The sequence below is a fragment of the Triplophysa rosa genome, linkage group LG12 (assembly GCF_024868665.1).
Source record: "Triplophysa rosa linkage group LG12, Trosa_1v2, whole genome shotgun sequence".
Taxonomy (NCBI): Eukaryota; Metazoa; Chordata; class Actinopteri; order Cypriniformes; family Nemacheilidae; genus Triplophysa; species Triplophysa rosa.
Window position 1 is genome coordinate 17551327 of NC_079901.1, and position 288358 is coordinate 17839684.

The 288358-nt window shown below is 39.2% G+C and overlaps 12 protein-coding genes and 1 non-coding gene across 27 annotated transcripts; 8 read left to right on the plus strand and 5 right to left on the minus strand.

Moving 5' to 3' along the window:
• Positions 1-300: 300 nt before the first annotated feature.
• On the plus strand, positions 301-8792 carry lg12h15orf39 (linkage group 12 C15orf39 homolog). Of its 2 annotated transcripts, XM_057347891.1 has the most exons (5): positions 301-462; positions 1862-1932; positions 2086-4976; positions 6785-6821; positions 8629-8792. In XM_057347891.1, the coding sequence occupies exons 3-5, from the start codon at positions 2126-2128 to the stop codon at positions 8678-8680; spliced, it is 2940 nt and encodes a 979-aa protein (XP_057203874.1). In that variant the 5' UTR covers positions 301-462; positions 1862-1932; positions 2086-2125; the 3' UTR covers positions 8681-8792. The 2 variants fall into 2 exon arrangements, with proteins under 2 accessions (XP_057203874.1, XP_057203873.1); XM_057347890.1 differs by lacking the exon at positions 1862-1932.
• A 2613-nt stretch (positions 8793-11405) lies between these two features.
• arih1 (ariadne ubiquitin-conjugating enzyme E2 binding protein homolog 1 (Drosophila)) lies at positions 11406-22556 on the minus strand. 3 transcript variants are annotated; one of them, XM_057347892.1, is made up of 16 exons: positions 22447-22556; positions 21387-21717; positions 19512-19579; positions 19293-19437; positions 17401-17493; positions 17034-17089; positions 16185-16319; positions 15891-15957; positions 15673-15779; positions 15223-15265; positions 14741-14812; positions 14533-14663; positions 14001-14058; positions 13608-13868; positions 13420-13532; positions 11406-13220 (listed from the first exon to the last, which is right to left on the minus strand). In XM_057347892.1, exons 2-16 carry the CDS (start codon positions 21660-21662, stop codon positions 13136-13138), a joined length of 1710 nt encoding a protein of 569 aa, XP_057203875.1. In that variant the 5' UTR covers positions 21663-21717; positions 22447-22556; the 3' UTR covers positions 11406-13135. The 3 variants fall into 3 exon arrangements, with proteins under 3 accessions (XP_057203875.1, XP_057203876.1, XP_057203877.1); XM_057347893.1 differs by having other exon boundaries at positions 21387-21713; positions 22447-22531; XM_057347894.1 differs by lacking the exons at positions 16185-16319; positions 22447-22556 and having other exon boundaries at positions 21387-22410.
• Positions 22555-25137, plus strand: arl2bp (ADP-ribosylation factor-like 2 binding protein). The gene is made up of 7 exons (XM_057347895.1): positions 22555-22675; positions 22957-23026; positions 23109-23170; positions 23444-23550; positions 23642-23727; positions 24167-24263; positions 24485-25137. Exons 1-7 carry the CDS (start codon positions 22654-22656, stop codon positions 24590-24592), a joined length of 552 nt encoding a protein of 183 aa, XP_057203878.1. The 5' UTR covers positions 22555-22653; the 3' UTR covers positions 24593-25137.
• A 116-nt stretch (positions 25138-25253) lies between these two features.
• pllp (plasmolipin) lies at positions 25254-29348 on the minus strand. The gene is made up of 4 exons (XM_057347897.1): positions 29097-29348; positions 27757-27930; positions 27546-27659; positions 25254-26163 (listed from the first exon to the last, which is right to left on the minus strand). The coding sequence occupies exons 1-4, from the start codon at positions 29226-29228 to the stop codon at positions 26056-26058; spliced, it is 528 nt and encodes a 175-aa protein (XP_057203880.1). The 5' UTR covers positions 29229-29348; the 3' UTR covers positions 25254-26055.
• Positions 29349-31518: 2170 nt separating this feature from the next.
• On the plus strand, positions 31519-37807 carry tgm2l (transglutaminase 2, like). The gene is made up of 13 exons (XM_057348372.1): positions 31519-31994; positions 32910-33086; positions 33304-33534; positions 34290-34408; positions 34824-34952; positions 35065-35242; positions 35353-35491; positions 36068-36171; positions 36315-36557; positions 36634-36900; positions 37080-37240; positions 37319-37455; positions 37550-37807. The coding sequence occupies exons 1-13, from the start codon at positions 31979-31981 to the stop codon at positions 37725-37727; spliced, it is 2079 nt and encodes a 692-aa protein (XP_057204355.1). The 5' UTR covers positions 31519-31978; the 3' UTR covers positions 37728-37807.
• A 1019-nt stretch (positions 37808-38826) lies between these two features.
• LOC130563173 (alanine--tRNA ligase, cytoplasmic-like) lies at positions 38827-48441 on the plus strand. 2 transcript variants are annotated; one of them, XM_057348605.1, is made up of 22 exons: positions 38869-38913; positions 39525-39596; positions 40521-40691; positions 40779-40967; positions 42114-42259; positions 42366-42557; positions 43774-43918; positions 44007-44152; positions 44247-44355; positions 44509-44659; positions 44751-44875; positions 45001-45145; positions 45233-45411; positions 45504-45617; positions 45797-46003; positions 46236-46420; positions 46591-46699; positions 46862-46975; positions 47080-47199; positions 47297-47383; positions 47469-47582; positions 47695-48441. In XM_057348605.1, exons 2-22 carry the CDS (start codon positions 39546-39548, stop codon positions 47872-47874), a joined length of 2979 nt encoding a protein of 992 aa, XP_057204588.1. In that variant the 5' UTR covers positions 38869-38913; positions 39525-39545; the 3' UTR covers positions 47875-48441. The 2 variants fall into 2 exon arrangements, with proteins under 2 accessions (XP_057204589.1, XP_057204588.1); XM_057348606.1 differs by lacking the exon at positions 39525-39596 and having other exon boundaries at positions 38827-38913.
• A 702-nt stretch (positions 48442-49143) lies between these two features.
• On the minus strand, positions 49144-76272 carry st3gal2 (ST3 beta-galactoside alpha-2,3-sialyltransferase 2). Of its 9 annotated transcripts, none has more exons than XM_057348383.1 (8): positions 76001-76272; positions 60230-60425; positions 58631-59789; positions 56153-56346; positions 53865-54044; positions 52645-52690; positions 52398-52517; positions 49144-52237 (listed from the first exon to the last, which is right to left on the minus strand). In XM_057348383.1, the coding sequence occupies exons 3-8, from the start codon at positions 59108-59110 to the stop codon at positions 52064-52066; spliced, it is 1194 nt and encodes a 397-aa protein (XP_057204366.1). In that variant the 5' UTR covers positions 59111-59789; positions 60230-60425; positions 76001-76272; the 3' UTR covers positions 49144-52063. The 9 variants fall into 9 exon arrangements, with proteins under 9 accessions (XP_057204366.1, XP_057204364.1, XP_057204367.1 ...); XM_057348381.1 differs by having other exon boundaries at positions 60017-60425; XM_057348384.1 differs by having other exon boundaries at positions 58631-59610; positions 59695-60425.
• A 1179-nt stretch (positions 76273-77451) lies between these two features.
• sf3b3 (splicing factor 3b, subunit 3) lies at positions 77452-101872 on the plus strand. Of its 2 annotated transcripts, none has more exons than XM_057348374.1 (27): positions 77452-77546; positions 83156-83275; positions 83413-83568; positions 83682-83852; positions 84039-84211; positions 85104-85245; positions 85568-85680; positions 85937-86074; positions 86445-86548; positions 86813-86978; positions 87275-87370; positions 87543-87615; positions 88551-88702; positions 88920-89075; positions 89161-89316; positions 89404-89547; positions 89759-89881; positions 89972-90126; positions 90529-90703; positions 95349-95554; positions 98221-98377; positions 98658-98783; positions 99155-99367; positions 99510-99608; positions 100237-100380; positions 100651-100755; positions 101148-101872. In XM_057348374.1, the coding sequence occupies exons 2-27, from the start codon at positions 83206-83208 to the stop codon at positions 101286-101288; spliced, it is 3654 nt and encodes a 1217-aa protein (XP_057204357.1). In that variant the 5' UTR covers positions 77452-77546; positions 83156-83205; the 3' UTR covers positions 101289-101872. The 2 variants fall into 2 exon arrangements, with proteins under 2 accessions (XP_057204357.1, XP_057204356.1); XM_057348373.1 differs by lacking the exon at positions 77452-77546 and adding an exon at positions 82571-82679.
• On the plus strand, positions 85417-85494 carry LOC130563336 (small nucleolar RNA SNORD111). Its single transcript, XR_008964104.1, has one exon. It is a non-coding gene; the product is annotated as a small nucleolar RNA SNORD111 (small nucleolar RNA).
• A 1307-nt stretch (positions 101873-103179) lies between the features above and the next one.
• On the plus strand, positions 103180-110217 carry il34 (interleukin 34). Its single transcript, XM_057348386.1, has 7 exons — positions 103180-103807; positions 105373-105501; positions 107053-107159; positions 107273-107350; positions 107754-107945; positions 108230-108380; positions 109381-110217. The coding sequence occupies exons 2-7, from the start codon at positions 105462-105464 to the stop codon at positions 109419-109421; spliced, it is 609 nt and encodes a 202-aa protein (XP_057204369.1). The 5' UTR covers positions 103180-103807; positions 105373-105461; the 3' UTR covers positions 109422-110217.
• A 379-nt stretch (positions 110218-110596) lies between these two features.
• Positions 110597-126516, plus strand: lonp2 (lon peptidase 2, peroxisomal). Its single transcript, XM_057348375.1, has 15 exons — positions 110597-111064; positions 112162-112396; positions 112842-112973; positions 113075-113197; positions 113281-113444; positions 114251-114345; positions 116205-116463; positions 117554-117695; positions 120244-120394; positions 120577-120703; positions 121073-121194; positions 123424-123536; positions 124768-124975; positions 125359-125543; positions 125992-126516. Exons 1-15 carry the CDS (start codon positions 110832-110834, stop codon positions 126211-126213), a joined length of 2511 nt encoding a protein of 836 aa, XP_057204358.1. The 5' UTR covers positions 110597-110831; the 3' UTR covers positions 126214-126516.
• A 1556-nt stretch (positions 126517-128072) lies between these two features.
• Positions 128073-149274, minus strand: siah1 (siah E3 ubiquitin protein ligase 1). 2 transcript variants are annotated; one of them, XM_057348267.1, is made up of 3 exons: positions 149111-149274; positions 138032-138088; positions 128073-130135 (listed from the first exon to the last, which is right to left on the minus strand). In XM_057348267.1, exons 2-3 carry the CDS (start codon positions 138039-138041, stop codon positions 129285-129287), a joined length of 861 nt encoding a protein of 286 aa, XP_057204250.1. In that variant the 5' UTR covers positions 138042-138088; positions 149111-149274; the 3' UTR covers positions 128073-129284. The 2 variants fall into 2 exon arrangements, with proteins under 2 accessions (XP_057204250.1, XP_057204249.1); XM_057348266.1 differs by lacking the exon at positions 149111-149274 and adding an exon at positions 142311-143916.
• Positions 149275-152917: 3643 nt separating this feature from the next.
• On the minus strand, positions 152918-165253 carry n4bp1 (nedd4 binding protein 1). The gene is made up of 7 exons (XM_057348481.1): positions 164737-165253; positions 159705-161251; positions 156028-156158; positions 155841-155937; positions 155494-155601; positions 154535-154636; positions 152918-154387 (listed from the first exon to the last, which is right to left on the minus strand). The coding sequence occupies exons 1-7, from the start codon at positions 165043-165045 to the stop codon at positions 154081-154083; spliced, it is 2601 nt and encodes an 866-aa protein (XP_057204464.1). The 5' UTR covers positions 165046-165253; the 3' UTR covers positions 152918-154080.
• Between the last annotated feature and the right edge of the window lie 123105 nt (positions 165254-288358).

Genomic DNA, 288358 nt, shown 5'->3' on the forward strand with positions numbered 1-288358 from the left:
TTATTCAGAGTGCAAACATTGCCAATGCAGATTTTTATTAGATGCCTGTATCTTTCAGTTGTTAAATTGCCATCCTTTCCAAACCACACCTTATTTATTCGTGTACTATGAACTAAATAAAAAACAACATCCTTCCATTAGTTACGGAATAACGCATACATTAAAATCTACCACACTCGGCTACGGTTTAACTGCTGCCGCCTGGGTGATGAAGCCGCGCCCTCTTTGTTTTGTCGCCTTCTGATTGGCTAAATGTTTACCACTGACATTCTTCGACTGGCAGTATCAAATAACCTTTCAGAAAATATGCAGAAAGCTGCTGCTCTCCGTTACTTCGTGTGTGGGACATGCACGTTCTTTGCTCCTCAGTAAACGATTTCTTCCGCTCCTAAAGGATTTGGATCGTACTTTTGTCATGGATACATGGGGGCGGGAATGCAGATAGGAATTTCAGGGCATGAGGTGAGTGTTTCCGCAAGTTGCCTTGGTAATGTTTAAAAAAGTGAAATGACTGTTTCGCCTTACGTCGATGTTGCCTTGATTGAAAGTTTAACGCGTTGATAAGAGCTGACAATTGTATTTGGCTCGGGTGTGTGAAGTTAGTTTGTCACTGGGCTAAAAGACCACGTGAGAACAGTTGCCGCTTGTCATTAAGTTAACTGCAGATCATGTCTTATGGGAAAAGTTTCAAATGTGCGTTTTAAAAGGCATGTTGGGTTGCATTGTTTCTACGGTTTCTGGTTCGGTGAGGTTGGCCGCTTTCGTTTTACCGCATTTCTCATTAAAGTAACGTTTGTTGAGCTAAATGTTGACGGAAGTTTACCAAAACAGCCGAAAAGCGTGTCCAAAATGGTCTCTCCTTTTAACTCTCATTTGCATAAATATATTTGCATGCCCCAGGAACACAGAGTCTTTTCATGAGTTTGTCAGTGCGCAAGGATGTGCGCGTTCAACCGTTTTTAGACATATTTATACATTTTCTAAACTGTCGTTTCGTAACACATTTGAACGGTTCGTAATATCCCTTCTGCTATGTGCGTTTATCTGAAATAATACAAAAACAGCCTAAGTTAGGTGCTGTCTATGAAGGTAGCTCACTAGGTTTTGAAACGAAGCCACAGTATGCTGAAAGATGGTAAGGGTTGTTTCATCACTGTGAGACCTCTGGGTGGCCTCGCCAGGGGACTGTCTCCACCACTGATAAGCCACCGAAACCCCAGCTTCAGTGTCACTCTTAACCCACGTGTGTTACCCTCCTGTGAGCATCATTATGCTGTTTGTGCTCTTGAGGGAACATCACATGAGGGAATGAGTGTAAGTTACCTCCACTGCTGTGTGGTACATGGTACAGATACTGTTTGCTTTATAAGCGCGTCATATAGAAACATAAATATGAAAATCATCAAATGACATGGAAGGTCACACATGTTTGAAGGTTTTTTTATTGATACAGCGTGATTGATTTGATATATAGAAAATCTGATGTAGAACATTAGATTATCATAATATTAAAAGTAAAATACAAAAATAGCAGCAAAAGACCACAATTAAAATGTATTTATTTTATTCTACTTAATTATTTATATTATTCTATTTGATTATTTATTTTATTCTATTTGATTATATCTATCCTCAAAGAGCCACATTTGACGGACACCAAATTAACTTTTTTATTTGTGCAAACTGCATTTATTGTGTGCACCCTTGCACGCTAAGGAAGTAAGGTGCACCCCCTGTTGTAGAGCTGAAAGGTGTGCCGTTTTTTCTTGTTGTGGTTACTGGTCACACATTTCTTTCTAATGTTTGAAGAAACCTGTCAACCTGACATTTGTGGAAAGGAGTGTAAAATGTATTTTGCTAGGCAGCACATGTTTTGCGAAAACCACAGAAAGGAAGGTACTGCTGTGCTGATTAGATTTATAAACCACAGAGGTGAGGCAAGGTGTCTGTTTGTATAAATATTTATCTCTGCAGCGTGCATATTTGAAATAACTGTGCTTTGCGAATTGTTTTTTTAGAATTATGAAACAAAACCTTTGCAAATCTTGACTCAAAGATGTTTGTTTGTTTTGTTTTCTTTCGTAGCTATGATTTAGCTGGGTCAAGCCAGAGCCGGGAGTCCGTGATGAGCAGCAACCAGGGGCGGAGCTTAATCAACCCTCTTGTTCAAAGTAAGATGGAAGGAGCCGTTGGCACTGCGGTCCCTCCGGCGCTCCGGAAAACAGATAGCCTCCCACACTATTCCCACGACAAAGCTTTACCGATCGGTAGGGGCTACTTTTCTTACTCCCTCAGTGGACAAGATCCTCTAGACTTTAATGCTCTGTGGGACTCATCTAAGACCTGTGTAAGAAATGGATCAAGCCCAGGGATTCACCCATCGGCCACCGAGGGGTCAATTACAATACCCGGCATTTACAGGCCCGAAAATGTGTCTTTCCCTGTGGATGGTGGTGGCCGCTCTGCTGAACCGCAAAGGTTGGCCTATTATGCCTGCAGTCCTCAACATCACAGTCCCAGACATCACAGTCCCAGACATCACAGTCCCAGACATCACAGTCCCGCTGCTGGGGTCATCTCGCCAGTGGCTGTTCCAAATAGCCGCATTGTATCTTCAACAGATGCAGAGGGCTGTGTCGGATTGGCTGTTCCAAAACCAGTGTACGGTCATAGCCCCTGCTGCACAGAGCGTGGATGCGCTCATAACTACGGCGTGGAACACGGCGCGCATAGGATGTCCCCTCGCATATATGATGACGAATGGGCTGCACATTTTAGTCGCCTGGCGTACTTGCATAAAAAGGGCCAGGAGGCATTGGCACAGCAGAGGGCTTTGCAGTTAGAGCGTGGTGCGGAGGGAATACCTTTAGAGGATGGAAAGACTGATGGTTACCATGGTATCAGAACAAATGGTCCTGGGAGATCGCTTCCTTTAATGGAACCAAGCCACAGCGGCTATACATACAACACCGCACATCCATATATCGCCACATCGGAGTACTGTCAGCGTGCCCCAATCCCCTTACAAATACACAGAGGTCTCCCCGCTGCTTATGACCCGAGGACATTGACGCATCGTGGCGTCCCTCCTAAGGTATATCCGGATCGTCCTTACGTTCCTAAATACACACAGATACCTCCCTGTTCCAGTGTGTACTATGAGGCGTATCGAGCCGATCCCAATGCTGTTACAGCCGAACTTGCTCAGCATAATCACATGCCTCAGTTTCATTCACCCCAGCCTGATCTGTCCAATTTGTCAACATCATGCTCTGTTGTTCCCCCACACCATCCACTGATCACAAAATTCCCAACCTACCATCCATACAGAGTGAGATTAAATACTAACCAGGCACCCCTGCATGAGAGGCCTTTATCCATACATCAATCTGAGCGACCACTTGATTTCTCCCTACGAAGGGTGCAGACACCTGACTCCCCTCAGGAGCTTTGTAGACAGTCTGGAACTCCTGGGGCTTTCCACCCCACGCTGGCCAACTACAGACGTCCTAACAGCGCAGCTGCTGAGAGACCTTTTGACTATTCTGAGGTGGCTGGAACCGGCTTCCTTGCAAACGGCTGTAAAGAACTCGCCACTATTCCAAAATCTTATGAAAATGAACACAGGCATTGTGGTTCACCCAATAAAGATTCGCTACCTAAAAGACACAGAGACGAAAGTGATAATGGTACTGAAATTGACGTACCGGTTAAAAAGCTAAAGATTGTAGCAACAGAGCAAGCAGATGAGTCACCCTCCTGCCCACCAATGCCAGTCATTAATAAAGTTTTCAGTTTGGCTCCTTATAAAATGTATTTTGAAGCGACAGGAATGTTGTCTCCGCAGGAGAATTCAGAAAGCCCACAGCCTGAGCCAGCACGGCTTAAAAAAGAACCAGATATTCAAAGTAGAGATCAAAAAGCAAATTCATGTGAAAATGATCTCGGCCCAAAACAAGAAGCGATGCCAGCTACCAGTAACGGTCAGGCTGAAACGGAAGAGACCATAAAGATCAAAAAAGAAAAACTGGATCCAGATGAAACGGCTTATCAGTCGGAAATGAAAGTGTGCGTCATTGAGGAGATGAATAACACTGTTTCGGTCAAAGAAGAGCAGGGGGAGTTGGAAGAAAGTATTTCTGGCTCTGTGCCTGATAACATTGTGATAAAGAATGATCTGAACAGCGATCCGCCCTTAGAAGAAAAGTCTGAATCTTGTAAGACAGAGAATGCCGTGAAAGAATCTGAAGTTCCTACATTGCCCCCTCCATTAACTAAATACTCCCTCTATAAAATCCCACCTCATTGCCTTAAATTGTCCAATTTTAAGATAGTCATCCCCGAAATCCTAAGAACTCCCACAACCCAACCTGTCGACGTTCCTCAATCTCCCGTGGAGGTCAAGCCCATCATAAGCAGCAGCAAACAAGCCCGTCACCAGTTTATGGAGCTTCACCAGTCCCTCTGTAGACTTATACACAGTTTTGTTACTCACACCCGCTGTCAAGAGCTCAAGGACTGGTTATGCAAACTGGACCTTAAAGAGTCGTCCTCTCATCCAAGCAAACCCCAGAAAGTGTCTTGCCTCCTAGGATTGAAAATAAGGGAAGAGTGGCTGAAAAGTGAGGAGACGGTGATGGCTCTTCAAAAGGTGGTCTGCCAGCTTCAGAAGTACATCGAAAGTCGTGAATGTCCCTTTCCTCATGTCATGAGGGCAGGCGCTGTGTTCATTCCAATGCTGGTGGTGAAAGAGGTTCTGTTTCCTCAGGTTCAGGGGACTTTCATAGATCAGGTCCTCCAAGAGCATCGGGTGGAGCTCAGGCCTACCACCTTGTCAGAGGAGAGACAGCTGACTCAGCTTCACAAAAAAGCCTTTTCTTCTAAACTCAGGAGGCTCTTGTCTCTTAAACACCTGCCAGATATCTATCCTGATGTTCTCAACCTTCTTTACCACGTCAACGTCTGCAAGTTCCTTGGTGAGTGCTGGGTGGTTGATCTTTGTTTGAGAATGTCTGTAGTTTTTCCTTATGTAACTTAAAGGGGTCATATGGCAGAAGTACGTGTTTTTCTGTGTCTTTGGTGTGTTATAAGTTGCCCATGCATGTATTAGACACGTAAAATTGCACAAATGGAAGTGTGTGAACAAAATATGCATTCTATCTAAAAGCGAATGCTCAAGCAGACTTGCCTGAAACGCCTCGTGTAACCACACCCCGGTGAATCTACGTAACTCTGTAACATGATTTGACTAAGACCGCCCAAATCTAATGGGCGTAATTGTAAATCTCATTGTATCACCTGTCAGTACAATTGCTTTGGAACCTGATGTTCCGAATATGATAAGAGGCGTTACATTTCCGTGAAATGCTTGCAGTATTTGACCAATCACTACACACTGGTGAACTGGCCAATCATAGCACACCTCGCTTTTCAGAGCGATGAGCTTTGTAAAAAATCAGCGTGTTTCAGAGAGGCGGGGCAAAGAGGAGATACAAACATGCACGGTAGGTGGAAAATACAGCGTTTTTTAAACTTTAAATGGAGTATACACATTGCATTACATCTAATACAAACAATAATATTCGTTTTAGCCGTGCAATATGACTCCTTTAAACAAAACATATTTAGCCTTCATATGTATAAGTTTGATACAAAAGCAATAGAACTCTGTATTATGGTGATGATGGGCTATTTTTTCAGTGTGGTATATTCAGTTTAAAGGAACAGTTTACACAAAAATAAAAATTCTGTCATTGTTTACTCCCTAAATTTCTTTCTTCTGATGAACACAGATAAAGATATTTGGAAGAATGCTTAGCACCAAACAGTTCTTGGACCCCATTGACTACCATAGTAGGAAAATTTACTTTAGATTTTTTTTGTTCTGTTGAGCACAAAATAAGATATCTTGAAGAATGTAAGACAGCAAACAGTTCTGGGGCTTTTTTGATTACCATTGTCATTTTTCCTGCTATGGTAGTCAATGGGGTCCAAGAACTGTTTGGTAACAAGCATTCGTCTAAATATCTTTCTCTGTGTTCAACTAAACAAAGACATTTATACAGATTTGGAACAACTAGAGAGCAAGTAATTCATGACAGAATTTTCATTTTTAGCTGAACTATCCCTTTAAGGAAGCATTTCTAATTCATCAGATCAGAGATATATGTTGTCATGTAACAGGTTTCTATGCAGTCACGTGAGAAATAATGATGTTTCCCAAACCTGGTTTACATTTACGCATTAAGCAGACGCTTTAAAAGCGACTTACATTGTATTATACTATACATTTGTATCTGAGTATGTGCAATCCCTGGGATCGAACCCATGACCTTGGCGTTGTTAGCGCCATGCTCTAACCACTGAGCTGGTTATGGGTTTGATTAATTTGTCATTTTGTACATTTAGTTTTGATACGTTCTACATAAGCACAAGAAAGGATAAGTAACCGAAACTTGTATGTTGCTATTTTTAGTATCCTCAAATTTCAGTTCCACTTTTCTAAAGTGTGCAGAAGCACAAGGCTGCTGTCTCTTGGATAATAGCCTGTTGTATGACACATTCTGGCTGAATGCTTACTCTTTAGATAGGAAGGTTTAGTTCTAGCTTTTATTAAATAAAATTCAAACCTTATATAAAGCAACAGCAGTATAACAAAACTTTGTTCAAACCTTGTTTGATTTTGGTAACATGTCCTTTTAATGCTTTTACTTTGGATTTTCATTTGAAATCATATTTTTGTCATACTTATTTTGATTTGATTTTGATTTTTGATTTTTTGCAGATTCCACTGCTACAGATGGTGTCCAAAAATTGCCAAGGTACCTTCCTTTACTTTGACCCCCAAAACCTCTTTTCTCTAAGATCACAGTTGAAACGAGAGTTCACCCAAAAATGAAAATTCTGTCATCATTTAGAAGAATGTTTATAACTGAACAGCACTGGCACACATTCACTTCTATTGTATGGGCACAAAACTCATGCAAGTGAGTGGGTGATGGTTAACAACATTCTTGAAAATATCTTCTTTTATGTTCGGCAGAAGAAAGAAAATCATGCAGGTTTGAAATGACAAGAGGGTGAGTAAATGATGACAGAATTTTCATTTTTGGGGGAACTATCACTTTAATGCTTAATGCACTTAAAAGTAGATATGTTAATAAAGGGCTTCTTATAATAAAGTGCTCTTGCAGTCCTCACTGGTGCAGTTTTGTTGCAGGTGTTTGCTTATCAGATAAAGCGTGGAACGGAACAGTGCACTCTGGTTTGGGATATCTTCCGTTTCTGACGCATAAATCTAGAGGAAGGAAGTTAATATTTACTTGGAGGAATGTTAGGGTGGGTGCGAGTGGGAGGTGTTATATGCACTGCAGTAACATTTTTCACACTAGTTTTAATCTTTCAGATAGTCTATTAGACCCATAGATCATTTCTTAGGTGTTGGGAGAACGTTTTCTTTTTCAATGTTTTCAAGTTTAGTTTTCAGAAAGATGATTTAGGTCATGCTGTAGCACTTCATTTTGAATGACATTCACTGGTTCACTGTTCTGTTTCACCAAATGGCTTGTTGTTCTAATCTCAGCATTATTTCACAAAATAATAATAACATTTACTTCCTAGTTCCCGTAAAGCAATTTGTTATATGATGTGGTAGGGCTGCGCAATATATCGAAATATCGCAAATGTGTATTGCAACATGCATATCGCAATAGATTTTTTCAAATGATTCAGTCATTGCAAAACTAAGTTATGTATAGACCACTTTGGATGACGTAAACAACGCTGAGCCAGCGCTGGTCCAGAAAAACTTCCTGTTCCAGTTTTTTAACACTACACAATGTTTTGAACAAAATAAAACTAACAGAACATTTTTAACCGAATCAAAATGTTAAACGAATATCTTTAAGTTTTAATTATATATGAGAGATTTAAAGAAATAAGTAAAACTGAAACCGAAAGTGCATCTGGACCAGTGTTTACATCTTGCGAAGTGGTCTATAGTCAAAGTTTTAGGTTAAATAGCAGAGAGACTGTGTCTGATGTGTGGAATATGATCAATAATCAGAAATAATGTGAAATATGTATGTTGGTTATATATATTTTTTGTTTTTAAAAATATATTTTACAAACTTGAATCATTATTGTATTGTATTTCTTAAATATCGTTCAGTCCTATTGGTTATACAGGTATCATTTTTTAAATATATGTAATATGATTTAAATTGATTTTATATTTTAGAAAAATATGCGTGTCGCATATAGAATATTATTTAGCATGCAATCGCATATAGCATTTTTCTTTAATATCGCACAGCCCTATGACGTGGTTACTTTTGTTGTTTTTGCATTAAGCTTACCAGATATGAGTATTTTATTGATGCACCTGACACGTTGCCTTAGCCATGATAACAGTAGCGATAAAAAATGCTGTAACTGAAACCTCTTTAGTAATAGTTTGTAAAGAGCTTTACACTGGAGAGAAGCATTTTTAGCTGTATGTGTTGTTTTACAGACGCAAACTCTGATGGCAAAAGTCACTAGGAATATGTGTATGTCCATAAAGCAGACAAAATACAATGTGTCCTGTGAAATAATGATACTAAATTCCAATTCTCTCTCTCTCTGCAGGAGCAAAAACCAGCTTGACATTCACGAGAGAGAGTACGGACAGCTCAGATGACTCTACTAGTCGTGTGAACGGCCCAGATGAATTCTACCTCAAGTCCTTTACAGCACCCACATCTGAAACCACATTTTTAGAGAATCCAGAATCCACAATTTGCCTGACAAAGAAAGGCAGAGTAAAGATTTCTTCTAAAAGGACATTTTTAGACGAGACCAGTTCTTCACAAGAGGAGGACTTCACTGAGGAACCAGTGAGATGGACCATCGTCAATACCTTCGAAGTATCTCCTGTAGCTAACAACGAAGCGCATGTTGAGGTAAAGATTGAAGATGACACTCAGGAAAAGACTGATATCGCCACCTGGCGCCGACCTTTGACCTCGGATGACATCTCGGATAGCAGCAACGAAGAAATCGAGAGCACTTCATCCCTGTCCTATCAGAGCCACAGGTCCAGCTCGAAAGAATCTCAGAGTTTGCCCAAAGGGGCATCCAGCATGGTCCTCAAGCTGAGGAAAGTCTTCTTCAGTGAAGGCCATAGGGGAAGAGTCACTCACTACCAGAAGGTCACAGATACTTTGGAGGGAGGTTTGCGTGGCTACAACCGATTCAGGAGCATTGACAGGGCCCGTTACAAGAAAAAGAAACACAAATCATCCAAGCTCAAAAGACGCCACACAGACAGGGAGTTTTCTGTACGGCTACACAGGTCATACTCTGAAAACTGTTCATACCTTTCCAAACAACATCTCTCCAAACGCAGTCGTAGATGGGTTCTTCGCTCTGCCGTGCAGTCTGCCCGCTTGGCTATTCAGAACAGATATCCTGACCTGGTGGGTAAGAGGATCCGGCACTTGTATGAGGAAAAGGACAAAACAGAAGTTTGGTATAGAGGTGTGGTGCTGCGTATCCATGAGCCACATAGGAATCCACTGAAAACTGTGTTTGAGGTCAAATATGATAGTGAGCCCGAGTGGCAGTACTATCTGGAGCTGCTGTTAGACTATAAGAAAGGATGGTTGAAAGTAGAGGACTAAATCTTAAAGGGTATTATTGTATTTATTGTTTTTATTTGCACCTCGGATTGTTTTAAAATATTCCATAAACTGAATTGATGACTAATACTTTATAAACTCAACAGGTCTTTGGAACCAAACCACTTTCATTCATTGTAGAATCAACAGTGTCTTCTGTTTCTGTATGTTTGTTACATTCTCTGTCAGAAATGTTTCAGTTGATGCTGTGAACCCCTAAGTTTTGTTGGCAGACATTCTCAGCAGGTTTTATGTTTATCACCTAGTGTAAACATTACAAACAACATTCCAGCTGAGGGATTGGGATCAAAGGGAATGCAGTAAGGCAAGAGGTGTAACTGTTTACAGATTTAGTTTTATAATGGCTGCTGTCGTGCTTTAAGATGCGTTTCTTAATATTTAAAATATAATATTCTTTTTATTATCTCTTTTAATAATAAAAAGTAATACGTGATTTGGCTCATTGTTTACATTTTATCTGAACTTTTACTTTGTAATATATGAAATATATTCGTTTCAGGAGGCTCTTCCCCCATTCCCCCCCCCTTATGTAAATCATTCATGGCTGATGTATATGGCCATATATGTGGGTATGAGCTTGTTGCAAGGGGAAATGTTTTTGTCACCTTTGTCAGGGAAAATAATTTATTGTTGTGTCCAGTTTGGCCTGTATCATTATTTTAATGTTCGTTCATTTTAATGTTTAAATAGCATATGTAGGTCATGAAAAAAGCTAAAGTTGATGTCTACTGCAATAGTACATTTTTTTGTATCCACCAAATTTGAAATATTACATTTAAATGTAGAATATGCATTATGCTGAAATATTATAATAAAATTGCTACATAAATGACAAGGAATATAACCCAAGTATTACTACAGTATTTTTTCATGAATGAAGTTGAAGATGTACAGAGAAACAGAACAGCATAGCATCCATTAAGATTTGCCTCCCTCTTGTGGGCATTTAATTCTACAATTTCTAAACGGAATCGGACTTTCCAAATGCATCTCATATGTCTGATGAGATCTATTTGGTTTCTGACATTCTTACAAACATCTTTTGTGTTAATCAGAACAAGGACATTTATACAGGTAAATGATGACATCATTTTTGGGTGAACTGTTCCTTTAAATAAGCAATAAACCACAGGGGAAAATTCAAACTAATGAAACGTTTGCAACATTTTGCACTTTAATCATTGTTTTCTTCAAAACCAACAACTAATTTCTTACACATTTGTACACTATGTATATAAGAAATCAAAAATTTAATAGCATAAAGAAAGGATACATGTAGAAAAGTATTAAAAGTTTTTGGATGTCTCAACAAAATGAGAATAGCTGCTTTTTGTTACTGTGAATGTTAAATTAGTTATCAAACATGGTCAAAGGAGCATAGCTGAGATGCAAACTCGGCTGAAGTAGACAGTTCCACACACAAAAGCTGCATTCAATGGTTTTACGTCCCTTAAAACAAAAATGTGCATTCAAATGGAAGATAAAGGACCACCCCATCCCCCCAATTATGCTTTTATGAAACCTCTACTTTTACTAGTCAAATTTATGCATGGAAGCCTGGAAGACTATCTCAGCACTCAGCCAATGCACCACAAAAACTACATTAAAACACTGCGATCATTCCCAGTACACAATGTAAAAGAAAAATTAATCAGCAAACACAAGAAAACATTTACTTTAGTGACAGTATTCTCAAAAAGAGAATGTCGCAAACACAAGAAAACATTTACTTTAGTGACAGTATTCTCAAAAAGAGAATGCATTTCTGACATTTATTTTCATGAAGCACATTAGAACAAAAACAAAAATTGTACTTCCAGCCACTTGGCCTTGAAAGTGAAAAAACGTCATCAGTTTGACACTGACACTTTGGTGTTGTCCTACTACTCCAACTTGCTCTGCAATGACACTGTATGCATGTCCCACCTGTGTCTATCCCGAAACCCCACCCCTCTATCCCTTAAGACAGGGACTCCGTGCTTCAATGATGGTCACGGTGTATCCACACACAATTTGTACAATTTTGCATGAATGAACACAAATCTGACATCACAGTACAAAGGTTACACCATTTTCCCCTGCAAACCATATCGTGACTCAAACGGCCCTTTGGAAACTACTGCAGGTGCAAATGCATGGTTACTTTACACAAAACGAATGAAAGCAATGTACAGTCTCACTTGAAATAGCAGAGAAAACAGTGGCTTCCGACTACTAGTTATGCGGTGTGCAAAATTTGGTATGGTGGAAAAAGCCTAACCCTGTTTGTCAATGGCTCAATCAGAACACTTGACAACAGCTGTCAAGAAAAGCAGTTGGACAAGCCTGAGTACAATTTTATCTGTGCATGTTAGGCTTCCGGAGAAAAAGCTGGGTCAAATTAGAATGAACTTCAGAGAGACAAAGAAAAAATATAAAAGATAATATGAGTGAATGTCACTCAGTTTGGCTCTCAGAAATTATTCATATACCTCTTAAAATCATCTTACGATACTAAATCTACCTAAGAGGACAATAACAGCAAACGATGCAGAGCAGAGAAAAACCACTGTCCTGTTTAAACCTTGGAAAAAGCAGCGAAAATTACACCATCCCCATTTCCTCCGACCATAAAGCCAGAAGCTCCAACAACGTTCAGAGAATTCAGCTTGTAGTCAGCAGAACGCACCAACTTGGCACTTCTGCTCGATTTGGCAGAATCTAACCCTGCTCGGCCCCTGTGGAGCAAGAGGGAGGAGTGGAGGGAGAGACACGGACTCATGATTTATGTCAAGTCCAAACCCTCTTTAGAGGCATGATCCCAGATAGGGAGACACTCAATCTACACAGCAAATATACATTTTTTTTTGAATATCTGTAAAGATAAATATCTTTTAAAAATGATGCACATGCCACACTCTTATTCTTTAACTTTCATGCATATGCATTATATACAAATTGAAAAATACCGAATTTGACTTTTTTGCGCGTTCTATTCCACTAACGTTCTTGATAAAAAAAAGTCGCCTCTTTCTGACCAACCCATCAACATTCAGCATTCAGCATGGTCAGAAAGATTAAAGCCGTTTTGAAAATAATGTCCATTTTCAACACCCACAAATAAAGATTGTATAAAATAAAGTCAAACAGAACATCCACAAACTGATAAGGAAGGGAAAGATTTCTAAGGAGATTTTACAATGCAAGCAAATGGAAGATATTTCGCCTTTTGTTGGGTTTCTCAGCATCGCGCTTGGCGCTGCTAACAATACTGTTGAACATTTAATATTTTTTATATTCTAACTTTTTTATTTAAATATAATTTACTCTTATGCTTCGCATGAAACAAAACTCTGGAAAAATTATGCAATGCAGGGCGGTTTGCCAGGGAGGAGGCAGCGGAGATCTGTGCTGCTCTGTTTTCATTCTAGAGGGTGGAGTTTCTCTCAGAGAGTCTGTGATGTGGAGATGTAGCCTCAATCTTCGATGTACTCCCACAGGTCTTTGTCATAGCCTTCATGTACGTGTTGCAGCAGCACTCTCCGTCTGCTCTCACAGTATCTGCATACAGCAATATTACAAGGGGGCTTATTATCAGACAATCTCACACAAAGTCTGAAAAATACACAGAATAATCCATCGATTGGTAGAGCATAGCGGGTGCTAGCGATGCCAAGGCCATGGGTTTGATCCAAATGGTGATAAAAAGTCATATGCACAAATGTAAATGACATTAAAATCAAACTCCTTGTACACTTGCCTGTATTTATCTTGTACTTTCTGCTTAATGTCCTGCAGAGAATCCTGGGAGATGTCACGCTCCAGGTATCCAGACAGCACCTCTGTGGCATTCTCCAAATCCGCCTGGTTATTCTGGGCACAAACATGCAAAGCTGTAGGTTTTCCCAATGCAATCGTGTTAATCAGCATTTACTCACAATATCTTACCTCGAAAATAATGGACTGGTTGTTCTTCTTGAGGTAGAACGCGAAGACGTAGGTGAACATGAGCGTCGATCGACACTGGCAAAGCACATCCACGGCCTTTTTCAGGAACTGCACCTCGATCCACGACATGTTGTGCTGCTGCATCTCCTCCATCTTCTGCTTGACTTGGGCGTACAGCTTGTGCTCAAAGCGCAAGCTCTGCATGTGGTTCATGTAGCGGTTGCAATAAAACAGGTACCTCTGCAAGGCCGCCCTGGAACGCTGCCCGACATGCATGTATGCAAAGACATGAAGACACTGTTGATGTAAACCCTACTATAGGCTAATTTACTGTAAATACCATGTGCGGCAACTGTGCCTATTATTTGCATGCGTTTAAGTTGCAACATTTACCTCTTGAGCATCCCTGGCTGCCTTGGCATCGTCCTCATTGTAACGATTACAATTGTACCTTTGAGTAAAAACAGATCTGCATTAGTTTAATTTGCAGATAATATCTTAGTCATCAAAAACAAATGTTCTGTAATTCAGCAAAAGTGGTTTTCAAACAGGCTGTGAAACAGTGGCGCTCAGATGGCACACTGGGAAAAAACCCATTACTGCCATATTATGTCTGAATGTCAGTAATCCCCAGCTGAATGAGTCACTCTCTGTGGTTTTTGTATGTGATGGTTAAATATAAGATCATGGAGGACTGCATGGAACAAAGAGGAGGGAACAACTAGTCTAAGAGCTCTCGGGTTTAGGTAGAAACAGCGGATCAAGGATGTGTACTTAAGAAATGAAGCAATGTGGTCTGCAGGAGAAGAGTTCCGAAATCATATGGCATCTATAATACGGTTTATCATTTAGAAATGTAGTTACATATTCGAGTATGTTTTGTCCAAAACACAAATACATAAACACAGAAATACACTAAACCTACCAAGCAGACCCATGCGGCTCCCATGGCCCCAGGCAAACCCAGCAGAACTCTGCTTTGCAGTTTTGGTTCCGGCAGACCATGTGGTTGCAGCCGCCATCTTTCTCTATGGTGACGTGGCATTTCGGACATTCCTGTCATATAACAGAAAGGTCTCAGTTATGGGTCAGATGAGACAGGGAAAGATCTACATCAAAGCCTAACCACTGACCTTCGTATTTGCCGCAATCCAGTTTGACGTCTCGCTGTCATCGTCACATTTCTTAATCCATTTCCTTAGCCACTGGATAAGAAGAGATGAAAGAAGGCCAATGGACATACATGAGTTTATTTACTGTTAAGCTAACAAAGTGATGGATTAATGCCCCATAACATTATTTAAAAGCAAAATATAAAATAGGAAGATTATGTGTCAATGTTTTTAAAGGCTTAAATGTTCTCTCAATAAAAGATGATTGTAATCCCCATATGACAAGCACAAGGGAATTGAAGCTTCCTTTGTTTTTGCCAAGACTGCCCCCACAATAACAAGGCAAGTCTCTGAAGAGTCTCTTAATGCTCAGAGAAGGAGAGGTGGCAGTCTGCTCGCATTCTTTTCTTCACACACAACCTTATGTTTAAACACTTATAACCCCCTTTTTGCAATTCTAGCTAAACATCAGAAAGATTCAGTGTGTGCACTGCAGAACACACCTTACACTTGACTGGATCATGCCAATTTTCTCCACAGTTGAAGCTGTAAATGAATGAGAGAACATTAGAATTCTCTTCCCACTCACATAACACAAGAATTACTTGTCTTAACACTTCTAAAGAACATTTCCCACCATTCCAATTTTATGACCTATATTTGATTTAAGAAACTGGCAAGTACTTCTGACCTAAGACATCCTTGGATACCATAAAAAAAAAAAGTGTAATAGTTAAGACTTCTGTCATCATTTATTCACCCTCTCGTCATTTCAAACCCGTTGTGACTTTCTTTCTTCTGCAGAACACAAAAGAAGATATTTTAAAGAATGTTGGTAACCGAACAACGACAGGACCCATTCACTTCTGTTGTATAGACAAGCCATTGTTTCGTTACCAACATTCTTCAAAATATCTTCTTTTGCGTCCACAATGTCTTGTTCAGTCTCTTACCAGAACTGCCGACCACACTTGCATCGTACAGGTTTGGCATCTGGGTACTGAACTTTGACAACGTGATGACAGTCAGGTGCCGGACACCATTTTAACAGTCGGTTGCACTGAAGAGGAAAGATCAGAACGAAGAAGCATAAATAACTGTAACAACTTATCCCACATCTTATTCTCAGGTAGAAAAAGGAAAATATATCCCAGATGGAATGAAATCCTACCTCTACAAAACTATTGGTTATTAAATGCTGGTACTTCAACTTCACTTTTGATTCTGTAATCAGTCGCCTGCGAAAAAAATCAGAAACATTTACATTACTGACAAAGCAGACATGCTTCCAAACACTATGGCCGTTTCTCAATATGCGTTCTTTAGCGGTCTTGTGTTCTTGCTCTACGTCATCAATAGCCGTCAAAGTCCGTTCCAGTACTCAAGAACACAAGAACAGAGAACGCATGAAAGTACCCGGATGTGTTCTCGATATCAAGGATGCATCGAATGCAGCCTTGCGCACCTACGGAACCCGCTTGAAGTCCCAGAAGTCACTGTGGCGCGTCCATCCAAGTTCGTTCTTCCGAGGCTGCCTCGCAAGACCGGTCTCCACGAGAACACAAGTCCGTTCTTTGCGTTCTTGGAATTGAGAAACGGCCTATATTTATAACACATTTAACAACAAGTGCGAACAAAAAGATCAGACACGGCATCATGAAAGTAGCACGAAAGTAATATGTAGGTTAACACAGCTGTGCGGATCCAGAATAATCAGATCCAATGAACAGGAAGTGTTGTGACTCACACCTGCGAGGCAGGGTGACAAAATTTCTGGCTAAGTCTGACTCAAAGTGAACTCTATCAGCTCAACTCAGCCATAGCCATAGTGCTTTAACATAAGCTTAGAAAAAACAATCCAATGACACTTTCAGATATCTCAGCAAGCAGTTGTGATTTGGCCAGGATGAGACAACCTACTCTGAAAAATTGAAGGAATACTTTACAGAAATATAAAAACTCTTCTAACTGATTCGCCCTGATGCCACCGCAGATGCATGACTTTCTTTCTTTAGCTGAACACAATCCAAGTTATATTGATTGAATAATATCCTTGGCCTTGCCCACCCTCGCTTTGTAATGCCATCTCATGGGGGCCATGTTGCAAAATACACCTTAGTATGATTTAAGCAAAACAAACCAAACTTGATGTAATTGTTGCCAGATTTTCCTGCCGATTTGAAATGTGTTATCACATCTGATGACGTTGACGTGACGTTTATTTTAATCCCAGAGGAAATAAAATGTAAAGTTCATTAATATAATGCATAGTCACATGCCATTAAGAGCAATGATTTGTTTCTCAAACACTCACATGACTGTGTTGTCATCCACCAGAATATCACAGCTATGAGCAGGACAGGAAATGGTCTAGAATAGAAACAAACAAGCTTGTGTTACCACAGGACAGAGAAACACCAAGCGAGAACAGATAAATCTAAATAACTGCTGGATTTACAGCAGCCAATGTGCTTCGCAGAGACTGTCAGGCTCCACTGACAGACTATTAACGCTGTCATACGAGCTGCATGCAAATAAAATCTGCAAACTCAGCAGGTTAAATAAATAATCAAACACACAGGACGTTTCTAGAAAGCTTTGTGTTGCACAACATGAAACTCTAGACAAAGAGACAGACGTGGTCTGAAGGCATTTGGTGGACTAGTAGTTTTAAAACGTACCTGTCCCATTCCTTCCTCTATGATTTTGGTGGTCAAGTAATCGCCCCAGCACTGCATGCAGAACTTGTGCCCACATTCCAGACCGGTAAAGTACTGCAAAAAATAATCATCAAATCCAAATGTACATGAGGAAAGTTACACATAACAAAAGGAGAAAATTCAAACATTAGTGTACATGCTTGTTACAAAAAACGGCATGTTGCGAAATACCCTAGAATTTGTAGAATGCCGTTTTAAAAAAAATTATGTCATCATTTACTCACCTTCGAGTTGTTCTGTTTAGTGTTTACATTTTTTGTTCTGATAAACACAAAGATATTTGGAAGAATGCTTATAACCAAACAGTTCTTGGACCCCTTTGACTACCATAGTAGGAAAATTTGCTTAATAATTTTTTGTTCTGTTGAAAACAAAAGAAGATATTTTGAAGAATGTAGGACAGCAAACAATTCTGTGGCACTTTTGACTACCATTGTCATTTTTCCTACTATGGTAGTCAATATCAATATCGTCCAAATATCTTTCTCCGTGTTCAACCAAACAAAGAAATGTATACAGGTTTGGAACAACTAAAGTAAACTATCACTTTAAGGCGGGGTGCTCGTGGTAACCTTATAACAGTGCTCAAAATCAAATCCTAAATAAATAGCTAACAGGCGCTTTTTGTGCCCCTGAAACACAATAGGCCTTGTTCTCTAAAACAGATCGATATAGCCAACAAGACTGTTGTTTTGGCTGAGATAAAAATCTTACAAAGCAGTTCTAAACAGGTGACAGATTAGTCAGCCATTTATCTGTTCCACCTACAAAGTATCCCATTGTCCTGCTTTTGGCCCCTGAGGGTAATATAGGTCTGATTCACTGTCTCGGGGCGACAGACAACAGGTAAAGGACAAACCAGTTTAATATTTGTGGTAGGCCTGATGTAAGCAATACACTGTTACACATGCAATTTAACAGCATGTTGCAAAAGGGAATCTCTCATGGGAACTCAGTACTGGTCAGATTTATAAATGAACACCTGTAAATGAGAACCTGACATAAAATGCAATTAAATAAAAAAAACAATCGGATTTCATACGGCCACAATTTGATTAAGGCTTTCAAGTCAACGTTAAATAAATGCGAGTCGAACGTTGCCAGATATCTGCATTGTGCGACCTCAAGTGAACCTCAAAAAACATGCTGTGCTTTTCTCAAGCACACATGGAGGTGACACATGAACTACCACTGGATGCCGCTACAGTTAAAAAGGCACGTTTCAAAGCCATAAACAGAACAGTTTCCAAATCCCGGCCGCTGCTTAATCCAGAGCTTTCTTTTCAGACGACCGCCGTCCCTCATGACAAAGCAGATCACAACCATGCAAGAATCATGCATGCTACGTTTCTCAAGGTTCCCCGCAAATCCACAAAGACACTTTGGTTCCTCTGCTCTGCTGCTTTGTATATGTAGTTTGAGTAATCCAGTGAAGAGATTAGTTTGGAAAGCGGCTCATTAGAAATCCTTCCTGCCGGCTGAGGCACAGTTTTGCACGGCGATGAGCGTCTAACAAAACGTAGATGTCAAAATAATACTGAAAACCACCACACATCTCCAACAATGCAACAACATTCTTGTTGCAAAAAACTGTTTGCATTGCTAAAAGATTCACAACACCCACTGAAATCTTTCCACAAAATGAGATTCTTTTAAGCAGGCCCAGATGGAATTTGCCGCAACGTTTGCTGCACTGATTAGGGGTGTTGCACAGAGTCGAGTGAACGACGGACGTTTCAATTCTGGGAACTTGCGGCAGGCATCTTTGGGGGCCGTCTGTAAGTTATTGGCACGGCTGCAGTGGAAAGGATTAATCAGAGGCTATGAAAGCGATTCTGCTGGGAGGTACTGACCGAGTTAGGATAGTTGAGATAGCAGATCTGACACGGCATGTCCTGTGCGGACGATCTTGTGTTCATGAGGCGTGTCCGAGACTTCTTGCTGGGATTTATAACGTGACACTCTGAAAACAGCTTGTCCAGGTTACCATCAAAATACCTGCGAAGAGATGCATGTTAGTTTCCTCAAAAGTTGTGTATGCTGAGCGGAAAAACACAGCAGTGAACAATTACCTTTCCATCAGCTTTTCTTTATCCCAATTGAAATGACTAAGTAATATTCTAGTGATTGTAGCAGGATTCTGCAACGAGAGACATGTGCATGCAGTTTAATACACAGAAAAAGCAAGACCACAAATACAAAATCCAACAAGCTCAACATTGTCATCTAATCATTTTTAAAGTATTATTACGTAACCCATTTGTTTCTTTCATATGACATATCAGACAGTAATGTGCATACTATAGTACTATGACGTTGACATCAACCAAATACATTTTATATTGACTTAGTAATACTTCTGTCTACCATTCATCAAAACCAAAACACACACTCCAAGTATTAATTTATACCACCTCTGTTTAGATCATGAATACATCATGTCTAACTAACACATTAAAAAATACCTTTAGGGTTTAAAAAAAAACATTTCGAGTTTCTGGAAAGAAAAGCCATGATTTACAACTGTATTTACACAACAGAGTTTCCCCTCGCCCTGTCAATGAGACTAAGCTTGATCTGCAATACTCTTATCAAGAAGGTTATCTGGACCAACATGTCAAGGTGCGTGTCGACAGGTAGTCCAAACGAATAGTTATTTGACAATGTCAATTACCTTAACTACTGTATGTAGAAACCGATTTCTAGGTGCAACACTGACCCGGGGCAAAAACCCAGGGGGCACTGTCTTGTAAGAATATAATATAATACAATGTTAGCTGTATGAATTGAACACAGTGCTGATTTCATTTTAAAATGTATATGTTATTTTGCACATTATTACAGTACCTACATGTAAACACAATAAAGGGCAACTGTTGACTACACTGAACAAGCAGATTACTGAGTAGTTAAAGGGATAATGCACCCAAAAAAGTTTTTTTTCATCATTTACTCATGTCTCATATCATCATGTTTACTCATGTCATTTCAAACTTGTATGACTGACGTTCAACATTGGCTCCCCATTGACTTCCATTGTATGAATACAAAACCATTGAGACATATCTGTTTCACAGAACAAACAGTCATATACAGGTTTGGAATACCATGAGGGTGAATAAATGATGACATATTTATGTTATGTTATGTAATTTAATTAATGTTAATTTCTTTGAGGACAACAGTGATATTAGCTGAAAATAGCCTTGTCAATACCTAGTTCATTACAAACCAGCATATAAATGCTGGTGAGAACAAACAAACTACTGGAAGAGGAGTAATATCTCCTGATACCACTGCAGCAGAACACAAGTATCTTCACAGCTAAATTTACTTTGATGACCATTTTTGTGGTATTTCATCAAACATGAATGACACTTTGCGACTTAACCCATAAAACTTTCACCATCCATCCCTAAAGACATGAAACGTGATGACATCCCAATGTTGTCGTTGATGTGTTCCAAGGTCTGCTAGTGGTCAGCTAGTATGACCACCAACAAAAGTGTTTAAGATTTTCAACAATCATATTTTACTTCATCAGTGCTGTTGTAAGATGCAAACGTGCAGCCATTTGTCGTGTTAATGAAGTTGGGGATATTTTTCACCAATATGCAGGTGAACTGAAAGCTGTTTAAGCATCTTATTCTATTACCGGATGTGTTAACCAAGTCTTTGGTTCACTCTGAAGGACAGGGATAGACCTGGCTGACGCAAACATGCACCATCACGTTGAACATAAAGATATATTTACCCTAATGACGTTACAATTCTCATTTTTAATTTCCGTTACCTTCAAACGAACAGCTAAGGTTTCTGACCCAATTTTACCTTCTCTAGTGTTGCCAGCGAAAGCGAAGTTACACAGAACGATTTAAAAACGCCCTCTTATAATATCGGTTAATCCAGGACGATCTGAGTCTAACGCATGACCCGAAAACACTTACCTGGATCACCTCGTTGACCTCCCTGATACACTCCACCATATGCTGCAGGATCTGCTCGGCGGTGAGAACTTCAAAGCGGTAGTCTTCCTCATCCTGTCCGGGCCCGCTGCCTCCCGTCTCCCCGCAATCGTCTCGCTCTCCACCGGCCACCACGGGATCGACAAGCTCCACATCCCCGAGCTCCAGGGTGTCGTCAGCGGGCTCCTCATCGCCACTGTCTTCGCTGCATTCCTCGTCATCGTCGTATTCGTAATTGTAACCCTCGTCCGAGTCCATGGCTGGGTTGCGTTTAATGTTGTGACACGCCAAGCGAGATTAGTTTGAGGGCTGTCTTTTAAGAGATAAAGCCAAACGAATTGAAAATACTTCTTTAGCTTGCTAGCATTTCAGTTTTCACAGTGGCAGAGAAAACAACAACAGAGGAGCGACGCTGCCGCTGGGCCAACAAAGAGACGCAGCGTCACGGGCCGACGCTCAATGACGTAATGTACGTGGTAGAAAATAAGACGTATTTTAAATAAAGTTTCTTCAAAATTGAGGGTTAGCCAAGAGCCATACGTATGTGAGTTCACAGTGTACAGACATTTATAGTTAAGTTTTAATAATAAATTGTTGCTCAGATGTCCATTGCTCAAGTATCGAAATAGGGTCATATATACGACATAGTATCTATAGGTAATACATTAGGTAACATTATACCACATAGATTAAAATCTCAAATTAAATTCACAGTTTTAGATTTTATTAATTTCCTATTTTTCTTATTTATCTCTACCGTGTCACTTATTTTCCTCTCCATTCAATATATTTCTTTTTTTACGTCACCTATGATCTGTTTTAATACATTAACAACTACGATATAAACTTTGGTATTCTTGTGAATGCTACAAACCATGGCAATAAAGCTTTGTTGTCTATGATAAAAAGCACGTTTTTCTGCATATCTATGATAAAAGCAGGTCAGTATCAAAATTAAAATCAAGATGGACCTAAACTGTTTTTCGTAAGGTAAGCCTATGATTTTTCAAAGTATTTCATTCTGTTAACTTCAAACACTTACCGTCTGACTTACTAAAAGCTCATTTAATAGACGAGACAAGCTGAACAGCAAAATCCACAGCCCCGGAAATTCCTTCTAACCGGTGTTGCGCTGTCCTGTTGTTAAAAAAGGCGGAACTAAAGGCACGTAATATTGTTTCTACCGGACACATTTTAAGTAAGTACGCGTTCTCCCGTTGCCGTGGCAGCAAGAACGTTTGGGCGATTTATGATGGATGCTCGAGAGCAAGGTACAGAATTATTTTGTAATAAATACAGAAATGTTAACACATCACGAAGGAATTGTATTTTACGGTCAACAAAGAAGCCGTTTGTTCCCTACCGTCATGGCGTTCAAGATAAAGCTGAAACGCGCCAGCCATGCACCTGAACAACCAGCTTATTGAAATCATTTCATGATGATCGTTAACCTATTTGTAGTGTACGTTCGCAGGTTAACTGTATTGCTCTGTCAATTGCATCAAAAGGTATTTAACATATCTTTGCTTATCCAAACTCTGAAATCCCATAGATCTGCTGGTTGGCAACGAGAACATAGTTGAGATGCAGAATGTGGAGGAAGAGGACTTTGGTATTTCAAAGTTAGTGGAAACCTTTTTTAAGGACGAGTCAACATGTGTGTAATTTTAGCATATGTATGCATACTACATTTTGTTTCCCTAGATCATCAGATGCTGATGCAGAATTTGACATGATAATTGGGAACATCGAGGATATTATAATGGGTATTCATTTTGTATTTTGCTAAAATTATGTAATTACTATCCCCTGCTAGTATTCTATCAAACGTTGAAACTAATGTATTTTGTATAATAACATGAGGGTGTGTAATTGTCACAACACTCTTCTCCTTTTCTTTATGAAAACTATTAGTTCATATTCTTTTCCTCTTTTTTGTTTGTTTGTTGGTAAAATATGATCTGGACATGCTTTCACAAGTGTATGTAACCAAATAATTATGCCTGTTGTCAAACTGACACATGCGCTTTTCTTTACAGAGGATGAATTCCAACACCTTCAGCAGTCTTTCATGGAGAAATATTACCCTGAGTTTGATGACTCTGAGGAAAACAAGCTCAGCTATACACCTATTTTTAACGAATATGTGCGTAGTACTTTGAGTTTTTTGCCATATGTTTATGTCACCTGTTGAAATGAAAATGCTTAACTCTCATTTATGAAACTCTGCTTTTCAGATCGAGACCTTAGAAAAGCACTTAGAACAGCAGCTGATAGAGCGAATTCCTGGTTTCACCATGGATGCTTTCACAGTTTCACTTAAGTATGTTGCATAAATAATGTGACTGTTGTCATGTTAATGTTTCATGAGACTAGACAGCAGTTCCAAACTGTTTATAAATAGATCCCCAATCTAGTCAGTATAAGGTGAGCTAAATCGTTCTGGGGAGCCATCCTCCAGCAGAGTTTTGCTCCACCCCTCATTAAACACATCTGAACAAGGCTCAAGGGCTTCAGCACTACCTTAAGATTACAAGCAGGTGTCTTGAAACGGGGCTGGAGTTTAACACTGTTGCACGGGTTTAAGAAATAGTTTTTTTATGTTATACACATAATGTACCACTAGATGGAGATCTAGTTTAGGAGCAACACAGGTAGGCTACTATGGGAAGGATTTGAATAGAGCTATAATCCAATAAAAACAGCAATAATTTCCCACTCATTTCTATTAATTTATAATTTCTCTTTCTTTTTTTACTTAGACAGCACAAAGATGAAGTCTCAGGTGATATACTTGACATCCTGCTGACTTTTACTGACTTTATTGCCTTTAAAGAGATGTTCATTGATTACAGAGCAGTAAGTACAAATCTGTTTATTTCTTTATACTACAAAATATAGGATTATTAATATAGTTGATGTATTGTTGTTTTTTGGCTGCAACACAACCTTAAACCTAAATGTAACTTCTATTACGAGAAACCTAAGGAATTTCTTTCTTACAACAGTGAACAGTATCTATAAACTATAAAAGCGATAAAAAAGTTTAGTAACTTATTTGTCCCATCGTCTTTTTATAGGAAAAGGAGGGTCGAGGATTGGACCTTAGTGCTGGACTGGTGGTAAAGTCATTCAATTCTGTTTCTTCTGCATCTTTGACCTCCAACATGGCCTCACAATCCAGCTGAACCAATGAAACAGGCATCTCATGTAAATAAACTGGATTAGTCAACACCGATGATTACCCCTCTTTTAAAAAGATAAATGGTTATTGTAAATTCCTTTTTGACAAATCTCAGATGAATATGTTCACTTTGTCCGAAGAGAATCCATGTGTATTTTAGGTTAATGTTTAAACAATCAGGTAAACTAATTTCTTGGCTGATATAATTTCTCTGACAGTATTCTCGTGATCTCCTTGGTCTCTAAGTTCATCATATCTTGTTGGCCTACTGTGCAGCAAAACATGATAGTTGTTTGGCCAGTGTAGAAGGCTGCAAATAGTAAAAATCTATTTAAAAAAAAGTCTGTGAGCTGCTCTTAGATGAAGTATGCTCATAGCTTTCACTTTTTTGTTAAGAACCCTTTAATATTCTTACATCCTTTTAATGCCTAAGTTTTACCAAATATAATCCATTTCACTTTATCAGTAAAAAGGGCTTTTATACGTATAATTTCATTAAAAAAGTATTATATAACATGTCTGATCATTATAATTTCAGAAGCCTCCTTTTAGTCATTCACAGATGTTAAACAAATTATTTGTAACAATTGGTATACGTTGTCAGACATTACCTGGAAGATCATGGATAGTGGGCATTTTACAATATTTAGAAACAATACAAATGATTTCATTCAGTTTTCTCATACTTTTTTAATGTAATGTTTCTTCTGGCTGTTATGTTTAAGATGACTCCCAAATCTACATCTTGAAAATAAGAAAAAATGACTCGCTTCAAACTCTTCCAAATAGAACTTAGTTTGCTGATGTTTACAGTACAAGTTTCAGTCCTTTAACTCTTCTCTCTTTACTTAGAACTCTTACTTAGATGTTGTGGAACTGTATATTTGTTTATTTTGTGTATATATAGACATGTATAGAGATGAGTGTGTATATGAAAAAAATAAATGCGATTGTTCTTTAATTACATTTGATAAAAAATGGTCATAATGGCTTCAAACGATTAAAAATGAAGCAAGCCATTTCTGAGAAATGTTGTTGTTGGGAGAAGAGAGAGAGCGAGCAAGCATTTGTTATTTTGAGGGCATCACAATAAAGACAGAGATGTGTTTGTTTGGGTGTCGATTTCGAATATCAACAGCGTTTCTCAGAAATAGCTTACTGTACCTTTAGGAAAGATATTTATCACTTAAATACATATTTGCTCATGACTTTTTGCATATATAGTATGTGCTATGGGTGAGGGTTGTGTTTTTGTACACACAATGTCCATGTCACAAACCATCTACTGTAGCGATTGCGCTGGACATAGTTCACACAAGTAATGTCACTAGTTTCAGTATAGCAGTGTGTCCTCACACTGACATTACTGAAGAGGTTTTTCAGTGACACCAAATAATGTCCTTCTTGAGATGTCCTCACGCAGGGAATGTGTAGATCCACAATGACAGTGCGTTCACTAGAGGACGTCTACACAGGAACTGTGGTCCCAGCTGCGTTTTGTCCATCCCCCCTCCAGCCCAAATAGGCAAAGAAGCTGCTAGCTGCATATAATAGGGTCACCAAGATGGCAAAAAACTGCAAGACAAAAAATATATACACCAGTTGTTATAATGATGATGATTATTCATTCAATGGGTTAGTATAATGTGGAGTTTAACAATGGACAGGTTGTGTTTTTAATGCCAGTTGATTTCTCAGTGAATGTTATATACCATTTTGGTTAAAAACGCTTGTTTCAGCTATTGGTTTTAAGAGCACATAATGGTTTGGATAACAAGTTGGATAACGAGTAATTATTTAGCGGGTATGAAGGTTAAAGACTTTTTATATGGAACTTAAGCTGTAAACCTTTACATGCAGAGGAGGTAAGAACTGCGATTACTATATTCCATTAAAGGTCTGTCATGTGCTTCAGAACAATTTACTTTGGACTCTGACCCATGTTGTTTAAAGCCTTACTTCTCCACAACCTTCCTCTTAAAGTGATAGTTAACCCAAAAATGTTTTGTCGTCCATTACTCACCTTCTTGTCATTTCAATCCTGTATGACTTTTTTCTTCCGCAGAACACAAAAGAAGAAAGTTGGTATCTGAACAGCGGCAACACCCATTCACTTCTATTGTATGGACACAAAACCAATGCAAGTGAATAAGTGTCGGTGTCCTAAAATTTCATCCTACCCATCAGATTGTCCTGCCAGGCATGCGCACATAAATGTTGTGTCATTTTTTTGTGCTGTAAAATCATACTACCTGTTTATTTTATACTGTTACAACAATCTGATTTTCATTGTTAAATCATTCTACATATTTATTTAATACTGGTAGGACAATTTGATGGGTATTTTGCGCTGTAAATTAAACCTACGTGTTTATTTATACTGATAGGATAATCTGAAAGGGTTTTTATGATGTAAACTCATTCTGTGTTTATTTTGTCGATGTTGTTTGGATTATATAAATGTTTGTGCTGCGGTAGGGAAATCTGACATAGGACAATTCGACAGAACACTGGTTAACAACATTTATCAAAATATCTTCTTTTTTGTTCAGCCAAAGAAAGAAAGTCATACAGGTTTGAAGTGACAAGAGGGTGAGTAAATGATGAGAGAATTTTCTTCTTTGGGTTAACTTTCACTTTAATCCTTACTGCTTTTATATACTCTTTGACAGTAACCACCTCCTTAAAACTGGGTAGCTTCATATATGTATTGTGTTTGAAATGCTTTGACATGGCATTGGTTACAACAAGTATGTTTAATCAACATTTCTTTAACATTTGCTGCTCTGCTTTAGGCCTTGGGCGTTGCTAACTTTTGAATCACCTGACTTGTGTAAGCAGAGTGACACCATGCTGTTATCAGATAAGTCTTTGAAATGCACAGTAGGTCACACCTCGAAAGTACTCTGTAAAATCATGTGCATGTGTGTAGTGTGTTCAAGATTTTTCTGACTTACTGCAGAAGCTGCTAGATGACCGTGTTGAAAATAATTAGGGTTCGGCACTGATATCGCATCAGTTAAAAAGGCACTTAAGTACAGAACAGTTGCAGCCGCGTAGAACACCAAGAGCTACAAAGTTGGAAGAAAAGGAATGAAAATATTAAAACGTTACCAGGATTTTAAAACATTATTTTGGATAGTGAAATGTAGGGAGAAAGTGTCTCACCACCAAAGGCCAGGGCATTGGGGGCAGCTTCTTATCCAAACCCAGTAATAGAATAACAAACAAGACGATGCTTAGAAGCCACAGCGTCACGCTGACAAACATCACCCAGCCATAGGCAGGAAACCAGGTGTACTGAGTACTGGCAATCAGTGCCCATGTCAGTAATCCAAAAAACTAAGAAAAGTTGGAGATGGCCGCATGGTCAACATTAATAAACAATACAATGTCAATACAGAGTTATAGCACATCTAATCAAAAATAACATATGAGGTCTATATTCATCTGGAAGATATCGATGCTTGCATAGAAACCTAATTGTCTATATGGTCAGTTGTAGCAATGGCAGCATCCTGGGTTTGGTTCCTAGGGCATGCATGGACCAATGCAACATAATATGCAACCTTTAATATCACTTTAGATAAAAGTATCTGCAAAATGCATAATGCTTCTGGCACACAAGGAAGTGAAAGCATACATATAAACATGTATTTTGTATCACTGTCAACAATGACTGCTATTTTTAGCATAAGTATTGTTTGTCCTCACGAATGTTTAGATAGAGTTAATGAGGAGATCCATTAAAGAAGATATCATTTTCTAGAATCAAAAGGTACCAATGGCATTCATTTGTACAATAATTATAAAAGGTTCATAATCAATTATTTATCTTATAAAGGTCTCTTATTTCACTCTGCGTGACTGACACAATATACCTGACAAACACACCTATTTCAAATCAAGCATACTGTAAGATATACTTAATTATATAAATAATTATAGGAACCTTTTAGGTTAAAGTTTCAATAAACCTTACAGCTAATTATTTCCTCATTGTCATATTCTAGTTCTGTTTTTTTTTTTCTTCATGTTTGTGATGTTTATATAGAACATGTTAATAAGTACAGCTGAACTTTGTAGACTTGTGCATTATCTGCACTTGTGTTTACTCAATGAAGAAATACCAAGCAGCACAATACAAACTCTAAATCCACCCCTAGACAAACCCTGTGCAAGCATGCAGTGCCGTGTTTTGTTACAAAGCTCACATTGGCATAATATCTTGAGTTGTACGCGGCCTGGTTTGTTTTATCAAACAACAGCTCTTCGTATCAGTCAGCCAGAGCTTAACTACTTTTTACATGAATACTGACATTATACCACAGGCACACATGGACTTCAGTTCTATCTACATATTCTGTTGTCAAAAGAGAAGTTGATAAAACAATGAAAGGTGAACATAAAGGTTTAACAGGATAAAAGACTACAAAACATCCACATAGGTAATAAAATAAAATTGTATGGAAAGTAGAAATGAGAATATTATGTTTTCATCAACTTACAATCTGAAGCAGAAGCAAGATGCCAGGAATGCTCTTGATGAAGTTCACATCAACGTTAGATGGGATTTCGAGTCTTCTTTGAGTTTCAGCTGGGCTTGTCTGAGTGTTTACCTTACCAGGAAAATCTGCCATTTCTTTGAAGTGTAAAAGTCAGTCACCTCAACAAAAAAAAGGTTGAGCACGTAAACACGCTAAACCAGGTAATCCAGGTGACCAGCAACTCAGCCTCAGGTAAACCTCTCTCTCTCTCTCTCTCTCTCTCTCTCTCTCTCTGCGCTCTGTCTCTCTCTCCCTCCCTCCCACACACACTTTGTCACCCTCCCTCTGTTAACATCCATAAACCTATGTGGCAAATACATCTACTTGGTGTAATAAAAACATTTGTAAGTGGGCTGTAATAATGGGAACCACTACCCTTCCTCTTGTTAAAATCACCTAAACTTTTTGCCGATACTCATGTTATGAATATTTCATGTTAGCCTAGGCCTATATGTATTTTTATAACAAGCATTTAATGGCAGAATGTGTTCAGTGCCACAGTCGGATGTGACATATTGTGTAAAAGTATTTTTTTTTGCTTGAATGTTATCTGTAAGGCATACATGCTTTCGCTTTAACTGAGAATGTGCCAGTCTAGCTTCCAACTTGAAAAGTGTTGTCAGAAGTGGGATTCGAACGCACGCCTCCAAAGGAGACTGCGAGCTTGAGCGCCACCGCTCGGCCATCCTGACACATTGCGTCCATTCGATTTCACCGAATCATCATATACTCTGGATAAATACGGAACCTTCATAATAATTAACTTACATGAGACGTTGTATTATGCTTTAAATCATAATAATGAAACGTGTTTAGCGTAACATAATTAATAATTACTTTAGAAAATACTAAATAATAATAACAATAACACTAGTTTTTCTGTAAATATTTTTTGCATTTACTTTATGTAGCCGGATTTGTTTATTTGTTGTTGCTAGAATGCATACTGCTGCAGATCTGTTTAACAAAATTTCATTGATAGAATCAATGTAATGTGGGACAAATAAAATAATTAGCCTAATAATCGACATACATGACAAACATAAAAACTATTCAAAATTAAATCATTAATAAGGCCGCAAATACTAAGCATTAATAAATGCTTAAAAATGAGTAAGCCGTATTTTTTAAGGGTGTAGCAAACATTTAAGACATGTCTACATTAATACAGTTTGGAAAGAGCCGAACCCAATGTTGTCCTTCTAATAAAAGACAGCTAAACAGTCAATGAGAGAGCAGGATTCCTTTCCAACATTTTTGTGCTTGCTTTGCAGAAGAGAATCTATTGCATATTTTCTCAGAACCAGTCTGTTCCAGTATTACTCAGCTTAGTGTCACAAACATCTGTAGGTGTGGTAGGGTGTTCCTTCAGACCATATCAGAAAAACAGAGACCATTCTGTATGTCTGTCTGGTCAAGCACCACTGTATAATGTAACAGAATGGTGAGAATCCACAGATGAGTTGGTAGCTAGAGAGGTCATTGTTCTTTTCTTTTCCCACTCCAGACAATAGCAGACACATGACTTTATTTTGGGAAAGGGAATTGTAATGATCTATGTGATTCTCAGTTGTTAAAAATTATTGCTGTCATAACATCAGTGAGGGAGCTTGATGGAATTTAATTATCTTTGCAAACAGTGCAGAAATTTCTCACAAAATTATGTCAGAGGTTTTAGCTGTTTCTTTCAGTTCCCTCCCATTGATCATTTGACCTCTGACTTATACATCAGATATCTGATATTTACTTCAACTAAAGATAAAAACGTAATAGTGACATTAATCTTGTGTTTTTAAACTAAAAATCCTGAAAGAAAGTTTTTTTTAGATTTATTTGTAAAATAGGCTAAACAGTAAATTGATTCAATCCTTTTAAGTTGTCATTTAAAGAAACGGTTCACTCAAAATGAAAACGATGTCTTCATTTACTCATTCTCAAATAGTTTCAAATCTGTATAAATTTCTGTGTTCTGATGAAGAGATATTTGGAAGAATGCTTGTAACCAAACAGTTCTTGGCCACAATTGACTACCACAGTAGGAACATTTGCTTTATAAAATTCTTTGGTCTGTTGAACACAAAAGAAGACATTTTGAAGAATGGAGAATGAATTTTTCTATGTAATGCTGATTTTGGGAAAATAAATTAAATCAAACTTATTGTCTGGCTTTCATTTGTTTAAGCCATAGAAAAAAGTCAGAAATACAGCTCTAAACATGCTAAACCCTTTCACTTAGCTTTTCTCCCATTATTAAAATCAAAGACTAAAAATAGAGAGAAATTAAAAATAGAAAATAATGTTAATGTAAGGAAAGAGAGGTGGGGTGGATTTATGGAATACTACAGAGTTATACCCCATATAACAAAGGCCCCTGTATGTGGCCCTGGCTCTTACGGAAAAGAAGCACTGGTTCCAGCAATAAGGTAGTTCCAGAAATGATGCGGGTTGTAGTAAATTCCCAAGCCATGATTCTTTTTCCATGATGGAAATATCGACCAAGCCAGAGGTTGAGCAGTGTTTGTCTGTGCACACAGCGATCAGTCTCTGTACACACTTGTACCTCTTGCTGCTTGAGGACGTTGTATGTATGTGTGATGTCAGAGGTCAAGAAGGCCACAGAGAGGATGTGTGAGTCAGGGTGTGTCTTACAGCAAGCAGGAAAGTGACAGAAAAAGGGCAAAGTAAATGACAGAGATGGTGTGGGGCATCAAGGGCGTGGACTATCTCTCACTATAAAAAGGACTGGAAAGTAGTTCTCTCAGACAAGCACAGAAATTTACAGAAAACATCAAAAACTGGATTTTACAAAGACATCACTGAATACTTGCAAGAATTATACGCCAATGGCCAACCATAAGGGTAAGTCTTGACAGTTTCTAAGTTTGTAACTGTATACTTGTAAATTACATTGTGAAAAGTCATTAAATGTAAATGATCTTACTGTATAAAAAGTTACAGTAAATATTTAAGAAAAAGGTTTAGCTATGTTTAGCTTTTTTATGACGTGCTATTCAGTATCAAATGTATGTGTGCATGCATGTTTGAAATCACATATATTACATAAAGATATTATATAAAGCAGTTCTGTAGTCAAGACGTTCACAACAAGGGCTGGCACTATGCTTTACCATTAGCACAGCTGACTGCAGCTTTCTCCTAAAAACATCTGCACACCAAACCACCTTCACTGGACCAAATGTGTTTTTTACCATAAAAAGCTATAACCGCTTCAAAACATCTTAGTAATATGTGATGCTAAAGTTTAGTTTTAGCGTTGCTTATAGTGGGTGTGCCGGTTACAAATGCTTTGCGTTGTTTGAACAAATATTGAAGCAGGTCCTCCACTCATTGGTTATTGGCTATCTGACCTTCTGAGGTCTGGGTTTTCTTGCAGAAATAAAAGCGTAACAGCAGCACTGAGTGGGTTCAAACAAATCAGATGTATTGTTAGTGGCATTGATAAATTGATGCTCATGCAATTATTATGAGCACAGAATAGTTTTAAAAATGTGTTTAAAAACGGTCATTTACAGTTTATTTTGCTTAATATTATCAACAGTTGTATTCTACCTTCTTTAAAGCTTGCCTTGTCAAACTGTTCAGGCCCATTTTAAATAAATTGTTTGCTAAACACAGGAAAAAGGACCAAAGGTTTTCAGAGCATTTAGATAGGCCTACAGTATATGATTTAAAGGCTAGTTGTTAAAGAAATCATTAAACACTTACATGTAACGTTTTTTTCTAAAAGTGTTAGTTCATGTCTTTCATTGCCAGCTATACTGAGTGGTATAGACCTCCAGTATTATGAAAATAACCATGCTCACCGAACAGAGGAGATGGACAGGGAGCGTCTGCTGGTGCGCAGAGGTCAGCCATTCTCTGTGGTGCTGCAGTGTCCTGAGAAAACTCCACAACCCCCAGACCAACTGCTCAATATCATACTACACCTGGGTGAGTAAGACTTGCATACTAAAGTCCAGACACTGGACTGGACCGCTTGTGGTGAAAAATCTATCCGATTTAACAAACTAACCAGAATAAGATATTATACTGTTTTGTATTGAATTGAACATAATATACAGCAGAATATAATAGTAACACATCAACATAACAAAACATCTGCACTTGAACAAATATCCCTTTCTTTCTGCGGATATATGTCTTACAGGTAAAAATAAAGAAGTGATCCTGAAGATGTCCGACTCCGAGCAGGATAATGAGAAATGGTGGTTCAGCCGGCGTAATGCTCAGGGTGAGGTGATGCTGACCCTCCACAGTCCTGCTAATGCTCCTATAGGATTGTACAGCATGACTGTGCTTCTGCTGTCAGCTGATGGTCAGATTCTGGAGCAAACTGAGTCTCAGACATTCTACCTGCTTTTCAATCCGTGGTGCAAAGGTGAGCGGCTTTTGAAATGAAACCCAACAGTTTACTTCTGTGGAACACGAAATGCAATTTAAAGGGGTCATATGGCGCGAATACGTGTTTTTCTGTGTCCTTGGTGTGTTATAAGTTGCCCATGCATGTATTAGACACATAAAATTGCACAAATTAAAGTGTCGGAAAGAAAAGATGCATTCTATCTAAAAACGAATGCTCACCCAGACCTGCCTGAAACGCCTCGTGTAACCACACCCCCACAAATCTACGTCAGTTAGTGGTATGATTTGACTAAGACCGCCCAAATGTAAACGCAAGTAAGGTGGGCGTACCTGTCAGTGCAATTGCTTTGGAACCTGATGTTCCAATTATGGTAAGAGGCGTTACATTTCCGACACACGCTTGCAGTATTCGACCAATCACTATGCACTGGTTAACTGGCCAATCATAGCACACTTCGCTTTTCAGAGCGATGAGCTTTGTAAAAAATCTGAGCGTTTCAGAGAGGCAGGGCAAAGAGGAGATGCAAACATGCACGGTATGTGAAAAATACAGCATTTTTTTAACCTTAAATCGTGTCTACACATTGCATTACATCTAAAACAAACCATAATATTTGTTTCAGCCGTGTCATATCACCCCTTTAAATATTATTTTGTCTACTTTTGTTCATAAAATTAAAATAAATTTCATTTTGCATGCAATAGATATGTAATACAGCATACGTCATTTACTTTAATATGTTAAACCACAATTATTTATCCTTTTTATAGAGGACTCTGTGTACCTCCCCAGTGAGGAACTGCTGCAGGAGTACATTTTAAATGAAAATGGGATCTTGTATCAGGGCTCCTGGGATGATATCACCACCATGCCCTGGAACTTCGGACAGGTAACATACACATGCATTCACATATAGCATCTGCTTAAAAAATATTGTGGTCAGTGACCTCGCTGAGAAAGTGTTGTGACCTGAGATGGCTGACAAGATTTACAGGCAGTGTTGCATGCTGGTGGAATTCCGATGAGATAGCGTGTGAATTGTGACAGATTGGTGGCAAGAAAGCCACAGAAGGCTTGTCTGCTGGGTAATCTCTGTAAGTGTCAGACTTATGTGACACAAATGGCACTCAGTCTGTTGACAGAGTGAGGGCAAACCAAACCGTAAAAAAATCCATAAAAGATAGGGCACAATATATTGTATTAATATGAAGGGAACTTATTGATTAAACATAATAGTTACCAGCAATGTTGGCCTTTTGTTTAAAAGACATGAAAATAGCGACTGGTGTTCTCTTCGTAAACAGTTTGAAAAAGACGTGGTGGATATTTGCTTTGAAGTGCTGGACAATTCACCAGCAGCGCTGAGGAATTCAGAGATGGACCACATCAACAGAGCAAGCCCTGTTTATGTAAGCAGAACCGTTACTGCCATGGTAAGCCATTCACTGTCTCCAGTCCTGTCATGTTTTGACGACAAGCGTAAAAACGTTTCACAATACAAATGATTATATTTATGCAAATTAGTATGTGTAATGTGTATGGCAGGTAAATGCTAATGATGACCGGGGAGTTGTGTCTGGCCGTTGGGATGGAGAATATAGTGATGGTGTGGCACCCACACGTTGGACTGGCAGTGTGCCCATTCTAAGGCGCTGGAGTGAGGCTGGAGGACAAATGGTGCGTTATGGTCAGTGCTGGGTGTTCACAGGTGTGGCCTGCACAGGTGAGAGAATACATTGCTTCATGGCAATCTCTAAACAAATGATTGTGCAGTTTCCACAGAAGATTTAAAGACACTAATGTGTCCTGTGTCTGACACGCTGCTTTCCACAGTCCTCCGCTGTCTTGGCATTCCGACCAGATGTATAACCAACTACTCGTCTGCTCACGACACAGATGCCAACATCTCCGTGGATTACTTGTTCAATGATAAGCTTGAAAGTGTGTCTGAAGGCAGGAAAGACACAATCTGGTTAGATTTCATATAACAGCTTAGTACTTGAACTTGAGAACATCATCAAAAATGAAATCTCTTCGATATCTCGAATTAAAATGAAATGGAGAGGAAATTGGAATTTTTGCTCGAGTTTCCGGTTTCTCAGATTTTTAAGTAACTACATGACTTGTATTGCTATAAAAGGAATCAAACTATATGTAGGCTAGTTTGTATTTGAGAAACAATACAAAGAGACTGGTAATACTTAAATAAAATAAAAAATACAAATTTGCTTGACAAGGAAAGGGATCCAAGATATCAAATTTTGTTTTCCGAAAGAAAAATAAATAAGTTAGTTTATGCTTAAAACAGGCAAAATATCATCTAATGGGGGAAAAGACTATAATAAAGTACTTAATGAAGAGGTAGAAATTAATTCAAGTTTATTTTTCTTACCCCATTGGCAGAATTTTAGAGAACAAGACTTAATATCTTAGGTCCTTTTGAAAAATCTATCTAGAAAAAAATAAATCTTTGTATCTTTTTTTTAGAATTTTTAAATATTTATACTGGCTAGTGCTTCATATGTGAGCTTTATCCACTTTTTCTCAGGAATTATCACTGTTGGGTTGAGTGCTGGATGAAGCGTGGTGATCTTCCAGAAGATTACAATGGATGGCAGGTGTTAGATCCCACCCCTCAAGAAAGGAGTGATGGTAGGTTTTAGACTACAATACAATTAGAGCTTTATTCATACAATCATGCTTTATTAAAAAATAAAGCATGATTGACACGAAAGCATCCCCTGGCACATTCATCAATGATTGAAATATTAACTAGCACATATATGTTCTCACAGGAGTCTTCTGCTGTGGGCCTTGTCCTGTCCATGCAGTCAAAGAGGGAGAGCTGGGGTTAAAGTATGACGCTCCATTTGTGTTCTCTGAGGTGAACGCAGATCTGGTCGTCTGGATTGTTCATCCCGATGGGGAACGCTCCAGAGTGTCCCAAAACAGCAAGATTGTAGGGCAGAACATCAGCACCAAGAGTGTGTATGGAGACTTCAGAGAGGACATTACTGCCAACTACAAATATCCTGAAGGTAATGTGCAAAAATTAACTTTTATATCACATACAGTATAATCATATTGTTAAAATCACATTCAATCCCACAACAGGCTCAGTGAAGGAGCGAGAGGTTTTTAAAAAGGTAGAAAGGCAAGTGAATCAGAATAATGAAGGCCCTGGACAGCTCGAGCTCTTCATCAAGCACGCTCCAGCTATCCACGGGACGGACTTTGACGTGATCATAGAGGTGTATAATGCTGCCGCAGAAGACACAGATGCCCAGCTCACAGTGACATCAAATGGAATAACCTACAATAGTATCAACCGGGGAGAGTGCCAGAAAAAGACAACTTCTCTCAGAGTTCCAGCTCGAAAAGGTAGGAACAAGAACATGAAAAGTACATACTTAAAATATGTTTCATGCCATTAGATATCAAAATGGCATCTGCAAACTAATAATATTTAGCTTGAGAATTGTGAGCCTATTTGAAATGTGACTAAAGTGTCCAAATACATTTTGGGGTCTCTTGATTAAATTATTTAAATCTCTTTTTAGCACATAAAGAAGTATTACGACTTCAGTATGATAATTATGGACCATGTGTGTCTGAACATCACATGATAAGAGTCACAGCGCTCCTTCAACCCACTGATCACAACATTATCATCCTGCAAGAAGTCAACATTCCCTTGAAAATGCCAGTGCTCAGTATCAACGTATGTATACAGCACAACTTCCTAACAACACCCTCACCATTTTCTTTATTAACCGACATTTTTAATGTTTCATTCCAGATTATTGGAAAAGCGATTGTGTCACGTAAACTGACAGCACACATCTCCTTCTCCAATCCCTTGCCTGTTAGTCTGCAAGGAGGCGTGTTTACCGTGGAGGGGGCGGGGCTAACGGAAGCAAGGGAGATAAAAACACAGTATGTAATTGCCTTTTTTATAAAGAACAAAGAAATCAAAGGCATTCAAACTGTGTTTGACTCTTACATGAGTTTGTTTTTGATTCTCTTGCAGTAGCAAAATTGACCCCGGTCAGGAAGTGATGGTTAAATTGTCTTTTAAGCCCACTCGTGATGGCCTGAGGAAACTGCTGGTCGACTTTGACTCTGATAGACTGAAAGGCGTTAAAGGAGAAGCCACTATCATTGTTCGGAAAAGAAAGAAAAATATTAATGCTGTCCCAGAAATCTAAATAAGCATACACCTTTTATATCTATACATTGTTTGGTGTGTTGAAAATTATACTATGAATGCAAAATACTTGACTGGCTAACACTTGTGTTAAAAATATGTTTTGTTTCGTCTCTTTATTTTTACAGAGTTGCATATTCTTAATGTTTACCATGATGGCTTTGATTATAATAAGCAAATATATGACTTAGCTATGTATTTTGGAATATTTTCAATTATGTGTAAACAAAACAGCTATATACAAATAAAATGTTTTTAAACCTGCCTTGCAGTCTTGAGAGTTTATTTTAGAAGGCTGAGTTAACTTAAGTTACCTGCTTTATTACTAGGGAACAGGTGAAATATTATTTATTACATGTAGCAGTTGCACCATTTGTTTTATATGGATTATCACCTCTTTCATATGATTATATGGTTAATAAACTACATATAGCTATTTACTGCTAATCCATATGTTTAATGAAACAACTAGCCTAGAGTTGTGAGTGAAATTGTATTTGATCGCCACCTGCTGTGAGAAAATGCTTACTGTAAACTGTGATAAATTGAAAGTAACTTTTTTAACTCAAATGTTATTTTTTATTATTTATTTTTGTAACGTTTTGCATTTGTATTGTGGAATATGCATTGTCTAACAGAGCTTGCCTGTCTATTATGTTAATGTTTATATGTAAAAACATATTATATTAAATTATTATTTTGCAATGTTATGGCTAACGTTATGTTAACAAATTATTTACCAAATTACCTAAATTTAACAAATGATATAAACATTTATAAGCGATTACAACAAATTACTCGCACCAGTAGAATAACAATATTCATTCTAATATTGAACGCTATAATACTTTGCAAGATTCTTTGCAAGAAAGGAGATTAAAATGAACAGAAGTCTCGGTTGATTGACAATTAATAGTTAACATAAAAATATCAATAATATAAAAATATCAATCCACTGTTTCTTTGTCGTTGCATCATCCAGTTCCGTTCAATGCGCATTGACATATCCAGCCGCGTCTTTGTCGTGACTGGCAGCGTCGTTTACCAATAGAACCTACGTACACTGGCTGGTCCCTATTCCTGGACCAATCATGTATTTTGTGGGAGGGGCTTGCGTTCTCTTTTGGTTTCAACCGGCGTGGGGAGTAGTGTGGCTGTTTACTGAAGCGGTTAAAAGATAAATATTCGTAAGTTTCACAACCTTTCTGTTTATTCCCTATTTTGTATTTAATTTTGCAGCGTTGTATGTCCTCGTTGCGTGTACCACGAGGTTATGCGAATGAAGTTACACGAGGTTTCAGTAAATTACTGGATTGTCAGGTTAGCCTTGTCTCGAGCTGTCTCGAGTTTAGGGAAGCAAGCTATTGTAAAATACAACTTAAGACGGTATTAATTCTCGTACTTGTTAAATTATCTACATACAATAAAAGGATTACACATGGATTATATTGTTGTGTTAATAATATAAGTCAGAATAGGGGTTAATTTTTTTCCAATGATGTAAGAAAGCACTTGCCTGCATCACACTCGATGTGATCTATGGGTCTGGCCTGTGTCGTACGTACCAGTGCAACATAAAGCATGAAATCTCGCCAGACTACAGTATGTGCATTAAATAAACTAATATAATTTCATTTTTGCTGTACATTTTCATCTTTTTACATGTCGTTTGAAACACTCTTATGTCAGCTTTGGTCTTACAAAGTGTCATAAATCAGATATGACAATAAATTCTTACAGGTATTTTATTTATATTCATTTTAGTATGATGAACTCTAAATCCCCTTTACCTTTTCAGGAGTATAGAGCATCATTATCTATGGCTCTTCATTTCACTGTTTTCTGTGCCAAAGCTTTCTTCTGTTGTCAGGTGAACCTTACAGTGTGCAGGTCATGGCTTGCTCAATTCACTAATGTTGTTGTGAAAGTAGCATGCTGTGTGATGATGCTTTTTTTTTACCAGAGAATCAGTCATGAATAGAACAAATAGTGGTTCTTGCTATGAGGATGAAGTGTATGCCTGTTTGTGCATTTACATGTAACTGTGGTACACTGGAAAATTTTGTTTTTTCTGAATGGTGAGCAGATGTTGGGGTAGTTTAGACCGCTGTTCCACAACAGATGTAGTCTCTAGCATGCATGGGTTGAGTGGTTATGATGTGTGTTGTTATATGGAAACCTTCTCTGTGTTTTGGGACAGTTGTTATGGGAAGTTACTGTAGGGAGATGGCGGTTTGCTATGGATAGCTCCTCCTGCTGCAGGTTATGTTCCATAACATGAGCCAAGTAGATTCTTATTTTTGCATCATTACATTTATGCATTTGGCAGATTTTTAATAAAAAGTGACTTACAGTGCATTCAAGCTGTTCATTTTTGATCAGTTTGTATTTCCCTGGGATACTAACCTACAAGCGTTGTGCTGTAATAAGGAGATATGAAGTTGAACTATGCTTTCATTCAGATTTTAATATTGTTCTTGTTCATAATTTGAATATGTTTTAATTGTTTGGTAGATTATTTTACATATTCACATTTAAATGATCAAGGTCATGCATCACCATAAAGAAAGAGATGGCAGCCCTGCTGTTTGTAACAAGATGTTTTGCATGCCATGGACTAGTGCAGACAAGGTGAACGTAGGGTGTTCCTGGTGTCCTTTTATCCAGCAGATGTCTAAAACTAAATCTTTATTGTTTACTTTTGACAATACCATAAAGCAACTGCATGTTTACTCCACCTGCTTTTTTGTTGAAACCGGTTTCCTGACTCCTTTATATATGTGTACCTCTCTAGCCCCCTGAGAAAAACACAACAACCATCATGGACTCTTCACTGACTGCTGCTCAGATCCGCGAGAAGTTCATCGATTTCTTCCGCCGTCATGAGCATCAGTACGTCCACTCGTCGGCCACCATCCCGCTGGATGATCCCACTCTGCTCTTCGCTAATGCCGGCATGAACCAGGTAAAAAAAAAAGTTGAGCTTAGTTCTATAAAATGATCTCAATGTATTTAGAAATAATTGATTATTTTAACTCCATCATCTCTGTAGTTCAAGCCCATCTTTCTGAACACCATTGACCCATCGCATCCAATGGCCAAACTTCGCCGTGCTGCTAATACTCAGAAGTGTATTCGTGCCGGTGGCAAACACAATGACCTGGATGATGTTGGCAAGGACGTCTACCATCACACCTTCTTTGAGATGTTGGGCTCTTGGTCTTTTGGAGACTATTTTAAAGTAAGCGATGGAGAGAGAGAGGGAGAATATTTGTTTATATTAGGGATGTACTGATATGTAAATTTTGGCTGATAACCGATAGTTCTTTAACATTGGAAGTCGATAACCGATATATTGGCCGATATACAGCATCTACATATTAATATAAAATTCCCTAAGACTGAAACAAATGGCAAAAAGTGAACAACTGCTTTTATTTGAAAACATTCACCGCGGAAAACAAGGTAACCATTAGTTCTCTTTTAGTCCTGAAAATCATGTCCAAAGCCTACTTTGCACTAGTTAACGATTCTTTAACCTTCAAACTTTTCTGGTATATTTAATAAACAAATTATAGATGTTCTTCCAGAAAAATGTTTCTATAGAGGGTATGCACGTGTCGTCACTTTCCCACGTGAACACGCCGGAACGCGCCTGCTTGAGTGGTAAAACACTGGGCAAAGTGAATGGTTACAATATCAGGAAACGCAATTCCGCGCAACATTTGAGTGTCTAAGAACACCTGATTCACCTGAAGTCATAAGGTAGTCGTAAGGATCACCGTCGAGTCCAGCTGCTTGTAGTTTCGGCAAATAATTGCGTGTTTTAGTCCCGGTTTTTGTTCCTCCTATTTAACGCAGCCATTTTGCCTTAGTTTTGCCACTCAAGGGAGCGTGTCCCGGCGTGTTCTCGTGGGAAAGTGACGTTAATGCATACCCTCTATAGCCACATGTCAAACAGGTCTCAAGACAGAAAGCATTCAGACAGCAGTCTGATTCAGACAATATGCTTTTGTTCCTATAATTTACACATTCATAAATACTGTATCTATATACTGTACCTACATCAGCAATGTTTTGATAATAGCATTAAGTGAATGATCACGACAGAAAGACGCGAGCAGTGTGCAGATGAAGTAGTTTAACCAGTGGTAAGGATTTAAGATTTATCGGCGTTAATATATCGGCATAATTTTTTTATTGGCCGATACCGATAACATTAAAAATGACCATTTATCGGCCAATACCGATATGGCCGATAATTTATTGTTCATCCCAAGTTTATATATTTGTGTTATATGTATGGTGTTTTTATAGGTCCTGCTAATTTTGGACTTTTTGTTCCCTTATTTTTGTCCTTTCTTTTTCTTTTACACTATGTCTATAGCACCTGGCCTGCGAGATGGCACTGGATCTTCTGACCAAGGAGTTTGGTATTCCTATTGAACGACTCTATGTGACTTACTTTGGTGGTGATGAAGATGCAGGCCTGGAGCCTGACCTGGAGTGCAAGCAGATCTGGCTGGACTTGGGGCAAGTAAAAAATCAGCTCCAAACATAATATCATAAATTATTATTGTGAAATTTATAGTGTTTTTAAGTTTTCTTATGTCTTTTGCTTGACTCTTCCCTGTCTCAGAATGGAGGAGAGTCGTATTCTTCCGGGCAGTATGAAGGACAATTTCTGGGAGATGGGGGACACCGGTCCATGTGGACCATGCAGTGAGATGCACTATGATCGTATTGGAGGCAGAGATGCTTCCCATCTGGTCAACATGGATGACCCCAATGTGCTTGAAATCTGGAATCTGGTGTTTATCCAGTTTAACAGGTACCACATCTCATACTTTCGCTAAACTGGTAAACATATATTTGTTAAACATGCACACTAGAAGATGCTTTTAAACACACTAAACATTCTGTACACCACATTAGGGATGCAGCGATTACCGAGGTTTACTATTAAACGCGCTTAAAAACGTCACGGTTAATTAATCGTAAAGGCTCCGTTACACCGCATGTTTCTGTTGCACGGAATGGAAACGTTGCAACTTGCACAAACTTAAAACAAAGTTACACCAGCGGTGCACCAGCTTAAAGAGCCGTGTTTCTCAGAGACACGGAGGCCACGACACACACTAGATTAACTATGGCAGAGAGATCAAACAGCCAATCTTACATGTACATTCACAATCAAGGCTGTAGCGGTGACAGTTGAGCTTTCAGTGCAACGTAAACAAACCATGCGCCATATAAATTAACGGAGTAGCACACCGGACGAGAAGTGTCGTGTCGAGGACAGCTCACAGGATGAGTACATTCTGTATGCGCAAGCTCAAATTCAAAGTCTACTCCTGACGCAAGTTGAACCAATTTAACTTATTTGATGTTATTATTTAGCGAATGGGCTCTATATCACGTTGATAAATCCATTATAGTTTGCTGTAAATGAAAACAGTGGGGGGAAAAAGCATGTGATCCGTGCGCGCTAGCTCTTAAAGGGACAGCAGCATAATACATATATCTGTTTTAAAGCTCATCAAACAACAAAAAACGAAGACAAAACACACTCACTGCTCCTGACTGATCAACTTTAATATGGTTTGATCTATATTTCAGTATACTGTGAAGACTATGAAGTGTTATTTTACATTTGACTCCTTTATTCAGTTTCTGAACCTAATAACCACAGTTAGACCAACCTGAAACACCTAAAAAGCACTGTTCATTTTATATGTGTGTTTGCTTTATTACATTTATTTGTGATATTGCTCATAATTTGATCATTTGTTCTAATTTTATTACTAACTAATTGACTATTATTATTGGGCTAATAGTTTATTGGTATTATGAGCTTATTTATTAAGATTGCATAGGTAAAAAAACTAACTAATAACTAGACATTATTATTTATTTATTACTTTTTGTGGCGGGCAAGTATATTTTTTGTCAGGGCCAGTAAAAATGTAGAAATTAATATAGGCATAATAATCGTCTTATTTACACCACATTGACATGCATACATTTATATGGCTTGGCTTCTCTAGGGAGTCAGAGACGGTTCTAAAGCCTCTGCCTAAGAAGAGCATTGACACAGGCATGGGACTGGAGCGTCTGGTGTCTGTACTCCAAAACAAGATGTCTAACTATGACACTGACCTTTTCATTCCTTATTTCGAGGCCATTCAGAAGGTATGGGTGCAATATTAGAAAAACATTGTTGAAATTTAGATTAGTGTTTCACATTGCCAGCTATAGCTTGAATGGTCTTGATTCTTAGGGCACAGGTGCCAGGCCATACACAGGAAAAGTTGGTGCAGAAGATACAGATGGTGTTGACATGGCATACCGCGTCCTGGCCGATCATGCTCGCACTATAACGATAGCTTTGTCTGACGGTGGCAGACCTGACAACACAGGCAGGGGGTGAGCTGTATAATGGTTAACTGTATACTCAACATTGCATGCGTTTCTATGACATGTATGTGTAATACATGTATCTGTGGCTTTGTTTTGGCAGCTATGTTTTAAGAAGGATTCTGCGTCGTGCTGTGCGATACTCTCATGAGAAGCTGGGTGCACAGAGAGGCTTCTTTGCCTCCCTCGTGGATGTGGTGGTTGAGTCCCTGGTATGGGCTGTAGCTCATAGACATACTATCTTTTCTTTGAGAGCGAATCAAAGTCGCAGCATGTAGATATACTACGCATTAGTTCTTATCTTCGAGCACCATGCTGCCTAAAGATGGTCTGTTCATTTCTTGTCTCACTATTGGATTTAACAGGGTGATGCTTTCCCTGAGTTGAGAAAAGATCCTGATATGGTGAAGGACATCATTAACGAAGAAGAGGCACAGTTTCTCAAAACTCTTAGCAGGGGACGTCGCATATTGGACCGCAAGATCCAGAGTCTGGGAGACAGCAAGACTATCCCAGGTAACTGAGAGGCATGGCCACTTCTTCACACATAAGAGTCTTATCACAGATGAGAGTACCTAATGCATGAAATGTTGAAACTGTTTTGTAGGTGACACAGCCTGGCTGCTGTATGACACCTATGGTTTTCCTCTGGACCTCACCGCCCTGATCGCTGAAGAGAGAGGGATGGGGGTGGACAGACAAGCCTTTGAGGAAGAAAAAAAATCAGCTCAGGTAGAATGTCTTTTTTAAGGTTTTAATGTGAAATGGCAATATTGGAAAAGAGGAGCTCATCAAACTATAACAGTATTATTAATGTGAATGAGTCTAATAAAAAATGTATTTGCCTTTGTACACAGTTGAAGTCTCAGGGCAAAGGCTCTGGTAATGAGGACCACATTATGTTGGACATCTACTCCATCGAGGAGCTTAGGAACAAGGGTGTTCCTGCCACTGATGACAGCCCCAAGTATCGCTACACTTCAGATGATAATGGCAACTATGGTAAAATTGACATCCATACGTTTGTTGTTGTTATTTACTGTTCACACCTGTATGTGTTTTTCTGACTGAGGTGTTGTTCTCACTCAGACTTTGAACAGGTAGTGGGTACGGTGTTGGCTTTGAGAAGGGACCGTGCATTTGTCGATGAGGTGACCACGGGTCAAGAGTGCGGATTGCTGCTCGATCAAACCTCTTTTTATGCTGAGCAGGGTGGACAGAGCTTCGACGAAGGCTACATACTTCGAGAGAACGACTCTACTGAGGATGTAATAATACAGGGCGGATTTGTAATGATGCTGAACTGCCCTGATCAGTTGTGCTTAATTCTGCATTGTCATGTTTTGTTTCGCTGCTATAGAGAATGGAGTTCACAGTGAAGAATACTCAAGTGAGAGGAGGATATGTCCTGCATATTGGGACAGTGTATGGTGCACTAAAAGTTGGAGATCGCCTGACTCTCCATGTGGATGAGGTACGAGTCACTTTTTGACAATGATCATTTACAATATTTATTTATATTCTTATTTTTCTGAGCTGTGCTGATACAGTATTCAATAATTATTTTACTAACCTGCATGACACGACATGTGTTCAGTATTGTCAAAGACAAAGTACACAGTACACAACATGATTCCTTTTGCTATTCCTCAGGCACGTCGTAGGCCCATCATGAGTAATCATACCTCCACACACATCCTTAACTTTGCCTTGCGTTCAGTGTTGGGTGAGGCAGACCAGCGGGGCTCTCTGGTTGCTCCAGACCGTCTGCGCTTTGACTTCACCGCCAAAGGAGCCATGAGCACAGATGAAGTGCGGCGCACAGAGGAGATCGCTTGTGTTTTGATTCGTGATGCCAAGGTAAACAGACTTATGATCTGAAAACTTTATATTACTTTCCAGGCAGTCAAAACTTTTCCCATGTCTCCACGGTGCAGATATTCTGAAAACATCAATATAAACTTTTGTTCTCGTTTTATAAAGGTTATTGAAAACGTAACAAAGTTTACTTGTTCCTAAAAGCAAGAATGCTCCATTTTCTTTTGTATCTTCTCTCACATACTGAATAACATCTGTTTGAATCTTCCTACAGGCAGTCTATGCTCTAGATGCTCCTCTTGCACAAGCTAAAGCCATCCAGGGTCTGCGGGCTGTGTTTGATGAGACGTACCCTGATCCAGTCAGAGTGGTGTCTATTGGTATCCCTGTGGAGGAGCTGCTGGCCGATCCGAACAGCCCTGTGGGCTCCCTCACCTCTATCGAGTTCTGCGGTGGAACGTATGAACATCAGATTTTGAACTTTCAATAGAGCACATATGGGCTTACCTCACCAGTGCCCCTTGCTGTTTTTATAGGCAGATCTCTCATTTGATTTAAGTTGTTAAGAGTTCTACATGGAGAAGCTGTGCAATCTGACGCTTAGGAAGGTTGATCTTTTTTGCCCATAGGCACCTGCAAAACTCTGGTCATGCTGGACCATTTGTGATCGTCTCGGAGGAGGCCATCGCTAAAGGAATCAGGAGGATTGTGGCTGTTACTGGAGCAGAGGCTCAGAAGGTTTGGTGGGGACAGGGCTGACATAAATGTCTATTTATTTGTTTAAAAGTTAATTATATTCATTAATTCAATAACGACACAATCATGCAACGATAAAACTGTATTTCAACGGTGTGAAGTGAAAGTGAAATTTGTTGACAGAAGGACTGTTTGTGTTATCAGGCCCAGAGAAAAGCTGATGCCCTGAAGCTGAGCCTAGATGCCATGGCAGAGAAAGTTAAAGCTCAGACCGTCCCCAATAAAGATGTTCAGAAGGAGATTGCAGATATGACGGAGGTGAGGTCATCAGTCAACTCATGAGCATTCTGCCTGTGCCTGCCAAGAATAGACGCATCTAAAATGCTAATTTACACCATTGTACTCTCCGTGTATGTATTCAGTCGTTGGGCACTGCAGTGATCTCTCAGTGGCGGAAGGATGAGATGAGGGAATCTCTAAAGGGTCTTAAGAAGATCATGGATGATCTGGACCGTGCCAGCAAGGCTGATGTACAGAAGAGGGTAAGAAGCCTAGACATGATATAATCTGTCATTTAGTCACAGACATTTTTGGAAAGTAATTGACCGACTATGAATGCGTCATAATCTTAAATTGTAGGTCCTGGAGAAGACAAAAGAGATCGTTGACAGCAACCCAAACCAACCTCTGATTGTCATGGAGATGGAGAGTGGAGCATCTGCAAAGGTAAATCTCACATCTTTTTTCAAAACAGGAGTTCTTAGAACTGAATGATGTGAAAACTGCACTGATTCCACCATGTTTTTCACAGGCGTTGAATGAGTCATTGAAGTTGCTAAAGACAAATTCTCCTCAGACTGCTGCTATGCTTTTTGCTGTAGACAACGATGCAGGAAAAATTATCTGCCTTTGCCAAGTGCCCCAGGTAAACTGAGTCAGAGTTTAGTGCTAGTTAAATAGTATTAAACTTTTATGGTGCCATACAGAAATTTTACATAAACAGTAATAAGCAGAAATGTTGTTATATTCATTTGCAGGATGTTGCAAACCGTGGTTTGAAGGCCAATGAGTGGGTTCAGGAAGTATGCCCTCTGCTGGACGGAAAAGGAGGTGGTAAAGACATGTCTGCCCAGGCCACAGGAAGAAACATACAATGCATCCAAGAGGCCCTGCAGCTGGCCAACGAGTTTGCCCGACTTAAACTGGGTGAAAATTAGAATTTGAGAAAGAGGTGTTAGATCTTGTTCCAGCTTGCTGAATTTTCAAACTGGACATTAAAGGTTGGAAAATGTAAAACTGTACAGAAATGTGTCATTTGTACATTATGGATAGGAAGATAAATAATTAGTGCCCTCTCTCTATTCGTCGAGGAACTGCAACATATCATTTGATCCATCCAACTGTCCAGTCACACAGAGGCTATTGCATGCTTGCTTGGGGTTATTACATTTAGATTAACAATGTTAAATATTGTGCCACTAGCTAAAAGCTCTTTCATTGCCATTGTCTTAAAAATATAATGAGGGGGAAAATAATTGTCATTATCCTATTAGGGTGTCTATGTTACATTTTTCATGTCATTTTTAGCATTGTAGAGATATGTCTTTATCTGGGGAGGATGTTGTAATGGTTCAAGCAAACTAATGCTTGTGAGACTCCAACCATAAGCAATATTAATGTCTTTCACTAGCTCTTCTAGTCTCTGTTTTGAAAAAATGAGCCATCAGTCACTGTCACATCATGTATTGTTAATTAATGATAATAAAATCAATGATTTCAAATGACTTCATTGCCGTGGGAAATGGTATTTAAAATGAATTAACCTCTTTGATGAAACAATGAACCCATATATGTAGATGTAAATTGACAGATTTAAAGGTGCAATATATGAAATTTAGCTGCATCTAGTGGTGAGGTTGCAAATTGCAACCAACAGCTCACTCCACCCCTCCCTTTGAAGCACTACGGTTGCTGACACGGCACTAAGATGTCGTCACGTTTTCACTTTGCCAAAGGAGATAATGTATTTTTGAAATGCATTCTGTAGAGCAGTTTGTCCGTTTAGGGCTACTGTAGAAACAACATGGTGAATTCTATGCAAGGGGACCCCTGGTGTATATAGATAGAAATAACTCATTCTAAAGTAATAAAAATAGAATGCTTCATTATGTAAGGTCTTTATACAGCTCTGAAGACATAGTTATGTCTATTATATTGCATTTCTGTCAATAAATCCTCGGTAAACATTACACACTGTACCTTCAAGGCAACAATTTAAACACAAATTGTTCACATCAGTTTTCCCATGGGCTTTGCTCTGTTCCGTTTCGAAGACCAACCGGTTGAGTGGCAATCTGGGAGTAAATTAAGTAATGGCAAGTATTTTTGTATTTTGTGCATTTCATAAAATAAAATGGCATTATTAATCATTACCAAAAGTAATTCACTCGTACAGTAGTCGAGAAATCACACGACGGGACAAACCTTTTAACACTTTATTTTTTGACAGTAGCATAAAGATTAAAAACGGTCCAGTTACACAGAGACTGAGGTGAAAAGAAAGAGCACTGACTCAAGTCACAATCAACACTAATGAGAAGTTAATGAGCGCAAACACAGTGGCACAGTGAGGATATGTACAGTCTGTGTGCGACTAAAGTTTCTGTCACATAAACAACACGATTCAAGATCAATAAAGTTGATAAATGTTCTTACTTTGTACCCTTCACTGCCATGTTATGGAGGTTCTGTCATTTCTTTCTCAATTTTTAGCCTTGTTAAATTTCAAAATCCTTAATTGTTTCTCTCAATCAAAACAATTTCTATGTTCTATGACAGAAAATAAAGAGCGACAGAAAACAGTGAAGCATTTAGGTGTTTCTGGCTTGGTAGTGTTCTTCTCATTTAATTCTACACCCTCAACCCTACCTTCCTCTAACCCTGCAAAGCATTAAGCCATGTCAGTCTGACAAAAATCTTTTCTCTCTGATCCACGAAGACAGATAACTTGATGCTGAGAACACTGGAGAGAAAAGAACAGTCTGTCGAAATATCGGTTTCAGAACAGCAAGTGGCACAGAATCAAGAAACCTCCAAGCCAACTAGCACTATCTATGACTAACACTGCTAAGAGACAATCATTGAGCCTTTTAATACAAAACTGTCTAAAGAACATCAGTATCCAACTTATTTCCTTTATGCACATTTTCTGAGAAATACATAAATGCCTACAACAAAAACAGTATTAATGGGATAAAACTCTTTGGTGACAAACTGCACGTCTCAATTTTCCCAAGGAATAGTCTAGCGGTAAGAGTGCAGCTATTCTATAAATTTGTGAAACCACCAATAGTAACCCCTCAGAAAAGGCTTTGATATAATAAAGCCACTGCAGGTGCATTATCTAGTTTGTATCCACAAAAGACAATTACATGTTATTGGCAATGTACAAAAAAACAGAATACTATCCGCCCCATCATGTGACACAGGTTTTACTAACGTACTAAGACGATTTTACTAATCCTCCAGGAGACTTTAGTAGCAACACCAAATTCAGGTAAGTAGCTTTAAAATAGAAGGGAGATGTTTCTTTTCAGGTGAGAGAGCTTTTCCCTCCCTGAATGTGAAGGCACAGCACTCGGCACAAAGTAAAACAGACGACGGGGTAAGATGGTGTCGTGCAGGGGATGATGTTCCCAGAGCATGTGTGGGTGGAGAACAGCTGGTGGGTGGACCATCGGTGCCCTATTTTAGAGCCCAGATTTGCGTTTATGCGTGTCAATAAATGCTCTGTAAAATGAAAAACGAAACACCAGCTTTAATGTAAGTCATGAGGTTAGCTATGCTCTGGAGAGAGACTGCGTCCAAAAGCAAGGACAAGGCACGCAAGCGTGTGTGTGTGTGTGTGTGTGTGTTTACATTAACACACTGAAATAGCTGATATGTCTACATTTGGGAAAAAAACCTGCACCTGAATGTGAAAACTAAGACTAGGCCGAAGCATAAAAGTCATGGCGGTGTTTCTGCTTACTCTTCGTACCATCTGCAACATTTATAAAAGGTAATAAATTATACAAGAGAATCCAAAACCTCGGTGTAGAAATGCCAAAAGATTTCCTTGATGCCTAAAAAGCAGTGTAAGACTAGAGTTAAAATACAACAGAAAAAGTTTATCCATGAATTTGATCAAACATAGTTAACGTGATCGTAACATCTGGCAGCTTATGTTTCACTTCCACATTCAAGGCATATTATGAACCCATATTAATTCATTCCCATCACTAAACCCATGGTGGCATCACATTACATGGTTACGTTTGTGTAAAGCGTGCACGGTGCATCTCTAGAACACTTACGGTACCACAGCGTTATTAATGTTGTTTTGAATGTTTTTAAGCATATGCCACATATATTCACGTTGGACAGCATCAGTGGTTTCAATCCACTTAAATTTCTCCTGTAGAAAACTTTGTTCCTCTTTAATAAGCCAATCGGTATGCAACTAATTCGCAAAAAGTAAATAAACAAATACAGATTGCTGTGAGCACAGTGATGCGGGGTCATGGCAAGCTGTTGAATGCTTTATAAACGCTAGCAAACCTTAAAAAAATACTAAAGCAGAAAGCTTGGTTTAACAGTAGGAATGCGTAAACTTCAACTCAACACATGCGCCTTAACAGAATTTTACTGCTGTAGCCTATACTTTTACATCATATTGAAACAACCCAATATGTCCAAGCTTAATGAATCACGTAGGACTTCGTGGCCTGGTTTCACAGACAAGGCTTAGCCTAAGCCAGGACTATGCCTTAGTTAAATTAGAAAATTGAAGTCGCTTTTATCAAAATGACTTAGAAAAAAAATATAACTTGTGTCTCAAAACAATGGCACTGACATATTTTAAGATATGTCAGGGTATGTTATTTTCAGTTTAGTCCGAGACCAGTCTTGAGCCTTGCCTATGAAACCGGGCGCTAGAGTCTTATGGACACACTGCGGCGTTGTTGGTTTAACCCATCGACCTGGCCATGACATGAGGACAAGCCGGAGACAGGCGGAGCAAAAGCTGACTCGCATTCAGACGCATTTTAATTAATTTAACAAAATGTCATAAATATGAGTTATTTCCATTCCATTCTAGTGGTAAGGAGATTTCAGTACTAGCAAGTTCCTTTTCCTGGTCGAGGTAGGCCTGAAAGGAAGAGCGCATAACGTCTCCTCTCAAAACCACCACATTGCGGGGGAGTGCAGCCCAGAAACCCGTCCAATCAGGACAGCCCAGAATGGTAATAAGATCATGAAACATTACTTCTTGATCACTTTTAACAGGCACAAAAAGTGTGTCAAGTAGATAATGGGTGGTTTTGATCATCTGGAGGTCAACTTGGTTGCACCTGGTGCCCAGATTCACTTTCCAGGAAATACTGAGATCTTGCCAGCCTTGGCCAGCTTGTCGATGATCTGGGCTTCATAGTCTGCATCGTGGACACCTGTTTTACGAAACTCTCCAGAATAGCGGTTCTGCTCCCAATAGTGGTGCCAGTTTCCTCGGCTGTCTGCTCCGAAACCAAATACATTCACCTGTGAAGATAAACCCAGAAACAAATCACTGCTATTGACAAAACATGCCAGTGTGAGTAGGAATTCTGTTTGGGGTCAATGTGACTATGTCATAATTTTAAGACCCCATTAGGGTTAAATGACTTTGCACACAGGAACGGCACAGTATATTAGGTCTCACCTCATCACACACATGTAGAGCGAAGAATAAAACGAGCATGCCGGTGGAGGGGTAGCGGCCATGGTGTCGTGTCCAGTGGTCATGGATGTATTTAAAGAAAGCTGGGTTGAAGATCTGAACCTAGTGGACATAACAAAAGGATTTAGTAACCAGATCTGATGCACATAGAGTGTGCACAAAAGAAGATATTGTTTGATGATTAAATACAAGAATAATAGCATTTAGTGCTGTTTGATGAATTTAGTACCTTATCTTTGTCAACACGCAGAAACTGCTTTACTGGAGCATACGTACTGAAGAAAGAGAGAGCGAGAGAGCGAGAGAGAGAGCGAGAGAGCGAGCAAGAGAGCGAGAGAGCGCAAGAGAGAGAGAGAGAGAGAGAGAGAGAGAGAGAGAGAGAGAGAGAGAGAGCGCGAGAGAGAGAGAGAGAGAGAGAGAGAGAGAGAGAGAGAGAGAGAGAGAGAGCGCAAGAGAGAGCGAGAGAGCGAGAGAGAGCGAGAGAGAGCGAGCGAGAGAGAGCGAGAGAGAGCGAGAGAGAGCGAGAGAGAGCAAGAGAGAGCGAGAGCGAGCGAGAGCGAAAGAGAGAGAGGGAGAGATCAAACATTGACAGACTTCTAGCTTCTCTTTCATTAAAATCTCCAAGTTCGCCTCCTTTTAACTGCTTTTCAGTGATGCTGAGAATATTGTTAATGTATTCTGATATGTTGACTGTTTGTGTGTTTTGAATAATGGATTTCACCCAAAAAAGGAAGGAATAAATGGGCAATTTCCCTCCAACCGGTTAGTATTCTACGATTAATCCCAGAGGTAATTTGTATCATTTTACAAAATTGACTTTTAAATTAAAGTGATAGTCCACCCAGAAATGATAGCCCAAACCTGTATGGCTTTCTTTTTTCTGCATCACACAAAAGAAAATATTTTGAAGAATGGTTTTAACAACGTTGTTCCCTATTGACTTCTATTGTATGGACACAAAACAACTCAGAATGTTTTCAAAATATCTTCTTTTGTGTTCCACAGAAAGTCATACAGATTTTGAATGACAGGGGTGAAGAGAACCCTGAAATTACTATAACATTTAATTTTGTAAAAGAAAATTCCCCTGATAATATGGGTGACGTTACTGCATTGGATTTCAATATTTTAATATCGGGTTGAGTACTTAGTTTGACTTGAGCTCAACACAAACAGTTTTCCTGTTAACATGGCAACTGAAACATTGGCTTGAAAGCTTATTTTTTCCCACTGAAAATAATTTATTCTACATAATGAGATTTCAAACAACCTTTAAAAGATTGTGGCGTCTCTTATTTTCCAGGAGCTGTGCTCATACATAATGATGGAGGTACGTGTCCTGACTGAAATTAGTCTGTTTCGCCACTATAATGTAGCTGTTTCAGACAGCCCTGTTGTCTACAGAGTGTGTCGCTAACAAATTTGTCGTTGCGCCTGCGTTACACTCACAAGCGGATCTGTCCGGTGGAGAGGGCGCTGGTGATCCACAATAAGTCAAGAGTTTTGAAGGGCACCATCACAAAGCTGACGTTGGCCGCCAGGTTTTTGGCACTCTCTGGGTACATGAAGTGGTGTGTCGTTCGACTGCCTGCATCCTCTTCATAGCCGACCGTGGGAGCCAGGTTAATCCTGGAACAGGCAGACCCAAGTGAATTAGACTGTGAAAAACTCCCTCACTTCCAGCACACACTTTTTGTTTTGCTGAAACAAAAGCCTATTACTTTCCCCATTTCATTATTCTCACCACAACAGAATACAGTAAACAGACAGAGAAAGTACATTCAGATCGACAGCAAATGCAGACGGCAAGTGTTTGACACAGATGTGATTTTTGACGATATCAGGCTTAAAAAAAGAACATTCTTTTCTCTTCAGCCCCAAAAATTGTCACTATTTACCCTCAAGTCATTCCAAATCTGTGAAGGCCATCCTTGGAATACAATATATTTATAAAGCCGTACATGAGGATGACTAATGACAAAAATTTAAGACAGACTGAAAGAGACTATCATGAAGACAAGGAGAGGCTGGAGATCAAAATCAGACAGTATAGCTGACAGGGTCGATCGTCTACACTGCAGTAAGAGGAGAAATGCGTTTTGATTAGATGGATGTCAGAACTTCCTTTTCAGAGCTAAATTTCACCCACTCACATTCTCTCAACAAAACGCTCTCATTAGAACCCAGGTTGCATTTTTCACTTTTTCTCATAGTCAGAAAACCACCTCAAACCAGAGAGATGATGTTTATAGAAGAGTGTTTGTGTGCATTCGTAGGCGTGTGATTCACACAACCTCAAACACAGATTCAGGCTGCAGGATTTAACAAAGCTTTATATATAATAGTCCTTGAGATTTTAAGGCACATGTCTCTCTCACTCTCTTTTATCTTCTTAAGACTCAAATCTTCTCTCAAAGTCAGCAGTCTATGTATTAGGAAACTTTTTTTGACACAGGACTGAACACGTATATTCCAAAATGTAATTCTTGAAATGCAGTGTTGAATACGCTACAAGAATGCAATGTACCATTTTATAACAATCCCAAATGTTTCCAGCCTATGGACATGTATCCCAATAAAAAAACAGGTTTGACCAAGACCGAAAGCTCAGGCTGCCTCCTAAATTATGGCAAAATGAGAGTCAACAGCAGTTAAACATAAATAAATAGACAAAGATTGAGCGCTGCAGGGCAGAAGACAGAGATGGATACGGGGGATTCATTTAAGATTTCACTGCAGAATCAATAAGGACTTCACTGAAATAGCACCTCAATTTATGCCTCCATCTCTGTCTGCCTATCCATCTCTCTGATTTCTACTAAACGCACACTATTCTTCCCCATCTCCCCTGGCACATTTTAATGTTTTCTTTAGGCGCCGATATGCACATTCTGTCCTTTTCCATGTTCATTCAACTGAAACATGCAATTGCAAATGTCAATCCACCATATCTGAGTGTGACCACAAGAAAAAAAGGTCACCAATTGACTGTTGTTTGGGGTAGTTTGAAAACAATAATGGTTCAGAATTGTTTTCCGAAATATGTTTGGCGGACTTCTATGACCATGTTTCCCCACATAATAAACTTCTTAATAAGCATTTCGATCTTAATAAATGAAAAATTATGTAAAATTGATAAGATATTAAAGTGGAAGTTCACCCAAAAATCAACTTTGTGTGATTTTTTACTCACCCACATAACGTTAAACATGTTTAGAGAACTTCCGGCATCTTCGGAGCACAAATAGAGATATTTAGGTGACATCCGAGAGATTTCCAGGCCTCCTTGTAGACATTATGGTGTCAGTTTTTGCCAAGGTCCAGAAAAGTACTAAAGACATCGTTAAATTGGTCCATCCGCGCATAGTGGCTCAGTTGAATTTTTTGAAGCGACGAGAATACTTTATGTGCGAAAAACAAACCAAAATACCAACTTTAATCGATATATTCTATATGTTTAACGTCATGTGGGTGAGTGAAAAAAAATCACACAAAGTTGATTTTTGGGTGAAATTCCGCTTTAAAACTTAAACGAATTTTGTTAACAGAGTTTTTTTTACTAATCCCACTCGCAAAAGCATAACGAAAACCAAACTTGCCAAGTGGAATAAATGAAAAACAAATAAATTAATTCAAGATACATTTTCTAGAAACATGCCTTAATATCTATATTAGCTTCTCAAATGTGATCCCTTATATACAAAAACAGAGTTGTTGCTTTAAAGACCATCTCTTACCTCATGATGAAATTATGGTCATCAATTAATGAACCATAACTTGCCCCACGTAGGTTGCCCGAGTTTCCCACCACAGCACAGCGAAGACAGCGCGCAGGGTCCCACGAACCATACGGGGAACGTCCTGGAATAACCTGGAACAGCCTCTGCAGAACTTGCTTAATATTATGGGGTTTGAACTGAGGCTGCAGCATCTGCACAGGGCCCATAGGGGAAACGGGAAAAAGAGAAACGGAGATAAAAAACAAATGAACAGAAGGTTGGGCAGATATCTTTCAACTTCAAACCATCCGAACACCTGGCCGTGAACACATGCATATTTAAACAAACATCCAGACAGCCATTTAGCCACCAGAGCCTTCTGCTAATGTGATGAAAGTATAAACCTCACAAACACGTATGCACACAAGATTTTAATACTAAAGACCAAGACTTGTTTTTATATGGGTATCTTTCCACTGCATTTTAATGACATCCCTGCATAACATGGCTTTCCTCCATCCCTCATCTCTGTTTCTTTTCCCCAGTAGTTGGCAGCGTTCACCTGCTCTCCCCACTGGACCTAATAACTCTTGGCATATGTTCTTCGGGTACAGATGCCAGTCACTGATTTTACCCTGTGGAAATCCAAATCTAGCACAATGAGAATGACAAGGCGGCGGGCGCCATTGTGTTTATTTCGAATGTTGTGGTATCTACAGCTAGATATGCATGTAAATAGAAGTGTGCCTTTCCATCGATTGACGTCTGCTTTCACAACCACTATATTCAAAATCATTATTTTGTTCTTGTGTTTGCTCTTCCTCATTTAGCAGACATTTACTTCAGCCTGGCAGAGATCCTGAAATATAATATAATATAGTCTGAGCTGTTTTTTCCCCACACCATCCTTTCACAAGACAGAAAAGTACAGGCCGATGCAATCAATGTCCATTTTCAATGGGGCGATGTATCAAGTATCGCTCTTAGCTTGGACACACAAAAGACAAAACAGAAGACCTCTAACCAAATTCATTTTTAGCACTGAAGCAAACATCACTTTGGTTATTGCTCATTCTTATTTTTGGAGGTGGTTTTACAATACTTTTTGTGGTATTAAACTTTATTAAATTCATTCTGCCACAGATATAAACGGGAGTGTCAGTTTCACAATTTTTATTTTTACCTTACCTTACAATTTTTACCTGAGGGACAGTAGACGTCGAATGGAGGGACCCATATTCAGTTAAAAAACGAATAATATGCTTAGGCCATTTTCAGGCGTGTAGACCCTGTGCTTTGTTTCGAAACAGGGATTAAATTGCTACAATTAAATTGCTGGCATTTTCTTCTTCAAAGTTAGTTTATTTATATAGCATCCTTAAAACAGCAGAAGCTGACCAATGTGCTTAACAAACACAAGACTAAAAATGAAGTTCAATCTAAATAAATGAAAAAGGAGAAATTCACAACTAAAACAGAACCAATAATAACCAAATTTAAGGTTAATCAAAAATTAGAAACAAAAGTCAAACGCAGAAACAAACATCAAGGAACATCATTTTGGTTCGATTTGCTTACACATGGCAACATTTGCAAACAAATGAAAATTGTCACATGACAGTAAACTGCTGTCTGATTGGTCAGAGTTCAACCGCTTATATTGCATGATTCTGCATGCAGCTTTAAAAAAAGTGGTTTTACCCTTATGAAACAAACATTTATGGGAATATACTGAAATATATAATGCAATATATCAAATAATAAATTTCCATATATAGAAACGCTTATATTTTTCAATATATGAAAAGCAACAATTCCTTATGTTCTATTCCATATACTGCAATATTGTAATATATTAACAATGTACATTGACAGTTAATGTATGTTAAAATATATATTCTTTGCATAAGAGTAACTGCAGCTGTTCTTATTTTATCAATTTGACCATCCCAAATGTGCCAGGGGTAAACACCAATATTTCTAGGCTCCCTAGCAATACCTTCGCAACAACCCTACAAACAACAGCAATGTGTTAATAAGAACAGTTTAGCAACTCCATAGCAATGGCCTGGCAAACACCCAAGCATCGTGGCAACTAGTTTTGCAAAGACAAGCTCAACTCACATTTTCTTCAAAACTCTAGTTGCTTCTTTAAATTTAATAATTTCCCCAACCCTGCTCTGTAGATCTCACTCTGTCTCAGTAAGGCAGCTCCACAGAGGCAGAATTACAGACTACACTTTTCAGCTGACACACTCATTTTAGTTTTTCTCAGACATTACTCCTGTTCTCTTTCATAAAAATGCCCTCTTGGCTTGCTTTAACTTGGTGCATAAGCACTATCGCGGAGTGCTAACCTTTCTCATTTAAAGGAATAATGCACCTCCAAAAACAAAGTCTCCATTATATAGCGGGAACTTTTTCACATTTAAATGAAGTACATTTCAACACAGTTTGTGTAAAAAATGTGATTTGGACTGAAAACAGATCACTTACCACCCACCAGTAGTACACATCTGAAGGCAGCTGAATATTGCCCCGTGTCCACATGGGTGAGATGTCCGGGTCATAGTTCTCATCGAACCAGTCGGAGACGCCCGGGTCGCCCACGCACCGAGCACAGGCACATGTCTTCTGTTGGGTGCTCTCCGCAGGGGCCGCCCGGTGGGAACCGGCATAGCTGGGCACTAGCTTAACCCTGCGTGACTCTTCCCATCCCGGAGGTTCCAGGTAAGGCGCTCCGGCTCCTCTCAGTGAGAAGGAGAAGAAAAGCGAGGTGAGGAAGAGAAGGGCCAGGGAGCCCAACACCACACAGACACGCAGGGAGCATCGCATGCCCCCCGAGCCCGTGGCTGTAGCCCCAGCCCCGACGGGTACCCAGGGTCTCAACTCCCCCGCCTTCTGAGTCCGTGCCCATGCTGCCCAACCCCAGCCGAAGCCCAAGCGTCCCTCTCGCTGTGGAGGCACAGACGGCATGCGCCTGCCCCACTGCCATGAACCTGCCCCTGCCACCGTGTCCAGCCTGCACTGGAAACTATTCAGTGTACTGAGCAACACAGGGTTTTCAAGACAAAAAAATAACAAACGACTCTCAAAATTGCACGTCTGAAAGCCCAGTGTTGATCACTCCGTCTGTCACTTGCTGTGGCTCTCCTCTTACTATGCTACAGAATCTCCTCCAGTTCTCTCCTTCCCGCCCTTGAAACTGTCTGCACAGTCACAGTTTAAACACACACCAGTCTGTTGTCTCTAAAAATCTGCGTGCTCGTAGGGCGTCCCTGTGATGTGCTCTATTCACCCTGTGATGACAGCTGGAGAAATAGCCCCCTCTGTGGTTTTGACATCTCAGTGCCAGACCAGCACTGCTGTCATCCGTGTCTGTTCCATAACGGCCCAGTAGGAGTCGAGGTTTGTCTGAGTGCGACTCTGCAATGCTGTTTGGCTGCGTCTGTGCTTCGTCTAGTCGAGATGTAACTCTGCAGTCAGTGGAGGAAAAGGGTGGTGTTTGCTCAAAAACCTTAAGTGCACTGCACTTATAGGCATTTTGGACTTTCATTTACATTCTCCAACATATTTTCTTTAATGTTGTGTTATGTAGTTGCATATCCTGTTGGAATCCGGACCACTGCTCATGCCCCTTTGTCCCCTACAGCATCTGCAATGGAAGGTCATCACAAGAGAAAGATTGAGGAGCACATTCGTATGTCTGTTCTTGGACAGGTGTCACAAAACTGCTGTAAAATGGCAGCGTATTATGAACATATAATTCATTAACTATAGAACAGCTAAAAAAACAACTAAATAAAAAACTTGGAGGAAAATTCACCAAAATAGATCGTTTAAAAAAAGGATTTAAGCACAAAAGGATCAGGGCAATCTGACCTGCATTAAAATAAAACCAAAGACAAAAATGTCACTCCATTCGATTTGCTTCCAACGGCGCATCTGCATAACCGTGTTGAGAGGGAGCGTGTCAGCAGCCAAGTGCGTGCAAATGCGTGCTGAACGCAGTACTTGCCAATTTCCCCAAACACAGCTCTTAACCGAATTGGTGAGGTGTGGAACTCGGATTTCAACAAGGCAACGTGTCCTGACCTGCTGTTGTCTCGTAATCTCCAAATCTAAAATCTCTGGGAGGCTGCTGTTGGTCCACCTGTGTGAGCTTTATCTCTGCCAGCTTGCTGCCAAAGAAATCCCTTCAGTTCGAGTAGGTGTGGCACATCAGGATGAGAGTCATGATGAAATTCAGCTCCTGGTTTTTCTACAGCTGCTCCTATTGATTCAGGGTGACCTTCCAAAAAAACAGGGAGACAGTTACGAAATACATACTGCGAAGAGAGAGCGATGCAATTCGTTTATAATGTTATTCATTTTAATGCGTTCAAATTTGAAGATGGATGAAAGTTTCATATTTATAGAAAAGAAATCCAACATTTTTCTATTGTGAAACTGTGAAAAAGGAAAATGTTGTAACAAATTTGTTTTATATTAGATCATTTCAAATGATTCCGTGCAGGCAAAAAATGGAAAATTATTACAAATCTAGAATATTTCATAGCACTAGTCTTCCCATTTTCTCTTTCCATTTAACACAAACTGTAACAAGAATATTAAAGTCACTATGCAATCAAACAGGAAAATTTGTCAAAGTGTTTTACACAGTGTTGCAGTGATTATTATAATTGTGCACACCATTATTTTTTTTAATTCATTTGCACTTGTAATCTTTAATCAAAAACGTTAAGCTCCTCTACCCCTCCCAAAAACAACTCTTCACCACACGACGTCTGCAAAAGAAAAGATGTAGGACTACACTGACTGTCCAATGGCCAGGCATTTTTAGCCCTCCCCTGCAGGCCCAACTTACAACAAACCAATCAAAAGGGAAGGGAAAATAAAACCCCGCCCTACATTTTTTTTTATTTCAGAAGCCGTTTCACTCAGATACACGTCACGATACGGAAAAGTCGTCAATCGCAACTTCCGTTTCATGGTGACCAAGTTTTATATACTATACACACTGTCCATCACATTGCACACTTGCACATAGCATCTGGAAACTGTACATTGTAAGAAACAATAGGTTAAACCTGTAAATAACACATCTGTACAAAATTATATGTTGTTTTTTTGTCTATATTTTTCACTTTTTGTGCATTATTGTTTTTATTTAATTTCTAATTTTTTCTATCTTCGCACCATGTGTACACTTTCTTCTGCACTAGCTCCTGTCGACAAGTCAAATTCCTTGTGTGTGTAAACATACTTGATAATAAAGCTCCTTCTGATTCTTCTTCTACATTAGCAAATGTACAATCTACAATGCAAACATACCACATTTAAACCCAGATTTAACCATTATAAATAAACGTTTTTTTAATACATTTGAAAACAAATACATTTATATAAACCGAGAAACTCTGTGATTTTGCAATATTTCTCAGTCACCATTAAATTTAAAGCCATCGTGTGACATTGACCACATAAACCCCTTTAGAAGAAAAGGTCTGACTTCATTTCTCCCATTATAAAAAACCCTGTCAAATCGCCAGCTTCCATATGCCTGCTGTGACACAAACGATTCATTTTGTTATGAAAAGCAATATCTCGCTTGGACATACTCATCAGATCTCTTCTTCCTAAAACAAGACTTCTTTTACTTTTATATTTACCCAATCTTTATCACCAACCTTCTCCACTGGCTTCACATTTTCACAGCTTTTTCGCCATTTTTCTTTCAAGTGCTACTATCTTTGGGACTCTCTTATGACCAGATTTTCATTTTAAAGAGACACATACTCTGGAGTATGTATGCCATGTGCTGAGCTAAATTTGCAGCAATTGATATGTGAAGCACAGAAACCAAAGCAGACATGATAGGACAATCATCTTAATGCTTAATTAACACAAGACAAGAATCCAGACATGTCTGAGGAACTAACTAAAAAGTCAAGTCAAAACTGCATTCATTTAAATATACATATTTGAAATACACGTTCCAATGCATTGGTTTGAATGCAATAATGTATCATCACGTTGCCAAAGGGCAGCTTGAGAAGAGTATATTATAAGGTGAGAACCAGAGCAAACAGGTGTCTCGCGCTGGCTTTGCTTCTGTTGCAGATTAAATCAAGAGATTGTGATCGCATACGTGGGTGAGATCAAATAATGTTCTCCTCTCTTTCCAGTTAGGAAAATCAACTCCAGATTACATTTTCTCCGGCGGCAGCAACAGCTGAGACCATTTCATCCGTAAAGCCACTACTTCAAGGTGCTGTCGGGCAAAGCGAAACGAGAAAGACGCCGCAAGCGCCATCGTTTCATGTTTCTACATCAATTCCTGTTTAATAACGTTTATGAAGCTGATTGATTCTCTTACCAGTATTTGGGTGAACGGACGGCAGTACTTATCTTGAGGATCTGATAGGCGTGAATGCGCTCAAGTAACCACTTTTATGTGCGGTCATGCGCAAACAGATATTTTTGTGGCATATGTGGTTGAATGACCGAGCAGAGCGTGAGGTGGGGTATTAAACCGCACGTGGCTTTGTCCAAAACATATACGCTATTTATTTATAATTTACTCAGTTTTTTAATAAAACGTATATTTTTTTTACACCGATTCTGTTCTGTGCCATTTCTAAAAAAAACATTGCTAAAGAATTCAATTTCATTTTCTACACAATCATCAAATCCACTCCAAGCCATTTCATTTATTAGAAAAAAAATCAGCACAGCAGACCGACAACATCCGGCAGGCAGATGGGACATAACAATCATTATTTTCTTCCGGTCAACAAATCTAATGTACAGACACACACGCAGAGTTCGCATCCTCACACTCGTATTCTTCACACATTTACTGACACATGCATATGTATTTCATCATTTCCTAGGACAAAATCAGAACAAAAACACACCCATTTTTTCTCCAGCCTCTTACGTATCACACATAAAAACATCCACTGACCTTAGCTTACTCTTTTTTTCTCACTCTTTTGTTGTTCATACGCTTTATGTGAGTCTTGACCAAGGTGCCTGCTCAGCAGGGGTGAGCCAAACACTGTAGAGTAGGTGTCTGTGTTGCCTTGACAACGAAACCTCACAGCTGGCTGCAATGGAAATGTAATTGAAAGAGAAGAGCAGACATTCACATACTGGGTGGGCCTGCGTTCTCTTTGACTCACTGCTGGTCAGATTGCTTCTACATATTCAACAGTTGATGGCTGGGATTTGATGCTGTCTGTCTGTCGTCCTATACGTACGACTGGAATCAGAGAGGGGAAATGATGTTTGCAGTGACTCTAGGGTTAACTCTGTAGATGGACTGAGGCATCTACACTCTCTCTCGGCCGAGGATTAATCTAATCATAAAATAGTCATTTTCAACGGCTTGGCTCAAAGGTGTAATCTAATTTCATGTTTAATGGATTAAACCCCTTTAAAGCTGGATACATTATTGCTTGTTAGGCCTCTCTGTGGGAAAATGTATGATTATCGTGCTAGGTTTTTTATGGAACTCGATTTATGATTGAGCTATTTAAAAAACATTTCATTCGGAGGTGGTTTCATCGGAACGTGCTTTTGACATTTTTACTGCAAAACAAATTCCAAAACGTTTTTGGTTCAAAGGCTCTTTATTCAATCAAAATTCTAAAGCTCTATCATTCCAATGCGTCGTGCACATTCACATTCGCCCCCTCATTTTCAGCTCAAGTGAATTTATGAATACAACCTCCTATAAAAAAACTTGCTTAGACTGACACGTCTTTCACTCAAAGAACTAACTTTTTCCTCTTCGGTTTTCGCCTCAGGCATCAACCTCTTGAAGAGAAGGAACATGACATGCTTTTAGGTTGAATTCTTATTTGCATATAATTCAGTTTTAACCAATAAATGGGCCATCTTTTTGGGCCACATTTCACAAAGACGTTCTTCAGATTAGAGATGTCATGATGTGAAAAGCATTTTGCAATAATACAAAACTGAAGTTGAGAAAAAACATTGGCGATGTTTGCATTACTAATCGTTTTACATAGGATTCTTTGTAAAATTAAACGCACTTTCGCTCCTAAGTACCAATAAAATGTCTTGTATTGTAACTTGAGGAGCCATGCTAACAGCAACAACAATGGCAAAAGAAACATTGCCCTCTAACTTTGGTATCAAAATCACTAAAATGGTCCAGATCTCTGCCTACAAGACTGAAAAAAATCGAAAGATTCTTAAATCTCGAATTACATTCATGTCTCAAATTACTTTTGTTTAGCCTTTTATCTTTATTTTCCTCTCTGGCTTTTTTGTTGTATAACCCTCTCAAGGACTAATGTAGCTCTCTGCACCTAAAATGAAAGTAGATGTAACCTCAGGTCAGGTGCTATTTTGACTCATCCAAACAAGTTTCTGCCTGACTAACTTAATGTCACAATTATCTTGGGCAAATACAGTAGGTAAGTTCTTGGGTTTCTTCCCCTATTCCAAATTCATTTACATTTATTCATTTGGCAGACGCTTTTATCCAAAGCGACTTACAAGTAGGAGAGCATATAAACATTTTGTCAACACGCTAAACAGTACAGTTAGGTTCATCACATTCACAGTTAGTTAAATTCATCATAAACAAACAAACACACTTTGTGCCATCATTTTTGACTGCAGACACCAAGCGTCCTTTTTTGCTCCGAGAATGGATGGCATATCCTTACTAATTGGGACATTGCCTGGAGGAAGCAGTGTACATCTCAGCTATCTGTGCCAATAAATTAAGTTTGTGCCCACAGGCAGCAAGTTATAACGTTGAGTCATATTTTCTTCGAGCAACTGTTGACTCTTCATCATGACTTGCTTGACAGAGCAGACTATCCACAGGGGAAGCCACCAGTCAGGTCCTCCGTTTCCAGCCCACAAAAGCTGATTAGCTACTAACCACAGTACTAATAACTGTGCTCGACGGAAAACAGTATCTGAAGAAGCTGATATCTCATAAATTTAAAACATGTTGTGGTATACTATTGTACTCTGAGCTGAAGCACACCACCAGTGGACTGTACAGAAAAAAAAATCTTAGTCCTGCATAAGAAGCCTCACAAGAAATTTGTGTTTGCACCCTGGGAATTCTTAACAGCTGCAGCTGCGCAAGTATCTGACTCAGCAACACATCACTTCTTAAAGCTGTAAAACTCTGCATTTCGACATTTCGATTAAGACAGATCAAGTGAGTGACTCACCACAAACCAACACTAAAAAAATGTCCAAAGAGACTGTATATGCATTTTTCAGGACCAGAACTACACTGTGGCGCTTTACTGTTTTACATCACTTATGAAACATTACCCAACATGGCAAGCGATTACACAACAATCTGCTAATAGAATAAGATTAAATCAGAACAAAATACATTAAAGGTGTATTAAAGGTCCAATGTATAATTTTTGGAGGATCTATTGACAGAAATGCAATATAATATACATAGCTATGTCTTTAAAGGTGTAAAGACCTTACATAATGAAGCGCTGAGTTTTTGCTAGCTTAGAATGAGCTATTTCTATCTACATACACCGCGGGTCCCCTTACATGGAATTTGCCGTGTTGTTTCTACAAATTCCCTAAATGGACAAACTGCTCTAATACGTTAGCCTATCTCCTTCGGCAAAGAAGCGAAAATGTGACAACATCTTAGTTCTGTGTCAGCCACCGTAGTTCTTTGAAGGGGAGGGGTGGAGTGAGCCGTTGGGTACAATTCGCAACCTCACCGCTAGATACCGCTAAGTTTCATCCAATGGACCTTTAACGCAAGTTTTATTATATATGAAGTTTATCTTGTTATTGAAAAACAAAACATCTTGAATTTTAAAAGTTTTCCTGTAGCTCAGTGGTTAGAGCATGGTGTTAACAACGCCAAGGTCATGGGCTCGATCCCAGGGGATTGCACATATAGTCAGAAACAAAATGTATAATACAATTCATTGTAAGTAGCTTTAGATAAAAGCGTCTGCCAAATATGTAAATGTAAAAGCCTGCATAGATACAGCTTGTGGTCAGTCTGCCCTCATTTTCCTTCTCCCAATCTGTGCTCTTGTTCTATCTATCTTGTTATTGAAAAACAAAACATCTTGCATTTTAAAAGCCCACATATATACAGGTTGCAGTCAGTCTGCCCTCATTCTGTGCTTTTCTCTGACCTTGTCTTTGTTGCACAGGGTTGATGCCTAACTATGGGATAAATTTCCAGCCAAAAGTATTGCGTGCATATTTAAAAGAACAATAAACATAAATAAAAAAATAAAAACCGCAAGTCAGAACTTTAAACACATTTTACATTATATTTCACAAAATTAATAATTAAAGACAAAGTTGTCCAAATCGCACACAAAATAATGTTTTCCTTAGTTGTTTTACTCATTTTTTTTGTGTTCTCTGATATTTTCTGCTTATATTTTCATATAAATATATGCTTGTTCCACGTTCTGCACTTGCTTTTCCAAATGCTGCAGTTCGAGTTTCACGGTAATTAGGCCGGGTTTTAGCGTCACCATTGGTCCACTAGTTCTAGATTAACACAGAGCCATTGAGAGAGAGAGAGAGAGAGTTCTGCTAACGGAAGTCCAAAACGCTGGAGCGTCACGTGATTCATGGAGCCTTCAAGATAGTTCCAGAAAGTTATGTTTTCTCTTTAAATGCTTTATTTATTTCATTTTTTATTAATTAAATGGCTTTCGTCTTTAAATGGGTTAAAAGTTTACCTCAGTTGGTCTGTTTAGTCGCAGCTCCATGCGTAACTAGTAACTTCCAGGAACTATTGAGAGCCTCCATTGCTGTGAGAAAAATGTTTCATTGGAGTCAACGGAGTTGACGTGACTCTCTCAATGGCTGCGTCCGAAATCGCATACTGTGACAGTACGTACTGAATTTGAATAAGTACCTACCTATCGCCCGTCAAAACAGTACGTTCTATAGTGGGAGTAGTATGAATACATTTCGGACATACTGCGTCCGCCATGTTTTATGGCCATGTGACCCATATGCTCTTTGACCCATCACTATTAACAACAACCTACACGTGAGAGTTGATAAAAACATAATTTAGTCACGAGAAATTAATTCATTGGCACTTACATTAAAAACGGACGTCCGCCTTAAAGTTTTCCGCTATATTTATTTGATTTACTTTAGAAATTTGACCGTTGCTCTGCTCCCGTGGCATCATGTGATAGAGAAGTGTCCATCCGATCCACGGAAGTAGTAGACCATCCGGGTATTTCTCGCCTACTGTTTTTTGCATACTGAGGTTTCGGACATACTGTTCATGACTCATACTCATTTTTGCCTACTATATAGTATGGAAGTAGGCGATTTCGCACGCAGCATATGGCTCTGGATTGACAGCTCCTCCTCTAGCCAATCAGTCGAAGAGGGTGTTGACGTCACTCCAAACGTGACTCGCAGCATTCACTTGGAGATGGATAACCATTAGCTGAAAATCCTGGACAATCACAGGTGATTGAACATAATTAAATCGTTACCGAGTGTCAGATATATTTCTTATGTCTGTTATGAGTATTCTCTGCCAGGTATATTAAGTAATTTGTTGTCCGATTCGACCATATAGTCCGTTAAGTTAACATACATGTGTCCTTTTAGCTGGGTTTAGTCAGCAGTGCTATAATTTAGTGATGGTGAAATGAAGCTTTGCGAAGCATTGAGGCTTTCCCCTCAAGTGTATCTCAAAATGGTTCGTTACTCGAAGCTTTTCAAAACTGTGCACACTAGCGCCATCTTATGGCCAAAGGGTGGAAAAGCTGTCTTTGTGTCCATTTATATTTTTAATGTTTCATATAATACGAAATACATCACTTTACATCAATAAAATAAATGTTTATGTGTTAATGTTAATGTAGCACTTAGGCCTAGGCTATACATACTTTATGAATAACTGAGTCTATGACTAAATTTAAAAAGAATCAATAAATGGAACAAAACAACAATTTTATGAATGTGCTTCGATCAGCATATGCAGTTGTTCACAGAAACATTTGTCTTAGTCCTGTAAATTCATAAGCGAGGATCACGTAGACATACATGACAGTGCCATCCGGATCTTGTACACACACACGCAGGCCTACCGTACCTTTAAGTGGCTTAACCAAAGTGACTTTGAGTTTGACATATTAAAAGTTCTAATAAAATTAGATAAAAATGACAATTCTTAAGTTATATAAAACATTACTTTTATTCAACCAAAAATAAATATTTTTTTTTTTTATCAAATAAAGCTTTTCAATCATTTTCAATTAACTTTTCAGCCCACAATAGCCAACTGAATTAACCAGTATTTCAAAATTCACATTCTCTGTGGTTCACTCAACAGCCTTTAGCGCCTCAGTGTGCTGATAACGAAACAGCGCCTCCACTGTGGCGTAATGTCGCAACTGCAGTTACAAATGACAGTCTGTTAAATGCACGCAGCATTTCTTGTGAAGACTCATAACATAATTTTGGCAAGAGCCTGAGGCGGCACGACATTTGATGGAGGCGGCCGCCTTCAATTTCTCTATGCAGGAAAACCCCTGACTACTATAGTTAACAGTTCAGAAATACACATTTTTGAACAAAGCTCATTTTTTCTCGTGTTGTGTCACGTGTGTATTGTGAAACGCTGTTACTTGTAAACAAACAGTAAACAGTGAACCACATGCCCATCAATAAGTTTTCTTCCTTCTGTTCTTCAAATGTATATTTCTGCAAGCCCACGTCTCTGTGTCTGACAGGTAACGCGCATGTTGCGGTGTCTGACGAACAGGTCGCGCGGATGCGAGCATATGGCAGGCATTTATCATGGCTGGCAAACAATATGACACATTTGCAGTTTTGATTGTATAGATATAGATTAATATCCACTTCATCCAACGCTCTATGTGTTCTGCGTGTTCTTAAGTTTCGCGCTACGAGGAGTGAGTAATCCTGCTTCAGATGATTCAGATCGTGCTGCGAACTGAACAAATCATTTGAACTGATTCATTAGCCTATTCAAATGGTTTTGCCCATTGTTCAATTAATGCTTTCAAAAGAATCGACTCAAAAGAATCGATCACTCGTAAAAAGAGACGACAACCTTGAAATAAACAACGCGTTTTAAAAAGCATATTTTAAAATGAGGGAACGAAGGAACGTCACGCAATGTAAGTTATGTAACGAAGTAAAAGTACAGATTTTCTATTAGAAATTTACTCAAGTAAGAGTAAAAGTACACACTTTCAATTTTACTTAAAAAGTACATATTTTCCAAAATGTTACTCAAGTAAATGTAACGAAGTAAATGTAGCGCGTTACTACCCACCTCTGCTAAGGGGGCAGGGCTGCTCTGCCCTTCTGCTGACCTCCAAAACAGACAAAGAGCTGCTCAGAGCTTCTGAAGCTCTGCGTGCGGTCCAAGTAGAGGCGCAATACGCGTACTGGACACAACACGGATGGGGTTGGGTCTTCCTCCCCAGTGGGGAGCGCCTGCAAGTTCACCACCTGGTCCCGAAAGGGAGTGGTGGGAACTTTGGGCACGTAGCCAGGATCACGTGAGAGTCTCCAGGCCCGAATTCTAGGCACTCTGTGGACACAGAGAATGCTTGTAGGTCCCCTACCCTCTTGATAGAGGCGAGCACCACCAGGAGAGCCATCTTCATCGTCAGATGAGAAAGAGCGGCGTCTCCCAGGGGCTCGAAGGGGGGCCTCTGGAGGCCCGCCAAGGCCACTTCAAGGTCCCAAGAGGGTACGGAGCACGGACGAGGCGGATTCAGCCTTCTCGCACCCCTAAGGAACCTAATGACCAAGTCGTGCTGTCCTAGAGACTTGCCAGAAACTGGTTCGTGATGTGCGGCGATAGCGGCAACATACACTTCCAGTGTGGAAGGGGAGAGATTACTCTCAAGTCTCTCTTGTAGGAAGGACAGCACGCTCCCGATCGAGCATCTCTGTGGGACTTCTCCTCGAGAAGAACACCTGGACAAGAAGAGGTGCCACTTCAAGGCGTACAGCCGCCTAGTGGCAGGGGTCCTAGCCTGAGTGATTGTCTCAACCACAGCAGGGGGTAGGCCACTCAGGATCTCCTCGTCCTGTCCAGGAGCCAGACATGGAGGTTCTAGAGGTCTGGTCTCGGGTGCCACAACATGCCCTTCCCCTGTGAAAGAAGGTCCTTCGTCAGGGGAATCAGCCAGGGGGGAGTTGTCATCAGAAGCATCAGCTCTGAGAACCAAGTGCGATTGGGCCAGTAGGGCGCAACCATTGCCACTTGATGCTCCTCTTCCCTGACCTTGCACAGGGTCTGTGCAATGAGGCTCACTGGGGGGAAGGCGTACTTCCACTTGTCCCGCGGCCAGCTGTGCGCTAGGGCATCCGTGCCGAGGGGACCCTCAGTCAGGGAGTACCAAAGCGGGCAATGGGTGGAGTCCGGGGAGGCAACAAGACCACCTGTGCCTGGCCGAACTGCTCCCATATAAGCCGGACTGCGCGGAGATGGAGCCGCCACTCTCCGCGAGGCGTCGACTGACGAGAGAGCGCGTCGGCTGTCTGGTTCAGGTCGCCCAGGATGTGTGTGGCTCGCAGGGAGCTGATCACCTGCTGACTCCAGAGGAGGCGCCGGGCGAGTTGTGTTAGCCGCCGTGAGCGTATGCCACCCTGGCGATTAATGTACGCTGCGGCAGTTGTGCTGTCCGACCAGACCAACATGTGCTTGACCTGCACGAGGGGCTGCCGCCTCTTCAGTGCAAGTAGCACAACCAACAACTCTAGGCAGTTGATGTGCCAGCGCAGGCGGGGACCCGTCCACCGCCCCGACACTGCGTGCCCATTGCACACGGCACCCCAACCCTGCAGAGAGGCAACCATCGTCACCACGACTTGCCATGATCTCTGCCTAAGGGACTCCCATCCGCAAAAAGGTCATTGAGGACCAGGGGGTCAGGGTGCGCCGGCAGAAAGGCGTGAAGACATACGCCGATGAGCGCGTTGCACCCACGAGAACAGCGCATGCTGCGCTGGAGAAATTTGCTCTTTTAGATAAAAAGGAAATAACTCAAACACTTCCGGAGCTGCCGAGATGCCCAGGGGAAGTCGCTGCGAAAAGGGACAGTCCGCTGCACCACTTCGTAAGGATCCAGCAGTGTAAACGATCACAGATCAGAGAGAAGATCATCAGATGCGAAGGCTCCGAAGAACAAAAAGGTGAATGTTCATTCGCCAATTTCATTGGCCTTTTCCAAATAGTCAGAAGACGATTGGTTCTCAAGAGCGAACCCCATCTGTCGGTTCGACACAACGTTGAGAGACCGACAGAAAGGGAACACATTTTAGCATTTGAGTGAAGTGGATTAGTGAATTTCATTTAAACAATCTATAAATTTCAGTAAAAACAAGCTGCTAATTAAAACTTGAACTCATATCAATGTTGTTGAGTCATGACCATCACAGTGGCATGTCCATTCAAACAGTTTCAGAAAGCTTACAGATAAAGGTTGAAACTTTTTTACAAACATTGATTGATTAAACTTAAGCATAACTTTAATGGCCAAATGTGCATTTTTGAACCACCAAAAAAAGACAATTCTCTTGCAGATGTAATACTTTTACTCTTTATTTATTTTTATTTTTTTAGTATATTTTAGCAAAGTACTCTATTAAACCAGTCTCTGGGTTTTGACATTGTTATTTAAATAAAGTTTTCTGAAAGTGACTGCTTTTATTTTATTTTCAGGCAAAAGGTGTTAAATCATACATCACTTACTAAATCAATTATTTATGGAAAAATGGAGTATGCAAAAATTTTAGAACACAGCTTTTATTTGCTAAACATAATCACCTTTATAATGGTGTTAAAGGAGTCAGATGGCATGGATACGTGTTTTTCTGTGTCTTTGGTGTGTTATAAGTTGCCCATGCATGTATTAGACACGTAAAATTGCAACAATTAAAGTGTCGGAACAAAAGATGCATTCTATTTCAAAGCGAATGCTCACCCAGACCTGCCTGAAACGCCTCGTGTAACCACACCCCCACAAATCTGCGGCATTTCAGAGAGGCGGGGCAAAGAAGAGATAGAAACATGCACGGTATGTGGAAAATACAGCGTTTTTTAACCTAAAATCGTGTATACACATTGAATTACATCTAAAACAAATGATAATATTCGTTTTAGCCCTGTCATCTGACCCCTTTAAATTACACAAAAAATAACACAAATTACAGTATGATGCTTTAAGCTTCAAGTATGTTTTTCAACAGGCTACAGCACAAAATTGAACACTAAGTAAATATCTCTGAATTGTGAGATTTGCTTAATGGTTGTACCGAGCTGAGCCATTTCATGCTACTCCATCCACATGTTTTGTTCCTCCAATGGGTCCTCCAAGTGCTGTCCTACTCCAAAAGGTCCTGAGATAAAAGAAATATGCAAGTATGCATTGTTCTGTGCATTTTTTATCATTACATGGACACCTGGTTTTAAAGCTGATTGGGGTAAGATTCTGCTTAATACAATGTCCATCTTTTTTAAACCTTTTGTCTATTAAGACAAACCGTTTTATATGTTTAAACTGTTTTCTATGTATACACGAGTGTAATCTCATGCTGTTTGATGTAATTCCTTGCACCCAAGCAAAGTTCACAAAACTGAAAACACGTCTGTTCTCCAGTAACAATAAGTTCAATTAGCACTTAATACTGATTTAATGCACTACTGTGAGAAAAGATGCTACATGATGTGCTCTTCTAAATGAGTTCAGATACGCATGCCATAATCATGAGTAAATGTTAACTTTAGCAAAGCTGACTAAACCCAGCTAACAGGATACATGGGTATGTTAACTTAACGGACTATATTGTCGAATCGGACACCAATTACTTAATAGACCTGGCAGAGAATACTCATAACATACATAAGTGTATCTGACACTCAGTAACGATTTAATTATGTTCAATTACCTGTGATTGTCTGGGATTTGCAGCTGACGGTTATCCATCTCTGAGTGAATGGATGCCGTGAGTCACGTTTGGAGTGACGTCAACACCCTCTTCGACTGATTTGGCTATAGGAGGAGCTGTCAATCTAGAACTAGTGGACCAATGGTGATGCTAAAGCCCGCCCTAATTACCATGAAACTCGAACTGCAGCATTTGGAAAAGCAAGTGCAGAACTTGGAAAAACAAGCGAGAGGGAAAAACAAGGTATGCGTAGAATAAATTAAAATATAAGCGGAAAATATCAGAGAACACAAAAAAAATTGTAAAACAACCAAGGAAAACATTATTTTGTGTGCGATTTGGACAACTTTGTCTTTATTAATTTTGTTCAATATAATTTAAAATGTGTTTAAAGTTCTGACTTACGGTTTTTATTTTTTGATTGACGCTTATTATAATTTTTTTATATGCCCGCAATACTTTTGGCGGGAAATTTATCCCATACCTAACATCGCAATGTTTCTCTGTAGCACTCATTAATTTTCAATGCATTTGAGGCTGTACTATCTCATCTATCTGTCTACCGCTGTCCCTCTCTCTCATTCTGTCTCTACAGAATCTCTTTATAATGCTAGTTGGCAGAAAGATGCTCTTTCAGCCATACTGTACTTCTTTCTTTGCCTTTTATTTTTCCATTCAGTTCTTTTTTAATGGTGATTTTTAACACATTCTCTGTGTGACATGGTATTTCTTATTTTCTGCCCAAAACTGTCTCTCTCTCCTCCTCATCCAGCAGAAATCCTCTCAGACCACCTAGACTGGGGCCAGATGCCAAGGCCTGTCGCAGAGCCCATCGATCGACAGGAAAACCAGGGGCAACGCTGGCTCCAAACCATCACAGCCCTCGGCACTGGCACAGTTAACCCTTACCTCAGCACCACACAGAGTGCAGACAAATCCATTACATTACAGAGGATGTTATGAAAGCGTCCCTTTATTCCTTTCCTAAACCTGTCATTTTCAAAATTAAAATAGGCCTTAGAGCTATTTCATTAACGTCTAATTTGGATTAACATACAATTAATAAATGAGGTAGGCTACGGTTTTCAAGCACTCGTTCAATGTCAAATATAATTTAATAGCATTGGTTTGCGAGGGAGGTGTGACGTCCCTTTCCTCTCTTGGCTTAAATCACAAAAGATATTTCTGGTGATGACAGGACTGTTTAAACAGACAATTACATTTCCAAAGATCTGATGTGAATCTATTCCTATTTTTCTGTATAATTCATGTAGTCTCTTTTGAAAAGTGTAAGTGATAGGAATGGATTGCAGGTAACAGTGCTGCTGTAGCACTGTGAAATAACCAATGAGACCATGACAGAAAAAGGTATCCCATACTGTAACCTATTTAAGTGCTCACATATGTGACTCGTTGACAGCATGCTCTGTCTGTATGGTGTGTTAACCTAGTTAATACTACGCCGTCAGGACTTTTGCTGGCTTCTGTTATTCCCAAGGTGCTACCTTACCCTAGTTACAGAATATGATGTACAAATGTCAAATAAATAAAACGGTGAAACAAGACAAGTTTTTCAATAAACAAGGTGCTCTTCTGAACGCTCTTATATGCCTTGACATAGACTGTAATTTCCACATAGGGACATGCATATTTATGCAACACATCCAGTGATGAAAATATTCAATTCGATAATTTTTTCATTACATGGTTTCACCAATGACTCACTGTGAATAATGTTGCAGCCGGTACAAGAAATAGATGGTCCACTACTATGCCTTAGGAAACGTTAAACTGGATGCGCACAGGTTTTAATACAGAACTAAACCTGAGCCTGGCCGTTTGTTTTGTGGGCTGACATCCACAGCAAGCTGCAAAAACATTCATTTTGACTGCATGTGTCCATGCTGCATGTTGTTTATTCAAATAAACACTGAGCTGAATGACAGCCATACCCCAACTGCAATTCACCCCCCACATTATATTACTGAAAGGGTGTAAACAATTAGTAAAAGGCTAATTGAACGTCAGATACAATCAGAAATTAAAATGAGTGAGGTATTTATCTCTATGTCTTTGTGGTGGCTCAACGCTATAGTTACTGTGGTTTAGAGTGTAATATTGATTGATAATAGCAAGTAATGCATCACAAAATAGTGTTGTCCAAAAAAGTCACATGTATACATTCATAACCTCATGAAATTACAGTTTTACTCAGTTTGATCAAACCAACATACCAAATATCAGTAATGCTATACAAAATGTTCTTCGTGTGATAACTGAATGAAACACATTAAAGATTTTTGCAAATGAGGAATGCTTGTCGACTAAAAATCTATAAACTCTTGATCAGTCATGGCATTTACGTACATAAGTGGTCTTTGATACTTTTTCATCTTCCTAGTCATTTAATTTCATGAGTTTAAGGTCACATTTTTAATTTCAGTCTGCTTTGACTGAATAAAGAAAATTCAAAGACTTAATTTGGTTACCTTACTCCAACCCAGAGAAAATCCTTTACAACCCTGTAACTAAGCAACGCTGGCAGATCGGTAAGGGTGGGTTCAGAGTGGAATGAGACCCTCACATAAATGAGATGAGCTTGGACACAAAGGGGCAAGCCATGGGTCCCTCTTGAGTGCCTCTATGCATGATGTGGGTCAGGGACCACTCTAGCTACAGATCTGGAACTAACTTATCTGCTTAAACAAGGGTGGAGTAAGACATTGCATGGCTTAAATATCACGTAAGCATTGACCACAACAGGTTGTAACATAATGCATAAAAATGACATTGCAATTTGATGATCTTAACTATGCGATACCCCTGAGAAGCATAAACCTTTGTCTTCTTCCGATTTTAAAACTAGGACAGTGCAACTTTTATAGATGACACGCACCTCACCTTCTTGCTGTAATGTAAATCTCTGCAGAAAGATGTAGAGCTTGTACTAAACGAAGAGTATTCAGCTAATATATGGTTATTCACATGAATTCTCGGTGGTCGTTTGCAGCGCCCCGATGGTGCGCTGATGCAGATGTGCAGTCTGATTTGGATTACTGTCCGTTATATTGTCGTATCTAAGCCCTTGAATAACGTGCAACAATGTAATTTTCACAATGCTGCATGTACTCCGTGTGTGTACAGAATATCGTGCTGAAGCTCGAGAGGAACCCCCTCCGACAAGACACCTCTCACCCCACATTCTCTAATCGCTTTTTATATCGGGATATGTAGTCCTTTTAGATGTATTGCTAAACCCATGCCTCTTAAATACCAATTCCTTTATTTTTTAATTATTCGATTAAAATAACCCAATAAAGGTTTCTTCTTATGTAGCTATATACACAATAGCTGAAAATATTTGGGTCGTGGTGTCAGGGGATGAGCTTTTGTCATGTTCCACTACATTTCCCATAATGCATTTGGAACTGATGGCATTCACAGCAGCCCGTTACGGATTTCACAGAGAATAACTATACATTTAAACCACACTATTCAATCTAACAACACTATCTAACAAATAAATAATTTAATATATTTGTCAATTTATTTAATATTGCATACATTTATTTAATATTATATAAAAAAATCCACACAGGCGCAACCAGTTACACAAAAGACTAAATCAACATGACGTAAATGAATTGTGTTAAGCTTTTGGGTTTTTATTTTCCATCATATTGTAACTGTGTTACAATGGATTTTCAATATGGGGAAGTTACTGATGCAATACCGCCACCTATTGAACATATTTCTAAATAACCACCACAGTTGCGAAATCCTCTCGCTTTCTAGGGAATATTTAGGGTTCGAGCGCGAAGCGCTAGAAACCTATTGTATTTGTTATAATTGTATTTCTTCATAAATAACAAACAACTTCACAGACAGATAAAACGTGTTGATGTTCTAATCTCCGTGGGATGAGATCGTGTAGCCTACTCTGCATTACCAACCTCATGCCAGGGACGGAGTATGACTTCAAAGGGTCCCGGGGCCAGTTACATCCAAGGGCCCCTTTCCCACTATTTTTCCTGTTCTTTCCCTTAGCTGCGCATTCACCGTTATAGAAAGTGAAAGTTAAGATGATCATAAATATTCAAACCATTCTCGCTCTGCATCTACACGCTAAAAATAATCTGTATATGGTTTACAGAATTAAATTATAGGAATATAATTTAATATTTTTTTATTATATATTGTTTTCTCTTTACAAGTCTAGTTACACAACGAAAAATCAACAATAAAGTAAATTAAGGCATAGGAGAAGCACATCCGTAATTAACTGTCAAATATTCACTTATTTAATGCATCACATGAATAAAAAAAAGGGTGATGACGGTAACTTCCCCGGAGGACAGCTGCTTGAGACCGGCGATGATCGGGTGAGACGCCAACGGAAGCTGCCGGAGACAAGAGGAGGTAGACAGAGCCGAGGTGAAGGGAAAAGGTAAACGTCACTCGTGAGGCTTGACAAGACAAGATCTATGGCTGAGAGCAGGCTAATGTGAGTAATCAAATAATACTACAGCCGAGCCGCTCGCAGCTACGTCTTGGGCAGTCTGAGCTAGCTAAACACAAGCAACGTTCAGACAAAGGACAAGAGACAACGAGGGTATTTAATGGGAACATAACGAGAGAAGGGTTATCAGGTGTGAGGCAATTAGGGGAATGGTTTCGCTAGATGGGCAAAGTGAATACATGTGTGTGACATGGAGTGGAAAAACACCAGTGCAGGAGACTTACAGACACAGGAGGTTGGGGATAATGACGCAGACACCGAGCACGCGGTCAGCCGTCAGCTGGCGACTACCACACTCGACAGAAAACAAAACAAACCATAGGCGTAATTTGCGGGTGGATGGGTGGGTCATGTCCCCACCACTTTTTGCCAAAGTCAATTTTGTCCCCACCACTTATTGTAAGAAATAAAAAATACGGAGCGTCTATTTACCATGCAAGTAGCCCGCTTTGTAAGCAGAGGCTATTTATACTAACTCCGACCATCAGTTTCAGATTAGAATAGACAAAATGTAAGCCCGTGGTGTAAAGCAAGTGGTACCTGCTTCATGTCGTTGTGGGTTCGCAACTGCTGTTTGCTGAACTTTTTCCCTATCACATATCAGATTGTAAAGGTATTTATTTTTAATAAAATGATGAAAATATTTGAAAATGGCTGTTCAAGTCATACATGTACCAAACATTTTGCGCTTAATAGCACTTTGGTGTTATATATTCGTCCTTATTGTTCTCGACATGCGGTTTCTATCGCCTATTGCAAGATTAATTACATTTTGATACTTGATAGAAAACTCCAATAAATGGAAAAAGTCACAACTTTGTAGTTTCATGAGTTCAAAACAAAATTTAGAAAGTTTGTTGTATATTTGTAGCCTATCAGGCAATGCCCGTAGTAATTAGTGAAAATAATTTTTTTTAAAGATATTATTTTCCATCTGTTTCCCCTGTATACTTGAATGTTTGTTCTTATTAGGGGGTTGTCAAACACCAAATTTTTAACATGGGGAAAACACACATTCGCTTCAGTAGTTTTTGTTTCATCACGAATTAATACGTTTAATTATGTACGGCAACAACAGCCATCCTTACATATAATAAAGCACAACATGCTTTAAATTATATATTGATGAAAACATGATATAGTTTAAAAACAAATGGAAGCAGATCTGATGTGATGTGAAAATTTAGAATAATGAGATCAGATTCGAACCTGCTTCAAGGCAGTGTCAATCTTACTTGTCATCCGTCTTTCGCACTAACGTTACACCACTGAAGCCGTCGACAAAGCAGCTTAGTTTTTATACTGTTTTCTAGAGGAGTCACCTACATGTTTTGCGCTTGTGACGTCCATGAATATTCCCAACGGTTCTTACAGAAACTATTTATTAAAGTATTGTTTGTGTCGTCTTCCCCACCACTTTTCAAAACAAAGTTACGCCACTGAAACAAACCCCGTGCCAGATAATGCTCCGACCTGATCTGGACCATGACAGACAGTTAATAATTTTATGTACACATGTGCAAATTTGTATATACAAATTAGTCTATATCTGTGCACTGAAATCTTATTCTGTCACCTCAACAAATTCCCTGTGTGTGCAAGTATACTTGTAAAAATTAGTTGCTGCCTTACATGTTTTAATTGACTCAAATTAACAAGTAATTTCAATTTACATTACATTGGGTAACACTTTAGAATAATGGTCCGTTGTTAACAAGTAACTATGCAGAAAGTAATAGGCAGTACCTTTGTCCTAAATTAGCTATTACTTACTGCTTAGTTAATCTTGCTTCTATATTAGTTAATAGTATTAAGGTAAGTGTTAATGTAGTACTGCCTATTACTTTCTGCATAGTTGTTAACAACGGACCATTATTCTAAAGTGTTACCTTACATTGAAGTGGCTTAAAACATCAAGTTGATTCTTGTATTTGATAAAAAAAATTGAAACATGCATTACCTTAATTTAATAAGTTAAAGTAACATATGTTGCCATGACTTGTTGATTATATCATTTTTATAGTGTATTCACAAGGGCCCAGTAGTAACAGGAGTGCCCGGGAGCCCTCACAGATGAAGAGCCTCGTCTAAGAGGCCTTGTATAGGCTATGGGACCCATATATTAAACATAATTAATAATTTGTTTTCATTGTTTTTAGATTTTCTGTACCAAACTGGATGGCGCAAGTTACCTTGGAGCCCAGGGCCCCCTCGGGCTCAAGGTAGTCAAGGGCCCCTGGGCACTAGGCCCATTGGCCCGGTCAGTAATCCATCCCTGCCTCATGCACATTGTGAATGAATGATCTGTTATGGGAATAGTATAGCTTCTCTGAATTTAGCACGAATGTGGTAGATGTAGGGCTGATGCTACTCATTTCACTTGGGTCGTTTCGCCAAAATCCATACTAAGAAATTACCTCACAGAGTGTGGGGGAGCGGTTTCAAGCAATGTGAATATTTCTTAACACAACATGAGTCTAAAATGACCCGACAAAGTTTGTATTTTCTATATCTTTGCAAGAAATTTATTTTATAGTTTAGTATTCCAGGTATTCCTCAATTAACTTGTTTTTGATCATCACAAATCGTTATTTTCATTTTTCCTTTCTTACTGTTTGAATACATTTTTTTTGTAACACTACCCTTATAATGCACAACATGGGTCTAAAATGTCCCGCATTCATTTCTTATGTTATTTCAATCATGGCTGAGTGTTTCTTTGCTGAATCTTTGAAAGAAATGTATTTCATCATTTAATATTCCAGGTATTCATTAAATATCTTGATTTTGATTTCCAGAAATAATTTTAGCCACCTTAGAACGATAAGGTTCTATCTGCATTCTGAGCAGTTTTGAGATATTGAGATTAAAAGATTTTGCATTTCATTTGATTTCGTAGATAGAACTTATTTGTTTTCTTATAATAAAAAGGCCAAAAATGTACCAAACAAAGAAAAAACATCAAAGTGTAAATAAGTCAAAGAATAAGAATATGTGAATGACTCAGTTTTGACAAAAATGTAACATAGAACCTTCCAAAGTGAAAATTCCACGGTGAAATTGCTTATTTTTCCTTTCTTACTTTCCTTTTCTTACCTACAGTTTTTGTATTTTTGCATACATTTTACACGAATGGGTCAAAAATGACCGAAATAGGAACCTTTGATATTTCCATATTTTTTTTATATTTCCAAAACTTTTGTATAATGAATGCATGTTTTTTACCACAGAAAATATTTGATATATTCTGAAAGATAACTAGAAATCATATTTGAATGTTAGGCTAAGATTTCCTTGACTTTGAAATCTATTACTAAATGAGAAAGAGATCCAAATACATAGCTTGCTGTTGACATATTCTATTGTAGCTATAGCGAATGTTAGCTAGATCAACAAAATAGAATAGAATATCACAAGTTCATATTGTCTCTCCATATTTCTTTATTTTTATTTTTGTCATAAATCAATGCTATTGGTCACCTTTTATGTCCGTCAGTGTTCCTGAAAAGTAACAGTTTTCGAAATACAAGGTTTCTGTCTAACAGTCAGTGGCAATATATAAGTACTGTACATGACCAACTGTTTGAATTTGAAAATATTCTTGTGATTTTTATTTATCCAGAGTGTTATTCTGGTCCCAGTCATTAAATGCTGAAATGGTCTAAGAGTGTTGCTTGATGAACAGGATGAGGAAGATAAGGTCATTCTTAGTCCTGATGCAGGAGCACAAATGTGTAGTTGTCATTTTTGTGAGGCATGTAAGCACTGAGTTGGCAACGTGAGATGGGACTGGAAATGTGTGATGTTAATTGTCTATTTTTCTCTTATTTGGTCACCACAATTCTCTAAAGTGCTACAGGATAGACTACAGTTCAAATTAGCGTTAGCAGTTATGATATGTTAAGTGTGAAAAATATAAATATATTTCAAGTGTTAAATGTGTTGGTCTAAATAACTAAAATTAATATTTTTACGAAATGTTGTCTGTTTGTTTCATCATTATTGTATTGATTTGTCGTTTTTGTCATTTTTGTCATTTGTGTGTAAACTTGATGTAGAATCACAAAATGTTCATAATATTCATGAATCATGGATTTCATAGATCCTGGAATAATAAATGCTGAAATAATTTAAATTCAAAAGATGAAACAAAAAACACCAAGCCATGCATGAAAAAAACATATAGAAAAGGAATACGGGTCATTTTAGACCCTCCTTGTGCATTAGAAGGGGTTTCAATGGCCTGTGGATCAAAGTGTTAATGTGTGTTACAATGAGATGTGTGGCATCTGTGCAAATCAATTCCAAATGAATAATCAAAATGAACGAAAACGGAACTGTGTGCACACACTGCTTTGAATTTGTAATTGCAATTTCGGATATAAATAGTGGTGGGCATTTTCTATGCTGTAATGGAAATTTAACCTTAGAAGTATGTGGTTCTTTTCTGGGATTTCCACAACCACCATGCAAATGTCTCTCTCTCTCTCTCTCTCTCTCTCTCTCTCTCTCTCTCTCTCTCTCTCTCTCTCTGAAATGTTTATCCAGGCGAAAAAAATCGCGATTTTGTTTAATATGCATTAAAACCAGCATGGTTAATATAGCGTTATCACAGTTTTACTGTAGTTATTTGTGTTAAGTTACAGAAGTTATTGTGCTAAATGTACATGTTGCAAATTTACATTATCCTTATGTTTTCCAATAAAACTTTACTAACGTTAGTCAAAAAAGATTTTGTAGTCTTTATGTGGTAGATATTTTTACTTACATGTAATTTCTACTGCTTATTTGTTAGTTTGTTTGATTTTGTCCCCATTGTTATTTTTATTATTATCATTATTATTGTTGTTGTTTTACTCGTCATTCGTGTATGTTCATTTCATGCAATAAAAAAAATGATATTTTTACTCAGGCGCGTAATATGCCAGCCCTACTGTGCGACACAGAACGTAAAGGCCCTCTGTCGTTTAAGCGCCGTTTGGAAGTAACGAGCGACCAGGCCAATGAATTATATATGTTTCTCATCTGATTGAAATCTACAACATCCTGGTTGCTTTTTCGGTAAATTGTTTTTCTGCATTACCTCAGTAACCCATAATATTGTTCCATACATAAATCTGTTTGAAAAGATTAAGTTATACTCTTTACGCGAACTGCGAAGTTTATTAGCCAACCGGCTAATGGTGAATGGACGACTAACTAACCCTTGCAAGTTCAAGTGCTCTTAGCAGTATTTAATACTTGTTTTCTGTGTATACGGTCTATTAATACATTAAAGTGCAGCCACATGTACAATTGCGTCGTGAATGGTTTTATTAATGTAGTTGTGTAACGAAGAACAAAAGAAACGGAGCAACTTGCATTAGTTCTGTAGCGCTGGGCTCAGTAAACATGACCAAACTTAGTTTTGCTGTAGAAATTACATAAATATCGAATGTTCTCAGTTATTTTCAGGAGTTCTTTTGTGGGACTTCCTTGTGCGTCATGTTAAGATGTTGTGTTATATAGTGAAGCATCTCCTTGTTGTGTGGTTATAGGTGCTGTTTAGCTCTTTTGTCCTGAGCCTGAAGGTCCAGCGACAGCAACCATGTTTCTGTACAATCTGACCCTGCAGCGGGCGACTGGAATCACCCATGCCATCCATGGCAACTTCTCAGGTATAGCAGAGTGAATCTTTACAATTAGTAGTAGGGAATTTTATTTACATGTGTGAGGGCAATTCCAAATACAAGTTTTGTTAGACAAATGTTAAGCCTGTAACTTTGATTACTGTCTGTTTTTGCTCTCTTTATAGGAACCAAGCAGCAGGAGATTGTTGTTTCTCGTGGGAAGATTCTGGAGCTGCTGCGTCCTGATGCCAACACAGGCAAAGTCCACACACTACTTACTATGGAGGTATTTGGTGTTATCCGATCCCTCATGGCCTTCAGGCTGACAGGTGGAACTAAAGGTAAATAGTTTCACCTCGTAACATTTCTTTAGCAAAACTGAAGGATATTCCTTCTCCTGTTGTTTTATTGTTCATGTAGAGACATTTGCATTCATTTTCTTTTTTCATCCTAGACTATGTTGTGGTTGGCAGTGATTCTGGTCGTATTGTAATCTTGGAGTACCATTCCTCCAAGAACATGTTTGAGAAGATACACCAGGAGACATTTGGCAAGAGTGGCTGCAGACGCATCGTGCCAGGGCAGTTCCTTGCTGTGGACCCTAAGGGCAGAGCTTTTATGATAGGTAACGCTACTATTGTTATGGATTGCATTATCTACATTTAGGCACTTAGCAGACCTTATTATTTAATTTATAGTTCCTTTCTTTTTTTTATTGGGTGACACTAACTGAAAGACTCCAGAAAGGAACATTTTTATGTTTTAAATGTTTTCTATTATATTTTAACTTTGGGCTTTCATATTGTTTCAGGTGCCATAGAGAAGCAAAAGTTAGTATATATCCTGAACAGAGATGCAGCTGCCCGTCTTACCATCTCCTCCCCCCTGGAGGCACACAAAGCCAATACGCTCGTCTACCACGTGGTTGGGGTGGATGTTGGCTTTGAGAACCCCATGTTTGCCTGCTTAGAAATGGATTATGAGGTCAGTCTTTTCAAAGAAATTCTCTGAGGACGATATTTTTCACTATTAAGGCTGAGTTGCTTAAGATGCAGATATAAGCAGCTAGTTGATTATTCAAAATCCTGTGATTACAAACAAAATCCCAAATTACAATGTTACATAACTTTTTGTTTCTTAGGCCCGGTTTCACAGACAAGGCTTAAGGCTAGTCCAAGACTTAACCGAATGTAACTTGCCCTGAAATATCTTAAAGGGATAGTTCACTCAAAAATGAAAATTCTGTCATCACTCACCCTCAGGTTGTTTCAAACCTGTATAAATTTATTTTTTCTGTTAAACACAAAGACATTTGTAAGAATGTTAGCAATTTTGAGTTCTGTGACATCCACTACCATAGTAGGAAAAAAATATTTTATTTTGTTCTGTTGAACACAAAGTGAGATATTTTAAAGAATTTAGGAATACAAACAGTTCTGGGGCACATTTGACTATCATTAAATTTTTTCTACTATGGCAGTCAATGATGATTGAAAATTGCTAACATTCTTCCAAATATCTTTCTCTGTGTTCGTCAGAACAAAGTAATTTATACAGGTATGAAATGACACGAGGGTGAGTAAATGGGTGAACTATCACTTTAAAATATATCGGTGCCATTGTTTTGTCTCAAGATGCAGACCAGTAATGTAATCTAAGGCATTTTTATAAAAGCGACAGCAATATCTTAATTCAACTAAGGCATAGTCCTGGCTTAAGCTAAGCTGTGTCTGTGAAACCGGGTCTTAGAGTTTTATATAAGTATAAGGCAGCATTGTGATTGTAGTGTTGTCTGTCATAAACATTTTTCATCACACCCACAGAGCCTCAGACCTTCAAAACTGATGTTCAATTTTTTGTGTCTCATGGTCTGTAGGAGGCCGATAATGATCCCACTGGAGAGGCTGCAGCAAACACGCAACAGACGCTGACCTTCTATGAGCTGGATTTGGGACTTAACCATGTGGTGCGCAAGTACAGCGAGGCACTGGAGGAACACGGCAACTTCCTCATCACAGGTGCTCACCTATCAGAGTGATGAAAGTAGATGCAATCATAAGATTTACAAGATTGCAACAGTTTTAGCAGAACCTATTTGCTTTTTAAAATGTCACAATTGCGTGAAGATTGAGATTAAGGTCTTGTCTTTAAATCAAAACTTAAATAAAAAATAAAAAGCAAGTTCTCTGCTGCAGAAATGATGAATATCATGTCTCTTCTCTGACTTTTTGGTGAAGAGAGTCTTGTTATTTCTGATCTTTATGCTAAGAACACAGTATTGATTTTTTATCTAAGTGTCTGAGTTTTTGTGGTGATCTGATCTTTAAACCTGTGTTGTAGTGCCTGGTGGTTCTGATGGACCCAGTGGTGTGCTGATTTGCTCTGAGAACTACATCACCTACAAAAACTTTGGAGACCAGCCTGACATCCGTTGTCCAATCCCTCGCAGGAGGGTGAGTTGTGTAATTGGTCTTCCAGTTTGAGCTCAATATGCTAAACGGGACATGTTAGTTTTGAAATGATGAGCTTTTCATGTCTCTTCTCTGACTTTAACTGGAGATACATAAAAGTCTGATCTGAATTATTTGTTGTCGACCTAGTGTGCTTTTGTCTAGTCCATCTGGCTCATTTCTGTTGTTTTTAGGAGAAATGAAATGCAGATGTGACCTCAATGCCTTTGCTTTTTTCCCCTTTCTCCGGATACATCAGAATGACCTGGATGATCCTGAGCGAGGCATGATCTTTGTCTGCTCGGCCACCCACAAGACCAAGTCTATGTTTTTCTTTCTGGCTCAGACAGAGCAGGGAGACATCTTTAAGGTTACCCTGGAAACGGATGAAGAAATGGTAAGAGCACAAAGCTAAAGACTGGGTCATCAGCTTTTTTAATTAGTTAATGGATGGCTGGAGTTTTTTAAGTACATTTGTTTACATTCCGATACTTAGCTGCGGTCCACATGTCTTAGTTGGAATTAGTACAACAATGCACTGGAATGTCTTACTTCCACCTTAGAAACGTATGCAGAAATTCTTATCTCTGCCTGAGAGGCAGGAATTTGCACAGTTAATGAAAATAAGATTTACTTATTTGCAGAGAAAGCCCTATATAATACATAAATTAATCTCCATTGACAATTAAACTCACACAAGATAACATAGGCATTGTGTCATCCACGTATGGTGCAAGATTAAATACTTTTTACACTTCTTTTTTTAGGTGACAGAGATCAGGATGAAGTATTTTGATACCATCCCTGTGGCTACAGCCATGTGTGTTTTGAAGACTGGCTTCTTATTTGTTTCTTCAGAGTTTGGAAACCAGTAAGTATGACTGTCATGATTCTAAGATTTTTGAAGGGTATTTGACATTTGGTGGCATGACCCCATGTTTATCCCATGAATCTGACACTGAAGAATATGGGTACAAGTTTAACGTATGTGGTCTGAATGTAACCATCATTCCCTCATGTTCTGTTTAACCTGAGACTTTTCACTGAAAGCATTGCCTGTGTGCATGCCCTGTTGAGCACATTGTGTTACATGATGCTTTTGCTGTGTGAACCTAAAACCTGCTTTGTTTTTTAGCTACCTGTATCAGATTGCCCATTTGGGAGATGACGATGAGGAACCAGAGTTTTCCTCCGCCATGCCTCTGGAGGAGGGCGACACATTCTTTTTCCAGCCTCGCCCTCTCAAGAACCTGGTGCTGGTGGATGAGCAAGAAAATCTTTCTCCCATCATGTCTTGCCAGGTATGTGAATGTGTATCTTGCCATCAATCAACGGAAGCTCATAAATGCTTCAACAGGCTGCAGTCCCAACTAGGAAATTACTAACAAAGATGTACTGTAAGTTGGCATGGTAACAGATGTTTAGGAATGAATCGCTGTTTTGGTGACTGCAAGACTGATATGCATGTTGATATGGGTAATGGGGATAAACTGCTATAGACGTAATGTGTTGCTGTTTTTGTGTCAGTTCTAAAAGCCAGAAGACTTATCACTGGTGATAAACTTATAGAGCATTACATTTTCACCACCATCTGCAGATTGCCGATTTGGCTAGTGAAGACACTCCGCAACTATATGTGTCATGTGGCAGGGGACCCCGATCTACACTGAGAGTTCTAAGACATGGACTGGAGGTTTGTGACGCTAACAGTCATGTCATCTTTTCTCAACTCTGTTGCAACATGGAACTTTGACACCCACTGTATCTAAGCAAAATTCAGTGCTAGTTGTGTGGTTTCACACTTTTGCTTCTAGGAATTTCCAGAGGTTATTTATACTTAATGTGTTAATACATTTTTTTTCTAGGTGTCAGAAATGGCCGTTTCTGAACTGCCCGGTAACCCTAATGCTGTGTGGACTGTCAGGAAACATGTGGAAGGTGAGAGATCCACTCAAAATATGGGTGGGCGATATGACCAAAGTCCGGTTCCAATACTCAAGCACGCATAAAAGTACCCGGATGTGTTCTCGATATCAAGGATGCATCGTATGCAGCCTTGTGCACCTACGGAATCCGCTTGAAGTCCCAGAAGTCATTGCAGCACGTCCATCCAAGTTCGTTCTTCCGAGGCTGCCTCGCAAGACCGGTCTCCACAAGAACGCAAGTCCATTCTTTGGCCATCGTGTGTCTATTATTGCAAAGACATGCTATTTCTGTCACTTCCTCCTCAAGAGGAAACAAAATTGAATTGATAATATTTATAGGGCTTTATCTAACTCCATCTAGAAATGTAGGTGTAACATGCTGGTGTTACAGTGACTTCACAGAGCACATGTGCAAGTATATACAAGTGCACACTGGAAACAGCCCTTAAAGTCAGAAAACTGTGGCATGCTTCCACTTGAAAACGGTTTACCAGATTCTACTGAAGATCAACAATGCTTTGTGTAACGTGGTTGGCATGTACCCTAGAACAAGCTGTGCTTGGAGAAACTGTCAGTTTCTGGCAGATATTTCTTTGAAATCATGTGATCTGCTTGTTGATTTTAAGTGCAAGTGTGTGTTGTTTGAGCTCTGTAGAATTCATAAATGCGGTTTGCAGGCTTGGTTCTTAAGAGAAGCAGTTTCATTTTGACTGCGGACTTGTGTGAGAAGCCAGTACAATCTTGTTTCACTTTTTAAAGGACTTGTTTAAATAATTTCAGCTCCTAAAAGAATAAACATAAGCTTCTCGATATAACATGCCAGTGTGCACCATCGGACTAATAATACAACTTAAGTCATGTTTGTGTGCCTCAGTGGTTATAAGTTAGCTCTTATGTGGCAGATATTTCTATAAAGTTGTATGATAAACCTGGGTTTCCTTTTCACAGATGAGTTTGACGCTTACATCATCGTGTCCTTCGTTAATGCCACCTTGGTTCTTTCCATCGGAGAGACTGTGGAAGAAGTGACAGACTCTGGTTTCCTTGGCACAACACCCACACTGTCTTGCTCGTTGCTGGGAGAAGACGCACTTGTGCAAGTAAGCGACATCTCTGTGACCTACATCTTTTCCCGACATTAACACAAACAGTATCCCATTCTTTGAGATTTACTGTTAGATTTGCTTGTAAACATAACCTTTGTTGGTCCATCACCATGTTCTATGATAATCATATTCAACAAACATCTTGCCAGATTTTCTTAAGATGCTCCATGATCACATCAGGATGTTTTGTTGATTTGCTGCGTGTTTGCAGGTGTACCCTGATGGGATCCGTCACATCCGTGCGGATAAGAGAGTGAATGAATGGAAGACTCCAGGAAAGAAGACCATCGTCCGATGTGCTGTGAATCAGAGGCAGGTGGTCATCGCTTTGACTGGAGGAGAGCTTGTGTATTTTGAGATGGATCCGGTAAGTTTGCATCATGTTTTTTTCTTCAGTTAATCTTCCGTCTGTGCTTAAAGTGTCCTGTATTAAAATTCTTTCTTGCGTTCAGTCTGGACAGCTGAATGAATACACAGAAAGGAAGGAGATGTCTGCAGATGTGGTGTGCATGAGCCTGGCAAACGTGCCCCCTGGTGAACAGCGCTCCCGTTTCCTGGCTGTCGGGTTGGTAGACAATACCGTCCGCATTATCTCCCTGGATCCATCGGTAAGTCTTCCAAATTGATTAAATATTATTGTAACAGTCCTTTGATGAGAGATTGTGTATAACGTATGTAATATCTTTGTTGCACAGGACTGTCTTCAGCCTTTGAGCATGCAGGCTCTTCCGGCCCAGCCGGAGTCTCTTTGTATCGTGGAAATGGGCGGAGTGGAAAAACAGGATGAACTGGGTGAAAAAGGCACTATCGGCTTCCTCTATCTCAACATTGGTCTGCAGGTAGATGATTTGCTGATTTGACATTAAATGATGAATATATTGACTGAATTTAAATTTCTGTTCTGTTCCTTTAATGTGGCATTCTTGATTTGGTCTGGCTGTTAGAACTGTCATAATAATCAATAACATTAGACAGTCGTCATGGTTGTTAGAAGGCATGTGACTTGATGGAAATGGGTTCTGTCTTGCACTACTAACCTCTTTGTTTTAGAACGGAGTGTTGCTGCGTACAGTTTTGGACCCAGTGACCGGAGATCTGTCTGATACTCGTACCCGTTATCTCGGCTCTCGTCCTGTCAAGCTTTTTAGAGTCCGGATGCAGGCCCAAGAAGCTGTGAGTCACCCCTGCTATTGATATCAGCACAGTATTCTCTCACAGCATGATGGTTTGCTGACTTTATTATGTGCCATTTAACTCCTGCAGGTTCTGGCCATGTCCAGTCGCTCATGGCTGAGTTATTCATATCAGTCTCGTTTCCACCTGACCCCACTGTCATATGAAACCTTGGAATACGCCTCAGGCTTTGCGTCTGAGCAGTGTCCAGAGGGCATCGTTGCCATCTCCACCAACACACTGAGGTAAATGCACAAATGCTCTGCATACACTTGAGTATCGTACTTTTGCCTTTGCTATGCTTTTTATCTGGTGAGAGGAAAAGTTTACAGTGAGAATATTAGCGTAACATCAACCATATTGCGGTTGGGTATTTGGTTTCAGTTCCTATTTTCTGCTTCATTTCCAAAATGTTTAGTATTTGTAATATCCCACTTGAGCAGATATCTGTGAGTCTGTCATGTTTTACATCAGTTAAATAAAAATCCTGGATATTTCCAGTTTGTGTTTACATCATTGTCTGGCCAACGATATTCCAAGTCTGGTTCTTTGCCGTGGAAGCTGGAAGGTTTGGGCTTTTTCAGCTCGCAATTTCTTACAATGCCTTTAATGTATTCCCTTTCCCCTCTCCCATCTTCCTCCCACAGGATTTTGGCTCTAGAGAAACTGGGCGCTGTCTTTAACCAGGTGGCGTTCCCAATGCAGTATACACCTCGCAAGTTTGTCATCCACCCGGAGACCAACAACCTGATCTTGATCGAAACAGACCATAATGCGTACACTGAGGCCACCAAAGCCCAACGCAAGCAGCAGATGGCCGAGGTCAGTGAAACTGCCCTTTTAAAGGGCAACATCAGAAAACCAGATACTTTAGTCCCGGCTTTTTATCTCCTTTGGAATTTTCTCCTTATCACAGTTGAAACTCTCCCCCCTCTCCTCTGACTCACTCGCTTATTTCCTCAATTAAATCACTGAGTTAGAAATTCAGCAAATACCAGAATATAGAAGGCAAGTGTGCATTGCTATTTTAAAATATCATAATTTCTCGTGTTTGACGGGGTAATTCCATTTTGACGAGCTGTAAAAGTGACCGATTGAAATTGGATGATGTGGTTAATGTGGTGGTCCCACACACATAAATCATATGGATGAAATATGGCTGGTGTCTCTAAAAAGAATAAACAATCAGTCCATAAACTGTGCTGGACAATGAATGTTTACATTTTTGAATTGACTGATTAAGGATTGTTGTCTTTTGTTTATGTGCAAAATGTCTTGAAAAGCTCCCAATATACAGAACATTGCCAAAAGTATGTGAACGTTGTCTTTTAAATTATGGGTTTGGCCAGTCCTCTCACTTCCAATGAAGACAAATTTGTTGTAAAGTTACAGGGTACAGTGACATTCCAGAGAGTTTTGTGCTTCTGGCTCGCACTATATTATTATCATGCTGAAACCATCCTCAAAGTCTTGCAGCAAAGCAAATGATCGAGTTTGGAACATAAGTGGCCTGCACAAGCCCCAACTTTAACCACATTGAACACTTTTGTAATGAATTGAAACGAAGGGTTTGAGCCAGACCTCATCACCCAACAACAGCATCTGACTAATCTACTGTCTAAATCGGATCAAGCGGTATTTCGACACCTTGTGGAAAAGCTTCTCTGCATAGTAGGCGCTGTTAGGTATAATCCACTTGTATTAAAGTTATAGGTTACCCTAAGATGAGTTAAGTTCCATCATTTACATCATGTTTCAACTTTGTGTGTTTTGGTGTGTACCAAAAAGAGACAATACAATATAATGCAATACAATACTAGACAGGGCTCTAGACTAACTTTTTGCACTGGTTGCACTGGTGCGCCTAACTTTTTTTTCTTAGGTGCAGCACAAAAGTTAGGTGCACCCAAATTTTCGACCGCATCACATTTAACACCGCGGTTTTACCAGTTCACTTTTTTTTTAATCGCTGTCCATAAAGGCAAAATTGACTTGACATTTTAAATGATTAACTAACAATCTGGTCAACATAAAGTTCTTTATTTGAAGCACAATTCTACAAGAAAGGTAACTTACTGAAAAAGTGTTGGTGCTTAAAGTGCTTCACTGAACTGAAACTTACTTAAAACATCTCAAGATAAATGGACTAGGGCTGCAACGATGCGTCAAAATGCATCGACGCGTCGTATTATTTACGTTTATCTGCTGTAATAGCAGTTTCTGTTCCCGGGCGTGTGTAAGTGAATCATCAGAACAAGAGAAAGTATAATACACTCGACAATCAGCGATCGAGAGCCTCGGACGCAGTAAGTTAGTGGACGGAGGAATTCCCCCTAACGTTAAGTTACCTCCGGAATGGGATCATCACAGCATGGACACGCAATCACAAACGGACGGAGAGGGGCACGTAGATGTAGCCTTTCATAATAAATTACTTTATTTTAACACTACGCTTTACATGAATGATTTACATTAACGCTATTGTACTAGTGTAAGTTAGTGTATGTGAACCTTTGCAGATTGTGACCCTGCTTAAATTACTCTTACACTTCAAAAAGGACTAACTATCATGAAACCACCAATGCACTTTTTGTGTCATTCGATAGCTTTATGCGAGGAATAAACCAATATAGCATAATGAAGAAACTCTGACCTCCGCTGGTGCTGTCTGTCAATCTCCACTGTCAAGCATGCGTGTGTACGGTGACGGTCAGGGCGCTACTCTTTCCAACATGTTCCAATGTTTTCATTATTCTTCACAATGACAAGATGATAGTCTATGGTTTAATTTAAAATGTATTTTGCTAGAGACCGTGAGTTAACGTTACTCGCTGAGTGTAGCTTAGCTTATTAGAAGCACTGGAAGCGGTCTGAATACGAAATAACTCTTTTTAAACCTCTGATTTAATTGTATACTGTCAGATTGATGTGTTAAACATGTAACATATCATCTCTTCTTGTTGTGTTATAACTATTATTTACTTTGGGGAGCAAAATGATCCCGGGACTTCAGAAGGAGTAGGTACTTTAAGCGCATCATTGTGCGTCCGTGATGCGCATAACTGTAAATAACGAAGCGAATGCATTATAAGCGCATCATTCTGAGTTCAGGGTGCGCGGGCTCGATTTAACGCCACTCTGCATTAGAGTCTTTTATACGTTGATAGTTTTGTACAATAAACAGAGACAGATAGTAGTATTTTTACTTTTACTCAATTACATTATGAGATTAAAAATAGAGTCGGATATTACTTGGAGGAAAAAAATACAGAGCATATATCATGCTCTAGTATTTCATATACACATTTTTTAATGTGTTTACATTTAGTCATTTAGCAGACGCGTTTATCCAAAGCGTCCTACAGATGAGGGAAACAATGGAAGCAATTGGAACAACATAAGGACAACAAAAAGCATAAGTGCAATAAAAAAAAAACTGCTCTCATATAGCCTACCACAGTATACAGAGCTAAGTTTATTTTATTTTTTCACCTTTAATACAGTACTTAAGTACATAAAAAACTGTCTTTTTTACTTTTAAAATTAAAACTACTTAATTAAAAGAAGATAGTGATTTTAATGTAAACACGGATTAAAATGTTACAACAACAATATTTATTTATAAGATGTAGTGGAGTAAAAAGTATGATTTGCTTTATAATGTAAGAAAATACTAGAACTTATTGTTTATTTGCAAAATTTGCCAAAGGATTAATAAAGTAATCCAAAAAATCTTTATTAGATTAATAAAATAATAATCGTTAGATTAGTCGACTAATCGAAAAAATAATTGCTAGATTAGTCGACAATTAAAATAATCGTTAGTTGCAGCCCTAAAATGGACATAACCTGGGAGGTTGATGGCTCCGTGTCAGAGCATTGCTTATGATTTTCGGATGAATCAGGCCTTAACTTAACATTATTCACAAAAAAATTGTCAATCGTTCTTTTCATCTTCTCTCATCATCCGCGGCTACATCCACTCTGTTTAACTGACGGGCCTAGGCTCCTCACCTCTCTGTCTGACTGCAGCACACACATTTTCACACGTACACACCAGAGGTTGCGCTCTTTTTTTATTGTCCGTCATTTTGACTGACAGGCTCGTAAAAAATCCGTCATAATCTATTATTACCCGTCACTATGGTGCAAGGTGGCGTGAGGTGGTAATTAGTATGTTTGTGACGTCATCACGCTGTACTTGCGACTCGGAACTTGTTGTATTTTAATACAACTGAATGCCCAATAAAGCCGTTGTTGTTTATATTCATTTATATATTTAATGTTTATGTTCATATGTGATTCGATCTGGGAAAACCCAACACATGGTGCAAATTTATATATTACAGTTTTTGATACCATATTCAAGCCCTTTCCAAATCAGTTTTTATTTTGCTCATACCTTGTGTATGTAACAAAAGTTATGGCTGAGGTCGGCTGAAGCGCTATGATTTTCAGGACGGAATTTGGAGGAAAACGGGTTTAAAGTTAAGTGATGAAAATAAAAGCACAACAGTCCAGTATCACAAGTAAAAGTCACTTTAAAGTAGTAAAAGACTTACTCTAATAACAATTTAATAAAAAAACATTTCCCAGTGTTGAAGTCTATAAAAATACTGTACAAAACCGTTTGAATAAAACGAAAGTAAGGAAAATGGTGCAGGGCACACTTAAAGAATGAGAACTCTGCCATTATAACTACACAAGGAAACTAGCAAACATTACGGATAACAACTAATAAGCAGTGAAGCAAGTTTTACGTTGTTTATCATGTGCATAGTGTCTGGACTTTGATCATCCCTTGTATGTTTTGCGATCGGATAACTCTCGGTGCTGCAGACGGGGAGCTCTGTCATCTCACGAAAACATTGTATAAAAAACTTTGCATGCCGTAGTTTACACAGGACTGGCGGGAAATGTGCATTGATACTCCTTCATTCTTCATGTTATGTGGTTTACTTTGATAGGCGTCCCAGCGCGACATCCGCAGGGTTTTCCCAGATCGCATCACATATGTCTAGTCAGTAACAATGACAGGTGAAAACACGCACGTCCCTTCGCGAGCATATCACGCTCTAATGAAGGGAAACAGGGAGTGATGGACGGACGGCCTTCAGATTTTTCCGTCACTTTCAGAGAATTTTCGTTTAACGTGACCTCTGGTACACACGTACAGGAAAATCTGGACCACGGCCAATCAGAGGGGGGTCCGCCCTTCACTATCTCTGATTGGTTTAGACCACGATATGGGCCTAATGTGTGTCTGTTGTTGAATCACAGGGAGACTTTCAGAGTTGCGGAGACTTCTTTTTTTTTCTCCCTCGAACGGCTGGTCGCACCGGTGCGACCTCAGATTTTTCTTAGTCGCACCATTGAGAAATAAGGTCGAAATTGGTCGCACTCTAGAGCCCTGCTAGACGTTTTTGGGTTTAAGTTTGTTGTAACAGTGCTTTTTTCTGTTCTGTAGGAAATGGTGGAGGCTGCAGGAGAGGATGAAAGGGAGCTAGCTGCTGAAATGGCAGCCGCATTCTTGAACGAAAACCTTCCAGAAGCTATCTTTGGGGCACCTAAAGCGGGTTCTGGGCAGTGGGCCTCACTGGTCCGTCTTATCAACCCTATTCAGGGCAACACACTGGACCTGGTGCAACTGGAGCAGAATGAAGCGGCCTTCAGGTGGGAGGATGAGAGAGTTTTGGATTAAAGACGTCATGGATAGGGTTGGTGATCGAAATTCTATTCCAATTCGGAATCGAAAGGTTGGGATCGGTTAGGACCCAACCCTAGTCATGGATTTCTTGCCAAAACATAAGTGCTATATAGATACAGTGAGGGAAATTATTTGATCCCCTGCTGATTTTGTAAGTTTGCCTGCTTGCAAAGAAATGAAGGGTCTATAATTTTTATGGTGGGTTTAATTTAACTCATAGAGACGGAATATAAAAAAATCAGGGGAAAAATGTTATATAAAGGTTATAAATTGATTTGCATTTCAGTCAGTGAAATAAGTATTTGATCCCCGAGAAAAAATAACTTTGTACTTTGTGGAGAAACCCTTGTTGGCAAGCACAGAGGTAAGACATTTCTGATAGTTGGTCACCAGGTTTGCACATGTGTCGGGATACATTTTAGTCCACTCATCTGTCAATCTTTAAGGTTTCTTGGCTGTCGCTCAGCAAATTGGAGTTTTAGCCTCCTTCACAGATGTTCTATAGGACTAGGGTCTAGAGCAGGGCTAGTCAACTGGCGGCCCGTCAATCATCTTTACCTGGCCCGCCTTAACATTTCAAATAAGTGGAGAGACTTTAAGAACGGTGTGCTTTAAATGCACGTCCTCCTGAGACGCCACATCTTTAAAAGTCCAAAACGCTGCTACATTCAAAACGAAAGTAATTCTCGCGGCTCATAATGTTTTACGTCTTATAAAGCGATTTGATCGGTCAGTCCAAGAAACTTAATGTTATTTACAACGTTATAATCAGCAATGCATTGCACAGCCACAGGCAATCGGTTTGCGCATGCGATAGGTCGCGTTCTAAAACACGTTTTGTGCCCTTGAAAGTAGGCTAACTGTAGGAAGGTTACACAACGTGAACGGTTGTCTCGGATAAGGGGAAAACGGTGTTGTTTTTATTACTGCATTCATTATGAATAATGGCTATATTTACGAAAAACAGCTGTTCATCTCCCCCAGAACTCGCACTATACAAAGGCTCTGCCCTATAAGTGCGTGGGGCACATGAATGCGATGGGAATTCACCCGAAGATGTGATAATAGCGTTCAGTTTCTTGCACAGATCAATTGACTCGCTTTATAAGATGCTAATTTAACGTCACAAGGGGCAGGGATTACTTTTGTGTTTTTTTAGCTTTTATTGATTTAACTTGAATTAATTCAACCAAATATCTTCTTGAAAAAACAATGCCACCCACATCTCGATGTACTGGAGGACTGTGGGTGAGTAAATTAGTAGCAATTTTTGGGTAAAGTAATGCATTAAGGAATATAAATTACAGTTAAAAAGACAATATCCCTTTTAATTTAATATAATGAAAAGGCACAAATACTGGATGCAATATTTGTGTGCATGTTTTAATATATGGCCTATAAGTAACAGCAACAAAAACAGTATAATAGGAACAAAACGAAATAAATAACAGAAATAAAAAATAACTGAAGAAATGAGGATATGGTAAAAAAACTGGCCCGCATTCTATTTATTCTTTTGGAGTCTGGCCCTCAAAGAAAAGTAGTTGAAGACCCATGGTCTAGAGACTGGCTAGGACATTTAATGTGCTTCTCCTTAAGCCACTCTTTGGTTGTCTTGGCAATATGTTTTGGGTCTTTGTAATGTTAAAGGAACATCCACGACCCATCTTCAGTGATCTAGATAAGGGGAGGAGGTTCTCGTCCAAGATTTTAAAGTACATGTTGATGTTCATTGTCAAACTTCAGACGAGCCAGGCGGGCCTTCTTGGGCAGGAGGACCTTGCGGGTGCTTCAGGATTTCAGTCTATTGTGGCATAGCGTGTTACCAATGGTTTGCTTGGTAACTGTGGTCCCAACTGTCTTGAAATCAATAACAAGCTTCTTCCGTGTAGTTCTGGGCTGATCTTTAACATTTCTCATGATCATCTTTACCCCATTGGGGAAATATTGCAGGGAGCTCCAGACCAAGGGCAATTGATAGTTATTTTGTATATATTCTATTTCCAAATAATCGCACCAACAGTTGTCTCCTTCTCACCAAGCTTCTGTCTGTAGCCTATTCAAGGGTTGTGCAGGTCTACAATCTTGTCACTGACATCCTTTAAAACCTATTTGGTCTGGACCATGGTGATGGAGAGGTTGAAATGGAAGATACAGATTCTGTTGGCAGGCATCTTTTATATACATAACAAGCTGATTTAGGAGTACTTTCTTAAAGTGACAGGACTAATCTGTGGTCCATATAGGCACATAACCAATCTGTGGAGCCAGAATTCTTGCTAGTTGGTAGGGGATCAAATACTTATTTCACTGACTGAAATGCAAATCAATTTATAACCTTTATATAACATTTTTTCCCCTGATTTTTTTTATATTCCGTCTCTATCAGTTAATATAAACCTACCATAAACATCATAGGCCCTTCATTTCTTTGCAAGCAGGCAAACTTACAAAATCAGCAGGGGATCAAATAATTATTTCCCTCACTGTATGTACTCAAATTTAGTCCACCTAAACCATAAATGGGTGGGGTAATGTCATGGAAAACTAAATGATAACTGATGATGCCATTCAACATGGTCTGTCTTGTCTAGTTTTCCCCTCACCTTGTTCTTCCTCTTTCGTTTTGCAGTGTCACTGTCTGTCGCTTTTCCAATGGAGGAGACGAGTGGTATGTGTTGGTGGGTGTAGCCAGAGATATGATATTAAATCCGCGTTCTGTTGGCGGAGGATATATTTACACTTACCGACTGGGAGGGGGTGGGGACAAGCTGGAGTTTTTGCACAAGGTGAGTAGAACAGGAAATGACTTGCCATGATATTACTAATTGGCCCCATGTGTTTGCTGCAAGTTAAAAAATGTGGAATTCCCCATAAATCATTAAATGCGCCCTAGAAATGCAGTTAAGCGTAGCAATTAAGTATTTTTTTCCTTGCATGGGTATTTGGGAAATGCTACAAGAAATAAGATTGAATTGTTTTTACTTTGAACCAAAGCCACATGTGACGATAAGATAAGATAAGACAAGATGAAGTTGAATGGGTTTTTACCAGAGTTCTGATTGGCAGACGCCTGTTGAGGACGTTCCCCTGGCTATAGCTCCCTTTCAGGGGCGAGTGTTGGTGGGAGTGGGCAAGCTCCTGCGCATCTACGACCTGGGAAAGAAGAAACTTCTCCGGAAGTGTGAAAACAAGGTGAGGAGCCAAAAAGCTCTTTCCCAGAGGAAGCTGGTTTACAGCATTGAATGAGTAACGTCAATGACACACTGCTCTTGTACTCGCATTTGTTGATGCATAACCACATGAAAAGCACTGAAACAGAAGCTTACACCACAATGCTTGACAGTTATTATATGGTAGCAGTTTACATGGAGGGGAACTATAGGGTTTTCTTAAAGTGATAGTTCACCCAAAAATGAAGGAAATTGTCATCAATTGCTCATGTTTTTCCAGACCCGTGTCTGTTACTTTTAAGTTAACAACATAGTCTTGGTATTTTTTGTTAAGGTTTTTATGCAGTCCTATATACATTTTAAGCACCTAAATCGTGTTTCTTGTTTTTGCAGCATGTTCCTAACATAGTGACTGGTATCCACACCGTTGGGCAGCGTGTGATTGTGTCTGATGTTCAGGAGAGTCTATTCTGGGTTCGATACAGACGCAACGAGAACCAGCTGATTATCTTCGCCGACGAAACATATCCTCGCTGGGTCACGACCGCCTGCCTGCTCGATTATGACACCATGGCTGCTGCCGATAAGTTCGGAAATATCTGCGTTGTGAGTATAGTCACTTATTTGGTTTTGAGATTGGTTTATTTGCTTGGCAAAAATAAGCAGATGAGCTCCTGAATGAGATGTCAGTAAATCTGTGAGGTTTCTTTTGATCCAAAAAAAATTGCATGCTGATTTTTGTTTTCAGGTCCGGCTGCCCCCCAACACCAGCGACGATGTTGATGAGGACCCCACAGGCAACAAAGCATTATGGGACAGAGGCCTGCTCAACGGAGCATCACAGAAGGTATCCTTCACTGACCTCTTAATACCTCATGTCCCACAGGTTCCAGAAGCTGCTCACTACAGAGCTGCCCTGACTTTTTCTTGGCCTGTTTTTGTTTGTCTGGTCGGTACTGCGGTTGTTTCTCCCCACGCACACCCAGACCTGCACCCCAAAATGCTTGGCTGAAGTCCACTCTCTGGTCTGCTTTTGAAACCTCAGCAGCAAATCTTGTCCCTTCGCCAGGGATCGTTATATGTACAAATTAGAAGCATGGAAATGTTTAGGTGGACACGAGGGAAAGTCCCCATTTGCACACCAGTGACTTGCGTCTAGATTTGACGGACATGCCAAAAGCATGTGTAAGCAAACCAGAGGTGGACAAACCAGAGGTGGACTGGTATGCTGTGAAAATTGTCTGAGAATGCATAATATCTGTATATATTGTGGCCACATCTGTTATCAAGCAAAATTACTACATGTATTATAAAAGTGAATGCTATTTGTTAGATGTACTGGTAAAGTAAAGTAATAGTTTGAAATAATTTAGAAATATATCTTTGTTGCTGTTGATATTTCAGTTATGCTAAAAACTCAATACACCACTCGAGTGTTTATATCTAAGAAAATGTGTATACTTTGTCGTTCACAGGCTGAGGTGATTATTAACTATCACATAGGAGAGACTGTGCTGTCCCTTCAGAAGACCACCCTCATCCCTGGAGGATCAGAGTCTTTGGTGTACACCACACTATCAGGCAGCATCGGCATACTTGTGCCCTTCACTTCTCATGAGGTATAAGTTTCTTAAAGCAGAAACAACCAGTGCTCATGTGCCAATGGACTTTTGCAAGTGTAAAACCACTAAAGCAAAAGAAGTTCACTTGCTTAACTTTGACCAACCGGATAGGGAGTGTGACATTAATGATGCAACTTTCAGTTATCAAACATAATACTTAGTGTGTTTTTAAGGTACTTTGTTCTCACTTGGGTGTAAAACAGTATGTTTTACATGCATAAAATCATGCATTTTTAAGATTATTGTGTCCATCTCATCTGTCTTCAGGATCATGACTTCTTCCAGCACTTGGAGATGCACATGCGCTCTGAGTTTCCTCCTCTTTGTGGCCGAGATCACCTCAGCTTCCGTTCCTACTATTTCCCTGTGAAGGTAAGCAACAACATGCATTTAATACTTCATTGCTTGAGTTACACAGTGTTTTTGTTTATTGTTAACTTACACATTTGTTAACTTCATTCATTTTGTCACTGCATCTTATAATGAAAAGGCACTAAACAGAAACCTATTTAAATTTAATCATTTAGCAGACGCTTTTATCCAAAGCGACTTACAGAGAGTTCAGAGAGCAATAAGCGATATGTCATACAGCGGAGAGAGATGAAAAGGGGTGTCTCATGAGCCCTTTGGGGCTGTTGGAAGACGAGGCGTGCTACAAATTAGTTGTTAAATTACACAAATTAAAAACCTACAAATTAGAGTTAAGTTTGTGCAGTGGTTGGTTTTAACTGCACTTTTTCTCACTGACTTTTGCATATTTCCAGAATGTGATCGATGGAGATCTGTGTGAGCAGTTTAACTCCATGGACCCCCATAAGCAGAAGAGCGTGGCCGAGGAGTTGGACCGCACTCCTCCAGAGGTGTCTAAAAAACTGGAAGACATCCGAACACGCTATGCCTTCTAAGCTGACCATGAGAAAACCTTTTATTTTCCCAGGCTTCTATTGCTGTGGCCTAAAAACTTTTGGGTTTACAACATTTTGGTTTAAGCAGAAGGATGTTTTCTCTTTAACTGTGACCAGCTGGGAGCTTTCAGTTTTTGTGGTCAATGTGTCACAAACACAGACTGCTATTGGTACTGTACTCTGTACACAGATGTTCATCCATTTTCATCCAAGTCCAATATTGTTCATGCAGAAGGTGATCTATTGAGCAAGCAAACCTTTAAATATCTGTTGCCGAATTTGCAGCTTCCACAATGCAAATGACATCCAACTAAGTCCACTATAAGTGTTGTATGAATCATGGTCTGCATATAACTTTCCGTCATTCACATCTCAATAACATTAATGCTGTAAAAACAGTGAATTTGTGAAAATAGCTTTGGTTTTTGTCTTTGCTTGGAAATATCAAATCAGTTTGTTTTTAACTTTTTGTATTTTGGGGAAACATGACCAAATCCCCTGTCCTCCAAAAAAATGCTGTAAGAAATAGTTCTATTCGTGTCATGAAGTGTGAGTTTTGTAAATAAACCTTTTTTTTACTTTGACCTGTATTTCCTTGTTTGTCATGAGACTTATCTGTTTTGCAATATGTGAACACACAGGCAAAGCAGGTTTCAGCTCAACTCTTAGCTCTCAGCCTCTTTTTTTATTCCTTTTTGGGGGAGGCGTAATCATGATCCTCTGTTTCACTCGTGATGGTGAGTCAGAGATGTCTTTGATGCTTTTAAATGAAACAGTCTTAGTCATTCAGATATTAGTAGTACCCCTTTAATTCAGTTCACAAAATATTAATCAACAGTTGAGATTCCTAAATGTTAGAACTGAAAATGTGTGTCAAAGAATTTAATTATTAAAACAAAAAAACATTCCCATGGACATGGTTTGTTAAATATTTTAACAATCCAGAATGATACCTATGTGCGTTCTAAAGATATCGCAAATATGCATTTTTTTCTGTGTCGGCAGGATGCTGTAACAAATATATTGTGAATCTCCATTTGGGCTTTTTTTTAGTTTTGTGTTTGATTTTTAGTTACTCTAATAACTACACCAGTCAGACAATAATGTAAAACATGTACTCCAATAAATGTACATTGCTTACAGATTATACAAATACCATGCTGTAGTATAGTCTAGTGTTACAAAATTGAGCAATGATTAAGCCCACAAATATTTTACTGTGAGGCCCAAGCCTTTTGTCAACAGTGGCCCCTTTTTCCTTTATAGACTGTCATTGTTTTCTATAGTAGTGATTAATGCAGACGGAAGATTTTTAGCTTTTTTAACCTGTTTTTTGTATTTACTTAAAAAAGGAGATGGACACATTAAGATGGTAAAGACGTATATGTGTGTGTTTATGAGTCATAACGTGTCACGCTTTAAAGACAGGCAAGATCTACTGTGAAGTGTGTTTATAACCCAGTTTTCAGTGATGTTAACAAATTTAGAAATTCTATAACTTTTCTTCCTTTGGGGGTTTCCATATTGACGTGATGTAGCCTAGGTTGACAGATGGTGTTTTGGCTGTTTTTTTGTGTGGGGTTCAAGAGGTGGGGGCTTGGAATGCCCCACTCGTCTGTCTTGACTGGGTCTTCGGTATTTCTGGCCTGTGTTACAACAGCATGAAAAACTGTATCGACAAGTGATTATGCCCAAAGAGAGATTTTAGGTACCAGCAAACAAGAGGGCTATTGTGGTCATTGACAATACCATCCTACGCGCAAGTACGCGCCATGCGCATTGGTCACCATACTCATCCATTGTCTATTGTGTTGCCAACGGACTTGAGGCCGTGCAGGACCGAAAAATACGTTTTTGTCATGAAATTCCCAAATGTGTACAACTGTGCCAATACTGTTACCGCAGAACCACAATAAATGTGGGCAATATATCCGTAATGTGCGTGGGTGAACAAGGTTTGGATGGACAAAGGCGCACTGGGTCTTGGTGAAGTGATGCTTGGCTGCTGGTTTATTATGACTGATGCGCAAAACCTGTCGTTGATGGATCATTGAAAACCGCTCTTGCGATGTCACATTTTAGACTGGTGCTTAACTTGACGGTAACTCAAACTCCTTTATAAACCGACAGCAGATCGAGCGGTTGTACACAGATGCTCCTACGTGCACAGAAGTCCAGATGACTTAAACGTGTTGCTTACATTCCAGTCACCGAGGAGTTAACTTTAGCGGACCGAAAAGTGAAAGTAACGACACTGACACGCATTACTCAGCGTGTTGTTCTTGCTACTTCGCACACAAGGCTTTGGTGGGCGCTATTATGGCGACTTAAACCTAGATGTAATGTAAAGACAGGGGAGTTTCCAAGTCAATTGGGTGGACATTGCATTGAAAAGGAGCGGATTTACAACTCCACTCAGTATTTCTGCATGCCCGCGATCGTATCTTAAACGCAAACAGTTGCAGTTGGGTAAAAGTATCGTGCTGACGGTGAGAAACCCTGGGTCATCGCAGCTAAAGGTTTGTGGCTTTCATGTTTTCGTTGCGCTGTTAAATCGCGTGCGCGCTACTCACATTGTCATTAGTGAAATAGGGATTTAATGCGTAGTAGCTAAGTATTTCTAATCCAAACGTGCTCTGAGATTGATTTAATGCATTAGCACTGTACACCTGGTTTTAGAACATTAACGTTATATCTTAGTTTGCAAAACACGATGACATGTAGAATAATGTGAAATAATAAAATGAACATTTTGTTGCGTTTGGCGCACGTGTGAATGTTACATAATGTATGAATTGGGCTACTTTCGCTGCATTCACAATAGATAACTGATAGAGCTTTTCAGTTTTTTATAGCCAGCTTTATAGAACAGGTATTGTCAATAAATGTCAATTATTGAGCATTTGTTGTAATTAATTGTAGCACAATCCTAACCAACCAACATGATACTAGAAAAACTAGAAGCCTATGAATTTTAGTATACAACCTTTCGCGGCGGGCTGTCCCGTGTCAGATATGTGTCAGAAACTGGATTAGATTGTGCGAAACATCAGATCTTTTTTATTAGACTTTAATCTCTGGAGTTGGGTATATAACAGATAAATGGCCAATAAAATAATTCCTACAAATATGTAGACACGTGAGTTAAAAGTTATTTGGCCTACTACTAATACTACGCGTTCTGGCACGGGTCCTGGAGCGCACATGTGATTTTCCTTCAGACCGGGAAGTCTGAACAATCTTTTATAAATATGCAATACCAATTTATCGTATCGAATTTAATAGAATCTACAGAAATTAATGAAACTTCTGGTAAAGATAACAAAAAGATGTTTATTACAAGACGGACATACTGTTCCCATGATTCATCACATGCTCATTACTTGATGTCAGGATTGTACTACTCCCTTTAGGATTAAAATGAATTTTTATTTCTCCTTTCGAATAAGCAAAAAAAAAGAGGGCATCTGGATCTAATTTACCCAGCTGTAGAAAAAAAGAGAAAAGAAACATTATTAATAGTCCCCCAGAGCCCCTGTCACTTTTACAACTTTCATGTAGCTCTGTCCATTATAATCAGTTGTGCCTATTTTGACATACTGCATCCTAAAAGGGTAGTTCACCCAAAAATTAAAATTCCATCATCATTTACTCACCCTCAAATTGTTCCAAACCTGTATAAATGACTTTGTTCTGTTGAACACAAAGAAAGATATTTGGTAGAATGTTAGCAATTTTCTATTCTGGGACATCATTGACTACCATAGTAGGAAAACATATTGTATTGTATTTTTCTGTATTCATCAGAACAAAGAAAGTTATACAGTTTTGGAACAACTTGAGGGCGAGTAAATGATGACAGAATTTTCATTTTGAGGTGAACTATCCCTTTAATGCACACTGTTAATTTAATTCAGTGTTATTTGTTTGGTTTTCTACCTTTTTGTCCAACAAGAGAACTACAAAGTTGCAGTTGTTTGTGCATAAACTTGTGTATCCACCAGGACAAGAACTGGGCTTATAATTTACTTTGAATTTACAATCTAACTGATGTGCTGTTTTATCCACACGTGTCTTTCTTCAGATCTGAGCAACTGAGGAATTTTCTGGAATCCAGAGCCGTCTGTGTCGGGGCCCCCTTACAGTGCAAAAGCAGAGAGTATAAGCAGAACCATGGTCCAGTCTGAATGTCGGCTCCTCAGGGGGCTGTTGGGTAAGTGATTCAGTCAATGAAACTCTATAATGTAAGGGTGCATGTCACTGTGACACTAAAGATCATCTGTTCTGTGTGCAACCTAACCCGTTTTCTGTCACGCATTATATTGTGCTGTGAGAAATAAATCTGTTTTTCATTTCTGGGTTTGAAGAATTGAATCTGGCACATTCTACTCCAGTTCTTTGGAACTGTGATGAGCGGTGTGAGAAATTTGGATGTAATGGAGATGAATATTTTTTGCAGTGTCTCAGTAAGATATAATATGATTGAGGACTTCCTCAGTTAAAGAGACACTTGTGCTCTTACGCAAATTGTGTTACAAAACAAATTGTGAAGACATGCAAATGAGAAAAGACTGAAAAGTTTATAAGAAGTGTGCGGTCTAAACATCTGCATATTTGGTCACCTTCTGTCTTCTGAAATGAGTGTTAGGCTGAACATGTGGTTGAGGAGAGCTACTGCGTATTGTGCATACGAGATGTCAGAGCACGTTTATTTCTACAGCATTTTCACAGTTGTAAAGAAAATGCATAGTGAAACAAAAAGACAATTAATATAGATATAGGAAGAAGAAGAATAACAGACATTTGCGGAAAAAAATATTTTAAATATAAAGGCTAATAAATTCAAAAATGAAAATTAAGAAGAAGGAAAAAGGGCTCAGAAGTGACTGTTATTGTCACCACTTCCTGTGCTGGGTGAAGTGAGACACAGCAGACATATGCATGAGGTAAAAGAGAGGACAAGGAGGGGATACCAAACCATGGAAGCCAAAGTTAGCCAAAAGGTGTGGGTTGAGGTTGGACACTAACCTCAATCCTTTAGCCCTCGGAAGTTTGTTTCATGGACTTTGCTGACTGCCCGTCTCTGCGTATCTGCCTTTAGTGCAGCTGAACCACAGAGGCCAACCGCAAGGTGATCCACAGCGAAGTGACACATGACGGCTGGTGCCCTGTCTTCCCGCCTTGGGTTAGGCAGTCAGAATCACTTATCTTTAACAATAAAACTCAACTGTTAAAATAGATACAGGATCAGCTTGAGATATAACCCCAGGTTTATTACTTCAATTCATCTACTTCCGTTTGACTTTATCTTATAGAAGATAATACACATCTCATGGTTATTAATGCTTTAGATCACATTACAGTATAGACAAGTGGAGGATGTGTTGTTGCATCATGGCTTGTAAATGTCCATCCAATTATTGTTCTTTTTGAGAGGATGGGGAGGAATCAAAAGACATTTTGAGATTTATGTTTTTTTTGTTGTTGTTGTTTTTGCAGCGGTGCACAATATGTGTTTGACAAAATGTGTACATTTTTGTTTTCCTTGCAACTCAGTCTGTGGTTGAGATGGTTTGTTTAGACGTCACAGTACCAACCTTTCACACATATATCTATGTTTCTTTAAAGAAACATCATACCGGTTTCTGTAACCTGCATAGCAAAACATAAAATGTTTCTTAATGTTACTAGTCAAATGTTTGTGCCAAGTGAATGAATCAACTGAATGTTTAACTCCATTATTTTCTCCTCCTTTCCCCTCTAGGTTTTATTTGTTTATTACCAATGTGCATGAGCACATCATCAGAGCTCTGTGTATCTGTGAGGACATTAAAAGACAGCTTGAACTCAACTCTGAGGAGACGTTTTATGGTAAACAGATGCATAATACCAGTTGTATAACCTTCCAGTTATATTTATTGACAGTTTAGGACTGATGAGACAAATGGCATATCATTAAAAGGTTTTCCATTTGATTTTTACAGAAAATGAACTTACCCATTAACTATACAATTCAAGTGCATTATGAAGAGGTGTTCAGGCTACGCAACATCAGTCAACTGGTAAATTGACCGTCTGACTCATTTCTGACAATCATGTTTCAAAGCCACGCTTTCCACAACTTTCCTCATTACTCATGCCTTTTTTTCCTGCTTGTCACCAAGACCCGGGGATTTAAGATTGTGACTTAATTTACAGTCAGATTTGAGTTTTAAGGTGCAGACGCATCTGGGTCACATAGTTAAAAAAAGTCTAAATAATTGTATCATGATCAATAGCTACTTTCCAATTGTGGTTAAGATGACTCTGTGGCCTTTGCCTTAAAAATAACCCTTGTTCAGATAAAAATGTACTATTAATTATCTTTTCAATTAAGTCGAACATTTTCCTCATTATTGCTTTCTTTCTTCTCATTTCTTCTGTATTATATCTGATTTATTTCTCTTTTAATGTTCTTTTCTTCAGAACCGTGAAGAGGACCCGCCAGAGCCGAGAGATCTACAGGAATTGTGGCTCTATGCTAGTCAGAAGGGTATATCAAAGGTTTTAAAGGTGCTGCCAGAGAGACACCCAACACGCCGTAAATACCTCTCAAATCTGGAGAATCTCTTCAGAAACTTTGAAGCACTATATAACCAACACCATCCGAAAGATGAGGTTAGAACAATGATGTCATTTCTGCCCTCTTCATAGCAGCACATTTTTCAATTCATTCAAATCATTTCAGTGCCATCCTGTACTTTGATAATATCACACAGCCAAGTTTACATCTCTTTTATAAAAAGTATGTTGCATTGCTGTTTATAAAACAAACCCTGTAATAGGATTTGGCACTTCTCTTATGTAATTCCACTTTGTAAGCCTGGTCGTGTTGTTTTTTTTGTACTGTTCATTCATAATTTTTCAAGAATTTCTTGGTTTTTGTACATGTGTCAAATAAGAGAGAACTTCCAGAGAGCATACAAAACATCTGGGATAATATGGGGGTCCACGGATGGAAATCTGTTACACCAAAGTCAATACTGGACAACTGTTATAGGACCATGCTCTGCCTTTTTAAAGACTGCTTCACAGAAGAAAGCAGTGATGACTGTAAGTAAAAATGTACAATATATTGATGGAATCCAGAAGGGTCTGTGCATTTAATAGTGCTTTTTATAAGATTTCATACTGTAAAAACAGAACATCCTTGAGGCACCATTTGGGATTTCTCAGCTCAAGAACTATCTAGGGAATCCGTTGTACTTGTATATACTACAGAAACTCAATATACATTTTAGAGTGTGTAAAGCCTTTCCTTTATGTTTGAGTAAGTTAAATAACTTCAGAAAACCTCTGAGAGGACCTTTTCATTTTTACATTTGTATGTTTTTACAATTACACTTTTTAAAGTCTATATTTACATTTTTTTTATAAATATTCTAAAATCAAAATCAGATCAATTTTAAACTTGTTTTATGGCCCACAATGAGTCGATTCAACTAACAATGAGTTTTTAAAAACAGGGTTTTTTGGCACTACTGGTACTCGCTTAGTCATTGGGGATTTGATGTAAGAATGTCAAAGTTGATCTAATGATTTCTACCACTAGGAAAGTTTGGGGGGATTTGGGAGGCCAGCCACAAAAAAAGTTCTTCCAGTTCATTCTGCCAAATTTTTGTTGATAACCTCACCCTCCCCAACCACAAAATGTATCCATACAGTAGCAAAGGACCGGAAACTCTTGCTTTTTGTTGATGCGTGCCTGTGGTGGACCACCAGGCTTTGAGAAAGATTTTTTTTTAAATGGATTGAATCAACGTCTTTATCCCCTTCATAATAAATGAGATGGTGGCATGATTCAGGCTTTGTATGAGGTTGTCTGAAGGACGTAACGCATTAAAAAAAACTCCACATGTCTTGACAAGTCTGAACGTGCCTGGCCTTTTCCTCCCACCAGTTATTCTTTGTCTTTATCAGTGTGATGGAGATTCCACAGAGCTTGAGTATTAATGTTGTCTGAATGTTTTTTTTAGAGAATCTTTGTCATCTTAACTTCATCTAATGCTCTACTTTGAATTAGCATGTGATCATTTATCTATGCTGTTTCTAGATTGTGTCCCCAACTGGAGAAAAGGGAAGAAAACAACCTAGCAGCAAATCCGAGCGGATCAAGTCCTGTCGTCACATTTCTGGTGTTGGTGGTTTGTGTAGTGACACGCAGCGTGTGCACCCCTTGTCCTAGTGAAGTAACTGACTGCCTCCACCTGCGTATAACCCAGATGGGAAAAAGCAGCACCCTTCATGGCACTTGGAAGAAACTCTACTGACCCTGCAGCTATTGCGCTCCATCATTCAAAAATATACCTCCATACCCTCATCCATCCATCTGCCCACCTGCCAATTAAGTGTTTGCGTACTTCTGCAGTATTTTGCGACTATATGACCATGTATGCACTGTGCGTGTGCTTGGTGGAGAGCTACTTTGGCTCTTCGCTATAGCATTTTCTATTGGTATTTTAAAAGTCATTGCCACTGTGACTTACATTGTTGAGGAAAATAAATAGTGTTCTTGATGTATGCCAAAACATTATGTTTTAATGTTCAAGATGAGATATTCTTGAATACGTTTGGGTAGGATGTATAAATAAGGATCTTTTGTACATGTGTCATTTGCATGCAAATGCTGTGCCGACTGCTGGCTTTGTCGGCATTGTAGCTTTTTCTCAGAGGCTCTTTTGTGCTTTACTGCTGGTTCAATATTGAGAGATTGTACCGAAGTGTTATTAAATGTCCTTATATAAAGCTTTTAAAGTGACCAGGTAGGTTTGATATGAGATTCGCGTATGTTTTATATACACAGATGTCAATCGAGGTTATTTATTTGGAGTCCTGCCACAGAATGTTCTGATAACTGTTGTAACATGGCCTGGAAAATAAACCACTCACTATCACCCCCTCGTGTTCACATGTGTTATTTCACATGAATCATTTGTTTTAAATATAGTATCGTTTCTCTATAAATACAATTAGGAAGACGACAAGGGTTTGTTTCACTATTACGAGCGCACCCCATAGACTTCCATTGTTTTAAGCTAATAATTGTTATATACCTTATCCATAAAACAAACATGTAAAATTAAACACCTAAACAAAGTCAAATATAAAACATGTTACTAAAAGCACAATATGTTAAACATGATTTATGAACCGTAAAAGTCAGAATCAACAAAACGTCTTTAAAACCGATTTTAAACATCAAAACAATGTCTGTGAATGCATTTAGAAAATGACCTTCACACACGAGGTTAAACTTTACACACACATGAAAACATGAAAAGTAAAGTGAAGTTAACATAAACGTACACACTGCACGCATTCCACGTTGTTTCACAAAAGTAGGCGTTTCCGTTGCGTTACCAAAATTGTCCTACTGTACCTACCGTACTTCAGCTTCCTGTTTTCACATATCCCAGTAAATCATACGATGGGGGCGTTCCTTACGTCTTAGTTCACGGCGATTACAAGTTTAATTGTTAAAAACGTTAATCCAAACTCCACACAATGACTTCCACCGGCGGCATTCAGATCCCCAGCCGGCTGCCTTTGCTGTGTACTCACGATGGAGTGCTTTTACCCGGCTCGACCGTGAGAGTCAGCGTGGATACGGCGAGAAACATGCAGTTAGTGAAGAGCAGACTGCTGAAGGGCACTTCGCTGAAAAGCACCATCATCGGGGTTATTCCCAACACCAGAGACCCCGAACACGACAGCGATGAGCTGCCGTCATTACACAGGTGGGTCAGTGATGTCAGAGACCGTCAAACCAGCTGCAAGATAACAAACAACTACAGTGTGATATAACAGTCATTGACTTTCTTTTGAAACCGTATCTGTAATGCCCTGCAGCGCAGTATATTTTCAAGTAATCATATTAAAATCCTGAACCTTTTATGAAACTTTGATTTCTGAAGTTACAGCCCTCTTTGTTATTTGAAAAGAAACACTTTTGTTTACCAGCCTCTCTGAAAGATGTCAGACACTAAACATTTTGTATTTATCATTTTTATGGACAATGTTAAAAATGTCAAGATTAACCAAAACGTGTTCATTTTGTACATGCTAGAGAGTTTGTATTCTAGAATAATCGTTTCTGCAGTAGATGGACTTTAGTCTTGAGGGTTTGCTTTGCCATACCAGCAGTTGTGTTTTAAAGGGACAGTTCACCTAGAAACGAAAATTCTGTCATCATTTACTCGGCCTCAAGTTGTTTCAAACCTGCATACATTTCTTTGTTCCACTGAACACAAAAGAAGATATTTGGAAGAATGTTTGTAACCGATCAGTTCTGAGGCACAATTGACTTCCATATGTAGGAAACAAAACTACTGTGCCCTAACAGTTTGGTTTTCTACATCATTCTATATACAGTATCTTCTTTGTGTTCAACAGAACAAATACATTTATACAGGTTTATAACAACTTGACGGTGAGTAAATTATGACAGAATTCTCAATTTTGTGTAAACTATCCCTTTAACACCGTATACCTATTTTTAGCACACATATCTCTCGTGCAACACTTTCTGAGAATAAATATTTTGAAATCACAATTTAAATCAATTTGCATTCATTTGCATACCTACACATAAATTTGAATATCACAGGTTTAATAGTAATTCTGTATTCATTTATTCACATGGGATATTCTCGTTTCATTTTATTGGAAAATATTTTGTATACTCCCTGAGTGCATACCAAGTCATCAATAACAAAAAGCTAAACATTCTAATAACTATATGAACAATTTTAATATAAAAGCTTAACAAAACATATCAATGTCAACTAACGGACAAGGACTAAACCCTTTGTAATGTAATCCTATGTTTCCACAGTATTGGCACAGCTGGACTAGCGGTGCAGGTAGTGGGGAGTAACTGGCCGAAACCGCACTACACGCTGCTCATTACAGGTCTATGTCGCTTTCGTGTGACCCAGCTAATAAGGGAAAGGCCCTTTCCTGTGGCCGAGGTGGAACAACTAGACAAACTGGAGCAGTACACCGAGGGATATCAAGCCGATAATGATCTTGGGGAACTGTCACAGAGGTTCTACCAGGCTGCTATACAGGTCAGACGGTTGTTTGTGTGTAATGTTGTGATGTGTTCTGTATAATGTTTTGCTGGTACATTGTTTACATGTACATTTATGCATTTGATGACTTACAGTGCATTCAAGCTATATATTTTATCAGTATATGTTTTACCTGGGAATGCCTACCATTTAAGCTACACGTACACATTTTGTATTTTATCAAAGTTGTACTTTGACTTCTGCTTGGTTGCTTGTGAAACTCAAAAGTTCAAAGTCACATTTAAGTTTCTAATGTTGCAGGGGACTCTGTAAACTGGAAGCAATAAACATGAATGCATTCCCGAAACAGCCTTTAAATAAAGTAAAAAATATTTTATTTTCCACAAGTCATCTGCACAGTCTCACGCCGTGTGATGTTTCATTGCCTAAAAGCTCTTAATGGACTCTTAATAAACGTGCCCTCTGACCTCTCCTTGTTTAGCTGGTTGGAATGTTGGACATGTCAGTGCCTGTGGTGGCTAAACTCAGACGGTTGTTGGACAGCTTGCCTAGAGAAACCCTGCCTGATGTCTTGGCCTCCATGATCCGCACTTCCAACAAAGAGAAACTGCAGGTACACCAGAAATAAGTGTTTTATTGTGCATGCACGAATCTTTTTGTTTCCATACCAAACCATGTTTGCTTTTAAATATTTCTTGAATGTGTTGTTTTCAGGTGCTGGATGCCATAGATTTAGAGGAACGGTTTAAGAAGGCTCTTCCTCTGCTCACCAGACAAATTGAGGGACTCAAGCTGTTGCAGAAGACCCGTAAACTGAGACCTGATGATGACAAGAGAGTAGGCTGACATCTGTTCTATCCTCATCTGTCACCTCCACCTCACCTTCTGTTCTTATCCACACTTCTTCGTCTTCATCTTAGGTGCTGTCCATCCGCAAAGGCGGTGTGTTTCCCGGCCGTCAGTTCTCTCTGGAGGAGGAGGGGGATGATGAGGATGGTGATGATACGGCTTCACTGGAGAGGAAGGTCAAAGCTGCATCTATGTCAGAGGCTGCCCTGCGTGTGTGTCTGAAGGAGCTCAGGCGGTATTTACTGGTCTTTGATCTTATCAGTAGATGTGTTGCTGTAGAAGTTTTCTGCTTTACTATACACGCTGGACAGCAAGGATGCTTGACCACCTCACGTTTACGTCATTTTTAAGCTGGAACATTTGTGTGCATTTGTATTGTGCACCTTTTTTTGTGCCCCAGGACAGGCGTGTATATATATATATATAGTGTGTAAACATTAATACTGATCTTGGACAATAGAATACATAGTAAACAAAAAAAGTCAGTAAACAAAAACACATCGAATTAATAAATATCCAGAGGTTCCAGAGGAAAAGCTCCTCTGCTGAGCTTGGTATTGAACTTTGGTTTCCACTCTGTAAATCTGCTTTAAATCTACTTTGAAAATTGAAAATTACTCATCCTCAAGTTGTTCCAAAACTGTATGGATTTCTTTGTTTGGTTGTACACATATAAATTTGGATGAATGTTAGCAACTGAGATTTCTGGGGCACCATCGACCACCATAGTAGGAAAAATAAGTGTATATTTATTATTCTTTTAAACTTGACTTCCCCCGAAATCTCAGTTGCTAACATTCTTCTAAACATCTTTCTTTGTGTTCAACAGAACAAAGACATTTATACAGGTTTAGGACTAATTGCGGTTGACTAATTCATGACATAATTTTCATTTTTTTGGGTGGAGTGTCCCTTTAAAAGCGCTATGCAAATAAATCTGACTTGATAACCATTAAATTGTCAGTGTCAGTATGGGTTCTTGTAGAATAGGGCTAACACTTTATTTCTGTTTTTTAATGACAGTATGTGACCTTTGTTTAGATTAAAAAAGATGCCACAGTCTATGCCAGAGTATGCGCTGACCCGCAACTACCTGGAGATGATGATTGAACTTCCCTGGAGCAAGAGCACCACAGGTCAGAAAGATCTTATTAATTATCTATTTTTAAGTATGGCATATTTTTAATAACTCCACCATTAAACGATTCTATGAAATATTAATTTTAGCAATTACATTGTTGTTTGAAAGCAGTGTTGGGTGTAACTAGTTACTAAGTAATTAGTTACTGTAATTAAATTACTTTCCCTTGAAAAAGTAAAGTAAGGGATTACTCTTATTTTTTCTGTAATTTAATTACAGTTACTTCTGATGTAATTAAACTAAATACTTTGTGTAATATGTGTGTGCAATAGTGGAATTGACATCAAAATTCAAAGTCTAACTTTAAAATCCGTGCTTTAATGTATAATTCTCACATTTGTAATACTTTGGTCAGTTAATAATACTACTTTATGTAGTTTAATATTATTTATTTGAATGAATTAAAAGAGCCGTTTCATGTCTATCCTTGAATCACTTAACTAATCAAGGTTGATGTAGGATATAGAAAGTAATTAGTAATAAGTAACTAAATACTTTTTGGAGAGAGTAATTTGTACAGTAATCTAATTACACTATTGAATATGTAATTAGTAACTAGTAATTAATTACTTTCAGAGTAACTTACCCAACACGTTTGAAAGTAACCATATATTTCTAATTGGTATAGCTTTGAATGTTTGCTAGTATTTTGCAAATAATCTGAAAATTATTCTCACAGCCGTTATATATTCAATATTCAATTATAAATTGAATATTCACTTGTGAAAAGTACAAAAATATGAAGAGTTTGGTGTCAAAATGACATTTTTCAAAAATCATGTTTTTTTATTGTGCATTCCAATTAATATCAATCAAACTGCAGTTGGTTTGTTTTGATTTAAGCCATAATAACTAAAAAAATACAGCTAACTAACACAATAAAACACAATAAAACATGATAACATAATAAAAAGCATGATTTTAGAATTTTTTTATAACGGAGTTTTCATGTTATAGTTGTATCATGATCTGGCCTGCACGGTCTCTGGCCACCACCAGAGGGCGACACATCTATATTTACCAAACCAGTGAATTCACAAATGAATTACTGGAGAGTGAAGATGTTTTATTTACCCTGGTCACACGGGGACTCTAAAAACTTTACTACAACACATTTTCTTGCACAGCATGTTAGGACGCATTAAAAATACCCATATATTCATTCATGTTTTTCTTTTTTTTTCTATGATTGCATCTGTTTTTTTTACAGACACAACACCACACACCCATGTGCACAGAAACGTCTACATTCCTTATTGTCCTAAGTTTACAGGTCTCTTTGAAATATGATCTCGGACTGTCCATGAACAGCACGAGCAGACGCAAATGTATACAATGCCATGCATACCTCTGTATTTCCCTTGCCAGATGTGTAACAGACCTTGAGGCTGGAATTCTGCTGGGAAAATGTCACGAGTATAATGTACAGTCTTTTGAATTCATGGGTGGAACGGTATTAGATGAAAATTGATTTAGTGGTTTAGCCTGGGAATACACAGGTCTGCGTTCATGGGAATACTGTAACTGCAGAATAGACATCGCATGATTTGTGAGAACCTTAAAGAAAATTCCGGTTTAAGTTTTCTTTATGGGACAGCTGCATAATGTCTGTGATAAAGGAGATGCATATGTCTCTGATAAAATACATGCATTCCTTTCAAAATCTATACAACATGCCTGCAATCAGAGGCTTCAGCGGGTAGTGGTTTATTTCTTAAGTTACAGTAGATGACAGTACAATTATAGTAAAAAAAACATTTGATGTTTCACGTTTTGGAAATGGTGTATGCGTTTATGTACTAAGTAGTGGTGTTTTGTAAGGTAAGCATCACTATATATACCTGCTCCATTCAGATTGCTTGGACATCCGGGCAGCACGGGTACTTTTGGATAATGATCACTACGCCATGGAGAAGCTGAAGAGGAGGGTGTTAGAGTATCTGGCTGTCCGGCAGCTCAAGAGTTCCCTTAAGGGTCCCATACTGTGTTTTGTGGGACCCCCTGGTGTGGGAAAGACCAGCGTTGGCCGCTCTATCGCTCGCACGTTGGGCCGAGAGTTTCACCGCATTGCCTTGGGAGGAGTCTGCGACCAGTCGGACATACGTGGCCACAGGTGAGACTTCATGATAGGAGACAATGCTATATGTTGTATATTAAAACCAGAATCATTTTGTAGCTCTAGGTTGCCAAACATTTTCCTGCAGTGCTAAACATCTGTGACCCAACCCAGATGTTACTGCGAACGACGACTCGCTCGGCGAGATGATTCAGCCATGTGAAACTCAATATAACCATTAAAACATTGTATTGTCATTAAATGGTGAGTTATAACCAACATGTGGGCAGATGCATCAAATTGAGGTATCAGACTATGACAAACCTCCCAAAGAGACGTGACGTAGTGCATTGAATAATAGGAGAAACTTTAAACCCCAATGTCCTCTTTGATGTTCCCTCTGATGTCTCTATAGAAACTACAAGGCGATAACATCACAACACCCTGCAGGCTGGGGCAAGCCTCCGGGCTCTCTGATTGGCTGACATGAAAACGTCCCTCTCACACATACGGACAGATTGTTTCCTTAGGACAAACGGCTCGTCGAAGCTTTTCCCACACACTTGTCTCCTCATTACATGTCTCTTTAAAAGAGCATGGATTAGTTTACTATTGTAGACCTTATAAAGTTCAATGGCAGTCTTACAACCCCTAATGACAGTCATTAAAGCACATGTCATAGCTTCATATCCTGCCTCGGTGTCAATTCAGTGGGAGGAAATGCTGTTAATCTTGTTTATATGTTGTCAAGATTATGTAAGGTAACACCAACCCCATCATATGCACACCTATGCCGGCCCACAGTCTTTTCAATACCCGACTGAGGCATGAAACTGAAATAGATGCTCATTTGTCCACAAATAAGGTTTAAAATTTGACCAATGAGCGGCAGGAACGCTCTACAGCCACCTTGCAATGTCCAGTGATAAAATCACTGTCAGTATGAACATTTCAAAACAATTGCACTTCAGGTCGATTTGAAGGTGATGAAAAGCAGATTTGTAGCTCTTTTCATGTTTCTTTTCCATTTGCCCATGTGAGCTCTGATACAAATCTTGGGTCACGTTCCATGTTTTTCATCTTTTATCGCTCTCTCTTTCTCCCATTTTTCCATCTCCCTCTTATCTCCACACGTCTGCCTTCACAGACGCACGTACGTTGGTAGCATGCCTGGCCGCATCATAAACGGACTGAAAACCGTTGGTGTAAACAATCCTGTCTTTTTACTGGACGAGGTGGACAAACTGGGGAAGAGCCTGCAGGGAGACCCTGCCGCCGCCCTGCTGGAGGTGAGGAAAATTACACATCCATCACATTCAGCAGTTCTTCAACCAAACGTGATAGAAAAAAATGTGTGCAAATGATAATGTATAGAGATATGTCGGTCAGGACAGGACACTATGTTCCTGAGGTGTTTTACGTTAAATCTAATAGCTAGGCTTTTAAAATATATATTTGACTATTTCCAGTGTGCAGAAAAATGTCTTTTGAATTGAGGCCATGTTTTGATGTGTGGTCCACAAGATCAGTTCGTACACTAGATTTGGTGTTGTGCATGCATACGCACATCATGTTAAGAGGAGTTGTTGACATGATAGCGACTACTGAGCTTGCAATTCTCTATATTCATCATCACATATGAAACTGTGATACACTTTGCTTAAAGGGGTCATATGGCGCGAATACGTGTTTTTCTGTGTCTTTGGTGTGTTATAAGTTGCCCATGCGTGTATTAGACACGTAAAATTGCAACAATGAAAGTGTCGGAACAAAAGATGCATTCTATCTAAAAGCGAATGCTCACCCAGACCTGCTTGAAACGCCTCGTGTAACCACACCCCCACAAATCTACGTCATTTCATGGTATGACTTGACCAAGACCGCCAAAATGTATACGCAAGTAAGGTGGGCGTACCTGTCAGTACAATTGCTTTGGAACCTGATGTTCCAATTATGGTAAGAGGCGTTATATTTCCATCACACGCTTGCAGTATTCGACCAATCACTAAGCACTGGTTAACTGGCCAATCATAGCACACCTCGCTTTTCAGAGCGATGAGCTTTGTAACAAATCTGCGCGTTTCAGAGAGGCGGGGCAAAGAGGAGATACAAACATGCACGGTATGTGGAAAATATAGCGTTTTTGAACCTTAAATCGTGTATACACATTGCAATACATCTCAAATAAACGATGCTATTCGTTTTAACCCTGTCATATCACCCCTTTAAATTCAGTTTAAGCAAAATACTTCTAGGGGTATGCTTGACAGGGGTATGCTTGTTTATTTATATTTAATTATACATTTTAATATTTCTTCATGCACATTACGTGATGTATCATATCACATGCACACGGCCATTTGCACACGCACATGTATGTGCATGAGCTTGTTTGTTTTCGCAGAGATAATATCCAAACGTGCACACTGTGATGCAGATGTTCTTGACATCTGTACATTGCTTTTACACAAATCTAGCAGATAGAGAGAAATGCATCTTGTTGTTTCAACATAACTTCAGTGGTCTTTTATCAGAAGATCGCCACTAAAAACTGTCCGGGGAGTGGCCTCCAGCTCGTGCTGTAAAGCATGTGACCTCTTTCATCGTTCATCAGATTGAAAGAGAGAGGCAGGTTAGAGAGCAGACATGACTCGGCAAGCTCAGCAGAAATCTCAGGGGTTTAGCTCAGCAGAAGTGGCGAGTAAGCAAGCTTTAGTTAGGGAGCATTTCAAAAAGTTGTTTAAAGTTGATTCTTTGTGGGTGGAAAGTAGAGCATGAGAATAGTCTGTGTATAAATTATTAAATGACTTGGAACTTTAATTTCAAACTGGTCCTGTTTACGTTCTTAAAACACATTACACTTCATTCCGCACAATTGATCAATGGTGAATATTTTAAAGATTCAAATGTTTGTCTTTTATCAAATTGTTGACTTTCCCTTATAATAACTTTATTATAATATATAATATATTTATTTTAAATGACTTGTCGGCAAGGGTCATCATTTCTATACTTATTTTTTAAATTCATGTGCTCTCGTAATCTTTTAACAACATCTGAAACGTACTTCCGCTCTGGAGTCGTGATCCTTCTCTGATGATGTCAGTTTGACGGAATGGGCAAAAGTTAAAGGGTTAGTTCACCCAAAAATGAAAATTCTGTCATCATTTACTCCCCCTCTTTGACTTTCTTTCTTCCACAGAACACAAAAGAAGATACTTTGAAGAAAGTTGGTAACCGAACAGCCCTGGCACTGATTCACTTCTGTTGTATAGACACAAAACCGATGCAAGTGAATGGGGTCCAGTTAACAACATTCTTCAAAATATCTTCTTTTGTGTTCTGTGAAAGAAAGTCATAAAGGTTTGAAATGACAAGCGGATGAGTAAATGTTGACAGAATTTTCATTTTTGGGTGAACAATCACTTTAACCCCTCCTCTCTAGCTTTCAGTCTGTTCCGAGTTTCGTTTTTTTAGAACTGATTTTAGATCCAATCAATTTGTGATTTTTTTTACTGATATTCCATTTCATTTGGAAACTATACTGAAGTCGATTGCGACTTATAATTGACTATAATGAAGGGACTTAAGTTTTGTCTATGATTATTAGGAAAAGTACTGTTGCTATGGTTACCTCTTCAGACTAGTGTGATTATGTTTTCAAGCATCTTTTGGTGCCAGGTAAAAATATGCATTCTGTCTAACTGTCTAAGCATTCTGTGTAATCTTTTGTGGGTACCGTTATGGATGCCCAGAATTTACATGAGGACACCTGCCTAATCTGAAGTAATTTCTGATGCACAAAATGTCTCTCTCTGTAACTGTGGTCCTTATCAGGTTCTGGACCCGGAGCAGAACCACAGCTTCACTGATCATTACCTCAACGTGCCTTTTGATCTCTCTCAAGTCCTCTTTATTGCCACGGCCAACACCACTGCGACCATCCCCCCTGCCTTGCTGGACAGAATGGAGGTCCTCCAGGTGCCAGGTCAGAGTTCAGCAGTTCAAAACAGGGCAGCAGGATGTAGCATTGACGACGTGACACTTTCGTTGATCGATTAGTGACGATTTTAACTTCAACACAATAAACTCAATCCCGTAACAGAGCAGATGTACTTAATTGGTTTGTTATTATTCATGTCCTGAATATCAGCGTGTGTGTCTCATTAGGCTACACCCAGGAAGAGAAGGTGGAAATCGCCCATCGGCACCTGATGCCTCATCAGCTGGATCAGCATGGACTGAGCCCACAACAGCTCCAGATCCCTCAGGACACCACACTGGAAATCATCAGCAAGTATGAACCCACACACACAATGTTCTGTACACTAAAGAGCTTTGATCTGATAACTCCACAATTTGGGGAACAGAGGGAAGACTGAAGTGGCCTGACGGGTAAATGTGAAAAATTATAATTGGAAAATAATAAATGAGTATTAGATAGATCTGCCCACTGTAAACTGTATCCGTTGATTGTCTTACTCTCTTTCAAAGCAGTATCTTATAACAGGCTGCCAAAGTTGTCTGCTCAAAGTCAGTAGTTCATCAGGGCCCATCAATTAACTCATTCCACGAGAGGTGCTAATTTACAGACGATTATATGCTAAATGGCCCTCGGCCCAGCCCTGACAACGATGATGTGATTTGTGTGCGAATGTGTTTGTAGATACACGCGAGAGGCGGGCGTGCGGTCTTTGGAGAGGAAGTTCGGGGCCATCTGTCGAGCTGTGGCTGTAAAGGTCGCTGAAGGTCATAAGGTCTCTAAAGAGGAGTCTGAACAACATCCAGGTAAGAAGCTCTCACAAATTATTGTGTAAGAATTACAGCAGCTTACTCAGAATTGTTTTAGACTTGGGCTGTCAAACAATAAATCGCATCCAGAGTAAAAGTTTGTGTTTGGGTCAAAGACGAAAAAGGGTTTAAGTATAAACAATAAGTGTAATACTGCTTTAAATTGTTGTTGGTAAAAAAAGTTTTCTGTTTAATTTAATTGCATTTTTGTTTTTCTGAGCAAAATATTTATATCATACATTTTCCCCTGATTTACAGAAGACATGTTACACTGAATGATAGTGTAATGTAACCAAATGTTGACATTTTATTCTCAAAAAACTTAGTTGAAACTATAAAGTAGACATTTTACTGACATTTAGTGTGCTTTTTATGAACACAAAATCAAATTTCTTTTGATGGGGAAATCTTAACATCTTTGACATATGTCTGTGTACTGTGCATATTTATTTTGTATTTATAAATACATACACATACATGCATATATTTAAGAAAAATATAAAATAAAAAAGTGATATAGCCTTGTATATCATTTTAATTATTGGTAAATATGAATAAATACGTGTAAATATTTCCTAAATACGTGTATGTTTATGTGTATGTGTTAATAAATACACAACTAATATGCACAGTACACAGACATATATTATGTAAACACAATCCTTTATTCTGGATGTGATTAATCGCGATTAATCGTTTGACAGCCCTAGTTTAGACCTAATGCTGAGATTGAGCTACTGTAAATCCTAAACCAAAGTCATTTTAATGGTGGATTGTTTTTTATTACTTCAATTTTACTTAAAGCCACACCCACAGCGAAATCTTAGTGGTTGAAAATGTTTCTACACACACAGACAGAATCGAATACACATCGAAACACGCTTATTGTCCCAAAACTAGTCCCACACTGCATTTTAACATCAATCTTTTTTAAGCACGAGCCCCCCTCGAGGTTCAGAGGAGGGTGAAGCGTGCTAACAGACGGCCTCAGACCCCCTCAACCCCCGCCCTCGTGTGTTTGCAGCTGCTCTTCTGTACAGCAGTAACAGCATTGCCGGTTAACACAGTTGGGGTGGCTCTGTTCATAGATTTACTTCAAGTCTGTTTCTCTGTCCTGCCTAGCCCATATGTGAGGAGTGAGAAAGATTTAGAGAGATAAGGGTCACAGGTTCTCGACTGCTCCCTCGTGGATGTGTCTTTGTGTCCAGGAGGCCTTGTTGTCTTTGAATATAGCTTTAAAATGAGTATACGAGTGTTTTATGCGTCACTCTCGCTCTGTCTGCTGTTCGCTGTAGCAGGTGTTGTTCTTAGTCTTAACATCATGACAGCTGTCGTGTGTGCCTCCTGCTGTTGTCACCTTTTTGGCACATTCAGTTTTATAACTTTTGAGTTGCAGGAATGTAAACGACTGGGTTTGTTATTTTATAAAAAGGAGAATGTTAAACTCTTTACAGGAATAGTTCGCCCCCTCCAAAAAAGTTATTTGTTTCATTCTCAAGTTGTTTCTTTGAAGAACGTTGAATTTTGGAGCTTTTTTAACATGCACCACTGCATCATGCATAACAAGATCTCAACAACAGAAAATTTGTCAAAAATCATGCTTCATATAGCATCAGTTAAACATCAGTTCACTTTCTTTCTTTGTTCTTCACAACATGGTCCTCCTCCTTTGCATGTCATTGACAGTCCAGTCACATGACCATTGGTCAGCAAGGGGCATGTAAATAATAGTGAGTCTTGCCAACGGCTAGAACACAAAACACTGTCAGAAAAAGACCCATTAGACGTCCTCTGAAAGTAAAAACACCCTATAGCTCCTTTCTTTGTGTATCACCACGACCACTCATCTTATTGTTGCCTCCCAAAATTAAAATAACACCTGCTCTCCCTCATAGCTGGACTCCTATGGCATCATTCTACATCCCATAATTCTCCATTATTCTTTTTTCTATTCAGTTGTCTCCCTCTGGCCATAATGTCTGTCACCGCCTTAGAAAATAAAAACAGTCAGATAGAAAAGATAATAAAAGGCGTACAGGCACAATTATATTTGACTACCTTTATTCCCTTTTGTCATTTACTTTTTTGAATCATTTGATTCTATCACTGCATGAATGGAGTTTAGTAACTGTCAGTCACAGTGCTGATTTTATGTGATGTTTGCACTGCGTTTTCTAGACGTTTTAGTGATATATCAGCATTCCACATTTCTTCGCTCTGCTTCAGGTGAAGACAGCAAGGAAGAGGATTCTGGGATTGGGGCTCCTCCTGACATGCCTATTGTTATTGATCACATCGCTCTCAAAGATATTCTTGGCCCACCGCTCTTTGAAATGGAGGTTCGTGTCAAATAAACATCTGAAAGCTTCTTAAGGCTTTACAGGAAATGTTTCTGGAATTTACAGAGTGCACTTAAAGCTTCATCCCACCTTTGTGTATCAAGCTGATGAAACAGCAAGACAACAAGACACAAGACATGATGAACCAAATGAAATGAACCAAAATTGACTACATTTTATTGAAAAAAAGTGATAAATTGCTGATTAAAGTGATGTGTGATACAGTAATACAGCCGCGGAGAAAATTATGTCATCCAACAGCAAACGTGAAAGACTGACAGCATGACAAGACACATGAAAACTGTGATAAAAATCAAGGTTATCACATAAACTTTTCCTAAATGCATGTACAAATATCACTGTTGTATTGCTTAAAAGTGAATATGACTGTGTTTTCTTTGCAGTATTTGAGATTTGGAAAACTACAGAGCATCTTTTCTGTTATTTTGACCTGTTTCGCTAGTTAAAAACAATATTTTTATTTGAAATTTGGGAGAAATAATGTTAGTAGTTCACAGAATGAAACAAAAATGATCATTTTACCTCTCTCTTAATTTTTTTCTGCAGCTGTTTGTAAAATAAGTTTATATTATATTCAAATATATTCAAAAACGGACCGTTTTATAACCAACATAGATGTTTTATATTCTGAAAGTGAACAGATGAAAACAACAAATTTGACAGCGTTACCAACATTTGCGATGTTTTGATCATTTTTATATATTATGAACCCCAAAACTGCTCCCCATTTTAAAATGGGGGGCAAACAAATTCCCTGTACCGAACCCTCCTGTTCTGTACAACATCGTCAAATGACATTGTCATTTTCAGCACGGTCCTGCCATTACTCATGTAACATCCTTCATTTATTGACGGACCTTAAAGACTTCTGCCCTGCAGCCCATCGTGTGCTGCAGTGTGCAGTTCTGTTTCTCAGAGGAGAAGTGCTCTGTCTCTGTAATGGACGCATGCATTCCTGCCATGCCTATGGGGATAGGACAGGGAAAGGCCAGAGGCAGTGAGAGTAGAGCCAGATTAAGCCGAACTATCACACCAGTCTTCTCCCTCAAAGCTTTGTGTTAGCAGTCGACTTTCTACAGTTGGATTTAAAATAGCTCTACATCTCAGTTACTCAAGGGGGTGCAAAATAGTGAAAAAGCAACATTATTTACTGTAGACAAAAGTTTTTGTTTCAAAACTTTTTTTGCATCTCTATATACTGTATATGTAGGTATCAGAGCGGCTAACTCTACCGGGCGTGGCGATAGGGCTGGCCTGGACTCCATTGGGTGGAGAGATCATGTTTGTGGAGGCCAGTCGTATGGAAGGGGAGGGGCAGCTGACCCTAACCGGACAGCTTGGAGATGTCATGAAAGAATCAGCCCATCTAGCTATCAGCTGGCTCCGCAGCAATGCCAAGACTTACAACCTTACTAATGGTAAGTTATAGACATTTGTACAATGGACAGTTTCAGCTCTGAATGCTGATTGGTCAAAAGCTCTGCACCACAAGCACATTTGTGACTGGATCACCGAGCCAATGTTTCTATTCCTGCAAATTCACCCTTAGCTGGTCATTATATATTAAAATAACATTTTAATAAAGAATTGTGTCCTGAATATTTGTTGTAGTAGTTTTCAGCCAAGTATTCACTTGACTGCATTTATTAGATATTATTTACTTGAATGATCTTGCTTGTTCTATAAACACCATGCACTGTCAACGAAAGAGTAATAAGGCACTAGAAGCTATCTGGTAAAAAACTAAATGTGGTACTTAAACACTCGCTCACTGATTTATTGCAACGCGTGTTTGTTGCAGGCAGCGCTGATCTTCTGGAGGGTACCGACATCCACTTACACTTCCCAGCAGGTTCCGTCACTAAGGATGGACCCTCCGCTGGTGTTACCATAGTAACATGCCTGGCCTCTCTGCTGAGCGGGCGGCTGGTGCGCTCTGATGTGGCCATGACTGGAGAGATCACTCTCAGAGGATTGGTGCTGCCGGTTAGAAACACAAAACAGCTCTTTTACAATCAAACCTTCAAGTAGGCCCTTGTGAAACCTGTAGAACTTCTCTGCAAGTCTGTGCCGAAAAATCTGCAGAACTGAGCAGAATAATATTATATGATTCATATTTAATGTTATTGGAGCTAGGATTACTAGTATCTGTTGGGTAAAAACAACAATATTTGTAAATAAACGTGGGGGGATTACTATACATACAGTATACGCTATACAATATGCAATACATACATTTTGTAAGTGATTAGTCAGTTCTGTAAAAATTGAGCTTTTTGTAGACACAGACTCTATGTGGACCTACATGGAAATATAGTGGAAATTCCACACGGTTTATGTATTCTTTTAAATCCTATTTAGTCATTATTTAAAGGTAATTTATCATCCTTTATGTATTGTCTGAGCCAACAAGATGTATCTTGTCTCACTACAGGTGGGAGGTATAAAAGATAAAGTCTTGGCAGCTCACCGGGCCAATCTGAAACGTATTATCATCCCCAAGCGCAATGAGAAGGACTTGGAAGAGATACCTGCCCATGTGCGAGCTGATCTGGATTTTGTTTTGGCCAGCACTCTGGACGAAGTATTAAACTCAGCTTTTGATGGCGGGTTCTCCTTGGCTGTCAGTCATCCACAAGTTGCTAGCAAACTTTGAGGCAGTGGTTGCTAGATAAACTGATGCACAAAAACGGTTGTTTGAGACTTTTTTCTTTTTTAACACTCATTAGCACTTCTGGTCTGTGAATAGGATCCTTTTGCCAATTAATCAGGTTAAGCAATTCAGATCTTGTGTTCTTTTTCCACTCATTTAATAACAGATGACAACAGATCCTCTGTTGTGATTGTTAGTTTCATTTTGTTTGACAAAAGTTGACATTATATATTCACAGATTTTTTAATCTGATTGTTAAATGTAAAGCGCAGCAGGTTCAATAAAGCTAACATGATATTTTCATGATGCTTAGCGCACTTTAAATGGTATTATTGTAATACATTATGTGCACGTTAATTACATATAATAAAGCTCTTGATCTCAATCTACAACATTTACAATGTTTACAAAGCACAGTATTGTTGATGTGGTCACACAATTTCTCCATTATTTTTAGGGATCATTCTACTATCCCACATTCATTGACATCAATTAATGCATAAGTGAACAATTATTAATGAGTTAATGTTACTTAATACAGTTGTGCATTCATGTTAGTTCATTATGCATAAGGTCTTTGCACAGTCACATAAAGTCATGTTTATACGATGTCTCTGAATTGTCAAAACGCCTCTCAAAATGCTTGCTACAGATGCGAAAAACGCAGAAAGTTGAACCCAGTCCAAATTTTTTATGGCTGACGAAAATATCGGAGGCAGTGTGTAAATGTGATTGACACAAGTGATCTCGTATTTATTTTTTAATGTGCGGAGATTTCAGACAAAATTTCGGCCTTAATGTGTTAAAATTGTGTTGCATAGGATAACACAACCAATATGTTAAAAATAACACACAATGCGTTATAATAATAATAATAATTCAATTATTTGTCAAGTATGGTGACCCATACCCGAAATGTGACTCTGCATTTAACCCATCCAGAGAGTAGTGAACACACGCACAGCAAGTGGTGAACACACGTACACCCGGAGCAGTGGGCAGCTATCACTGCAGCGCCCGGGGAGCAAGTAGGGGTAAGGTGCCTTGCTCAAGGGCACCTCAGTCGTTACCCGCCGGCCCTGAGGATCGAACCGGCCACCTTCTGGTCACGAGTCTGACTCTCTAACCATTAGACCACGACTGCCCCTATTAATATAAAAATAACACGCGTTACATTTTTTATATCCAAAACCAAGTAACACTAAACAAATGCCAAATATACCCTTAATTTTAGAATGACATTTAAGGGCAACGTTTTGTTAAACTTTATAGGCTATGCTGTGTTATAATATGCTGTGTTATAATAGTGTCTCACTTTGACAGCTGCACCGTAAGTTGTTTCAGTTTGTAGATTTTAACAATGATAATTAGATGTGGTATGCTACAGAGCCTACCTTACCTCTTCATTAAAGAGAGCAATGCATTCTTGTGCCGTGACCGGTTAACATAAGGCATCTTTGGAAATGCCTTGTGATGAAGGTTAAATAGTGTCACTGAAGCTGGTTGGTCACAGGGTTTGATGATGATCAAGCATTGGCAGAAAAACCTAAAGTTTCTGCATTAAATAGAAATATTTACTGTAATCAAATAGCTTTATAGTGATGACACAAGAGGAAAGTAATTTGCATTCTAGCAAACAAACAAACAGACACAGGGAAATGGGCAACAACATCATCTTAATCCTTTACACTTGCATAATGGTACCAAAAAATATAACTTTTTTGCCTAACTTGACAGTTAAATAAATAGGTAGTAGAATATATTACTTCAATCATATTCTTATGTATAAGCTGATGAAAAAAACACAGCATAAACACACCTTGAGATGGTAATGAGAAGTAAAAATTCACAAAGAGTATGAAAAAGATAGATTTATTTACTGGCAAAATAGAACAAAACAAACAATAAAACATAATAAAATTAGAGTTCAGGACTAGCAACAGTACAATGTATCCACAGAGATGTTTGGCTTTGCTTCACCCTATTCTTGAAAAAAAAAACAGAAATAGAGACATACAAAGAACAACAACAACAAAAATATTGACTTACAAAAAGAGAAAAAGACACTGAGGTCTTCTGAAGAACAACACTATCTACAAACACTGAAGATTAGCCACAATGTTACAACAGCCTTTTTCATTCCATTTTCTTATGTCATTACAAAATGATAATTATGACAATCTCATAACTGTAATATTTGCCCTTGCTCCTAGCCTGATATTCAATGCAGTGTTTATTTCAGTGTTTGTAATGGAGGGATTCCATGTCATGAGAAAAAAAGCTATTTTTAACGGTCTTACAAATACGACACAAACCGTATTTGTAATCTGGCTCGATGTGCACGTGCCAAGTTCTCGGCAAAACCATCCCTTCAAAACAAACAGAAGAAATACTGCAGTGACAGGCAGAAACAAACAAGACTTCTAAAATGAAATCTGGACTTATTTTAATTTATCCAGTGGTCATGCACCAAAACCTTTCCATATCATACCCGAGGGAAAATTTGCAGTTAAAAAAAAAGACTAGAGTAAAACAAAACCTAATATTTGAACATAAAAGTTAGTGTTTTATCTGAACTGAAATGCAAAATGTCTTGGGAAGCAAACAAAACGGAAACAAAAAGTTGCTCACAGGGCTGCACCTTTTGAGCAAACCCACCCCAGAATTGATCAATATCCCCAACCGCCATCGACCTTGGCGTGCAGTTTCCCCAACCCCTGCCCCAAATGCCACATTTGCAAATGTCCATTCAACAAACGTGGCTTTCCTATACCTTCAAGGGCAAAGAAAGTTGCTCTCAAAAATGTAGAATACATTAATATTATTTAAATATATGTATAATTGTAGCATAAAATTGAGAACCCAGGAGCAAATTCTGGTTGGACGTGCGAAGCTCCAACCGATGACTTTATCTGATGATTACTTGGAACGTACAACGGCAAAAAAAATCCTAGCTTAGCTACTCCCCACAAGCACAACTCAAGGTATCCTGCCGTGTTTTGAAATGACGTTTGTATTTGTACGTATGACTGTGTGTATGTGTAATGCATTCAAGTATGCACAGCTATTAGTCCTCAGCACATGGATATGGTGACGTTAATGCCCAGGTTGCCGTTTTCTGCAAACAGCTGAGCGATGGAGGTGTCAAACACCAGGCAGTCACTGTTCATGATGGCGGTGGCGATGCCCTCGTGGATGGAACGTGGCGTGGCCTCCCAAGTGAGCCGCCGCCGGTGGCCGTTTAGCTCTAGCCGGTAGGCAAAGTTTTCCGCCTGTTTCCTTGTGCCGATCAGCTGCACGATGGCAAAGAACTGCTGGTGGCCGTCGTATTTCTCCTGCTTCTCCAGCACTAGCATGAAGTGGAAGCCGAAGCACGACTGCATCATGACCCAGTCCACTGCCCCAGGCAGGTTGATATCTGTGGCCAGAAAGACAATATCCTCACCCTGTAGCGTGGTTATAGACTTGTGCTGGTGCAGCAAGTGGGGCATGACGGCGTCGAGCGAACCCTGCCACTTGCATGAAGCGCCAGGACAGGGGCAAGAATACGGCCGGAATTCGCAAAGCTCCTCGTGCTCGGCCTTGTCTGTGTGCGGCAGGGTGACTTCGCAGCCCGACGAGGCGTACTTGCACGGGAACAGCACGGAGTTGGCCACTTTTTCCATGGCCAAATTGCGGATCGACCCGAGCGGGCCTCTGCAGGTGGGGCAGCAGGTGAGCTTGGGCCGGCAGTTGCTACAAACCAAGTGGCCGCTCTGGCACTGCAGGATGGGGGGCAGCACATAGTCGAAACAAACGGGGCACTCGAACAGGCTGGCGAGGTCACTGTTGGATGCTGTGGTGCCCGACAAGGTAGGGACGCGCTGAGAAGGGGGACATTTTGAGGTTCCTGTGGGCAGCGCTGTGGCAGTCTGGCGACTCATTTCTGAAGAAAGAAAAGGAAGAGAGCAGAATTAGTGTGGTTAACACAGTCAGCAAGGTAGAAATGATCTCGAAGCACATTGAAAGGAACGAAGCTAAAAACTATTTCAAACCTGAGCTTTTTCCTGTAGACATTTTTAAAACACAGCCTTAAAGTGATTGTTTTCCCAAAAATGAAAATTCTGTCATCATTTACTCACCCTCTTGTCATTTCAAACATTTATGACTTTCTTTCTTCTGCAGAACACCAAAGAAGATACTTTGAAGAAAGTTGGTAACCGAACAGCACTGACCCCCATTCACTTCTATTGTGAGGACACAAACCCAATGCAAGTGAATGGGGCCAGTTAACAACATTCTTCAAAACATCTACTTTTGTGTTCTGCGTAAGAAAGTCATACAGGCTTGAAATGACAAGAGGGTGAGTAAATGATGACAACATTTTTTTGGGTGCAGTATCACTTTAAGGGAAAATGTACACAACTTAGGGAGGGGTCACAAAGACCTACTAACCAGTTCATTTACATTTTTCCTCCTCGAACTAAACTAGAACATTTAGAATCCAAGACAATTTCAAAATAAATAATTTTGTATATCCCTAACACATTTCTGCTGAATCACCCAGTATAAAATCATAAATTCAGGAACACATGCAAGCATGAATTGCATAGCCTTGCTCACAGCCGAGTCTATTCAGAAATATAGCCGTCTATTGCAGCCGATAAAGTCACATGTGGGCCTCTGGGGAACGCTCGGAGCTATTTCTAGCATGAGCAAAACGCACAGATCTTCACGCTTTTAAAAAGCCAGACAGGGAGCGTAGACTCCGATGTCTAGAGCGCATGTCTGCTGCAGGAGTGTTTCTATGGCAACTAGCTGCAGTAAGCAGTGTGTATGCTTATGGGACGACCTGTAGGGAAGCGAATGAGAACAGAGATGGATTCTTCCCTGCTGCATGAAAGAAAGGGGGTGTGACCCAGCCGTGACACCCCACCACTATATATACCCTACATTTACACATCTGCCGATAGGTAGAATCCGTCAATCAAATGATAAGCCTGCTTTCGGATAAAAGGAACACAGAACAAAAGAGCAACGCAGCTGGATCAGAGCGCCCCGAAACGTCTCATGTGGAGGAATATGGACGGTGCCAGCAAGCAGGGCGGGGGAGTGGATAGACAGTGAAGCTCAGTGTGTGTAGGTGGCTTAGAAAATGCTAGTAAACACATCTGTTCTGATAAAGCCTAATGTATTTTTAGCCACCTCACTGAGCAGAAATCTGGGTATGACACCTAGGGCCAAAATTAGCCCAAGCATGCTGTTGGCTCTACTGACTGCAGGCCTAGAAAGATACAGTATGAAGGTAAAACATTTATATTGAATTTATAAATATGATTTACACATTCCTGGATCGATATTCTGAAACGTGGTTAAGATTAGCGCCCAGAACAAAATCCCCACCTATCATTGATGGCTTGAAATTTAGGGGGTTTTGGGCGAGGGTTTACATGAATATGGTGTTAGGGAAAGAACACGGCTTCTGCAAGAGTTTATGATAACGTCTATCTTACGCCGTCTGTGGCCAAAACTGCTTGTGTGTGGTGTGATTGATACACGAGAGAGCCAAAGAGAGTCTGTCTCCTGGTAGTTGAGCCAAAGAGATAGCATGCCAACATCCCGCTACAGAGACGCAGCGGCTGATTGCTGTTGTAGACTAGTGTTACAACAGCAGCGCTCCATTAAACTGAGCTTCAACGACAGCTGAAGTGATCTGTCTCACAAAAGAGAAAAAGGCTAACTGAATTGGATTGTGACTTGAGGGCCAGTCCAGTCTAGTTTAGAGTTGCAGTTGAGAGATAGAGCCAAACTGGTGAGAAGGGATTATTTATGGATACTGACTTTTACAAGTTGTGGCTGGCAGGCAAAATACGCTACTACTGCCAAGGCCAAAATCAATCCATCAGATATATGTTGGTTTCCTATGGGGGGACGGAGAACAAGCATTCCAGAGCAGCATGTTCAAACATCATGTCTTTGTTCATCCGTATAATGATGCTCTTCAATATGAGCAAGAATAAATGTCAATTCATCAAACAATTAGTCCGATATGGGTGGCTTGGATTTTCTTAAGCAAACAACATTGTATATCTTTATGGTCAGACATATGTTTTACTTCGTAGTTCACTGTGCCAAGAGGGAGTTGTCTACATATTTTCATAAGTCTGAAAAGCCCTTTTAGTGTAGAAATTATATGGCACATAAATAGTATTCTTCGAGTTAAAAACAAATTTCTAAGAATTGGTCTGGGCGTATGCAATGTCGTAGCAGTTCTTGTGACATTGCTGATTTTCTCTGTAAACGTCTGGGAATCAAAAGCAATGTGGCACGTTGTGATTCCAGCAGTTCTGAGCTGCTGTGTCAGTGGAAAGTTTGCAGTCCATCACATATTACAGGAAATCCTGTAAGCCCAGAGGAAGTGGTTGGAGTGCACTCTAATGGAGTTCGGAAGAAAGAACAAAAGAGAAAGCCCAAACTACAGCCTAAAAACACTGAAATACCCAAGATTGTATTTTTAAGTCTCCTGTAGATAGTTAAACAATAACAGACTAGGGCTGTGCAAAAATATTGATACATGTAACTATCGCAATATTTTTTTTTTTCAGTAGTGTATCGATAGTGATACCTCTACTATCGATAAATCATGTCATATGCATACGACCAAAAGTAAGTGAAAGCGAGCATGGCGAAAAATATGAGACCGCTTGGAGCTCTCAGAGCTGATGTGTGGGTGTGCTTTGGTTTTCAAAATAAGTAATGGAGTAATGAGTTATATAAATTATGCTGTTTGTAGGCTTCCCAAGTCATGACACAAGTCACTTGGCTACTGCAGTGCATTAGACAAAAAGTTTATTAAGAAAAGTAACAATGACATTTATTGTGCTTTCACGGATGTGACACCAGCACATTTACAGCACGGATGAACCAGGGGTTTTACACTGCCCATGTTCATTGTTTTAACTGTAATGCAGCACAACAGCCAAGTGACTTGCGTGAGCCACCTTATTCCCCTGTGCTACCCACTTGAGGGGCGCAATCCACAGTTTGAGAACCCAAACCTCTGATCTAAAGGTCCATGCATCGCACATCATGGCCACTCTGCAGAGGTAAGGGATGTTTTTACACTTATCCTTACAGAAAACCCCCGGTGGTGCACAGCATGTTGTATTTCTAGCTCTACTTTTTACATTTTCTATTTAAAGTATTGCAGTATATCGCAAATGTGTATCGTATCGAAATACATACCAATATATTGTATCGTGACCCATCTATCGTGATATGTATCGTATCGGGAGGCACTTGCCAATACACAGCCCTATAACAGACCAGGGGTCTCATTTATAAAACTGTGCGTAGGATCCTTACGAAGTGTATGAGCGCCCGAAAACCAAAAATAGCGTATGCCAAAAAATATTCAGATTTATAAAACCGTGCATACGCACACCTGTAAGCAATATTCGCTTTATAAATCACAGATCACCTGCAAGTGTGCGTACGTGAACCAGCCTCATATCCCGCCCTGTACACGCCCATTTTTACCCATAAATAGTCAATGCAAAGCACCTCATGAATGCTGATTTGTATATTAAAAAGCCTGGCATCCAATCCGCTTGTTAAGTCTGACGTCACGCACCATAATGGACGTATACCGTTTCCGGGTCCAACCGCTATCAGATGCCATAGAAAAATAACAAAAAATGATGTAAAACTGCCAAAAACACCCGATCCCATCCTTTATCTCCGTAACGAAATCACAAATGGCCACACATGAGATTTACTGAGATTTCCAGATTAATAATTGTTATAATTATATTAAAGTCTCTGCAGCATTTAGACTGATCATTAACACCTCATTAAAATCACCTCATTAATCAGTAGTGTCCTAATAAAATTAAAGACATAATTGCAAAAGACGAATGTTTCTTCATTCCGGTTTTGTTATGAACATAGTTAGGACTGATAACGTGAACATAAAGAGAAACGATTGTGCGAGAGCTTAATGGCTGAATTTTCAGACTTTGACATTTGATGATTATGCTCAGTATTTAAGGAAAATATATTTAGTATTTTTTTACACTGTGTTCTGCAGTTATCATATTTGATGCTGTCCCTATTCAGTCGGATCATCTTCTCATCATGCGCTCATAGTAGAGACAATGCTGATTAAATATTTAGATTGAATTTTTATTTAAGATTTGAGTTGGATTTTACAAGAAGGTGCAAGAAACAATTATCGCTCAATACAAGCGCAAATAACTGCAGATTTAATCTTCGTGATAATGTGGATCTTTAACGGATATGAGGTCAAATTAAATGTGTGCGAGGCATTAATGCTTATAATCGTTTTTATCAATCTTAGTTTCTGCAATCTAAGTTCACTAACTCACCATTTGTGTCGCCCCTTGTCTCCAGAATGTGCGTACGCATGGGTCAGAGTTTGCGTGCAGGTGCGCAAATTTTTCCTTCAAGTTTGTTTTTATAAATCGATGACTATCGACGATAGTTGGCTGTTTGCCAATATATGTTGCAAATCAATATTACAAACGCATTTCTTCATGCAAGAGAGCTTGTGAGGCTTTTCCTTGCACCAGAGAGAGTTTATAATGTGCGGGCTTTGAGTTTTCAGCGCACGAGAGAGCTTGTGATGCGCGCGGCTCGGGCTTTCCTCATTTGGATGAATGATATTGACTTATAGCAATAGTTTACTTTCTCTCGTTTAAAAGGTTGCGGTGGTAAGTAACAATGTTGCCAACTGCACTGAACTTAAACTCTGATAGAATGCTAATTGCAGTCACACATGAGCATTTTCTAGACATGCAAGCTTCTGTTTTTGTCCACAAATCCAGATTGTCATAGATAAATGCGTAATTGCCCCGCCCCTCGATACTATCATGTATCGTCGATCCACAGGCAGGCGATAGAACGATCTGACTATAGAGAATATTGCCCAACACTAGCCAACATGTCGATAATTAATCAATTCTATTAACAACAACAATAATTACTATAATTATTATAATAACTATTATAATTAATAGTCTTTAATCTGTTATTAAATATATTAATCAACTGGTTGAGACATGAATCTTTAGCTCGGATAATTCCTTCACACAACAGTATTATTTACCATTACATCATAGGCACTTTTTTAGAGATTCGTCTAAAGGAAAAGACCTACCACATACCACACCCTACAGCAAAAGCAAAAGGCCTGAAGTCTCTCTGGAGTTGTCACACATAATGTAACAGGTAATTGCCATCAAGTCACAGTCATGTCTCAAGTATCCTAATGTTTAGTTTACTGTCAAATTTTCAACACTGCAACCCAAGTCTCGCTGCGCACAGACCCTAAATTTAGATACCATGTGTTTGGCAAAAGATAAAAGCTGATTCCTGACAGAACAGATGATAAGCGCTGGCAAAAAAAATCAGGAAACAAAAGACCTTAACATAAGGCATAAAAAATATATATCAAAGCTGGTTTTTAAAGTGATAATTCACCCAAAAGTGAAGATTCTGTCATCATTTACTTACCCTCTTGTCTTTTCAAACCTTTATGACTTTCTTTCTTCTGCAGAACACAAAAGAAGATATTTTGAAGAAAGTTGGCAACCGAAGTTGGCCCCCATTCACTTGGTATGGACACAAAAGCATTGCAAGTGAATGGGGGCCAGTTAACAACATTCTTCTTTTGTGTTTTGCGGAAGAAAGAAACTCATAGGTTAGAAATGACAAGAGGGTGAGTAAATGATTTTTGGGGGGGGGTGAACTATCACTTCACTACACAAGTTTTGTGTAGAGACGGCAGAAAAACATACCAAGAGCAGCTGTTTTTATTTGGTCTCTGACATCATTTAGAATAAACTTTAATCCTTTCATTTAAATTCTAATTGGGGTTAATTGAATAAACAAACCTTACAACAGCTCTACTCTAGAAGAAAAACTACTCATGGTAAATGAAGTATTGGTGCCGTTAAATGCAAATCAGAATCTGTTTAATTGAGGCCACTGATGTCACTCACAAAATAAATAACGGTGCAGAAACAATTTCCAGATTAAAAATATACGCAGGGTGTGAAATGAAGGAGCTGTTCTGCTTGTTTGAACTGTACAAATGTGAGTAACCTCTGACATGAACCATCTACATGAATTAGCAAGTAACTGAACACAGTTACTGCCAGTGTACAGTAGTACTTTAAAAAGTGAGAGACACGTTTGGATAATATATATTTCCAGCTGCACAGTTATTTGGAGGGAATAATGGAAAAAAACTAACCCTCTCTTTCTCTCAACAGGTAGTGGTCTAGCTTTTGTTGAAACTAGTAACTTTATATTAGCACCTATTGTATTACCGCTCCTGTATGACATATCGCTTATTGCTCCCTGAACTCCTTGTAAGTCGCTTTGGATAAAAGCATCTGCTAAATGACTAAATGTAAATGTAAATATAATGAATCTCATGGCATGAAATGAGCTGGCAAATGCTAATTTTATTGAACTCTGGCTTGCTGTTTTATCAGATACAATAATAATGTGGCCTGATGTCAGGGGTAACAAATTCCAAGGAGATGTCATGGTCAGGAGCTACGTTTACTCAGTAGATGTTAGCATTGGGTTTGTGGTTACTACGGTCTTTCTAATGTGCTTATTGGTCTGCAACATTCTGTATTGGGTATTAGTGTTATTCCTGAGAATTGGAGGCAGTATTTATTATGTATAATAAAAGCTTTGTGTTAAGATTTAAGAGCTAAGTTTGACAAGCTCTGCTCATTTCTGTAAATGGCTGGAATGTACTGCGGAAACAATCTTCTACAGTACAAATGGATGATCGCATAAGGGGTTTGCTGGATATATTCTGGGACATGTTCCAATAAAATGAACTGTTCATGCTCTATTCTCATTTGTAAACAGATTTTTGGAAGATGATTCTCTGGAAATAGCCCTTATGGAATTGATGGCAGGCATGGACAAGATTTTGGCAAACAGGACTCTGGTGGATGAAAAGATTAAGGTCAAGAACATGGCAGCGTGAAGCGGCACATGATGGTTTGGGTAGACATGGGCGTGTCAGGCGTTTGTTGGTTATGGGCCAGAGGAAATGGGAGTCTGATGGTACAGACTGGTTCATAAATAACAGATATGGAGAGGGTATGGAGAATATTTACAGGCACTGCTTTGGATGAAGAAACTCTTATTGTCAAACCCGAGAACTTGTCAGATAAGAGGTGTGGTGAGCTAATCATAGACTAAAGACCCAGGTAAACAATGAATTAATCTTTTCTGTTTCTTATAGCATTATAGTTTTGTATTGTTTGTAATGTGATCAACGTTTGCATAAGTAGTAGATGTGTTAGGAAAGTAACATGTAACATTTTAATTATATTTTGCTAAAATGAACGAAATGAACGATATGACTCGAAAAAAGATTCGTTCATTTTGCTGAACGAGACTCAAAGATCCCAGTCAGTAAAATGATCCGAACTTCCCATCACTACTGTTTACGTACACTATAACGTAAATTAGAAGTGTAACGCAAAAAAATTGGATTTTTACGCATATTTTGAATTTTACTCGAATACAAATACAAATACTTTACCCCCCTCAACAAATACAAATACAGATACAAATACCGGCTGCTTTGCACACCGTTATTGTCTATCTATCTCAAGCTTTCCACATCACCATGAACTCAGGCTGAACTAAAGGAACCAAGAGGAACCTAACCCTTGCAAGTTTCAACCTACATGAGGCCTGCAAATTGGCATAAAACTCTGATTGAATTAGTACAATTGTTGTTTTCACAACAGAACTCACGCGTTGAGAACATAAACTGAAAACTTGCCTTCGTCCATATGATTCCCAAGTACGTCTCTCTTCTTTCCTTGAAATGTGAGGACCTCTGGAATGCAAGGGAGAGACAGAAAGAAAAACACAGAGGGGGTTTGATTAGTCTTTAAACAGACAAAGAAACAAATCTTTTCCTGGTTTTCAATGAGGACAGCAGGTGAAATCAGGTCTCACATCTAGTCAGTGCAGCAAAACAAGTCCGCTCTTTTTTTGTTGAACCAAATAGTTTTCATGCTTTACCGTAAATACAACAAAAACTGGGAAAAGACCAGCAACATACTAAACAAACTGCTTATTTACTAATTATTATTTACATAAACAAAATAAAAATATCTGCAAAAGATAAAAAATGATAAAAAATGATTCGGTCATGGCTGTAAAAAAAAACATTTACATAGTGTAACTTTCTTAAATACTTCTATGTGGTCTCTTTCATCTTTTATATATTACTGCTGTTAAGTTTCTATAATCACAACACTTAGGAAAAGATGATTTACCAGCCTAGAACAAGGAGAACAGATATTTCTTCATACCATAATGTTGAGAAACTAAGGGTGTGTTCACATATGCCATGTTTGGTTCGATTAAAACAAATTCTGGTGCGATTTCTCTGTTAGTGCGGTTTATTTGTGCAAGTGTGAATGCTGCCACCCAAACCCTGGTGCGCTGAACGCTGAAAAAGATGGGTCTCGGTCCACTTTCAAACGAACTCTGGCGGTTCAATTGAAATATGAAGGCAACACGGACCAAAGGCATCGAACCGAACCAAAAAAAGTAAGTGATGATCAGTGCCGAACCTAGAAGTCTGGGGGCCCTATGCAAACCTTTGTGAGAGGCCCTTGTCATAATAGTTAAAATTAGATGAGCATAACTGTAAAATATAAAAAATAAAAGGATAAATTAATTCACACACTAAAACTGAAAGACAAAAAACCTTAAACTGACAGTAAGAACAATTAAGTATAAATTAAATTCACATTTTGATTTACATGTAAATAATCCTTTACCTAAAGTAACATATGGCTCTGGAACCATCTAGCTTTTTACTAATCAAATGAGCGATTAACAAAAATAAATCATGATAAATATAGTTTACTCAAGAAAGCTAAGCATTCAAAATCAAAACATATCAATTATTCTTTAAATGTGATGACACAAAAATTACATATGGGCAAACGACATGGTGTGCATTATAGCTGAGACTCACATGAACATTGTACAGCTGGTTTTGTGACGAAGATATTCCCTGTAAATGCTATTGAAGTTAGAATATGAATGTGTATGTAACTTTGGAGACGGTCCCTAAATTCACGACTATCGAACGTTGAGTTAAACCAACTGTTTTGTAAATATGTACTTGCATAAGTTGACAAAACTAAATAAGACTTTAAAATAGTACAAAAACACATGCCTTCTAGTTCTTGTTCTTTTGCTTCACGTTGTTGCCGTTTTTCCGCTACAGACAGATAGCTTCATTTTGAAGCCATATGTAAGACGCATCATCACATTATGCGCATGTCATCACCTGTGCGCACTGCATGATGTCCGAGTATGTCACAGTAATTAAATAAATTTAGTATTAAAAAGGAAATTTCCAAATGATTCCTGTAAAGTTTGTAACAGAACACTCCGAAGGCAGAAAGTTGAATCCGCGTCTTGTTTACATTATAGCGTTTTTGATTCAGTACTCAAGGACGCCCCCTGGTGGTACAGGGGCCCTACTCAACTTGCGTAGTTTGCCTATAGGAAGAATCGGCTCTGGTGATGATAATATACGACCCGAAAATCAAGTGATTTGGTCCTATAAAATGAGTGCTTACTAGATCTGTGCTTGCACACATAAGAGGAATTCCTGGTGCCGTTTTGACTGCTTTAAACACTTCATGAGGTCTTCTTGTCTTCGCAAGTTACCGGCTTGCTAAAAATACCATCATATGCGCAGGCATACACTGAGCATGTATAACCCACCACACAACATTGTTTTGCATGTCTGGTAACTTTATTTCACTTTTCCACTTTTAAGTTCAGTTTTAAAATATAAATCATAAAAGCTGTCCAATGACATTGTGACTTTTCGTAAGCTGTTAGGTTTGATATCTTTAGGTTCGCTGTTAAAATGCCAGTCTGAACTCTAAGCGAACCAGAACTACATTTATTTTTTTCTTTTTGGTCCGGACCAAAAGAACCGAACTACAAATATGAACGCACCCTAACTGTATGTTGACATGCCCCTCCACCCGAACTGCTTAGTGTGCCCCTATAAATACAGCTTTATGCTGTTGCATCTATTTTAAATGTCTGTTAAAGCAGATGCAACATCTCGCCCTACACCATGGTTTAGTACTAATGCACAGCACAATACCGCTCCGGCTTCGCATTGATTTCTCCACATTAGGCCACACTTCAATATTTCATCAGATGCCATTCAGGGTGGAAGATCGATCAATGTGCATTAAAGTATCTAGTGAAATTGTTCAGCATTTTAAGAGGTATAAAAGTAGAAATCTGGCAGATGGTCAATAGCACAAAACAGAATGACAAAAACCAACAGAGACTTAAACACTCAATTTTGTTTAAATATTAACACTGAACCCGCTGCTAATTAGACCTACATTATTAATGCATCAAACTTTCCTGAATATGAATTTCTGTTATTTACTTATATTTTATGTGGAAAACTAAAGATTAGCCTTTTAAGAATATAATTCTAAAATACTTTTATAGTGATTTTCGCTGTAGTATTGCATTTAATTGCCAGTGCAATACTTTAAATAAAAAAAACTTTCATTGGTAAGTAAATGCTGACAATTTTTCAATATTTGTGAATCGATTTTGTAAGTTCAGCTAATAACTAGTCCATCATAACGTACCAGAACTAATAACAAATTCTATGTAGTAAAGAATCTAACTGAATCATTAAACAGCAAAAGCTATGGGCTGAAGAGTAAACACTGAGTGAAAGAGATGAGATAAACTCACTATGTACAGATCGTAGAAACTAGGGTTGCATGGTGTACCGGTGCTACGGTAGCATCGCGATGCTAAAGCTTCAAAATACCCCCGATGCCTCTCTATTTTTGAAATGGTAGTATCATAGTTATAGTTGCATATGCGCATTAATATTTATTTGAACACTTACATCTGCCTTTTTGCGTTGTTTATCTCCAAAATGAATGTGTGTTTTGAATGTCTCGGATGAGTTAATGATTCAAATTGGCGATTTGAACGAGTTGGTTAAATGATTCACTAACTCATTGGGAAATTGACGCCACCTACTGGCCGTTTTAGTTCTGCATTTAAAGTAAGCCTAATATTTCCCTTTATAAAGACTGCTGTATCAATTATATTTGTCCAACATTTGAATTAGTTCCTATGTGAAAAATGATCTAGTGTACTTCAGTATTTACTACAGTAAACTACTAAAACTCATAGATACTAGTGTTTTTGAGTCTTATCATAGTAAATATTTAACGTATACTACAGTATTGTATTTACAAATGACTAAATGTAAATGTATTTGCTACAATTTATCCAATTACTACAGTTAATACAACAACATATTCTAGTGCAAAGTATAATACAGTTTACTATAGTAAATACAAAATGTTTAATCTAAATCTGTTTTTTTTGTATAGATTTGAATTATATGGCACAGCATCGTGATACTACTTGGTATCGAGATACTTCAGCTGGTATAGTATCGTAAGACATGATTATGGTACCGTGACAACCCTAATAGAAACACATGTGAATATCCAGCCGGTGAGTCGGTGTTGCTTAAGGCAGACGAGTCCTGGCCTGCCTTTACTGTACTGTCTAACATTGGTGTTCAGCATCCCCCCACCAAACCCACAACATTTACATGTAACAAATTATAAACTACCATAATACAAAGGGTTGAAGATGCCGAGATAACCCACACAGTGAATGTGATGACAGCTCCATTTCTTCACCATACACTACAAAGAAAACAATAACCATGGCTGGGAGAAATCTCCGCATCGTAAAGCAAACAGAAGAGACAACATAAAGTGTTGTCTCTCAAAACAGACAAAATTTCCATTCTTTGTCCTCAGCGAAATCCCAGGAATGTAACCAGAGGCCCTAAGAAAACCAACTGCGTGAATGGGTTGTTTTCCTTCATATGTAAATAAAAGGAAGGCTTGGGTTAACACATTGAATACAATGCACAAGAAACCGGCATGTCTTGTCTCTCCCAGGTGAGCGGGTTGTGCTAGTAAGCATGTAAGTGAGAGAGAACAAGTTTCTGTTACCTTTAGGTTTACTGGAAGTATGGGCGGCTATGCAAGAAAAGAGCTTGAGCACCCCCTTCCATGAGTACACAGGCTGCAGCCTAACAGTGGCCGACATGGGGATCAGATCGATTCTTCATCATGGTCTTTTCATAAAAAGAAAACAAGAAAGCCCATTAGAAAGGGCCCCTCCTCAAACTTTTCTTAAACTCTTCATTCAAACCCGTGCAAGCGAAACTCTGCTCCAACAGGTCACCCAAGGCCAGCGTAAAGTATTCTACCATTCGACCATCCCGATGGAGGAAAGAGATGATGTTTGAACACCTCACACTAGTAGTAATTCGAGCAATTATCCAGTCGATTCCTTAAAGTGGAACCTGCTTTAAAATACAATCCAGGATAAGCACCAAGAAAGTTGATCAAGCAAGAGGTAAAAAAAACAATAGCTGTAATCCAGGAATGTTACACAAGCAGATCCAGCTTCCAATGCCTGGCAGGAGACCTGAGACATCCGTAGAGAGGGGATAAAAAAGGGAAAAAACGGGGTGAGCTGAGTTGACTCTTAAAAGCACATTCCAGGACCGTGTGAGAAAGACCACTCCCTGGACTTAAGAGTACCCCGCCAGCTCTCCCGAGGTGAAACCGGAGAGAAGCAACACGCTGTTGCACGGAGAAGCAAACTCTCAAAGCGACCGCAGAAGGAAGGAGGAATGGACGAGGCAGAGTCCCGTCTGCACTGCCACCGCTGTTGCCTGTGGGTTGGGGAGTCAAATGTCAGCGTGGTGTCAGCATGCTCGCTCTGCCACTCCGTCTCTCTCTCTCTCTCTCTCTCTCTCTCTCTCTCTCTCTCTCTCTCTCTCTCTCTCTCTCTCTCTCCCTGAGGAGAGAGGAGGAGTAGGACCTGTTCATGGGCCCAGCCGTGTCAGATTACACCGCTCCTCCTCTTGCGGCTGCCTCTGCCTCTATTCATACCGCTCAGACAAAGAGACTTTACAGCACCTCAACGGCAGCCGCCAACCTAAACAAAACACTTTCCACACGACAGTTAAGACACGCGGCTCGTAAACGGTTACGGCACTAATAAAAACCGCGCAACCCTCACAATGCAGCTTTATAGGCTACATTAATGCCTTTGAACATAGCGCGAGGGAACATGACAGATTAAAACAAATTAAATATTGCCAGCTTTGAAGTTTTTTACTGCTGTAAAGAAGCTCTATGCACAGACATCACCAGTCAAAAAGATGTTGTTTACCACCAAGTACCGCCACTCACCACACTCTCACCACTACCAAAAATATCCCAGTACACACCCACATGTTCAGAATGAGGCCGATAAAAACAACCTGACCTTTTTACTCTTGAAACTGACATTAGGTCTGGAAGATATCCTCTGATGCCTTTTTCAGTGATATTACAGAGCTCCGACTGTCCTGCGTGACCTTTGGGGCTTCAGTCCCGTCGAAAACATGCCCTGCAGATTTAGTGACAAGCACCAAATTCCACAAAGCAGTTCTCGTGAGACTACTTAATGAACCCATCACCTTGAAATTCCAACTGTTACACAAGGTGTTAAATCCTTAAATTCTTTTGATTAAATTCTTCCTCTTTCATGCAAAAACATCTGTTAATCACAGAGCTGTTACATACAATGAAGCTGATAATCACATGAAGACATGAAAGCTTTTGAAAGGACCAGACCATTTGCTAAATCTTTTGTTCACCTGTTTGTACATTATCATTCGAATGGGAAGATGTGAGAGGTCACGCTTGTAAAATAGGAAGTCTGTTTTATTAGGTTATCTCACTCATCTGTCTCTAATAGTATAGTAAACTAAAACAGCTCTTGTTTATAGAAATATAGCTTAATCTTCATATGCAGGGTGTTTTTGTATACTTTAATAACACAAATAAACATTTAAAGATTTAGCGTAAAAAACTCAGGGACTGGACTGATTCCCAATGATGATACATCTTATGATTATATCAAATCAAATCGATCCAAGCTGAAACAAACATAGATTTGGACTCATATACTGCATTAAAAAGACAATTATAGCTCATCTCTGAAAATCAAACCACCATGTGCTCCACACTGCCCCCAAGAGCCCAGATCATGTGCCGACAATACGATTTGTTTAATGTACAAAGCTCCAATCAACACAGTAGAAGCACTTGTAAACAAAAGGACCATTTCCATTTAAATGAAGGCTCATGGCCAATATTTACATGCAGGTCACTGAGGTCAGCATCGAGTAAAAACTACCTCTCCGCCAACGCTGGGATGCAAAACAGGTTTCCAGTGGAAAAAATGACATAAAATCACATTTTAACACATCTCAGAGGCAGCACACACCCTCATGTGAACCCGACGATCATCAATACAATTATTTTGAATGAAACAAAGCTGGTACGTTGAGCGGTCTAAACAGATGGTCTTTATACACCCCAATCCGCATTACACACACACACACACACCTTGATTTAAACACAAATGCGCTGAAAGGACAGGACATTCACTCACATCCTTACAAAGAATATTACCTTTACAAAGCATATCTTTCGCAGTCAATATGAACACAAAACAATCCTAGAGACATACAACAGGCAGAACTGATTTAATCTCTAGCAAACAATACTAGGGGTAGATAGCTCCTCCACAGCATTATAACTGAATCACATTCTACTGTTATCTCACCACTAAACAAACAGCATCGTCCCGATTCTCACGTCTCCAAGTCACCCTTTCACTTCAAAAAAGAAAACAGAAGCTTTTCCATCTGAAGACAAACAGGGGAGATGATGCAGAACATGCACACTTCATTAGCGATTCTATCCCATCCATTATCTCCTGCTCATCTCTAAGATATCTTCTCAATGGACAGAATCCATTAGAGCCCTATCCCGTAACTCTATATGCAGAGAGCTCAAGGCTGGGGCTGCTAAGGTAACCAACAGCTCTAACCATTATCGGACCCATGCTGTGGGTAAGAAGGGCGGGTAAGGACACAATCAACACAATGTGTTAAGGTCAGTTTATGGTTCTGCGTAGGACCTACGCTGTAACATACGGCGTAGCCTACGTACGTAGACGACGCCGTCGTGAACATTTATGGTTCTGCGTTGAGAGTATGCGTCATACTGCAATTACACCGCCGAAACGCTAGTTGGCTCTTTGTGTTTTCATGGGTTTGCTCTTCTTCGCCGATGTTTTGTGTGTGTGTATGCTAGTGTTTGCAAACGACAATGGAAGCCAAACCGACGTTAGAGGAAATCTCTCTCCAAGAATTCGCCGCCATCTGACAGTCTTTATAGTCCGCCGAAGAGGAGTCATACAGATGCGTGTATTTCCGAACCTCTTCAATCAGACGCTCAGTAACTTGGTCGATGTCGATGCTCACCATGTTGTTCTTTTGTGGACTCTGAACTTGCCGGAAGAAGACACCAGAGAAGAAGATGCCGGAAATGCGTAGAAGGAAGTACGATGCTGCCAAACCGACCAATCACAGCGCTTGCGGTCCGCGTAGGGTCCGCGTTGAGTTGACGCGTTGTTACATTTTTGGAGAGGTGCGCGTCAGGCTACGGCGTAGGGTACGCACAGGGTACGCGGCTCTGTGTAGGCTACGCCGTAGGTTACGGCGTAGGTCCTACGCAGAACCATAAACTGACCGTTATGCTGTGTAATCTGTGTATGTGAGCTTGAGACCAGAGTCAATATTAAAGTGATAGTTCCATCAGAAATTAAAATTCTGTCATAATTTACTCATCCTCATCCAATGATGATATTTTGAAGAATGTTGTTAACTAACTGGCCCGTGCTGTTCGGTTACCAACTTTCTTCAAAATATCTTCTTTTGTGTTCTGGGGATGAAAGAAAGTCCTACAGGTTTGAAATGACAAGAGGGTGACATGTACATGATGACAGAATTAACATTTTTGAGTGAACTATCACTTTAAGCTTACACTTTCAAAACCTAGCATGCTCAGTGTATTAGTGCTAATATGGATGTAACACTATAAAAATCTCACTGTAATATCTCACGATAATACCTCGGTATAAAGTCCACTGTACGGTATTTATTGCTATATTTCAAGTGACAAATGATGTCTTGGAAACGTGGCATAAGCATCCTATTTTCTTTCTCCTCTAATCATAACTGTTGCTTAGAGGTTTGACTTATATAGTGTGAGATGGGTCAAATGACCTAAAAATCACTTTTATAAAATAAAATAATTGCACCAGATGGACCTTGCCAAAGGTAACATCTATTATTTTTTCTAACATTCTCTATGTTAGGCCCAGAAGACCTGTCGTTTCAGTCATGTGACCCCTACAATATTATTAAGACAATTTTGCTATTGCGATAACACGATATCGATAATATTGTTACATCCCTAGCTAATACACCCTCTAATGTCCTGTAAAAGCATGACATTTATTCAATTCTGTCATCATTTACTCATCCTCTTGTCATTTCCAATGATTATATTTTGAAGAATGTCGTTAACTGGCCCGTGCTGTTCGGTTACCAACTTTCTTCAAAATATCTTCTTTTGTGTTCTGGGGATGAAAGAAAGTCCTACAGGTTTGAAATGACAAGTCAGATCCAATCGGGAGACATGTATGATCTGCATGCATGCACCTGTACAATGCTGAAAAGCATACCACCACAATAATAAACATTCTGCACACAGCCCAAATGCATAAGATAAACAACAACAAAATGCTTTTTATGCACTTTTTCTACTTCTTGGCAAGCCATAACAAGGCTAACACATGTTAACGAGGTTAACTAGGATAACAAGAACACTATTTCAACAAACAAAATCCCAATTATTGTAAGCAAATGTTACATCTTAATTAAAAAAATCTAAAAACGTATAATTCAGAAGCAGCACTGTCACTGAGAGCAAACACAGAGGGATGGAATGTGAAAACCGAATCCACCCACCTCCGTGCATGTACATAAGCTCATGCACGCGACGTTAACAATCAGGCTTCTTGTCTGCTACTCTCGGACAGATGGTCCTCCAGAATTACGATCATGTAGCGATTATCTAGTCATATTGGTGGCACAAGGGGGTGGAGAAAACTAGCGTGTCAGCAAAAAAAGAACACAGAATGGGATAGAGAGTGTGAAATGGTGTCTGCTCTTTACTCCTGTTTCAGCTATTGTAAACAAGGTCAGGTTACCTCTCCATTACCTTGGAGCAGAGGTGTCTAACTTAAGACACATGTCATTTTTATGGGGGGCGACCAAGTTGGCCTGATCTGAAGTTTGTGCAGCTGCCCCAGAGAGGACAGGTTCAGAACATGATGAAACCACAATAAAACGAAAGTCATTGATAAAAATGATGCAACTGAGCTGCAGGAAGGGATGACAACAAAGCCAAGACTTTCCGATTGTATAAGAACTTAAGCTCACAGCACTGCTCGTAGGCTATGCCCAGTGTACAAAAAAAGTACACAATCAATAACTGTGTGAATGTGTAAAGAGAATGAAAGAGTAGGAAGTGCCTGGACACACCGAAACAGAATGTTCCTGTATATAGCCGCAGAAGAGAAATATACGTTTTTAACCCGATACCTTCTTGAACATTTTGTAAACAAAGTGGAGAGTTCCAAGAAAGATCTAGGTTAACCTACAGCTCTACAGAAACAGTGAAGCCAGGCCATCTTAAAATGTTTGTTAAATGTTCCAAAATGTTAAGGTCTGGCTACACGAGACTAACTGGGTGGTAGCACATAGCAGAATAGGTTAGTTACAGATGAGGTTTGCGACTCCATCCTGTCTTGCCATTAGTGCAACACCAAATGCAACTTAACCTCAATTACTGTAATCGATAGGGTAGATGCTTAAAAAGATCGTAAAGGGTAAAAACAACAACAAATCCCGTTTAAGCTCAATGTAATGTTGCAACAATGATGCAAGCAAAGCATCCCCATAGCAAATCTCAGTCGCTTTTGTAAACAAAACGGAGTGATCACGTTGCCAAGTTCAAGGCGTCTGTGAGCTTGGAAGCTTTAAATAAATCACATGTGTAGCAAAGACACGGGCTTTTATGACATTAAGCTCCTTTGGGTTTTAAAGCAATCACACGCTCATATCTGGTGATTTTCCATAATGTGTACAGCTCAAGTGTCTAGTGTTCAGAAACTCCCTGATTCATTTTCCTCAGCACAGCAATAATGTTTATTCCCACATACACAACGTGCAAACAGCTTTACTATAATAGACACGTGACAGTAATACAAATAGGAAACTAACCAACCCTGTCTATACTAGGTCTACTGTGTATGTAGATGTTGTCGAACACCTCGTGAAATTAATATTATTCTCCAAGTCGATCTATATGGTCTGTCCTAAGACTGTCCGTCTGAATGAGAACTAACTCTCCTGCAGCATCACATACGTTAAATATAAACAATTCAGCATGCCTGAATGCATACAACCGAGTATGAAAAAGAAACAAAACTAAAATAGTCACGGAATAGTTGCATACTACAGTTGAACTTAGTGTGTGTATGTCTGACTAGCAGCAAACACAGGGGGCTAAGCAAAGCCGGGCTAATAATGGCTACACGGAAATCTCGGCGTTTAAGATAATTAATAAAAACTAAATGTCTGGCTACAGACGACCCTAGCACAATAACAATGCGTTAACAAAAACGAGTCTACAAAAGTGGAGATTTTTATTAGGAACACGGTGAACTGTCTTATTTCACGGTCGGCTAGCTGCTTTTAGCTAGCTCGCTAAGCCCAGTAAAATCAACAACAGAGCCATTATCCTCGAATGAGGGATTTAAACCCAGCGCTTACCTCAGGAGAAATATCCGTTTGTTGCCGAGATAAACAAATAAAAATAATCCACTACACGTCGGTCCCCGTTAGGGTGTACGTCCGTTAATCGTTTGGATGTTTGTGTTTCCACATTCGCTAAAAGGAGACGCTGCTGTCGCCCGGCAGGCTCGGTGTCGCGCACTGACTGAGGCTGTTCAAATATATTTTTGCACGGGAACGGAGCTATAAGGCTTCGTGCACGCGCCTCTATACAACTTTAGCCACATGAACGCGGTAAGGACGGAGGCCAGCGTTGGATCAACGGACAAATATTAGACAACATACGTCTAGATATGAGATATTGGAGCTACAGTTTCTTCACTTACGGAGAATTAGAAGCCATCAAAGAATTTCTAATGGCTTTTAAGTTATATTAGGATTGATACTGGTTTCTGTTATGGTTTCTTTAGGTCTCCGCTGGTATTGTGATGGGTTCTGTTGGTGGGTTGATAGGAATCAATAGAAAACCATTAAATCCCCAAAACACACTGCTATGTAATGGTTCATAGTGTTGGCAATGTAAAGCATTGTTGTATGGTTTTTTTTCAGCAGGGCAGGCTGAGTTTCTCATTCTTGGCTTTCTCAGCTGGGGTCATAAAGACAAATATGCATTACGGCATTTAAGGAAATTAACTGCTCAAACAAGATGCTACACAGTATGATTTTCTATATAATATACATTGTAAAAAAAGTTATATAAAAATTAACGATTCGTTGTGCAGTAAATATCTGTTTTTCTACATTAAGCAACATGGTCAAAGATTACATAATGGCCCACTCAAGCCCCTGTGGTATAAGGGTATGATGTTAGCTAGCCGTCTGTGACATGCTGTAATTAAGCAACTAGTTTATTTTCCATACCACTCTATTTTTTACTGTCTCTATTTAAAGTTTTTTAAATTATTTATTGACTGAGGACTCCTCCTGAGAGTTCCCTGTCTAGGATACCTTTACCTGTCACTGGGTACTACTGTTTGTAAGGTGTCCTATTATGTTACTAATGTTTCCTACGTGTCATTTTTCATGAACATCAATGGCTAAAATCAATGGCTAAAATTGCTGCTATTTGTCCCTGTTCACACCATACAGAACTGCACACTGTTTTGTAAGAACAAAATACAGTAAATCATGTTTTGATAAAACCAAAGAGCACAACAAAATAATGCACATGCATTTACATTTTTACGTTGAGATGAAAGACAGACACCTGTTTACCTTAATTCATCCTATTAATATTAAAGACTTTATAATAATTTATATTTATGTAATATTAGATGTGCAGAACTGTACCTGGATGCTGTTTGTTCTATATTTATTGTCCGTAGTTACATTACTAGACATACAGTATACAGGCACATTCACAGTTTCATCTTGATCAGTAAAAGATAACCATGTATTTGCCTAAATTGTTTATAATGGGTCTTGATAGATGAAGTGTTGCATGCTTAAGAGAAGGAAAACGGGCTGTCTGACAATAGTGCTAAAACTTTTCATTCTTGCATGTCTCTGAGAACTGCTAACAAAACTGCTCATAACAAAGTGACATCATTGAGTATGACTGTAAACCAGACATACCTCTGAAAGTGTGCCAACAGAATGAACTATCGCCACACTTGTAGTTGTATATTAATTATGACTAATTATGAGTCATTTGTTAGGTAGGCAAATCATAGGCGACTATTACGAGGCTTAAGATTCACACCCTGTTTTAAAATTGAAAAATGAAATGACAATAAAAGCGAGTAGACTTTTACTGTAAATTAGCTCTGTGTGCCTCCAAATTTGCCAACTCAGCCACTGAAAGGAAATGACATCATTGTTTAGAGCTCTGCAGCAGATGGAGGAATGAGAACGGCCCCTCCCTTAGCCACGGGAGCAACCAGTGTGCCCTACTGAGAATTCAAAACAGCATTTAGTCACACAGTCAGTTTTTATCTATGAAGAACACAAAAGAAGATATTTTGAAGAACATTTGTAACCGAACAGCAATGGCCCCCATTCACTATTGTATACAATGGGTGCCAGTTAACAACATTCTTCAAAATATCTTCTTTTGTGTTCTGCAGAAGAAAGAAAGTCAAACAAGTTTGAAATGACAAGAGGATGAGAATGATGACAGAATTTGTATTTTTGTGTGAACTATCACTTTAAGTACATGAATATTGACATCACATGTCTGCAGGTTTTACTTTACAAACTGCCCTGCATGTCAGCAAATTCTCGAATGCAGTCATTCCTTCTTTATATTATATAAAAAAGATTTCTGAGTGTTATGCACGACATAGTGCAAATGCAATTTTACTTACTTTAGGTAATAAAGTGTTTATTACTATACCGAAGACAAAACTGGCCTCTGTACTTTTTCTCTTCTTCTGGATTCAGTCCATCACCACTATTTGGAGTTTAATGTCTTCCTCTGGAACCAATATAATCCACATTCTCCAGATCTCTCAGCCTCACAACTAATGATAATCTGGGCTAACAGTGACTCCATTCAGTAAGGCCAACCAGAACAAAATGTTTCCATGCATACTTATGCGATTTATGAATGATTTGCTGCATATCACTTCGGGCTGTTACAGATTACTTTGACTAGTTATGTAAGCACATTGTCCAAGCAGTGGGAGAAACGGATGCAGATTAAGACTGTTAGTAGGGTTTGGGAAGTAAAATTAGCTGGGTGGTGAGAATGCTGTGCTTTTCTGGAATGTTGATGGCATTTGAACCGTGTGCCCCATTTTATATCGCCCTGTTCAGAAAAGGGACAGAAGGGAATAGATGAGAAGCAAGGCTGTTAGTACTAATGACTTCAGATATCCCCTCCTAAAATCCCCGTCTTAGTCCAAATGTCTCTTTTGTTCAAAAACTATAATAATGATAATAATTACTAAACAATATAAAAACATTTTAATATTGTTGATATGCATATAATTTCTCAATACAGTGTAAACATAATAAAAAGAATCACATCTAGGATAGGTTTCACAAATATTTAGCAACAGAAAATAATTCATTAAATCATGAAGAAATATCACATTGTAAAAAATGTGTTGTTTCTTTGTTGGTTCAACTTAAAAATGGTAGCCTTAAAATTTTAAGTTACTTCAATTTAAAAATATTAGTTACCTTAATGAATTTCTAATTGAGTGGACTAATATTTTTAAGTTGAATTAAAAATGTTAAGGCAACAAGGTAACTTATTTTTCTAAGTTGAACCAACAATTTTTTTACAGTGCAGAAATAAATGATCAGGATATTAATTCATTATTGTAACAAACAGTTCTTGGCCACCATTGTCTACCATAGTAGAACATTTTCTTCATACATTTTTTGTTCTGTTGAATGTAGGACAGAAAACAGTTTCGGGTCACTTTTGACAACCATTGTAATTTTTCTTACTATGACGGTCAGTGGTGGGCAAGAACGGTTTGGTTACAAGCATTTGTCCAAATATCTTTCTCCGTGTTCAACCAAACAAAGAAATGTATACAGGTTGGGAACAACTAGAGAGTATTCATTTTTGGGCGAACTATCCCTTTAATAATCCCAACATGACACCTATGCTTTGGTATAAATCAATATTCTGTCACTGATGCTTCTCGGTATGGAGTTCAGCCCAACTACAATGTTTCTCCCTGCTGTCATGAATGCGTAACAAAACTTCACATAAAGAGTAAAGCTTTACAGCACACTCATTAGAATGAAGAATACGTTTCAGTATCAAGTATTATATGCTAAATCAAAATGTGATTCATTTTGCATGTGAAAAAACGAATACCACAGAAATCAAGAAAAACACATAAATGGCCTTTATTTAACACTGCCACCCAGAAAAAAAAACTGTTAGAGCAGCCATACTGTGAGATACCCACAGTGCCTGCCGAACCTGTGATGGTGCCATGCGCTCAACATTTAAATTCCAGCCCCAAAAACTGAATATCAATTCGCAAAACCCAACGCTACACATAATTCAAAGACAGTGAAAAGACAATGACACTTAAAAATATTGTACTATATTTTCACCGTAGTGTAATATAATAAAATGCTTTCATAGTTTAAAAATGACTGAGGAACAGCATTTTTTTCAACTGTGCATTGCATTTTGTTCATGTCTTCAGCTAAGCCCACAGCACCCCCTGATGGTTATAACTGGGACAAAGGTTTACGTCATTGACAGCTCAGTTTCCCCTTTGCTATTTTTGGTGAGTGGGTTGCACAACTGGGAGGATGACGGGGAGTGCCAGGTTACTTAGTAATCTGGAAACTTTTGAAGCCAGTCAATCAGAATGGTTTCATCGTTTCTTACGTGACACAGAGGGTGTCTCCAGGGATTCCTAGAAATAGGATACAGCTTTCTCACCATCACCAAAGTAAACAAGAACTAAAATTAGTGACCAGGAAGCGACTTCACTTTGGACAGAGTTATGTAATTCTATCCTGTAAGCAGATAACATGGCACTTCAAGGGACTGAATATTAGAACTCATTCAGCTCAATAATTCAATATTTACAAAAACATAAGCTGCAGAATGCACAATTATATATAAAACAGCAAATAAAAGTTGTCCTTCGGCAGTTATTTCAGCAAAGCCAGTTCATAACAATCGTGTAGCTGGAACACTTTTAAAATAAAGATTTCTGAAAAGATAACTTAATGAAAAGATTACTCTTCTATTTACATCAAATATATGCCATTCCGCCTGTACATTCTCATGTATGTAAAGCTCCCACTTAAACTTTAACTTAAGTTTTTTTGTGCTTGACGGCCCCAGAGATCTTACCATAATGACTTGATTTAACGCTCCCTTGAACATATGAATGCTTGCAGCGGTGCCTTGTATCCAAATAGTCTTTAATAATCAAAAAAGCCCTGTGATCTCCATGTTCTTATGTTGCTGTTCTACCCCAGTCAAACCTGTGCAAAACTGTACTTCGTGTGTGACGTGTGCATTATCCTAGCAAGAGTCCTGAAAGTGCATTTAGGTCCCTCATGTACGGGTTGTCATTGAGGATATGGTCAATTCGCTGCTTTTGGTCAGGAAATATGTCATATAAATCCTTCTTTAGCTTTGTGGTTTCTGAGGGTGACCGCTGTGGAGGTGGAGAGGGGGACGGTCGAGGGAGATGCCAGTCAGGGGGGCCGGAATGTGGCCAGTGGGAGGGGGAGGAGGGAGGTGGTGTGGCTTGCGCTGCCTGGGTGAAAACCGACGGAGTTGCTCGAGGGTCTGTCCTCAGAGGGGGTGTTATGGGGCTTCCTCTGTACAGATAAGGAGAGATAAGTTATATTGTTTAAGGCCATTACCGTTACAGTCAAGCATGTACATGTTATTGGCCTGTTCATATTTCACTGTCCCTGACTGGCAAAGTTAAACACAAACAAGTAAAGGTGTATTTTGCAACTCACCGGTTTTCTTTAAGCAAGAACACGTCCAAATGAGGTCCATGCTTTCCAAGTGGGTCGTCTGGGATCATAAAGTGATCTTCTACAAATGTAAACTGCAAGAGTCTGAAAAACGCATACAATGAGCTCTAAATCAAAGCAAACTATGTGAAAAATTGGACAAATAATTTATGCATATGATTAAAGATGGAGTGTAATTTCTGTGCGGCCCACAGTTCTGCCATAGTTGGCTCAAACAGGTAAATCCCCAAACTTAAAGGGGTGATATGACATGGCTGAAACAAATATTATTGTTTGTTTTAGATGTAATGCAATGTGTAGACACGATTTAAGGTTAAAAACGCTGTATTTTCCACACACTGTGCATGTTTGTATCTCCTCTTTGCCCCGCCTCTCTGAAACGCGCAGATTTTTTACAAAGCTCATCGCTCGTTGAAAAGCGAGGTGTGCTATGATTGGCCAGTTAACCACTGCGTATTGATTGGTCGAATACTGCAAGCGTGTGACGGAAATATAACGCCTCTTACCATAATTGGAACATCAGGTTCAAAAGCAATTGTACTGACAGGTACGCCCACCTTACTTGCGTTTACATTTGGGGGGTCTTAGTCAAGTCATACCACGAAATGACGTAGATTTGTGGGGGTGTGGTTACACGAGGCGTTTCAAGCAGGTCGGGGTGAGCATTCGCTTTTAGATAGAATGCATCTTTTGTTCCGACACTTTCATTTGTGCAATTTTACGTGTCTAATACATGCAAGGGCAACTTATAACACACCAAAGACACAGAAAAACACGTATTCGCGTCATATGACCCCTTTAAGACTGTTGGGTAAGGGTTAGCCAATGTCAGAATGTAGCCAATAGGAGCCAGTCAAACAAATAAAGGGAAAAAACAGATTAGTGCCACTTATGGCACAAAAATTACACCCATTATCAGTTTGGCTCTAAAAAGTGTTAACCTCTGTTGGATGATCCTTCTCCAAGCTTCTGACTGGTTTACAAAATCTCTCAGGTTGTCATTGGTGACGATGACCCCTCCTGTCTTCTCAGCCAGATGAAGCAGGAACCTGTAAGAGAAAGTTCAGAAAGGCTTTAGAGAACCAACCTGATCTGAAAAAATACAGATACGGCCTCTTTCGATTAAACAGATTGAATCAGAAAATCTCAAGTGTTTTTCTGCAAACGTTACTCAAATTCTGTATGTTAATGATTGCTAACCTCAAGCTACAAAATGTGATGTTGTGAGGCAATGATTCAAACAAGCAATAGGTAGCACTTTTGTTCAAGCTGATTTTGGATCTTGTACCTGTCATCATGAGAGGAAATCCTCTGCCCACACACTTCTCTAGAAGGGGTGAAAGAAAGAAGTCGCAAGTTCTCCAGCTGGGTCAGAAAGTGTTGTTCTGCAACAATATGAAAAACATTACATGTACACAAATACGGATGTTGTCTTGCAAATGCAATGGCAATAGGTCTACTGAGTGATGTTCTACCAGTGATGTTGGGGTCTCTCTTCTGTCTCCACTGTGGTACAAAGACTGTGATTTCTCTGTGACCTCTGCGCCAAAAGGCCTCCACAGCGATGGCAATCCCACGACAAGAAAAGATCCGATTTAGTCCATGTCTGAAGCGAGTAAGAAAGGAGGCCAATGGTCATATAAATTCTGTGGTTAATGCATATAGCATACTATCATACTATTATTTAGCACAGTCTGAAGTTGTTGAGCATGTATAAAATACAAAATATGTATTAGACAAAAAATAACAACAAAAGAATCATTTTTCCCAGGGTGGGTGCCCTTTACAGAATTAAACATGCAAAAGCGACAACATATAACATGTGAATACAGCATAGGAACATAACAAATTCACATCCAGACAAAATCAAAAAATTTTTAATAAATAAGTGGCCAGTCAAATGTTTCCCTATTAAATAACAATGAGTGCGATCAGGAAATAGCTCTGAATTCAACATCACAATGCATCTACACCGCGATAAAGAGATAAAGCCTCATTACGTGTGTAAATTAATCTGAGAAAAGTGGTCAGACGTTTACTTCCCTTTTACTTGATGAGCCTCGATTAGACTCAAAACTGACGCAAGAGTGTAAAAATAGACGCACGCCATTTAGAGCCGTTCACACACAATGACACATGAATACAGATGTTCATCCATATACAAACACACACACTCGTCCACACAGACACACAACCGCACCGCAAAGGGTCATGGGGAAGTTCCCTCTACGAGAGAAAGTTATTTTAAACAGGAAGTGTTACTAAATCGACTACCGCTGACGTAAACACTCAAATAACTTTCCCAGTCTGGAAATATGAATTGCTAAATATGCAAAAAAACCTTTCATTTCTCCCTTGAATTTTGGACAAAAAAAAAAAACACCAAATGAAAACCCCTGTGGTTTACCTCGAACTCATTCTTACTAAGATCATATCCAACGTGTATATGTTCCGACCTGGTTATCTTGCAGAAACAGATACAGGTGAGAGACATTACAACCTGGCGTCTCAAACGACACCTGACTGTGTCAGTAGAGACTGGAGTAGCTGCACTTCCAAACAGTATCATCTGAGAAAGCAGTAAATTAAGAAAAGAAACGGAAACAAAATCCCAGACAAGTACAAACCCAGGAGCCAAGAATTACATCATTTACCAGGGTAAAAGTGAAGCAGGGATCAGATTAAAATTGCCTCCAAAAGTAATACAACTCCCCCAGATATGTAAAAAGAGGAGGCAAAAATGTAAATTTTCTTCGCTAATAAAAAGTGGTTAATGAGTAAATAAATAAATAAATAACATAAGCTATGACCAGACGTAGAAAAAAAACACAGATATGTAACAAGATCCTGAGCATTATTAAATGTAATTTTGCAGAGAATGTACAGTATATGACATCTTTTAAAGCTGTGTTTGTATGAAATAGATTTCATTTTAAAGGTGACATGACTGTTCAGATGGAGAAAAAAACACTTATTTGAACATTTGACTACACCCATCTCGACCAGAGGGCTTTAAGCACTGTTTAACTGTGCTACATCTCTTTCACAATGGCGATAATGACGATAAGACCTCGCAAACCATCATGATGTGCCAGCTGTTTTTGGTAACTACATATTTCAGCTGCTATAGCAACAAGATTTCACCTGCGGATTCAGATCGTCTCACTGTCATGCAAGCATACAAATCAGCCCTGAGAATCCCTGTGTGAGATCTTGTCTTCAAGACTGGCTAACCAAGTGACAGACTGTTCAGTATTTCAGTGCTCGACATGTACAATATGAAGGAATTAGTCAAAGTAAAAGAGCTCTGCAGCACTGCTTTCCGCATCATTTTTTTTGTGAGCAGCTAAAGACAACCTTCAATGTCACATACCCCTGTTGTCATTATCTGACTGCGTAGAAACATTTCTTAAACTCAATGTTTCATACCTTTCTAGTATAAACCCACGCCTTTTGCTGCTGAGAAAGGTTTTTTTTAAGAACTCCTACGTTACACCTTATCCCACGATACCCCTCTCTATCCTTGTACACTTTACCACTTAGTAAAACAGGGTCCAAATTTATATTTTCCCCTTTCTCACCCTTTCACAACACCTTAGTTTCCATACGAGTGCTTCTAAGAACTGAAATCACCTCCGGTAAGCCATTTAAAGGGCAAAAAAGGGGCTGACAAGGGGAGAGACCCATTGAGAGGTTGCCTGGTAAGGGGAGGGAGGAAGGGGGTGTGGGAGAGAGAGAGAGATGCAGCTATGCAGAAAGGAAGTAGGAGAGTGCACCTTTTTTTAAGTTTTCATACACAAAACACTTACAGCAGTTCAGACTGCAGTTCATAAACACTCTCAGAGCTTACTGGAAGTGAGTTACTTTAACCTTTAATGGCACTTACACTCAAAAACAACTTTTTTTCTCCACCTAAAAACTGTTTATTAAGCTTTTCATCACTGAATACTCTTTGCTTTTAATGTGCAGCAAAGAGAAGCTTTGATTTTCTGTGTTCAAAGGGACAGTTCACCCAAAAATGAAAATTCTGTCATCATTTACTCACTCTCAGGATGTTCCAAACCTGCATACATTTCTTTAAACAGTAAATCTTTATTCTGCTAAACACAAAATATGATTTTTGGAAGAATGTCAGTAACCAAACGGATCTCATCCCCCATTTACTGCCATAGTAGGGAAAATAAATACTATGGGACTCAATAGGGGATGAGATCGGTTTGGTTACTGACATTCTTCCAAATATCTTCCTTTGTGTTTAGCAGAACAAAGAAATGTATTAAGGTTTGAAATTATTAGAGGGTGAGTACATTATGACAGAATGTTCCTTTTTGGGTGAACTAAAGGGACAGTATACCTCAAAATGAAAATTCTGTCATCATTTACTCACCCTCAAGTGGATCTTTGTTCTGATGAACACAGAGAAAAATATTTGGAAGAATGCTTGTAACCAAACAGTTCTTGGCCACTATTGACTACCATAGTAGGAAAAATTGCTTTATAAATTTCTTTGTTCTGTTTAACACACAAGAAGATATTTTGAAATATGTAGGAAAGCAAACAGTTCTGGGCCACAAATTCCCAGTTTGGTTACAAGCATTCTTCCAAATATCTTTCTCTGTGTTCATCAGAACAAATAAATTTATACAGGTTTGGGACAATTTGAGGGTGAGTAAATGATGACAGAATTTTTATTTTTGGGTGAACTGTCCCTTTAAAGGGACAAACTAAAACAAAAAGAATAAACACAAAAATCTACTATTATTTATTCAACCCCATTTCAATCAAACCCTGTATGACTTTTATTTTGGAACACAAAATAAGATTTTGAAAAATGTGTTTTTGTGTCCATTCAATGCAAGTCAACAGAAGCCATGTTGTTTGCTTACCAACATTCTTTAAAATATCTTCTTTGATATTCCGCAGAAGAAAGGTATGTAATGACATGAGTGTTGTAAGGAATGTATGTTTTTTTGGATGAACCATTCCTTTAATGTGTTTCACAAAAACAAACCTGTGTGTCGATTGACATGAGGGTTGGTAGATGACGTCAGAATTTTTATCATATTTCCCTTTTCATATATTAAAGAATGATAATGGCTAAACTAAGTTTTATCCTTTCCAGAAAACAATGACTCAGTTGATAAAAACTTACGCCATTGCCACATTGCTGCCATCAATGATGATGTGCCGCAGATCTGGGTAGCCCGGTTCGTTCTGTAGGACTAGTCTGTAGGGGGTTTTTAAGGACTGCTGGAAACGGGACATGCCTGTGAGAGGTGCCGATTTAGGGGTGGTAAACACTTCGGCGCGAGGTAGGGGTGCCCTTCCAGGAAGAGTCTGGTAGGAGCAGCTGGGCCGCATGTCACTGTGCCGGAGGGGAGGACCTTGAGAGGAGCTGCGGAGAGTGGTCACGCTCTCCGTCCGCACGGGGACCATTGTTTGAGAGCTACCACGTGGCAGATAATCGAACCTCGTCTCTGACTTTAAATCTAGTGGGATGATTCGGGGCTTTCTCTCTACCTCCACTAAGTCGTTGTCATTGTCATCATCATCGATGACGATCACATCACACACATCATTCGATACGGCATTGTTTCTTTTAAGAGTCACAGAGGTCAAAGGTATGGTGCTTGTTTGGTTCCTCTGACCTATGCCATTACTGCTCGGCGGCCTAATGTTTTCTTTGCATTTGATCTCTGTGAGAGCACGCATCTGCACTCGCTCTTTCTCTTTGAGCCTGGTGCAGTTGGAGGAGGCATTCGTGGATGGGGAAGGGTCGGGCGTGCGAGAGGTACGCTGGGCTGCCTGGTTGCTTTGGGTTTTCTGGGTCTCCTCCACAATCCTTTCCAGTAGCAAAAACGTGTCTTCTGTTTGGCCCGTCTCCCGCACCACACGCTCGACCACCTCCTGCTGGTAGCCCATGGTTCTGAAAAAGTTGACCAGGCAGCGCAAATTAGTCTCCGGGCTCACCGCCTCACCTTCATTAATCCCTTCAATAGGGCTCAAACCCATTGCACCCTTAATTCCCTTTGCGGGTGTGACAGCCCTAGTCTGGCTGGCCTCTCGCTGACGTTCCTCCAATTGTTCCTCCTCTCTTCTCTCCAGAGAGAACTGCCGCTTAGTGTCCCTCTGCTCGCTTTCAGAGGAGCGCCGCTTGTTACAGGGGCGTCCGTTCAGACCAGGCGTGATGTCAGAAGTGCTTGGGGGACCTGAGGCATTGTCCTCAAAAGTGGTGTCCAGGATTCGGTTGGAAAGGTCTGTTACGGGTGTGCTAGTCTGAGAACGGTCCTGTTCCAAATCTATGATAACGATAGACTGGGTAGGGCTTTGGGCCAAACCCAAGAGTTCCTCTTTGAGGGCACTGGGTAGCAAGAGCAGCTCCATGGCATAGTTATCAGCCCTGTCCTCAACAAAGGTCTTAAAAGTGCGCTTAACCAAAGGTTCTCTGTCAGCAGGCAAACTCCGCTTCTCGTGGAAGAGGGCAACAAACTGCTGAATGCGAGACTGAGCCATGACAACAGCCTCTGCGCAACCAATCAACCTCAAGCGCCCTGGTTCTAGCACTTGGACCTCTGCACTGGTGTCTCTTAGCAGCCGGTCCAGAAAGAGTCCTCGAGCGCCAGCAAAAATGCAGTGCATGTCCACGGGGTAACGCTCTTCCTTTTGCAGCTCTGGGTCACATAGGCCTTTCACATACTCCTATGAAACAAACACAGCAGAACCACATTACAACATCTGTTGTGAAATGACAGAAGACAAGACATACAAGCAGCTATGTGTCATCAAACACAAATAAACTGATTCAGAATGTATACTATATACAGGTGCTGGTCATATCATTAGAATATCATCAAAAAGTTGGTTTATTTCACTAATTCCATTCAAAAAGTGAAACTTGTATATTATATTCATTCATTACACACAGACTGATATATTTCAAATGTTTATTTCTTTTAATTTGATGATTATAACTGACAACTAATGAAAATCCCAAATTCAGTATCTCAGAAAATTAGAATATTACTTAAGACCAATACAAAGAAAGGATTTTTAGAAATCTTGGCCAACTGAAAAGTATGAACATGAAAAGTATGAGCATGTACAGCACTCAATACTTAGTTGGTGCTCCTTTTGCCTGAATTACTGCAACAATGCGGAGTGGCATGGAGTCGATCAGTCTGTGGCACTGCTCAGGTGTTATGAGAGGCCAGGTTGCTCTGATAGTGGCCTTCAGCTCTTCTGCATTGTTGGGTCTAGCATATCGCATCTTCCTCTTCACAATACCCCATAGATTTTCTATGGGGTTAAGGTCAGGCGAGTTTGCTGACCAATTAAGAACAGGGATACCATGGTCCTTAAACCAGGTACTGGTAGCTTTGGCACTGTGTGCAGGTGCCAAGTCCTGTTGGAAAATGAAATCTGCATCTCCATAAAGTTGGTCAGCAGCAGGAAGCATCAGAAGAGTCTCGCCTGGGCTAAAGACAAAAAGGACTGGACTGATGCTGAGTGGTCCAAAGTTATGTTCTCTGATGAAAGTAAATTTTGCATTTCCTTTGGAAATCAGGGTCCCAGAGTCTGGAGGAAGAGAGGAGAGGCACAGAATCCAAGTTGCTTGAGGTCCAGTGTAAAGTTTCCACAGTCAGTGATGGTTTGGGGTGCCATGTCATCTGCTGGTGTTGGTCCACTGTGTTTTCTGAGATCCAAGGTCAACGCAGCCGTATACCAGGAAGTATTAGAGCACTTCATGCTTCCTGCTGCTGACCAACTTAATGGAGATGCAGATTTCATTTTACAACAGGACTTGGCACCTGCACACAGTGCCAAAGCTACCAGTACCTGGTTTAAGGACCATGGTATCCCTGTTCTTAATTGGTCAGCAAACTCGCCTGACCTTAACCCCATAGAAAATCTATGGGGTATTGTGAAGAGGAAGATGCGATATGCCAGACCCAACAATGCAGAAGAGCTGAAGGCCACTATCAGAGCAACCTGGGCTCTCATAACACCCGAGCAGTGCCACAGACTGATAGACTCCATGCCATGCCACATTGCTGCAGTAATTCAGGCAAAAGGAGCACCAACTAAGTATTGAGTGCTGTACATGCTCATACTTTTCAGTTCGTACTTTTCAGTTCGCCAAGATTTCTAAAAATCCTTTCTTTGTATTGGTCTTAAGTAATATTCAAATTTTTTTATTAATTCTAATTTTCTGAGATACTGAATTTGGGATTTTCATTAGTTGTCAGTTATAATCATCAAATTAAAAGAAATAAACATTTGAAATATATCAGTCTGTGTGTAATGAATGAATATAATATACAAGTTTCACTTTTTGAATGGAATTAGTGAAATAAATCAACTTTTTGATGATATTCTAATTATATGACCAGCACCTGTAAGTGCAGAAACTGGTCAAGCTAGCATGCACATGACTGACCAGAAGTCACATTGAGATGAATGAACAAAATGAAAAACAGCTTCATCATCTGTTGACACAGAACATTGTGTACAGAAGATACCTCTTGGTAGGGAGATTTTATGAGCTCATTATCATAGTGATAAGAGCACATTTATCTTCACATACTATTACATGCATGACACCACACCCATACTGCATACACTGGGTGCAGGTAAGAGAAAACATTATAATCGAGTCCTTGATTTGAGAGGCAAATACAAACACATTGACTAATGCAAAGCACACTGATACGCCTACAAAGATTAGATTCCATTAAAGGTCTTTCTTGAAATTAAAAGACAGTCAGTCATACTGACACGATTGTGTAAGTGATTGAGTGGGTGTGCCTGTGCAAGCGATTAAACCAGATGTTTTCTTTCTCCATATTGCTACAACCGAAGATCGTAAACTGAAACACCACAGGAACCTCTGTGAATGGGGTGTACCAATCTTCCACAACTTTGCTGAACTTTTTTCTTTGATCTGAGCAAGCGGATTACGGTAAAATAAATACTCGTAAGCAGTACCAGTAATGACACCACTACTGTGAGTAGTAACTAAAACCGAAAGTGAAATACACTTGGGGGCCTCCCACTTTGGCCTGACTAAGCAGAAAGGGCCCATGTTCACGACCCATGAGAAAATGTATGACACAATTTCAACGAGAAGCAGATACAGGTTCTTGTCTGGTTTTTAAACTCAAATGAAAGAAACTCGAAATTGACCCCTTGTTGATGATCCAGCCAGTCAGATACAGAACTCATTAGAATAAAGTGATATTTCATTGAAGAAATGTGAAGAAGTTAGCTTTATGCCAATATATGTCATTTTAAAGATCATTGATGGACAACTGAGATTATGTGGCTCTGGTTTTTGGTGGTAATCTTGTCATATGAATATAGCAGTACTCACAACCGTGAAACATGACATTTGAATATAAAAGTTTTAACATGAATATTAAAATGAATACTGAAAACATGTAAATTCTTTAGACAGAGGAAGTACAGTTGTGGCAAAATACATCCACTGACTGATGTTTCCGTTAAAGGGTTTAACATTGAGGATATTCCAGGTTTACTGGCAGCACTGGTGAGAATTTCCTTATTACATTTGAACAGAATTGCAAACAATGGCATATCAAAGAACTGCTGAGGCAAAATGTGCTTTTGTTGTTGTTGTGGTAACTCATTTTAAACCAAATTAACAGGAACATATAAAGGATTGTTTAATCCTGGACTATGTGTAAAAGTTTTGTAATATTTTTCTCCGATAATTAATACTGAACTATACCAATACAAACACTATTATCGTTCAGCATGACGTCAGCCGTCTATATTCCCATGTGGCGGAAAAATGAAGCCCAGTTTCTGTGTGTCAATTGAAATGATTATGTCGTGAGTAAATTCTGGGTGCGTGACAGTACATGATTGCTTCAACACAAAGAATTGAATAAAATTAACACAATTTTATGGGAGCAGAAAGACACTAAAACAAAAACATACTGTAACGTTACTTACTTTAATATAGTGTTGACCACGACTTAAATGTATCATACACACAAACATGTTACTGTCACAAACAACTGAGGGCATCTCTGACGTGACTTCCTTCAACTATTACACTGCAACTTTCCCTTTAAATAAGTTGACATTCAGCAAAAAAATACATGAATCGATTCAAGTAGAAGCGTCGTTTATTCTAATCATCATCGGTTCACTATATTTACCTTTGCTGTTGACACATCTTCCTTTTTTCCCTTTAGCTGGAGCCATATCTGTCTCGAAGCCTTACTTCCGTGGGCTCCGGTATGATCCAACAACCCAATAATCGTAAACGCCACTTGGAAAACCTGCTCGACTCGCGGTTTCGCGCATTTGAGTTCTCCTTGTTTGTCCTCATGCACCGTGAACTCGTCCACTGTGAGTTGCTCGGAATGAGTTTTGCTGGCGGTCGGAGACTGCCTCCCACCCGGCGGCTCAGTGCAGGTAACCTCGGTGATTCGCTTCATCCCGAGAAGGGGCCGCGTTGTTGACATTTTATTTTTAGCTATAACAATCTGTGTATATTACGGCGACTTCGTTTTCAAAAAAGCTCATTGAAAAACGAATCGTTTATCCCCTTCATGTTCGCTTCTAACGCGTCTTCCTTTACGTTTGTCGGTACTGTGGTGGTAACGTTATCTGTGTTTTGACGCTACTCTCGGTTAGCTTGCTAGCCTACATCTCAACCCGTCGCACCCGGAAACCCCCGTCTGACATCATCAAGAGACGACGACGTTTGCATATACGTCATCGATTTGATTACAGATAGGAGTAACCATAGTAACATCAAAATTCCATTGTTACTACTGCTGTTGTTTTTACTGTAACTGTAATATATTAATATAATAAATTATTCTTTATATAATTTTAATATAATAAAAAGTTATTTAATTATTTAATATTTAACTGCAGTCACTGTTATGAAAGTGAATGCTAACAAATGATTTAATTCGTAGAAACAAAAATGTCTGTTACCAAATTATTATAATATATTTAAAGAATTTTCTAAGTTTACACATTAAAACAATGGTTCTTTTGGATCCAGTGGCATGACACTTTGACTCATATGGCTTTAACAGACATGTTAATAAGGCTTTGTATTATATTATTTTTACAATCAAAGGAGTTGGTTAAAGAATAAATACTGAAAATAAGCCGTAGAGTAAGTAATGACAACTCAAGTGATTGCAGTAAAGTGCAAATGACTTTCTATACATTTGTCATTGATGTTTTAAAATATTATACTGAATGCCTGGGCTGCTATTTTAAATAACTACAGATCACCTCTATACAGAGAGCAAAAAGAAATAAATATTAAATCTTGATCTCACTTAACGCATTCGCCCTATAATTAATATTTTGCACAAGTGTAATACATTATAAGAATGATTACACATTTGTACAAAACAGCTTTACAAACGTTTTTTTCAAAGTCTGTGTCTGCATTTACTCAATTTATACACGGCAAATATGTTTACACAACCTTTACACCTGAGTTTCAGGGTACAAGTGAAGCTTATGCAAAAGTAGTACTTTATTTTTTCTTTCAATTTCTCAGGGACAGGAAGTGTGTGGGCACTGTATCTGTACAGGGGATGGAGCAGCTGAAGAGGAACTAGAACAAAAGCTAGACTGTTATGAGGGTACGAGGCCACAAGATTTGCACACATAAAGAGTAGAAGCAGCTGCTATACAGCCCATTCAATACAACAGTCTGTTATCCACTGAGGTCCATAGCAGAGCACTCTCTTTACAGAAAAGAGATGAGAAATATTCACACAGCACAAAACACACACGCACGCACGCACGCACGCACGCACACACACACACACACACACACACACACATATGCATGCATGCACGCAAATAATACTATATCACCAATGCTGTTGTTTATTGTTCAATGGTTTGTGTATTTGGTTGACATAGTACCAAGCTGTTTTTTAGTTCATTAAGTCCACTTGCAACATAATTTTTTGTAAAGAAACATCATTATTATTACCAGAGCCATTTTTAACATACACTATACTAATATACTGAGCCATAGTGTTTGTATAAAAACCACTAGATGGCGCACAGTCTCTCTTGCTTTAAATGCAGTAAAACCAACGTCTGCCTTTGTACTCTCTTCCAGCTGCAGTGTGACTATTGAGCGAGATGTAACTCACAGATCGATATATTTCATTATTTGGAGTCCAGACGTACATATCAGGGGAATACAGTTTTTATTAAAGTTCAGCTAGAAGAGATGTAGTGTTGAACACTACAGGAAAGTATGTCCATCCAATGGGAAATGTGATATAATATTTGTGAGTATGCTCCTGTCTAGCCGCATGAGCAGTTGAAATATGTCAAACTTATTACTGTTGGAGAAGACGGCATGAATTATTATGAGTGCAAATATGACTTGAGATCCACATTGTTTTGACTCGCTTCGAGTCAACGGGGTCCTGAAAACCTCCTCAACACACACACTTTTGACTGAATTCCTGCTCCCAGTTCCTTCTCATGCACATTATGAATCACATCTGCCTGCCAACAATCAGTGTGTGTAAGTGTGCACACAACATATTGCATTTCCCTTTCTTACAAGAAAAACAAAACAGGCCTGAAACGAACCAAAAGGTAATAAACAAAAGATGGTTAATGCAATCTATGGCCCGACTGTTCATTAAGGACCTGGATCACACTATACACATTGAGCTATCTCTCTGTCTGTCTACAGAGCCGAGGGCAGCTAATACGCTCTCTGCTGCTGGGCTCCAGGCTGTCTTGACCCTGAACACAAAGTCCACTTAAGTTCTGATTGGGTGGGCTCAGGCCACAGCTGTGCACTGCACAGGTCAGCGGCTGAATCAGCTATTAATCACAGGAATCAAGCTGGAACGAATCTAAATCTAAAAGGTATCTCAGTCGCTCCAAGAATAAAGGTGAAGAAACAGAAAAAAAATCTGTTATTAATTAGGGTTCACTCTACTGTATATGTTCAGTCTTTTATTCTGATCCTCCCACTTTTCCCAACGTGTGTAAGAAAAAGAGGGGGTGATTGTGACTTCACAGTTTTTCTTACAGACACATAGCAAAGCCACCTGCTGCTCTTTATGAGATATAAAGGGAAACCTGACAGGGAAGTAATGCCATACGGTAGAATTTATCTCGAACTGAATGAACGTGTTGGGTGGCCTTCTCTATCAATGCAGAGACTTCAACACTGGTATATCTTCATATACAAGGCTATTTTAGGTCTACTTCCATCCTACCTTCTGACCTACATCAGTGTAAACAATATCGGGACTTACAATCTTCGTTCCTAGGATCTTTACCTTCTGTCTGTTCCAAAGATTACTGAGCTAGGAAAAAAGGCGTTTAAGTATGCTGCTCCCTCTACATGGAACAAGTTACAGAAATCCATGAAACTTAATGAGCTGGTCTCATTGGTCGCTTTTAAGAGGATGTTAACTGACTTGGAGGCACCCACATCTGGCTGTAGATGTTTTGCCTGATGTGTTATGGATTGTGGTTGACTTTAAAAGATTTGCTATTTCAGTTGTTTTATGCCTGTATGTATGTATGGTTATACTGCTGCCTCTTGGCCAGGACACTCTTAAAAAAGAGCTTTTTAATCTCAATGAGTCTCTTCCTGGTTAAATAAAGGTAAATAAAATAATAAAATAGACATGTCCCACCGGAGCTGTAACTCTGTGTGATTTTACACCCGGCCTCCAGAGGGAGCTATTGACAACATGAAACAAAACAGAGAGATTAGATTATTGGTCGGAACACTCACAGACACTAGGCTATAGGAGAGAAATCAAATTTACTTTTCTAACATCATGTGTTATAAAACAGCATATAGAAAACTTGTGAGTGCAAGAGTCAAAGCAAGAAAGACCAGGGTGGATGGAGAAGTATCAATGAGATGTGTGCGTCAGGTGTGATGGACAGCCCACTAAACCCAGCTCAACGTGCCCGTCCAGTGGAGAGTGAAATAAATATAACACCACACAAAAGGCAGATCATGAATAATAAAACAGCCATAAATTCCATAATCTGGCCAAATGATTTATGAATTTACAGTGTGAGATGGCCCTGGCCACACTGTAAATATTCATGTGACAAGCGCTAAGCTCTATTTAATTGTGATTAATGGTAATGCATGGAAGCGGGCCTCATAACTGCCAGCCTTTATTACAGGCAGCTGGTTGAATGCAAATGTTATTTCGTGTAAGATTAGTGAGACAAATAGGGTCTTTCAGGCGAACTTCGGCACCCCCTGACAAGACCTGGGCTTCTGAGATTCAACACTTTAGCCCTGGTTCCAAAGTGAACCTAGGATACTTGGTTCTCTTTCACGACGCCTGTTGACAAATACAGTAAATTGTCGTTAAAACAAACACTTCATGCTAAAAGAAGTAACCTAACATACTTTACAAAAATACATCATCTACTTTTCTTTAAACACTTGCATTGGGTCAGTGCAAAAAGAAATATTCAGGACAAAAAGTGCAGATGTAAATAGTACCGTAAAGGAACAGTTCACCCAAAAATGAAAATTCTGTCATCATTTACTCACCCTCATGTTGTTCCAAATCTGTATGAAGGTCTTTGTTCTGATGACCACAGAGAAAGATATTTTGAAGAACGTAGGACAGCTAACAGTTCTGGGGCACTTGACTACCATTGACATTATTCCTGTGGTGGTTGCAATGGTGGCCAAGAACTGTTTGTTTACAAGCATTCATCCAAATATCTTTCTTTGTGTTCATCAGAACAAAGAAATTTATACAGATTTTGAACAATTCTAGGGTGAGTAAATGATTTATTTTTGGGTGAACTGTGCCTTCAAAGACATACCGTATTGTTCCGAATATAAGACGTCTCCCCTGTTTCAAGATATACCTTTTGGAAAAAGGCGTTTTGGACACTAAATCTTGTCTTATATAAAGAAAATGCATTTATTTAAAAATAATTTGCATGCAAGCATGCAGATGGGTCGCTGTCCCGGAGGCACACTCATTTACATGTGTTTGGCGCCACCTGTTGTTGCGGATGTATTATTGACCCTGAATAAGACGACCCCATTTTTCCGATGCATTTCCAAGAAAAAAACAGTCTTATCTTCTGAACAGTACAGCAACAGGAAGCCTGTAGACACACGGTTACATGATTGTTTTTATATTTGTATATTATTATTATTTTTTTGTCACATTGCCCTCCTGTCAAACATACACCGTCATTGGTTGTGCTTTAATGTCATAACTGTCTTCTGTTTTGTTTACCCCTTTTCTAATCTTCACCTCTACCGCCTTTTTGATCTTTCTTCATTATGTTCCTTGCTGTCATCCAAAGTCTTCTATGTACCCCGAAAGTGAGCTGATAACTCAGATCAAACCAACCAAGGTTCTATTGAAATTTGATGGCGACATTAAAGTGAAGAACACATTTCATCACGTTATTCCAGTTCGTAAAGAGTGATACACAACATGACACATGGGGTAAACATTATTGCACTTTGATTTCACCTTATGAGGTGTTGGGTCTACATAGTCTCTGAAGAAACAACACATTTAGACTCATACAATTATAGACTGAATAAAATCTATTTGTTGTGCAAAATATTTACTCGACAATAAGAGCAAAATACCCCAACCAAAAACAGTGTTGCTCTGTCACCGATACAGTCACAGATGAAGCTGCATGGAGCAATGAAACATTACGAACCAAAAATTGAGAAGGCTGCAGACACAACACAATTATCTTGACATGATCGATACTTATGTTATTTATGCACCAGATGTATACAGTCCGTGGAGGATGACACAGTGATGTGGGAAGGTTAGACCATGGGGACGATGTTCTTGAGGGAGTCAGACATCCACCAGTGGCGGCCCACTCCACATCCAGTGCTTGGGGATGAAATGCTCTGCAGGGGCTGATTCAGCAGACATGCTTCGTCTTCTCAGCCACAGATTTATACCTGGCAGCTGAGCTGAACGGTAATTGGTAGGGATACTGGGAATGGCACATTGCTTGCAGGTGAGGGAGGGGAGGGGTGGACAGTGTGTGCCTGTGTGCCGCTCACGGCAATTGCAGTAGTTAGAGGAAGCTGGCCGCGGACGGCAGGGGAGGCTGCAACGGTGCAAGCTTGTCAATGAGCGCACAGGGGAGTCGAGGGGCTGAGAGATAAAAGTCCTCGCAACACGCCTCTTCTCCCTCTCGCTCATTCACTTGTTTTTTTCACCGTCTGATTTGTGTTAACCCACCCTAGCTTTACATATGTGGACGGCGTTTTAAAGGGGTCATATGACAAGGCTAAAACGAATATTATGGTTTGTTTTAGATGTAATGCAATGTATACATGATTTAAGGTTAAAAAACGCTGTATTTTCCACATACTGTGCATGTTTGTATCTCCTCTTTGCCCAGCCTCTCTGAAACGCGCATATTTTTTACAAAGCTCATCGCTCTGAAAAGCGAGGTGTGCTATGATTGGCCAGTTAACCATGCACTGTAAAAACGGCAATTAATTAAATGTTGGAAGGGCAAAAATATACAAGTTGAACCAATATTCTTGTTCGGGCTTAGTTAGGAAGACATATTATTTCAAGTTAGCACACTGTAAAAAATCCAACTTCCAAAATGTTCTCCCTACAAAGATAAATAAGTAACTTGAACATAGCCTTTTTAGTTAAAGGAGTCAAATGATTGTTTTGCATATAGACCAATTTTTTGTTTGCAAACAGTGTGACGCGATTCTGTGGGGGGAGCCAAACTGGTGGCAGAAAGCATCTAAATTATCGTTCTTAACTAACATTACAATTTATTTTGTATTTGTGTGTGATAAACAGTATAGAAAACCTTACCTGAAATAAAATAAACGCAGAGAAACGAGTATTCCGGATGATTTCTTCAGTCCAGCCTGTTCGTTTAATGGCTTGTTTAGCTTAAAATGTCATATTGGTATTTCATAGGAAATAACACCATTATTTTTGCCATTCCTATTCTGACATTCAATAACACAAAAACAAATTTTTGAAGGAGTTGTGTCCTACGTTTCATTCATTGCTGCTTTGTTTCCACTGTTTTTCTGCCACCAGTATGCGCAGCTGGCAGTGACGTAACCATGATGTCGACTCCAAATTGGTCTATACTGAACAAAATTAGCCTAAACATGTTTCTAGCAAAGATTATTTTGACTGGACTTAGATTCTCAAGTTTTTGGCCAAAATGCGTCAGAAAGTTTGCCCAACTTACAAAACAGTGTATCCTGTTCAATTCTGTGTTTCTTATTTGTTTTTCTTTTAAAGATGAGTGTTTTAGTTCTTGTTGGCTTAATTTATGCTTCAATATCGTTGTTACTGTTAGTTATCTGTTGAGTTTAGAGTTCTTTTAATGAATGATGGTTTTTGATTGTGTAAGTGCATGACACAAGGGCAATGCCGGTATATAAACACTCAACACAAACTTTTTAAACAGTTATTTGATCGAAGTTTGGGTCTGTTTGAGGCAGAAAACATTTACAATTGTAGTAAAAGACAAATATAAAACTCATAAATTTGCTTGTGATCGGTTGCCTTATTATTTTAAGTTTTGTCAACTGTTTTTTTACAGTGCATAAATATATTTTAAAAACATTAAATTAAGGGTTATTTTCAAATCCAGTCAACATTCAGAATGGCGAATGTTGGCTGAACTAATTAAGACAAATCTAGTCCATATATGGACATAAGACAGCTATACTGTATATTTCATGCGTTGCGCAGTAAAATGCCCATAATACTGTTATTTGGTCATGAAATGTAGTTTTAAGAGTTGTTCAGGCGATAATGCATCTGATTTAAGTTCAAATATGCGGTCGGTTAATAAAGATAGCGTCTATTTGAAAGTTTGCTCGGACTCTTTCGGAGAGTGAGCTCCAGGCGATCACCGGGCGTTCAGTGCTCATACCCCGCCCAACGCAGCCTCACCCTCGGACAAGTGCTCCTGAAATTTATCGCTGGCTCTGATGTCTTTGTGGCGTTTAAACATGGGATTTAATTCATTTTGGCTATATCTAAAGGGCAATCTTTGGTCTTATAAATCTATCATTTGCCTCTGGGCAAATCGTTTTGACTGAGGGCAAAGTTAAGTTTCATAACTTTTATCTGTTCTTTAACTTTAGCCTGAAGGAGCGGATGGAAAAATAGTCCCCAATATACCACAATTGAAATAAACCTTCTTCTGAATATATATATTTATGTGTGTGTACGTTTGTGGGAGTGTATATGCTATTGAATTTAAGATGTCTTTAGTAGGAAGGTTCACTGCTCATTCAAGAGTCACTTTCTGCCGGTTTCACACAAGTCGGGCAGCCGTTTTCTCAAATTCACGTCAGGTAAGTGGCAGTAAATAAATGTTAATTTAAGACTAAATTAACTGACAAAGACGCAAATATTCAATGTTTTTGTGAAGATATATATAAGGGTGTGTTATATGGTATGTGTCCGAGGGAAAGTAAAGCTTTTAGTTAAGATATAGGCCTAAGTGTTTACGTTATATGTCTGACGGAAATTACATTTTAGTCAAGGGAACAAAGTCTTTCACCCTGCTAATTAATAACACGCAATGTGTAAATCTGTATAATGAAGGTTTTAAAGGTAATTTTGGCGTGTTGTATGATATTTTTTTGTAAAGTTAAGATATGGCATGTGCTTTTTCTCTCATAAGCCAAGTTGTGTACATTATGTTGCTGTATGGTGCACCATTTCGATGCGACTGACTGAAATCTATTAAACTTATTGTTAAAAATAGTAATAAGTTATATTAGGGTAACGTGGGCTTGTTTTGTGTGCTTTTGTTTATTCAACTAAGATGGCATGAGGCGAGTAATTTATTTGAGAACTTGGGTGAATTATTCCTTCATGTTTCTCTCCGTTATCCGATGTTATTTCCAGGTCTATACAGAATTTAAAAGAATCACTGGAGGAATCTGCACTCAACTTTCCACAAAGCCTTGGAAGTCTGTGCTAAAGATCTGATCAGGATGTATCAATCCAGAAGAGGTGATAGTCAAGATGAGTTAAATGCTATACTGACAAGCCTAACGTAGATGAGGCACACATGCACACTGTTCTCAAATAAATTAATTTATATATTTTAGCCTATGCTTTCTTTATTGCAGACCACAGATATATCCATGCATCGATGGAGGGCAGCAAGTGATTTTCTCCATATGGAATTCAGTGTAACAAACTCAAAATACCTATGTTTTGCGTGTTTTTTTTTCAATAGGCCTTTTTTTGTAGTTCAGCAAATAAGTTTGCTGTTGTATTTCAAATGTAATGTCTGTCAACAGGAGCACTTGATCATGTATGTTCAGTCTATATGAGAAGTGATTGTTATGAATTAAAAGCTATGTCTTGGTTTATTTGTGTGGTTTACTTTTTGTGACTGAAAGATTCCAGTTAATATTTTTTGGTAACAACCCCAATGTGCAATTATTTATAACTAGTTCCACAGGTTTTTCTATAGTTAAAATTCCGAAATAATAACAATTAATTGAAGTAACAGATAAAACGTGGGGTAAATACTTAAATTTTAATTGACAGAATCTTTTCAAATGTTAAACTAATAAAAAAACTTTAGTTGAATGAACTATAAAACTAGTTGAGCAAGCATACTTTTTCTACATTTGAGTCAAGTTTAGGCCTACTAAAAAATAACAATTCAAGTAACACTTTGGGGACAGAAATTGAGTGAACGTAAAACTTCTGTGGAACTATAGTTACTAAATAATAATTAGTTGAAACAACTTGAAATTTGTTACAGTGCAGTGCGTAGTGATTGTTCGAATACTGCAAGCGTGTGACGGAAATGTAACACCTCTTACCATATTTGGAACATCAGGTTCCAAAGCAATTGTACTGACAGGTACGCCCACCTTACTTGCGTATACATTTGTACACATTTGTACACAAACCAATCACAAAAGGGATCTACGGCCTGTTAATTTATGGATAACGTACTGTAATTTACATGACCGCCTTTGACTTCATGTGTTGCTAACAACAATAGCTTGCCTTTAAACCTTTCATTTGCATTATTCTGCATCATCCAAAAAATACACACCAATACAAAATATAACAATTTACCAAACGCAAAGATAACAGCATCCTTGTCAGGTTGAAAGCTGATAAAAGTAGCAGGGATGTGGTGAATTGTATTCTTAATACCAGCAGTCGCTCCAGACCACTCAACCTGCCCGACCCTCTCATCTCGGATATCCTCCCCAAAACAGACATATAACCCCCCCTCCGCCCGTGCCCACTTCTCCAGGTCCAGCCCGGCATGGAAGAGCAGCTACCGAAGCCAATTAGCAGAGACACTACAGAGCACTTTTACTCAAGGGCTGATGGGCTCATTAAGCATTAAGAATTCATGACATTTAACTCCTCGACATGGTGGGCAGAACGCGTGGAGGGCTCTGATTGGACGGCCAAAGTCTGTTTTTTTACATAGCAATCAACAAAAATAGACCTCTCTCAGCTTTGAGAGCAAGGAGATAAACAGTGGTGCACAGACCATTCTTACCTGGGTGAACAACGTGCATGTGTGAGAGAGAATTTTATGGCATACCTGTGTGCACAAATATGCATACACGTACATAAGCAGTTAACTTAACTGGCTGATTATTGATTGGCTATTAACAATTAATGGGAGCTTGTAATAATACCAGGCAATAAAAGTTATACTGAGCCCTATGGGGAATTTAACACGTCGAAACAGTTTTAGTGTTTTATGAGATTATAGGGCACATTCAATATGGTGGAGGACCTGTCATCGTGACTTAATAATGGTCCCTATAAGACACACACAGAAAAACTGTGAGTGGTGCTCTGAAGTCTGAGATCACTATGATAATGCTAGATTTTCTCAATTCAATTGTTTAAGGGAAACATTACATTAAAACCATTACAATTTTCATTATTTATTATTATATTACCATAACATAACAATTTTACAAAACATTAACAAATAGCTATTCCATAATTCTTAAATTAAAAATAGATTTGGTTCAGAAATAAATATGGACTTGTTTTCTTTGGAATATTCAAGGTCTAAAAATGGTCAGTGGCTAATAACATAACTATTTATATTTGAATCAATTTATATTAACATTAATTAATATTAATATTTTATCGTATAATAATTGTATTAAATAATGTTTAAATGTATTGTATGTTAATTTTATTAAATAAATTTCATAAATAACAATTTGTTGAAAGGGTTGTGTAACTTTGTCACATTTAAGTTTAGCCGAGTAACAGTGCTTCTACTGGTAACCCAAAATAATACTGGCAAGACATATTTTTAAACTTGCTACTTTATGTAATTTACGTGTTATTTCTCTTGCTTGTTTTCAGAAATAATCTAGTGGCTTTATTCTTTGCGGATATATACCGGAAGTTAAGTTTGTGCCCCAAAAGCGTGCATGCGCAGTAAAGTTTGGTTATGTTGTTGCTTTGAAACTATACTTATATATACAATCTAAAAAAAAATAATGCTATATAGCACTAAACGTGTTTCTTGGCTCGTAATCATAGGGGAACCACTTTCAGTGCTATATAGAACCATATTTTGGTGCTTCAGTGGTTCATCAGTGGTTCTTTGGGATGACTGAGGTGCTATAGAACTGCTGAAGAACCATACAGGGGCTTAACAGGTTCTTTATACGGAAACAGTGCTATATAACACCTTGGCCACCCCAAAGAACCTCTGAAGAACCACAGAAGCACCAAGATATGGTACTATATAGCACTAAAAGTGGTTCCCCTATATGATTACAAGCAAATAACCACTTTTAGTGCTAGCACAATTTTTTAGTGTGAAAAAAATTAAGAAAGACCGAAATAGTTTTCTAGCATAGGGGTCTTCTATATTAACAAAAATGGCTATATAAAATCCATGGCAAATTTTTAAATCATCAGCAATTTGTTTGAGGGTGAAAGTCATATATTTCAGCATTTATGCAAATTTTGAGGAGGTATAGTCCATGTGGGGGGTAAAACAATAATCTGACAGAGATTAACCACTTCACTTATCTGTTCTAGCAGCTCCTCCATTAATGATGTTAGTCGCAACCAGGCATCCGGGGGGTTTCGAGGGAAGGCAGCATTAGTATTGTAATATGCATATTCTCGTACCCCCAGGAGATTGATATATCAAGGATATCAGAAGTTTGCATTATTCAGTTGCTGTATTAGTGTGTGCATGAAAATGTGCGTGTGTGTGTGTGTGTGTGTATCTTCCCTCCTACTCTAAAATAGCATGCACACTATAATTACACACATAATAAGTCTCGTTTAAAAAAAAACAGAGACAAAGCCTGAGACGCTGCTTATAATCCATATGGCCAAACATATATTTTTAATGTTTTTAATGCATTGATTCTGCTAAATCTCCCACCCCACTCTCTATTTCTTTTTTACCTCTTTGCCATCTTCTGCCATCTTCCTAATTTATTCACACTTTTAATCTCTGGCATGTTTATTTTAAAGATTTTTCTGTCTGCAGCTGAAATGGTTTTAAATGGCTGCTGATGTCATTCCACCTGATTCACTCCCTTCAAATCTCTCACAGGAGGTGTAAAGATCCTGCTGGTGAGAATGAAAAACCAATTCTGTTAAATCCTTTTACACATAAGGAAACAAAAGTAACGAGACTTATTCATAATTTTGAGTTTTTCACATACAACGTGTGACAGTAATAAAATAGACAGAGATGTTTGGCTGATGGCTTTTACATCACAAAATCAGACAGACCTTGATCCTTGTTGCATTATCAGACCTGTTGTATTGACATCAGATATGATCAAATGGTATCTTTTTCTGCATACAAACATGTCTGTAACAGAAAGAATATGCCAATTCACTTATCACTTTTAATGAGAAGTAAACATATTTTTATTTATTTATTTATTATTCAACTTCAGGATTACGTAATTCATTCAGTATTTGAAATCCTCTATTTTGGGCACTAACCAAATTTGTTTTACTACTTAGAATTGCATGAACACGTGAGCACAGGAGAAACGTATCATATAACGCAATCTGTGTCATTGATAATAAACCAAAACTCATATGCACACAAATTATAAAAGCTTGGTAAGGAACTATTTCTCCAAGGTCATTCAAACCTGTATTTCTTACCATACATGGAACATTAAATCAACCTGACCAGTAAACAGACTTGATTCATCATAAACATCTGCCCACCTTGCATCCATTCTTCGTGCTCTATCCCACCGAGCAGAGGCGACGGGACCCCAGGGCAGTGTTTATTTCAGAATACATGGCAAGCAATTAAAGAGATGTTCACCTAAGTGTCTGGGTGACAAGAATAGGTACTTGCTACAGATGAACCAAAGACGAATCAATACCGCAGGGAAGACAAAAGCAGCATGAGCCGGAGAAGCAGAAAAACACTACGGTCCTTTGTGTAATTGTGTGGGTTCTTGCATGTACTGAGTGAACAAAGAAGAAAACACCACGAGTGATTGTTCTGGACATGCAGGGTGGTTTCCCACGTTGGTTGGAATTATTATTCAACAATCAGGAGTGAAGGAAGTGGTGAGGACCGGTGGAGGAATATGAGGAATATGTGTGATTTAGTGAGGAAGGTGTAATGTAGCCAATATTTAATTATTATTAGCTTTACTGTGTGCTAAGTTCCTATATCACAGAATTTTAATTGATTCATTGCTCGCTAGCACCTAAAGAACACCAATATCACCATTAAAGTTGTTAATCTCCATTATATTAAGCATGATTTATTCTTTTTTTGTTCAAATCAACAGTCTTTCAATTCTAATTGCAAACTATAAAACACTGACACTAGCACACGTCCACCCACCGTTTTGCAACGGCTGAAGACTAGAGATGGTTTAATTGAGAGTTAAGTTAGGGGAGAGGCCTGAGGGAAAATGTCTGTTTTATTCCGAAGGAGCTGTCTGCCCCGCTCTGACCTGTACACGAAGGTGAGTGTATTAATACTTGGCTTGTTAATGCATCTGTGCAAAGGGAGAAACTGACCTTTTCTCCCAGGAACTAAAAGACTCTAATTAGCTGCTGAAAGGGAAGATCAAATCAACAGCTGCTAAAGACATGGAAGGAAAATATGATAGCTTGCTCGGAATCCACATATTTCCTCAGTGTTATAGCCGTTCTTGCTGCATGTAGATGCTATTTTTACTTTATCACATATTTTTAGTAGAAGATAACGGTGGTTGTATCAATGTTACACTTATTGAGTTTAGCAGCTGTGTTATAATAAAATTACTCGTCAAAAGTCATTAATTTTGATCACTTTCACGGTTACTTCAGAGAGAGAGAGATTATCTTGCCTCAGCACTGCTCCCTGTATAGCCTAAATTGGGAATAAATTTGAAATTAACCAGTTTACTGAGCCAGAATTTGGATCGTAGAGACGGCCATGTGTTCATCTATTGTATAAGAGTGATAATTAAACAATATGACAGGCTCAAAAGTGAAACCTTGCAAGAAGTCAAAATACGGAATCATTTAAGAAAAATCTTTTAATCTCAAGGTGTATGCTCAAATGTCTGAAATTACTTTTGTAGACAACAACATAATTGTGCCTATATCAATTTCTTTCATTAGAATACAATGGAGAAAAGCAGACAATAAGAGCCCTGAATAGATTGAGAACTCCTTCGCTAATCTTTAAAAAGCTTCCCAGGGTGAGACTGGGGCTGTAGTCAAGTCCACCGTTGTCGAGTCCAAGACAAGTCCAAGTCCAAAGAGGTTCGAGTCCAAGTCAAGACAGAGTCCAATTGAGACAGTCAAGACAGAGACAGAAAAAAAATCATGACTAAGACCACATACTTAACTATTGAGAATTTTAGTGATGCAAGAAACAGCATATCTTCTATTCTAAGATAATCATTTTCATTATTGTTTGTAATGATCAAAAAGACAATTTTATTTGACCTTAAAATAAGGTAATTTTATTTACTTTAGGTATAGCACTAGTCACAAAGCCGAAGTGTAACTTCACATTTTTTTTATTGAAGTGTAACAATCCTATTCTGCATATAGAAAATGTAACAAATAACCAGCAAACACTTGAATATGTTCCCATTCTTGAACTTAAAGGAACCAGTGCGTGCGTGCGCGCCTGCCTGTGCGTGTTCGATAGAGGAGCTGCCAGAAAGCGCAGAGGCCCCACGGGTCGTTTAAAAGCACGTTTCGGTGCCCATACTTAAATAACATGTTCATATCGCAATGACAATAAAAATACGATCAATCTTATCTTTAAGCCTTACTTTCTAAACTACTAACTACTTTCTAAAAATACTCAAATGCAATGCTAACTCTGAAACATGGCATTAACTTACCTCTCTTTGTGATGCCTTTGCAGGTGTCTTACAATATTGGATGTTGTCCCACAGGTTTCACAGTTTTGTTGCAAAAAGTTTCCTTTTAAGCGCACTGTCGATAAATTCTTTATGGTTTGTAAAACCAAATTTTATTATACCGCTGCTCGCTGACATCGTGCCTGATGAATGATTGATGCTGTTCAGTTCGCGCCGCGGATGAATCGTTCATTTGAACCGGTTCTTTATTTTAAGTGAACCGGTCGAACGTGTTCGCGTTTAGCGTCTCCCGTAAACACTTAATATTACCCACAAATTAATTCAGTTCTTCACTTTCTGGCGTGCATGACAGTCCCGAGGACTTGAACCAATATACCGGAGTTATTTAGTTACAGCAACAGCACACACTGAACTGAACTGCTGTGTTAAGAGAGAACTTATGAACACGCGTGGCTCTCCTTCTAGAGTCGGCAACAGTTTTCGGATCACAAGAAGCATGCTCTATCAAGGTTTTGTTTTGAAGGAGAAAAAAAAACATCGCTGGACTCGGTCGAGATCGACTAGAACATTTGGCGAGTCCAATGACCAAGTCCGAGACAAGTCCGAGTGCAAATACCAACGAGTCCAAGACAAGTCCGAGATCATAAAAAAACGTCTCGAGTCCAGACTCGAGTACTACAGCACTAGGTGAGACCTTTAGAAGATGGATGATAAAATGTCAAGAGAATGATTTAGCAAATTCTGGTTAAAGGGTGGCTACTCTGAAGATGCTAAAAAAGTTTTATTTATTTTATTCACAACAAAATTCCTACATCAGTTACTGCCCTACACCATAGTTTTGATGTGTTCACTATTATTTTAAAAGATGGAAAAAATCTAAATAATGTGTTTCCAAACATTTGACTGGTATAAATGTACATTTTAGACAAAATCTTATAGGTAGTTTATATTTAATATATTTTTTCATGCACTGCACAGGCCCCGCTCCATTTTTGTTTTATGTAGTCAAAAATTCCCATTGGTTCTATAGTAAATATCAGCACTTCACAATTCTGATGAACCAATCAAACTAACTGTAAATATATATATATAAAAAATAATAACAATATTAATATATATTAATAAGTTAATTAAACATTTTTAGAAAAGAAAAAATTGAAACCGAAAGCTGCCAATCCAAAAAACTGTTGTAACCTCCCCTTTGAAAATAATTAAAGAACCCATTCCCCGCGATCCCATTTTTCAACCTTTAGTTAGTGTGTAATGTAGCTGTTAGAGCATAAACAATACCTGCAAAATGACAAAGCTCAAAGTTCAATGCCAAGCGAGATATTGTCTTTAACAGAATTCGCTTTTCAAGGATTACAGAAAACGGCTGGAATCAGACTACAGCCCTCTACTTCCCGGGTACATGATGTCACTATTTCAAGTGCTTTTAATAACCTCCGCCCAAAGGAATACAGCAAAAAATCAGTTATCAGGATATCAGAGATTGTAAACATTTGACTGAGCTACACTCTAAACTACTTTCACTTTCATCACGGCTCTCACTAAATCCTTAGTGTTTCTGTCACGGTTCTCAGGGTGAGACACAGAGACAAGGACAGAGGACCCAAATGCAGACAGCGGGTAAGGGGTTAACACAAACTTTAATAATAACTAAAAATACAAAACAAGGACCCACGTGGGGGAACATAACAAAACATAGCAACACGGACAGGAACTAACTAGACTGAAAATAATAACATTTGACATGAACACTGTAAACTAAACTAACTACACAACAAGAACTCACCACAAAGACAAACACGACGCAACAGAACAATGATCCAGCACGAGACAGAAGACACAAGGGCATTATAAAGGGGACAAATCAAGAGGAAGCAGGTGCGGGGCATGAACTAATTAACAAACAATAACGAGGAGACGAAAGGGCGGGAACAGAGACGCCACACCGGAGAGTGGAAGACCAACAGGGACAAAACGTCACTCTCCACATAAAACAAGAGGTTCTATCATGGTTCTGCCACTAGGTCAAGAGAAGCAAGACAAGGTGGGGCAGAACCATGACAGTTTCGAGTCAGATCCGTGGGCGTGGCTTGTTGGTTTTGACTAAATCCTTGGTGTTTCAAGTCTTACGAAACCTTTACCCTAACCCACACCCTAACCCTAACCTTACTCTAACCATCTAAACTACCTATGATTGTAAAAATCGCTAAAAAAAACACGGTTGCGTGATGACGTCAGACTCGAAACACCAAGGATTTAGTGACAGCCCTTTCATCACAGTCCTACAGCTGGTAATAAGAATTCAGCTACACACATTCTAAGATAACCAACGGTCAAATAACAGCTTCCATGACTTTACCATCAGCTGTGAAAGCTGTTCTGTGTAATACACTGATATTGTGTGTGTGCGTGTGTGTGTGTGTGCGTGTGTGTGCGCGTGTGTGCGCGTGCGCGCATAGCCCACCTCTAAAACACTTCTATGAAACGTCCTTTAAAGTCCTGCTTGCAAATGTCTCCTGGTCAATCTGCTCATTTTATTATTCCAACTCGGGTCCAATATAAAAAGTTAAACTAACACTTCTGTTATTAGTGTTAATTAATATAACGCGATCTCTAACAAAGATTGACGTTTACACATGCACTAGCAGACCTCTGTTACACTTCGATCGATCCGCATGTTTTTAACTGATGAAGTGAAGTTGACGCCATTGTTACTGTTTATTGCTAAAAGTTTATGAATACATGTGCACTAAGAGGGGCACTGACCAATCACAACAGCCTGAGAAGCGGAAGCTCGCTGATATGGTATGGGTGGGACATCATCACACACACACACACACACACACACACACACACACACGCACGCACGCACGCACGCACGCACGCACGCACGCACGCACGCACGCACGCACGCACGCACACTCACGCACACACACACGCACACACACACTAAGCGGGGAACCAATCACGACAGACCTGGTCAGCTTTACCAATCAGAGCGTTTCGGAAGGAGGGACTTTATATAGACCGGAAGAAATCCAGTCGTTTTGTTAGAAGAGGGACAGCGGTGAACAATAGACTTGAAATATGTGAAATATAAAGCTTTTTTGAAATTAGAAACATGAACATCCATTGTTAAACACCCAAAAACATAATCAAAGCATCAAAAACAGCATAAAGACTGGCTCCTTTAAAAAACTTTGTCTCAGGAGGCAATAGTTCATTTGAACGAGGGGTGACTCACATTGTCTGAGCCATCAGCTCCCATAATGACTTGCTCCCTGCACAGTGCAGTGCAGCAGATTAGCAAGAGATTGGAGGGAGTCTATAAGCATTGTGGTAGCAGCAGTAGGGCTCCCAGAAGTATGGACAGGAGAGCTTGGAGAGCAGAAAGCGGCTCTGTCAGAAAACGGGAAAGTGCCACGCAGATATAAATTAGCCCATGTTGTTGAAGGGGTCCCCAGCTGGCTCCCTTGCACACGGAGAATAATTACACCGATTTCCTCTTCCCCTCCCTGCCAATGCCAGACATCAGAGTCACCAAGTTGGAAATAAAACCCAGTTATCCTTTCTCACAGCTGTGCACCTTGTTGATGTATTATTTCACACGCAAATGCACACAAATAAAATATGACATTTGGCTAATTGTTCCCTTGCAATCGTTCTTGTGAGGCAGCGGTTTAAAGGAGGCTAAGCACAGGTGACGAGACCGAAAAAAAACTGCAGCTTTGAAAAGCTGGTAATTACGTTAAGTTTTGACTGTTTCAGGTTCCCGCTGCCTTGCTTTTCCCACCTGTCAAACGTGTTCATTATCACATCTCATCACATCAGAAGCCGCGCAGAAACGGCACAAAGAAGATAACACAGCTATTCTGTGGATTGAAAAATATAGCTGAAAAGAAGATAAGACGTGTTTGTTGATAACAATTATACTTCTGCACATTTTAACTGAGGTTTACAATGAATTTTTTCACATTTAAGAGACCAACTGCTGTTGGTTTTATTATAGTGACACAGATGTTATGCATCACTCTTCTTGTGATTTAGGGTTCCTGTTATGGTGCTTTTCACATGTACACATTTACGTTGACAATTATGCATTTGGAAGACGCTTTTCAGGCTATTGAAATTTATCAGTTTGTGTGTTCCCTGGGAATCAAACCCACAACCTTTTGTGCTAGTAATGCAATGCTCAAACCACTGAGCCACAAAGGCATCATTAAACACTATAGTGCAATAACATTATACAATGTATATAAAAATGTGGTTAGCAGAACATGTGAAATTCTGTAGCCACTGCCTCCAGCTTACTGCAAAACTGCTATAGCCAGCACAGCAGTAAGAGTATTTATGCTTCTGATCCAAAGCCATTCAAAACATATTCAAGATATACACTTTTTACACAATATGTAAAAACATAAACGCAATGCTTTATGAACTGAACTATAGTAACACTGCACAGCACTGCATCTACAGTAAATTCACCACGTCAACCAATTCTGAACAAAACTAGACACTAAATTATTAATTCCAAAAATCTTTTGTTCTAAAAATTGCTCAAAAAAAGTTTAGTTTACTTTTGACTTGAAGATGTTGTACTCAACGTCCTCAAAATCTTATTTTCTAATAGATGCAATCCATGTTTTGACAGAAATGTATTTTTTGGGTGAACAAGCCATTTAAAAGATATTGTCCTCTTTGATAGCTTCGATAAAGCTAGCTTCTTTTTATCAACAACGTTTAGTGTGGCTGCTACCTAAACAACCTTTCATTACGAGTAGCCTTACTTTCAAAGTAGCTTACACAAACACTGCAGTAGTTTTATCAACTATTTTTGGGCAGCTCATTGTGTTTCCCTATCCAGCGGTTGTCCTGCCATGAGATGTTTGAAGGACAGGACATGGACAGGACAGAAGCTCAGGGTGTGAGATAGACAGAAAACAGGAGGAGGGGTGAAAGGTAAAGCCAGGTAGCCTCTCTCTCCTCCCTTCACCTATTCTATTGTATTAAAGTTATTTATTCCTTCCTTCTATTTTAAACCTATTTATGCTTCCAGCGCCGCCTCATTATCCGCCCGCGGCTCTGCAGGGATGACAGGGAAGGAACCCCTAAAAACAGAACGAGGGATGACCCTGCACTCCCTCTCAACCCCCTCATCTCTCCGCGCACCGCTAAATTGCCTATTATTTCTCCATTTCAGCCCGTCCCGTGTCCCCACTGTCGCGACGTTAATGACAGGCGAGGAGAGCGGGAAAGCGGTTCCCCTCACTGTGCAGACCCTCATTAAAGAGAGTGGATGCTTAATGCTGTGGAGCTGAGCAGTTTAAGACAACACAGTCAGAGATTTCGCCGTCTGCCTGGACTCTTCTCTCTCTCAATGACTTCTCAAGAGCAAAAGCAGGTCCCAGTCCTGGCCCCAGAGGACAACATCTCCCACAATTCCCTGCGAATATGCAAATGCGTTTAAAAGCCTCGACAAGCTGTTGATGAATAATGAGAGAATGTGGCAGGCAAGCCTCTGTCCTCTGGTGTCCCGGTGGAGAAAATGAAATAAATAAATGCATAAGTGGTCGAACACTCCAAAGATAGTGTGAGAAAAGCAGGAACTTACTTTTGGCGACAAGAGACCTTAGCGCTAGCTATCTCATAAAAGCTAAAATTAGCTTTAAAAATCTCATAATTAGTACTTAATTATCTTTAAGTACTCTGGAATGACTTGTTTTAGGGTTATGGTACATTCAAACTGTATAGATTATAATATTTATATATAATCTTCTGTGTTTCAAATATTGTTCTGAAGTGAACATCTATTCTATATGAACCCTGTGAATCAAAACACAACTCTGTGGTCCAGCGCTGGTTGTTTAGGAGAAACGCAGACTAAGTAGAAACAGCGCCTGCTGCGTCAGTCTAGCGGGGCATTTGTTGACCCGCTGTAGTCCCACCCTGCCCGGGCTGACCTGTACTGCAGAGACATATCCATCTGTCAATCACTGTGTCAGGTCGTACAATCTGCAGTGACCTCTGTTGTATGACCTCTTGACCGCTGCTGGATACTACAGTGCAATCTGCATCATCACTGTCAACACTCTAAAGTGATAGAAGCTTCAATTCCTGCCCTATACTAAGTTAAAGGGATAGTTCACCCCAATGTTATTTTTGTTTACTAAAATTAAAACTTTGAAAACGTTCCTGTTCATTGAAATGAGATTCTCTTAATAGGACTAGGTGTTATAATCCCACTATTTCAGCACAGTTGAATTGCCCAATAGGACATTTCCCACGCCTTATGCATGACAGGGGGAGCAGTCAAGAATATGAATAGAGGAAAGGAGGTCCGAGGTTTCACTGGGTTCATCGGGTAGGCATCCTCTGTGTTTGGGGGATCTATGAATATAGAAATACATAGCATATTTATACTTACCTTTCCTTGTTATCAGAGAGACATCTCATGAGTTGTGTGTCCGATCCCACTTTCATCACATCAATTATACTGGGTGAAAGATGCCTTTTGGTGAGGTGCTGCTGATAATTTCCTTTGTATGGTTCCCAACAATGCGACACATTGTCAGTCGTGCACCTTGAAAACGTTCCTGTTCATTGAAATAAAATAAAATATTGACCTAAAAATGATTGGAAACACTTAACTCAAGGAAAAATGTAAATAGTTGCCTCAAAAATAAACTGAAGTAAGTTTAAAGCAGTAAAATTATAATAATAAATTAAAACTAAATTAAAACTAAAATAAAAACTATAATAACTCTGGTTCACCCAAAATTGAAAATTCTTTCTTCATTTACTTCAAACTTTAAAAAACTTTAAAAATGTACTTTCTTTCGTTTGCAGCACACAAAAGAAGACATTTTGAAGAATGTTGGTAACCAAACAACACTGACCCCCATTGACTTCTATTGTATGGACACAAAACTACATTTTTCAAAATATCTTCTTTTCACAAACAGGTTTTGAACATGAGAGTGAATAAATGGAGACCGGAATTGTATTTTTGGCTGAATCATTATGTTAAAGGGATATTCCACGAAAAAATGAAAATTCTATAATGAATTACTCACCCTCAAGTAGTTCAAAGTGAAAGTCAACGACTGCTTTATTGTCAATTCTGCCACATGTACAGTACATACATATTAAGGATTGAAATTGCGTTACTCTCAGACCCATGGTGCATACAAATAACATTAACACAGAATAAAAATATGTATATAAAAATACAGATTATATATACTGTATACGTAAAATACAACTTTACAAGCAGGGATATTTAAAATATAATAGTTCTAAACCTGAATAAATTTCTTTGTTCTGTTTTACACAGAGAAAGATATTTAGAAGAATGTTAGCAATTGAGATTTCTGGGGTAGTCAAAAAATGGTAAGGTGCCCCCAGAACTGCTTGTTTTCCTAAATTCTTCAAAATATCTTTGATTGTGTTTAACAGAACAAAAATACAATAATTATTTTCTACTGTGGTAGTCAATGGTGCCCCAGACATCTCAGTTGCTAACATTAATCCAAATATATTTCTTTGTGTTCACAGAACAAAGAAATTTATTCAGGTTTGGAACAACTTGAGGATGAGTAATTCATGGTAGAATTTTTGTTTTTGGGTAGACTATCCCATGTCTTGTTTGCACATGTATGCAAACTTTTTTACAGTAACATTTTTAACTGTACCTGGCTGACATTCACAGGTACAAAAACCACAAATAAAAAAAATCTCGAATACATATACACATAAACAGGTTTTCTCACATGGAGAAAAACACTTGTGCCGGAACTAATTTCCAGAAGTGCCAATTGTTCGGAGCACATAAGTATTGTAAACTACAGCACTATTCAAAAACTGTGATAGAGCAAAATTATACGGTAGTCTAATCAGCCAGTCTGCTGAATATCAGTTGGGGTCTACTGTAGGTAAGTCTTATGTGTATTTAAACACTAGACAAAAAGGCCAGCCTTGCAAAGGCCACAAATCATTCTCAATAATTATTCCACAGATTCATAACAAAGGGAAAATATTGTAACAAGTCGCTGCTGTTCTTTGTGCAAGAATGTGAAAACTCATTTTTCAGTCGTACATTTGCATAAATTCACAGCTCTTTAAGCATGCATTGCGAAAAGGTGATGGAGCACATGCTGCAAAATATACAGTATATAGTGAAAAGAAAATGAGAAGTGTTAAGCAGGAAGGTATAGAAAAGATAGCTAACAGATATAAACGTATTATAAAATAATAACATAAAAAGATATATAATACGAACATACAAGAAAAATTAAGTGTGAAGCTGTAAAAAATTATGAAGAGAAAAGAAACCGGAACCTCAGATGGGAGAATAAATTAACGAGGAGGGGATATATGAAATGGAGAGAGAGCTGGCGCGTGCTGATAAGAGATTTATGAGATATAGAGTGAAAAGATCAGATGGAGGGATGAAATGATAAGTGGAAGAAAAAGAGAGGCATTTTGTTTTTACAGCGGCAGTCAAACAATGACGTTCAGAAGTGTTTAGAGTCGGGCAGGGACAGCCCAAGGCATTTAACTTTTACAGCACAGATGATGGAAGGCGTATGGAAGTGTGTGTGTGTGTGTATGCGTGTGTGTGTGTGTGTGTGTGTGTGTGTGTGTGTGTGTGTGTGTGTGGGTGTGTGTGTGTGTGTGTGTGAGAGAGAGAGAGAGAGAGAGAGAGAGAGAGAGAGAGAGAGAGAGAGAGAGAACATATCCTGTCTTAAAGGAATACTTCATGCAAAAATGAAAGTTTGAGTTCGAGTTGTTCCAAATTTTTATAAATTTCTTTGTTCTGATGAACACAGAGAAAGATATTTGGAAGAATGCTTATAACCAGACAGAATTTGCCTGTTCTGTTGAACACAAAAGAAGACATTTTTAAGAATGTAGGACAGCAAACAGTTCTGGGGCACTTTTGACCACCATTGTATTTTACTATGGTAGTCAATGGGGGGCAAATTCTGTCTGGTTATAAGCACTATTCCAAATATCTTTCTCTGTGTTCTTCAGAACAAAGAAATGTATACAGATTTGGAACAACTCGAAGGTGAGTAAATGATGACAGAATTTTTGGGTGAAGTATCCCTTTAAAGCATTATGCTTTCAGTTTTGATATTTCATACATAATGTACATGCTAATCTTTACCTTACATTTAGGCATTTGGCAGACGCTTTTATCCAAAGCGACTTACATTGCATTATACTATACATCACAGTATGTGCAATCCCTGGGATCGAACCCACAACCTTGGCGTTGCTAGCGCCATGCTCCACTGAGCTACAGGAAAGCTACCTTCATTTATATAATTCCTAAGTAGAGTAAGGCATTTTAGAGGCCTGTATTTCTATTTTTATTGCAAAGACAGCAGACACACACGCACGCACGCACGCACGCACGCATGCACACACACACACACACACACAAATAACCTCACACAGAATCTGTGATGAAAGTCTCCCACACTTCAGGGTAGATGTCATGTTCCGGTGTACCAGAGATATATGGCGCATTAAAAATGAATGGGGAAGGTGGAATGTCTTGGATGGAACACTATGTTATACTTTCGCAGTGCTTCCTCTTTGGCTTACTCACTGAATTTTTCACTTCCCTTGCATCTCTCTCCCCTCTTTCTTACATTTAAACAGTCTGTTTGTTTTCAGGGGTCGTGATATGCCCTGGCATTATGATCAGCACTAACAGAGCGAACTCCCTTTCAGCGTGCACTCACAACACCAGGTGACCTTTATAAAATCTGTAAAGATCACAACAAACATCTCCAAAAGATTTCCATATATAGAGACCATCCAGGTCACACATTTCATTATGTAAACTGCCCCGGCAATCATCTAACACAAGCCTGTTTTTCTCTCGCTCTTCGCCTGGCTCGCTCTGTTTCCGCTAGCTGGTTTTCCTGTCCGGTTCAGCCACTTTCTGACAGAGCCCACAGAGCGACCCAGACATTTAAGAGAACTGTCGCAGCAGGGGGCAATTTCACATCACATTCCCCTCATCAAACAGTCAGAAGAAGGAAGGAAGGTCAGATAAAGACAGAGTAGATGGGAAAGAACAAGGGATGGGTATGATGATTGTTTGATCCGGGGATGAGAAAGTGAGGAAGAAAGTTAGAAAAAAGTGCGAGCCCATCAGAAGAACAAATAAAGGCCATCGGGGGATGGATGAAAAGAAGCAAAAAAAGAAGGAAGAAAAAAGAGGAGGGTTGAAGACATCAAATACAGAGTATGCCAAAAGGCATTGAGAACAGCAGAAAAAGGAACATTTTCAATCAACAGATTCAATTTCAGTCTCTTTACTACACAAGACATATGGCACAGAATTTTCAAATCTTTTATGCTGCATTCTCGGAAATGCGATAATTCCCACTTCGACCCGGAAGTAACTAAACATTACATTACATTCGTATTAAAACATTACAAGTATCTGCTAACATTAAAAGAGCACCGTTCCATAAATTATTTCCGGGTTGAAGTGGGAATTATCGAATTTCCGAGAACACGTGAAGGCACCATTAAACTCATTTCGAAATCGTTTTATTCCTGTATGAAGCTTGAAAGTCACAATATGCTTTCACAGCACCAGAAAGACATTCGTGGGAGTAAATGATAACATTTTCTGACGAAATAAACCCAAAACAGGCCTCCTTAAAACAGAAAAAGGATAACTATAACGTTTCCTTCTTCACAAATTTCATTTCATTTGGTCGGGGTGTCTGAACGTTTTGCTTTAGAATATGCAAATTGAAACAAAGCACGTCTTAAGAATACAGCGGCAATGTAGAGGACAAGAGACAGGTGATGTCATGCTGTTAAACGCATAAGAGAAACTAAAGGTATAGCGACTAATAACCATCTACATTCCCGACCATCTCTTCTCACCTCTCTGTCTGAATACTTCAGCCTAAAGCGGGTCCCACGAGAGCTTGTAGAAATATCTCATCCGGTGTGTAGACGCACATACGCGCTCGCTCTCCGCTCAACGGCGAGGGGCCGCGCACGCGGGTCAAGAGACGCCTCTGCTGTTGTGCGACTCATCGTGACAGACAGGTGACAGAGATTAATAGCCCCTCTATTGACTGACTAACTTGCAGTTCCTTAACGTTGACTTGGCCCAAGAGCGCAGCGCTGTTATTAGAGGTATAATTGCAAAGACATTTAAAGCGTTTTCCCTACGGAGATGGTAGAATCCAATAAAGCTTTCATAAGAGCCGAGCCAAGACGAGGCAATGCGCTCCCAGCACACACACACAAACACAACGGCAACTGAGGGCGAAAGATGGGAACGATCTGCAGAATTGTCTGCATCGAGAAAGTAATTGATTTATGGTGCATTGCGCAACGATGGTATATTTGATTTATTAAAAACACACAAGGAGAAGCTGAACGTATGACATCTGTCCTGCCAGAAAAGCACATCAAGTATACCGGTGGGTAAACGCGAGCTTGGCCCTTAAGCGTCCACATCAAAACGCTGCACAGTAATAACCGCGTACTGCATCGTTTGCGGGTTGGCGAACATGAATATCTGTCTGAGAGAATGCGTGTGTTCACTTTTGTTTTGATGGGCGTGTAGGTGGAAGACGAAACGGGGAGGGCTGCTGAATATGCAGGGATGATCAGGGCTCTAACTCGATTGTGCAGAAATGAAGTTAGCCACCTCAGGGGAGTGAGAGCCAGAGGTCAGAATGGGCCATGCCCCCTGTCAGCAAACAGACAGGACGAAGGGGGCGTTGGGAGGCACAGACCCTCTCTGTCCTACAGTCAGAAAGGCACCAGTAATAGCCGATTCATAAGACTACCAATATACATAATACATCAAATCTGAGCCGTTCTGTGAAAAAATTAGAAACATATTTGTGTTTAAAGAACACAAAAAAAAATCATTGTAATAACTGTGTTGTATAGTGTCAGGCGTTGTACCATTCCAAGCTAAATTAATAGGGTAAACTATACCTATTAAGCTCACCAAAATCTACATTAAGACATTTTTAGTGCAAAAGATTTAGATTTTAGAACAAAAAGTTCTGTTAAAATAAAATATCAATCTCTCATACAATAAAATGTAACTTTATTTTAAATGACAAAAGCATTTGAATGAAAATATACATTAACAGCTGATCATTAAACGCAAAAAGGCAGTTGTGGCCTAATGGTTAGAGAGTCGGACTCGTGACCAGAAGGTTGCCGGTTCGATTCCCAGGGCCGGCGGGTAACAACTGAGGTGCCCTTGAGCAAGGCACCTTACCCCTACTTGCTCCCCGGGCGCTGCAGTGATAGCTGCCCACTGCTCCGGGGGTACGTGTGTTCACTACTCTCTGGATGGGTTAAATGCAGAGGTCACATTTCGTTGCCTTGTACCTTCCTACATGTGCAATGACAATAAATTGAATCTAAATCTAAAAAAAATCTAAATCTAAAAGTCTGGCTGTGCTTAATGGGTATACATTTATGTACCCTTTAAGCACACCCCTGCTCCCATTAAGCTCACATCATGTTTCTAATAAAAAATCTTGTTTATTTTAAACAACCTTTTTAAGGAACAATTGAAATGTTTTATTTGAAGGTACAGAGTCTATCACACACAATAATAATAATGTATATTTTAATATTAATTTTATATTGTCACTTGATGTTTTTCACATTAAGATGTAGAGAACAGTTAAACACAAAATAAGACTTTAGCTGGGATTTCACCGACAGGGCCACAATTATGTAGCCTCTCATTAAATGAATGAGAACTTATTTACAGTATATCTTCTTATTTATATTTTTTGGACAGACCTTACATTTTTGAGATATGGTTTCTGATGGCTCCCTCTTTGAACAGATAATATGCCTGATTCATCTTTGGGCAAAAACTAGTTCCATTTCGATTTCGTCATCTTGATGTACAGTATAAATCATTTATTAATCATTTTATAAAGATAATCTTAAAGTGAAAACCATCTGTGATTATTCTATTTGCGTAGACGTTCAATGGGGATGAGCTGAAAGGAAGCAACAATTTATAATTAATACATTTTACATTAAACTTAAAGGACAAGATTTTACAAAATAAAGAAAAAAGTTTTTACATGGTTTAATATGAGCAAAAAATATTGACAATATCTATAAAATGATACATTTTCATGTTGACGTCACACTGAAGCTCTGTGATTTTCGTAGTAGTGTACCCTTCAAGCTCACCTTAAAATAATATGAAATCTTTAAAAATTACAGCAGTGTGAAACCAAAGACTGCCAATAAACTGTAAATTTATAATATTCTGAATTGTTATTGACGTTTTGTGCTCAAGGTCATTAAACTAGTGCAAGTTTAATGCCGCAGTTATGCTAACAAATTAAACGCTTTTCAATGTTCACTTGTTTGCTATAGAAATTCATGTTAACAGGGTTGAAAAGATTGACCCATACAGGGTTATAAAGGACGTATAGGAAGATACAAGATAGCAACAGGGTTGATGCATCCAAGCAAGTTAATCTTCATCTAATGGATAATATTTTTTAGTCAAGTCTCCGATCAAATTTAGACATTTGAACGGATAATTTCTGCCACAGTGTTTTAAGATTTTGTAAAACTCAGAATCATCATGCTTTTTGATATTAATGCATCTTTTTTTTAAATATAAAAAATAGGATGCATGACGCTTCTGCCAAGAACAAGGCAAAAAAGCATCTCCCTTAAAGAACAAACATATTAAAATGAATTTTAATATAAAAATAATTGACATTAAAATAAATATTGGATTATTAAATAAAAGTACTATATTTCTATATGTAGTAATGGAATCACCTATTCCTTGTCATTTTTTAATGTACTGTATATGATGGACTAAAACACCCCTGTTTTGAAGAATGACCCACCCGTGTAATGACATTCACAAAGACACACGCTCGTCACCCTGTGGCTTAACATACACACTCTACTGATCTGAAAGCACATTTCCCAGGCATCAGTGGTGTCGTGCATGCTCGCCTAATTTCCGTGTAATCTGGTTAGACTGTGAGCTCTGCTCCGACCTTGTCACACACTTCACTGCCGTCATTCTGCTGCTGACAGGAGGTGAAATGCCCAGCGTTAATGTAATAAACTGTATCTGTGTTTTTGTGTGTGTGTTAGAACCAGATGGACGTCGAGAAGAGGGCTGGGATGACCGAAGTACAGCGCTGTGCTGAGTTTGTTCTGACGCGTTTGAGCCAAAACAGACATAATCAATCAATCTCAGGGTGTCAGTGCTTGTAGTTTTGGCTTCTCCCTTGGTGCAGTAGCTGTCAGATCTTGTCTCTTCTTCTCACCTTGGACCAGAGGCTACGACAGGTATTGGGAGTTTGAAGGAGAAAGTAGAGTCGCATGAGGTCAAAATAAGATCTGTAACGTTATAGAATAAAGCTCAAGCATTGTATTACTCTAAGATAATTGGTTCATGGATTTAAACTGTTTTAGGTTTAATCATACTAAGCAACATTATCGATGTAGAGATTCCACACATGCCGATTACGGTCTGTCATTCTCAAAGTTGTCCCAAAGTTGCCCTTTGAATGTTTGTTTGTTAAATATGTTGGCAAATTTATTTGCGCCTGCAGCCAAGAGTATCATGCAGCTGTTTGTTTTGGTGTACCAGTGGCAGTCCTGGCTCACTTTTGTGCTCTATATGTGATAAGATAAGAAAAAACTTTCAATTAATGTTTTAGCAGTTGATTATCTGAATAGGTTTTAGACTTGTGGTACAGGTTTTGTTTAGCATTCAAGGGGACCCGGGTTCAAGCGCTAATCTAAAAAAAGCCATTGGGAAATTATTTCTTAATGATATATAATGATGTAGAAGTCATAAGGATAATGACTCATACACATCAGTAAATCACAACATCTGTTTTACATCTCCTATATACAGTTGGGGACAAAAATATTAGCCCCCTTGGTAAATATGAGCAAAGAATGCTGTGAAAATAAATCTGCATTGTTTCTCCTTTTGATCTTTTATTAAAAAAATTCACAAAAATCCAATGTTTCATTGAAATAAAACAATTGAAAGTGGGGGAAAATCACATTATAAAATAAATGTTTTTTTCTGTAATACACAATTATTAACCCCCCCAGAAATTTTTGAGTGAAACATCTTTCAAGTATATTTTCATTGATTTTTACATTTTCTTAGCACACCAAGGTGACTAGAAACATGTTGTTGTCCAGTCATTACTTCTTTTTGCACAGGAGAATAAATATTAAGTAACACAAAGCCCAAACCCCCTTAATCATTCATCACAATGGGTAAAACCGAAGAATATCGTTCTGATGGGCAACAAAAGATTTTTGAGCTACACAAAATAGAAAGAAGCTTTAAGGAAATAGTTAAAACAATAAAAATTCTAATTTCCAACATCAGGGCAATGAGCAAGAAGTTTTAATCGACTGGAGATGTTGCAAATCTGCCTGAAAGAGAATGGGTGTCTATATTGTCTTAATGCACAACGAGGAGAAGAATTTGAGTGGCCAAAGACTCTCCAAAGATCACAGATGGAGAATTGCAGAAATTAGTTTAATTTTGGGGTCAGAAAGCATTTAATAAAAATAAAGGAAAACTGCACCTCCATCACCACAAGTTGTTTGGGACACTGTTTAAGAAACAAATCTTCTGCTCTCATGCAAAAATAAACTCCACCATATTAATCTGCCATACTGGAACTTCAACCAGGACTGGGGTCTATGGCCATATGAAATGAAACAGAGTTTTGTGGCAGCAAGAACACAAGATAAGTTTGGTGCACACAGGGATAAAAAAGTGCCCCATGTCCACATTTAAATATACTGCCGGAACTTCATTGTTGTGAACCTAATTTTATACCAGAGGTTCTGAACATCTTGTTCAGATACATGGCATTATGGATTATATTAAATACCAATAGATAAAAAAATCAAAACCTGACTAGCTCTGCTAGAAATCTTACAATGGGTCGTGGTTAGATCTTCCATCAGCACATTGGTTAAACAAACATCCAAATCAACAAAAAAGTGACTCAATGAACATAAAATCAAGATCCTGCCATAGCCATTCCAATTCCCTGACCTGAACACTATAGAAAATGAGTGGGATGAACTGAAGATCTGGAGAAATTCTGTATGGAGGAATAGTCTATGATCACTTGTCATGTATTCTTCAACCTCATCGGACATAATAAGAGAAGACTCAGATCTAAGGTAGCAAAACGAATTAAATGAAGGGGGGCTAATAATTGTGGCCAGTGTGTATTAGAGAAAAACATTTATTTAATAATGTGATTTCCCCCTACTTCAAATTGTTTTACTTCAATGAAACATTGGATTTTTGTGATTTTTTAAAAATCAAAAATCAAAAGGAGAAACAATGCAGATTTATTTTCACAGCATTCTTTGCTCATATTTACCAAGGGGGCTAATATTTTTGTCCCCATCTGTACATTAAAGTGTTGATACTGTGCATCCTTAAGCGAGTCACTATCAGCAAGAGAGACAGACAGAATCATACATTTTCAGAGATGTGAAACAGAGGGCAATTGTCAATGCCAAAACAGCTTGTTAAAGAACCTTGCAAATGAGTCTATCGACACACGCACGCACGCACGCACGCACGCACGCACGCACGCACACACACGCACGCACACACACACACGCACACACACACACACTACGCACGCACAACATCACTTTGAGATGACACTACATGGTCCAATGGTTTTACGTTTTGTCTGTTTATCTTCATACATCTTAAGCCTTGAGAGCGTGCGAATCACTCTGGAGATGAAGGTGATATTATCTAACAAGTTCAGTGGTAACATCTAGCTTTCACGATTTACATGTTGTAGTACCATAAGCTGCCTACAGGCGATGCAGTTTTCATGTACCCACTGTTAAAGTGATGTAATTATTTACTCACCCTCTTGTCATTTCAAACCTTTATGACTTTTTTCTTCAAAATATCTTCTTTTGTGTTCTGCAGAAGAAAGAAAGTCATACATGTTTGAAATGACAAGAGGGTGAGTAAATGATGACAATTTTTTATTTTTGGGTGAACTATCCCTTTAAATGCTCTGACGTCACAGAGCTGTTTTAAAAAGGGAGTTTTCCACGAAAATGCTCTTGTGAGTGTGTTTACAATACTCAACGCTTTATGAAACTTAGTATTGTGTTCCTTGTTCCCAAGACTCAGTCTTGTGGAGAAAAGCCACATGTAATGTTCTGTTCACATCGCTCAGTTGCCCTGTGGCTCAACAGCAACACAGAGTGTAAGAAAATCTCACCTCTACCAATCGCATTTTAGGAACAGCTGAGCTTCCCCTCCCTACACAATCATAAACACACACACACACACACACACACACACACACGCACGCACGCACGCACGCACGCACGCACGCACGCACGCACGCACGCACACACACACGCACACACACACACACACACACACACACACACACACACACAAAGATGCCGATAGATATATGAAGGGGGCGAGAGATACATGGGAATAAACCGATTCAGAGCGAAAGCTTAGATAAGGTGAGGAGAGTAAATGAAAGATAGAGAAGGATGGAGAATAAGAAACAGACAACGCGAGGAGGAAGATGGAGAACGGGATCAGATTCAGGTAATCAAATAAAAACACACGCGCACACATACATATACAATGGGATTCAAAAATCTGAGACCACTTTTAAAACGACTCTTAAAAATAAAGGTGCTTCAAAAGATTCTTAGAGAAGAACCTTTTTTGTCTAAATGATTTAATAAAGAACAAATTTTCTGTTTCACAAAAGGTTTTTTGTGGCGAAAAAAGGTTATTCAGATTATGAAAAAGTTAAGAAAGAGATGGTTCTTTAAAGAACCTTTGACTGAATGGTTATTTGTGGAACCAAAAATGGTTCTTCTATGGCATCGCTGTGAAGAACCTTTTAAGCACGGAGTGCAGGGATTCAACATTCAGTTTAAACCCGGACATAAATGAAAAGTAAAAAATAAAGCAAAGAAAAATCATGATGTGAAGTGAATAAAAATATTCAGGGTTTTTCATTATCACTAGGACACAAATAAGTTAAAAAGTGAAACATGCAAGTGCTGTAATAATACGTGACCCTGCCTTGTAAAACCCAACTAAAGCCATTTTTTGGTAATTTACTGTTTCTACATAAAATCATCCTACTTAATGTAAAGAACGTTATGTGGAAATATAACCTTGATATATTTAATATTGACTGGGTAGGACCATGTGAAAGAGTTAAAATCAAATTTTGATGCTTGTTTTCTCATAATTTGATTTTGAGACTTCAGCCTGACAGGGTCATATAGTACATCAGCACTCTTGTAACACTGTTTGTAAGAGAACTTGAACTGTTGTATAACCATAAACACCTATTCATACAGCTGTCAAGGACACATAAGGACAAATGGTGTAGGACACATGTATAATCTTATACAGTAGGTGGACTAAAGAGCATTGAAAACCTTAAACCTGTGGTTTAATGGCAGCTTCTAAAATGTCCACCTTCATTGCTATTTGTGCTGAAGGTGAACTAGCTCACTGTTCCTGTCTGCCCACTGACTGAAGACTCAATTAAACCTTAGTGCTCACCAGTGAAGAACCCGAGCCATCAGAGCAACTAATTAAACTACAGGCACTTACCATAGGAGTTAATGGCCTTCAATTATGAATGAAGGGCTGAAAGCTCAATCAGTGGCTTGAATGAAGACCTTGATGGTCACAAAAGGCCACATCGTCCTCCCTGATCTTCACCACCTTTGTGTAAAAGCAAAAGAGCTCCAATATTGCTCCGAAAGAGCCGCCCAGCCTGACCACAGAAATACATGAAGGTCAAAATGAAACAGCAAGTATCTATCAAAATCAGCATCTTTAAACAATCATTAACTGTTAGCGCTAATATAATTTTTCTCTTTGTTGGATGGTGGTCACTCAAATTAGTGTTTACTTGCTGTGCTTGATACACTACCAGGATTTTAAGAGGATGCTGTATGATTTGAACAGATTTTCAATCAACTCATTTGGTTTGAAAACGGCACCTTATTTAGTGGAAGAAGTAATATGTGTGAAAAAAAATGTGAAAAAATATCACATAGCAACTCACTGTCCTTAACTATTTTAACTTAGCGTAGGAACCGCAGGATTCAATACAGACCTGTGAGAGAGAGAGAGAGAGAGAGAGAGATGACCTGGTCTAAGGTTGGTTTCCTCATTATAGAAGACCACCCGCCACATCCAAACTGCAGAGTCCTTTAAAGAATACATCAAATGAAAGGGCTGTCCATCAGTTTTTTTTTGTGGCTCAAATGCCCCACATTGTGATGCCCCCTCTGTCTGAAGATGTGCCATTGTGCCCCCCCCACACACGTCCTCATAGACAGCCTCTGAAAAAAACACACTTCATCCACAGACAGCATTCAATATGCCTGACTTGGCATTAAGCTTTTTAAAGGTCACACAGCATTAGGAGCCATATTTATCAAAACATCTAATGCATGAATGCATGCTAAAATGTCCGGAAATAAAAGTTACATTAAAGAAATGGAACATTTCGAATACCTTACAACCATTCATATCCAAATTTATATTATTGAGCTCTATCAAAACATCTAGAGCATACTAGTAGCACAGAAAATAAACATTATACATTTATAAAGAGTTTCATATACAACGGATGTCTATGTGGCAAAAGTACTAAAATGAATGTTGAAAAAGGTCAAAATAAATCCCCTCTTTAGGATAAAAGGCACTCTTTAAAATAATCATATTTAAGATGCAAGCAAACATGTAAGAGACCAATTAAAATCTATTGCGTAATTGGGACAGAAAATGACACAACAGATTAAAAACTCAAAATTAAATCGGCACAAGTAAGCGCAAACGCACGTCGCAAGATAAGATTAACTTCACTCAAACTTGAACTCACCCACGAGGAGGTAAAGAGAAAATGACAGGATGAGATGGGAGAAAGAGAACAAATATGCAAATGAGCAGCATGTGGACGAAACGCTGAGCTAAGCTTTAATGACAAATGAATATATGAATTAATGTCACCATGGAAGCCTTTTATATTCATGATAAATGGAAAATAAACACTATTATGTCCCGCATCATAATTGCTATTGTGCATCAACTGAATATGTGTTTTTCCCCTCATTACATAACTCACGATGGCCAGTTGTGAATAAAAAACAGTTTCAAGTCCTTGCGTAATTGTATGTGTGGATTTGTCTGCTCCCATGGGTGTATGTAGTCTGATGCATGTTTGCTTGTTACATGGCATTTGATTTCTCATGCATGCTGAAAGCAATGCATCTCCTGTTGTAATGTTTTTCTTCTCTTTTGAACTTTGCATTTTTACAGCACCTGTTATTTTGTTTGGCTTAAAGGAGTCATATCGCACGGCTAAAATGAATATTATCATTTGTTTTAGATGTAATGCAATGTGTATACACGATTTAAGGTTCAAAAACGCTGTATTTCCACATACTGTGCATGTTTGTATCTCCTCTTTGCCCCGCCTCTCTGAAACGCGCAGATTTTTTTACAAAGCTCATCGCTCTGAAAAGCGAGGTGTGCTATGATTGGCCAGTTAACCAGTGCGTAGTGATTGGTCGAATACTGCAAGCGTGTGATGGAAATGTAACGTCTCTTACCATATTTGGAACATCAGGTTCAAAAGCAATTGTACTGACAGGTACGCCCACCTTACTTGCGTATACATTTGGGCGGTCTTAGTCAACTCATACCACGAACTGACGTAGATTTGTGGGGGTGTGGTTACACGAGGTGTTTCAGGCAGGTCTGGGTGAGCATTCGCTTTTAGATAGAATGCATCTTTTGTTCCGACACTTTCATTTTGGCAATTTTACGTGTCTAATACATGCATGGGCAACTTATAACACACCAAAGACACAGAAAAACACGTATCCACGCCATATGACCCCTTTAAACAACAGTATTCAACGTCACAGGCAAAACGTGGTGGCACGTCGTAACTTTCCATCATACCCTGATCTTTTCCCTATCCCTATCGATTGAATCTCTGCCTTTTCATCTGATTCATCTACAAGCGCCTTCATTTTTCCCTACTGATCTTTTTCACTTTCTCTGATCTTGCACTCGGAAACAATTTGTCTTTTGTCTTGAAGGAAAAGTTTACACAAAGATGAAAATTCTGACATTATTTACTCACCCGCAAGAAGCTTCAAAATCGTCAAAGGTGCCATATTTGTTTTGAGAGTTTTGGTGGGAGGGGATAGGTTTTACATATGTGTAACTTTCAATAATGACTTACTTGTGTCATATAGCATCAAGACATGGGATACAGTGTAGAAGTTGTATGAACCTTTTGTATTGTGTTTGAAATAACATAAGGGTACGTAAATTACAGAATTTTCATTTTTGTTCAAGCTTTTTTCCCCGTTAACCATGTTGACTGTAATTAAGTCATTTTCTTCAACCATCACTTTTTGTTAACCATCAAAGATAAGATTGTGCACACAAATGAGGTGCAGACTGCCTACCAAGTGGACACTAGAATGTGTTCCCGGTCGCCGCCTGCAGCAGACTGTTGTCTCCCAATGGCAGGCTGTGGGGTTGTGAAGGTTGTGGGGTGGTTTGCCTGGGCCGGGCATCAGGGGACAGCAGCCCACACACACACACAATTAAATTAGTTTGCATTTGGCACTCGTTGCTTTTGCCCCAAACCTGTCTGTCCTGCTGATTTAATTTCCTTCTTTCTTCTGCAACGAGCTTCCGCACTGCCCCTCAGCAGGGGGGGGACGTGTCATTGCGTTAGATGTAGACGTGTCCGTCTCGCTAAAGCCTTCACGTTGTGTGCATTCGGGTTAATAACGTCCATCTTTCCGGCCCGAGCGTCCAAGACGGTCACACGGGCACACTACATAGCGTCCCACCGGGAAAAGTTCTGATAATCCAGATGGCCGGTCCGCCCCTGGTCAAGGCTGTAGGCCATCGGTGGGATGGGCATTCTGGACTTGCTGGTGTCCTACTGGTCAGTCCGCCCCTGCCCCTCAGTGACCGACACCATTCACCTTCTACAGAAAGAGAGAGAGTAAGAGAGAGAGAGGGGTTACAAACACATCACACATCTGAAGTCAAATTACATTTTTGATTGCATACATTACAATAATGGAATTCTTACACGTACAGTGTAATACACAAACTTGCATACACAAAACAACACCACACCATACAGTAGACAGGTATAATAAAACAAAAGTACAATACAATACCAGCAGTTTAAAAGTAGAGCTAGAAACACCAAGGGTTCACTCCAAACATGGTGAGACAGCGTTTAGTTATTACGCCACCCACTGCTAAAAGCTGTTAGATGCGTCTTGACGGTAGCCACATTAGTCTAGACTGAAATATACCTGTTTACCAGTGCATTCTCTAACTAAACCCTGTGCAACACTTTACTGGCTGCACTGCATTATTTTACTTCATTATATGCACTTTTTATTATTTTTCATATTGAGCTTTTATTTCTTTTTCTTCCTCATTTTTATATCCTTAACTGGACATCCCCTTAATGGGTTTAATTTTCATTCTCATTATCTTGCCTATTTAAAGCACTCCTACTATTGTGTACGAAATGCGATATATATACTGTATAAACCAACATTGCCTAGAGAACATTAAATATTAACAATGTCATCACAGAGTCTGAGAACAAATCCTTTGTCGGTCTGTGGTTTAGACTCCAAAATGTGATGTCCATACACATGCGAAGGGTCGGTCAGATGCTTATGAGTTGAGAAGATACTCCAGCCTTATCCAAATAGTGGGATTTTACAAATCACACAAAACAATCAGAACCCACAGTCTTTCCCCAGTACACACCACACACTCATTACTACCACGCGAGATGAAGAAACCGTTCCCGCAGGCAAAACTCTTCCATAGAAAAAAACCCCTTCTGTTCATCACCACGTGCTCTTGATGTGTTAATGCAATACCGTCTCCACATTGAAAAACTATCATTATTTCACAGCGGAGAGGGAGGAATGACAGAGGAGTGGATAGGAGAGATGAGTGCAGGAAGGAGCTCCTGATCAAATGCCTGATGAGGGCGGAGGCGGGGCAGGATGCAGCGTTATGATTCCATTAATTGGAGGCTTTCTTGCAAATGAACTGAAAGCTACAATTACCTTTCTCAGAAGGGTTCCATTACGAACATCACGTGCCTGCGCTATTTCTTTTTTTTCTTGCATAGACCGCAATTGAGTCTTTTTAGACTAGTGCTTGCATCACAGTTTATAGCTTGTGTAATTGTGTGTGTATATGTGCCTGCTTGCGCAAACCACACACACATTTCATACGCATGGATATTGCTTCTTTAATCCCCCATTCCTTCTGCACATGCAGACACAGACACACAGACACGCACACACGCAAACACACATGCACGCAAACACACGCACGCACACACTCACACGCACACAAAAAATTATATTAGTTGCGGGACTTGGGTGGTCTCCAGGTGTCCCATTGCTCTGTAATATTGTCACACCCATATTTCACTCTTCCTGTCCTAGCTTCTGTTAAAGCAAACTCAATCAACCCCTCCTCATCCCAGAACCAGCGGCGTGCGCCTCCCCATCTCCACAATGCATGAGGTCTGTGTTTGCTTTGATTATATGAGGGCAGAGATACACACCAACATAAATTGTTTCAGCTCAGTTGGTGAACGTGTATGTCACAAGCTCTGAATGTGACTGTATCTGTCATTGCTCATGTAAGTCACACAAGTCTCTATGTGCCTTTCCGGCCATCTATAGTAAGAGACAAGTAATTCTGTGAAGCATAACCAATGCAACACTCTTTTAAAGGAATACTTCACCCAAAAATGAACTGTCATCATTGATTCAACCTCATGTTGTTCAAAACCTGTATATGACTCTTTTCTGTGGAACACAAATGGAGAAAATTTCTGAAATGTCTCAGTAGTTTTGTGTCCATAAAATGGAAGTTACTGGGGTCCAATGTTTGGTTATCACTGTTCTTCAAAATATCTTCATTTGTAATAAGTCATACAGGTTTGAAATGACATGAGGGTGAGTAAATAATGAAAGAGTTTTCATTTTGGGGTGAACTATTCCTTTAACTGACAGATCTACCCGTGTGCGCTCTGACATCATAAAGATACAGCAAAAAATACATTTGAAACATCATTGTGAACTGCATGGTACTATGTCAAAAGCCTTTCCCACAATAATTATTTGCTTTGTTTTGCCATTTACACCATATTTGCAATTTGCACATTATAAAAATGCAATTGTCAATAAAGTTAAATCTAATCCTTTAATGCACGTTGAGGAGGCCAGTAACCACCCAATGCGAAGTGGAGGGTGGTTGCTTCCGCGAAGTGCATTAAAATCCTTTAATGCACGGCTAGCCGTGGATTATCCAGCTTATACCATGGTAATTTGCCAAGTTAAAGCTGTCATTGGTGTTTACTAGTGTAATATTTGATAAGACAGGTGAAAAGTTAATGTCTGCAGATAATTAAACGGTTTTAATGCACAACTTCAAGCCAATTAGAATCGAGTATTCAAACAGACTGGTATAATATAGTTTATATAATGTGATTTATATACACATAAGTGAGTTGCTGTATACTACTATGCAACACTGTATTATTGAAAAACAGTAACAAACACCTGGGTCAGCGTTTGCTTTGAACCTTGAGTCAATGTCAAACATGAAACTGAACATATGCGAGGTGTTACACAGCCAGTGGCGTCTGCATCATTAATAAAGGTACATGACATACAACTGAGCATCAGCTGAAAATCACAGAGATCAAAAGACAGCGGGATTCTACCTTCAGTCCACTCCTGGGACAGTTTAGTTTGACCCCGTCACTCAAACACACCTGGCATGACAGCTCAGCTGGTATCCGTTTCTATGGGAACCGGGGGTCTTGGTGAAGAGGGCATGCTCTGAAACAGGTGAGAGAAGACTTAAACACAACGGGAAAACAGTCAGTTCATGCATCTGTTAACCAATCAAACAGCCCGTCTCATGTTGAGATCTTGACCTTAAAGGGATAGTTAACTCAAAAATAAAAATTCTGTCATCAACTGTTTGCTTTCCTACATTCTCTAAAATACCTTCTTTTTATAAATACATTTATAAAGTAATTGTTCCTAGTCAACGGTGGCCAAGAACTGTTTGATTACAAGCATTCTTCCAAATATATTTCTCTGTGGGCATCAGAACAAATACATTTATACAGATTTGGAATAACTCGAGGGTGGGTAAATGATGACAGAATTTTCATTTTTGGGTGAAGTATCCCTTTAAGGGGATGGATTACTGATAATCCAAGAAAAAAAGAAGGAATTGTGTCTGCTGTTGGTTGGACTTTCACCTTTTCTCCATGGATGATGCAAGAAGCAGTGTGAGAAGTCTATACAAATGAGAAACATCTCATGCGAGTATGTAGGACTGTGTGTGTTTTTGCTTGTACGTGGTATAACAGCAAAAAATGGCTTTGGAGAGTTTCGAGCTGCAGGGAACCCAGTCTGTTAGTCTTCCACTTAACCCAAACAGATGTTGAGTCAACTGTGTATGTGTTTTTGTGTCTACATAATATGACCTCTGACAGACTGCAACACAAAACATTTTTGTGCTGATGAAGCTCCCTTGAAATAGAATTTGTTGTTCCACAGAAACCCCGCCTCTGTTTCGCATATGCCCAAACACAAGACACACACACACACCTGACCAATCGTTTTACTCTCTCCCTCTTTCTCTGCCTGTCTTCACATACACGCTTCTGTGTTTGCTGAGGAATATGGAAAATAAATGTCAGCGATCTCTCTCCTCTAAACACACTGAGCTCCTGTGTCAGACTTTTAGTAGTTCTGCTATGACTGCAATTGAATACTGAATGAATAAAAAAGATTTAAGCGATTTTCCACTTTTGTGCACTTTCCAGTCTCTCAGCAAATCACCCATATAGGACAAGATAGCGCACATATTGTCATTCTTTCATAGCAGCAACAGCTGTTCCAAAGTCTTTAGTTTTAACTGTACTTATGCTGAATCATTCCTCAATAAAACCCTGAGTTAAAGGGATAGTTCACCCATAAAGGAAAATTCTGTAATCATTTACTCACCCTCTTGTCATTTCAAACCTGTATGGCTTTCTTGCTTCTGCAGAACACAAAAGAAGATATTTTAAAGAATGTCAGTAACCGAACATTCTTTAAAATATCTCCTTCTGTGTTTACGGAAGGAAAAAGTCATACAGGTTTGGGTGAGTATATGATAGAAATTTCATTTTTGGGTGAACCATCCCATATTTTACATCTTGATATTATTTCCTTATGCTGCTTCGGTGTGTCTATCAACAAATTAGGGTTAACAAAAGCACAGAAGAGCTTGTAACTGATGGTAATGTTTGCATAACCCTTCTGAAGGTTAATGATGCTCCGCATGCTCTCTGCTCTCATGGAGGAGCTTCAAGCATTGGAAAACCCAAGACTGTAACTGAAATGTTCAGCACATAACATTTGGCTTAAAATCAAAGATCAAACCAACAGACGGAAAAACAACGTGCTAAAACAGTTCAATACAAACACATCTTGTCAGTCAGTCTGGGAAGGGTAATATACAACCCAGATTTATAAGAACTTAGGTTTCTGTTAGTAATGCAGCATTTCGTACTAAACACTGCATACTTTACTACATATACTGCAATAAAAAACAGTACACGAATAACATGACCTCATCTCGTTTTTGATTCAGTCAGTATTTGAGATATTTATCGTGGGATACACTACTCATGCCTTGGTGTTTACTGCACATTTTGGTAAATGTAGTAGGTGAGCCAGATACAAGAAATGACAGGTAAACATATTAAATGCTATAGAAAACATAAAAGCATGCTAGTACCAGTATGTCAAAACCTCAGAGACACGGCAGCCGATCACAGTTACATTTGAGATGTTACTGGTATAGATCTATGAATAGCATGAGAGCACAGGGTTATACAGTCGGGTCACTGTGGGTATTTTTTTATATAAATTGGTCAAATACAGGATGGGGAGGTGGTGAGGAGAGAATTGAGAGATTTCAGCCTTAGCTTTGGTGGGGCATGGAGTCGATTTCTCGGCAGGAGGAGGCAGTAATTGCTCGCGGGGCCTTAATGAGTCCGCGGGGCCTGAAGAACAGCTCTTCTCCTAGAGCCAGACAGGTGGTCTGCTCAGCCTAATAGGGAAGGGACTGGCCCCTGATGTGACATCAAACTGAGCCTCTCACACCTGCCACCTCGGTGTGTGTGCTTGTGTGGCTTTAAACATCAGAGAGAACAAACAAGACGGTAAGAGAGAGACAAAAAGAAAATATTCAGTTCTTTTGTAATACCTCCCCATCAAGTACCATTTCTGACAACCATAGAGAGAACACAGTCTATATTCTCTTTAAACTGTCAATAGATATCATTTTAGACTTGACTTGTCGGCCTAACAGTGATCCAGCTGTACGTCTTAATGTCAGTCCTAGTTGCGTATTTCAAAGCCAGCACATCATTATGTATCGTTCATCAATTAATACACCATTTTAGAAGATGAAATTATGCTCGATTATCCTATCATTATTGACTTTGTTCAACACGCGTATTTAACAGTCCCTGTGGCTTCACAGCTTAATGATGCTCTGAAATGTGAGCAGAACTGATGTTGTTGGTGGCGCTCATTACCGGCGATCATTGTTAGGCAGGCAGGCTTCTCTCCAGTGGAATGTGCACCTCTGCAGCTCCGCGGAGCAACGCAAGTAGGGCGTGACGTTAACAAATGTCACTAATGCATGATGACAGACACCAGAGTGTTACTCACAGCCTACCATTACACAACACACATGACACCACAGGGATGGCCAATAGCAGAAATGCGAAAAAATACACGATCACACAAACGCACGTTAGTTTTTCTATCACGGCGGTGACTTTTTAATTACTACTATTGTTTGCTATATTTAAGGCATTATTTAGTATGTTTATCCCATGGGGACTGATGGCTGCTACCCAAAATGGAGCTGATTTCATTTACATTTACGCATTTATCCAAAGCAACTTACATTGCATTATACTATACATTTGTTTCCAAGTATGTGCAATCCCTGGGATCGTACCCATGACCTTGGCGTTGCTAACGCAATGCTCTTACTCTAGGAAAGCTGTACTGCTTCAGTACTTGTAGAGACATTGACTAGCAAGACTCGGCCCACCAGCGTAAACAAGCATGAACATTCATGTTAGTCTGAACTTTTTTTAGCAGTGTAGTTAAAACATTTTTTATTTAGTGCTGTCAAATCGATTAGTCACGATTAATTGACTCCAAAATGCACACACATACATATATAATAAATATTCACATAAATATACAGTATATTTAAAATATATATATATTTCTCTGCTATCCTTCTGAAACCTTGCATCTAAAAATTCTTAATTTTTATTTTTTGCCATAAATCATTATTATAAGTCACTGGGCTTTGCAAATGTCTAACCAATAAAAAGTACAACTCTAACAACAAAGTATTTAATCATTTAAAAAGTACAGTGTTTCTTCCATTTCCTGAAAAACAACAAATTTGGACATCCAAGGTTTCGGAAGGACAGCTGTGTAATATTACACACATTTCTTAAATGTATACATGTATGTTTGCGTATTTATAAATTATAAATGCCACACCCACATATAATATAAACACAAACATTTATTTTGGAGTCGATTAATTGTAATTCGTCGATCTGACAGCACTACTAAAACAAACACAAAAAAAAACTAAAAAAAACAAACAAACGTAAAGTCATTTAAGTTTTAGTATTAAAGTCTACTAAAATATTTTCATTGAAATCAAATAAAATATTGGCCTAAAAAATATTGGGAAAAATAAACTAACAAAAAATGTAAATGTTGCCTCAGAAATAAACTGAAATAAGTAGCTAAAACTAAAATTATCTTATATAGCAACATAAAAAAAGAAACACTCTCTTTCTCTCAACAGGTATTGTTCTGGCTTTTGTTGAAACTAGTAACTTGGTATTATTGTATTATTGCTCCTGTATGACATATCGCTTTATTGCTCCCTGAACTCTCTGTAAGTCGCTTTGGATAAAAGCGTCTGCTAAATGACTAAATGTAAATGTAAATAAATAATAAAATGACAAAAGCATATAACAGAGTTGCTAAATATTTAGCTAAAATCAACATCAACAAAAAGCTCATTTAAAATATTAATAAAAATAAAATCAAAACTATAATAATTTAGTTTTCAAGAAGGTATGTATGTATCCATTTACAAAATTTCAATGCTAATTTATAAAAATATACATGCAGAAATACACACTATGTACAAAAAAGAGAAATAGGGAAACAACATTGCTTTAGCTTGTTTCCCTACTGTCCCATTGCGAACCACAGCTTTGGTTTCCATTGTGATCCTGCACACAGCTCTGTTGTTGCAGACACAACAACACAAACCCAGTGCAGTGCAGCGGTCTGCGTGTGTCTAGTTGTGTGTGAGAAGCCCTCTACAGGAGTGCCGGTTTCAGCTCCATCAGACCCAGCATCCCCGCTCCCACAGTGAGCCGGTTCAACAGATGGCATCGCGGCTTTGCCCGACAGGAGTGGCCTTCTCTCATCCCCGCAAACCCGGCACTTCACCCCGTCCGAGCTCAGCCCCCCGCCGCACGCCTTAATTACTGCCGCCGCTCCCGTTCTCCCAGAGAGGCACGTGCTCGGGCGAGGGTACGTTGAGGAGTGACTCAGCTTAGCTTGGTGCAGTTGCCGAGATTGTGGTGGTGGAGGGGTCGGGGGGAGCTGCAATCTGGAGCGAGACTTTGCTCTCGCTGCGCAGAAGTGTTGCGGTTAGAACTGAGGTAAACAAACAAAGCCACCTGTGGAGAGAGAGTGGTGTGTGAATGAGTATGGTATGTATTGTATACGTGCACTGTAACTCACGTTCAGCTCTGTTTCCACTGCGCCCGTTTATGAAAGTAAACAAACACACAATTGGATAAATAAATAACACGGTTTGCTTATGGCAGCGGATTTCGATCTGTACAGTGCTGAATGAGGTGCGTGGAGCTCAAGATGTAACAGATGGAGCAGCTGGAGTAGCACCCAGAGGTTCAGGAATGGGCGGAGCACCGGGGAGGATGAAGGTAGAGTCGGCATGCTCCGATTGGCTGCAGTCTTTGGTACAAAAATCAGATTTTTTTGTGTACAAATTTGATCCATGTGTTCTTAAAAAACACATGTCAGTAGATACATTCTGTTTAGTTACCTGGTGAAGTTATATGGGTATATGTGTTTGTGTGTGTGGGAGCGAGTGTGCTTCACTAATGAGCGTCTGGACGGGCCCCCTGAATGCTGCAGATGCCTGCATGAGTGTGTGCGTGTTGGGCGCAGGAGGTAGGGTTAGGCTAAATGAGCCACATTAATAACCTGTGTCAGCAGGTCTAGAGAGCAGAAGTGCTCAGGATGACCGGGGAGGCAGGCAAGGGAACAAAATGGGCCTCACAGGCATCACTTTTACTATTTATGAGAGAGACTTTAAGCTGAAATCGATGGGTAACAATTGGAGAAAAGTGCATATTTAAACAATAAAACATTTACAGCAAAATGTGCATTTAAAACAACCAGGATATCGGGGGTGTATATAATAAATATTGATACTCTTGATAATCTTGCTTTGTGTCTTTGTATCAACACAAATTAGGAATAAACCCAATGGCTCTAATGGACGACTCGCACATAGCCTCGTGACGTACTTCCGACTTGAAACGGTACAGCTCACTAGGTTCCGGTTATATGTATTTACAATGGGCTGTTGCTGCCTATGAAACCTAACTATTTGGAAAAAGATTTTTAAGTACATACATTATCAGCAACATAAGATGAGGCATCACTAGGTACATCGTCTTTAAAAGAAAAAAAAGCCAAAGCTTTAATGCAGCACAAACGATCTAAGAAAGCAATGGGTGATGAATGATAGCGTTTCACCGTTCCTCCTCACACACAGGTCCGTTGTAGACAACTAACCACCGAACGCAAATCACAGAAGGATATAAGGAGACTAATACCAGCACTATTTGAATTAAACAACTACAGACTTCAAATACTATGTGTTATATGCATGAGAGACCTTGGACCTGACGAACACGCAACCTGTTTTTATTAAATGTTTGAATCACTATGTTGTGTTGTTATTTCGTTGGCAAATGTAATCCTACACTGTATATCCATTCGTAAATGCATTTTTGACAATATATAGGCCTATGTAAAAAGTAGTTATATTGTTTGAGGATAAATGCCACAAAATTTCACGCAGTTAATGTATTATTATTTTATTTGACATTAAATCTGCTCTATCTGCACATTGCCATTTTTAAATAGCCTACTTTCAAGTGTGAATGAATGTCTAATTCATTTAAACATCCACATAGAAGATTGAGCAATTATTGTATGTAATTGCATGTTTTTGTCTTTAAATATGTATAAAATATCATCTATGAATGAGACTAATGCGTCTAGGACAGCGATGGACTTCTGCAGGGTGCATACATTTATTATTTGGGAGTTGAGTATACGTTTATGAAATATATTAAGAGGTGAACTTCAGCTAATTTAAAATCCGTCACAAAAAGCCACATTAAAGCAAGTTAACGTCACAAACAGGATTTATTGTTTTTAATCAAGTGACTGCCCAAAAAACATAAATTATCAACCATGATCTCTGCATGTACATAGCTTAACACTGTTACCGGAAATGACTAACCCGTATCAAGAAGTATCCATAACCCGTATCCATTCTGTGGCTCAACTGGTAAAGCATGGCACCAGCAACGGCAAGGCTGTGGGTTCCATTCCAAGGGATCGCACATGTTGTACAACTTGAATGCAGAGGTGGACGAAGTACACAACTTCCTTACTTGAGTGAAAGTACAGATACTACTGGTCAAATATTACTCCACTACAAGTAAAGGTTGTAAAGACAGATTCTTACTTAAGTAAAAGTACAGAAGTACGTGCTTTTAAAAGTACTCAAGTATTAAAAGTAAATTTCCTTTATGTCAGTTGTGCATTGTTTTATTGTCGTATACCTTATGCCTCTGAAGCAACCTACTGAATACACCGAGTAGCTCACAGAATCAGTGGTATTAAAGGAGTAGTTCACTTCAAAATTTGCCCCCATTGACTTTCCATAGTCATTTTTATTCCTACTATGGAAAGTCAACGGGAGCAAATTTTGCAGTGAGCAACTCCTTTAAGAGCTTTATATGTTTAGCACATATATGTTTAGTTTAGATATAATCCTGTATGATCATTTAGCCTAATTATCCTCATTAGCCCCCTTGGCCTATATGTATTTATGAGCAGTGTTCTTTTATTTTGTATATTCCCTTTACCAGTTTTAGCAGCAATTTACCAGTAAGTAGTAAGGTTCTTGTAAATAGTAAAGTGTGGAAGCCATGTGTTTGTTGGATTTATTACCATTTGTATTACCATAATTTAACTACAAACATAAACTATAGCTAGTAAAATGAAACTATGGTATTTTTAGGAATACTTCAACTATAGTTACTTCAGTAAAAACATCATTCATTTTCCAAATCGCTTTAAATGATATAGCAGCAGATCAGAAGTTAACACGCACGCGTAGCTCAAGGTGTATGTGATGCTTATTTACCGTTTAGCCGTTATGCCGATCATTTTCATGACAATGTTTCTACGATCTTTGACTGATCGTAACCCACAGATGATTACACCACACTTTAACGTCGTCCACTTCGTCTTTTATTGTTCTATTTGTCTTTTTAGAGCGCTATCAATGGTGTAGCAGCATCTACGTTTACATTAGTTTAGCGGGGAAGATGCCAGAGTTGCCAGATTTTCATTAAAAAAATCTGCCAAATGGCCATTCAAAGCTTGCCTGAAAACCGCGAGCTTAGAAAAACTGAAATACTTGGCAACAGTAAAAGGTCCTGGAAGATCGCAAGCCAGATAAATTGCGCACACAGGAAACCCCGCTGCATAGAAACCATTTTCTACTTTTGGACCTTTTTACAAATGTAGTGGATGATATTTGTCTTTCAAATGTAGTGAAGTTAAAGTACAAGTACTCAGAAAAAATAATACTCAAGTAAAGTACAGATACTCAAAAAGTGTACTTAAGTACAGTACTCAGGTAAATTTACTTCGTTACTGTCCACCTCTGCTTAAATGCACCTTAGGTCACTTTGGATAAAAGCATTTCAATGTAAATGTAAATTTTAGCCGTAAAAGTTAGAATTATTTTTGTCTGTGAACATATTTGTCTGAGCTATAGATATGAAAGCAATATTGCCTTTACACAACTGTTCTTTAATCAAGAAGCAATAAAGTAATGCTTTCAACACAATACGACTAGCAACTTTGTTTATTTTTGCCTCACTAATGAAAACGGCTCCAAAAGAGGCCAAAGCAGGAAAACATTTCGGTACAGAAACACATAGCAAAAATCTATTTTGTAAAGATCACATTGTTTTAGCCTTTTTTGTAACACTGTCAGAAGAATGTCTATAATGGTATTTATCACTGAGCCGTTATTACAGGAAGTATTACAGTAAATATATCTGCTCTGCTTGTAACCTTTAATCATGTGACTCCAGATAAGATCCAATGTTCTGAATGAAATAAATTTACCAAAGTCTGAGGTTCAATGGTACAATCAACTAATGACATTTATTCTAATGCAAGATCACATCCCCTAGATGCCCAGTTGTATCAAGAGATCAGTTATCGATCTGATGGTAGATCCTGTATACCATTATGAGGACAAAAAGCATATTTGTAGACAAATGGTCTTTTAAAATCAATATTGAATTTTGACAACTGATTTCATTTTTTGCCAAACAAAAGCTACAAAGTATAATAGTAAAAGTAACAGTGATACAATGCTTATGTTTTCCTATCAGTGAAGAACTTACAGAGCAGTTAGCATCATGGCACTTACACTATAATGAAACAAATTGTTTCCGGATCTGAGTGCTAAAGACAGCAGCGTCCAGGTCGCACACATCCGGTGGTGAATGTGCTGTACCAGCTAGTGGAACCAACAGTACTGCTCATAGCTCCTTGAGTCAGACATGTAATCATTAGCTGAAAACAAACTAGCGACAAAAAAGGTTAAAAACAAGTACTCAAAGCAGTTTGATTATTAAACAGTTCAGTCAGTAATTATTTCTTTTCAAAGCCTGTAATGATGAAAACAACGATGATGTGTGAACATTAGTGATTTCGGTAAGTTTATCTCTTATGACTCACTGTGCGGATGTAACGCCCACTTCTATCTGCAGGGGTGCCCCTGTCTTTCTTTGCGAGCCCATCACAACTACTCTTATGTGTGTATGAGCGCCCAAAATAAACAGAGAATGACTTTTAGTGTTGTAGCACTTCACTGAAACACCCCCCACTCCATTCCTTCTGCTTTACACACTTTCTGGCTCTTTTTAATTGCCTTTTCTAATTGTTAATTTCCATAAATGAACACTTACTAAATATCACTATTGCGCATTATACCTCCAATGTATATTTTTATATCAAGTGCTTTGTGAAACGGCAATCATTTTTGCCGTTGTACCAGGGAGCATGAACATATAATTAAAAAACACATAATTTACATGTTTTATGTAGTTCGTATGGCTTCTGAAATGTTTCAAATGGAAAAAACAGCAATAGTTCGAGGTACAAACTCTACTATCCTATTGGTGGAATAAGGGTTCACCCTCTTAACTTTCTGTCTCTCTGATCATGGGCTGTCTACATGAAGGGAGGGTTTTTAGAGAGCCAGTGTCAGTAAGTGGAGGGGTTGGCTTCAGAGCTCACCTTGATATCTACGTTTGATGTATGATGCACCTGTGCACACACAGCTGTGTACTAGAGGAAGGATATGATGTTCAGCTCCGGCACGTCAACATCTGTTTTCCAGGTGAGACGTAACAGCTTGCCAGGGAAAAGCTGGGATATGAACATACAGCACATTAAACAAATACATATGTTTGTGCTTTAAATATTCTTGCATGACCAAGAATTAGAATTACAGGGGTACTTTGACAAGAGGGTCAAGTGCATCTGGAAGCGCAGATCCCCTTAGATGTTAGAAAGTGAATGAGTCTTAGTCAATTTCCTGCATCCACTGTGCTAATTAACCTGAGGCTGTAGCGGCTGACATGCTACGTGCTCTTCCTCACCTAAATATGAGTAGAGGTCAGAATGGACGGAGCGGTTGGGATTCATTTGTATTCCACTCAAGTGCACGTGAACAGTCGGGACGCTGAACAGAAGCACTTGTTAAATAAGCAGTGGGTGTTTCTCACAACCCGTTCTCTTTCTTTCAGGCTCGGTTCACCTTCATAACCATATTCTGAAACTGCGTCTTTCCTTGATGGTGACTGAGATTTGCTATTCCCCATGTTGCGAGTTCAGTCAAGCTAAAGAAATGAAATAAAGCCCTTGCCAAACATCTCGGCTCGCGATAACAACTGTACCACATTTTGAAGGAAGAGGAGGGGGTAGCCTACGAGAAGATAAATGAAAGTGGAATAGAGCGAGTCAGAGCGCAATATAAATGCCCGAAGCAGTCGTGTTCTCGCGCACATGTGCTGTGAATGGCAGCTGTTTGTAGCAGATAATATCCTCGGGCGGGGTAACACCCAGAAGTACATAAAACAAACAGCGAAATTATATGTTCATGTCTCTCCCAGCAGCAATATCTATTTGAACACCTTACAAAGGCCACTGCATTTCCAATCTCAAGATAAGATTGAGATGTGAAGGTGTATGATTTCGTTTATATATTAGACGAACCAAAATGGAGCACTCTAGTTGTTTGAAATGAAATTCTAATAAGCATTTGTGTGTGTGTGTGTGTGTGTGTATAAAATACACAAATATTAGTACACCGACATGAAAAGAGATATACAGTAATAAAAGCATTCTCCGGGCCATATGGCATCTGCCAGTTTTAACTGTGCCTTTCTTAACATCATGAGGATGAGAGTCAAAATAACATTAATTGTGTTGGTATGAGATGGGCTGCGTACGGAAATCACACGCTCATTTTCCTAATAGCAAATGGCGTCGTTCGTGAACAACAGACTGCCTGTTTATTAAAGCTACATTATGAAGTTAGCTATCTTGAGCTGCTGGGGAGAAGAGGACACCGGGGAGAGGTCTGTCATACGTGATAGATCCAGTACCACAGTCCAGCACACCTGTTTCAGTGAGTGGGGGGGCTGGGAGAGAGATGGAGTTTGTCTGAGATATGAAGAGTGTGTCTAACATTAGACATGACACATTTGTCAAGGGCTGAATCAGGGCCGATTGCCTACAGAATCGTTGCAAGCACATTAATGGTCCACATGAAGTGTCATTTGTAAATTTGCTTCAATTTTTCTAAAATTGATGACTTCAAAGTATAGTTTTTTTGCAAATACTGAGACAAACTCACTGCATTTTACTAGGTTGGGCTGGTAAAAACAAACAGAGAAATGTTGAGTGCCACAGTGTTAACACCTTTCAAGAAACTAAACCTATAAGTGGCTTGGCTTACTTATATTTATATCCGTGCATATTGGGCTTGGAACTTAAAAGGTTCTTCACAGCGATGCCATATAAGAAGAACCGTTTTTGGTTCCACAAGGAACCACTTAGTCAAAGGTTCTATAAAGAAATATCTCAGTCTTTCTTACTTTTTATAATCTGAAGAACCTTTTTTTGCCACAAAGAACCTTTCTTAAAACAGAAAGGTTCTTCAGATGTTAAAGGTTATTTATGGAACCAAAAGGTTCTTCTATGGCATCTAAGAACCTTTTGAAGCACCCTTTTGTGTATTTACTACTCACGTTCACAGGAGGTAAAAAGGAAGGATTGGTAACTTTTCTTAACAAGTGGATTTTAAAGGGGTGGTGCAACGGTGTGTCATGCATTTTGACTTCTTTACAATGTTAAACGTGCTGTCTTCTCATGCTTAACATGGTCAACTTGTCAAAAAACAAGTTGGGCGTATTATGTATTTCTGTGCTCGATACACTCCCCCAGCGATTGTACAGGTTTCGGAAAGTTTTTTTCGAACATATAAAACTGTTTCGTAACAATTTTTCTTAGTCCCTTATTGGACAATTCTCCCAGGTAGATATAACGCTGGATTTGGAGATCGTTTGAAACTGATATATGGAGCCGTCCCAGCGCTAAAAGATGCCGGACATGAACCGCATGCGGTGAGTGAAACTGATGTCTGTGTTTAATTGGCAATGGGTGCGCAAGTGCTTTAGTTCAGCCTACCCCTCCCCCCCGCACTCGCCGTATGCTTTCGGAAATAATCGTACAGCTGTATCTATCTTTTATAAATGTGATCAAACTAAATACTCTTTGAAAATACGAAGTATGCAATACTACTCTATAGGTACTCAAGATTAATATGAGATTGGCAGAAACCGCGTGTTTTTGGGCCGCTTTAAAGAGTTCGTCTTTGAGTGACAGCTCCTGGGGACTATGCGTATGTTATATGGTAAAAGAGCAATGTAAACATATTTACAACAAAATCTCATGGTCTCATACACAAAAGAAAGAGAATCACATGGGGTTGAAATGACATGAGAGTAAAAAATGATGACATTTATTTGTGAATAAACTACTCCTACTGAAAGTCTAATGTATTGTTTTCAATGAATTGGACATTTTGTTCAATATTTAGGATCAACAGTCAACAGAGAATAAGCAAGAGATTTGTGGCTGACATTTTTCTCATCGCTCACTTCTTTCATCATTTTCTGTCCCTTTACTGTATACTCACAACTTCTATTTTTCCAGCCAATAAGGGTGATGAATTGACACCAACTTCACAAAGAGGGTGATATATTGACACCAAAAACCCCACCCCTCCAACCCTTCGTCCCACTGCGCCAAACCTCGTCTTTCTTCTCAATATGCTCTTTTCCAGTGGCTATCATGGTCTTTAATAAATGGCTTTAATTTACAGCCGAGACCTTGGTGTGTGTGCGGGTATAGCCCTCTACCTGTGCTCTTATGCGCCACCTGTTTATCTCTCTATGCTTGGTTGAGGAACTCATGCACTTCACAACATCCCATCATCAATCACATTTTCATACACGTTCCTTCACATATGCTGCCATAAAATGCAGTATACAATAGATACTTGTCATTCTGCATCTGAATCTGCTAAACGCTATACCACAACATAAAGAGACCTAAAAAGACAACACAATACGCATGCAATTCATAACTCAAAACACATAAAATGGGCCATAAAAGAACATGAAATATAAAGTAGAAATACGTAATTAATTCAAGACGCATACTGCTTTAGCTGTCAGAATAAAATGGCTTCTAATCCTTAACCCTTGCTATCATTTTCATATTTTATCATCTACATTCCTTTAGGGAGTTCATGCTTTTATCCTAACAATTTTCTGTAAGACTTGTAACTTGCACTCTAGACATTTTGGTACTTTGTTTTGAAATAGTACGGATGTTGTAAGCTGCACGCTTTTATGTTAATGACCACAAACATAAAAACGTATCCTGTGGAAAACACCTCAATTGTTTCTCCTTTCAAATAAATGAAGAGCAAATGGGGACTTTGCTAAAGCCTCTTCATATTTTTTTCTTCATCTCACAAGTGTCTCTTATAGATCTCAAGTCTCTGTGCTCAGATTTTCCAAGATATCAAAGCCTGCAAGTATGAAATTTCAATGAGAACTCAAACATATCTTAAGAAATTCTTCCAAACCGAAATGATATTATATGCTACCCACGTTAATTTTTATGTTTTTACTGGAAATACTGTAAATGTTTTTTTTTCTGTAATTTTGTGAAGAAATACATAGAAACAACCATAACTAGGAACACCATCAGAAGAACAACTTTGACTAAAATTACTCTCTTCTGGGGCTCTATTACAAGTTACTTTAGTATGGAAGTATGCAAAATGTACACGTGAAAAAAAAAAATTAAGTGGCTATAACATGATATAAGATATCTATAAATGAAACTATACTTTGTCGTACAGTCTATATTTGACTATTTGTGAAAATCTGGCATAGCTGAAATCCACTTTACAAACACCTTCGTGCAAGTGAATGCAATGCATGGCCTTCAGAGGTGGCAGTATTTTATCTGTGTTGGGGTGACAGGGAGTTTTAATTGACACGGCTGAAACGTTTCAGCCCCACTGGAGCACAAACAATAAACACAATAAAGACAGAGTGAGCCATAAAGAAAGACCTTGTTTTCTTTGATCATTCTATTCCCTGGGTGCGTCGCCAAGACTGTGCAATAATGCAACAACTTAGAGCTCACGCACACAGACACCTGTGTCTGTAGCACTGAATGACACATGGAAAAATATTCAAGCCTCTGTCTTCTTTAATAAAAAGAGGGAAAAAGTCAGATACACTGAGGATTTTAAAATATCAAACACCTGAATATGAATATTTCACCACAGCGTGCTGCACATTATTGCATGCTACGCAGACGCAGTTTGAGCTTGATTAAATCGTTCTCTGAATGTACTGAGAGAACTCAGGACAAGGTCAGAGCTCTTTTCATGTCACGTGCATGAGACATGTGCTCTGGTATTTGTGTGTTCTTTGAGGGAGGGTTGTGTGTAGGAGTATGCTTTTCTACTGGCCTGGGTGGAAAAAAGGCCCGACTATACATTATTGTGGGCACTCCAAGGACATAAACAGAAAATCTTTTATATAAACTTTCCATTGACATTTCTGTCAGATGTCAGAGCGTGTCTTCTCTCAAAAAGCTTAAAATATGAAAAATGCTTTTGAAAGGCGAGTCGTGTTGAATGAGACGTGAAGAATGCAGAAAATGTGAATTAAAAAAACACAATGAAACATTTTTTACCCCCTCTCCTCTCATTCAAGGCCATCTGACTTTTTTGTCTTCTGTGAAACACAAAAGATGAATTTTGAACCCTTTATCTTTCTCAGTCTTTATAATGAAAGCGAATCAACACTGAGAATGTCAAGAAAAAAGTGCCAGAAAGGTGGACTGTACACGTGTTATAGCCTCTGAGAAGACTTGGACTATCATGTTCACAATTGACTAAAATAATCTATAAACAAACACAAATAAAACAAAATAAAACAAGGTCTTGAGGAAATTAAATTCAACGGTGGATCAAAATGGTCTCCAAAACATAAAACACCTCTTCCACCACATTTCACACTTTAAAACGCTTCCTTTCTTTCTCGATGAATGTTTCTCTCTTTCCCACTTTTTCGTCCCCTAAAAAAGCTAACCCATACTTTCCAAACACACCTCTTTTTTTAAATGCCTGCCAGCATTTCTTCTATCAAGTCCACCCAAATCTAGCGAACACCCACACATTCTCCTTACACCTGCTGGAATCTTAGTCTGGGCTCTCTTCTCCTCTTCTGATTCGACCCCATTACTTCACGCTTTCCTTCATGTTTGATGCCAAACTAACGCTTACCGCACAATAACAACACAGTTTCCTACATCTGACAACGGCGAAGCGGCAGATCGGCAGAAACTGCCAAGGGAACCACAGATAGATCTGCATCATTAATATTTTACTAATATGACAGTCGGGCATGATGTGAAGGCATCACTTTTAATGAGAGCAGACAAAAGCATGTGTACAGAACAAAGAGCTGTGAAAGAAGAAGACAGAGGTTTCGCTTGATTGTGTGTGTGTAGTCAGGTAATGTGTGTGTGGGGAGATGAGCACAAAGAAATGACGTTGCCCACAGCTGACATTGTAGATACTTTGTAAGATCACAAACTCCTGCGACAATTCACTAAACTGTTGTGCCATTCTGGTGTGCGGTATTCGAATTCAAAAACTTTACAATGCCAGGAAGACAAATAAACATTGAAACAACAACGAATTTTAATTGACAGCTAAACGCTTGCAGAAAAAATAACATTTTAGCCCCATCTAGCTTTCTAACTATAGCAAATAAGAATTAGGAGTTTTGCAACCTCATAATTTTCATTTCCCATAAAAAAAGAAATATCACATATACAGTATCTAATATCTAGTTTTCCCTTAAATGGAAAGCAATTTGTTCCTTAATTCACCCGCGTTTAAACCCCCCCCACAAAATCTCACAAATTTCTCCACATCTCACAAAAAGAGATCCCAACAGTTAAAAAAAGTCTCCAGTCAAAACATAATTTCATTGAAGATTTCAAATGAACATTTCTCATCAAACTTAACCAAATCCAAATTATTATACAATCTACATTAATTGTGCAACTTCATACTCTTAATATACTTTGATAATTGTTTGTTTCTATTTTCTCCTAAGCAATTTCAGGAGAAACATCTGAGACTAAGCTAACTAACACAACTAAGAACTGTTTGCTATAAAAGAGGCGGGGTTAAACGTGTTTAAGCTAGCGTCAACAATGTCCTTCAGTCTAAAAAAGTGAATGCTTCTGTACATTCACGAACCACTGCGTGACTACAAGATGGCTGTGCATATATTGTATAGTACATCACTTTTAGTGAACTTCCCCCTCAATTTTTCACAGATTAAGATTTACCTGTCTTTCATGTCTCTGCTGTCCACCGGAAGCACACAGATTTCCAGCCGAGAGACCATCTGGCCGTTTTAACACTTGCCTCACGTCAGTCTTTAAATACATGAAATCACAACCCACCTCCCCTAAACGCCAATGACCTCTAATTGCAACCCTCACCTCCTTTAACTTATCTCCTCCACAAACACAAACATAGACAAACCTGCTCTGCCCCAAATCACCTCTTGGTTCTCTGTGTGCCAGTCTGCAGGTGTGGGATGTGTCGACCAGTCAAGTACAGAACACACTTGAAGAATAGTGCAAAGGCACTAATTACACCTCATATCTCCTAAATATCAGTGTGGATCAGGTCGGGTTATCAATTACTCCACTGGGGCAGTAGACAGGGTTTGCCTGACCAAGTGGTGCCTCTACCACACCACCTTCAGCATCCTAATTATGCTGTACATTTATACATGCTTATCAGATGGACCCTATCACTGACAAAACATACTGCTTTAGTTAATGAGAGGAAGTGTGCTCACCCTGACTTACTCTCTTTTCCACACAAATACAACATCATAGTCATTTTATACTGTATGCACTGATAAACTGAAAAAAATGTATAAAAGAACTCAAGCAATATTTTTAGATCCGCAAAAAATATTTGTATTATTAGTCTAAACTGATATAATCGTCAGTCATGTTAAATACCTGTCAAAAGCCATTGATTTAGGTTACATGGCATTTTGAAAATATTTGTACAGTAATCTAAAAGCCGAAGCTTCCAGCACATTGCAGCCTGCAGATATACATTATAAAAGGCACGAAACAGCTCACACACACACGCACCTCATTCAGCGGTGACAGTGGTGAAGCATTTCACTTGCATTACACTTGCAAGTTACACTTGCATTTGTACAAAGCGGCCATCAGTTAATGGGTCACCTGTGATATATCTTCATCTGAGAGCAGTGAGCCGTGTAGAGGAAAAATCCCCCTAGGACTGGAGATATAGGAGGCCTGTCACACGGTCAGGGTCACAACATACTGCAAAATAAAGAGGAAAATGCCCCTAATCCATCAGAACACCTTTTTTTTACTTAGACAGAGAGAGACAGAGCGTGAGGGAGAAAGGGAGAGAGCGTTGCAGGGGATGTTAATGAGAAAGAAGAGAAATAGAACGCAACATGATGTTATCCGGTGAGACCGTTGTAATTATTTTTTGTACAAATATTTACATATTATTGCTGACTTTAAAATACTATTAGTGTTAACAAATCATATTATAATACATAGAATTCTAACAACAGAAGGGAGAGCAGGGCTAGCTGTCACATTTTCATGTTTTTTACGTAATTTTTGTATAGGCGTACATAATAGTCTTCACCATTCTTGCATAAAAAAAGCTTCATTTAGTCAAAATTTTAGTGGTAAAACAATTATGAAACGGCAAAAATGTAAAAATATAAAAATCAAAGATATAAAAATAAAGAAATTTATAACAGAAAACTAATTTGTGACGTGACTCAAAATCTATTGAGGTACTGAGATGTACCTTATGTGACAAATTCCCCTATAGTCTAACAACTAGCCTTAGTCTTATAACTTAATACAAAGGTCATTTTAATGAGTAACAGAATAAGAATTATTTTAATATTTACTGAAAACATATATTTATTTTACACTAAGAACTAGCTGAATAAACCTACCCAATGCATCATCTCATCCAAGTTTAGATATTTTTCCTCTCAAATATGACCACACAAAAAAAGTGATGTTATGAACATTCTGTAATGTCATAACAAATAGGATCAGACACAGCTCAAAATCCCAAACACCACAGAGCAGCACATGATCCCCACAATGAAGAACATGAATGAATCCATTAACAGAGAAACATCTGCACAAACCAATAAAAACGAAGCGATGAGGAGGTGGGGATGTGCGGTATTGTTGTGCTCCACAGCCCAGACAAGGGAGGCTGGCAGAATGTCTATTTCACAGAGAGAACAGAAACCTGCCCTGTATTGACACAAAGGAGACTGGAGAGTTTTCTCGGCAAATTGAAATTCAATTCTAATCTTGCTCTGAATCATTTGCTTTGCGCTGTATTGTAAGAGGAAAGGCTGCTTCTCAGGACGGGGGATTAAAGAATCTACTCAACCGAAAAAATGACACATAACACCTTTATCATTGATAAAAGCCAGAACATTGTTAATATTACATATATTTTGTCAAAAAGTTCCTAAAACACTGCGGACTGAGGGGTATGATGACCGCATACTTTTAGTAAAGTAAGAAATGATTTATGATATAACAGAGCTGTCAAAGTAAAAGTATGCGAATCTATGTATGTCATAACTAATTCAGCTCAGCATCTCCCTCACACACGCACACTCGGTATCCAGCAAAGCACCCGCTTATCAGTAACAAATCTTTATCTTTACAAATAATGAATTTATTAACGAAACCCAGATGGGACATTTAACAAACATAGTAATTTACAATCAATGTACAACGTGCTTTATTCATCACCGAAGCTCAATAAGTGAAATATCATCTAACATCACCATTAGTCATTGAAATGTCAACATAAACACCAGCAGACGACAGCACGAACAAAACAACTTGTTACACTTACACAGTGTATGGAAAAGAGCCACGAGAACATTTTGCACAACATGAGGGTAAATACACAAATTTTAATGGTCACACTTTAGAATAGGGACCAATTCTCACTATTAACTAACTATCAACTACGACTTTGCTTTAATAAACTCCTAATTATTGCTTATAGGGTAGTTTTTGGGTTTAGGTATTGGGTAATGCAGACTAAGGCATTAGTATGTGCTTTATACTGTACATACTAATACTGTATACAACCAATATGCATGTTAATAAGCAAGTAGCACAAACATGTCTGTCTTTTCTGTGCCCCGGCAGCCCGCCAGGTTGTGCTTAATCGACGTAGTAATGTTACTAATGTCAGAGAGCATATCCCTGTGCAGAACACCCACCAAACACAGTGACTCCCCTATACCCTCTCATTCTCTAACTACCACCACCATTTACCCCGTTTCTGTCCCACGGCTCCATCGGATACCACTCAGCCGTGACCAAGCAGCTCGTCAAACCCCCCTCCACCCCCTCTCCCGACCGGGAATGACAGTGCGCCTGACATATGTTGGTTTAGCCTCTCTCTCCTGGAGTGACATTTTGCCCAAGAGGCCGAGAAAGAACAGATCAGCTCCAGTGGGCCATGGCAAAGCGCCACTATCACACTCTGTTGCGGTGATGGAGGCCTGGCATTTTGGCCGCATTGATCAATGACACAGCAAGTAAAACAAACAAAGATAAAAATGCATTGTGATATTTTGGAAGGTTGGAGGAAAGGAAAAAAAGAGGAAAAAAGGGAAGGAGGCTGCGAGGAGGGGAAAGACGATCGGGGTGGGGGTGGGGCTGGTCCACGCCGTCTCAATTCTATTTAAAGAGAAAAATGTAAAAGTGGCAGATAGATTGAGACTGACGTTGAGTGGTGTGAAGACAAAGGCAGAGCGGGTGGAGGGGAGAGAACGGACTCGTCTCTATCTCTTTGTCTCTATGGACGACGGCGGAGATGATTGACAACCTAATTCTGGGAGAGCGTGGTGACACCTTTAATAACATGAAATCGTGTGTGTTTCTGTGTATGAGTGTGACACTGTCACAAACCCCAGCCTTTACCTGTTAGCTGGAATATTACACATTCAGCTGGGGGAATTCTGAGTTCTCATCTCACAGTCTCAGTGGCGCGTTAGAACCCTTCACAGAACTTTGGTGGATGTACGAATATGCTGATGATTTGTAGTTTGTGTTGACTTTAAAACTGCTGTCCAGTTTGTAAACTCAAGATAGCCTTCCTTGGTTGTTTCAACATTTGTTTTCATTGGTAATCCCACAGTCTTATCTATTAGGCTAAGGAACCTCTATATCAACACCAAACCAGTTCGTTTTAACTTAACAATAACAACCTAACAATAATATTTTGCTTTATCTTTGAAACAGCTACTACCGCATCTATTACAGAATGTTTATATTATTATTATTATTATTATATATATTTTTCATCATTATTATATAATATTTATTTTGTCATTATATCACTATTATTGACTTTTTATTGATTTTCTCCAGCCTTCTTTAATACAATAAATAAGGTATTATGATTTTTATTCAAATTAACTATGATTGTTTCATTGTGATTGTTCCCGTATCTGTCACAGAATTCTTTATCACAACATTGCATTACATTACATTGTTATATTTTGACTTTGCATTAATATATATTATATTGTATATTTGATCATTATATTAGTATTTTATGATTTTTGTATATTTATTTGTTTTTATTTACTTTCCCCAGCTTTCTGTAATATAATAGATAAGGTATTATGATTTTTATTTTTAATTAACTTTGATTGTTTTATCAAAAACAACATGTGACAATTAAACTCTGAACTTCAGATTCGCTTAATAGGACTAGGTGTTATAATCCCACTATTTCAGCACAGTTGAATTGCCCAATAGGAAATTTCCCACGCCTTATGCATGAGAATCATCAGTGAAGAATATGAATAGAGGAAAGGAGGTCCGAGGTTACACTGGGTTCGTCGGGAAGGCATCCTCTGTGTTTGGGGGATATATGATTATAGAAATACATAGCATATTTATACTTACTGTACCTTTTCTTGCTATTATCAGAGAGACATCTCATGAGTTGTGTGTCCGATCCCACTTTCATCACATCCATTATCCTATTTGTATAGAATTTTATTTACTTTCCCCAGTCATCTATAATACAATGAATAAGGTATTATTAAACTTTGAACTAATTATATGAAACATTTTAGGTGATATTAGGTGAGACCCAATCTATTGCTTTCCTTTGGCTCAGTGGTTAGAGCATGGCACTACCAATGCCAAGGTGATGGGTTCGATCCCAGGGGATTGCACATAGTCAGAAACAAATGTATAGCACAATGCAATGTAAGTCGCTTTGGATAAAAGCGTCTGCCAAATGCATAAATGTGATGTAAATGATATCGGGCTGGATATCATTTAACTTTTCATTGAAATGGCTGCAACTGTATCTATCACCAAACTCTTTAAATTATATATTTATTACATTACATTATTATTTATTCTATTTTTCATTTTAATTATTATATATGATTTATTTTATCATTATATTACTCTTTTATGATTTTATATTTTTATTTATTTTTTTGTATTGATCTTTTCCCATCCTTCTATAATACAATAAATAAGGTATTATGACTTATTCTAATTCACTTTTTTGATTGTTTAATCAAAAACAACAAGTGACCATTTAACTCTAAATATAACTAATAATATTAAATATTACTTTTTTCAAAACTGTACAATTTTGGTGATATATAGGGCTGGAATGAGATAATAACTGCAAGATAATGGGACTGGATGAGTGTGATGCCCATGAAGCCAACTCAACACATGACTTAACTTAACACACTTAGCAGCCAGCAGTCTTGAAGTTTAACAGTCCAACCACAGACCGAATGTGCTACTTTGGGCACTGCTTAAGGTCACGACTAAACAGGCATTATCTCCAGGAGCCGGCTGAGTTAGCAGGTTGCAGGAGGGGGATCTCAGCTGCTCAGCATCACACAGGTCAAGCTTCCTGGACATGCACACCTGATGCATGAGTCATTAGTCTTTTAAAGTGCTGTGAAAGCTATGATTCACCCACTCACAGTCCAATATGGCTCCTAACCTTTAAAAAGGTATCAGGATCTTGTGACTACGCTCGTGTAATAAGACCATATTAGATGAAATCAATTCTGTGCACACTACATTAATTTTCAAGGGTTTTGAGAGGCAGTTGTAGATACCTTGATAGACAGAGTATAAAATGAAAGTAAACACAAAATTATAATTGAAAAATATCAGTGTACCGCAGAAATTGCTCCTAAATACCTGGCGTGCGTTGTTAGCACATTTCCATTAGAAGTAAATGAATAGCAAACAGCACACGAGAAGTTCGACCACCATGAGGCAGTCAATTCATTACAAGATTATTTGGTGAATTGTAAGTGCTAAAAACTAAAGCATATACAGTAGTCTGAGAAATGTACAGTATAGGTTTCTTAAGAATTCAGTCAGTTACAAATATTAAAAAACAATCATTTCAGTATTTAAGAAGAGATTAACGCTTAAACAGCTTTATTGCAATTTATCGCAAGTAAATCCCAAGAATTTCTTTATCATCAAATCATTTACAGAGAAGTGAAAAAGCATCTGCTACCAGGGTAGCAGAGGTCAGTCTGAAGATCAGAATTCATTTTTGTATGTCATGATCTGTCAGTAGACATCATAATCTAACCAGTCAGTATCGCAGTCTGGATTCAAAGTTAACTTATTTTAATACGTTCATCGGTTGATTAACCTCTAACTTGGGTTAGTCCATTGCTTGTCCAGTTTTCAATCCAAGAGCAACAATGCCATACAATACACTTCATAAACATCACAAACAGCCTCCAAAATATCACCACACATAAAAACATCAAACGAATGATTTAAAGAACAGGAAGCAGAAAGTCACACGTCAGTCGAGCCAAACAGTTTGATGTTTCCTAATTAATCTCCTCTGGAGAGAAAACGAGCAGCATTAATCTCAGGCCTGGTGGGAGTCTACACACTACTGCCCACTCAGCTGACCTCAAAACAGTCCACACTTACCCAAAATGTAATCGACGCCAACATAGACCCAGCTCAGAGTCGATCAGCTCTGGTCCAGAATAGAGTCCATGTTCTCTTTTGCCAGATATCTGCTGTAGCCAAGCTCAATTACAGCAGATTAAACTTCAGAGCCAAACACATTGCAAGTACAGACAGAGTGCTAAAGACAGTGAATCCAGAAGAGCGGGGCCCAGAATGCGATTTAGGAAAAAAAATCTTAAAAGCAAAACAAGCTAAATGCCAAATGTCAGAGCATTTCAAACACTCAAAATGAGTCCACAGACCTGTCCATCTCACTAACATTGAAATCATGATGTATTTAAAGAAACGGTTCATATGAAAATGAAACTTCTGTCATTCCTTACTTATCCTGTCATTTCAAAACCGAATGAATCATGGCTCTTATCATGGCTTTTAAAAGCACGAAGCTCCAAAATGATCTATTCAACTTACGTAGACGTGTCAGTAAGTCAGTATTCATGAATAATATATTTTCCTTGTGTGAATTGCTTCATAATATGGGAATATTGTACACAAGTTGTGCGGATCCCTTTGTTATTGTTTTGTTGTTATTTTTGGTGTTTAATAGCTGTGTTTACAATCAACTGTGCTTCTATGGAAAAAAGCTGTGCCAGGATTTTCCTTCTGTGGTTCATGGAAGAAACATCAGCATATAAAAACTGTAGTTTGGTAAGTGAAAGTGAGAATTTTCAATTGTCTGAACTTAAGGAATTAAAAGTGACTAGTCTATACATACTTTCATTCATGCACATACACTAAAACAAACATGAAATCTTAAGAGACCAGACAGACAAGTCCTCCTCCCTTTAACCTCCTCCTCTTCCTCTCCTCCTGCCCAAGATGAAATAAATGTTTATGTTCAAACAATCTCAGAGCGGTTTGTTTTCAGAGCCTTGCTGCCTCATACCACTCTTAAGAGAAATGCCCTTGAAACAGGGAAGAAAATACAACAAGAAATCGTTGAAAGACTAAAAGAGTTGGCGTGATCTCAGCAATGCTACCATAGCAACACGTTCTCTCCTTGAACCACAGGATGAGGAGGTAAACCTGAAGAGAGCTGATTTAAATGGGAAAAATTAAAGTCTTTTGTGTTACATGATTCTGTGTTGCTGGAAGCTTCTCTGGGAGTGAACCGTGTTGACTGCTCTCGCACCGTTCAAAGCTGCAAAATACAGTTTACCCTTCACTTTAACGCTAATCTTCACGAATCTCACAAAATTAAACTCCCGCTACTAGCAGATGTAATCAGAACTGACATTTGTTAATGTATATGTGGACGAAAAGGAAAATCGCGATATTCACTGTACATCTTTGAGATTACCACCATTTTGGTTTCAAGAGCCAAAAAAAGTACAAACATGTTAGAGCAATCTTATATAGCCAGACCACTTATGCAGCTTAAACTGGTCAAAAACCATTTAGACACGACAAACCACCTGACTGACATGTATCAGTCAATCATGTATATATATACTGTATATATAACCACAATAATAGATTTTTTTGGTTTTGTACAGTAAACAAAATAACTATAATCTTTCACTGACATCACTAAAACTTGCATCCTAGAGAATTAAAGGTCCAATGTATGAAATTTAGCCGCATCTAGTGGTGAGGTTGTGAATTGCAACCAACAGCTCACACTACGACCCCCCCTTCAAAGTACTAAGGAGGCTGATGTCGTCATGTTTTCGCATCTTTGCCGAAGGAGATAACGTATTTACTAATAACGCACTCTGTACAGCAATTTGTCCGTTTAGGGCTACTGTAGAAACAACATGGTGAATTCAATGTAAGGGGACCAGCGGTGTATGTAGATAGAAATTCTAAGGTAATAAAAACATAACACTTTATTATGTAAGGTCTTTAAATCCTCCAAAAGAATTTAACAGCACCTTTAAGCAAAACTCTGAATAGCACATCCATTGAGTATTGCATCATCAAACTTCTTGTTGCATCAATCCTTGTGAAAAACAACTTTGTTTTCAGGTGCTTTTACTCTTTGAACTGTTTTAATCAGACTGGTGTTTTTTGTGGCATTTTTACGCATTGGACTAGGCACGCCATTTGCAGTTGAGATTTTAGATATTTTACATAAAAAGACGCTGTAAAAAACATGAAAATACAATTATTGAGCAAAGTTTTTCAGAAACCATTTTAAATAACTAACTCTGGCTACATCAGATTATATTAACACTGATGCCGTGTCCCCCCTGCAGTTTTAAACCGTATATGCACCGGAATACTTGCACACCTTGAGTAGGGGTGTGAGGACAAGAGTGTGAAAAACGGATGGTGATGTTTCTCGCGCTCTCTCATGTGAAAGTACGAGACTGCATGTGCGAGTCCCACTCTGGTGTGCGTTCACTCTGCGGGTACGAAAGCACAATTTTGCCGACACAGAGACAGAGCGGAAGTGGGCGAACGTGTCTATACGGAGCGAATTTGTGTGCCTGTAAAACAGCAAAAATAATTTGACCATTTTTTCAAGGGTTACATAGCAGGCAACTTATCATCTGTGGCAAGAAATAGAACAGTATGTTAGCTTGAATATTTTAAGATTGCTGAGCAGAAATGTCTCCAGGAAGGAGGAACCTGGTACTTTTGTATATTTGCACTAACCACTAGTCTACATCCATCAAAATTTCCCTCTGGGGCTCCCAAGTGTCTTTACATTGGAAGATATATGATTTATCTGTGTCTTTATACTGTATTTTGTTGATTTTGGATTGGTTACCAACCAGCTTCTGCTCAACCATAATAACCAAATTATTGCCATCAATACATCGTCTATCTCTCTCTTTTTCATTTCCTCTCTCCCAACCAATTTCACCATTAAATCAGCCTAATACACCTCAATCAATATCCCAACCACATAAATGAAAAACACTTATCATAGACATCTCAGGGGCTATAATCACTGTGCTCTGTATTGACATACCATTGTAGACATATGCCACAGGTCATTTCCCACTGGACTCTTGTGTACCAGTGGTATCAGAATAAAGAAAACACATAACTAAGACTGTGATGGAGGAAACAGAAAATGTGTGCACTGGGACACAATTGCTTCAATAAAGGATAAATTAGCTCATGACTTTTTAAAAACACTTGGCAAAAACTTGCAACCCTGCTTGTCTTACATCTGCTCCCCCTGCTCCTTGCTGTCCAAAAACCACACATTACATTGAAACGTTCAAACAGATGGACTACAAATATTCTCGCCAAACTTAAGAGGAGACAGGCTCGATCTGTCCTAGTATACAAACCCCTGTATATAGGGCGATTCTATTAGCCAGGTAACCTTTAAAATGACAGGCGTCCTGTGTGCTCTTTTGTAATGTATAAAGACAAATCTGAACCGTAGTGGATGTGCAGACAGGGAGATGGAGAATGACAGAGGAAATCTGATTTAGAAAGATGGAAGAAGAGAAGCGAAGAGAAGACAATGCAACATGAGAGATGAAACAAAATGAGATGATACAAAACTAGAAGATATGAAAATAGATGAGAGAGAAAACACGAGAAGAAATGAGACAAGAGGACACGGAAAAAAGAAAAGAGATGAAAAGCGAAAAGATGAGAAAAAAATAAGAGAAGATACTAAAAGAGAAATGAGCCGAGCTCTGCGCTGTTGCAGCATTTTACAGTACTGTGGAGCCAGAGCTAAGTCCAGAGCAGATTCACATGTCTTTATTAAAGCGGTCTGCCACTTGTTTGAAAGGAACAAAAGAGAAAATATTGCGGATGTGTGTGGGATCCCATTCCCGATAGCTGATGCGGAGGCTACAAGGCTGTGGCGGCGTGTCGCAGTGTACACATACACAAAGATGCGAACATGCACTCAAACATAGAAAGACACACAAACACACACGCACACAGAAAAGAGGCACACAAACCCTTCTGGGAGCATGCCGGTGTGTTTGCCAATGGGTCTTTTCATCGAGCTCAAGACCTTCTGCAAACAGAAGAGACAGCCCAAGGCCATTGTGGAAAGGTGTGAGGGAAATCTACTGCTTTTTTACATGCACTTATTTTCTCAGTCTCTCCCTCTTTTGCCAGCTTTTGATGAGAGAAGGTCATTGAGGAGAATAGAAAAAATGTTTCTGCAACTGAACATTTTTGTTAGGAAATGATTACTGAACACTCTCTTCTGAGTTTAGACAGGGCCTGATAAAGTTTAAAAAGGATCCACCTATTCATGAGTATGTTAAATAAGAATTTGGCTGTCGATGTTTACCAAAAAAGCGACTTGTACTTGCTATCTGTCATTCTCTCAGAATTCTGTTAATATAACTTATCGTGGTTTGATTCATCGATAAATTGTGCTTCATCTGGCTGTTGCTATGGACACCACTGGTACACAAGGTCAGGAGTTCGCTTTCTTTGTGTTGTCTTCTTTTATGTTTTTGTTTGTTTTGTATGCTGCCGAGTTCTAGGTGTCATGACCCGGCGAAAAATGTGTGTGAGTGAAATTGGACCTATGAAATTGTTTGACAGGCACTGTTGACTCTTGTTTCGACTCAAACAGGAAGTTGACAATATACACGACTTGTTACTTGATCTTGCTATTCGGTGGTAAAAGAAGGTAAGAAAGGGACATATTTTAAAGAACAAAACAAAAAAATGAGGGCAGTATATCATTCATCAATAATTGGTCAGTTTTCTCAAAAGGAAAAACAGAGCAAAATAATTCACCTTAATAATTCTTAATAATAAATCTGCTTTACAATCTGCCAACAGCTAAAACAGTTTTCTATTTAAGGATTATATTAAAATGTGAACTCTAATTTTGATTTCACAAGATTTTGAACATGAAAATAACACATTGCATTTGCAATATTAACCTAATATTACTTCTCATTTCTGGAAAACACACATATTTAGCCTTGGAATAAATAGCAGGAGAGCAACAAGCATCCATCCAGGTCAATCAACAGACCTAAATATCGCAGACAGGGAGCTGTGTTTTTCAGTCAATAATGGATTGATCTGTTAGGACAGTTTTGCAGTAAGCTTCAGACATTTGGAGGGGGTGGGAGAGCATGGCTGTGATCATCCAGCTTATGAGAGCATCCCCACCCGCTGCCCAACATCATCTATCCCTCCTTCTCCATCTCACCACATCACAGATTCCTCTTCTTCTTTTGCTCGTGGAGAGTGTGCTCTGGAGTCTCCCTCTTCAATCTCCCTTCTCAGCGTGAGCCCACCACAACCACAGACACATCACAGCAGCTCCCCCACCCTCTGGACTCGGGATTGAGTCGTACCCCCGGATCCTGTTCTTGTGTCGCTGACCCTGCTGCATAAGATCCATCGCAGAAAAGAAAATGATAAGGACATCTTTTGATAAACAAAAATCAAAAGAAGGGAGGGAGGGAAATAATATGAGAGTGAAACAACGTTAGTAATATAAGTTTGGAACAAATTAAACAGATCTGAGCTGTATTGAACATACGCACTGAGATTGAAAGAGATCAGGAAAAAAGATTTGTGAATTCCGACTGATGCTTAATGATATTGTTATTTTAGTTAACTGCATAAAGCAAAACGAAACAAAAAGCAGATTTGAAGCGCACTGACCCTGGTCTCTCCTTCAGTCTGATAAACAAATTCCTGATTCAAATCTTCATGCAATATTACAGAGGTAAGATATTTATGCATGTCCACGCATAAAAGTGTGTGTGTGAATGCCCTCCCAGTACATCCCTCCCAACCATACCCTGCCAGTCACACGCCATGATTTATGCATATTTAATGCAGCAAAACATAAAGCATTCACAATTTTCACACCCAAAAGTGACATGTCTCCCTCTAAATCTACTAGATCTCTTTGAGATACATAGTTAATGTCTGACTGATATGGCTGGCTGGACAGAAAACTGTACGAGAATATTTAAAAGCAAAAGTGCTCCATTTACGGCATAAAAGCAGAAATTAAAATTCCGCCTCTTCTCAAAAAGCAAAGTCGTCAAGCTGACCCTGAGCGTGAACAACATAGCTGAAAGAAAAAAAGGTTTCCGATCTTTCACACCCTGAAAAAAAGTGGGTGGGCAGCCAGAGGTGACCTGCTTTGACTGTGAAAACTGAAGCGAAATCTGAGTGTTCAGCACGCTGGCAACCAGTGACCTCCGGCTAAAGCGTTAAAACAGCAGTCTGGGAAGCATCTAGACTATGGCAGCCTGATCTCACAGGAATTTGCTAACGACATGGCTAATTTGTGTGAATAGAACAAAAAATGTCTCGGTTACGTCTGTAACCTCTGTTCGCTGATGCAGGGAACGAGACGTTGTGTCGATAAAATGGGGTTTGACTTGAGAACCTATCATCTTCTGACTAACTTTGAAAAGGCCAATGAAATTGGCGAATGAAATTTGCATGCCGGTCTCCGCCCCGGACATCCGGGTATAAAAGGAAGACGGCGTGCTGCATTCATTCACCTTTTGTGCTGAGGAGCCTGAGAAGCATCTCTTGACTGCATCTCTTAACCAAGACTTAGTTTAGTGGAGACACCAACATAGTCTCGCTGGCAGGGGAGAACTCATGGGAGGAATGTGCGGACTGAAGGGAGTACTGGTAGAGGTGGAGGCCCACCTAGAGGAGGTCATGGGTAACCAACATGGGAACCAGACCATGAGGATACATCAGACGGAACCACCTTCCTGGGGGGTTTACTACGTGTGGAGCACTAGGTCCGGTTAGAGCTATGCGCTAGATACAGTAACTCAGCTGATACCCGGCCTAAGGAGGCAGGGCTGCTCCACCCAGCCCGCCACCAGGAAGAGCTTAGTGATGGATGGAATGCCTATTCTTTGCCCGGTGGGGGAAGAAGGGAGGCAGAATAGCACACTGACCCACCTAGGAGGGTGGAAGGCGCTTTCGCAGTCGTACGCCCTACTGGCCGCCGGTCTCACCTGTTGGTACCATGCAAGACTCAGGCTGACACCGGTTCCACGCGTAGAACTGTAGGATGTAGAACCTCGCGAAGGTATTGGGTGTAGCCCAACCCGCAGCTCTGCATATGTCTGTCAGAGAGGCGCCCTGAGCCAGTGCCCACGAGGAGGCTACACCCTGGGTGGAGTGTGCCCTCACTGCCAGCGGGCACGGGCGATCTTGGGACTGGTATGCCGTAGTAACGGCGTCCACGATCTAGTGCGCCAATCTCTGTTTGGAGACAGCTCTCCTTTTTTGCTGACCTCCAAAACAGACAAAGAGCTGCTCTGCGTGGGGTCCAAGTAGAGGTGCAGCGCGCATACTGGACACAACACGGATGGGGTTGGGTCTTCCTCCCCGGTGGGGAGCGCCTGCAAGTTCACCAAAAGGGAGTGGTGGGAACTTTGGGCACGTAGCCGGGCCGTGGTCTCAGGATAACGTGAGAGTCTCCAGGCCCGAACTCTAGGCAGTCAGTGGACACGGAGAATGCATGTAAGTCCCCTACCCTCTTGATGGAGGCGAGCGCCAGCAGGAGAGCCATTTTCATCGTAAGATGTGAAAGAGCGGCATCTCTCAGGGGCTCGAAAGGGGGCCCGCTAGGACCACATCGAGGTCCCAAGAGGGTACGGAGCGCGGACGAGGAGGATTCAGCCTTCTCATGGAGACAGGGACAGACTGAAGGGGAGGGCCCTGTACTGATATGCCCGCCCCTCGAAAGCGAACCGCAGGAACGGTCGATGACTAGGGAGAATCGAGACATGAAAGCATGGGAAGGAGAGCGGCTTTGTTGACTTACCTGCCCGGCGATAGTACAGCTCGGCGCACCATCGAACTGAGAGTGCTGAGGGCTGCTGAAGAGTATATGCAGGTGCTGCCCCGTCCCAGTTCGACCGACCAGAGATGGAATGGCTGGGATCGGGCCCGATGGTGGTCTCGATCTCCCTGGGCTCGTCCCATCAGGGCCGGTCAACGGGAACGGGACCTCAACGGCCGGAAGGTGACCAGGTCGCGGCGGGGCAGGATGTGCTTCTTCACTGCCGAGAACTGCTGTGAGAAGTTCTCGACAGTATCTCCAAACAGCCCACCTTGCGAGATGGGCGCGTCGAGAAAGCGAACTTTCTAAGCGTCACGCATCTGCGCAAGGTTGAGTCAGAGGTGCCTCTCCTGGACCACTAATGTAGACATCGTCCGACCCAGGGCCCGCGCCGTCACCTTGGTCACCCGTAGGGCGAGGTCGGTGGCAGTGCGTAGTTCCTGCATAAGCCCCAGGTCGGTCTTACCCTCGTGGAGCTCTTTCAACGCAGAGCAGAAGCAGCTTGGCCCACGGCAGTGTAAGCCTTCGACACCAGGGATGCCGAAAACTTACACGCCTTGGACGGGAGTCTAGGTCGACCTCTCCAGGTGGCTGCTGTCTGCGGGCATAAGTGCATCCCGAGGGAGGGAGCTCCGTGGAATCGTCGGGGTCGGATGCCAGTAGGTCATCCTCCGATGCTGCAAGCGCCATCTCATCTTCATCACGCACAGTTTCCGAATACGTGGCTGAGCAGCAAGACGGGGTGGGACCGCCTTTTGAGGAACGGTCAGACGAGCGAGGCAGGGCGTGAACGGTCTGCGAGCCTGTGTCTGACGGATTAACGCTCACGGAAATCCCCATATCACCCTCGCCACTTGCCGTGGCGGACGGCAGGGCCGAAGACGCTGCTGTCACGGAACAGGAAGCAGACGAGGTGGTGGCTGGGTCCATAAAGAAGACAGCCACTCGTGACCGCAACATCTGGATCGTCATCCGCCCGCAGTGCGGGCAGGACGTATCCATGAACGCCGCCTCAGCGTGCCGGACACCCAAGCACTTAAGGCAGACGTCGTGTCCGTCCCCCTCCTCAGTGAGAGTGTTGCACCCACGAGAACAGCTGGACATGCCGCACTGAAGAAATTTGCTCTTTTATTAAAACACCTCTGGTACTGCCGAGTCGCCCAGGGGAAGTCACTAACGAGAAGAGACGATCCGCTGCACCGCGGCATAAGAATCCAGCAATCTTTGTGTAGTGTTGTCATTCGATGCAAAGGCTCTGAAGAACAAAAGGTGAATGAATGCAGCACGCCATCTTCCTTTTATACCCGGATGTCCGGGGCGGAGAGCGGCATGCAAATTTAATTCGCCAATTTCATTGGCCTTTTCAAAGTTAATCAGAAGATGATAGGTTCTCAAATCAAACCCCATTCTGTCGACACAACATCGAGAGACCGACAGAAAGGGAAGCATGATTATTAGAAAATAGCAATAATAAGGACCTCTGAACCTTATTATCACTGGCACTGGCGAATGAGATTGTACGAATTCATACAAATGAGTAACCTTGTAAAATAGTTACAAATTGATAGTGTTGCCTTGTATATGAGGGCCCAATATCAATAAATGATCGTGTAAGTCGCTTTGAATAAAAGCGTCTGCCAAATGAATAAATGTAAATCAACTAAGAAAAGAATTAAAAATATGGAAACTAAATATAATCAATCAATTTAATATAAACAATAAATAATACATTTAAAATGAAACTCTTTAAATTAATGACAATAAAATTTATTTCAGTAATTCATATTCTGGAATTACACATTTTGAAAGTGATTCATTAGATTAGTTATGTGTAGTTAACTGCCCAATTAGACATTAAGTGATCAAATGATCGACATGTAAAACAACTACAGTGTTGTTTTACTTACTTATTGTTATTCTTATTTATAACAGATATTGATATATACTGATAATAGATATTAACAAGATGCGCCACTGCCATCACGGGGAGGAAATGCAATGCTCAACATAGACTCTCCAGCAAAGAAAGTCCTGCATTCCAGGAAAAAAGCCAAATGTCAATTAATAAAGACTGAACTCGAAAAGGGTGTTTTTTTTTGCACAATTTAAGCTTAGGAAAACAAAGTTGAGGCATAGTCGATGTCAGGTTTAATTGTTGGTTCAATATATGCTTCTGATTTTTGACAGCAGTTTTAGAAATATCTGTCTTCCACCATTCAAGTACAGTATATAGGACCGTGGTCTTGCTATGACTAAAATAGCTGCCTGGAAGCATTGGACACATGGCGGTCAAGTTGCACGACTTCAGTAAAAACGGACTTTGGTCACAAGCACTCTTGTTTATTTCAACCTTTCAACCTCTTCTTTCTGTTTTCATCTCATCTTTCCTCTTCTGTTCTCCCAGAGGGAGGTATGGATGTGTATTGCCCCAGCTGATGTTAATTATCACAGGGCACTGAGGCATGCTCACCGCAGCATGTTTCAAATGGCCACTTCTCTCAGACACACAGTGGCATGTGTAATGAGTGCTGGATGAATTAAGAAACAGGGCCAAGGACAACAGCAGCAAGGAGGAGTGAGCCACCCTCTGACCTGGAGGATTAACATTGTATTGTCACTCAGGGGAAGGAAATGGAAGAACGCTGGATTACTAGAGAGAAAAACAAGAGCCACAAAAATGGAGGATGTCATCTTATAGCATCAGCTCAATCGAGAGAGCTGCTCGGTTTAATGTGAAGTTTAATTTCTAGATGATCACATGAACATGAATAACTATAAACCCTATTATAATTCACCTCCTACATCGCAGCAACCTCTCGAACTTGCAGGTATGTGCTCTACAACATCAGGAAAATCAGGCCGTTCCTGCCGGAGCATGCCTCTCAGCTGCTAGTCCAAGCTCTGGTCATATCAAGACTGGACTACTGCAATTCCCTACTGGCCGGCCTTCAAACCAATGCAGTCAAGCCCTTGCAAATGATCTATAATGCAGCTGCCCATCTAGTTTTCAATCAGCCCATGTAACACCTCTCCTTATTTCACTTCACTGGCTGCCAGTTGCCGCCCACATCAAGTTTAAATCTCTGACACTGGCCTTCAGAACGATAATGGCAAATTTGCCCATTTACCTTAATTCAGTGCTCCAGGTCTACATCCCCTCCCGTCACATTCGGTGTGAAAATGAGCGACGCCTGGTTGTTCCATCACAGCGAGGCACAAAATCGCTTTACTTGCGAGGCCCCTGGCACCCTTTACTTATTTGGTTCCCCTTCGGTGGAATGAACTACAAGCCTCCATTAGAACTGCAGCATCCTTCACAAGTTTCAAAAAACAGCTCAAAACATACCTGTTCCGCATTTATTTGACTAACCAATAACTCTGTATGTCTGTCTGTCAAAAAAAACAACCTTGTTGTTCATTCTCTTCTTGGCTTACTCCAGCTTTGATCCTCCTAGTAGCATGGCCTTTTGTAAACTAACGGTACTGATTAGCGTGTTGACCTAGTTGTATGTCGCTTTGGATAAAAGCGTCTGCCAAATGAATAAAAGTGAATAAATGTAAATGTTTCACCATAAAGTGCATTTTGACATGGTATGACATACACAACATGCCCAAACGTATGTGGATACCATGTTCTACAATAATATTTTAATGACATACCTTAATTCTGTAGCATACAGTGATATTGTAGAAAATGATTTGATTCTAGTTTGGGGAGGGCTCTTCTCTGTTCCATCATGAAAATTATTCTGTTTAGAAAGTAAGGTCCAATAAGAAATGCTGTACTGAGTCTGATGTGGAAGAACGTGTTTGTACAAAGCCCATATCTGAACCCTGACTCAACACCTGAATTGGAATGCTGACTGTGAGCCAGACCCCATCATCCAACATCATTGTTTGACCTAACTGTTGCTTCAGTGTCTGAATGGAAGCAAACCCCTGAAGCCATGTTCCAACATCCAGACGAAAGAATTTCCAGAAGAGTTATGGAAAATCAACACGTACATTAATGGTTTTACAATTAACTGCGTAACAAAGGACATATTAGTGTGATGAATGGTTGTACATCAGGCCTAACACTGTATTGCAACTCAAAAGGAGACAAAACAGTTTGTTCTGTCGGTTTAGTGAAGGCTACTCTGTATGGCAAAAGAGAGCCGGGAAGTGGGCATCTGTCTGTTTGTCTGTCATGTCTTCTATCACTTCCCTCAGACAGCAGAATGTAAAAACTCACTGTCAGCCACACATGCACAGCGGGCATCCTAAACAGCAAACAAAACAAAAAAAGAGCGAAAAAAGAGAGAAATATAGAAAAAAGAGGGGGTGATGGGATTGATGGAGCATAAAAACAGAGAAAAAAATAGGGGTATTATACTATCCTCCAGGCTGACTTAGTTAAAACAGGTGTCTACAACAGTCATTATATTGTACGGTCAGGTGTAACTCGGGACACATTAGGGCACTTCAAATGCTTTAATTTGCATTAATCTGATCATTTTTTTTCACTAAAAATTATATTGTCAGCATAACAATTTATGTGATATGTTTAATGTTGAGTGCTATGTGGTATGAACAGCTGCTTTGCAACAGTGCAAAAATCTGTAAATATCAAAAGTGCTTAATTCTGGCTTTGAAATAGTGCAGATTCTTCCACATTTAACTTATATTTAACTCATAATAATATATAGATATTTCAACATTTTGATTTAGAGAATTTCAATGTAACCTTTGGAACCCAGCTATGCCTGTCGAAGATTAATCAAAAATGTAAAACATTTTGGTCCATTCTATAACAACCCGTAAGAGTCCTTGTTCTCTCCCAAAAATGTATCTCACAAAGATGAACCCAAGCAAAACAAAAAGTGGGGCTTTACATTCTTGGAGTATTACAGTACTAAAATTACAGTCAAATGCTCTGTGGAAATGCACTTACAGTATCAAATTTTGTTTCAAATTTCTTAACAACCAAACCCTGAGATGCAGACGGTACAAAGGAGGATTATAAATTGCATCGCATATATAATAAGTCACATGTTCAACCTGTACTTTACCGCATCCAGCTGTATGTGTGAGTGCATGTACGCGTCTGGTGTGAAAAACAAGGGGCTCCATACTGTGTTGCTTCCAGCAGCATCTGCCACTCTTTTCACTGAACTTCAGCCACACCTTTATCTAAATGTGTGTGTGTTTGCCTGTGTGTGTGAGCGGATGTGATAACAGCTGCTATGCACAGTGTGTGTACTGCTAAACTCTCGTCCACCCCTGCTGACTGTCCATGCTGTGCAGGTATAGCATCTCTCTCCTCTGTGTGTCCTGCTGTCTCATTAGGCCCAAACGACACACACGCACACACCAAAAATGATCCATTTGTCCAGCAAATGAGGCTCTCATGTCTTCAGTCCATATGGGATTTGAAACAGGTAGAAACAGACCAGTTGGTATTGTCCAATCAAACACCAGCTGAACATGATCAGTATGTGTGCCATTGTTTTGCGTTTATACTACAAGGACGAAAGTATAGGGAATCCGCCTTCTAAATAACAGGTTTGGTTATTTCAACTCCATACAGTACATTAACAGGTGCATAAAATTAAGCACACAGCTAAACAATATCCTTAGACAATCAGCCTCCCTTGGAAACAAACAATTTGTGTTATGGTGTGATGATGTTCCTGTGGACAAAGCGAGATCCATGTAGAAATTATTTTCTACACCCATGTTTAAAGGGATCATATGACACGGCTATAACGAATATTATCGTTTCTTTTAGATGTAATTCAGTGTGTAAAAATGTTCCACACACCGTGCATGTTTGTATCTCCTCTTTGCCCCGATTTGTTACAAAGCTCATCGCTCTGAAAAGCGAGGTGTGCTATGATTGGCCAGTTAACCAGTGCGTAGTGATTGGTCGAATACTGCAAGCGTGTGAGGGAAATGTAACGCCTCTTACCATATTTGGAACATCAGGTTCCTCTTCAATTGTACTGACAGGTACGCCCACCTTACTTGCGTTTACATTTGGGCGGTCTTAAATCATACCATGAACTGACGTAGATTTGTGGGGGTGTGGTTACACGAGGCGTTTCAGGCAGGTCTGGGTGAGCATTCGCTTTCAGATAGAATGCATCTTTTGTTCCCACACTTTAATTTTTGCTATTTTATGTGTCTAATACACGCATGGGCAACTTATAACACACCAAAGACACAGAAAAACACGTATTCGCGCCATATGACCCCTTTGACTATATTACATACAGCATCACGGAAGATCATGCTATTGCCATGTAGTGTACAGTATATTGTGACAAATTATATGCTATTTATGACCTACAACTATGACCGGCTCTGATCTTGGGAGTTTTTGACCCACAAATCCGTGTGCATCAGCAGTATGCAAGCAAAGAACGGAAGGTGAGTTTATGGCTTTAGTTTGATTCATATACTGACCAGACAGTGAGTCCAGCAGTATCGTCTCTCTTTCTCTAACTCTTACACTCTCTGTTTCTCTCTTGCTTCATGAATATTAAGTGCTCTCCACTCAAACAAGACAATCATTAATTTCAAAGAATGTCCTTCATTCAATCAGCTCAGCTGGAAAGGGCACCGTCCACTGACTGAAAACAAACAAAAAAACAACTAAACCACTCCACAGACAGCATTATTGTGCACTGCGAGCTAAAGTAAATAATATGTATCAACAAGGGAATACAGTGAATCTTGAAAGACTAAAATCAGATGAGTGTAAGGCAGAGAAGTATATCCTGAGAGCAACTGTGACAAATAGACCAGGTTACCCAAGTAAAAAAGGATAGAGATCTTTATTGCATCCCACAAAGACTTTACCCTCTTGTCTTTTCAGCAGAAAACCAGACGGATGAAAGAGAAGAACAGCCAGCTGAAATAACAACTGACCTTTCACTGCTTAAAAGCTGCTGCCAATTATTATACACCATTGAAAGAGACAAAATAGAAAAGTGTCTATGTATATGAAAGGCCGGGATGGAGATTTATATTTTCACAAATTACATTAACGTGAACAATAGGAATGTTCTGATTCACGGAGAGGTGGTGGTTAAATGAATGGTTCATCCAAATGAGAAAACTCTGTCATCATTTAATCCCTCCCATGTCGTTCCAAACCCGTACAAGCCTTTAGAGCGAAACAAAAAGTGGATTTTGAAAAAAAAAAATCAGTAAAATGACTATTAATGGCCAGTATTTAAGCTTTAAAAAGCATGCAAACACATTCTAAAATGCATTATATGACATTTGCAGGTCTTGTGATTTGCAGGTCTTTCTACTCTCCACATCACAAGTTCTGCAGTTAGCAAATTTGATATGTGATCCATCAAAATGGATCAGTTTATACTGTTCACAAAACCAGCATACGCATGAATCTGGCTGATCTGGTTCTTGAGTTCAACTGATTAAATCAATGATTAAGAGAAAAATTATTACTGAAAATGACTTCAATTTCATTACAGTCGAGAAAGTAAATGTGTACTTTCAGTAATGCAACAGCAGCACACGAGTTGTATGGACCACTAAGGATGTTTTCAGATCCTTTCATTGCTTCCATTGTGTAATCAGTACTATTCAAAATCCCTCCTTACATCTTCCACAAAACAAGTCGCAGGTTTGGAACAACATCAGGGGGAGTAAATAACACAAAAAACTTTTTTGGTGAACCATTATTTTTTAAGGTGAACAGGATTAATAGCGCCCGAGAGAAGAAGAGAGCTAGAGAACGAGAGAGAGAGCGAGAGAAGCGAGAGGAGCGAGAGAGCGAGAGAGCGAGCGAGCGAGCGAGCGAGCGAGCGAGCGAGAGCAGAGCGAGCGAGAGAGAGAGAGAGAGAGAGAGAGAGAGAGAGAGAGAGAGAGAGAGAGAGAGAGAGAGAGAGGAGAGAGAGAGAGAGAGAGAGAGAGAGAGAGAGAGAGAGAGAGAGAGAGAGAGAGAGAGAGAGAGAGAGAGAGAGAAGAGAGAGAGAGAGAGAGAGAGAGAGAGAGAGAAGAGGAGAGAGAGAGAGAGAGACGAGAGAGAAAGAGAGAGAGAGTTGAGTTTAACAACACATTTATCATCCAAACGTGCTTATTTGTGCACACACACACACATACATTCATAAAGAAAGAGAGAGACAGGGAGGAGTAAAGTTCTGGATTAGGCTCAACAATAATGTGCTCAGATTTGCAGTCAATTATAAAGGATTTAGACCCTGGTATGTGAAATCATTCTGGTGGCTTGCTCCTAATATTACATCCAGAGGACGGGTAAGCTCCAGTATTTCAGTGCCAAGCCCCTCTGATAATCAGGGCTGAACTCCCTCAGAGAGAGGGTGTCGGGCTCTGGAAGCCCTGTTATGAGATGGCGTAGTCCCTGAGCCCAGTTCTGCTCGATTAATTCATTACATAGTTAAACCCAACAAAACCCATAGCTGCGGTGCCCATGATAGTACTTTACCAATGCGGTGCCAACGAGATTGAACAGCTGAAAACGTCTCATATGAGTTATGGTTAGTAACTCATGCTCATGATGGCATGGAAGACTAGCTGCATTTGATTGAAGGTTAAAGCTAATTATGGGTTTATATCTTAATAAAAAAATCATATTGAGTTCTCGCACCAGTCTTGGTGACAGAAAAACAGACCAATAACCATCACACAAACTGACAAATAAATATATTAAGAGTAAAAATGTATAATAAGACAAGACACATTTTATTTGCTCTAAATGAACATGTGCAAAAATGTTCAGATTAAAGCTAAAGTTTGTATCTAGAGGTATTCAATTAGCAGTAGTGATGTTTCTGTACAAATATTTCCCAGACATGGAGCAGTGTTAATAACTAAAGGTGATATAAAACAGAAAAGAGGCTGTGTTTTAACAGGTAAGGTGTGTACAGTAATTTGTGCATCTCTAGACGTATCACCAGACGGAACAATAAATATAAAAACAGATTTTTTCAACCAATTACCTTAACACTCCCATCTCCTGCCATTGTTCAGTCAAACAGACCATCACACCTCAACTATTAAAAACTCACCTTCATACACTAACTCACATAAAGAGATGAGACATGTGTCAAACATTTGTAAATGAAATTGATATAGAAAGTAAAGTCATTTGCACTCATTGGATAAGGGAATGTAAATACCACAGAAGCTCAACATTATCAAATATCACCCATGAGTAAAAACAGTATCATTTATAACTTATTTTTTAGATTTAACAAAGCAAAACTGAAATCTTTCCAAATACCTCCAGCAACCTGCTCAATTATCCCATGGGATACATCTATTCTGACTGGTTGGAAATCATTGAACTAATGGAACAGTAAGCAGACAGACTCAGTATGAAAAGTGCCCTTTCATAGCGTTGAGTGGTTATGAGTCTGGGACTATGAGATCCAAAAAGAGACCGCAAATATGACAATAATCCTGCACACACACACATCTACCAAAACATGTGGGGATTACTTTCAGTATAAGAAAGTTTTAATGAAATGACCACTGAGACACATTTTACCCAAAGACAAAAATGCTCCTGTAATTTGCTGTCATGTTGTCAAGAGACAGACAGCAAAAAGCAAATGATCTCAGTGCCTGTGCTCCTTGTTTTAAAGGAAGAGGAAGCGGGTGAATGTGAAAGCGAGAAATATAGAGATTCGCATAGAGTAGATGGAAGATGAAGCCATTAGCTCTCTCTGGCTGCTTTGTTTGCAGTTTATATATGCTTTATTTCCACCATAAACAAGCTCACGAGTCTAGCGCATCTTGAGCACCTCTATATATTACCCACCATGCCTTGTGCGGCGGGAGAGCGAGGTGCTTAGGGAGGCAGGGGAAGAAGCATTATGCAGATTCTATTATTCTTTGTCTAGCTCTCGTGACACCAGTGATCCTGTACCTTTATCCCATCGGCTTCCCCAAGTTCCTTCACCAGCTCTAAGATGCATTCTCTGCAGAAGTGAAATTGCACAGCTCACCTTATACCAGCCCTGCGTGAACAAAGATGAGAGGAGCTCATTAATTAAAGGGGTTATATCTTTATTTTTTTATCTTTGTTACTTTTTCACCGAGGTCCACTTATGAAATAATGATACGATGTATGCTTAAAGAAAAGTCATAGTTTTTCATGACCCTTTTGAATTATGTCAGCAGTTAGTCAGCACTGCTTTTAAAGGGATAGTTCACCCCAAAATAAAAATTCTCTCATAATTTATTTCACCCACATTCAAAAGCTGTATTTAACTCTTTCTTATGGGGAACACATAAGAAGATACATGTATTTTGAGAAATGTGTTTTGTGTCCATATGATGGAACTCGCTATTGTTTGGTTCCCAACATTCTTCGAAATATCATCTTTTGTGTTCTGTTAAAGAAAGAAAGTCATACAGCCAGGGCCGGATTATCCAATGGGCATTATGGGCACAGGCCCAGGGGCCCATGCGCGCTTGGGGCCCAGGCAAGGGTAAGAAAATTTCACATAACAGCGTTTACGCCAAATTCATTTGTGTGCGCACATTGAGGTGCACACACAAAACATTGTTTCTGAATTAGAAAATCTGTCTTTTGATTTAGTCACTTTTACGAGCCATCTAGCGGCTTTTGTTCAGAAGAAGCACATAGCGACATATCTATCCACTTCTTGGCTAAACCTTAGCTTTCATTCAGTGGGAAAATGACGCCAGTGCTGCCCCGCGAGCGTGAGGTCTCTCTTTCCCGGCGCAGGGATCCCTTCTCTCGGCGTCACTCTGTACAGTGAGTGGCAGGAAGAAGCACCACCGTACGACAGGTGACTCGTGAATAAAATGAGTACAAAACAGCGTTTCCAACAACCTGTCACTGTTATCGACTGTTTGGATATATAAACATGAACAAATTTCATCCGTAAATATGCACATGGTTACCATGAGGCTGTGTGAAAGATCATATAACGTTAGCCGAAATCACCGCTTTTTATTGTGAGTTGGATGATGTCGCGTCATGAACTGACAACAGAAACTGAAAACACAGTATGTCAATGAGAACGGATTTATTGTTGTAAACATGAGTTGATATACCCTCGCGGCTGTCTTAAATCTTAAAAGGTAAGCATTTTTTACATTTATTTGGTGGTGCTTCCTTGCCAATTATGAATTATTTTATATTGATATAATGTTGATCAGTAACTGCCCTACTTTACCGATATTAAGCCTTCATTATTAGATAATCCACAGTGCTTTTACATACATTGCAAAATGTTGACATACGCACACATATGATGATGTCGTAATATATAGGCTAAAGAATGGGGGGGTCCATAAAACACTTGTGCCCAGGGGCCTCTGAATTCTTAATCCGGGCCTGCATACAGCTATGGAATGACACGAGATATAACAATTTTGGGGTGAACTAGTCCTAACGCAATAAAGCAATAAAAGGTGGGACATTTTGTCAATCGCCTGGTTTCTATTTCAACAGCATTGTGCTATGTAGCTCCAACCATTGTGAAATCTAATTTGTTTAAAATCTTCTCATTATTGTACATTAAACATCAACAAATTGTTTAGCGCTTGAAAGTCAGCATTTGGTATGGAGACCTAATGTCAACAATCTCAATCCTTTCAATAACAGCCTCCTTTCCAAGTCTGCATTACATTAAAACACGCTCACAGAATAACAAAAAGTATATAGAGCTATCCAGGTACCATACAGCAAAAGACTTTTCTCCTCATCACACATTTACATTTAGCTTCAGAGTGAAATGAGAGAAATAAAAAAACGACAACAATGGATGACTCATTGGTCTACTGTAGGTCAATAATACACAGCAAATGCCATTTAAAATCTTGATCTGACACAAAGTATCTAAAAAGTATTACAAGTCTGGCTAAATATGCTGTGTAGACTAATTTAAATATATAAAGAAACCTAAAAAACATAATTTGCATCTTTCATTAAAAAGAAAATTCCACGCACCGGAAAAGAATCACTATGCGACCAAGTTTACCTATCTGATCCAACATAAAGGTGAGCAGTCAAAAGCTCAGAGAGAGAGAGAGGTAGTAGATTTTGCTGAGGAAGCAGAAGCATGTGTCAGGCGTGGTCGTGGAGCTGCACTTGTGGGCGACGGCAGTTTGGGTAAGCACTCTGCAGGGCCAGTGTTTGATCATCTGTGTAGTCAGTGTGTTCTAATTGTTTTCCAAAGCATGCTAATTGCTTCCCATCCAGTTTCCTTAAATGTCAGCGCTCCCCGTAGTTAAAATGTGATTCATCAGTCCTTGAAAGCAGAAACGAGGATGGGGCGGCGGAATGGCATAGGTGGTCGGATGATGGGGTCAGTGTTTGTTAGGAATGGCTCCACTATGCTTTACCCACCAGCACGACCTCACTGGTCCGTAGTCCTGCCTCTGAACACCCTGCCTTTCTGGTCTCTGGGAAGGTCAGTCCATCACATCAGCCTGCCATGGGCCAGAAACAACATTTATTAATAGCCCAGATAGAGTCCACCGACACAATAGTGCTTGGTCAAGCAATAAATGGCCAATTATGAGTGTTTGACATGCTTTGCTTGAGTAGCAATGCGAGTGATTCTGAACCTGAGGCTGATGGTGAACTAAACACAAAAATTTAGATCACAAACTGGAATGACATTTTGATTGTCAAGATTTAACATGTGACATGGAAAATTCTCACAGAGGTCAGATGAGTAACATTATCTTGGAAATCAACGACACATTACAACGCTATTAAACACCATAGTGTGAACCAGCTGGTTGAACAGTACATTATCCCTTACATTAGCGTGAGCGTGCAAGGATACAAATGATACATACAAAATGTATTTGATAGTAATGCAAGACAAGTTCCTGCGGAGTTTGATGAATTACTTTCATACCAAGCAAATAACTAAACGGTGTCAAAAAGTTCTAGTGTGAAAGCACCCCGAGAAACTGAGTCACACAATATTTACAGAAGTCATGACACATGATTGCATGGGAAACTTTAAATGTGGTAAGATTTCTCTCCAGTCGTTTTACTCAGGGCCTTAACCTGTTTGAAACAAGAAACCTGCAGTGATTCCAGCATGCAGAGAGACAGTAGGTGGTCAAACAAGGAGACAAGATAACATACTGATTTTCCTACTGGTCTAGCTAAGCCTCGGGCCTGGCTTTCTTTGTCTTTCTCTCCTGTGTTCTACTGTGAAGATTACAGACAGATGTGGCTGGTTCCCATGCTGCGCTTGACGGAACACATGAGATGGAAACAGCTGATCCGCTCTAGGTCATGTGTGTGTACAATACATGTGTTTGTGTGTTAGTAGTTTAAATTTCCAATTGCTCTGTTGGCTCAGGTAACTTACGTAATGATTTCTTCTCTGTTGCAACAAGACTTGAGGGACGTTGTACTGTACTGTTTAAACACACAAGAAGACCACAGGTGGCTCTTGAAAACCTTTATTTACAGAAAAATGTTCCACATCCCTAGCAATTTCAAGTTCATATGATCATTTGGCGTGATAAATACAGCCGCAGAAAAAATTAAGAGACCGTTTTTCTGATTTTAAAAATTACTATTTATAGGTATGTGTTTAAATCAAATTATCGTTTTTGTTTCATTCTGTGAACTACTAACAATATTTCTACCAAATTTCAAATAAAAATATGAAATAAATGAAAACTCGGGAAACAGGGAAAAAAAACAGAAAACATTTGTTCAGACCTCAAATACTGCAAAGAAAACAAGTTCATATTCACTTTAAAGCAATGCAACAGTAATATTTGAAGAGTTTGGTTCCAACTTTTACCTCATTTGTGGTAAATGACTAAATGTAAATGTAAAAAACATGTTTTTTATTATGTTGTACATGTATTTAGAAAAAGTTAAAAAAATATTTTTGATGTGATAACCTCAACTTTTATCACAGTTTTCATGTGTCTTGTCATGCTGTCAGTCTTTCACATTGTTGTTGGATGACTTTTGAGGTTTGATTTTGTTGAAATTCAACAGACACTGGACTGGAATGACCACAATACATCTAGAAAGTTAAATGAATGAATTAAATGAACATTTGGAATGGTCTCTTAATTTGACTTGGTAGGTAAAACGTTTAATCTTGACTTCACCACCAGACAAAATTCATTAAAATTAGATTATTATTACAGTGCCTTGCAAAAGTATTCATCCCCCCTCATTTGATTCACATTTTGTTATGTTGCTGCCTTATCCCAAACTAAATGTTTTTTATATTAATCTACACTCCATGCACAATAATGTCAAAACAAAAAACTGATTTGTGATTTAGAACTTTGCAAATTTATTAAAAAAATAATAATAATAAGTACATTGCTTAAGTATACATACCCTTAACTCAGTAGTTGGTTAAAGCACCTTTACAGACACAAATATTTTTGGGTATGATGTGACAAGCTTTACACATCTGCATTTGGCAATTTTCTGCCATACTTCTCCTCACATCCTCTCAAACTCTGTTAGGTTGGATGGAGATCATCAGTAGACATTTTCAGGTTTATACAGAGATGTTCAGTTGGGTTCAAGCCCAAGCACTAGCTGGGCCACTCAATGACATTGACAGAGAGCCACTCTTGCATTGTTTTAGTTGTGTGCTTAGGATCATTGTCATGTTGGAGAATGAATCTTCTGCCCTGTCCGAGGTTCTGAATGTTCTGGGCTAGGTTTTCATGATCATTATCTCTGTATTTTGTGCCATTGAGCTTATCTTCTACTTTGACAAATACCTCAGTACCTGCAGCTGAAAAACACCCCCACATCATGACGCTGTTTCCACCACACTTTTACTGTTGAGACGGTATTGTACGGGTGCTGAGCAGTGCCTAGTTTTCTCCAGACATGATTCACGAAACTGATGTTCATCAAACCAGAGAATCTTGTTTCTGACAGTTTGAAAGATTTGTTGAAAGGTACGTTTTTGCATATTTCAAGTTTCCATGTGTCTTCACTGAGCAAAGGTTTGAGTCTGGCCACTCTGCAATAAAGCCCAGATTGGAGGAGTGTTGCAGTGATGTTCGTCCTTCTGCAAGTTTCTCCCATCTCGATATATGATCATGAAGCTCAACCAGAGTGATCATCAGCTTCTTGGTCACCGCTCTAACCAAGACCCTTCTCCATCGATGACTCAGTTTGGACAGGAGGTCAGCTCAAGTAAGAGATCTGGTGGTTCCAAACCTCTTTCATTAAGGATTAATGGAGGCTACATGCTTCTGTGAACCTTCAATACAGCAGATTTTTTTCAAAAGTCTTCCCCAGATCTGTGCCTTGATACAATCCTGTCTCAGAGCTCTACTGGCAGTTCTTTTGACCTCATGTCTTGGTTTTTACTTTGATATGCATTTTCAGCTGTTGCACTTTTTATTGAGTGGTATGTGCCGCTCCAAATCATACTTATTCAATTGAATTTGCCACAGGTTAAATCCACTTGAAGTGTAGAAACATCAACAAGCAAAACGAATGCTTCTGAGCTTAATTTCAAGCGTCCCAGAAAAGGGTATTTCACAAAAATTCACAAATCTGTTTTTTTGTTTTGTCATTGTTGTGCATGGAGTGTAGATGAATGTATTTTTTTATTTATTTAAAGTAGTTTAAGATAAGGCAGCAACATAACAAAATGTGAATAAAATGAAGGGGTATGAATACTTTTGCAAGGCACTATATATTCTAGAAAAAGGTGGCGTTTGAGTTAAAGGGATGCGAAAAACCTACATTGTTCAAAAGTCAATGAGTCATTGGGTTTTCTGAGCAGACGGCCTGTGAATAGGGTAGAGCTGGCAGATATTTAGTATATAAATAGACTAAATGGCTATAACCTTTTATTGCACAAGACTATAATAATCCTCATAAACAAACAGATTATGCACAATAATGGTAGCATTGCTCAAAGCAGGCGATTTGAAGTTGGACAGTAATTGCCTTGAAGTTTATTATCGGAGGCACTGAATTTGTTACACAAGCGGGACACATTAAAAGGCTGTAGTGATGCTGCATTCAGATGAATTTAGATACCCTATTTCTCCGAGAGAGTTTAGAGTGATGGAAGTCTAATAGCATGACACGCTGTCCACAAGCTAAAACTCTCTCCAAGAAGATGTGTCTATAAATCCATCCCCTTTAAAACACAGCCAATAAAGAAAAATACAGACTAGAATATTACTTTTGACTTGGTAATAAACTACTAGTCGGTTGTTGTTGAAGACCATTCTGGAAGATCAATATTAGTGGCAATGTGCACATCTTTGTGTTGCGACTGACATAAGATGAACATCCTTCTCAAGAACGTTTATCTATACTAAAGTAAAGTCTGCTTACATTGCATGGCTGTCTGCTGAACACTCTTTAAATCTTCCTGTATTAAAAGAGATAAATAAAAAATAGGATTTAAGGGAAAGGAACATCTCAATGACTCTCTACTAAGAGTCTAACAACTATTCAACCTTTGTAAAGATATGATGTCAGAAATCTCATTCACTTTTTCAAATTGTCCTGTATAAAAATTGGAAAAACAGCCCGGTAAGCACCTTGACTTCTGGATATTGCGTAGAAGCTATTTCAGCCAGGTTTGTGTATGTATGTGCAGTACGCATCAGACGGCTCATAAATGGTCTGGCTAAGATCAAGGATGTCTTAAAGGGGTCATATGACACGGTTAAAACGAATATTATAAGTTGTTTTAGATGTAATGCAATGTGTATACACGATTAAAGGTTAAAAAACGCTGTATTTCCACATACCATGCTTGTTTGAATCTCCTCTTTGCCCCGCCTCTCTGAAACGCACAGATTTTTACAAAGCTCATCGTTCTGAAAAGCGAGGTGTGCTATGATTGGCCAGTTAACCAGTGCGTAGTGATTGGTCGAATACTGCAAGCGTGTGACGGAAATGTAACGCCTCTTACCATAATTGGAACATCAGGTTCCTCTTCAATTGTACTGACAGGTACGCCCACCTTACTAGCGTATACACTACACACTGACGTAGATTTGTGGAGGTGTGGTTACATGAGGCGTTTCAAACAGGTCTGGGTGAGCATTCGCTTTTAGATAGAATGCATCTTTTGTTCCGACACTTTAATTTTTGCAATTTTACGTGTCTTATACATGCATGGGCAACTTATAACACACCAAAAACACAGAAAACACGTATTCACGCCATTTGACCCCTTTAAATTATCGTGAATTCTCTAAATTCAGTTAAATGGTTGTTGGTGGGATGATAATAAAACAAGAGGCGAACCGTAAAACATAATAATATATCTTTGTCAAATCATCTCCAGACCTCCGTTCAACTGACCTGTAAATGTTTGTGTCATCATTATCCTCCGACACAATCTCTGCTCCTAGACAGTCAGCTAAAGCTTAAAATGAAGCTTCCATGTACATTTCATCGTTTTTTTCTCTCTGGTCTGTCAGTGTGTATGGACTGGGCTGGCAAACCTTCCAGGAGAGCAAGGTAATTATCCATTCTCTCCTATCTGCCTGCTATGTACAGACCATTCTCCGACTGCTCTTTAATGAAGCGTCCAATGAAATGCAGCCGCCACCACTGAGAAGCAACATTAAAAAACCACAGGTCTAGACAATGGGCCGTTCTGACACGCTCGCCATGACAACGAGGACGAGAGACCATTGTCTGGGGTGGGGCTAATTGCTTGTTTCATTTATGCAAGTGCCAAATGCGCCGTATGCGCTCCAGAACGTGTTATTTGAAACTTGTGCTAAAACTTTGGCTGCAAATGAAAAACTAATAACATCATCTAAAGAGCTTTCCCTTGACTGAAAGTTTTTTTACTTACACTGTAGAGCAAAATCATTGCTACTTCTTTGAGGTTCGATTTAAGTGGATGCATAATCATTTGAGATTTAATAACGAAACCAAATTCTCACTGGTTTGAAATTGAAGCTACGGTGTGTCTGCCGTCATATCTTAGCTGGTAAACAGTACCATTAGCACTAATGATAGAGTGTGTCTGAATGCAGCATGCATTAGGATGATACGTACGCTTTATCCAAACAGATTCTCTTAGCCCAAAGCAAGTCGCCTGCACAGGGCCCAGTGTTAACTATTATTAGCATTATTCATCTTCAGCCAAATTGAGACTTAATCAGCTTGCTGAACTCTCTTAATGCCTTAAGCTTACCCATAATCATCATGCAGAAAAGTTCATGAGGTGAGGAGAAAAACAGAAGTATGACCATAAAGACAAGAATTTGTGCTTTGTGCCATTGTACTATATATAGTGAGAGATGCTTAGAGAGCTACAGGGCAGATCAACAACCCAACTGACCTTTTTGCATCTGGTTCCACTGAGTCATCAGTTTAGAGAAGCCGATACCCTAAAACATCATCCACATTAGTGCATGTGACATCTGCTAGCCTATACCGTATTATAATCCACTAGACAACCTGGTCTACAAACAAATTTCGACTAGGAAAGGTATGGACAAAAGCTTAAAACAACCTCAAATGGCACCACCGAGCAGAATTCCAAACAAGACCTCCAGATATCTGCGCCGTCTTTTGGCGCCCAGCGAAATCAACATTTATAAGAGTGGTAATGAGCGTTTTCCTTCCCGCGTGACAGCGCTAAAGCAGTGCTAATTACATTAGCATGAGCTATGAAATATGAGCTAGCTGACACGCGGTTCCCTCCGAGGATGATGAAGGAGCTGGCCGATTTTTTAATAAACACGGTGCTGGCGAAATATCATATCCTAACTGCCTTTGTATCGAGCCGCATGCACTTCTTCTGCCAAGATCCACCACTGTCTCCCTAGGAATTTATGTACAAATAACTACTTTTTAATAGCCCTGTAATGTGATTTCCTGCCAAAGAAATATTCAAATAGCTTTCAACACCAGTACAGTATATTATCAGCCCCAAGCTACGACTGGATGTGGAAGTGCAGAAGAAAAAAGGAGATAGATTATTTTTTTACTATGTAATTATTATACCATTGTCATCTGTGGCAGCGGAAAAAAGACTGGGTAATTTTGCAACGCGTTTCACTGGGGAGTGAAATGTTTGTTTTTTGGCATACTTTTTAAAGATTCAGGTACAACAACGCACACAGTAATTGTCACATTTAATTACCGGAGTCATTTACTATGCCCTATCACATTTATCACAATTTCCTCATTGGATTAGAAAATAAAGTCTCTTTCATTAAGGAGGAATGGAAATGAAAGAGATACGGACCGATATAAAAGTAAAATGGCTTGTTTGTGCGTCCGTGCAAATTTTAAATTGCTTACTAGCAAACGCAAACGGATCTCATATAGAAGCACATGTGCGGTTATTATGTTTCCGAGTTTTGACCCCAGCCTTCTTTTATCTCCTCTTAATGAAGCGTCTGCAGGCTTCTGAGAGCGAAGTGGCATTCGTCTGCATGTCACGGAAAGGATTTCACTACCATTCATGTGACCATTATGGTACCGTGGACTGCGGAACTGAATTAATTGCCTTGGCACCGTGGCTCGCTTTTCACTGTTGTAGCACTTTATATTAAAACTACAGAACGGTTGCAAAATTCCACAGTGGATTGCATACAGCATGCGTGTGCCAGCAGACTCTGAATGTTTGGGTGGAATACATTGCTGAAATGCAAAAACAAAATAAATGTGTAGAGAACAAGATAATTACAAAGGTTGCCACAGGAAATAAAACAAAAACGTGAAACAAAAACCTACCGAACAAACATCGCATTCACACCAGTTTTAGATTCAAAAGGCACACCAACAGTCCACCCATTTTTACTAACTGTCAAAGCTATGTGATATCCAAGACTACATTCACAATAATTTACACCTTAAAAAAGATTAATGTCTAAGCAGTTGGAAATTGTCGGTGGTGTCTGAATTGGAGAAAATTATCTGCAGCATAAGTAATCTGGGCATTGGCACTCCAGTTCAAGTGCTTAACACAGTGTGTGTGTGTGTGTGTGTGTGTGCGTGCATGTGTGTGTGCGTGAAATTGTACCGTAATGCATTCTGGAGAGATGAGACTCTTCACACTAGACCTCCAGGAACCCAAAGAGAGCTGGCTAACCCAGCGGCCTCGCCCAGGCCACACGAGCCAATCAGACCTGTGGGCTCAGATCTCGCCATATCCCCCTTCGCACAAATGGAAAAGAGCCCCAAGTTGCTCTGGCAAGCACCTGTCTGTATGTGGAGAGAATAAAGTAAAGTGTAGAGCTTTATTAGGCGAATAAAATAGAGGAATAACTTACCCCGAAATGTATATGTGGTCATTAATTACTCATTTGTATGTTGTTCCAAACCTGGACGCTGTTTTGTTTTCTGTTCAACACTAAAATGGAAATTTTGGAAGAATGCTGTTTTTTTGCCATACATTGCGAGTATGTAAGGTTTTCCTCTTAGTCTTCCACAGACAAAAGTACAGTAGCATATAGATTTGAAACAACTTGAAGGCAATGACATTTTTTATTTTTGCTGAAGTACTCCTTTAAACGTGCACGTTGTATAAGAAAATTAACATGAATGCGTGCATGCACTTTCAGGGACATCTGACGTCCTTGGCACCTCTCCAAGCATGCATGTGTGTGTGGTATCAAGAGTGACATTGACAAGCTGATAATGGGACTCTTTTTGGGGGCTGGTGCTGTGTGGACCCCCTCTGCACACATGGCTTATCTGGCTTTCTCCAGGGAAGTGGACAGAGAGAGAGCGGGAGGGGACAGAGAGAGATCTTCCACTGACGCTTGCGCTCTTATCGCTCTGACAGCCGCCGTTTACAGGAGAGCGGAGTGCCAGTCAGATCATTTACAGGAACAGATTAATACTGCCCAATGTGTCTCTCACTCACACACACGCACAACGAGTGACCACACACACATTTCACCTCCTTTACTTTCTATCTTCTCTCACTCTAGATGATCTCACACTTTGTGAACTGCAGAGCGTGTGTTGTGTAAAAATGTGTCTGTATAGCGACCGCATTCATTCAAGTGTCTCAACTAAGATAGGAATTGAAAGAAAGAAAAGCAAATGGTAAGCCGCATGAGTTAGTGTATTACTATGATTGTACCATTGGTAAGGTAATGCTCTTCACAAGTCCTCTTAACCGCAGTAAAATCGGTGTACTCCAAATTCTTAAGTGCCATAATGCTTTACTAAAACGAAACGGGTAAAAAGCACAGTCTCTCTACAAATAATAACAATTGCTCTGAAGAATTAAATGTCAAGTGTGTCATTTTTTGGAGGATATATTAACAGAAATGCAATAAAATATCCATAACTATGTCTTCAGAGGTGTATAAAGACCTTACATAATGAAGTGTTATGTTTTTTATAACCTTAGAATGAGCTATTTCTATCTACATACAAAACGGGTGGAATTCACCATGTTGTTTCTACAGTAGCCCTAAACGGACAAACTGCTCTACAGAACGCATTTCGTAAATATGTTATCTCCTTCGGCAAAGAAGCGAAAACATGACGACCTCTTGTGCTGTGAGAGCCGTAGTGCTTCGAAAGGGAGGGGTGGAGTGAGCCGTTGATTGCAATTAGAAACCTCACCACTAGATGCTGGTAAATGTTATACACTGGACCTTTAAAAAACTAAATAAACCTGAAGAACCATATGATGGCATTAAACTGTACGTATAAATAAAGAGCAAAAATAGTAATTCAATAAATAAGAACAAACAATTATTTCACCGTAGTCTATACTATCCTACAGGCACTGAAATAGATGTGACTTGTTATGCTCAGTAAGATTTAAGTTTATTTTTTTCTCCATCCCTCTTTACTTCAATACCACCCAATCACCTCTCTCTCTCTCTCTCTCTCTCTAATGAATCATCCAGAACTTTTCCTTCAAAGAAAGATGATAAAGCCCCTCTGGCACAAACACATATTGCATACATTCATCACTGCACAGATTTAAGGTATGTCAGCTTGTGTAGGAACAGCTCAAGCACCCCCCCAAACCCCCCCCCCACACACACACTTTAATATAACTACAATTTAAGAGGAGCTGATGGTCGTCAGTTTCAGCAGATCGGTTTCGGTGCCTGCCCTAAGTCGCTGCTGGCAGGTGCCCACACGCACCACGTCCACTCCTGGCTGTCTCTGGGCTCTGAGGCAGCTGTCAGATAAAGGCACAGCTCTATTCTGCAGTGGACAGATGAGCCAGCGAGCAGACAGGTAGGCAGGCAGTGCGCGTGGAAAGGGCAGACGGAGCATTGAATACTCATCCAAGGATTCACACAACAGCTGACTGGTATTCAAGATCTCACGCACCGTACAGAACTGGGCAGAATGCACAAATATTAGAGTGCCTTCTTTTTTTGAACACACCACACACGCTTTCCGCTGCAGACTAAAACTTTCCTTTAGCAGCCTCCAAACGTGTCTGAACCCTGAGCAGGAGCACTTTCCTTTAATTGCAGTCGGTCATATACTGAAAAAATATCTGCTTGGAAGGGTGAAAATACGTCAATGTCTGAAAATGTAAAGAAGTGAGAGAGAGGAGGAAAGTGAAGTGAAATTTTGCACATTTGAAAGCACTGAGGGAAAGGAACTGGTATTCGATGTGGCGTACCCAACAAATGTTCGACTTCATGATCATGTGATCACGCGATTCTTCTAAATTTAAAAACTATGAGCAAAAGACTGAATATAAGGAATGTGTGTGAGAGGGTAGAATGCACAAACATTAGGGCAGAATGCACAATCATTAATTTAATTTGTCATCAACAGGCATTATTTCAAAGTGTTACAGTACAACAAGCCTACATATAACAGACATCTCTCTCTCTCTCTCTCTCTCTCTCTCTCTCTCATACATGCACATGCACGCACTGTATTGATTTTATTCAGTAATTGCTGAAGTTTTTCTACAAACTTGAATCTTCATCAAATACTTCTGAATTTTCATAAAATGCTAAATGTGTTTTGTTTGATATACACACAGACATAACACATTTACAATCAAAATAATTATCATTTTCAGTGTCTCTCAAAAATAATTACACATGCACTGCATGTCCTTTATTACATCCTATCATGTAATTTCACAGTAACATGAACACTAATGTAATCTGTGATCATAATTCTACAGTCTGTACATTATTAAATTATTTCTGTTAACTGCTTTTCCAGAGTTGATGCAATCCTTTGATTGTGCTCATGTCTGATTACACTTTTTTAAGTATGTGCATTTTTAAATGTATATAATCTACAAAGCCAGTCAGATTTATAGTATCAAATTTGTGTGTTGAATTTTCGTTCTTTAAAATACTGTCGTAAATTCCGGGTCAGACTTGTCTCCTCTCATATAAAATCTCAAATGTTTCTGTCTGGACAGATTTTGACTGATGGAGTCAAAATGATGTAGTTGTTACTTTTGGAAAATTGGTTATTTGTTTCTTTTTTTTACATTTCTTAATACTTCTGCCTTTATACAACTTTCTCACGAGAGGACACTTTTGGTTGCTTTTTGTTATATTTTATTTTCCTTATTACACACCATTTTTCAACGTCATGTTTCCATTTTATATATGTATTGTTTTCTGTATGTGCTGGATTTAACACCGACAGATGCCTATAATGGAAACGTTCATTTATTGTACAATGTAGTTCTGATAGACTGGAACTGCCACAATATCTGGCCACAAGATCAAGTAGAAATAGTTTTGGTAGGCTATAAATGTACAAATTTTGCATTTTTTCCTGGCAGACTACAAGATGTGACTCAGGCAAATGCTTTGGACAATATATGTCATGCCAATAAAGCACCTTACAAATGAATAAAATCGATGGAGGTCACCGAGACTGTGCTGTTGGGCACAATAGGCATACCTGCTTGGCCGCTGTATCCAACTACATCATGTCTGCACTACCACGCGGCCCTCACCGCAATGCTGCTCATTAGCTTAAAGTTGACCTTGGCTCAACTTTAGACCAACGTCAACTATCAATGCCGCTCGTGTCACAGGAAATGCAAACTCCTTTCAAAAATCCTTACCGCAAATGCCACCTTTATTTCTCATCATTTCTACATATTAAATATTAACTTGAGCTCTAAATTTCCCCAGGGAATATTAGATTAATTTACTTTACGTCTCATCTCACTTAAGGACTATATGAATATGAGAACCCATGAAGGCATTTTAAACACAAACAAGAAAACTAAAAGCTCTGATATCAGTTCTACACACTCTAAACAACAAAAAAGTCTAAAATTCGTCAATATGAAGGCAAAACGTTTAGGGTCACTACAACCAAGAGAAGTAGTTCAGGGGTTTGGTCATACCCTTTTCTAACCATAGACCAATACTTGTGTACACACTTGTGTACACAGGCTGGTCAAAACAGCAGCCAGACAACAGAAGTCCTGGAAGATCAATACTAATGATTTTTTTGGGGTTGAAATTCCAGACAGATTTCATTGTTGCTTGGACTTCATAAACAATACATTTTCATTAGAACTCACAAATGAAAACTCAGCGAACAACAACCAGAAATGCTGGATGGAAAGACACATACAGTATCCAAAACGTTTGCTTCTACAGTGATATTGTTATATTCTGAGTATTGCATTACAGTAACAAGCTGACCATAATATGCCCACATATATGATCTTATAAATATCAAACTGATTCTAGCAGAAGTGGCAAAGTATGTACTTTAGCAGCCAGCTCATATGGTTACATCTACATCACCTATCAACATGTCTTTGTGCAAATAGCTTACCATTGACTGCTTTCTAAATACTGATTTGTGTGCTGGGGTGCTATTCAGTAACTTAATTAGTATATGAAAAATGTCACGAGAAGACAAAAAGAGAGCAGTGGTGATAAAAAAAGAAAGAGTGTGATGAATGGAGCTACGTTGATGTAGCAACCTTGAAAATATCGGTGGTATAACTTCAAATAAAGCAACATGTACAGGTGCAACACTTTCAAAAACACTTTTTTTCCAGTGTCATTAAAGTTTGAACCAGAGGCATATAGGAGGAGAGAAGGGGAGCGGCTTTGACGAGCGCATTCAGAGATTAATGGAATATTTCACGTCAAAAAGAAAAGGCTTTAGTTAATCTCTTAATCATTTATTTGATGAATTAATAGACTAAGATGTTATAACGTACATAATATGTCCTATGGTGTGACAAAACAAAAATGTATAAAACTGTTAATAATTGTTAATAAAGTATAATAATAATATATTATTTTATATTCATTTTTAATAAATAAAATAGCATAAAACAGATTTATCATCATTGTTCGTTTTTTTTTCATTTACGGTTATATTTGTCAACCGCCCATATATAATATTTTTAAATAGCAAAGCATTTCCAGTATACTGTCAAACTATCCTAAAAAATAACCCATACCTTACCCTCCTTTTTCACCACTCCACACCGACTGCTACTATCAAGAGTTTCCTACTAAAGGGATTGAAACACCTAGTTCTATTAGCTTTACTGATCTTCTCAAAGAAAACCCAGTGACTGTTGTGAAAGTGCAGCTGACGACAAGGGAAAGACCATGTGACAGCATGGAGAGACAGCTGACAGGAGGAAATAGACCCTAACAGGGCTGTTATGGGCTAGCTACCCATAGCAGCAGGCTCCGTCACCCTATTAGGGCACAAGAGCCACCTTATCTGTCTACGAAAAGTTCAAAAAGAAGAATACCCCTAGAGTCTGCGAGAGCAGGGGCGCAAGAAGACTCACAGACTGACCTCCGGGTAATGACCCTTGGAATGGACATGACATCGAATGAAGGAAGTAGCAAGACTCTTGAGAAACCAGCAGCTGGATATGTTCTTCAGACATGCGTGTGTGGATGGGCGAAAGTAACATCAACCCATGGTCTTAAGGTACATCAAGGACGGAAGAAATGCCTGAAAACCACCAACCCAGAGCCCCGCATTGACCGGATTCTGTCAGGAAAAAGGTAAAATCAGTCGGATGAGGGGTGTTCATCCCAAAAGAAAAGAACTCAAACACCATTGAACAGTTCTTTTTCAGGATGTTGGCACAACGACTGACACAGTATTTAAAACAAAACCACTTCATTGATACATCAATCCAAAAGGCTGGCATTGCAGGTTTTTCGGGATGCCTTGAACATAACAGCATCATATGGCATCAAATCCAGACTGCAAAGAAAGAAGGGAAATATCTCCACGTCTTGTTCCTAGATCTGGCCAATGCCTATGGTTCAGTCCCTCATTCATTTCTGTGGGCTGCCTTTGATTTCTTCCAGGTGCCGACTACAATCATAAATCTAGTGAAACACTACTTCCAGGATCTACAGTTTTGCCTTACAACATCAGGCTTCACCACAAGTTGGCAACCGCTGGAGGTAGGCATCATGGCGGGGTGCACAATCTCCCCATTGGCCTTCACGATGGCAATGGAGATCATTATCAGAGCCTCAAAATGGGTCGTGGGACGAGAACGACTACGATGTAATCAGAGGTTACCACCAATTCGAGCCTATATGGACGATCTAACAACACTCACAATAACTGTCCTCTGCATCAAGAGACTGCTGGAGAAACTTCATCAAAATATAACATGGGCGAGTATAAAGTTAAAGCCCAGTAAGTGCAGAAGCATTTCCATTGTGAAAGGTCAAGTCACAGACCAAAGATTTCATGTCGGTGGAACACCTGTCCCAACTGTCTCAGAAATGCCAGTAAAGAGCTTGGGGAGATGGTATGATGTGAAGCTCAAAGACACCGAGCAGTTTGAACAACTAAAAAATGATACCAGCATGTACATGGAGCGCATCAACAAGACATTGTTGCCAGGAAAACTCAAGTTGTGGTGCTTTCAGTCTGGCATACTCCCAAGACTCTTGTGGCCATTAACTGTGTATGAGATCCCCATCACCAAGGTTGAAAAGTTGGAACGGCTGATAAGCATACAGCTGAAGCAGTGGCTTGGAGTTCCACCTTGTTTAAGTTCCGTCTGACTTTATGGACATGGCAAATTGGAATTATCAATCACAGGGCTCGTGGAAGAGTTCAAATGCACCAAAGCAAGGCTCGTCATGACCCTAACTGAATCTGAGGATGCAGTCATTCGAACAGCAGCCCCCCGGATGGTAGTGGGAAGGAAGTGGACTCCATCAGAAGCTGTTCAGAGTTCAAAGTCTGCGCTTCAATTCAGAGATGTGGTTGGACAAGTACAGCATGGGACAGCAGGGTTCGGACTCATCCCAAAAACCCCTCTGTGGCACAAAGCAACATCAGTGCAGAAGAGACAGCTAGTGGTAGAAGAAGTCAGGAGACAGGAGGAGGGAGAGCGACATGCCAAAGCTGTCTCAATGGCCAAGCAGGGGAGATGGACCAACTGGGAGGGCCTGGAGAAGAAAAAGCTCAGCTGGCGTGACATCTGGCAGATGGAGGGAGCGCGGCTGATTTTTGTCATCAGAGCCACATACGACCTGCTACCCTCCCCCCAAAATCTGAAAGAGTGGTATGGAGAAGATCCTGCCTGTTCCCTGTGTCAAGTACCTGCATCCCTAAGGCACATTCTATCAGGGTGTATTACAAGTCTCACCCAAGGGCGCTATACTTGGCGGCATAACCAAGTACTCAGAGAGCTGGCATCAATACTGGAACAGAAGCGAACAACCACAAACAACCTCCCACAAACACTGGCAGGACAGGTCAACTTCACAAATTTCGTACCAGCTGGCCAAAATCAAGGGCATCGTATAACACCAAAAGATGCAAGATCCTTCGGTCAGCAAGGGATTGGAAATTGGAAGTGGACCTTGATAAGAAGCTTGTGTTTCCCCCAGAAATAGTGGCTACAACACTTCGGCCTGACATGGTCCTGTTGTCTCCAACAACAAAACTGGCATATGTTGTGGAATTAACAGTGCCATGGGAAGACGGGGAAAAAGAACAAATATTCAGACCTGGCAGCTGAAGCATCCCAGAACGGCTGGAAGACCAGTATCTTCCCAGTAGAAGTGGGATGCAGGGGATTTGACAAATAGGGGTGAAGGGTCGCTCTCTCAAACAGGCCATGAAGTCCATGTCAAGTGCTGCTGAAAAAAGCAGTAACTGGCTCTGGATCAAGCGTAAGGATCCCATCTGGGCAGCAAGGTAGAGATAGATGGTATGCAGTCAGGCGTAGGCCCGACTCAGGGAGAAGGACGCCCCTGCCATGCAGAGCCCATCAGGGATATAGAGGGTATGGCATGGAGGGGGGTGTACCTGGGAAGCTGGGTACACCGTTGAGCCTTCTGGAGACGTTGTGGGCTTCAATCAACGAAATGTTGATGAAGCAGGGTTCCCACCTGATGACCCCAATGACATACCTTACCCTCTTTTTTCACCACTCCACACCGACTGCTACTATCAAGAGTTTCCTACTAAAGGGATTGAAACATCTACTTCTATTAGCTTTACTAAAATGTGGGAAAGATGTAACTTCTTTTAGGGCCAGATTTACTAACAGCTTGGCAACGCAAACTCCTCTTTTGGCATAAAGAAATACTGTCTGTATTTACTAAAGAAACGCAGTGAAAATGTGTTTTTGCAACTGCCCTTATATGCATTTAAGTTTCCTCTTTAGGTGCAAAGTTTATGGGAGAAGAGTATTTAAATAAATCACGCAACATAAGGTTTGCACTCGTCATTGTACTGGTATTTGCAGCTTTATTTAATGCCCAAAAAAAGCACGTCTTAAACTCTGCACTAATTGGCGCTGCTCTTAGTAGATTGCGTTGGTCATTATGGGAATGAGATATTGCGCCTGTGTTTTTTTACGTGCGCCTTGTTAGTAAATCACGAGTAGAAATTTACACTCCCATCGCATGGTTGTTTTTAATTGCGGTCTCGCGCTATTTTGCCACGTTTAGTAAATCTGGCACTTAGTTAGTTATGCCCAACATATCCTGATAACCCTGTTATACAATATGCCTTGGTATAAGCTTACTAAACTGAGCCTTTATAGAAACAAATAATAAATGGAAAATAATGGAAAGAAAATAAACAGATGTTTGCTGATCAAATGCCACAAAGTTGATTTGAAAATATATAGTTCTGTTAACCTGTAATCTAACCTGCAAGACTGTGTCTATAGATCATACCCGTAAATAAAAACAACACAGAGTAAATATCAGTAGTTCTTTAATATTGATTGACCTAAAGTAAATTCTCACCCAACAATTAAACTGTAGCAACACCACAGCTTCAAACAGATAAACAGATTCCTCTATGTGTTTGTGTGTATGGTGGTACAGATACATTTTGTCATTAACTGCAATAAATGTGTATATTGAATTTCCCTGGACACTATACAACCAGAGCACCCTAGTGTGGGTATCATGGATATAATGAACATTTTTAAAACTTACAGTAATTATATATATGAGGAAACCAGTGTTGTTTAGGTCTTAAAAATGGTCTATAGATCCACAATTATACCTTATAGAACAGAATGTAAATGCTGCATATTTGGAAATAATATATGTATAAAAATTAAATATAACATAAAATAACATACAGTTTTTCTTCAAGACACTTTTCTTGTTTTAACAACTTATTTTTATACGTATGAATTAACACTATTTATGCACTGTTTATTCGACAACATTTTTCTCACAGCATTCTTTCTATTATTTGAAACATCTCTCTCTCTCTCTCTCTCTTCACTATTCTATTTGAAGTGATTGAAGCATAATATAACATTGAACATATAACAATGCATGTTATTAATGTGTATGTGGTGGTGGGTTCAGTGGTAAATGCAACCTGCCAACCCCTTCCTTTGGGAGAGGAAGTGATAATAGAGGTGGATAGCAAGGTCCAATCGTAGATAACTGCCGAATGTATGAGAGGTATTTTTTCTCATCTCCTCTTATAGACTGGAGATACAGAGCAGTTGAAAGATCAAGGCCACCACACTTACCGGGACTTGCTATCAGCTCTGTGCATCTCAAATGCGGTGTGGATCTGGAAAGAATGTAGCAGAGCATGTTCCCTGGAGAACCAACCTGAAGGGGTGAGAATGCAGCTATCGTGTTGTTCCAATTCCACCATATGCTCAACACATTATCCACCCATCAGCATTGCTTACTGCAGTTTTATTTAAGAAGCACATTCTTGAACTGCAACAGCATGAGATGGCAAACGTCTGAGCGGTGCAAGCTTTGGAACAAAACATATTTTTTATTATATGTGCTGATATTATGGGTATAGTTAAAGTATGACCAAGTAACATTGTAACATTGTTGAACGTGGAGAATTGGAAAGTATATACAGTTGCGTAAAAATATAATCTAATGAACCAGTGTCGTTTTTAAATTATACAACCTGGCAGTTAGGAATCATACTCAGTCAAAGTGTCTGGTGGTACACTTGTGGTCTCCATGGGCTACCCTGCAGCGCTTTTATTCATGTCTGTGATCCACTCCTGTTTCTGGGTCACCATTGCCATTTATCTAAATACTGGTTCACATCAGGCAAGAGAAAAATAAAAAAGCACTCCGGTCATTTATATGCTTCAATGCAAATACAACCCCTGACAGTGGAGACTTCACATGCTTTAAACGTATAGTTCACCCAAAAATGAAAATTCTGTCACCATTTACTCATCCTCAAGTTGTTCCAAACCTGTATAAATTTGTTTGTTCGGTTGAACTGAAAACAGGATATTTGAATGAATGTTTGTAATTTTCAGTTCTGGGACATCACTGGCTACCAAATCATTGTATATTTTTGTTGTTCTGTTGAACATAAAATTAGACATTTTGAAGAATTTATGAAAGCAAACCATTCTAGGGCACCTTTGACTAGCATTAAAAAAATTATACTATGGTAGTCAATGATGTCCCAGAAAATTACTTGCATTCTTCCAAATATCTTCATTTGTGTTCAGCAGAACAAAGTAACAAAGCCTCTTTAGAAGGAAAGCCTGCAACCTTTAGCCAAAACCGCGTAATGGCTAATGCTAACGCCGATATGCAGGAACCGGAAATGGAAGAGTAACTTCACTACACTGATTAAACCGCTTTTGTGAGGAAACAGCTATTCATTTGAGGAATCGACTGCCTGTCCATTAATGTTCAACATGTTTTACACCAAACAATAACTTCGTTGGGAACGATATGTATATTTTACTATGATAAAAAAGTCAGAGTAGCGAATGTTGCGACAGGCAGAACTCACTTATGGCAATATCATAGAATTTAGTAACTCAACGATGGCTTTCAGGTTTTAGCAGTTATGAGAAATGTAATTTCTAAAACTGCATGTATGCATATGACGCAGATGTAATTTTATTAAAAAAAGGACATGAGCAATGTAAAATATTATATTGTATATTTGTTGTTGAATGAGTATGTTTTTATAAATACATATGAAATATAAAGACTTGTGACTGTTGCGTTGATCATGACAATGCAATTTTATGAATAATGTAAAATAAATAAATAAATAAAAAGGTATTGTTTCTATGGCTTCCAGATTTCAACAAATAAATTACATTTACAAATACGGTCATGTGGTCTATTTTAAACGATATCAGCATAACCAACAAAATCACTTTTCTTTTGTAATATGTACTGATAACACGAACAAACAAATCCACGCGAAACTGTGCAACGTAAACTGTTAGTGACTGCCGTAAAACTGTGAACTCCAGCCACTGACTCCACTGCCATGATTGGCTGAGGGTGTCTCACGTGATCCATGTTAACAGTTACGCTTTCTCCTATGGTAAGTATTACAGACCTGTCCATCTCTCTATATAAGAGTATCTCTGAAAGTAATTTTACAAGTTTGGAACAACTTAAGGGCGAGTAAATGATGACAGAATTTTCATTTTTGAGTGAACTCTCTTTAATGCAAAATAAAAACCCTTAAAATGAACAGTAGAATCACATTAAAATAGGCAATATAACATATGCGTACACGTACACTAGATAATAGTACCAGCTGTTGTAGAGCAATGGTGCTATACTAAACACAATCACACCTTTTCCACTCAATCTACAGTAAAAATCCTGTTTAACATCTCTGATGTGAATTCATTTTCACATTACGATTGAACATCTTTTGAATTAGCTGAATAACAGAAGGATTTGTATAGAAGCAATAGTATACTCGTCTTTGGTCTGGCCGTATCAGTGCAGTTACAGGCCGAATTAAAAATTAAATAAAAAAATTGAAATGTGCTGATATACAGCCAGACATAATGCAATTTGTGATTGTATGATATTGCATCATTAACATAGTGTGCAAGGCACATATTCACAGTTCATATTTACACGTGTGAGGCCTAATGTGATCAACATTCTGAATTTGTCAATGCATTGCAAGACGTGCCCATTTTAATGCGTCTTCCTTAAGGATCATTACATTTACATTACATTTAGTCATTTAGCGGATGCTTTTATCCAAAGCGACTTATAAAGAGTTTAAGGAGCAATAAGCAATATGTCATACAGGAGCAATAATGCAATAGGTGCCAATACAAAGTTACTGGTTTCAACAAAAGCTAGACCACTACCTGTTGAGAGAAAGAGAGAGGGTTAGTTTTTTTTTGTCTGTCAAGTATTCACAAAAGAGATGGGTTTTAAGTAGTTTTTTGAATGTTGTGAGAGATGTGGTTGACCGGACCGAGTTAGGAAGAATGTTCCACCAGGAAGGAATTGTGAATGAGAATGAGCGAGAAAGCGATTTACTGCCCTTATGGGAAGGCAGTACAAGACGCAGCTGGTTTGCTGGTTTGGGATCTTGATGGGGTGTAGGAGTGTAGGAGGGTGTGAAAGTATGTCGGTGCAGATCCAGTGATAGTCCTGTAGGCAAGCATTAGTGACTTGAATCTGATACGGGCTTCAACCAGTAGCCAGTGGAGGGAGATGAAAAGGGGCGTCACATGAACCCTTTTGGGCTGTTGGAAGATGAGGCGTGCTGCTGCGTTCTGAACCAGCTGGAGCGATTTGATAGCCTTTGCAGGAAGACCAGCAAGGAGAGCATTGCAGTAGTCCAACCTTGAGATTACCAGGGCCTGGACAAGGAGTTGTGCCGCATGCTCAGTGAGATAGGGTCTAACCTTTCTAATGTTGAATAAGGCATATCGGCATGACCGCGATGTCTTTGCAATGTGATCATTGAAGGACAGCAGTTCATCAAATATGACTCCGAGGTTCCTGGCTGTTTTGGAAGGAGTGATTGTGGTATTGCCAAGTTGGATGGTGAGATCGTGTTGCACCGTGGGGTGTGCCGGAAACACGAGTAGTTCTGTCTTGGCCGGGTTCAGCTGGAGGTGATGCTCTTTCATCCAAGCCAAGATGTCCTCTAGGCAGGCAGTAATGCGAGCTGCTACAGTGGTATCATCTGGGTGAAACGAGATGTAGATCTGGGTGTCATCAGCATAACAGTGATACGAGAGGCCATGTGTTTGTATGATGGGTCCCAAGGATGTCGTGTAGATGGGAAAAAGCAGCGGTCCAAGCACCGATCCCAGCACCGATCCCTGACAGACCCCAGTAATCATGCGGTGAGCAGTGGACAGCGAACCCCTCCATGACACCCTGAAGGATCTGCCGGAGAGGTAGGATTTGAACCAGCGTCAAAGAGTCTCAGAGTCTGAGATTCCTAGAAATGACAGGGTTGCTAGCAGTATCTGGTGATTGACAGTGTCAAACGCTGCAGATAGGTCTAGCAGAATCAGGACCGAGGATTTAGATACCGCCTTGGCTAGCCGCAGTGCTTCTGTGACCGATAGCAGTGCAGTCTCAGTGGAGTGGTTTGTTTTGAAGCCAGACTGCTTGTCATCCAGTAGTTTGTTCTGGGATAGGTAGGACGACACCTGGTTGAAAGCTGCCCTTTCAAGTGTTTTTGCAATAAATGGGAGGAGAGAGACAGGTCTGTAACTGTCGGTAGTAGAGGGGTCCAATGTGGGTTTCTTCAGTAGGGGCGTGACCTGGGCCTGTTTGAATGTGGATGGAAAAGTGCCGGTGAGCAGGGAGGTGTTGATGATGTGTGTGAGTACAGGTGTGAGTGTGCTGGAAGTGGCCTGAAGGAGATGGGAGGGGATTGGGTCAAGGGGACAGGTGGTGGGGTGGCTGGAGAGAAGTCTAGTGACTTCAGTGTCAGTCAGTGGGGTGAAAGAGGAGAGTTCAATGTTTGAAGTGAGGGAGGTGTGTACCGAGGTCTGAGGTATCAATGAACATTTTGGAAAACTGTAAGGTTCAAATAGCAGCATCAAAAGTAATCTTGGATGTCACTTGTGCCTGCAGAGTCTAAATCATGTTTTTTTATTCATGTTATGCTTTAAATAACTATCACTGTATAATTGTGCTGAATCCTTTTAGCTCGTCATAGAAGCTGTTTGTTGCGAGGAAGGATGTGATTCACATTTTTATGAATGCTGTTATCTGACATTGTCTACAAGCTTACTTTCCCACCCGTACGCTTGGAAATCTGCTTGCACTCACAGTCTAAACAACTGTGGTCTAAATGCTTTTATCACAAATGTGTTTTTATTTCTTAAATGAGCTGACCTGAATTAAGCAAGCTGAATTAAATGTTCGTAACACTCATTTGACAAAAAGCATCGGAAGGCCATTTAAACCACTGCCAGGTTTGCTTGAAAAGGTCACCTCAAATCATTGTAAACAAGAAAATCACCACAGCATAACATCATGCTCACTTTAATGCCTCTTCTCTAACAATGCCTCTATTTTTCTCATTCTCTCTCTCCCAGATTTCTCAAATCTGTCATTCCTCTAACCCTAACATCTGCTTCAGCTGGACTCTGATGTTTTCAACTCCCTTCATAGGTAACAGATGACAAGCAGGGAGTTGATAGACCTGATCTCCAGGTTTGACCTTCTAAGAGGCTGCGCAATTCCGTCTGTCTCCGTTTGAATCCCTCCCGCAGCCTCGCTCTCACTCTCCACTAAGTGATGGAGATGCATCTTCATTGAAAATGACGTCTTAAAGAGCTAGAAAAAGGTTACGGTGGCTGACTTCATGACACGGGTACATTATTTATATCCAGCTTCCCTGCAGTGCCTTGGTCGCCTAATTGGCAAAATGAGGGATTTTTATACATCCAGGGGGCCGGCAACATTCCCGCAGCACACACACACACAAACACAAGCGATACTGTGGGTATAAACTGCTTTTAAGTTACTGTCCATTTTTGCCTTCCACAGAGCTGGTTAATGTAAAAAGCAGCAATAAACATATATGAAAAGTCTATAAATGAATCAAAATGTACCTATAATTTTTTATAAATGGACAAATACACCAACAACTGCGCTGTAAATTCCAGCCCACAACTACACGCTAGCCCGACAACTACAGTCCCGATTCTGGGATCCAACTAAGATCACCTGAAAGTTATAAATAAGGGTTTATGCATTGTATTTCATTACCTGCTTTTGGTTCAGTTATTGTGAGCTTGCTTAACTGCCCCTGCAGACCATCTTGCTGTTATTAAAGATGAAAACCTCTCTAGGGAGGAATCGGCTCTAAAGCCATCATGTGCCTCTGAAGGAGTGAGAACAGAAGGCCAAGACCATGCCACTCTGAACAGATTATCCCTCAACACCTTTCAATCTATTCCACACCCCTATATCTCTGCTATACACGACATTCTCTGGAGGACTTAAATAAATACTATTTAATCAATCAGAGGGAATGTATGCAACGCATACATAATCTTGGTTTACATGTTCAGTGCCTATAAAAAGTACCCCTTGGACTTCATGATATTTCATAATATAATATGATATGACACAGTATGTTGTTTTATTATAGTGAATAAGAAAAAAACATTTGGCTTTTTGGCCACTGGTAAACAGAAACAAATCATCGGATCCACACCTAAATCATTACTGGTGAAGATATTTGGTTTTATAAGTCACACATACAGTTAAATGGAAATCATTTGCTATATAAATACACCTGTATCTGGAGAGTTTCTTAGACCTTGGTAAAGTAACCAAAATGTGTAATGCAGAGGCTAAATACAAGGTAGCCTAGTCGCTAAATATCTACTGTATATTGACTTAAATATAACCTATAATGAAAATAAATAAATATAAAAAAGAACTATATACAGCCACAGAAAAAATTAAGAGACCATTTCAGAGACCGTTTCTGATTTTAAAAGGTACTATTTATAAGTATGTGTTTAGGTAAAATGATCATTTTTGTTTATTTCTGTGAACTACTAAAAATATTCAAATTTCAAATAAAAATATTGTTTCTTTTTGCATGTATTTGCATAAAATTGGAGAAACAGTTAACAGAAAAATATACCGAAACAACAGAAAAGATGCTCTTTTTCAGCAATGAAAACAAGTATATTCACATATTCACTTTTAATCACTTTTTTCATGCGTCTTGTCTTTCTGTCAGTCTTTCACATTTGCTGTTGGATGACTTTATGGGTGCGTTTACACTTGGCATTAACATGCGACCTGTATCTGGATGTTGTCCACATACACATTGAAAAGACAAGTGTAAACGCGCTTCTGATCGGAATGTCATCCGATCAGCGTGTCCTGATCCAGAGGTAGTCGAGGACGCATTGTGATCTCAGTGTAATGTAAACGCAATCCAGACAGTTTATCTACATTTACCGGTACAATTTCACAGAAAACCCCGCCCGCTATCATTATTCTCTCGTCTGTCCAAAGCCTCTCAGACTGCGGAGCAGCTGACAAATGCAGCGGAAAGTTTACTCTTGCTCCCGAACGGTGCACAGTCGTTCATTTGACCATGAAATTATCATGGATACTTTAACCTACAGAGGATTTATGTCAAATCACACGAGATGTTTTACTTGACCACTTCAGCTGTATCATCGCTGTATTTGTGACTGCCATGAATGGCGTTGACTCGCACACACAGCGCCAGCTTAAAACACATCATTTGTTTATTTTCATGTCACAGACACGAATGGCAACACTATACCAGCTTGTTTCTAACATACGTGTGTGTGTTTACTGTAGCCTATACGGCGTAATCAACTCTCTTCCCTGAGGGCTGCTGCCGCTTGTGTCTCGTACGGCTCTCACTAAATCCTTGGTGTTTCGAGTCTGACATCATCAATCAGTGTTTTTTCATCAATTTTAACAATCATAGGTAGTTTAGATGGTTAGAGTAAGGTTAGGGTTAGGGTAAAGGTTTCGTAAGACTTGAAACACCAAAGATTAAGTCAAAACCAACAAGCCACGCCCACGGATCTGACTCGAAAGTACCGTCCCCGAAAACAGATTAAGCGGCAGACGGGCAGCTTGAAACGGAGCTCTGAATACACCGTATATCATTTACACACAGAAACAAGATAGTATAGTGTTGCTAATAGCTGATGTCAGTAAGCACGATATTTAGGGCGGAGACCAAAGAAACGACGCGCTGTCACTTTCAGCCGAACCAACCCAAATACACGAGAACGATGTAAGTGGTCGCTTTTGATCATAGGAACTTCGGCCTACTTATGTGATTATTTTATGTGTCTGTGACATGAATAAACAAATGATGTGTTTAAAAACACCGTTAGAGTCTGTGTGTGTGTGTGGGCGCTAGTGAAACCTGCCACAGCTCAAGTACAAAAGCTTGTGTCATTTTACAAACGTCCTCTGCTTATACTTTCACATATAAGATCATTAATCGTTTTAACCGCGGTTTACTTCCCACCGCTGCCTCGAGTTCAACATGGCTGCGTATCAAATCTGTAACATGCGCATCCTCCCCGTTATATGTGTTGTGTGAAATCTCCCCGCACCGAGGCTAGTTTTAAATTGCAGGCTTATTAAAATAATGGGCGTGAAACTATAGAGATCCGATCAGTTATCCAGATGTGGAAGCCACTTGTTGACAAGTGTAAACGCGCTGTGTCCTGATTGTCTGAAGATCCGATCTGCTTGTTCGGATCACCGAGATCGCATCTTAATGCCAAGTGTAAACGCACCCTATGTCACTGCTGAGGTTTGATTTTCGACAATGAAATTCAAGAGACACTGGACTGGAATGACCACAGTACATCCAGAAATGATGATCTGAAATAAAAATTTGCAGTGGTTTCTTAATTTTTTCTGTGGCTGTATATGTTATCTATCTGTAAATCTACCTTGAGCAGGCTGTCCTCAAAAAACTGAAGGAAAGAGACTGATGGGGACCACTGACAACTGACACCTCCACATTCAACTTCACTGGCTGAGATGTGAAAAACTGTGTGTGTGACAAGTTAACAGTTGCCTGGCTGCTTCACCGGTCACAGCTACTGTATATGGGAGAGTGACAAAGAGACAGTGGCACTGTTAAAAAGTGTCACATGAAAACTCAGCTACAGTTTGCCAGAGGCATGTGGAAGACTCAAATCACCTAAAAGATAGTTATGTCATCTTATACGACAAAAACTGAGCTTTTTGGCCTTCAGACTAAATCTCCAGTGTCACATGCAAATTTGAAAAAAGCTGTCCAGTGACCCAGAAAACTTGAGGAAAATTATGCTTTAGAACAATTATACAAAGTCTTTCTTGCATCGAATTTATATCACTAGATCTCTTCTAGCACGTCTAACTCTTCACTGACTTGACATAACCAACAAGTTCACAAATATGGGCTATCGCTGAAACGATTCCTCGAGTAACTCGAGTAATTCGAATACAAAAATTAATTGAGGTAATTTTTGTTGCCTAGAAGCCTCGTTTAATCCATTTAACTACAGTACACACGGAGCACTGCGTTTCCCCACAGACCGTTATTACTGACGCACAGCCCGCTAAACTCTATTCATGTTACAGGGCTCTCAAGTCTCACGAGACATGCATTTTAGTCTGTTCACATGCTCACACGTATGTCTCATGCTGATAAAAAAGTGATAGCTTATTGAACTGCTATTTTACTTAGTTTTAGTCTATTTTGCGAGTGAAACTTGTTTTCCGGCTGCACTGAGTCCATAAAACTAGATTCGGACTAGTGGACGCCGAATCCTGTTATTTACACATGCATCTGTCTGTTCTGTGTGTCTGAGTGAATGAACTGCACAGTTTAACGTGCTACACGCATGATGCTCATGAATTTGTCTGCGTCTGCGCTTTATGAGGACATGAACACATGAACTTCATCTCCAGAGTTGCTCTGAGATTTTATTTCAGAACATTTTACTGAGTGAAGCTAACACACTAAAAAATAAGCGTCTTCCGACGACCTGCCAAAATAAAAGTCCAGTTAACTCTGTATTTTTATGTGGACAAATATATTACTATTTAATAGTAAAAAAAGAAACTAAAACTAATTTAGATAAACTAAATGCATCATTCATGAGCTGAAGTTAGTTGTTTACCTTTGATATTATTCTTTCTTTTTTATTAATGTTTCTTATGTATAATAATATACATTTGTATTAGGCCTTTTGAATGTATTGCATTTTGAATGTAATATGGCAATGGGATGTACTAAATGGGTTTAGTTTTCACAGATATTAATGTATGCAATTTCAGCAATAAATATGTTAATTTTTCTAAAAAGGAAACAAATTAGTTGTTCATTTTAAGAGACCTGTCTTATTTTCTCTTGTATATTTAGTATTGCTCTTTAATAAAGAAAAATTACTTATTATCCGAACACCCGATTAATCGATGGAAAAATCAGTAGAATACTCGATTACTAAAATAATCGATAGCTGCAGCCCTAGCTACCACCCCTCATGCCCGTAATTGTTGAGGACAGAGCACAGATGCAGGGAATGTTCCGAATTATGGTTGGCAATCCTCGCTACAAGCAAGAATGAGCCTCAACATCTGCCTCCACTGCTCAGCAACTGGCTGAGCTAATTATAATATATAATTATAATTCAATTATTTGTCAAGTATGGTGACCCATACCCGAAATGTGACTCTGCATTTAACCCATCCAGAGAGTAGTGAACACACGCACAGCAAGTGGTGAACACACGTACACCCGGAGCAGTGGGCAGCTATCACTGCAGCGCCCGGGGAGCAAGTAGGGGTAAGGTGCCTTTGCTCAAGGGCACCTCAGTCGTTACCCGCCGGCCCTGAGGATCGAACCGGCAACCTTCTGGTCACAAATCTGACTCTCTAACCATTAGACCACAACTGCCCAGGATCTGACCAGCTCAATTTCAGCACGAAATGACCACGATCTAAGAAGTCAATTATAAAAATGTTAGCACCCCTGTAATGATAAATCACCCTCCATTAGGAATAATCATTGCACAATACAATCGCTCAAAGTGTGTGTGCGTGTTTGTACTGGGATTGATATGGGGACGGAGTGACAGAAAGAGGGAGAGAGAGAGAGCATTTCAAGCAGCAATTTCTAATGCTCTTGATGGACTTTTGTAAATCAAAACATTGACGCTACATGTAAACCCACAGATCCTACTTGCGTTTCTCATTATGTTCCTTTATCAAAAAACAAGTTGGTTTTCTCTGTGCAGCATCACCCATCAGACAGCCCACAAAAGAACACATATTTAGATTGTATTTAATTGACAGCCCCTTGACATAAGAACCGATTCACAGAGGACAAGATATCACAGCTCAGCCCACCCAAAATATACCGACTTTAAAAGAAAGCGCCCAGCAAAGACAGATGCTGTTCAAAGATTGGATTTCTTATTTTTTATATCTACAAAGGAGCATGCATACTCAAACACACACACACACTCAATTGCTTCCACGCATTCTCACACACACACCGCGTCCATGATCAGGTTGCAAGCGGTGTGAGAAAATGAGAAGAGCTGTCAGTCAAGCGAGAAATGATGCAGTATCTGTCAAGCCTGCATATACTCAGAAATTGATTGCCAAAACTTTCACAGGGAAAAACTATAGCAAACCTTAGCAGAGTATCTCATCTCAAGAGATCCAAAAGGAAGCTTGTACAGAGTAATGTGATCAGAAATTTGCAGTCAAAGTGTATTGACCCAAAGGATTAAATAAATGTAAGTTACTTCCAAGTATCATCCTATCCAACTGTTTTTACCAGACATGATAGAATAGTATAATTTTGAAATGAACCAAAGAAATAATGACAAAAAAGTAGGGCTGTGCACGATTAATGCCGATTACCAATAAATCATGCTGAAATTGAGCTGGCTCGATTATGCAAGGCATCGATAATTTTTTATGCGTAGCTTGTCCGTGTGCTCGGACAATGCTGCTCGATCTAAAAGCAGTGCGAGTTTGAGTCGCTTATAACCTGCATTTAAAAAAGCAACACCCGTCAAACATGATCATTATAAATATACTTTATTATCATGAAAATACCTGAGGAGGATTGAGGATCAGTGATAAAAACATGTCCTTAGGCATTTCCTAGAACACTGTTTTATGATCTTCTTCTGCAGTGCGTATTTGGAGTTTCTGCACGAGAGTGCCCTCTGGCTTTCGGGTGCAGCAGCATTTTACCGTACTTCAATAGGCCCTGTTCACAATGACGTCACTTAACCTTCCCCTTTTCGCAAAGCAGTGTATCATAACAGCCGTCTTGCAACAAACAAGAAGAAGAAAAACTTCCGTTTTGCCGTCGTACTGGAATTTAACAACAGTGAAAAGAAAAACTGACAGAACACTATTCAAGTAATTATCCTAGCACCTTCGCTAACACAAAAAGAAAACAAAACACTTACCTTCATAATCAAACAGGTACTGTTCAACGAAGAATTTGTATCCTTTCTCTAGCTTTGATCTTGTCGTTAGCGAAAATTTGTCTACAAGACGTTTGTGACAAGCAGAGTGGGACGAGGACCGTGAGGGAACTGCGCGAGGCCGGTGACGCGAGTGGTAATGAGCGAGACCGCTGCACATTGCACCGGTCTCGCATCTCTCTCGTCCCACTCTGCTGTCACAACGTTGTACATCATCTAGCCGTATTTGTGGCAGGTGTGCAAGGGACTTGGTAAGCTCCATTCTGAGGCGCTAGCGGAAGTAACTTCTTCTTCTTGAGTTTTACTGGCGATTGGCAAACCAGCTTATAGGTGCATTACCGCCACCTTATGAACTGGAGTGCTAGCGGAAGTAACGATACACTGCTTCGCGGCAGAACGGAAGATGCGTGACGTCATGTGAAAAGGGCGTATTCACAAGCTGTGCATAAATCACGTGATATATATATTTTGGTTAATCGTGCACAGCCCTACAAAAAAGTATATTGTACATACGAACATGAAATATACATACTGTAATAAAAACGCATATGCCCTAGCAGTAAATACAGTATGCAAAAATATTTAAGACTAAATCAATAAAAAATTTGACTAAATAAAGAAATTATACATGTCGGTGGTCTGAAGGTGCCACAATAAGTGTGCAAAAAGCATCATCCGAGAAGCAGGATTTAGCTAATAATATCTAAAGATAATGTGAAAATGGCATCATGCCATTCTGCATGGGTCAATGTAACGCTTTAGATTACTCCCTGCAAAGAACTGAGTAAGTAAACTGAATTTACGGTGAAAGTTTTGTGTACCTACGTGTAGGTATAGCTAGGGCTGTCACGATTATTAAATAATCGTCTCATCGCGATTGTTTGACCTCATCGCGATGATTTCGGATCATCGCAATTATCGCACATCTCTATAGAAGACACTAGGGGGAGCTGTAGTGCATCTGCATATTGCATATTTTAGTGTATATATTGTTACTAAAGCATGGTAATACTTGTAAAATGTACCACCACAACACAATCACTTAAAAAAAAACTAAAACATATACAAATTACCTGCAGTACAATTTAATATTATTTAAGCAAATCTCAGTGTGAAAACCAGTCTACCAAAATTTCATTAACACACAAGTAAAATTTTACTGTAGTCTTGCAAGTGAGAAAAAATTTGAAATCAAATTTTAATGGTGGCTTCAATTCACACCTGATCAATTTACTTCATTTACAAGTATTTGGTGGTTGTATTATTGACAGGTAAAAGCCTAAACCTTAAATATATGATGACCCAATTTTTTCTGATGTATTTCCAAGAAAAAAACATAGTCTTGTATTCAGAACAATATGGTCGTTTCAATCGCTGAATCAAAAATGAATGAGAATTAAATGTCAAAGCTCAAAAACAGACAATTAATCGTCATAATCGCCAAAGCCCTAAAACAGACAATTAATCGCCATAATCGCAATGATTTATTAGACAATTAATCGTCAATCAAATTTCATAATCGTGACAGCCCTAGGTATAGCGGAACAATATGTTAAATTTGGGTAATAAAGGGGTAACAACCAGATATACAACCCGCAAAGAACTGCGAAGGTAAACCTCAATTTACGGAGTAAGTTTTGGTAATTATAGTGTACCTACATGTAGGTATAAGGGAACAATATTTTAAGTCCATGTAATAAAGAGGTAAATAAATATACACACAATCCTTGACTCTGAAACCTTTATTTAAAAAACAACCCGCAATGTAGCGCATAATTAAGCAGAATTTAAAGCGTAAATAATTTTAAATGTACCTCTACAGTACATATACAGTATATAGGTAAAGGGGAACAATATGCAAAGTTTGGGGAAAAAAGGGGTAAGAGTCAAAAAAAAATTATACTTTAAGTATATTTTAAAACTAAGGGGTAACTATTTTAATATTACGTGCATTACCTACAGTTTGCTACAATGGGTGAAAGTTAGCTTTAGCATGCATTCCATATCTGGGTTGTCTGTCAGCAAAATTAACAGAGTTAATACATTTTTATTTGATTGATTTTAGGATTTTTTGGTAACAAAAAAACATAACAAAGATCAATGTTGACCTTTTAAGTGTCCTGGAATGAAAAAGCTTAAGAACCACAGCTGTATGGCCTGGAAGGTCATGGACTGGGTTAAATCATCTTTAAAAGACATTAAAACTCAGTTTGGACTCTTAATCGGTAGTTCTTTGCCTTAGTTTCATTATTTGGCATCTGGAATTTAACATTAAAACAATACATAATAGTAATTAAACGCGAATCATTAGTGCTGTATGTTAAACGACAGTCACTTCCACTGCCTCATCGTATGACAAAATCATCATACACACATACATTAAAAGAGCGGTTATTTTACCAATATTAATGTATTAGTCCCGTGCAGAGCACCCAGCGCATCCGTCTGGCTAACAAACTGTGCATATTTACAAAAGTATGTTCATGTTCTTAAGTCTAAAAAGTGACAGGTTTTTGGAAACGCTATTTTGCACGGTATAGCTGCGGTATAGTAAATTGAATGTGCTGTTTCTCACTGCCGCTCACTCACTGCACAGCAGATGCAGAGAAAGACCATCCTCAAAATTTATTTAGTTTAACTTGCAGTTTAGTCCTACAGGGCTGAATTTATTTCGTTTTCTCTATTTCTCTACTGCTCCTGTATGCTCCGCTGTGTTTGCACGTGAGGTGTGCACTCACGTGCGTGGTCCGGGTGCTGCACCGCTCTTGCAGTTGACTTCCACCTTATTTGTTACAAAGATGTCACGTTATTATATTTAGTAACTTTTAAAAAATATATTTTTAACATTTGTGAATCGATTTGAATCGCTAGCAGATTGAATAGATATTCATATGTGAATCGATTTTTTTCTCCCACCCCTAATAGCTATTCTTAAAAATATACTATTTTCCAAATATCTTAAAAAGGTTTTATTTAATTTAATGTGCTGGTTTAAAAATGTATGTCATTGACATTTAAATCTGCAAAAACAAGTCTCACTTCATTTTACTGCCCACATATGTTATACTTAACCTGTAACTACATAGAACAAGGGGGTAAAAAATCTCACTTCATTTTACGGTCTGCAGATGTTATACTTAACTTGCAACTACAAAGAGCAAGGGGTATTGGTTTTTGTTTGACTTTCCCTAAAAAAGATGACCAAACTAAATTAGCTGCACTTTGCTTTCATGATATAATTATACAGTATGTATGCACTGAGATCATTTTTACTTAATCATCTCATATGTATTTGGTTTGCTGGCATGATTTGCAGTTGAGATGCAATGCACTTTCATCACGTAATTAGCATATACTGTATGTTAAAACTGTATGTTAAAATAGTTAAAAATACCCCTAGTAGCTAATCTATTGGTGAATTCTTATTATAAAAATGTACACAGTGTATGTTCGTGCTAAACTTTCTCCCAATCATAAGATTGTTGTCTAGTAGGTCATGCATACCACGTAATTTTGAAAGAGTTACCCCTTAGTTTTAAAATACCCACAGTATAAATGTTTTTCCTCACTATTACCCCTTTATTCCCCAAACTTTGCATATTGTTCCCCTTTACCTACATATATGTTTTGTAGAGGTACATTATTATTACAATTACAATGCGGTACATTGCAGGTTATAATCTAAAGCGTTACAAAGAGAAACCTTAAAAAAAATCAAAACAGTCTTGATCCCAAGGCCCTATTTCTTAATCTGCCTATGCTTTTCTACGAATGACACAGCCTCCAACTTCAGGGCCGCAGACAATAGAGCAATCAATAGAGCTGACATTGAAATGTAAACAAACAGATTGAAGGTAAAGGATGCCATGGCAACAGGCCTTACTGAGTATCTAACTTGAAGGACAGTTCCAAGAAAATGACTTTATTAGACAATCCAACACTTTTATTTGCATGTTTTATCCACTATAACCTATACCACTTCAATGCATCTCACATTTCATACTTACAGATGAACAAGCATAGCATCTTCGGATCTGTCCAGTAGAATAATTTAGTATGGATAACTAGAATTTAGTATGGAGGATAAAAATCACACAATTTAAAAGGATTTTAATAGGCATCTAAAACAAACATACGGAACCTAACTAAACCGAATAATTGAAATTTACCAAGCCAGATAAGGAATTCATGTTTTTTTGAAGTGTCAAAAACATATCATCATTTCGTTGTCATATATATATATATATATATAAAAACAAATAAACTGCACCAATTTCACCTACAAAATTTCAGAAAACATCATACTATCTGACCCTGGGAAAGGAAAACGAGAAGTCTGTGTGGCGGCTCAGTGTGTGTGTTAGGATGGGTCTACTCTGGGGGTCTCTCTGCACTCGAGATGTGGAGATATGGAACAAGGCATTAATTGAGCTGCCTGCAGAGGGAAGCATAAGGAAGAGCTCATTAAAAATGATTATTAAAGAAACAAGCAGAGCAGCAGTGCTCAAGCATGGCTAAAGCACTCCGAGAGAGGGAAAACAGTTTGTGCCGTTCTGCGATGAGGATGTAACTTACACTAAATGCAGCGCAAAAGTCACAGACTAAACGGGGAGTCGAAATACATGCGCACAATAAAGTCAAATTAACTTTGAGATGGTATGTATTAGGCAAACCTTCTGTGACAGAAAATGAATGTAAATTATAAATAAGTTTAAAAAACAGAAGCTGAAGCTTTAAAGTATGGATGTACTTCTCAGCTACTACTGAAGCTATTGTATTTGAAATTCCAGTTAAAATGTTTGCTTAATTGCATTAAAGTTGTGCTGTATGGCACAACATTTGCAGTTTTTCAGCTTATTTGATTAAGAATGTTAATATTCAGCATTGTATGTTTTACAGTGGGTCTTTAAAGTGCTTGTACTTTAATTGTCATTTTTACTGGAGTTCAAGCAAAAAAAAATTATAATGATAATTTTTTTAATTGATTAAATTATTTAAAGGTATAGTGTATGAAATGTAGTGGCATCTAGCGGTGACGTTGTGAATTGCAACCAACGGCTCACTCCACTGCTCCCCCTCCCTTAAAAAAATAAAAACAACACAAATAGGTTAATCCTGCAACATCATGCAATCAGTGGCGTAGCGTCTGGGTATGCAGGGTATGCAGGTGCATATGGGCCCAGGGGGATTGGGGACCCGCATCAAAGTTTTATTCATGGACGTACAATAATGTAGAAAATTACTAGATGACTGATCTCAGTCAGATGTCATCTACTCATAGGCAAATTTGAATGGGTCCTTCCCCAGACAAAAATGTAGGGTGTTAAAACGATGCCACTTTGCGAGCAGCTTCAGTGGCGTAGTAAGATGCGTGACAAGTACTACTGACGCTATATGAATGCAAGATCGAATCCGCCTTTTGCCAAACTACATTTTCACATCACATATCAGATCGTACAGACATTTATTTTCAACAAAATGAAGAAAATATTTGAAAAATGGCTAACAGATGTTTAATAATAAAGTGTACGGTTAGGTTAGGGGTAGTAGACAGGTCTTTATTGTCCAAATTAGTTGGCATCCATTTAATTATTTTAATACACAATCATTTACACTATTATTATTGTATAATGTTAATGTACAACATTACTTTGTTTACCTTGCTGTGTCGAAATGCCATGAAGTTTAATTTATATGGACTCTGAATGAGCTGGTCAATGTCAATCTAATTGAGGTGCAAACAAACAAATGAATAAATGCGAGGATTACTGTCCAATCAAATGGAAGGCGGCGGGATTTGCTATTGACAGAAGCCGAGGTTAAAAGAGTGAAAGAGCCAGCGCGATGCAAGTAGATACATGTTTAATGTTTGACAACTGTTTTATCATAGAAACGTTCACACGTCGCGTGTAAAAACACGTGCAAAACACTGGCTGCGTCGCTTTTTCCCTCTTTCTGGCGCTTGGGAGTTTACTCTGTCTCGGGGTCTGCCATTACTATTTGAGCATGATTGTCGCGCTTCAACATTTAAATAACAAAGCTGAGTAAAAAACCTATGTCCAGTAATGCGCAACGCTGTTGCGAACAGAGGGAGGGGGCCCGTTTTTGCATATGGTCCAGGGCCAGGACCTGACTTGCTACGCCACTGCATGCAATAAAAGCAAATTGTGACTTGGAAACTTAAACATTTCAATTTAAGCCATACAGCAAAATCTTCAGTTCAGATCCAATTCTGTCTAATTAGACTGTGGTGCTCTGTCCCCTGCTGGTACCAAAAAGACACCGGACTCATGTGTGCATACAATTGACTGCATCAAAATCAAATCAGCAAGCTGAAGCTAAAAGGTCTCCATGAGCAAAGACACAAATCTATGCTAAAAAAATGCTGAAAAGGGCAACACGGTTGGAGAATGATAAACCTTTTCACACCACCCTGAAACCACAGTGAAAGGAGACATGTTTGAATCCATGTCAGAGAGATGGTAACAGTGATGACAGTGAAGGCAGAGCTGCTGTTGAGAGTCCAGCTTCCTCCCAGACTCACGTCTGCACTCCTCTCTCTCTGACATGAAACCATAGGACTCCTTTATCTGATCATACAGCGGACTAATCTGCTAAGAGTCGGTGTGTGTGTTTGAGAGGACACAGTGAGAAAAAGCAAAAAGAAGCATATCTTTGAGGTTTGTTTGTGGTTTTGTGTATTTAAAGGGATAGTTCACCCAGAAATTACAATTATGTCATCATTTACTTGCCCCCAAATTAAAAAGAAAGACATTTAGAAGAACATTCATAACTACACAGCTCTGGGTCACTATAGACTACCATATAAAGAAACTACTATAATAGTCAGTGGTGCCCCAGAACAGTTTTGTTTCCCACATTCTTCTAAATTACTACTTTTGTGTTCAACAGAGCTAAGAAATGTATACAGGTTTGAGACAAATTGAGGTTGAGTAAATGATGACATAAATTTCATCTTTGGGTGAACTATCCCTTTAATAAGATGCACACCACACTACTAGTTATTTACTTTTACAAAATTTGTTTATATACTGGACATATTTTTCTCCCACTACACAAGGAAAAGTTCTGGACTGAACGACCTATTGTTCTTGTCGAACATTAGTGTTGTATGGCAATTTAATTTTCATGGAAAAAAATGTGGATGTTTTTCTGCCAAAAAATGTTGTCAAATATGGCTAAAAGGCTATTATGGAAGTCTTTAAAGGTCTAATCAGACGAGCACTTTCAACAAGATGGTATGATTTATTATGGTCTTCATGAAATGTCTGGAACATATTTTGCTTAAAAACACTCAATGGCTGTGTAAGCAAAACCCTTCTTGCCTCTATCTAAAAGCGAATGCTCAACCAGACTTGCCTGAAACGCCTCGTGTAACCACACCCCAGCGAATCTACGTAACTTCGTAACATGATTTGACTAAGACCGCCCAAATCTACACGTAGTTAAGGTGGGTGTAATTGTAAATCTCATTGTATCGCCTGTCAGTACAATTGCTTTGGAACCTGATGTTCCGAATATGGTAAGAGGCGTTAAGTTACATTTCCGTGAATTGCTTGCAGTATTTGACCAATCACTACGCAGTGGTGAACTGGCCAATCATAGCACACCTCGCTTTTCAGAGCGATGAGCTTTGTAAAAAATCAGCGCGTTTCAGAGAGGCGGGGCAAAGAGGAGATACAAACATGCACGGTATGTGGAAAATACAACGTTTTTTAAACTTTAAATGGCGTATACACATTGCGTTACATCTAAAACAAACAATAATATTTGTTTTAGCCGTGCAATATGACTCCTTTAAATGATAATGAGTTACAGCGAACCCCAACCCCCTTCCGTCCGGCGTGTCAACACAACACACATGTAGTGGCAATGGTTTAGCTAAATGATATTTCCTGAATTCCTCTGCGGTTAGTTTCGTCTTAAACATCTCAAATCATTCGTCCGGAGACAAAAAAAATAAGTCACAGCTAATGCGCTTACGTTGTGCGTGTATGCTTACCGAAAATTCACGGAATCCACTGCAGATCTCAGTGGAATTACATGGATTTTAGCGCTTGTCATTGTTACACACACAATGTGAGAGCTAGTTTGCTGTGACAGACTTTTCAGCCTAAGCATAACGATTTGAGAAAAAAATCGAAACTAACCCCAGTGTTCGCCCCAGTTCATTAGCAAACAAACAGCTTGCCGCAGTTGAACATATTAACGCACATAATAATGTATTAAAATGCATACAGCTAAACTCCAAGTGTCCATCTGCACTTATACTGTATACAGTAAGGTTAACACTGGCTTTGAATGTTCTATTTAGCCCGTGACTGACTTAGCTCCCTTCGCTATCATATGCTAACGTTATCCTCCTATATATACAGTACATTTACGTCAATTCAGACTGTTGATAAATATTACTTACATCGGCAGTTTTGTCTCGTTCAGTTGGTCTCAATCCCTCATGAGGAACAACTTTGAAGCTAATCCTGCTTGTACTGTCCCAGGTTAAAGCACTCCGGTTTGAAGTGATTTGCGCAAACAAGCAGGTTTTTACTTATGGTTTCTCATGGATTTCCACTAAAAATAAAATAAATCCACTCCTGTCTCTTCCTAGGTTTGGACTCCGTGCAGCGACTACGTTGCATGTTGTCCACGAGGCGTCACGTACACCGCTGTCGCTTGTGAAAACAACAATGGCGGAGCGCTGTGGGTGGAACTGTGTAGATTAAGGGGCGGTAACATTACAATAAAATCCACTTTGGACGTCACAATCGGAGCGAAATCTGAACATGCTTCCAGGGAAAGGCACACCAAAACAAACTTACTGGGTTCTTATTTTGCACGTTTTCTGGGTTGTTAGATGCACTGGGGACCCGATTATAGCACTTAAACACAGACAAAGTGGGGTTTTCATCTGATGTCTCCTTTAACATCACTTCTAAGGGGGGAGTAACACTACTATTTGAAATTTTGGATCATAATGATCGGTGCACAATGAAGAATGAATAAATTTAGGGTGACTTCAATATTGTTATTAACTATTGTGACGAAGAAAAGAAAATCAAGTAAACTTTGGATTTGGCATTTACTATTTGCAATAATATGACAACACTATAGGACAGTAGGGTATTTGTTTGCCATATTTCGGATATGGTTGAATATGCTTAACTACAAAGAAAAATGTCCCCAAACTTCTTCCAAATTCATGAGTTTTATCATGGAGGAACCATGCGTATACATCACAATTACCAAACAGAATACACAAGGCAAATATACTGTACACGCTTCATTTGTTCACTCTAAGACAATTACTCTACTTCTTGTACTACCAGTGTTTCCCCTACCATTACCTAGGCGCCCCGCCTCTCCAACGGCACCTCCCGCCCCCCTTGAAGGTCATGTTACTTAAATTTTTTATGTAACGTTAGATCACAAGAGAAGTAATTTAAGGTTACCTTTCTTATATAACATGTCTATACCTAGTTCTCGTACCAAACCAAACAAACTAAATAGCATTATGTTATTAATCTTATTTACATGGCGGCATGTCATTTCTGTTTCTACGTGGTCGCGCCTTTACAATTCTCCTCTGCTCTCTGTATCGAGTTCCGACCGTGACACGTGCGCGCACGTACACAGGTAAGCACACTTTCACCAGTGTAGAGAGCGCGTGTGGGAAAATATGTTGCGTCTACCACCTGAAAAGCAGATTTAAAAAATGCGTTTTTAAACGCTCCCAGAGTGGTTCAAATAGCATGCCCTGCCCCTGACAAGCAACAGTCCAGTTACCACCGGATGACAGGTTTTCACCCAGTTTATCCTTCGTTCTATCTGGACCGCAAGACGCAATGAACCATTAAAAATCAGACTATTTCTGTGGTTTAAATTGAGCAGCGTGTCTACATAACTGAGATGTACACGTCACGCGCACTCAGTGACATAAATGTTGATTATATTTTGCCGCTATATCCTCTAATATCTTTATTCAGCGCCAAACGTGCTTCATTTGAACCCTTTCCGCTCCATGAGCGCTGCTTCTCCCGCCAAAGACACGTCGCATATAAAGACCTGCAGACACTAAGAGCAGGTAAATAAATGCACACTTTTTCTGTAACGCTTAAGGTTTGCTATATAGGTTTGTGACAGATTATAAAACATAACGTCTTGTATCTACATATAGCATTTATGATATTAATAGCATAAATAATCAGCATGTTAAGAGCATTTCATTGTGAATCATGTTTTAATTGGAAAGAATATTTAGAATCAGTTCTAGTATGAATGGCATGGAAAGGCTGTTAGTAACTTTGTAAGTACTCCTGCTCATGATATATTTATTTCAGTTGTTACATTTTGTTGTCAGTAGTTTTTTTAAATATTAAAATAGACCACTGGGACTTCGCTTCAGCACCAGAGCCCACAACACATTTTCTCAGTTACCAGATCTTCTATGTTTTATACAGACTGTGGCTATCAGAATATAAAGTAAATGGCCTGAAAAAAACATTAGATTGATTGATTTAACATTATTTATTCAAAAGCTGTAAACCTAGGGGAAACACTGACTACTTTACTAACGCCCT

Bases quoted from the DNA above. Each gene is read 5' to 3' on its own strand.
- LOC130563173 (XM_057348605.1), top strand. From the start codon at position 39,546: ATGGCTCTTCATTTCACTGTTTTCTGTGCCAAAGCTTTCTTCTGTTGT. The intron at 44,356-44,508 runs GTATGGGCTGTA...TGGATTTAACAG, and splicing joins ATGTGGTGGTTGAGTCCCTG to GGTGATGCTTTCCCTGAGTT. The intron at 46,421-46,590 runs GTATGAACATCA...TTTTGCCCATAG, and splicing joins ATCGAGTTCTGCGGTGGAAC to GCACCTGCAAAACTCTGGTC.
- siah1 (XM_057348266.1), bottom strand. From the start codon at position 142,407: ATGTCGGCCACTGTTAGGCTGCAGCCTGTGTACTCATGGAAGGGGGTG. The intron at 138,089-142,310 runs GTAACAGAAACT...CTTGCATTCCAG, and splicing joins TACTTCCAGTAAACCTAAAG to AGGTCCTCACATTTCAAGGA. The intron at 130,136-138,031 runs GCAAGTTTTCAG...TTCTTTCTTCAG, and splicing joins TGGGAATCATATGGACGAAG to AAATGAGTCGCCAGACTGCC.
- arih1 (XM_057347892.1), bottom strand. From the start codon at position 21,662: ATGGACTCGGACGAGGGTTACAATTACGAATACGACGATGACGAGGAA. The intron at 14,059-14,532 runs GTAGGTTTAGTG...TTTTACTCAAAG, and splicing joins GAGCCGCATGGGTCTGCTTG to GTACAATTGTAATCGTTACA. The intron at 13,221-13,419 runs GCAAGTGTACAA...TGCTGTATGCAG, and splicing joins AAAGTACAAGATAAATACAG to ATACTGTGAGAGCAGACGGA.
- n4bp1 (XM_057348481.1), bottom strand. From the start codon at position 165,045: ATGTCAACAACGCGGCCCCTTCTCGGGATGAAGCGAATCACCGAGGTT. The intron at 156,159-159,704 runs GTAAGTTTTTAT...TACTCGCTTCAG, and splicing joins GGCAGCAATGTGGCAATGGC to ACATGGACTAAATCGGATCT. The intron at 154,637-155,493 runs GTTAACACTTTT...TGCGTTTTTCAG, and splicing joins AGAAGGATCATCCAACAGAG to ACTCTTGCAGTTTACATTTG.
- st3gal2 (XM_057348383.1), bottom strand. From the start codon at position 59,110: ATGCCGTCTGTGCCTCCACAGCGAGAGGGACGCTTGGGCTTCGGCTGG. The intron at 56,347-58,630 runs GTAAGTGATCTG...GGCCCTGTGCAG, and splicing joins ATGTGTACTACTGGTGGGTG to ATGCTGCAGCCTCAGTTCAA. The intron at 52,691-53,864 runs GTGAGTGTAACG...CTCTTTCTTCAG, and splicing joins TCCACCGGACAGATCCGCTT to TACGTATGCTCCAGTAAAGC.
- lonp2 (XM_057348375.1), top strand. From the start codon at position 110,832: ATGACTTCCACCGGCGGCATTCAGATCCCCAGCCGGCTGCCTTTGCTG. The intron at 111,065-112,161 runs GTGGGTCAGTGA...ATGTTTCCACAG, and splicing joins GAGCTGCCGTCATTACACAG to TATTGGCACAGCTGGACTAG. The intron at 114,346-116,204 runs GTCAGAAAGATC...TGCTCCATTCAG, and splicing joins CTGGAGCAAGAGCACCACAG to ATTGCTTGGACATCCGGGCA.
- tgm2l (XM_057348372.1), top strand. The intron at 33,535-34,289 runs GTGAGCGGCTTT...TCCTTTTTATAG, and splicing joins TTTCAATCCGTGGTGCAAAG to AGGACTCTGTGTACCTCCCC. The intron at 34,409-34,823 runs GTAACATACACA...CTTCGTAAACAG, and splicing joins TGCCCTGGAACTTCGGACAG to TTTGAAAAAGACGTGGTGGA.
- arl2bp (XM_057347895.1), top strand. From the start codon at position 22,654: ATGATGGATGCTCGAGAGCAAG. The intron at 22,676-22,956 runs GTACAGAATTAT...GAAATCCCATAG, and splicing joins GATGGATGCTCGAGAGCAAG to ATCTGCTGGTTGGCAACGAG. The intron at 23,728-24,166 runs GTATGTTGCATA...TTTTTTACTTAG, and splicing joins GCTTTCACAGTTTCACTTAA to ACAGCACAAAGATGAAGTCT.
- sf3b3 (XM_057348374.1), top strand. From the start codon at position 83,206: ATGTTTCTGTACAATCTGACCCTGCAGCGGGCGACTGGAATCACCCAT. The intron at 84,212-85,103 runs GTCAGTCTTTTC...CATGGTCTGTAG, and splicing joins GCTTAGAAATGGATTATGAG to GAGGCCGATAATGATCCCAC. The intron at 87,371-87,542 runs GTTTGTGACGCT...TTTTTTTTCTAG, and splicing joins TTCTAAGACATGGACTGGAG to GTGTCAGAAATGGCCGTTTC.
- il34 (XM_057348386.1), top strand. From the start codon at position 105,462: ATGGTCCAGTCTGAATGTCGGCTCCTCAGGGGGCTGTTGG. The intron at 107,160-107,272 runs GTAAACAGATGC...TGATTTTTACAG, and splicing joins CTCTGAGGAGACGTTTTATG to AAAATGAACTTACCCATTAA. The intron at 107,351-107,753 runs GTAAATTGACCG...TCTTTTCTTCAG, and splicing joins TACGCAACATCAGTCAACTG to AACCGTGAAGAGGACCCGCC.
- pllp (XM_057347897.1), bottom strand. From the start codon at position 29,228: ATGGCAGATTTTCCTGGTAAGGTAAACACTCAGACAAGCCCAGCTGAA. The intron at 27,931-29,096 runs GTAAGTTGATGA...AACTTTTCTTAG, and splicing joins TCTTGCTTCTGCTTCAGATT to TTTTTTGGATTACTGACATG. The intron at 26,164-27,545 runs GTAAGTCAGAAA...TTTGTCTTGCAG, and splicing joins GTCATCTAGCAGCTTCTGCA to TTTTTTGCCATCTTGGTGAC.
- lg12h15orf39 (XM_057347890.1), top strand. The intron at 4,977-6,784 runs GTGAGTGCTGGG...GATTTTTTGCAG, and splicing joins CAACGTCTGCAAGTTCCTTG to ATTCCACTGCTACAGATGGT. The intron at 6,822-8,628 runs GTACCTTCCTTT...CTCTCTCTGCAG, and splicing joins GGTGTCCAAAAATTGCCAAG to GAGCAAAAACCAGCTTGACA.